Source organism: Eublepharis macularius, chromosome 4 (genome assembly GCF_028583425.1).
Source record: "Eublepharis macularius isolate TG4126 chromosome 4, MPM_Emac_v1.0, whole genome shotgun sequence".
Classification (NCBI taxonomy): Eukaryota; Metazoa; Chordata; class Lepidosauria; order Squamata; family Eublepharidae; genus Eublepharis; species Eublepharis macularius.
The window spans coordinates 165,872,461-166,141,449 of NC_072793.1; the positions used below are offsets into that span (position 1 = coordinate 165,872,461).

At 47.0% G+C, this 268,989-nt stretch overlaps 3 protein-coding genes across 6 annotated transcripts; 1 reads left to right on the top strand and 2 right to left on the bottom strand.

Moving 5' to 3' along the window:
• The first annotated feature begins 2,090 nt into the window (after nt 1-2,090).
• LOC129329403 (steroid 21-hydroxylase) lies at nt 2,091-18,225 on the top strand. 2 transcript variants are annotated; one of them, XM_054978966.1, is made up of 11 exons: nt 2,091-2,316; nt 6,507-6,596; nt 8,863-9,017; nt 9,755-9,850; nt 9,998-10,099; nt 11,333-11,419; nt 12,258-12,461; nt 13,136-13,305; nt 15,041-15,144; nt 17,063-17,357; nt 17,442-18,225. In XM_054978966.1, exons 1-10 carry the CDS (start codon nt 2,091-2,093, stop codon nt 17,326-17,328), a joined length of 1,500 nt encoding a protein of 499 aa, XP_054834941.1. In that variant the 3' UTR covers nt 17,329-17,357; nt 17,442-18,225. The 2 variants fall into 2 exon arrangements, with proteins under 2 accessions (XP_054834941.1, XP_054834940.1); XM_054978965.1 differs by having other exon boundaries at nt 17,063-18,225.
• Nucleotides 18,226-18,456: 231 nt separating this feature from the next.
• TNXB (tenascin XB) lies at nt 18,457-155,557 on the bottom strand. 3 transcript variants are annotated; one of them, XM_054978893.1, is made up of 48 exons: nt 155,495-155,557; nt 123,250-123,707; nt 120,757-121,431; nt 117,640-117,752; nt 115,714-115,864; nt 114,096-114,377; nt 111,867-112,568; nt 107,625-107,954; nt 105,847-106,137; nt 103,427-103,732; nt 101,053-101,346; nt 100,059-100,346; nt 97,629-97,928; nt 95,751-96,059; nt 94,120-94,407; nt 92,652-92,939; nt 90,164-90,451; nt 88,581-88,868; nt 88,083-88,370; nt 81,856-82,143; nt 81,360-81,647; nt 80,874-81,161; nt 78,047-78,334; nt 77,487-77,774; nt 75,888-76,175; nt 73,380-73,667; nt 71,092-71,376; nt 69,248-69,535; nt 68,342-68,698; nt 66,527-66,829; nt 64,452-64,784; nt 62,646-62,969; nt 59,339-59,632; nt 58,844-59,134; nt 56,856-57,149; nt 53,173-53,457; nt 46,771-47,085; nt 39,285-39,407; nt 38,978-39,121; nt 37,593-37,712; nt 36,296-36,439; nt 35,561-35,691; nt 31,978-32,110; nt 26,158-26,309; nt 24,970-25,066; nt 23,265-23,426; nt 22,300-22,463; nt 18,457-20,005 (listed from the first exon to the last, which is right to left on the bottom strand). In XM_054978893.1, the coding sequence occupies exons 2-48, from the start codon at nt 123,695-123,697 to the stop codon at nt 19,907-19,909; spliced, it is 12,783 nt and encodes a 4,260-aa protein (XP_054834868.1). In that variant the 5' UTR covers nt 123,698-123,707; nt 155,495-155,557; the 3' UTR covers nt 18,457-19,906. The 3 variants fall into 3 exon arrangements, with proteins under 3 accessions (XP_054834868.1, XP_054834869.1, XP_054834870.1); XM_054978894.1 differs by lacking the exon at nt 90,164-90,451; XM_054978895.1 differs by lacking the exons at nt 59,339-59,632; nt 62,646-62,969; nt 64,452-64,784.
• An 82,156-nt stretch (nt 155,558-237,713) lies between these two features.
• On the bottom strand, nt 237,714-249,410 carry LOC129327761 (zinc finger protein 397-like). The gene is made up of 4 exons (XM_054976520.1): nt 249,328-249,410; nt 245,534-246,554; nt 244,348-244,456; nt 237,714-242,791 (listed from the first exon to the last, which is right to left on the bottom strand). Exons 2-4 carry the CDS (start codon nt 246,341-246,343, stop codon nt 241,779-241,781), a joined length of 1,932 nt encoding a protein of 643 aa, XP_054832495.1. The 5' UTR covers nt 246,344-246,554; nt 249,328-249,410; the 3' UTR covers nt 237,714-241,778.
• Between the last annotated feature and the right edge of the window lie 19,579 nt (nt 249,411-268,989).

The window sequence follows — 268,989 nt, forward strand, 5'->3', positions numbered from 1 at the left end:
AGCAGTGATGAAAAATTCTCCGTGCCTCAAGGGATTTGGGGGCAAGTTCTGTTTGTTCGTGTGTGACCCTTGACAGAAGGTTAGGCGTCATGGCAACCGTGTTTCCATTGGTCATGTGCCCTGGAATATATGCTTTGCCTGCACATTGCAGAAGAAGAGCAGGTAGAAGCCTGTCTGCCATTTCTGATCTTTTCATTGGGCTGCCCTCATTAAATTTCTGAGGAACCCCATGGCGCCTCTGAAGCACCATTAGAAACATGCCAGGTAGTGAAGTAGGAGGATCAGACTGTCTCCAGCACCACCCCTTGTACCTTTATCGCTTACATTTTTATCAGGCCCTTTTTTCGAGGGACTTGGTGGTTCTCCATTTTATTTTCAAAACGACCCTGTGAAATAGAATACACAGGCCCAAAGTCCATCCATGGAGTTTTATGGCTGACTGGGGATTTGAACCTTGGTCTCCCTATTCCTACTATGACACTGCAACCACTACAGCACACAAATGAGTGGGCCACGCCAGTCCTCTCACTGAGGGAACGGATGAAGCAGCTACAGTTGAGCTATGGGGAAGCTCAGATTAAAATCCCCAATCATTTGTGACTTTAGCTGGGGTGGTCTTGGGCCAAGTTTCAGCCTAACCTGCCTCATGGGGGTTGTGGTAACCTTGAAGACTAAGCTGGATACACATCTGGGAAATAGATCATAAATCTCCAATGGCTTCAAATTCTGGTTCATCTCATTCCAAATTCCCAATTTGTTTCCACATTTAAAGACTTTCATGATGCAGTTATTGGGGAAGTGCAGATATTTTTAAAAGCGTTGGTTTTGGTTATAGCTGCTACTTCCGTTCATTTTCCATTGGTTTCAGAGGCAAAAACAATTTTGTTGTGCTGTTAGACTGGGGAGATTTGGGTTCAAGTGCTCACTCAAGTGATGGGCAGGGAACTGAATGTCTCCCCTACTGTGTTTTTAAGGGTATCTGGTTTGTCTTTGTATGGAACAAGATGCTAGACTAAATGAACTGTTGTTCTGATCCTTCATTGCTGCTCTAGTGTATTTAGATTCTTATGTATTTGACTTTGATGATTGGTAAGCTTCAATGTCAGTTTCACACCTGAAATCTCCTGCCTCTTCCCTCTGACCTAGGGATCTCATTCCCTTGGTGGGCCTGGGGGATCCCCTGCTCCCAGCCTCTGACCCCTGCCACCTCTCACCTGGCCAGCAGGGGGGAAAAGCATGGGAAATGGGCCTGGAAGCCCTGCAGTGCGCTCCCACTAGAGCTAGTGTTTGGAGTCAACTTTTATCAAAACAATCCCACACGTGGTCCCTTGCTTCCACGTTGCACTGGGAATGATGCCATTCCCACTGTGCGTGCAAGGTAAGCCGTCCCGGCATGCTCCCCCAACCCCTCCCATCTCTCGTTTCAACCCCGGGGAACTGGCAACCCTATTTTGATCTCCATGCTCTTTATCAGTCTGCCAGTAACCAAGGGATCAAACGGCATTCATTTTGTCACTACTAATTAATTTTCATTACTGTAACAAATGTAATGATTTGTTTTAAAAATCATTTGAATGGCAATGGATATATTTTCTAGTGGTTAGCTGCGAATGCTGTGTGTTCGTCAAAGTGTGAATATTAGGCTTTTTATTATCTTTATGTTAAAAGCAAGAGATTTAAAAAGGAAAACAAAACCTTGAAATGATTCATGACCACAGTCACCTTCGGATGATGTCGTTAACCCCCTCTCCCGGTCTGGCATTTCCATGGTAACCAGAAGCTGGAGTCAAGGAGTGGTGGCAATATTTTAAAATGATAAACTTGTCACTGGGTCAAGGATGGTTTGCATTTTTTAAATCTGTGTTTCCACTTGTAGAAGGGGAGGTTTGTTTATGGAGAGCAACTCTACAAATGTGGAGGCTATGGTGGCTGTGAGGGGCTGGAGTTACAGGGGCTTGTGGGTGGGGCATTTGTGTGGAGGGGGGGCAAGGGACCCCAATCACTCTTTGCATCTCCCAAGGCCCCCACCTTGAATGTTTCTGGACTTATATCTTTGCAGAGGCGCCCCCCCACCTTGTGCCTGGTTAGCAATGTTCAGTGCTGTTCTTTTCTTCTTGGTGTTCTTAGCTGTGGCCCTGCTTGGCCGGCGGCATGCCAGACTTCTCCGGGGGAAGGCTTATGGGGATATGCCTGGCCCATGGGCCCTGCCCCTCATCGGAAACCTCTCTCACATGTTTCACCCTGACCTTCCTGTCCACTTCCTCAAGTTAACCGAGCTATACGGACCCATCTACCACCTTCGCTTTGGGAACAAAGGTGAGCTTGGGTGTGTATACGGATATGTGTGCGTCTTTGTGGTGTGAATGGATCTCTCTCTCATCCTGAGCCCCCAAGGAGTTCAGGGTGGCTTACTCAGGTCTCTCCCATTTTACGCTCACAACAATCCTCCGCGATAGATTAGGCTGCGGTTGAGTGGGAAGGTCAGCTACGGAGCTTCACGGGTGGCCAATGTGAACCCAGGTTTCCCCAATTCTAATTTAGCCCTTTAAGCCCAGCCCCACAAACCATTATGACACACTGGGTGAAGAGTGGGGAGAGTTGACTATTATGGGGGCTCTCTGATCTCGTCACACATGCAAGGGAACGAGGTGGTAGGATGCTAACATGGTAGAAGGGACTTACCTCATTTCAGATTGTGGGTGGAAGATCCTGTTATGAAATGTTAAATTTCCTGCAGGTAGAAAAAAGTGCCCCGTTTCCCTACTGTGTTCTGTACTCGCATGGAGGTTTTACAGCTAGAATCTGCCTCCTGCTACCTGAAGTCTTTTAAACCACTCTTTCTTCCTGCGTGTGTGAACCAAACCAGAGTGTGAACTTTTTCTCCTTGAGGGAGATTCCCGCTCCTGTCACAATGGCTTTTCTCCGAACTGTTTGTTTTCAAATTCCTGTTTTAGCGGCTGAACATGCAATATGTGCCGCTATGTTAAACAGAATCAGCAAGATGTATTGTCGAAGGCTTTCACAGCCGGAGAACGATGGTTGTTGTGGATTTTCTGGGCTATATAGCCGTGGTCTTGGCATTGTAGTTCCTGACGTTTCGCCAGCAGCTGTGACTGGCGTCTTCAGAGGTGTAGCACCAAAAGACAGAGATCTCTCAGTGTCACTGTGACACTGAGAGATCTCTGTCTTTTGGTGCTACACCTCTGAAGATGCCAGCCACAGCTGCTGGTGAAACGTCAGGAACTACAATGCCAAGACCACGGCAATACAGCCCGGAAAACCCACAACAACCAGAATCAGCAAGCCTAATGTTATTCAAAACAAAAAATTACACGTCTCCTCAGTGTGTATAACACTTTGTAGGGTTAATGGAAGACAAGCAGGTTCCCTGCACCAAGGAGCTTACCCTGAAAATTAACAATGGAGAAAACTGGGGTGGGAGGAAGAGACTTAAGCTGGATATCGTGAGGTGATTTCTAACACAATTTTTTCGTTTAACGGCCTCTATGTGTGGTTCCAGTTCAGCAAAAGGCTGTGGCCTGTATTGGAAGGAAAGGGTTTAACCCATCTCTATGTTTCTGCTAATTAAAACTGCCCCTTTTCCTGTATGAGCTGTTGGTAGCCCTGCAATGAGAAAAAGGCAAGCTCCCTTGTTGCTCAGAATTGGGAGGCCCTGGGCTAGCTATTTTTTCCTTTTTAAAAGCACACTGCAAAGATCTGTTTTAGTTTGACTCTGAGGGCAGGTAGGCTGTACTGCTCCCAAGATCAGACTTTGGGGTGGAAGTTTAGGATCCCTGCCGAAGGGGTCAAAAGGGACACTCCCCTCCCCCAAGCAGGCTACACTTGTGTTTAAAGTATGCATTATAGTCCTTGTTTCATGTGGGTATCTGTGATAGTCTGTAGTAACAAAACTATATCTGAGTCCAGTAGCACCTTAAAGACCCACAAGATTACTTTGAGAGTCAAAGCTGTTATCTGATGAACTTTGACTCATGAAAGCTTATGCCCTGGAAAATGTTGTTGATCCCTAAGGATTCCTAAGGGGTGTGTGCATAAGACAATTAAATCTGGATTCTAACTTTGCCAAACTGCACCAGCGTAGGCAAGGATGGAAAATCTAGTGTTAGATGTTTAAAGTTTGATTGCAGATGGGAAGAATGGAAAAGCTTAGGGACCGGAAGGGGGTGGGGAGAGGGAGGTGGAATCCTGAGAATTCCAGGGCTAGAGGGTGCAATGAAAACAGATAGACTTGTTTAAGGAAGCCGGAAGCTTCTGGGGCAGTAGTGACCGAGGGTGCGTGGGGGGGAAGGTCATGGGGTGTAGAAGTAATGAAAAACAAGGGCAGAAAGTTTTAGGGGGTAGTGCCTACTCTTGTTTATGGCAGTGGCAGCATATATGATGTCAACATCTGTTTAGGAAAGTCCTGAAGGGTTTTGAAGTGGATCTTATAGAGGGCAGAATCTGGAGAGGGGAGGGACCTCAGTGGGTTTTACTTCCAGAGCATCCACCCTCCAAAGCAGCCATTTTCTCTAGGGGAACTGATAATTCCAGATCTCCAGGCCCCATCTGGAGGTTGGCAACCCAAGGGCTCAACCAGAAGACCTCCCTGCTGTGCTCCCTGAAATCCTTTTACCTTCAGAGGCCTAGAAATGAGTGAGGGTCTTTTTCTCACCTGTGTGCAAAAAAATCCATGTCTTTCTGTCTAGTTAATTTTTTAGCCCACCCTTCCTTAAAGGTCAGAGCAGCATATATGGTTTCATCTTCCTCACTTTCCCCTCACAACTATCCTGTGAGGTAGGTTAGGCAGTGGGCGATTGGCCTAAGTTCATCCCCTGAATTTCTTGAAATTGCGTTTCCCTGGTCATAGTCCAACACTTTACTCATAACTCCACACTGACTCACTGGAAATACATAAATGTTCAAACGCTTGAGCTGTGGCTAGTGTGGACTTTTGATTCAGCTACTAGAGTGGAGTGTCCCAGACTCTGATAGTTGCGGTCAAGATCCTTTATTTTTCCTTAATTCATCACACTCGGCTCTGACATGCATTTAAAAAACAAACATTTGTCTGAGTGACCTGTCCTCCCACCTCTTGCGTTTTCCCCTGGGTTGCTTATCTTGGGTGTGCCTCCAGTGCTTCACTTTACTTGAATCTAAAGCAGTGGCCCATGCAATAGACAGGCTCCCTGCCTTTCCATATCTCTGTAAAGAGAAGAGTAAATCCTGGGGTATCGGCTGGAGATTTCCTCCCATTTCATAAGAGAGGAAGACCTACAACCCAGCCCAGATACAGGCCTCTCGATACAGCCTGAATCGCTCACTGCAGATGTGCACAGGGTTTTAAATTTGTAGGACTTGCTCACTGCAAATGGGCATAAGCTTGTTGCTCCCCAGTGATTAGCGCATGATTAGGGCATGACATTTTTAAACGGCCGCTTTAAAATGGCATCAGCTTGCATGGAGTCAGACCCGTGGATGCTATAATGTCTAATATGACCCTTACCGTTCTGCAATATTTGTTTTAATACTTTTAACCCCCACCATGTCTAACAAGAGGACCTAGGGCAGCGTATGGTTGATTTTGTCCCTGGAAAGTTTACAGGCAGGGCATAGAGTCCAAAGCCTCCCCGCACTGCAGTGGCATTCAGAGAGTAACTGATACTGGCATTTAGTCACTGTGGTTCACCCCCACTGATGGAGTTCTCCTCCGTGGATTTGTATAATCCCTCTTTTGCAGCTGACCAAACAAGTGGCCATAGTTGCATCCTGTGGCAGTGAATTCCACATGCCAATCTCTGTTTAAGTGAAGAAATACTTCCTTTTGTTCATCATGGACCTGCCAACAACTTCATTGGATGCCCCCTCCCCAGCTCTAGTATTATGAAAGAGGGAAGAAAAGCGCCCCTATCCGCTTTCTCTACCCCATGCAGAGCCGTATAAACATCTATCGTGGCTTCCCTTAGCTGTCATTTTTCCAGGCTGAAACGTTCCAGGCTTTCCTCATAGGGAAGGTGATCCAGCCTCTTTAATTGTCTTGGCTGCCTTCTTCCCACCCTTTTGCTATTTAAGATACGGTGACCCAAACTGCATACAGCACTCTCAATGACAGATTTATACCCAGGCAAGGCTGTTTAATTATTTTCGGCCCCTTTTCTAATAATCCCCAGCATGACGTTTGCTCTGTTTGTGACTGCTGTCCCCTGAAGTATCCGCTAGTCCCCCATGATCTCTTGGCCAGCTCAGACCTCATCGGTATATATTTCGAGTTAAGGATTTTTCGTCCCAGTTTTCATCACTTGACACTCACTCTGAGCTTGGCTTTCCCCTTGTTTTCAGTAATCCCGTATCTGAGCTGTATCACTTCGGACCATCTGTGAAGGGGCTGGGGTCGCATGAGAGAATACTCTTCTAAACAAAAAATCGTAATTCCAGCCACATAGACGACTGGCTGTGTAGTTTTAAAAGCTTGCAGTCCATTTCTTTCACCTTTCTTTCTTCCTGGCTAGATGTGGTAGTCCTGAACAGTTCGGATCTCATTCGGGAGGCGCTGACTCGGAAATGGACTGACTTCGCTGGGCGTCCTTACAGCTTTGTTGGTAATCTTGGCCTGGGGAGGCTGGGGAAGATTCTGGAAAATCAGAGAAACCATTTTATTTTACAGCCCCCTTCCCAGTGAAGGGGGCTTGTGTGGAAGATCTCTCAGGGACATTGTGACCTGAATTTTTTAGCGTGAGGAAGGAATGAAAGTGCCCTTTGGATGTGCAGCCTCAGGCGCCAAATCTGGTCCTCGTAAAAGACACAAACAACTGATAAGGGGCTGACAGGCACGGTCCTTTTATCAGCAAGAGTGAGAGGTGATGCATTTGGAAAAGCCACTCGATAAAAAGCGAACTGGGTGAAAAGTGAATGGAAGGTCTCAGTTGTGCAGTGTTATGAAAATAAAGCTGCCTTCTAGCTTGGTAGTGTCTAGTCTGGCTGGCAGCCACTCTGCCCGGTTCTAGGGAAGGGAAAACCTTCCTGCCGCCTTTGCCTGGGGGTTAAAACGGTTCTTTACACGGAAAGACAGCAGGAAAGACCTTTTCCTGCCAGTAGAGCTGCTGCCAGATGACAGACAGAACAGATGATGCTGAGCTGTGCTGGCCAGTTGTCTTCTGGCAGCCCAAAGAGCCCAGCTTAGCCTGAGCTTAAGAGGACTTGGAAGCTAAGCTGGGTTGGCCACAGTCCCTGCTTGGATGACCACCAGGGAAGATGGGCTTGCTATGCAGAGGGAAAGCAATGGCAAACCATATCTCCTTGTCTCTTGCCTGGAATGCCTTGTGGATGGGGGCCACCATAAGTGAGCTGTGACGTGGCAGCACGTTTGTCTTCATTAAGCATTTGATGGCTCAAAACAGCATACAGAATAAATGCAAAAATACCAAATGCACATACATTATGAACTTAGGGCTGCCAACCTCCAGGTGTGGCCTGAATATCTCCTGGAATTACAAATGCTCTGTAGATTACAGAGATCAGTTCCCCTGGAAAAAAAATGGCTGCTTTGGAGACTGGATTCTATAGCATTATACACTACGAGGCACATCTCCCCAAACCCTGCCGTTCCCAAGGCTCCACCCCCAAATCTCCAGGGATTTTCCAATCCAGAGTTGGCAATCCTAATTACAATGTTGCAACATCCAGCTCATTTCACTTCTGATGGCCACTGGTGGCAAGCCATAGGTCAAGGACATTTGCCTCTCACCTGACGCCTTTGGCCACATCCAGGCCAAATACTTGTAATAGTTGCCCAAACCTCATAAAACTGGCAAAGATGATTCCAGCCTCTCTCCCTTTCTGGGCCTTCCTCCTTTAATTGGAGATACTGTGGACTTATTACAACAGAGCACGTTCTGTACCACTGGACCATAGCCCCTTCCGAACCAGATGAACCCATTAAGATACTTAGACTGAGTCATACCATTGGTCCATTGTCTACTCTGAGTGTCAGCAGCTCTGTGAGGTCTCGGGCTGAGGTCTTTCACATCACCCATTATTTGATTCTTTTAATTGGAGACACCGGGGATTGAACCTGGGACCTCCTGCACGCGAAGCCGGTGCTCTGCCTTGGAGCCATGCCCCTTCCCGTGTAAGCGGTTAATCAGAAGGTTCAGAAAACAGCTTTCTAAACAAAAGTCTGCCTCTACAAATTTGTGCTGGGCGATTGAGTTCCATTTCTGGCATTCCCCACACCCTCCTGTTTGGTTCTTCCATCTTCCTTTATGGAAAACGTATATGCTTCTCCTAAATTGAAGACAGTATACACTTTCCAGTTTTATTTGCACGCTCAGAATTCATTAAACCTCATAACATTAGCTGAGCGGTTTTATTTTTCCTTGAACCATGGCAGTTCTTGCTGCCAGCTAACAAAAAGAAATGTTCCTGCTGGGTTGCTTGTAGACCGACCTAACGTCAAGATAAACTTTATTGGGGTTAAAGCTGGTGGAGGAAAGGCAGCCACCTCTTGCTCCACTAATCAGGGTTAAGAGTTGCCTTTTCTTTGCCGTACTCCTGCTTGCGGCAGCCTGCGTTGTTAAGTCTGCAATACACACTCCAAGCTGTCGTCAGTTGCTGTTTTTTCATGTAAAAGACATAAGAGGAGCTAGGCCCAGAAGATACGTTCTTTGGTTGCATCTGTTTAAGTGCTCTGCATCTTCCAAATATTTATCTTAAGCACAAAAGAATCTCAAGTTGTGTCTGCTGTTCCCACACCAGAACAACAGTCTGGCTACATGCATGCTGTTTGGAGAGGAGCTAGACAGCAACAGTTATGCTGCAGAAAAGATACTTTCCAATCTCCCTCTTTTGTTTTCTCTGCATTTGCAGCAAACCTTATTTCACTGGGAGGCAGGGACCTGTCCTTGGGGGACTACACGCCAGCCTGGCGGTTGCAAAGGAAACTGACTCACATGGCCTTTCAGCGCTGCCTGCGGGGAGACATGGAGCAGATTGTCAGGAACCAAGCTCAGCGTCTCTGCCAGGTTAGCCCCTTGATGGGGATTGCTTCTTGCGTCCGTGCGAGATCTCCTGTTCTTTTTCTTCCCACCAGCCCCAGCCAACATCCTGCACAAACCAAGCGCCTGCTCTAGAATCTTTACCGGGGCTTTTTTTCAGCTGGAACGCAGTGGAACGGAGTTCTGGAACCTCTTGAAAATGGTCACCTGGCTGGTGGCCCCGCCCCCTGATCGCCAGACAGAGGGGAGGCGCGGAGGGCAATCTCAACTCCCCTCTGTCTGGAGATCAGGGGGCGGGGCCACCAGCCAGGTGACCATTTTCTCTGAGGGCAACCCACTGAGTTCCACCACCTCTTTTCCCAGAAAAAAAGCCCTGATCTTTACCCAGAATCCTTTGCAATGAAGACAGGTTCCGTGGAGTATGCATGGCAGTTTGTGGACTGGCAATTTGATCCCTGGTTTGGAAGGCAATGATTCTAATGACAGACTATTCTTTCGCTATTTTATATAACCCCGAGCTGCTTGCTTGGTTGAGTGTGATGTTTTCTTTCAATTATATTTCAATTTTTAAACATTTTAATAATACAAGTGAACTTGCTATTTTTCTTTGGTGGGGTGTGAGGATACCATCAGAACTATGTGAAGAGGCTACAAACTGCATACATAGTTTTGATGGTATCCTCACACCCCACCAAAGTTATATTCCCCCAGGCCCCTTCTGCTGTATATTTTAAGAGTGATGTCTGTTCTTTGGTTCTCACCAGGTTTTCCGTGGTTACAGGGGGGAACCTGTGGATGTGGCCCGTGATTTTTCCTTGCACGCCTGTCAGGTCATCTCTGCCATGATGTTTGGGCCTTTGGTGAGTCACAGGAAGACCTGGCAAAGAGTGCATAATTTCTCTCTCGTCTTTCTCCCAAGCAGTCTCACAGTTCTGAGATGATCCTGCCATCTCCTGAACAGGGACTCCACCCTCCCTGGCCTGACTCTTCTCTTTCCTCTGCTGCAGGACAGTTCTGCCATTAAAGAAATTCATGACTGCACCATAGAGCTGGTAGAAAGATGGAGTGCTGTTTCCGTACAGGTTCTGGATTTTCTGCCCATCCTTCGGGTGAGGAGAGGTGCTGGGTTGATACCTTGACTGACTTTGCTTTGGATCAGTTTTATTTGCTCTGTTTTGGTTTTGTTGTTAAATCTGATGAAAGCAACCTTAGGGACAACCCCGCTGTCCAAAGGCTGAGCTAAGCTAGATCAAAGCAAAATACTTTCATTCGTGTACAGCTCAGCTAACTATCTTTGCGAAGTTCTGTTCTTCTGAGCCCACATCGCCGCACCGATCTGGCATGCAGGTAGCCCCCTGGAGATCTGAGCTTGCCAAACCAAAGCAAAGAGATTGTCTCCTGGAGATTTTGCTCAACTGGAACTGCTTAGAGAACTCCTGATTAAGGTCCGCCCATTCGGCTTAGGTTCAGCGAAGGCTAGTTAACTCTCAGTTTTGCTTCCCTGTCAGCAGGCGAAGGAGGCAGTGGCTGGATTATATTTCACAAGCAAGGCAGAACATGCAGGGGGCCACTCACGAGGAATCACAGCAGGGGGGGAAATTTGGAAATCCCGCCCCACCCTCCCAAGGTCTCCCCCTCCAGGGTTCTCTAAGCTCCCAGGGGCTTGAAGAGGTTGGCTTTCCTTCCTTCCTCCTATCCTTTAACTGAGTCTCCACATTCTGTGCCTCCCTCTGCCCCCAACAGACCAGTGATTTGTTTATCAGAGCAGTGTTTAACTTACGAAAATCGTATTTTTCTGCACATGTCTGGAGTCCCACCAAGAACCGAGAAGCCTGTGGGAGGCCTGGTTTTGTTGCTTTTGTGATCATAATGGGGGCTGAATGGACCCTGTTTCACTATTTTGAAGGAGTGATACTATTTCAATATATTGTTCAGCCATGGAGTGCAGAAGCACAACGCATCTTAAAGCATTAAAAAAAACCACCATGGTATTTTCTTGTATTTACAAAGAGTTGTGGGAACTTCCAGATCATGTGGTTAGGCCCAGATTCTTCTTGGAATTTTCACGAATTGCAGCACAGATCACCTGCTGTGATGTCACAGAATGTTTGAGCATCTGCGAAGGTCTGCCATAGAATGTTGACAAATAGTCCAGCTTGTGCAAGAAAACATGGCCAACAGGGGCCACCATGAGTCAGTCATGGGAGAGGATAAATGTGCTTGACTGGAAGGCACTTTGAAGAGCTGAAGGTGAGGAGAAAGGAATAACACAAACTTGTAATGGGGATACGCATCGGATGTTTAGTTTGAAACCAGTTACATTCTGAGCTCTGCCATTGTAGGTCTTCCCCAACGCTGCTTTACGGAAACTGCTTTCCTGTGTTGCAAAGCGAGATGCCTTTGTCCAGGACATGATGAAGAAACATGAGGTAAAAACTGAATGGATAGGGAAAAGGGCGGGAATTCCCACTCAAGCAATCTTTGGCAGGGGCTCTTGAGACTTAGAAGAAGGAGCGCGGCAGACCAGGACTTCAGTGGTCTCTATATGATGGTCAACGATTTCAACTAGCACTGCTAAATAACCTTATTGAATACTAACAATAGTCAAGGTGCTCCGCTAGAGAAAGAAGCCTCGTGCTTCTTGCCAAGGGCATGAAAATCTGTGTGAGAGCAGGCAAAATGGCGGCAAAGTCAGCCGTGTGTCAGCTAAAAATGTGGATGTGGTACAATTGAATTCGACGGCATCACCATGCTGGAGGCCCAGATCGCATTGAAATGGGAATTGGGGAGTCCTGGTTTCAAGGACGGGCTGGCCATTTAACTTACAGGGAAATTTCCCCGTGGGATACTGCCTCAGAAGGCCGCTGGCGGCCAGGAGCAAGCGGGGCCAAGCCCCAGCAGCTTTGCCAGTGCCTCAGGGGCTGCTTAGCTCAGACCCCTCCCCCACCAGCAGCGGCAGTTGCTGTCAGCTCACCAACTGTGTCCTCTGCCTTGCTTCCAGTTTGCGGGATGATACAGCGAATGCCTGTGGTCAGCCCTCCTGAGCTGAGCTGCCCTGCAGTGCTGGCTTGTAGCCTTGTAGCTTGTAGCTCAGCTTGACTTGCTCCAGGGCTGTTTCACTTCCCAGCCCACTCCTGCCTGGTTTCTTTGTGGCTGAAGGTTATTTCAAGCAGAAACTAGCAAGGGGGAGGGGCAGGCCTTTGGCTTCGGCGCTGCGCCACGGGTTTTGAAGTTCATTCTCATGCTCACCCACCTTCTCCCTCACAGGAGTCCCGCCATCCCACAGAAATGCGATACATGGTGGACCACATGCTGCAGATCCTACAAGAGCATGTTGCTGACAAGCGAAGGGATCTGGGCCTCTCGCCGGAGCACATCCATATGGCCATTGTTGACCTGTTCATCGGGGGAACAGAGACCACTGCTGCCTTGCTCACATGGACCGTGGCGTTCCTGCTACACCGGTCAGAGGTAGATTCTTTCTCTGATACCGCCCCGCCCCCTCATATCTTGTGGGAGACCACAAATTCCTTTTGATTTTTAAGATGCCATCAGGATCCAGAGGATACTTATTTTGTACATGTTTCAGGTGGGCAGCCGTGTTAGTAGAAGAACAGAGTTCTTCTTGCAGGAAATAAGCTTTTGTGAGTCAAAGCTCACTTTTTCAATTTCAAGAATGAAGATCTTTATATCTGGGTTAGAAGGTGGAAGGGGCGTTACCCAGAAGGGCCACTTGGAGTCAGAATGCAGAGGTACAAGGCATTGCTGCATTTCCCACTTATATCTCCTTGCTCTCACTAAGCGGATTATGTTGTGCATTGCTCCTCTGCTGATGGATTTTCATTCTCATTTGTATCCGGTGAAGTGAACGTTGAGTCATGAAAGCTTACACCTTGGGAAAGTATATTGGTATTTATGGTGACACTGGACTCAAATTGTACAAGTTTTATGTGTGTGACAACTTGAAACACGAAGGCATTCTCTAGTATACTCGGTAGGGACCAGAAGATGTTGCTTTTGTGGTGGTTGGTGAAGGAGTGTGTGCCAGGTGGTAGGGGTTTCAGGAGCTGATGTACATTTTGAGAGTTCTAGTCACCTTCTCCCCCCACCTTCATGTGCCCTACTTTCTCCCCCCTCCCCGCCAGATTCAAGATAGAATCCATCATGAGATAATGACAGTCATAGGTTTTGATCGTGACCCTACCTACAGTGACCGGGAGCATTTGCCATACCTGAGTGCCACCATCACAGAGTCCCTGCGCCTGCGTCCCTCGGCCCCTCTTGCTCTTCCCCATGTGGCCACCCGAGACACAAGGTATCAGGTTTCCTTTCTTTCCTATTCAACCCGAAAGCCCATTTTTTTTCTGCAGAGGGCATTCTGGAACTTTTGAGAGCTGAACTACAAGTGCAGTAAAATTTCATGTTAGAGTCCTTCATGAATGGTATCAAAGTCAGTGAATTCCTCATAACCAGCTAACAGGAGTTTCAAAGTGTCTACGTGCATTTTAACTGCTGATACTCTGTTAGCCTCCTACACACACACACTGAATAGGAATATTTTATTTTTAAGTTCAGAAATGTTTATTTGCTTATAATGAACTCGTCTATTCAAAAAAATCTACAGGCAGGATTTTTTTAAAAAAATCAGGATCTTTAAGCCAATAGTCTTCAAACTTTTGAAGGTTGGGATCCACCTTTAATCCCCCAGGGGGTAGTAGGTTTCCCAGGCCTTCTGCTATGGCATGAGGTTTCTTACTGAAAAGTTTCACTGCCCTCTACCACTCTGAGTGGTGGCAGAAGAAAAATAAATAAAAAGCCAGTGACATCACTGACGTCACTATGTCACTTTTGGGTAAAACCAGCAGGTGAAAAGGGTAGTTCTATGGATTACCAGAAACGCTGTGGTTTTACCATAGAGTTTCTGGTGATTCCTAGAGCTATGCTTTGTCACCTTCAGGTTGTACCTGGAAGTGATGTTTTGGCATTGCTGATGTCACATGTACCCTCCCCATGTCTCTGCCCCCATCCCTTCCACTGATTGCCAGGCTTGGCAACCCTAGGTGAGCATAAGACCCGCAGAATGGCAAGCACATGACAAGAAGTTGTGTGCTATCAGAGTGACATGACAGGAAGAGGAGGAGCCAGAGTTATTATGACCTCACTAGCATCAAGCCAGTACCATGGGAAGCAGATCATGAGACCCAGGGAAAGGAAACATGCACCTGAGCACTCAGTGATGTTCTGTAATGAAAAAGGAGTCCTCTCCACCACCGGGGACCTCTTTCTGTCCTGCATCTGCTGTCAGCAGGCATGCAAAGACAGTGAATGTTCTGTGCCCTTCCTCTCTATGCATGTGCACAAGCCCCACAAGCCACCCCCTCAGCTACTCTATGGGGTTCATCAGGTTGGATTTTGTGTAAAAGATCAGCACACACAATGAGGTGTGAATGTGTGTGCTTTTTGCCCCTCCTGTGACACACTGCTTGAAGTCCTCTGTCCTCTAAGACCAGAATTTCAGGGGCATTTCAGGCTGCCTCAGGGGAAGTCATACTCCCGTGCACAGAATTTAGACAGGCTCCCAACCATGACGCAGCAGGTGGGGCGCCCTGATCAGTGGGTTGAAGACCACTGCTTGAAGCATCATAAAGGTAATAATGATTTGGGAGAAATCTCCTCTGAGCCAAGGGGCAATGCTGGAGTACCCCCCCCACACACACACACACACAATTTGTGAGGGGCACCAAGCACCAGTGATGTAAACCCCACGGTTCTCCCACAGAAATGTTCCTATTCTAAAAACAAGATTTCATTTTTTCCGAACATAAGTTGCCATGCCACAATGTTTTTTAAAAAAGGGGAAAATACTTTTTTTTTCTTTTTTACATTCTTAGGTGGAGCAAATCATTGCTTTGAGTTGGGTCAGTACACATGATGGTCCCTCCTTAGCTGGAACCTTGAGCAGGGGGGAGAAGTGGCCCCAAACCCAAAGCCTCCAAGATGGTAGACCATTAATTCCTTCTCTCTTTTCTCTTTCCCATCTCCTTGCCAAGCCTGTCTGGTTTCCCCATCCCAAAGGGCACAACCATCATCCCCAATCTCTATGGGGCCCACCATGATGGAAGCAAGTGGGATTGCCCCCTGGAGTTCAGACCAGGTATTGTTGAAGTGTGTGAGAATTTGCTTTGATTGGGGCCAGAATCTGCTGAGGGTGGAAAATTGGACATCTTTGTCATCCTGAGAACATAAAGCCTGCCTAGCGGGGTCAGATCAAATATCTATCTCAGGTCTGCAAGCTTTCATAAATAAAAAGCCAAACTTTGTCAAAAATCAGAGCAAGAGGACAACAAAGAGCCAACTGAAAAATATAGTGACAGGATTCATAATCTATAGAGTTTCCACAACCCAAACATTGGTTGGTGCAAGTCCTTTATTAGGAAGTGACTCACACACATGACTTCTCACATTAAGTAATAAATAAAACACATGAGCACCTTTCGTACTTGAGCATAAATCTGCATATGGTTCTCACTTGAATTCTTGGCAACTCTTTACCTCTGTCATTTCCCTTTCTGCAAAATATCTCTAAGAAGCTCCATCAAAATCTTTGCCTGCCATTCCCGTCACATACTGGTTATTCGAACATCCCACCTATCCTTCCAACATACCTTAACAGATTTGAATTCCTTTTTAAAAGAGCAATACTCTAGAGTCCTAGACAGCACACCTCCTGATCTGCTCCTAAGGAATATTAATGTTTACATTGCTGCAAATTGTATTCTGTTTATTGTATATTTTAAAATGCTGTGATCAGCTCTGAGCCCGCTTGCGGACAGAGCAGAATAGAAATCAAATAAATAAATAAATAAACATAAGAAGAAGCCTTCCTTCATTAGATCACATCAAAAAATTGTCTACCCCAGCATCCTGTTTCCAATGGGAGCCAGGGAGATGTTTTTGGGAGACCCATAAGCAAGCCACAAACGGAACCATTATACTGCCGAGATTCCATTTTGTGATTGTGGCGAATAGCCATTGGTGGACTTCTTTTCCATGAATTTTGCCACATCCTCTTAGAGAGCCAGTTAAGCTAGTAGCCACCACAACTTCTTGCGGCAGTAAATTCCGTAAGTCATTTGGGCATTGTGAAAAGAAAATGCTTCTTTTTGTCTGTCCTAGAGCCAGAGGAGTTAGCCATGTTAGTCTGTAGTCTGTACTGTTTGTCCTGTATCTACTGCCCATCAATCTAATGGCCTAACCCTGATTTCTAGTATTATAGAAGGAGGGGAAAAGTCAGCCCCGTCCACGGTCTCCAGGAATAATTTTATAAACCTCTTTTGCTGTATCCATTCCCCCACCTCCACTCCAGTCACCTTTCCTCCCCTAAATTAAAAAGACTCCTGAGCTCAAGTTGCTGGCAAACGCTTGCTGTATTACCTCCCGTTCAGACAGGGCTGCGACCACCCTTGGCAACCAGCAGTGGGAGGGGGAGACAGAAGGCAGCAAGGGGGATTCCTACCTTTCTGGTAATGACATCATCACTTTGGAACTGCTCTGATATTCGGGCAAAATCTCGATGGTGTTTGCCCAAATATCAGAGCCTTACTGGACAACATGATGACATCACTTCTGGGTGTAAAAGTCATGTCACTGATGACATCACAGCGTTGCCCCAAACAGCTTGTCGTGAGACAGTCAGTCCCCGTTTCTTTCTCTGCCAGCCAGCTGAACAGCCATTGATGGCTGGGGCTGGGGGATCCCCCACCCCCCATGAGGGGCTGGCAACCTTACCTTTGGAAGTACACTGCATCTGAACATGGAGGTTCCATTTTGCTTGGACCTTATCCTGCAAGCATTTGATTTACCCTTTTAGAAAAAGCATCTTCAGAGACACAGAACTGAATGGGATGTACAGCTACCACTGTCTTTTGGGGGTGGGCGTGGAGGAGCTGCAGCAAAGAAACCGGAGCTGGCAGTGAGGACTTGTGAGAGGACCGAGTGAACCCAGAAGGGGGTTCTGGTTCCTGGACTTCTAGCTCCTGTTCTGACATGTCCAATCTCTTTCTCCTGCCCAGAGAGATTCCTGGAGAGCGATGACTCGTCTTCTTATGAGGCCCAGCGGAATCTGGTACCCTTCAGCTGTGGAGCACGGGGCTGCCTCGGGGAAGCCTTGGCGCGCATGGAGTCATTCCTCTTCCTCGCGCACATCTTGCGGGATTTCCGGATATTGCCCCCGCTGAGTGGAAGCCTCCCTGACCTCAGGGGACAGTTTGGGACTGTTGTGCACTGCAAGCCATTCACAGTTCGGCTGCTACCCCGAGGGGCTGACTCTGCAGCGTGAGGGCTCCCTGCCTTGGGGAAGACACAAAGGTTCTCTTTTCTACCCTTGATTTCATTTTCAGTGTTTAAAAGTGCAAATTATACACAATCCAACTCTGCCTCTTCCTCTCCTAGGGTTGCCAACTTCCAAGTAGGGCATGGAGATCTCCTGGAATTACAACTGATCTCCAGCCTAGAGATCCGTTCCCTTGGAAGAAATGGCAGCTTTGGAGGTCTCCAGGACACCGTACTCTACTGAGGACTCTTCCCCTTTCCCAAATATCCCCCTCCCCAAACTCAATCCCTAGGAATTTTCCAACCTGGAGTTGGCAACCCTGCCAATTAAGGAGTCAAAGGTCTTCTGAAGAAGAGGGTAAAAAACCAAACACTTTAATGGTAACAATGCCTGTACAAATAAAGAGATTAAATGATAACTTTACGGGCCCCTCTGTTTCTTTGTTCAAGATCAAGCTGCTTTGTGTGTGTGTGTTTATATAGGGTGTGGAAATGAGGAGGAGTGTTGTGAAGGAAGACAGAAGAGGAAGTGCTAGGTTATACGGCATTTGGACTGCTGGGAAAATGTGATGCACTGGAAGCCGTACTTACTTAGAGCCAGATTAGATGTTCACTTAAATAAATTTCTTTTTAGACATTCAGTTTTGGTTCACTCACCCAATTCAGGTCAGAGCAGCAAAATGGGGAAATAACTCCCCTCCCCCAAAGTGTTGTTTCAGTTTAGAAGATGGCTGGAGGGACAGGAGCCCCTCCTCTCCCCACAGTGGCCTTCTGAGCTCAAATAGTCTCTACTTTATTTTTTAATAGCCATTCCCTGCACATGTGGAGCGAGCAGCCGAGGTCCATCAAGGTTGAAAGTGTCTTAGTTTGTTGTGAAGTTTGAGAGTTTATAAACCTTTGATGAGTGAAATCTCAGCGGGGAGGAGCAGGATATTTCATGCTCCCCCAAGTTAATCAGGGCCCACCCCTTCCTCACCGGGCTCCGCCCATTTAGACTCAAGGCCTGCACCTCAGGAGAGGTGCAACATTATTCAGCAGCACTCAAAATACCAGTTGTTTCAGGCCAACACAGCTTGTGAGCCAAACACCCACTCAAAAAAAGAGAAAGAAACACAGCCAAATTGTTATTCCCCTCTCCATTTTTAAAATTTAATTTTTATTTTACACGGTTTCTCACAACGCTCTAAAAATAATTTTTCCCCAAGCGCTTCTTATATAGAAACTTTAACCCCACCTCTAAAAAGTAACACTGTACAGCCTGCCCCTCCCACCCACCTGCCCCGTGCAAAAATCCTGCCCCGCCTCATAACTGCCCCCTCCACCCAAAACACACACCCATCACCCCACAAGAAGAGACATCCTTTCCTGTAAACATTTCGCTCTCCCCGCACCTTGCTTGATATCAAGCATCTGGGGTTGCTCTTGGGAGGCCTGGCAATAACAAAGTTGCAGTTCAAACAGGGACATTTTTGTTCCCCCGAACCAAAGCAATCCCCACCCCTGATCACTACTGAGGGTCAGACAATGACTAGGTAGGCAGAGTAAAGGTGACTGATAGTATATTTAACCAGGGGGTTTTTTTCTGGGAAAAGAGGTGGTGGAACTCAGTGGGTTGCCCTCGGAGAAAATGGTCACATGGCTGGTGGCCCCGCCCTCTGATCTCCAGACGCGCAGAGGGCAATCTAAACTCCCCTCTGTCTGAAGATCAAGGGGCGGGGCCACCAGCCATGTGACCATTTTCAAGAGGTTCCGGAACTCCGTTCCACCGTGTTCCAGCTGAAAAAAACCCCGGTATTTAACTGTTGGACATGTTTGGAGCAAAAAAAATAAGACTGAGAAAATGAAAACTAAGGACACTGGCAACATTTTGGTTTCCATCCATTTTTTCCCTGGGGGTGGGGTGTGTGACTTTAGTTTCTATCTTGGAACAGAGCTAACTAGCTGAGCCCTATGGCTTCTCCCATATTGAGGCGGGAGGGGGGGAGGCTGATTTATTTGTGCGCAGATTTTCTTCAGAATTGATCTACATCTCTTAGTTTGGCGGGGTGTGTGGGGACCAAACTTCTTGATTGTGCACACATTCAATATTTTGCTCTTGTTGTCTCGCTTTCATTCATTCTTCCCTTTTAAAAATATATATATATATATATCACCTGATCCTCTGACTGGAAATTTCTATCTAGTTCTCTGCCAGGATTCATTCTGTCACATAGAATCTTGGATCCATTGAGTCAGAATCGATTGTGCTAACCAGGGCTGCCCAGTTATCTCACAACAACATTCAAATTCATCCCCTTAACTCTGCCCTTCAGCTATCGATTCCTCCAGATGCTTCAGGCCCCTGATATTCATGCCTGGTCAGTGGCAGAAAAAGAAATCTTGATACAAGGTGCTTTTGTAATATTTTGCCATTTCCTGTCTTTGTTGTGCTCTGGTCTTCTCAGGGTGGGGGAAATTAAGGCAAGATGTGAGGTATCCCAGCGGGGAGGGGTAGTTGCTAGATCTTCCTACTTGCTGCTTCCTCCTCTTGTGTTGTTTACCCCCTTCCCCCTGGGTCAGTCATTTTGGCAGCCTCGCTTCTTCGCTCACACCCGCCGCAAGGGTCGGAAGCTGTGGGGTCGTAGCTTCATCTCGGTGAAGGGGATGGAGAACTCGAACCCTTTCCAGTTAAACCAGTTGATGCCCTGGGAAAGGATTGTGGGAGAAAAAAATGTAAGAGGATTGTACACGAACATGAAACTACCTTTTACTGAGTCAGACCTTTGGATCATCCAGGCCAGGATTCTATGTTCTGATGAGTAGCAGTCCTCCAAGGTGGAGGAAGATCTTTTTCGATGCCTTTAATTTGGGGGCTTCGGCATGCAAATAAGGTGCTCTGCCACTCAGCCCCAGACTCTCCCCATAGGATACCCCTTTGGAATACTCACAGAACCACCCCCACCCTGCTCCAGTTACGGGTGCCCCTAGTCAACCTACACGATTAAGGCATCACCAGCAGAAAGCAAGTTCATCTGGAGTGTGGCACCTCGCGTTTGGATCACCCCCGTGCTTGAGGCTCTTGGCCACCTGCCTTGCTGTCCAGACCAAGTCATTTTTTGTTAGGTTTTACTTGAACGGTTCCATTTTTAAAAATCGTTTTGCAGTCAGCTTCTAGCCTGAGGACTGTTTTATGAATATTATTTTAAGGTGCTGACTGTTGTTTTAGGCGATTTGTATATCTTGGCAGGGTTTTATGGTTTGTTTGACATTCATGTTTACACTGTTTTTTTATGATTTGATTGTATTTTACTTTTTGAGATGTCTTGGGCAGGTCTCTGGAATGGTGGCATATGAAAGTTAAAAAATTCGAGTACATTTTCACCTCACCTTTCCTTCAAGGAATCCAGGGAAGCATGCGTGGTTTACTCTTCCTCGGTTTTGTCCTCACAACAGCCTTGTGGGGTAGGTTAGGCTGAGAGAGCACGACTGGCCTACAATCACCTAGCTCCATAGTAGAGTGAGGATTTGAACCCAGGTTTCCACATCCTGGTCTGATGTCCTAACCACTAACCTCTCTCACCTAATTTTATAATAAGAGTTTGAAAGCTTTTGTCCTAAGTCTGCCTTCCTTTGGCTGCAACAAACTAACAAGGCCACTTCTCTGGAACGGAAGACCGAGCAGGGTCTAGACAGAAGACATTTAGGTGCCGAAAGGACAATATCCAGTCACAATATCCTTGGGTAAATCAGGTCAGTTTGGGTAAAAAAAACCAAACAGTTTGGGTAAAAAGCAAACAGTGTAAACATGATCTGCCATTGACTTACATCATTTTCAGTGAAGAGGTCCTGGGCTGGGTCTCTGTTTTCTGTCTCCCGCTTCCTTAGAGAGAATTCTCCCTGCTTCTTCACGCCCCCCCCTCCCCTCGGTATAGCCCGTGTTTCTGTGTTCTGGGGCTGTATGTTTGATTACTGCAAAAAGATTTGGACTTCAGCCAGGACCTGTGGTAAACTAGTGTTTTTGAATGGCTGTGGATATATCCTCTGTCGGTGCTAATAGGTGGGAGAAGTGGCTGTCACAGGGTGTGGAACAACAGCGATTTGACTTTGGTATAGATTGAGAAATAAAGCCAGACTGGGAACAGTAAGATGATGGAAGGAGAAGCCCTTTGTGGGCTCTCTCTTTTCCCCTCTCTGAGGATCGTTTGTCAAGAAGGCTTGCCAACAACCTGGAGAAAATATGTCCGGTCCCTTCAATAGAGGCTTAATGGGATGTAATTTCCCTCCACGCTGCAAAAAGCTTCAGCTGCCCATTTCCATCCATTAAGCCTCTGTTAAAGGGACTGGGATTTTTTTCCAAGCTGACAGCAACCCTCCACGGAGAAGCTGACCTGCCACCCTGTAGGAGTGCCTCCTTGCCTCCACTTGTGCTCTGCTTGTATCTTTGTAAATTAAGCAAATACATTTCCAGCGCACTTTCAACCTAGGCCGTTTCCACACGGCTTACCTTATTCTGCAAAATAGCGAAATCTCGCGCGAAATCTCACGAGAAGACGCTGTTATCACACGAGAAGACGCTGTTATCACACGAGAAGACGCGATAACAGCATCCTCTCGCGAGATTTCGCGCGAGATTTCGCTGTTTTGCAGAATAAGGTAAGCCGTGTGGAAATGACCCTAGTTGCAACAAAACTCATTTTAGCGCCTCTCTTGGAACCCCTTAGAGATGCAGGGAGCACATAACAGTGTCTTCTAAATTCTTCAAGGCAAGAGGGTTGCTGCTGCTTCTTAAGCAGATATTGACTTGGTGCCTCCAAAAGCTGCAGGGCCAGCAGAAAAGTGGGAGTCCAGGATTTCCCCACCATTATATTCCTGGGCCAGGAAAAGCTTTTCCTATTGGATTCCTGCCTGTCATGCAACTGAAAAGCGCTCCAAAGTCTGCCCACTAAGGAAGGCTGGCAGGCTTTTCTCCCCCTTCTCCCCTCCCCCGTTTGGTGAGTACCTGGTGGTCACGGTTATTCGCGTAGAGCCCGTTGAGATTGGCGTAATGGCAGTTGTGGTACCACCATGCCCCACGGTAGGACACAGCACATGGAATGATGACCCGGTTGGGGTCCCGGTCACGAGTGGAGAAGACGCTGCCCGAGTGGTAGCTGAATGCATCACCTGTGGAAGTGAGAACCAGGGCATGAAATCTAGAACGGTTCTCCCCTCTGAGCCCACAACCCTATTCCAAAGATCTCCTTAACTTCTCCCCAGAAATCAGTGAAGTAAATTTGCACATTCAATAGAAAACAGTTGAAGCAAACACTGAAACCTTCTTCAGCCAAGCTGCTTGTGATATTCAAATACTACTGCTACTACTACTAATAATAATAATAACAGCAGTGTGCTTATATACTGCTCTTATGGATAAATTATTGCCCACTCAGAGGAGTGAACAAAGCTAGTTCCTCACTTTATTGTAGCAGAGTGGAGAGGCTTATCCAAAGCCACCTATTGAGCTCATGGCAGTAGTGGGAGTCGAACCAGCATGATGCTGATTCACAGCCCAACCACTTCACCACTATTCTACAGCAGCTCTCTTACATACTTAAAGCTCATCATTATTTACTTCATTTATACCGTACCTTAACTCCTCAGTGGGGACCCAAAGTGGCTCACACCCTCCTGCTCTCCTCCATTTTATCACACTGTGATCTCGGGGGATGCAAGGTTGAATAGTGGGGTATATTTGAATCGTAAGTGGATTCAAATGTGGCTTTACACTGGGCCATTTAAACCTCTACACTACTCCAGCCAACCACCAGTCTCCCACTTAGGGCTGCTCTATTCAGCAGGCCCCTATAACGGCAGTGTGTTCTGCAGGCAATAAGGTTCCACTTCACGCCATTCCAAAGCTTCACCCGCTGGTCAGTAAAGCGACAAGAGAGGGCCAGGCACCCTCCTTATCACTGTCTAGCTCACCTGCTGTGCCACTGTAGCTGCCCAGGTGCAAGCGGTAATAATCAGCAGGAGAGTCCACGCGAAAACTGTCGTATACAGCGTAGACAGACTCGTCCCCAGCACGGAGGTCCACACGCAGCTCATAGTCCCCAGATGTCGTCATTTGGTGCAAAGCGTCATTCCCTGGGGGCAAGCAAAAGGCAGAATAAGTCCTGCTATTATAGTCATCATCTTTTTCCCTGCAAGTGTCAAGGAATTCCAGGTAGAGATGTGAAGGCCCAGAAAAAAATCAAAAGAGACCGTTTCCCCTAAGCCCCCCACACACAATTTTTCTGACAGAAAAATTGCAAATTTCGTGAAATACAGAAAAAAACTACTATGAAATATTTTCTCTTTTAGAATAAGAGAAATGCTTTTAAAGACAAGATGGGCATGCTGTATACATATCCAAGCTGCATTTCTACCCCTGGAGATGTTTCAATTTGTGTAAAGCTCGTTTGCCAGAGAGCTGCATGAAGGCTCAGGATCAGAAGTTTCACAAATTGATTCTGATTAGAGTCCTGAGGTGCAGATACTTTTATTTTTAAATGGGACTAATTTTGTTCATAATTAAAATGCTCTAATGTGTATGCTGATACAGAATAGTTCAATGTTTTAATGATACAAAGCTTAGCTATGTATCAAAATATGCTGTTAGTTGATTTGTGAGCATGTGACTTTTGATTAAATATATTTTTTGTTTTACTACAAAGCTTGTGTTTTAACTCCTATTTCTTATGCTTTTCAGATAGCAAAAATTAAGATTCACGTGCTAAGGTAGCATAGGGTGTGTCAGCTTGCAGTTTTCTCTCAAGCATTGCGTATATTTGCAATTTTGCTTGCTGAAAACTAAGGCATTTATAACTTAATTTCCATAAATATGTTAAATATTGCAATTTTATGTGCTAAAAACCAAAAAAAGAAAAAAAAGGAGGGGACCCTGTTTTTTTTCTTGTGGATTCAAAATGTCCAAGAATTTTACATCTCTAATTCTGAGCAAGCCTTGCTTGGGTTTAAATTTTCTTTGGAGGAGAGAGATAGGTAGACTGGAGATATAGAGTTAGCATGGATTTAGGGGACAGCAACTGTCTTGGAATTTCATCTGGCTGCTTAAGGTGCTTAAGCACCTTGGATGCTTTTGCATTAGATATATTTTGTCTAGTGATTCAGTCACTGCAGTGTCTGCTAAACTGTCACTATCCAACGTTTCCCATGTTGCTCTTTTATATGGTGTGGGTTTTGGCTTTGAATGGCATCACAGCCCTAGCCTGTCTTTTGTGGGCTGGCAAAGCCCCATCAGTGCACCTGAACGTATCTGAGATTGAGTCAGACCAGCTCAGTATTGTCTTCTTGGCCTGGTAGTGATTGGTCAAGGTTTCAGGTGCAGAAGGGCTTTTCCCAGCACCTTGAGATCCTCAACGAGATATGCCAGGGATAGAGGATAGGACCTGCTGCATGCAAAGTGTGTTCTCGACCACAGATGATTCTTCTGACATCTCTCGTCATCTTTTAGGTGTAACAACCTAATAAATTGCTGGAATAATTAGTCTTTAAGGTGCCACTGGACTTCTGTTTTATTTTGCTGTACCACTGAACCACAGTCACATCTCAGTTGTGCTTCCTGATCTGTAAAATGGGTATAATGGTGAAGGTTTTAGAAGACGGGAGGAGACCACAATCTCTATACCTAGCCAAAATTCTTGGGAGCGGTTGCCAAAGCCAGTGGCATAATCCTGCCAGTCACGCCAAAAATCGGTCTTGCCATTCATCCGGCGTTGAAAGACCTGAGGAGGAGGAGAAGTGAAACCACATATGAGTGAATTCAAGTGTGCATAAGCAGGTAACTGTGGGAATGTCCGTCTGTCTTTACGAATACATTTCATATCAAGGTGACTCAAAAGGCTACTCACCTGAAACTAACTTTCTGAAAAAGTGGAGCTGAATGAAGGGGACAGATTATACAGGACCTTGAATAGCAGTTGTTGAAAACTAGTTAAAAGCCATCATCTGCTCAGTGGATATGTTATACTGTCTTCTGCTACAGCTGGTCTGTTGATGGGGCTTGTCAATTGGTGGGTTGTTTTTTACTTTTGTCAATTTAAGCAGGGCTTTCTTTTGAGGAGAGAATGTTTGTTAAATCAATGTTTGAATGGTGTATTGATTGCACAGCTATCTATTTCATCCCCTTCCCCAAAGGTGCTGTGGGTGACAAATATAGTTCTCCTCTCCTCCTCACATTCTGTCCTCACAACAACCCTACAAGGCAAGTTAGGCTGAGAAATGGTGACTGGCCCACTGTTGCTCAGTGGCCTCCCTAACAGTGTGGGGACTTGAACTTGAGTCTCCCTGGTCCTCACCTGACACACAAACGACTGATAGTTTCAGGTGGGTAGCCGTGTATGACGAAAGGAGCTCTGACTCTCGAAAGCTCACACCCTGGATATCTTGGCAGTTTCCACACGTCTTCTCCCACTCCTGAAAAATGGCGCAAAATTTACAGAACGATGCGCCTTCATGGCGCGATTTCCCGACATGACCTTGCTTCATGGCGCGATGACATCAGAAAACACGCCACGAAGTGAATTCATGATGGAAAATCGCGCTATGAAGACACGCCATTCTGTAAGTTTTGCGCCATTTTCCGGGAGGGGGAGAAGACGTGTGGAAACAGCCCTAGTTGGTCTCTAAGGTGCTACTGGGCCCGAATCTTGCTCCACAAACTACTGATTCACACTGGATCTCTGGATCGCTAGTTGTTTTATGTAGAATGCTGCTTTGTTATTTATTTTAACCATGAATCTTGCAGATCAATATGGTGAATAAAGTAAAACAAATAACATTCTGACCCTTGTCCTGCCACACCCTTTGTGCTTACCAGCCAGCCTCCACCATCAGTCTCCATGTCACAGTATCCCTGTATAGGGCGGTTCCGGTTGCCCCCCAGATAAATTGTTGTTTCCCGAGATGGCCCCGGGCCATTCCAGCTCTCCTCTGCACAATCCCGAGGGAATGGATAAGTCAGGTGCCCTGTAGCGGACAGAAAGAATGGATCTATTGGTGATCAGAGATGAGAATAGAACCTCTGCAATCAGGGGCAGTATACCTTTGAATTCTAGATGCTGAGGGCATATAACAGGGTGTGGATATCATTCATTACCCATCTATTATTTATTTCTATACCATTTTTGTCAATGTGTTCAAAGGGTTTCCAGGTAAATCGATTTTTAAAACAACTAAAACTTCACTCAATTTACATCAATGAAATTAAAACCACTAATTGTTTATTTAGGGTTTTTTTTAATCCTGTCCTTCATACAACGAACTCAGGACAGCATATATGGTGTTTCTCCCTCTTCACTACACCCTTGTGGGAAAGGCTAAGATGAGAGGGTTGATTGGTCTAAGGTCACTCTGAAAACTTCATACCCAAGAAGAGATGCAGAGCCAGGTCTCCACAATCTTTTTCTAGTATTCTATTTTTTTAATTTTTTTAATTTATTTAACAAAATTTATACCTCACCTTCCTGTCCTCATACGGACGACCAAGGTGGCTAACAAGTTAAAATATACTAAAATCACATTATAAAACCATTAAAATCAAACAGAACACAAAACAGTTCAAACCAGAGCTTAAAAACATACAAAGACATAAAAACAACAATTAAAACATTTAAAACAAAACATTGAGCATGAAGGAAGGATCACGCTGGCTTTCAACAACATGGCCTATCTTCAGGGCTTTTTTTCTGGGAAAAGAGGTGGTGGAACTCAGTGGGTTGCCCTCAGAGAAAATGGTCACATGGCTGGTGGCCCCGCCCCCTGATCTCCAGACAGAGGGGAATTTCGATTGCCCTCCACACCATGGCGCGGAGGGCAATCTCAACTCACCTCTGTCTGGAGATCAGGGGGCGGGGCCACCAGCCATGTGACCATTTTCAAAAGGTTCTGGAACTCTGTTCCACCGTGTTCCAGCTGAAAAAAGCCCTGCCTATCTTTATGTCTTAGTTATGAGCGTCCCTGGGATATCTGGCTATCTGCTGCTGATAATGGAAAGCTAAATTGGATGGCCTGATTGAGTAAGGCGATTCTCGCAGAGTAGAAGGCAATGCTTTAGTAACATCGAGGATAGACTACTGTATTACATTGTACAAGGAGCTGCCTTTGAATACTCTCTGGAACTTTCAAGTGGCTCTAAGCATGGCAGCCTAAGTGGTTCACACAGACTCCCTGTAGAGTGTACATTTCTTAAAAAGCTGAAAGATTTTCGCCAGCTTCCAATTTGTTTCCAGGCACACTTAAAAGTGCTAGCACTGCGGCCTAAGCCTTCTATCTGACAGACCACGTTTTAAACCGGGCCCTCCATCGGTGCTTTTTAATATCAGTTTAATCTGCACCAAATGCTAGGGGATGTTGTTGACCTCCATGCCATGAAAAATTTCAGCTGCCCATCTCTGCATACTAAACCTCGAGAGAAGGTACAGGACATTTTTTTCTCCTAGCCTCTTGGCAACATGTTAAAATGTTGTATTTCTTCATGGTGTAAAAAAAAAAAATTGGGAATATCAGCCATGAAAATGGGCCTATCAGAAATGCTAAGAATGACAACTAGGGTTGCCAGCCTCCAGGTAGTGGCTGGAGATCTCCTGGAATTACAGCTCATCTCCAGGCCAGTTCACCTGGAGAAAATGGCTGCTTTGGAGGGTGGACTCTATGGAATTATGCCATGCGGAGGTCCTTTTCCTCCCCAAACCCCGCTTTCTCCAGGCTTCACCCCCCAGATCTCCAGGAATTTCCCAACTTGGAGCTGGCAACCCTCATGACAACACACAAGATCCACTGAAGTGATGCGACTTTAGGCCCTGAAGTGATTCACTGAAATTGCTTCTTGGACAAAAAAAAACCCTTCAAGGCACTTTCCAGGAGTTAAAAACTGTCTCTTAATTTGTTCCAGCAAGAGCTGGGAAACAACAAACACAAACAGCAGTGTTGGTCTATTGGGGAAAAATTCATTTGGGAACAGTAAACAATTGCTTGTGTAAAGACTGACAAAGCGGTCTGAGAGTGCAGACCAAAATACCTTCGGAGAGTTTTCTCTGTGAGGCGGCCTCTGCCTCTCTGTTTTTGCTCCCCCACGGACAGCCTCCAGATTGAAGGCCTAGATAATTTTTAGGCAGGCAGTCCCCTTGACCCCTGCCCCAAACCCCCTGAAGCAGCTGGCTGGCTTATTAACTCTAGTATTTGTTTGGGGCTTTATTTTCTAAACTTTAAAACATTTTTTCATTGTTTATTCAAGCATTAAAAGACGAACAGATTTATAATGGCAGATGCTTTCCTGGAGCAGGGCCCACTTCATCAGATGTGTAGTGTGACCTCAGTTGGCTGACGTAGCTATACAAGGGAATACAGCAAAGAACTTCCAAACTGGGCCAAACCACCATGTCACAGACTATGCCTTTTGCATTTCATGGCCTTTTCATGGCCCCATTGTTTACAGGGTTTCCCCTTCCCCCCTAGATCCATGTGAGTGTGTGTATATATCACCCAACTGAGCATAACACTTCATGCATCTGACGGAGTAGGCTCTAATCCATGGAAGCTTCTGCCCTAATAAATCTTTCCGGGAAAGGACAACAAACTCTTATTCTTTTGCTACAACATACTAATATGGCTAACTCTCTGGCATATAAAGTTTGAAACTGGAAGGGGAACAGTATTCCTGAATAACATCAGAGCAAGCCAGTCCATGCTGTGCACAAGCAGGTCCGATGCAGGAGAGCTTCTTGACTGGCACAAGTACTAGCCAATCAGTGCTGAATACAGGGAGGTCTAAGAGGAGGGAGGGGGGACATGATCAGCCCTGTGCACAACCACATGGAGGCAGCAGTTGCTTCGTGATTGACACAGGCTGGCCAGTCAGTGCTGTGCAAATCCATCCTGTGCTTTAACCAATCCGATCATCGGAAAAGGCTTGTGCGTGTGTCAGAGAGGGGGTGGCTGTGCTTCCCCCATGGACTTGCCCTGAAATCCCCTAAGCCTGTCTTCACCCTAACTATGGTGGGCCTGGTTTTGCAAACAGCATCCAGAAACTGTAGGCTCAACCACACTGAAAATGTTACGTCTGTCTTCATTCTTTGTTAGGACCTGCACGCAAAAAAGCACCAGAACGAAAGCAAGCTTCGGGGGTTGCCAGAACTTCTCTTAGGACTGTATGTTAAGCACAACATCCCAAAGGGCATGAGGGAGAGAGAAACAGAGGTCGCTGGCTATATCGGAAGCCCCCATCCCACAGTTTGGAATAGTTGTAATCAGGGCTTTTTTTCAGCTGGAACGCGGTGGAACGGAGTTCCGGAACCTCTTGAAAATGGTCACATGGCTGATGGCCCTGCCCCCTGATCTCCAGACAGAGGGGACTTGAGATTGCCCTCCGCGCCAGAGGGCAATCTCAACTCCCCTCTTTCTGGAGATCAGGGGGCGGGGCCACCAGCCATGTGACCATTTTCTCCGAGGGCAACCCACTGAGTTCCACCACCTCTTTTCCCAGGAAAAAGCCCTGGTTGTAATTTATGTGCCTGCCCTTTGGTGGGGGATGCGAGTCCAGGAGTTACATCCCAGGACTTGAAATCCTTGTCCTTGGTGTAAGCTGCCTTTCCCCAAATCAGACCCTTGGTCCATTGAGGTCAGGGCTGTCTACTCAGTAGCAGCAGCCTTCCAGGCTTTCAGTGGAGGTCTTTCCCATCGCCTCCTACCAGAACCATTTCACTGGAGGTGCTGGGGGTTGGACGGGGGCATTCTACATGTCAAACAGGTGCCCTGCCATTGAGTCACAGCATTTTTATTGCCCTGCCGCTGTCATGGACAACAGGTCTGCTCTTATGCTGGCCTCATCCAGCTGCTCCATGCCTGAGGACAGGCATCTCCCTAGCACGGCTGCCATAGTGGTGTATCAGGAATGTCATTGGTTTTGGCTTGTCGCCTGGCCTCTGGTAAGCATAAGAGGTAACGTGTGAGGTGTTTTTGCACATGTACAGTGCAATCAAGGAGAATTACACCCTTCTACGCAGGGGTGGATTGGCCATTCCGTACACCAGGCAATCTCCTAGTTGGCCTGTGGCCTCCCCCCCACCTCAGCTGGGCCAGCCCAGGGGCAGAAGACCTCCCCCAGCCTGCCCAAGACCCGTTCTGCACAGGGGAGGCTTTACCTAGGCCACCCAAGCCACACATGAAGAGAGCCAATGTGGTGGGTAGCAATTAAAAGTGTCTGGGAGAACCAGGTTCGATTCCTCACTCTGCCATAGAAGCTCACTGGGTAACCTGGGGCCAGTCACATTTCTCAGCCTAACCTACCTCACAGGGTTGTTGTGGGGATAAAATGGAGTAGAGGAGAATTTATGTAAGCCAACTTGTGTTTCCATTGAGGAGGAAAGTGGGCTATAAATAAATAAAAAATAAACATGAAATGTGGAAGGCAGAGCCCGACCTACCCCATCCCTCTGCTGTGCTAGGGAGGTGGCACCCAGTCCATCTGAGCCCCATGCAGAGCAGTGGAGGCCCAGCATGTGGCCCACCTGAGCTCCAAGCTGTGCTGGGGAGGTGGCGCCTGTCCTGCCCATGTCCCAGACAGAGCAAGGGAGGTGCTGCCCGGTCTACCCAAGTCTCATGTGATTTGGGGTGGAGGCTGCCCCTTCTTCCCTCCCTCCCTCCCCCCTTCGGGAACTTCTTTTCCGGAGCCATTTCCCCCTCCCAGTCTGCCTCTGCTCCTAAGTCCACGGGTCATAAAAGGACACAGCTCTGCTTCGGATTGCACTATTAATTAGATTCTCTTGTGCCCTGGCCCCAAAAGATCGCAGATAGCAGCGACATTTGCTGAGACAAGGAAGCAATGGCTGCTCTCCTTCGGGAAATGTAAACGCCAGTAGCTATTAGAATCTGCCTCTGGCACTAACTGGGAGCTCAGAGATCCCTCATAAGACAGAGACCACAAACATAAAAAACACACAATAGTTGCCTTTATGTTAGCAAAACTGAAGCTTGATTTCAGAACCTGGTGCTTCTGTCCGGCAAAAGCATGACATGGAAGGCCTCGGCCACTATGCCACGTAGTTTGCTATGTGGAGTAACTGGCTGGTCACTATGAAAGGCTCTTCTTATGCACACTGCGGTGCTCAGGGAGCCTTTGGTGGAACTGACGGCTGTGTCTTCAGGCAGATGGGGAAATGCCTGCTCCACCTGCGGCCCTGAATTCCTAAAGAACTGGAACCAACTCATGTACATAAATCCCTTCCAAAAAAACCTTGGAGCACAATGTATTTGTGTGTCCCACGTCCAGCAACAGGAAGTCAAAGCTTTGCAAATATTCCTTGCTCGGTCGCACATGTGGATCCAATCTGTCGGGTTGCAGTAATTAATGCACACGTTCCCTCGCGTTTCAGAAAACCCAGCAGTGCGTTCCATGCTTCTAATAACATTGTTCTCAGAAACGTGGTTTAACTCACCCGTAAGCCTTTCATGTTCAGTTTATAGAGGGATGTCTCATGGGTGTCGAGGCAGAACTGAAACCGAGGAATTTGTCACACAAGTGAGCCTTCTGAACCGGTGTCAGTTTCACAAACTGATTGGAACTTTGCCTATGAAAACGTCCTCAGAGTTCATAGCCCACTGAGTACAGGAAAACCCAGGAAACGTGTAAGTTTCTTACCAGTGGTGAAAGACGTAGAGGTGGGGGCTGTTGGCATGCCTCTCCTCAGTGCCTGGACTTGAACCTGGTACCGGCTGGAAGGAAAGAGGTCCTGGAGTTCATATGAGGTGACGGAAGCATCCACGGTGATCTCCTGCGGAGAAGCAAATAAAGGAGGATGAAAATCCATCCACCATTTTTTAAAAAACATACTACTCTCCCTCTTATTCAGATAATGGTGCTTTACATTATGGAGTCCGGCCATTGGACTATCCAGCCCTGCACCATCTGCTCGGATTGGCAGCAGCTCTCCAACATGTCAGGCAGAGATTTCTATCTATATATTACATTTCTATCTCACCCTGCCTCTAAGGAACTACCTCCATTTTGTCTCACAACAACCCTGTGAGGCAGGTCACACCAAGTGAAAGTGGCTTATCCAGTAAGCTTCATGGCAGGGAAAGAATTCGAGCCTGGCTTTCCTAGGTCCTAGTCTGCCACTCTAACCACTGCACCAGGCTCTTCCCCTTAGCTTTTCTTTTAAACTTCTAGGAAATGAACATGTCTCGGGGCAGGAGATTTTCTAATACTGAAGATTTAAAACTTTATATGTTGGGGATTGAATTGGAGGCTACTTACGTGCAAAAGATATGTGCAACCACAAATTACACAAATGTATGACACTCCTGAGGGCTGAGTCAGAAATGCTGTGGACAGTGTGGTGTAGTGGTTAGAGAGCTCACAGCCATGAAGCCTCGGAATGGCTTTGGGCCAATCTTACTTGCCCAAGCCTAACTTTACAAGACTGCAGGGAGGATATGATGGAGAGAACATTATAAACTGGTGTAAGCTCCTTGGAGTATGAGTAGGGTAAAAAAACAGATCGACAGAGGACACTGTCCACTCTGAAGGGCCATGTCTCAGTCAGGTCTTCTCAACACCTGCTTTGAGAAGTCCTTTTAAACAACTTACAGACCTTGAAGGTTATATTATATAATTTTTTATATTTTTTATATTTTTTAAAAATTCAAACAGAAGTGCAAGTGCTCAAATGTGATAAATATACTACAATAAATACCTAAAATCCAACTAGTCTATCACCAATAAATATTTATAAATAATCATAAATATTCATAAAGCATCCAATCCTTCCAATTCACTTTAAGTAATCAATTCCAATTTCCAGAGTTGTAAACTATAGTTTCTTTGATCTTGTTCTCTTCCAAAGCTGTTAATATCTGTATGGAGCTTGAAAACTGTGTGGAGTATCCTCAGATGCCAACATTGCCTAGTGGTTGCAGCTGAATATCTTCAAACGACAACATTGCATAATGGTTACAGCTGAAACCACCCAAAAATTGGGCTGTAAGAGCCTGACGGGTGCCGCCAGCCTGCTTTCCCATTTTGACACTGTCTTTTTCAAAGGCTCAAATCCACATGCAAATCACTCCAAGATCGCCATACTCATTTCCTGGAAACTAAAGGAGCCGACAGACCATTGGCCAATGAGATGCCCTCAGAGGGCACAGAGGTAAAAGCCACCTCCTGTGTGCCTCCGCCCCCGTGCTGGTATGGAGAAAAAGAGACTGCCTCTGAACACTGACATGTCATTTAGAGAGGGCTGTGCCTGAGTGGATGAGCAGCTGCTTGACATGCAGAAGGTCCCAGGTTCAGTCTCCGGCATCTCCAGTTGAAATGATGAGGTAAACCAAGGGTCTAACTCAGTAAAAGGCACATTTGTTTAGGGAGGGGCCCGGTCTTAATGGTACAGCTTCTACTTGGCAATTCCTGGCATCTCCAGTTAAAAGGATCAGATCACTGGTGATGTGAAAGACCTGAGACTCTGGGGAGCCCCCGCCAGTCAGAGTAGCTGACAGGACTTGATGGACCCAGGTTCAGTTCAGGTTCAGTCAGCTTCATTAGCCAGGATTCATAGAAGCACACAACCCCTTCTGTACACTCAAGCAGTTCTGGGGCTTGTGTTTCCAGAGCTGGAAGCAACCCCCCATCCTACATGACACACCAGTTTTGAAATTTAGGTGTGGTGTGGGGGCACATTCCAAGTGAAAAGCGAGCACGCCTATATAATAATAATCAGCATTTCTATAGCACTAAATCATAATTACACTTATAGCACCTCTGTACGGCAGGCCTGTATTGTTAGCCCCGTATTACAGAGGGGGGACTTAGGTGGAGAGACGAAAGGCCACCTAATGAATTTATGAGGTCCAAATCAGAGATCTGCTGGATGACAGTTCATTTTCTCAGTGACTCTGCTAGCCTAAAATAGTTATTTACATTTTTATCCCACCTTTCCTCTTGGGAGCTCCAGGCAGCATACATATTTGTCCCCTCCTTTATTTTATTCTCACAACAACCCTTTGAACTCAGCTAGGATACCAAGAAGATCGTTTTGTGGAGCCAACCTTGCAGAGCAGGACTTCCCCACTTCCCCCTCCCACTGCAGCCCCACCAATCTGGTTCCTGGAGGTGGGGCTGTCAGTGGACCCTCTAGAACTTGATGGTAAAGTAAGAATCAGTGCCCTCTCTTTTGAAGAGGGAAGTGCCCTTACGTCTTCTGGACTGTGTGTTTGGATACAAGCCAGTGAGTGGCCCACAGATAAAAGGTTATTTGAACATCAGTCCGTCTTTTTCTAGTGGTTCCAGAATACGAGATTCTAGAGCAGCTCCAACTCAGGTTTTATTTATGGTGCAGTCTCCACAGCGCTGAATTTGGTCATGCAGCCAAGGAAGATTTGGATGGGAATCACTCTATATATCTGTTTGTTATTAAGTCACTTTAACAAAACCTGACTTTGCCTCAGACACTTCTCTGAATTTCTATGAATTTATGACAAACGTTACAGGAATTAAACTTGTCCTCCCAGTTCCAAACATTGTCATTGTTATCTTCTGAAACAGAGCCCAGACCGGCCTCTCACACAAAACATTGTAAGGCCTCACGCGCATGACATGAGTCAATTCTGTGGTCAGTCTGTCCATGCACTCCCCCATGTCTCAGATAAAAACAGGGCCATGTGGGTATATATGTTTTTAATACCCCTGTTCTCATGCCAAAGATGAACAAATGCTATATTGAGAAGGGTTTCTCAGTTGCCTGTCATCAAACACAGTTGGATGCTGGAAGACTATCCTTGGTTTAACTGATGGCTTACTAGTAGTCCAGGATGATGGAGTGATGTTTTGTGATTGGACGCTAATGACGAGAGAAGCTCCCTTGACAGCTGGAGATCTTTCTCTCTCCCCGTGCCTTTGGAATGTGACATCCCCTTGAAGCCAAGGGTGAAAGGAAAAGGTCGAACTTTGGGAATTTGAACAGGGACCTGAAGGCATTTGGAGCTGTTGTGGAAAGCAGAACACCTTTGCGTTATAGGGACTCTTCTTGGGAATCTCAATCAATTTGTTGTCTGCTGTAAGAGTACCTGTTTGTTTCCTATAGGTTCTTCATGTATATTTATAAATAGAAGAAATTACAAAGACACTTTTTTTGAAAGGACAGTAAACCCCATAGTGGTGCCCCTGTTGCTCTTCACCATGCAGAAGTGACAGTGCATGGCAATACCCTTGCAGGGTAGTAAGGTACCTTTGTTTGTCCATACGGGGTTTCGTAGCTCAGTAGATAACCGCCAGGCGGGGCCCGGGGTGGTAACCAGGTAAGACGAGCGCTACGGGGTGAGATCTCGGTAGCCTGGAGATTTCGTGGTCCATCAGCTCCTGGGAAAAGAGAAGAATAAAAGAGGTAAACAGAGAAGGACAACTTTTAATCTGACATGGGGATGGCAGGGGAGGGACCCCTCTGTCTTCCCTCTCTCCTGGCACTGTATTTTAAGAGTATATATGAATTGACTTTGGTGGGTCAGGGCAAAGTCCAGCACTTTATCTCCAACAAGGGCCCTAATTGGGAATGTTAAAAAACTGTATGAAGTGGTAACATACAAATCCAAAATTCTGCAAAGCACTTGCAGCAAGGAGAATTTGCTTGAGAAATTATTCCCTCTCAAATTCACTTGGTCTCTAAACTCCAGCGAGAACTTCCCTTCACCGTCCTGCCAAGTGAACACACATGAAGCCGCCTTATACTGAGTCAGACCTTTGGTCCATCCAAGTCAGTATCGTCTACTCAGATTGGCCGTGGCTCTCCAGGGTCTCAGGCGGAGGTCTTTCACATCACCTACTGCCTGGTCCTTTCCTCTGAAGATGCCAGGGACTGAACTTAGGACCTTTTACGTGCAAAGCAGAGGCTCTAGCACTGAGTCACAGCCCCTCCCGCAAATGAGGACCCCGATGCCTCCCCTCCTCCTCAGTTCCACCCACATACCAGTGGTGAAAGTGGCGCTGACTGGTGAGCTACGGTTTCCTTCCTTTTCTCCATAGACACTGGCCCGATATTCTGTGTCCAGTCGTAGCCCTGTCAACCGCAGCTCGGCCCGGTTCCCTGGCACAGATTCAGAGACTCTAGAGCCTGCAAGAGGGAGAAGAGAGATGCACTGTATAGAAGTTCCCATTGCAATGTCTGAACAGAAGACAAGCCCTGCTGGAATAGACTGAAGAACCATCTAATGCAATATCCTGTAGGAGAGGTTGTAGGACCAGCCTTGCCATAACTCCCTGGCTAAAAGGATCTAAGTAACAACAGGATCTTGGACAGTGACGTGCTCCATACAAATTAATGACTCTGAGGACATTGAAAGAATATTCTGCCCACTTTTGCCTCTGCATAAAACTGAGTGCAGGTCAGGAACAGCTTTCTACATCATACATTTTTGTCTAAGGCAGCAACATTGCATGCACCAGGCATGCCCACTTTATTTATCATTTATGTTAAAATATTGTGATGCTGCCTTTCCACCCAAATAGAGTCCCCGTGGCAGTGACCATTAAAACGTTTTTTAAAAAAGAAAACATTTTTAAAAGTATAAAAGCAATTCAATGAATACACACACAACACAAAGAACAAGGAGGAGAGCCAGTAAGAGTTGTTGGGGTATGACACACAATACAAAAAAGTCTTCACCCCCTGGCAGAAAACAGCAATAGAGGAGATCAGGTGAATTTCCCTGGGGAGGGAGTTCCAAAGTTTTGGTGCCGTGACCGAAAAGGCCCTTTCTTGGGTTGCCACCCGTCTAGCCTCAGATGGTGCGATCCCCCCAAGTTAGGCCCTCTAAAGATGACTAGAGTGAATGGGGAGGTTCATATGGAAGAAGGCAGTCCTTGTGGAAGTGGTCACTTTCTACGAAGTTCAAGGCTTTTTTATACACATTTTTGAGCCTTTCTTAAATTATGCTTGTTTGTTCTAAGCTCCAGTATCGTTAGTGCAGGAGAACTGGCAGAACTGAATGAGGGCTCCACTTCATCTTATTCAAAAGGCTGAGAAATGAACTTAATAAGGGCTACAGCTGAAGCCCATTGTACATTTTGCTTGTGGACCAATGTAAGATAAGCTGATTACAGACTCGCAGGATCCCAGGAGACAGCTCTGCTTCTACTCGGTGAGAAAGGTGGACAAATACTACAAATACCATTCAATCAAATGTTATTCAATCAAATGTTATTAATGTGAATGAATGAATGAATGAACAGGAGCCCTTTTATCTCTGCCCATGTCCCACTCTTACCACCAGCTGGTCCATAAGTGACGATGTAGTTGTTCATCTCGGCCACAGCAGGTTGCCAAGTCAGGACAGCAGAGGAATCAGTCACGTTAACAGCTCTCAGGTTGGAGGGACCATCTGGAACTGTGTAGTGAGGAAAGGGTAATCATGGGTTACCAGTCCCACCAACCTCCTTTGTCCATTCCACAAGAACCTCAACTCTTTCCCCCAAGAAACCTTGGTGTGTGGGATGGGCTGCAAACTCAAGAGTGGGCTAAGACAGTGCACATGTGCATAGAGTAATAGACAGATGTCCAAGGATTTGGGGGTGAAGAGGCAAGGTTAAAATAATGAACCATTTCCCATTCGTTCTTTCGTTCTTTCGTTTGTTCATTTGTTCGTTCGTTCGTTCGTTCGTTCGTTCGTTCGTTCGTTCGTTCGTTCGTTCATTCATTCATTCATTCATTCACCCACTCATAGTTTTATAAACCTTCCATGATCTTTAGAAAGATCATACTGCAGACAGAAAGATAACTTGCAGCTGGCTGAAATCTCAGTGGTATAGTGCTTGTTTTGTGAGTGGAAGGTGCCTGTGTCAATCCAATTAAAATATCTTAGCTCGCAGGACTCAGAAAGAACTTTTGCTGCCTCAGACCAAAAATGATGCTACCTGTCACAGTAGAGACGGACCAGTGGTCGGCTTCATAAAAGGAGCCTTGGCCGGGATGAACATACAGTCTCACTTGAGGTATGAGGCAGCCTTCATGTGGTAAAAAGTGAGTGCTAGACTGATGACTGTTATCGCTGTATAAATGTGCCCTGATCTGGATGGCCCAGGCTAGCCCAATCTCATCAGATCTCAGAAGCTAAGCAGGTTCAACCCTGATTAGCAAAGAAGTCCATACGTCCATACAGTGCCCCCCCCCTCTCTCACACACACGCACGTGCATGCACGCACGTGCATGCAGGCACGCACTAAAAGGATTACCAGGTTCCTATACGCTCCTGTATAGGGAAGAGGGAACCTGGCACTTACCAGTTTCCTTTCTGCATGTGTGCAAAGCGCATGTGTGCTGATGTGATGATGACATCACTTCCTGAAGTGACGACATAACACTGGCTGCAGGGGTGATCCCATGCTTTGGGTGGAGCCAATTCAGCCCAGTGTGGGCAAAAAATTGGCCCCTGTGAAGTGCGGGAGCATGCTCACTCCCGATGCAATAAACGTCACTTCAGGAAGAGCTGTTGCACTCACTAGGAGCACACCTGCTGCATACTTGTCTGGGAGGTTTCTTGCCCATTCCTCTCGCCTCCCTCCCACCCCACCATCCAGGATCATTAACACACACACACACACACACACACACACACACACACACACAATGTTGAAGGATTTTGTCCAGAATTACCTGTGGTGACGTAGCCCACCAAGGGCTCGCTCTCTTCGAAGCCCCGGATCGACATCACACTGACCTCATAACTGGTCCCAGGGATCAGGCCTCCGATGATTGTTCTTAGCTTGGATCCGTCCACAGAGATACTTCTAGGCTCCCCTGCAACAGAAGACCTGAGTTCCAATCTTTTCTGATACTCCCTGCAATTTAATTAATATCTCCTGATCTCCTCTTCTGTTTCCTCCCATTTTTCTCTGATCTCATCGGCTCCCTCTTCCCTGTCCCCACCCCCAGCCTGGGGTAACAGGATCCAGAAACCTGCCTCCATCTGATGGCTGGAAGGAAACTTTGTAGCGATCAATGCGAGACGATGGCTCCCTCCAGTTTGCCACAACGGAGGTCTCACGGATGTCACTGAACCGCAGGTCCCGGGGACTGTCCAGCTCTGGAGAAAGAGGAGAGATGAGCTCGGATCGGGATCTCTAAATCTCCCACTTGCTTGCCACAAGTGGGTAGGTTGCTACCTTTACTGATCTGGACAGTCTCCCATTCCTTTAGCAACGAGGTAACAGGAGGAAATGAAGCAGGCAAAGCTCCTCCCATCATGCACCAATAAAAGAAAATTTCCCCTGGTGAACGTCTATACTGGCTTTTAAAGGCGCACAGGGGGCCTGCCAGGAAAGAGAAAGCACAACTGTAGACTTGACAGTGAGGAAGGTAGTTTTATTTAACGGAAGCCACTCTGGCCTCATATCAGAGGAGTCAAAATATGAGCTTCTTTCTTTCCATTGTCTCTGTGCCTTTTGTTCCACTCACACTGGCACATCTATGGTTTGGATAATGTAATACAAAATAGCCACCCGTCTCTATAGTTTTATAAAGTAAAGATCTCAATGGTAGGGAAAAAAACTCTTATATTTTTATCCTCCGAGGAGTTCAGTGCAGCCTGTATGGTTCTCCCTTCATCCATTTTATCTTCACAACACCCTCATGAGGTAGGTCAAGCCTAGAAAGTGGCTGGCTGAAAGCTGTACAGAGAGCTGCAGAAGGATTTGAATCCAGGTCTCCAAGGCTCAGCAGCAGCACTCACTTTTTCTGACATTGGGAGCTCAAATTGGCCCACTGCAAAGTGCGATGGCATCACTCCCAGAGCATGCCCAAGAGGCCGGTTCCCCCACCTTCCCTCCCCACTAGCCAGTTGCGTGGTGGTGGGGGGTGGGGGGGGGAGCGGGGGATCTTCTGCCCCCATTGGGGGACCTGGGATCCCTATTCCCCATCCCACCCAAGCAAGTGGCCACTTCCAAGGTCTGTTCTGAGAAGGTGAGGGGCTGCATTTCTAGCTGAGGGACAAGCAGGAAAGCTTGTCAGGTCAGGGAAGCAAACACTGCCAGCTACCAAAGAGGTCCTGGACACGTTAGGATGTGGGATGTGTGGGTAAACGTGGCTGGGAACAAGCATTCAGTTGCCAGCCTCCAGGTGGGGCATGGAGATCTCCCAGGATTACAGCTGATCTCCAGATGACAAGGTTTAGTTCTCGTGGAGACAATGACGGCTTTGGGGAGTGGACCTTACGGCATTATACCTTGCTGGGGTCCATCCCCCCAAACCCTGCCCTCCCCAGGTTCCAGCCCCAAATTGCCAGGAGTTTCCCGACCCAGCGCTGGCAATCCTAGCAGCCAGTTCTTTATGTGATAGGGGTGGTTAATGTTGAGGGGCGGCAGGCTCAGAGGTGTTCTTTCACTGATAACTTCCACCCAGTGCTTTTTAAAAAAAAATGTTTAGGGGTACTCTCAGTTTGACTCAAGAAAATCACCGTTTTATAGTTTAAATCGGGAAAACGGAAAAATTACGCAAAACGTACACAAATACACAAATTGGTCGCCGCCATCAGGGGTAGCAACAAAACTGACCAATCACCGTGCTAGATTCCAACTACCAGAGCTCCAAGTGGCTTAGAGAAGACGTGTTTGTATGTGTCTGCACCCTAACGATCACCGATTATGCCAGCGATTTTGGTGGCATGTTCGATGCTCAAAGACGTTCCATTTTTGGTAAGACGAACAGCGCTCCTAGTGAGTTTAAATATAACTAAACATCTTTGTTGCCAACATACGCTAGGTAAAACTTAACAAATCACATAAATATCCGTAATACGTTTGGAGTTGGTTTAGCGGGAATTCCAACGTTTTGAAATGTTTACTTTCAAAATGTTTAGGGGTACGCATACCCCTGCGTCCCCCCAGAAAAAAAGCACTGCTTCCGGCTATTCCCAGGGTGGGGCTTTTGAGCAGGCACCCTCCTCCACTGGAAAAGATGGGTCAGGAGACTGCTGGATGCAGGCTTAATTCGGAGGATCTCAGCCATGATGGGAAGGGTCTGCAAGTCTTTGAGTTCCCCAGAACTCTTTAACAAGCTGGGTCTTGGGGGCAGGGGTGGGTGGGAATGGATGCTTCAGGCCTCGCACAGCTGAACAGAACTCTCGAAATTGCGCCAGCACTTTAACTCCAGATTTTGATGTAAGAGGTCAAGGCACAAGGTGTTAGTTATCAAATACTGCCAGAGTGTTACGGTTTTAAGCATGTTTGTTTTGAGTCAAAAAATTAATCATTAATTGTTTGCCTTTGTCCTTTCTAAAGTTTATATCTCTGGTATCTGGCATTACATTTTATGGTACACATGGCCCAGCCTGACAAAGTGACGCTTATGTCAGATCCAGCCCTCCTAACAAAGGAGTTCACCACCCCTACCCTAACTTGACACTAATCACTACATCACATTAGCTCTTAGAAAAGTTTGACTTCCCTGCAAACAGCTCTGGGTGGCAAACCTGGCTCTACCCTTCCTCCAGCAAAGAACCATGAAGTTTTTTGGCATAGGGGCACGAGTCTTGCCTCAGCTATGAGATTACTCGAGTCTGAAATTCAGACAAGCTTGTGTGTCACCGTGTAAGCAGTGGAGATCTGAAGGGCGGACAGGTAATGAGGAAAGGAGAGACTGTTACACACTGTAACTGTCCCAGTCTAATTTCAAGGCAGTAAGGGCCACCAGCTAGATTCGAAGCAATGGCGGATTGCCTTCTGAAGACTATGCAAAGTCTGGCATTCAGGGCTGCTGGGAGCTTTCAACAATAATTCCCACTGGGTCCCTGCTTGCATCACCCACGTTCAAACCAAGCGTCACATGAAAACTGGTGACATGGCTTGCCTGGCTCCATGGGGCGACCAGGGTCCACAGACTTTCCTTAGACCTTTGACACTTGATGGCCTGATGCCATTTAAAGCAGGGGGGAAACTGTAAAATGTGAATGTTGGTTATGCAAAGTGTTGGAGGCAGGGAGGGGAAAGACTCCCCAGCGAGATGCTTGAAAATGCACATGGGATTCAGCTTAGGTTTCCGTGCTTTCTTCCAAAGAAAATTAACAGTGCAAGGTGCCTCCCTGGAACTTCCTACCTCGCATTGGAAAGGTGGAGTACAAAACAATCTCGGCATTTCGGCATTTGCGTCTGTCTTGCTCGTGCCTCTCCCCTGACATCCTCCTCCCTTCCTCCTGGGAATCATTGTGGCCAGATTGGTCAACCACAAAGGAAACAGAGGAACGCCAGAGACTAATTCCTTAGGTCTAACAAAGGAAACCACAGCTGGAAGCCAGCCCAGCCCTGCAAGCCAAGCCAGGAACACAGCTGTCCGATAGCTGCTTCCCTATGGGTCAGCTCTGAACCTTTACGCTTACGGCTTCTGGGCTCACCCTCCGGATGGCCCCCTTAGCACAGGTTAACTGGTACGGTTGCATTTGATTGCCACAGCTGGCTGGATGGTGGGGCGGAGGATCTGAATGCATTACACCAAAAAAAAAAAGTGTTCTTTAGCACTGGTGGGGTTTGAGTTTTTGTTTGGTTAAGTGTATTTTTATAGAGCAAATGTCTTTTAAAAATTGGAATCCTGTGGCAGGGAAGCAAGTTAGCAGAGTTTCATTAAAACCGGTGCATAAAGAAGGAGACACCTTCAAGACGAATAGTATTTTTTAGCAGCAGTGGCTTCCTTGCAGCACAGAAATTGGCAGACATATATATATCCATGCATGTATGCTGCCTGTGGTCTTTATGCCAATTGAAGGTAATCCTTCTAGTCCTGATTAGAGATGGGCATGATCCAAAAAATTTTAACGATCCAGTGGATTGTGGATTGGCGCCGCTGATGATCCCAAATTAACGATCTGAGCCGATCATCTCCCGTTCCCGAGCCGTGGATCGTGGATTGTGGAGGCAAAAGCGGAGGGGCGCCCCGCTGTTCCCAGCAATACCGGAACGGTGGGTGATGCCGGCGGCATCTGTGTTTGTGTTTGGCCATCTGTGTTTGGCCGTCAGAGCTGCCTGTCAGGGTTTGCAGGGATGAGATTCGAGTGCCCATGGCTACAGAACACCCCCTTTCCCCTTTCTCCCTTGGGTGTCTTCTCCCAACTTGTGATTGCTTTGCTGCTCCGTGGTTGGAAGGAAGCCCTGCTGATCAAGGAAAGCTGGGCTTCCATTTGGGTTTCCAGGGTGACAGAAGGAGGGCAAACAGAGCTCAGGCATTCCCCTGGCTCCATTGCCAGGGGAATAGATTGCTGGCACCTGAGTGTCTGGATCCCCAATCCGAGCCCGATCGCCCTGATCCAGGCCTCTCCCGATCGCCGGATCATTGGCCTTGGCCGATCACAATCTGCCAGGTCACGATCGCGCGATCGCCATTATCGTGGTTTTTTTCCGATCATAATGCGGATCGTGCCCATGTCTAGTCCTGACAGAGAGGGGTCTAGTCCACAAAAGCTTTTCTCACAACCAGGGCTTTTTTTCCTGGTGGTATGTGTCAGTTTACAGTACCAAGATCTCTTTCTGCAGTACCAGTATCTCTTTCAGTCAGTGGCCTTGGGCCTCCAAGGTGGAGAACATCATGAATCCCGGCTCCTCTTTAAAAAAAAGGGGGGGAGGGGGAAACACTGGCCGCAACAAATCTTTAACATGCTACTAGCCATTGGCTTTGCTGAGACAATGGTTGCCAACCTCCAGGTAGGACCTGGTGCTCTCCTGGAATTATCACTGACTACAGACTATCCGTTCCCCTAAAGTTTTCCAGACTACAGAGATCAGTCCTCCTGGAGAAAATGGAAGCTTTGGCGGGTGGGCTGTATGGCATCATACTCTGCTGAGGTCCTGCCCCTCCCCAAACTCAGCCCTCCCCAGGGGCCACCCCCAAATCTCCAGAAATTTCCCAACCTGGATTTGGCAGCCCTAGCTGGGACAGACTACTAACAATTATCCCATGGGATCGTTATGAAATCTCTGGAGAGTCAGTGTGGCACAGGGGTCAGGATGCTGGAAAAGGAATGGGGAGACCTGGGTTCAAATCTCCAGATGGCTATGATCAGTTGCCCACTTTCAGTCTCCTTTATCTCACAGAGTTACTGCGGAGAGAAAATCGACGGGGCAAGCTGGGGGTGTGGGTGGAACCCTGCCTGAGCTTGTTGGAGGAGAAACTGGGTAAACATATAATAATGGTAAAATAAATATTTGTAATACTTTATGACAACAGTTTTTCTAGTTTTCTATCTCCTGTGAATTCTTTTCACATCGAGTCATCCATCTGCCAAGGGACTCCTGCCCATCAGTCACAGAACCCTGGCAAGTCAAAGAGGATTCTGGAACATGTTCTAGGTACACCTGAAGTTCATGACCTTTGTCACCCAACATAAGCTGCACCCTGGAACATACTGCTCCTGCGACTGTGTTCTGCAGCTGTAGAACCCCAAAGACCCCAAAACATAATGGGAAAGCCGCTACTTTATGAAATCTTACTCTATTACAGTCCTCTATGACCATATATATGAAGCTGTCCTACACCAAGTTAATTCATTGGCCTCTCTAGGTCAGTATTGGCTGGCAGGGACTTCAGGAGCCCAGGCTGGGAAGTTCTTTCCCCAACGCTTGCTACCCAAGGGCTCAGACGGATGAGATGAAAATAACACATCTAAACCTGAAGATCACACATTCATAACATATAAATGACAGGCTCCTGCAGCCTCAGTTTGCCTTGGGGCTGTGCAGGGGAACGAGACTGAGTTTAACCCTTCAAACTCTGCTTGGTCTTTGCTATCCAAAACTGGGCACACTGCTTTGTTTTTGCATTTTAATGGAGAATGGTATCATCAGCCCAGTTTCAAACAGCAAAAGCAAGTTAAGGTTGAAGGGTTTTTTTAATCTGAGATTCCAGGTACTAGATATGGCAGGGATCTCCAGCATGGTGCTGATGGATTCTATGGTGCCCACTAAGGGTTTTTAGAAAGTGGGTGGGACCTAGTAGGGCTTTTGCTCAGCAGGGCTTTAGATTGGTGACTGGTGATCTTATGGGAATTGGAAATTCAAAAAAAAAATGGCTTAGGCGGCAACTGCCACCACATCTTTGAAGATCAGCTGTGTGTAATCAAGAAAACATTATTTAACAATATGTTAATTTTAAGAGGTGTTCTGTGAAGCAGGGCTTCTGCCTGAAATGTTGGAGAGTAACTATTTGAATTAGGTATAACTTCATTCCTCGATATTTTGTGATTGGCTCTGCCTCCTAAGCAGCCATTTGTGGTTGGCTCCATCTACAGTGGTTGGGCCAACTACCTTGTGTCAAAATTCCAAAAGTGCCTGCAAGCTCCAAAAGACCGGAGGTGAGGGGGTGGGGGGGCTGGGATATGAGATCTTGGCCATGCAAAGCGAATGTCCTAGCACCAAGCAAAGACCCTCTCATTCTCCCTGAAAGTTCTCTTCCAGCGAAGAATTCTTGTTGGATATACTAGTCTACAGGGCTTTTTTTCAGGGGGAACGTGGGGGAATGGAGTTCCGGAACCTCTTGAAAATGGTCACATGGCTGGTGGCCCCGCCCCCTGATCTCCAGACAGAGGGGAGTTTAGATTGCCCTCCGCGCCGCTCAGTGCCGCTCAGCGGCGCGGAGGGTAATCTAAACTCCCCTCTGTCTGGAGATCAGGGGGCGGGGCCACCAGCCATGTGACCATTTTCTCCGAGGGCAACCCACTGGGTTCCACCACCTCTTTTCCCAGAAAAAAAGCCCTGCTAGTCTAGGTTCCCCGTCTACACTTGATGCCGCTCCTTACCTGCTGGGTTCCTCCATTGGAACCCGAATAGAGACTGGGTCAATGAGATCTGCTGAGAGTCATTTCTCTTTCTACCACTGAAGCCTTGTGGAAACTAATTCTGGAGGGATTCTCTTTTCTCTAGCGGCCAGAGGCTGAATCACACATTATGCAGTATAGAGCTTGTGTCTGGGCCTTCCCAGGGTAGAACTGTCAGACCTGAATAGTGGTTTCTCTTTGACTCCCATACATGTAATGCCCAATTCATGGTACGCATGGAGGAGCTACAGCCTCTCCCCCTGCCCCAATGCCATTCTTCAAACCTGAAATAGGCCCAGGGAGCTACTCTTTGGCTCATTAGCAAAATCTTCATGTCTTTCAGGGAACAGGTAGGTTTCCTCAACAGACCAAATAGCATCCCTATTCAAGCTAGGAAAATGGCCCTCAGGCCCATCCTGTATACCCTGTAATGTGGGAATTGGCCAGTAGAGTCTCCTTAGACCTCCATTCTACTTCTGCCAACAATACATAGCCCCCCTCCCCTCAATTCGACTGTACCTTCTGGTTCCTTTGTGTGAAATACTTTACTTCAGGTGACTCATAGGTGCAATGCTAATGCTTTGACTGAGAACATTTCCCCCCACTTCAGGAAAAAATAAGTGGACACCAAGACAGAATAATGTGATCTTATTACCTAGCCCGCTCGTTCGTGCTGCGGTGTTGATACTGGCCACTTCTGAGCCATTCTTGATACCGTACAGTGTGAGGCTGTATTCTTTGTTTGGTGCAAGGCCCCTAAGCACGGCTGAGCGCTCGGCCCCAGGCACTTCAACTTCCTTGGCTGGCAGGGGGCTCTTTCCACTTCCCACGAGGGAATCCTTGTATCGGATCCGGAAGGAATCGCACAGTCCCTCAGGAGCTTCCCACATGAGCAGCAGCGTGGTGGGTGTCTTGTCAAAGACAATCAGGTTCTTGAGCAGAGTGAGGGGTTTGATGGCCTCTGGGAAAGCTGCACGAGAGAGAATGGGTATGATGAGGGCAGTGAAAAGGGGGCAGGACAGGTCAGGACAGGAAAAGCTCAGAAAGGTACAATATGATGTTGAGAAATTATACTTCTTTCCCCCCCATAATGTTGAAAAATCTTAAGAGCTCTGTCTTCAGGTAACAAAAAGTCCTACATCAGCCCTGCTTCTGGGAGTCCTTATGTGATGTATTGGTCTCAGGGCCTCTAATGTATTCTGGCTCATCTTCCCCAGCCTATCTGCGAACAACAGGGTATTCCAAACTAAGGGGGGAGGGGTGTTGTGTACTGGGCCGAGCAAGGCCTCTAAAGTAGTTACTGTATTGATTGTAATGCACTATACTGTGTTGAGCTTGAGGTTCAGTCAAGGCTCCCAAAGCCTGCATTCTCATTGGTCCATAATCCCTGCAATATCACTGGTTACTTTCTCATGACAGCAGCCAATCGGTCCTCTATAATAAAGACCAATCAGTGGCCTGTCTACTTCAAACAGTGTATATAGTTTATGCAGATGATGGTATTCTAAAATATGTATTCTCATTGGCTATCAGTTATTCTGGGGGTGGAGCTGCTGTATATATATTGAGGACTTCGGTTCAGTCTGTCAGTGTGTGTTGTGTTCTTGCTAAATAAAGAGCTATTGAATCACCTCGTGTCTGAACCCACTATTTAACACCTTAAAACATCTGATTAATCACTGATGGAAACAGAATGGGACCTTTCCTAAGAGGGTCATTTGTCCTGGGCTCGATGCTGTTGGGAGGCAGGTTCCCCCCCACTTTCTCACAGCACCATTGTGCACTCATACGCCTCCCCAGTTTTCCCCAAGCTTTGCTGCAGTTTTGCAAAAGAGCATGGCAAAGCCTATTGGATACTGTATGAGCAGTAGGGTTGCCAACTCAGAGGTGAGAAATTCCTGGAGATTTGGGGGTGGAGTCTGGGGAGGGCGGGGTCTGGGAAGGGAAGGGACTTAAGTGGGGCATAATGCCTTAGAATCCATCCTCTAAAGCAGCCATTTTCGCCAGGAGATCTGATCTCCATAGTCTGGAGATCAGTTGTAATTTGGATGATCTTTAGGCCCCATCTGGCAATACTAGTAGGCATCAAAGTCCAGATTTCCCAGTCCTGCTCACACAGCAACTATTTTTCCTGCTCCAGTCCCCACAAAGACCGCTATGGGGTCTTTTCAAGGATTCCCCCCCCCTACCCCGGTATACCGATATATTGCTGTCAACTACAGGTTTTTAAAAGTCCTTGATAAAGCCCCTGGGGATGCAGGAGGAATGGCTATGGGGACTAGGGTGGGGAAAATGCAGGGAAACACCATTTGTAATCCTGTTGCCACTATATTGCATTGGCAGTTATAGCAATAATAGGGTTCCACAGGAAAGTGTTGCCACGTGGAAGTGTTCTGGATGGACAACTGGTCTAATTCAGCACACCAGTATTATGTTCTTTTCTAATGTATCATCATGGGGTCCTATTTTTAACAGGACAAGGGGTGCACAGATGAGTGCAGAAACCACTCAGTCCATCTTCAATTTACTTCCCTCTTGCTTGTCTGTCCCCCTGTGTTATTGTTTTCAGTCAATATCTGATACTATTACATTCTTAAAGTAGGATGAGCGGGTAGGGTTGCCATCCTCCAGGTAGTGGCTGGAGATCTCCCAGAATTACAACTGGTCTCCAGGCCACAGAGATCAATTCACCTGGAGAAAATGGCTACTTTTGGGGGTGAACTCTATGGACTTATGCCATGTCAAGGTCCTTTCCCTCCCCAAACACCACTTTCTCCAGGTTTCTTCAGGTTTCACGCCCCCCAGATCTCCAGGAATTTCCAAACTTGGAGCTGGCAACCCTATGAGTGGGGGAGGAGAGGTGCGGCATCATGTGGCTAAGTAAGGACTCCGCCTTCTGCTTCGGGTTTCAACTTGGGCCCACAGCCTTCTTGAAGGGAGTGTAGCCATTTTTTTTGTTTCTTTGTCCCGGTAGCATGTGGAACACCTATTATTTATTTATTTATTTATTTATTTATTTATACCCTGCCTTCCTCCTCAATGGGGACCCGAAGTGGCTTATACCGTTCTCCTCTCCTCTATTTTATTTTCACAAAAACTGAGGCAGATGAGGCCGAGAAGGTGTGATTGGGAAAAGGTCACCCAGCAAGCTTCCGTCGTGGCGTGGGGCTTTGATGCTCTCTATTTTGTCACATTTTGACCATTCTTAATAAAAAGGTCTTACCACAAGCATTGTTTCCCACAACAGGTATAAACACAGCTGAGAGAAAACTGCTTGTGAAGAGGGGTTGAAGTGAGGTAAATACTGGATGTGGAGAAAGAAACGATTCTGTTTTCCTTACCCCTACACCCCTTTGAGCTGTGCAAAATGGACCCACACCAGCCCCCTCTTTCTACATGATTGGGGCAGTCCTGCACCGAAACCCCGGCGGAACAGCCACCCTTCCTTCTCCTTCAGACCCTCAGTACTGCTCCCGCTTAAGGCTGTGGTTGATTCTCCAGCTGCACCTCACACCCCTTGCCTTCTGCTGCCTCACAGAGCTCCCCGGCCTTGACACAGAGAAATGCATGTATGTAATATTTTCCCCCATGTGCCTTAGCAACTGCACGAGCCAGCACATTTTTCTTCAAGTTGTTTAACAAACACAACCTTTCGCTGCTGTCAGGTTATTAGTAAGTGGCCTGACTTCGGCCATTAATCTCCCCACACATTTTCTACACTTTGCAGTCCTGCTCCTTTTGATGAATGCAGGCTGCTGCTCCAAGCCAGTTCCTTTATTTCGAGCCAAGGCGACTGAGGCCGAGTCCAAAACCAGGCCTCATCGCTCAGTTAAACGAACCATTTCAAAGTGAAGCATGTTGATCTGGGGGGCACTACTCAGTAGAAGTGGCTCTGGATTAAAATACCAAATGAGCCGGGGGGGGGGAGGTCTGCCTGGATGGAAGGGTTGCCAACTTCCAGGCAGGGCCTGGAAATCTCCTGGCATTACTCTTGATCTCCAGATGACTTGTTCCCTGGAGAAAATAGTTGCTTTGGAGGGTGGACTCTATGCAGGGCTTTTTTTCAACTGGAACGCGGTGGAACGGAGTTCCGGAACCTCTTGAAAATGGTCACATGGCTGGTGACCCCACCCCCTGATCTCTAGACAGAGGGGAGTTTAGATTGACATCCACGCCATGGCATGGAGGGCAATCTAAACTCCAGTCTGTCTGGAGATCAGGGGGTGGGGCCACCAGCCATGTGACCATTTTCTCTGAGGACAACCCACTGAGTTCCACCATCTCTTTTCCCCCCAAAAAAGCCCTGACTCTATGACATTACACCTTTCTAAGGTAACTCCCTTCCCCAATGGTTGTTGTGGCTGAACATAGCCTAACTCAAACAGGACACATTATCCTATTCCAGGACACTAAAATACTGGACAACACTTCCAACTACTTCATCAGATAGCACAGGGAAGCCATTGAAATTCATAAGCATAAGCACAATTTCAACAGGAAAGAAAAATGAATAGAGCATGGTTTCCTGTCCTGGAAAACACCAGGCTAACAAAATACTCTATACCCGACAATAGCCCTGCAGAGAAGATTAGCATATCAAGCACCAATCCATATGCAAAAGAACCTCCTCAGAATACAGTGAAGCCTCCCTCCATTAGCATTCCACACCCTGGAAAACTCTTACAGGATGACTCAGCCCAAACCTACCTTCCTGAGTAGATATAAATTACCTGCCAACTTCCTTTCCACACTGTGACACAGAGATATCTCTGTCTTTTGGTGCTACACCTCTGAAGATGCCAGTCACAGCTGCTGGCGAAATGTCAGGAAGTACAATGCCAAGACAACAACTATACAGCCCAGAAAATCCACAACAACCATTGTTATCTGACTGTGAAAGCCTTCGACAATACATCCCTTCCCCAAATCCCACCCTCTCCAGGCTTCACCCACATATCTCCAGCAACTTCCCAACCCAAACCTGGCAACCATACTAGGTTGGAGGGGTAGAATCAGCATTCTGATATAGTATAAGGAAGCTTCATATGCCCAGACCTCTATAGAGGCCAATGGGTCAGTGGCAGAGCAAGTTCTTTGTGCGCAGTATGTCCCAGCTTCAACTGTTGGCATTTCCAGTTAACGTTTCTCAAGGTACTTTCCAAACTGAGACCCTGGAGAGTCTCTGCTAGTCAAAGAAGAAAATATCGAGCCCGGTGGACAAGTGGCCTGACTTGTATTAGCATTTCCTGGTAGACCACCTGTGACCCTGTGCTACTGTTAGAAGAGACAGTACTGGAGTAGATGGACTCATTATCTGACTTAATAAAGGCTTATTTCAGTTTATTGACTTCATTTATACTCCACTTTTCTCCCTGATGGGAACCCAAAATTGCTTATAACACTTTCCCCTTCTCCATTTTATCTCCACAACAACCCGGTAAGGTAGGTTAGTCTCAGAGCGTATGACTGGCCCAAGGACACCCAGCAAGCTTCCACAGCAGAGCGTGGATTCGATTCTGGGTCTCCCAGTCCGACACTCTTAACCACTTCATCACACTGGCTGTGAAGGCAGCTTTATCCAGCAGAACATCTACTTCGCACGCAGAAGGTCCCAGGTTGAATCTTTGACATCTTCCCTTAAAAGATCTCTGGAATCAGGGACTAAGAAAGACCTTTCTCTGCTTGAACCCTTGACAGCTGCTGCCCCTCAAAGGGAACTCTTCTGGCCAAGAGATAGTTTAATGGTTTGATTTGGTATAAGGCAGCTTCATATATTCCCAAGAAGATTGTTGTTACTGTGGGTGCCCATAGCTCAGTGCCTGAGCACCTGCCTTGCATGCCAAAGGCCCAAGGTTCAATCCCTGGCATTTCCAGTTAAAGGATATCAGATAGCAGGTGGTGAGGTATCTGCTGCCTGCCAGAACAGACAATGCTGGGCTAGAGCAGCCAATGGTCTGAGTCAGTAAAAAGCAGATTATGTTTTCCCTTGAACATTCACAGTAAATCATTTAAGTGAGGAATGAGGGTTTTCATGGCTCATGTCTCCATTTGCCTTTAATAGCGGCTGGATTTCTGCACATCAAACTGCTCTTAAAGACAGAAGAGAAGAACCAGGCCTGGATTTTTTTTCTCTCTCCACAATTCCCAGTCTTTTAACATCCTTGTGATGAATTTGGGTTGTCTTGACAGGGAACAGCCTTGCTTGTTTTAGCTCAAGGATAAGAGGAAACCACCAGGGACGGAGGGATGATAAGGGACCGGGGTAGGTGTCGAAATGGAATTACCAAAGTGTGAAAGGGAAAACAGGGCCTCCGAAAGAACTATTTCACTTTTCTTCAGTTTAAAACCCTGATGAGGACGGGGCCTACCACAGGGTACGATGAAGAGGCCCACCTCGTGCATTAGATTTTGGGACATGTTAAAACAGCTGCAATGTTAGATGTTTACCACCATGGCACAAATGGGGGGGGGAGGGGATTTGGATTTTCTTCCCAAGGAAGCTTAGCCTGTATCTGATTCAAAACACGAACCCCGTTTCCTCATGGTAGAAATCCTGTGTCATCAATAGCTCAGTGGCAAGACAAGAAGAGATGCGTTTCCAAATACAGGGATGGGAGGCCAGAGCACCCATAAACCTGCCTCATCAAGGCCAATGTATTCTCTTCTGGCAGCAGCTTTCTAGGATCTCAGGCAGAGATCTTTCCCATTGTCTATTACCTGACCTTTTTTCAAACTGCCCATGCTGTGGGTTGATCCTATGTTTGTATGCAAAACCGATGCTCTACCACCGATTCTCAGGGCTGCCATCTCGTTTGTGCCCCCAAAGCCCTCCTGCACTGCCTAGTCTGGTCCAGGGTAGATTTCCCAACATCACCAACACCCTGATCACAAAGATTTCTAAATATGCACCCCTAATTAGCCACTGTATCAGGGTGCCTAATGGACAAAAGAGAGAGCACTCCAAGTAGCATAAGAAGCAAACTGATCCATTGATAGAACTGAGAAAGAGGAAGTCAAGACAGGGGTTTATGGTGCAAGTCCCATTCAGGGCCCTCACCTGTGACAGCATCGGTAGAAATGGGTCCAATCTGCTTCCTTCCTGAAATGCCGTAGAGGTTGAACTTGTATTTATGGGAAGGCAGAAGGCCAGAGACCACGAATGTGCGGGAGTCAGCATCAATGGGCAACGTTTGGTGCCTGCCATTGGCATCTTTGTACTGGATCAGGAAAGACTCAAATTTCCCAAAGGAGATGGTCCACGAGAGACGGACGGAGTCGTTGGTCACTTCGGAGATGGAGAGGTCCCCCAGTTTGGGATGCTTTTCTGGCTCCTCCATTCGAGCTGGAATGGACAGAGAACATGGAGATGGCCGTGAATCTGAGTTGTCTTATGCCAAGGGTTCCATCCGGGCAGCTGATTTGTTCTGAGCCCCTAAATTGTGAGTCAGGCTCTCCAACAGAGGAGGGGGAGAGGGGAGAAAATGTTTTGCCCAGTCTTGAGGATGGGACAGTACAAAAGGAGAGCCGAATGGGGGCGATTTGTAGATTTGGCTGTCAGGAAACAGGTTTGGGTTCTGGAGGCCGTGGGTAGGATGAAGAGGTCCATTTCATGCCTCTTCATCATGTCCTGCCTGAGGAAGGCAGGAGGCTCCCACGCCTCTCTCATTCTGCAAAATATGCCAAACAGAATTGTTCAGAAGGTCTTTTCTATACAGGGCCATACCATAACGAGATGGTTCAGAAAGGTGCTTTATTAAGGGGAAAGGACCGTGGACTGTACCAGTGTGCATAGGGCACATTGTATATTTGCTGCACATATTACTCTGTTGTTGCTTTCTTCTTTTCTACTGATGTAATACAATTTTTCTGCACTGTACCAGTCCCATGTATCATGTCTCAAAAAGAGAAGCGGCAAGAAGTAAAAAGAACAGGCATCAAGCTATCTTTAAAGGTGTCCTAACCTGGATGGCCCAGGCTAGCCTGATCTCATTTGATCTCAGAAGCTAAGCAGAGTCAGCCCTGGTTAGTTCTTGGATGAGACAACACCAAGGAAGTCCAGGGTTGCTATGCAGAGGCAGGCAACAGCAAACCACCTTTGAATGTCTCTTGCCTTGAAATCTCAATGGGGTCACCAGAAGTAGGCAGTAACTTGGTGGCACTTTATACACACATCTTGAAAGGCAGGTCCAGCATCAGAGGCTGGCATAGTTGGCCATTTGCTGAGGCCCTTGGCCTGGCAGAGGAGTACTTGCCCCACTGGAGATGCTGAGTCTGGTCCCCAGTTCCCAGCTCCCAGTGCTCAGTGGCAGTGGAGAATACAAAGTATAAGAAAGCCACATGCACCTTGTTGTCTCCTCCATTCATCCCTCCCATCATGAAATGGGAAATTACCCAGAGGCCTCTTCAATGCCATACAGGGCAGGGGTGCAATCTCCCATTTCATGATGAGAGGCACACAGGAAAGAACTGACTCTCCACTCTCATTCATTTTACTATTATTGCTGCTATTTTTGTCTTGACATTTTTGAATTCTTATTGGGGAAAGCCACCTTAGAACATCAGAAGAGCCCTGATTAGAGATGGGCACTAACAGCAATACGAACTAAAAAAACCCATGAACAGCCCAATCTGCTGTTCGCGAACAAGCTGTTCAGGAGGCCCCATTCTAAATGAACAGGTGTTCGTTGCAAGCCTCATTCATTGCTGTTCGTCAAGCCAGACAGTCTGGCATCTGCAATCAATTCCTATGGCAACTCAGCCAGGGATTGTCTGAACTCTGTCTGAACTCCTGCTGTTGCCCTGGAAACCCCAATCTAAGCCCAATTTATCTTGACAGGCAGGTCTTCCTTCCAAGTGTGGACTGGAGCTCCAAATTTATTACAAGAGGAAAAGACCAGGGGGGAGGGGGGCTCCCAGCTCTGGCTTTCAGGGAGAGACAGCTGCTGTTAGAGAGACAGGGTGAGTGCCTGGGAGCTTGAATTTTCAGGTTCCAGGGCTGTTGCCAGGCTCTGGGGCCAAGCTATTATTTATTATTGGTATCTTTCCTGCTGCCTGCTCAGGTAGGGTTTCTGGGAGTGGTACGGTAGGTATCTACCCCTTCAAGTTCCAGGGCTGCTGCTAGGCTCTGGGGCCAAGCTATTATTTATTATTGGTACATTTCCTGCTGCCTGCTCAAGTAGGGTTTCTGAGAGTGGTGCAGTAGGGATCTTGATGGCTGGAGGAGAGCCTGCTGGCCCCCACGAACAACAAACAATGAACATGTTCATGAACAGGATCATGTTCGTCAATGTTCGTTGTTCGTTGTTCATGGATGACAATGAGCAACGAACACCATATTTGGGTTTTTTTTCTGTTTGTGCCCATGTCTAGCCCTGATAGATCAGGCCAGCGGTACAACTAGTCCGTCATCTTGTCCAGCACCATCTTTCACACAGTAGCCAACCAGTTACCCTGGAGGGCCAGACAAGGAGGGCTGTACTGCAGGGAAGTAGTCCCAAAGAGATGCATAAGCAAGGGTCATTTCATAGAAAAGGAGGAACTCATTAGCATAACTCATTAGTATATGCCATGCCTCTTGCCATCACCGGAAGTGTGTCATTAGTGTAACTGATTTGCATAAGCCACACCCCCTGACATCACCTATTCTGGCTGTTTTGGACCCAATCCTGGCTATTCAGGGCCAAAATTGGACCCCAAATGGCAAAAGGGGCTGAAAATGGCTGAAAAGGGGCCCAAAATGGTCAGGATCGGGCCACTGATGAGCGGGAGATTGATCCACCACCCATCAGAGGCCCAATCCAGGCTGTTTTGGCCCCAAGCCAGGCTGAAATGGGCCCAAAATGGCTGATAGGTGGGCACAGCCACCTGACATGTGACCACTTTGGGGAACTGCCGGAACTGCGTTCCTGTGCGTTCCCCCTCGAAATGAGCCCTGTGCATAAGTAAAGAGACAGGGACTCTAGATTTTACTTCTATGTACTGTCTGTTGCTGTAAGTATGATCCTAATGGATAGTTAATATGTTGTTTAATATGTCAGTCATATTAACCAGGGTTGCTATGCACAGGCAGGCAATGGCAAACCACTTCTGTTAGTCTCTTGCCATGAAAACCCCACTAGGGGTCGCTGTAAGTCAGCTATGACTTGAGGGCACTCTACACACACATGTTAACCTTAGAATTGGTTTAGCATTTCTTCAGCTCTGTATTAGATTCCTGCTAGTTGCAAAGCTTTCCAAATTTGCCAAGTTTTGCAAATATACGCAATTTTACATTGTTTATTGAAATGTCTTTGAAATGGACTCTACTGATTCACACAGTGTAATCCAACTTGAGTCTCAGTGAGAAAGGTGGACTATAAATAACGCAAATAAATAAATAAATGATGTTACCTCTTAGCACTAATGGGACTAAATCCATGTTTAATCAAAGCTTTCATGATGTGAGCCATTCTCTTCCCTTGGTATGATTATGGGAAGAAAAGGCTTGCAGATATTTATTTGGGGAGTTGTGGCCTGAATATTTTAAACAAACAAAATAATGGCTGCATATATATTTAAAAGGATATAAAATACTTCCAGATCCCTTTTAAAGGAAACCTCATGAAGAAATGCATTATGTTCCCAACATGAGACCCCTTCAAAGAACACTGAATCTCAAGTGGGAGGAAGGGAAGGGTGACTCAATAAAGAGGGGAAGAAGACAGGGGTTTACATCTTCTTTGGGAATTTGAGGCTTCTGACCTGTGATAGCTTCAGTGGAGATGGGTCCGAGGCGCTTCCGTCCAGCAATGCCATAAAGATTGAATTTGTATCTGCGAGAAGGCACCAAGTTTGAAATGGTGACATCGCGGGAATTTCCATTCACGGGCAACGTCTGGGGTTTGCCATCCATATCTCGGTACTGGATAATAAAGGAGTCAAATTTCCCTGAGGCAACACTCCAGGACAGATGGACAGATGTACCAGTGACATCGGAGGCTGAGATCTCACCCAGACTGGGCTGTAGAGGGGCTACCTGGCCAGAAGGTGCAGGAGCTGAGGAAGAAAGGGGCAGCGGTTTAATCCATGTTTAGTTTGATAGGAATCTTTCCTTGACGAGATGGGAGGGGGGGGAAAGCCCCACAGTTAAAGAAAAGCATCTGGATATTCTGTGAGCAAAGGGCCATTCTGTGGGCCATTTTGATGGGTCATTAAACCTCTGAAGCTGGAGAGAAGCTCCTTAGCTGGAGGAAGGCGACTTGGAAGATGATTGGATTCATCCCACTAAATTTTATTTTACTGGTACAAAAACTCGTTTTTAGGTTTTAACGAGGCTCTTCTCATTTTGGTTGTGAACCATGATGAACATTTTATTACAAGTGTTCAATACATTTAGTAAATGGGCCTCCAAGAGGTCTTTTTATCAGCTTGCCAGCTGTTCTTAAGGAATGCTCAATTGCCCCCCCCCCACACACACACAAAAACATCCCTGCACAGAGGGCTAGGCTTTCCTCACTAGTTATTTTATGGGCAAGGAGGAAATGGGACAGGACTGTTCATGCACATGCATTTAGACACATATGCACGAGAGGTAGGATGTTCATTTCCTACTCTGAAATGCAGCTTTTAGGGACTCTGGAGAGGAAGCTGAACCGCACAGAATGACAACTAGACCAACTGTTTTTAAAAAGGTTGTTTAATGGAATTTAAAATATTTAATTAAAAAATCGGGGCCATTTTCACACTGCTTACTGATCGCACAAAACTCCTGGAATGACGCACCTTCCTGGCGCAATTTCCCGTCATAACTCTGGTTATTGTGGGAAATCGCACCAGGAAGGCGCGTCATTACGGGAGTTTTGCGCGATCGGGTAAGCAGTGTGAAAACAGCCTGGGACTGGGACTTGCTAGGGGGGAAAGACCAAAAAATAGGGTCTGTTCTTGATCATTCGGGGCAGTTGGACTGTAATGTAGAATGATTTCAGTTGGTAAAGGCCATGACTGGAGAAAGGTCTCTCCAAGCAGGGAACCAGGAGTACTGGTACGACTGAGGCGATTATATGAAGCCAAACTATAAGAGATGAATTACACGAGGACATGCACATGGAGTCACAATGTTAGCTAGGAAGCTAAGTTTTAAAAGCAATCGGAAGGCTTTGTCAATTTCCCCTCTCCACAGAGCCAGGGAAGATCACTCTTCAGCGGGTTTTTAAAATTTCCTCTTTGCCTCAGGAAGGCTCTATCAGTTTCACCTCCCTTTCTAGGAGGCGAAGAGGAAATTAACAAACCCTCTGAGGAGCCATCTTCTGTGGCTCTGTAGAGAGGGGAAATTGACAAAGCCTTCCGATCTCTTTTAAAACTCAGCTTCCCGGCTAACATTGCGACTCCCTTCACATGCATGTCCTTGCGTCTCTTGTAGCTTTGCTCTAAGGGACAGAGAGAAGAAGGGCCCTGAGAATTCTGTCATAAAACTGCTTGTGGAGGGAAAATGTGATGTTAAAGGGATGAAGACAAAGATGGATGGGCCCATTTCTGTGACTCTTCTAGATGAGGAATGGACTACATGATAGATGGGCCCATTGTCACGGTGTGTTTTCCCAGTGGCAACCTGAAACCAAAATAAAGAAGAGTAACAGAGCTGCCTGGTCTCAGACTCTGGAAAAAGAAAGAAAAGGACGATCTTCTGGCTTAGAAAGAAAAGCGTTATGATGACGACAAAGTGGTTGGCCAACCACTGGGCCACAGCTGACCTGTGATGGCCTCTGTGAAGATCGGACCGAAGCGCTTGCGACCGGAGACTCCATATAGGTTGAACCTGTATTTGTGAGAGGGTGTCATATCGTGGAGCCTCAGCGAGCGCAAGCCCCCATCCACAGGCAAAGCATGGGGCTTGCCCTCTGCGTCGTAGTACTGGATGATAAAGGAATCAAAATTTCCATCCTCGACTGTCCAGGAGAGGAGTAGTGATTCGGGTGTGATGTCACCAGCCAACAATTCTCCAAGCCTCAGCGGAGCGGCTTCCTCTGATTGTGTGCCTGGGCCTGGAACAGAGATGGGGTGGATGCTGTATTAAAATGGTTAGGGCGAATGTGTTACTATATCCGTCACAGGAAAAGATATTTCTCCTGTACCGGCACACAATGCTTTTGCTACTGTTACATCTTCTTGCTCTCATGGGATAACCTAGAAAGCCATCACGATGGTCATATTTTCATCCCGCCCTTCCTCCAAGAAGCTTCTCTGACCTGTGACAGCATCGATGGAGATGGGACCAAGGCGCTTGCGACCATAAACACCATAAAGATTGAACTTATATCTGTGAGAAGAAGCCAAGTTGGAGACCGTAACGTCACGGGAATCTCCGTTTAAGGGCAACACCTGAGGCTTGCCCTTTGCATCTCTATACTGGACCAAGATAGAGTCAAAGCTCCCAGCAGGGACAGTCCAGGAGAGACTGACAGAATCGCTGGTGACCTTGGAGACGGAGAGATCTTCTAGGCGGGGCTGGACATGAGCTTTTTCCTGGGATACCTCTGGTGCTAGAAGGAAAAAAATGGAGAAGAGAAGCAGGATATTTCCATGACCTGGAATCCTAAAATATATGTATTTTTTTTTAAAAAATGAAATATCTCAGCTAGGCAGGGGAGCGGAAAATGCTGAGGAAAGTCAAGCTGCTGGAGAGAACTGGAAGCAAAGGAAGCTGGGGGGAATCATGTAACATTAATCGTTAGAGTTTGGAGGAAGAGAAAGGCCGTCACGGCTTTTAATGAAGCTTGGTGTCTTAGAACTGAACTTTCTGAACTGTGTTCTGGGCAGGGCTCATTTTGAGGGGGAACGTGCGGGAACGCAGTTCCGGCAGTTCCCCAAAGACGTCACATGTCAGGTGGCCCCACCCACTTGACTTTCGGCCATTTTGGGCTCGTTTCAGCCTGGATTGGAGCTGAAACAGCCTGGATTGGGCCTCCGATGGGTGGTGGATCACTCTCCCACTCAGCAGTGGCCTGATCCCGATCTTTTGGGTCTCTTTTCAGCCATTTTCAGCCCCTTTTTGTCATATTGGGCCCAATTTCGGCCCTGAATAGCCAGGATTGGGTCCAAAACAGCCAGGATAGGTGTTGTCAGGGGGTGTGGCATATGCAAATCAGTTATGCTAATGACACACTTCCGGTGATGGCAAGGGGTGTGGCATATGCTAATGAGTTATGCTAATGAGTTATGCTAATAAGTTCCTCCAGCTCTTTTTCTACGAAATGACCCCTGGTTCTGGGGAACACTGGGATTCTTTGGAAGATTATCAGAGGTTCCTCAGGAAGATCAATAACTGTGGATGAGACTCCTTGAAAGACGAATTGCTCATCTCTTTCCCCCAGGAATCACAGCCACAGCAATTTACCATGTGTGTGTCCCAGGCCATTCAGCTCAAGCAGGGCGAGAAGTAGTAGCTTAGCAAACCACGGCAATAGTCATTGGCACGATTCTGTGCCTCTGTCCTGAAGAATAGCTCTGGTTACAGTCTGCCATGCTCTGAGCCTGTTAAGGCGATGCCAGTAATACCAGTAAAAATGTCGTTAACTCTATAGGTGAGCCTACAGGCCTTCACATTTGAAGGGCAGCGCTTCCAAAATGGTCCTAATCAAATTTGCTCCCTGGATTTTAGAATTTCAAATGATCTGGTTTTAGTATCTACAGTTAATGTTAGGACTCCTCCATCACTCTGTCTTCACTTTCAAAGTTTAATACAAAGCATTGTGGATGCAAGATTCACTACAGCTTTTACTGCCTTGAGTTAATCTCTTTCTCTCCCACCACAGCTTTACTAATGTGCTTGTGTACACTGATGACATACTGGCAAGCAGGGCTTTTTTTCTGGAAAAAGAGGTGGTGGAACTCAGTGGGTTGCCCTCGGAGAACATGGTCACATGGCTGGTGGCCCCGCCCCCTGATCTCCAGACAGAGGGGAGTTTAGATTGCGCGGCGCAGAGGGCAATCTCAACTCCCCTCTGTCTGGAGATCAGGGGGCGGGGCCACCAGCCATGTGACCATTTTCAAGAGGTTCCGGAACACCGTTCCACCGCGTTCCAGCTGAAAAAAAGCCCTGCTGGCAAGATATAGTAACCTGGATGCAATTGTATGTGTTGTTATGTTAAGATTCGCCCCTCAGCAAAACCCCACGCAAAAAAAAAAACCCTTTCTTGTACCACAAGAGACAGATGGCTTGAAGACCTGATCAGTGGGGCAAGAATCAGAGAACCGCTGGAGAACCAAGGAAAGTTCTGGTTAAGTTCAAGGCAACAAGCAGGTGAGAAGCTCTTCAGCATACTGCAGTAGCAGAGAGCAGGCTGCTAGCGAAGGCTTTTATAGCTGGCCTTGCAGCTCCCTTTTTTCTTGCGCATTCAGTGGAACAGATCCTGGCATTACTTGAGTGGTGACTTTTCTCCCAAGTAGGACTAGGGGGGACCTCGTGCTACCAAGTAAGGACTCTGCCTTCTGCTTTGGTTTTTAGCTGGGGCCCAGAGCCTTCGATGCTCTTGGAGTGTCGGGAGGGTGTGATTGGAGGAGGTTCTTAACTGGAGGGAATTTGCGAGCCCCAGGAAATGGTGATGTGTGCCTTTCTGACTCCCAAGATGCAGCAAGGTCGATGTATGCCACCTGCCCTTTAGCTTCCTCTATGTCCTCCTCCTGAGGGGTAGACTGCTCCTGACTCCTCCCAACCAGGACAATCTACCAGGACATTCCATCAAAGACTTAAAGGTCGCTGTAGTTCAACAGAAACCTTTCAAAAACAAAGTCCAACGGGAAGCTGCTGAATTGGAATTCATATGTAAATTTGTCTCTGTCAAGCTGGGACTGAATAGGGACTATGAATGGTTATCTCATTATCAGAGGTAACTGATTTCCTTCACAGAAGCAAACTGATCTCCATATCAGAAGGAGTTGTTTGCATCTCCATATCAGAAGGAGCTGTTCGCATCTACTCCGCCCTCCCCTCTCCTCCTCTATATCTGACCGGTTTCTTTTTGCCCTCCATGCATCTGACGAAGAGAACTGTGATTCTCGAAAGCTTATGCTACAATAAAATTGGTTAGTCTTAAAGGTGCTACTGGACTCTTTTTGATCTCCCCCCCCCCACTTTGGATCCTGTGGTGCGTGAGTTTCTGTGATCCTGCTTCCTCCTCCTCCTCCTCTGATCTGATCTTCTGGGAAGTTATAGGACATGACAAAAAAGTGATGCAATCCTATCTACAATTGCATCTAGATCCTATCCACAATTGCAGGTGGGGGGATCAGTTTCATTGACGGTCATGAATGCATTGGTCACACAGAGTGCAGGTGGGGAGCGGGGGTGCCAACAAAGTGAAGGAGAAATAGAAGTTGTGGTGAACTGTGTGCGCTCCAGTTCTGCAGTTAATTTTAGGAACGTTCCTAGACCAACTGGATTTGGAGAGAAAAGGAACATCGCACAGACTGCCAAAGTAATGAAAGAAAACAAGCTTATCTCTAGCAGATGAAGAGAAGGGAAGCTGCAGAGAACCTTGGAAAACCACTGCTGACCTGTGACAGCAACAACTGAGACAGGCCCAAGACGCTTGTTGCCGTAGATTCCATAGATGCTAAATTCGTATCTCTGCAAGGGCGAGAGGTTGTAGAGGTGGAGAGAGCGCATAGCTCCGTCCACAGGCAGCACCTGAAGCTTCCTTGCAGCATCCTTGTACTGGATGAGGAAAGAGTCAAAATGACCCTCCTGAATGCTCCAGGAGAGGAGGAGGGAATCTGGAGTGACCTCGGAGACAGTGACGTCTCCAAGACTGGGCTGAACACTCTTGTCTGCTGTTTTCTCCGGCTGTTCCTCCACTTCCTGCTCAGGTGCTTTTGCAGCTGCAAAAAAAATGAAGAAAAGAGGAAGAGGAAGACAATGAAAGACCCTGAGAGACAAATCAGAGGAACGCAGCCTCGGGGAGCAGGGGGGGGGGTTAGTGGAGGCTTCCCAGAAATGTTGATTCACCTCCTCTGTGTCAAACCTCGGAAGAGCAGGAAAGGAAAGAATTTCTACAAGAGACATGCAAAGATCATGGACATTTTAGCTGGTGCAGGCAAATCCTGCCAGCAAGGCTGTGTGTTCTTGGTATTGAAGGAAGTACTGTGTCCTGGAACTAGAACTCTTAAGCCAAGGAAAGCTGGATTCAGCTGTCAATATAAATTGTGCACAGGGATCAAATAGATGCAATTTTCTACTCATCTGTCTGATTTATTCTGTAGTTCTTTTACTTATTTATTCTGGCTTTGCTGGTTAGTAGCCAGAGAGGTGGCTGAAATAGATATTTCTGGTGCGGTCCTATGCAGACACCAATCTAAGTCCACTTTGTTCAATGGACTTAAAAGGGTATAACTCTGCTTACTGCAAAGTGGACATGTTTTCATTAAAAGCGAGGAAGGATACTGAAAATTCTGCACCCCCCAAACTGCTAGCTGTGTATTTCAGCTGCCTCTTGAGTGTAAGCAGCTATTGCTGACATGCTTTTAAACAAAGCTATAATGACTACTACTGACTTGCTTTACTTTTTAACAAATGTCACCCCTCCTGCCTGCTGAATAACTTATTAAGTCATCTTTCTGGTTCCAGAAATTCAAGAAGATATTCGCATAGAGCTGAGAGCAAAGTACTCTCCACATGCTCAAGGATCCTCTTTACTTCCAATATTCCAGAGCAGATCCTGTCTGAATCCTGGCTCCAAATTCAGTTGACCCTGCTGTATATTCTTTCAAAATGTTCACCCCTGTGAACCTCATGGGAGCACTTTCCCCAGGGATAAAATTCGTGAATCACAACTGCCTTCCCGTCTGAAAAGTAAGATCAATATTTGTTACTGCTTCTGAGCAGTTCTCTTAAGAGCTCCAGTTCAAGGTTTTGCTGAAAGGAAGTTAGTTTTCTGATAGAGGCACTAACTTCCTCCAGAATGGCAGTCACAACATTTGGTTAGCTGAAGCCCCAGCCACCACCGTTCAAGTTTATTTTTGGAATCATAAGGAATCAAATTTGGGTAGCTTTAGAGGGAAGCTGGGAATTTGAAGAAGAATGTTGTGCCCACCGTATGCTTTTTCTGCATCGCCACAGATCTGTATCGTACACACAACCATGCCTTTCAGGAGAAGGAAACTGGTACATAATGAAGGAAACAAAGAATACAAATAATGAAGGGAACAAAGGAATACAAACAAAGCATTCAAAGAATACTGCTTCAAAGCAGTTTAAGTGACTAGATGTTTGCCTGAGAACCTGATAAAGAGGGAAAGCTTTTACTGAAAGAATGGAAAAGTAAAATTAATTATGTTTTTCCTCCTGGAGTAGTCCATGCTGACCTGTCACAGCACTAACAGAAATGGGTCCAAGACGCTTGTGTCCAGAAATTCCATAGAGATTGAATCTGTATTTATGAGATGGAACCAAATTGGGGACAATGACCTCGTAGGATCCCCCTCCTACAGGAATAGCCTGGGGTCTTCCCTCAGCATCCTTGTACTGGACAGAGAAGGAATCAAAGCTTCCTGTGGGAACGCTCCATAAGAGACGGGCAGTGTGACTGGTGACCTCAGAGACTGAGAGGTTGCCCAGACGTTGCTCAGTTCCAGGGGTGACCTCTTCCATTCCCCCCTGTTGTACAACTTCAACATCTTCCTGAGGCTCTGTTGTTGCTAGAGTTAAAATAAAGAAGTTAAATAAGAGACTGATGCAGGAATGTTATCACCTTCTGTGTATCAATTATCTGCTGTCAGAAAAAAAACAAAGAACACTGGATAGCAGGTTAGCGAGAGAAATGGTGTGTGTGTGTGTGTGTGTGTGTGTGTGTGTGTGTGTGTGTGTATGTATACACACACCAGGGCATACTGTTGGAAACAATGCACATTATCATGTCACACAGATAGCTGCCTAGGGATGAACCATGAGATATATCTGGATAACTGTTGGCCTGGTCTACGCATTGCAGAAAGCTGGGGTGGTAGAACCTGGAGGAGATTCTGAGGGGAAAGAATGGGCTGGAGCGCTTTTGGATCGCAGGTGGCAGATGCTCTCTTTGAATGCCCACATAAAAAACCTGCAATTAAAGATCAAACGTATTGGAGGAGTGATATTTTAAACAAACACCTAATTGAGGCAACCTGTTCTGCTATCTCATTTCTGCCTCATTTTGCTGCATACGTAGACCAGGTCATTATCTGTTCCAATCTTGGAATGCAGGGGCTTCTGGGAAAGGGTGGCTCTTTGCCCTGCAACTACCAATGACAGAGTCCGGACAGTCGTCATAGAGAGAGGAGTGCAGCTCTATCACACACACCCTCCTCTTGTGCCACTTCTGAAGGTCATCAAGCTAGCGGTCTACAGAAGACGTATGTGGTTAGGTGTATTCCTGGCCCTATTCTCTGGTTGTTGCTATCCAGATGTTGCTATCCAGATGTTGTAAGTTGCCTTAAAAGCCTAAAAGGGTGGGAAGGTAAAATATAAACCTTTGAAGTGAACAAATAATTAAACAATAAGGCAAGTACGTAGAAATGTGCCCCCTTGGGCCAACCACACGCGTTTGGCCCGGAACTCTGATACTTTGTTCCTGCTTAGTACGTCTGCTCCAGATGTTCTCTCCAGGATTCATCCCAGAATATACCAGAAAGCTGGAAGACTTGGCACCTTATCGTGACGGTGCCCTAAGTGAGGAGTCCAATTGCAAATTTCGTCCAAGAACTCCTCAATAAAGAGATATAAACTTCCCTACAATGTCCCTTGCACAAATTTGAATCTCTGAAGCCTCAATCATGTGCAAAAGTCTGTGCTCTTGGGCTTCTGAGACAGCAACAAGTTTCTTTTCTGGTAGAGTTAGCATTCCTGCATTGCTTTAAGGATCAGAATATACTAAAAATTGACAGGATGTCCTTTTTTTTGTCTACTGGTTAAAATGGCTTTTTCTTGTTGCTTTGATATTTTATCAAACAGGTTGGCACAGCAACAGACACACAAGAGGCACTCTCAAATGTTTGATCTTGGCTACATGTTTCCCCCATTGGCTGGAATCATATAGTCAAAACAGGACTTTCTCTTTGGAATGAAAGGAGGATGGGAAGTTCAGTGTTTGCTACGAAAAAGTTTGTGGGCGAATATTCGGCAAAGCCCTATGAAATAATCATTGCCCTGGATTAATCCATGGAAACCTGGAGGATGAGAAGATTAGTGAGACTCCCAAGGAGCAGAAAGTCTGATTCAAGGCAATTCTTGCTGGATCCATCCTAATGGAGACCTGACACTAAAGAGCTAGAGAAAACTCAGTTAAGGGGAAAAGACAGAGCCAGAGAGAACTGGTGCCTGCAACCTAGAAGAGAAGGTAAGATTACAGAAAGAGTTGCCTAGTTCATTCTACTGAGCTCCCCAAACTGGGTCACCTGCTGACCTGTGGCAACGGTGACCGAGACTGGGCCGAAGCGCTTTCGTCCAGAGATGCCGTAGAGGTTGAACTTGTATCTGTAGGAAGGCACCAGATAATATATCACAACGGAACTGATCTCCTTGCCCACAGGCAGTGACTGTGGCTTGCCCTCGGCATCCTTGTACTGCACCAGGAAGGAGTCAAAGATCCCAATGGGGATGCTCCAAAAGAGGCGGACGGAGTTGGTGGTGATGTCAGACACAGAGAGCTCTCCCAGGTTGGGCTGTGGGTGTGGCGTGACTGTTCCCTCCTCTGCCTCCAAGGGAGCTGTCAAAAAAGCAATAGCAAGAGACATTGATGGGCCAGCTGAGCAGAGAGTCCATTATACATGTGCTTCCTGGCTAGGGAAGCTGTTTCCCCATGTCAAAATAGCAGGGGAGGGAGGTTTCCCCCCTGTTTTTTCTGTTCCATGTGAAGTGCTCTGTGCCACTTACTTTTTAACCACTGTATGGCTGCAGAAACCCGAGTTGGGTCTGGGGAACTCAGACCCAACTCTTTAAAAACCTGCACGTCTAGAGAGACCTTGAGTTTCATGAGGGAGAGTGATCAACCGAAGAGTGGCTGGGAGCCCCCCCGGGCAACCCAGAGCTGATCCCCTGTGCTGCCTGAGGCTCAGGCAGTGAGTGTAGCAATTAACTGCCAGCTGATTGCCCTCCCCACGCTGCCTGAGTAAATCATCCTCGAGTTTTGTCAGAGACCGAGAATCACTAAGATGACCCCTGATCATCTACTACCTGATCCTTTCAACCGGAAATGCTGAGGACTAGGGTTGCTAGGTCACTATACCCTCCTGGTGGTAGTGGGGGACCTGGCACTCACCTTCCTCAATATCTTTGCATGAAATCCTGGGGTGGTGCAATGACATCTCTTCCAGGAAGTGATGTCATTGCACAGGCCCCAGGAGTGCTCCTGCGTTTTACACTGAGCCGATTTGGGCCCCAATTTATGGCAGCTTTGCAGCAGTTTGCAACACTGTGACTCTGAGCCGAACTAGACATTCTAGTGTCCATGGGTCCGATTCATGGAAGCTGACACCATTGTAGAGGAGAATTTGACTGCAAGCCATGATGAAACCAGGCAATCTTGTCCCCCACTCCCTATGCCTTTTCAAGTGCTCTGCTTTGGCAACTGAAAATGCCCTTTTGTGTTGAGGGTGTGAAAGCCTGGTCCCACAACACCATGGGCCCAATTAAGAGCAGGCCCTTATGGCTCTGGATCAGGCCCTCACAGAATTTTTAACAACAACAACATTTGATTTATATATCACCCTTCAGGACAACTTAACACCCACTGAGAGCAGTTTTCAAAGTATGTCATCATTATTCCCACAACAACAAACACCCTGTGAGGTGGGTGGGGCTGAGAGAGCTCTAGAAGAGCTGTGACTGACCCACAGTCACCCAGCTGGCTTCAAGTGGAGGAGTGAGGAATCAAACCTGGTTCTCCAGATTAGAATCCCGCGCTCTTAACCACTACATAAACTGGCTGAATTATTTTCTAAAACGGCATCAATATCCATCGGTGGGACCCATGTAACATCTATTTTGGTGGTCAGATTGTAGCAGAACTGAATGAAGTTGAAAACAACAAAAGACTCAGGAGTCAGTTAAGCTCCAAATCAAGCTGGAAATAATATGTCATTTCTTACACGTTCTAAAATTTGACTTGAATTTAGCAGATTGTTTGAGTGGGTGATATACGACCTTTAGAGCTAAAGCACTAAAGGGTCTTTTTGGTGTGCTGTCAACACAATACACTAGGTAGAAATATATTGCTGACCTGTGGAGGCATCAACAGCTATGGGCCCAAATCGTTCGTGACTGAAAATGCCATAGAGTTCAAATCGGTAACTGTGGGAAGGAGTTAGGTTAGGGACTATGGTTTCTAGAGAGTCTCCCTCCATAGTCAGGTCCCGCAGGTTGTTCTCTGTGTCTCTGTACTGAATTAAGAAGGAGTCAAAATTTCCAGTTGGGACGCTCCAGGAAAGATGGACAGAATCACTGGTGGCCTCTGAGACTGATAGTTCTCCCAAACTAGGCTGAGGTCTCCCTCCATCTTCCTGCTCCTCTTTCTCCTCTTGCACCTCCTCCTCTTCCTCCTCTTTCTTGGTCTTTTCTTCCTCCTGATCTGCTGCAGCTATAACAAAAAGTGGGGGATAAGAGAGGTCCTGCATCCGTGAAGAATGCTGAATGTAATCCATGAAGCTTTGCTGTAAGAAAAAGGAAAGCACAAAAAGGCAAAGACAACTAAAAAGGAGGGGATGGATGTTGATGTCGCTCCAAGCATCAGTTGATTTTAAAGTGACGCATTTGGTGCGATTAATTAAAAAAAAACACGCACGCACACACATGCACAGTTGGAACCAAGTTATTCTGCATGCTGGGAACATGGGCCGGTGGTTTCTTAAAAATAAACAGGGAGGGAAAAAGAAGATAAAACTATACAAAACAGAACCTCCTTCCTTTTCCTCCCACCCTCCCTGTTCTCCATCACCTTGCCTGTTGTTCCTTCCTTTCTTTTCCCTTTGTTTTTCTCCCCTCCTTCATTCCTTTCTCCTTTCATACCAACTTTCCTTTCTCCCTCCCTCCGTAAAAAAAAATTAGCGATTAAAGCTGCTGGTGCAGACACAACCCTAGAAAAGAAGAGGATGTGATTGGAGAGAATCTCTTGCTGGCTTCTGCTGACCTGTGGTGGCTTCGGCAGAAACAGGGCCGAGACGCTTGCGGCCAGAGACCCCGTAGAGGTTGAATTTATATCTGCGGGAAGGAGCCAAGTTGGGGACAGTGACCTCGCGGGAGCCTCCCTCCATGGGCAACGTCTGGGGTTTGCCTTCTGCATCCTTGTATTGGATCAGGAAAGAGTCAAAGCTCCCAGTGGGGACAGTCCAGGAAAGGTGGACGGAGTTGCTGGTGACATCAGAGACCGAGAGCTCTCCTAGGCTGGGCTTTCCCGCATCGTCCCTCTCCAGCGGGGCTAACAGGGAAACAGGGAAGAGGAAGTCAAACAAAGAATGAAGCAGTTTAGAGGCAAACCAGATCTGTATTTCAGGGAGGTGAGGTCAAATTCTGACTCTGCCAGAGATATTCCAGCACTTGAATTAAAAAACTGCGTTGATCAGATGCAACATTGCAAGGAGGTTATTTTCTATGTTACAGTCTTAAAAACTGGTTTATTCCTGCTCTCCTGTGAGCCCCGGGGACTGTAGTTCTGAGGGGAGGGGAGGAAGCAGAGATCCTGGGGAAGCACCAAGGGCTGATTCCACAGGGAGATCCACCAGCTGATGACCTTCAGCACCAAGTGATGGCTTGCAAGTGTAAATAAGGATGTCATAGATCAACAACCAGATCTAAAATATTCACATATATTGAGAGCCTGCATGGGGTAGTGGTTGGACTTGGATCTGGAAGATCCAGGTTCAGATCCCCACTCTGCCATGGAAGCTTGTTGGCTGCCCAGGGCAGCCCAAGCCCGGCCCCCTGCGCGTGCGAATAGCACACACACGCTCCCAGCACTGTGTGATGTCATCACACACGGGTGGAGCGTGCTGCCAGCGGAGCGGTGGCAGCGCGAGCAGCTGAAAGGCTACCCGTGCTATTCGCCTGCCCTGATGAGGGGGTGGCTGACTTGCCGCACGCTCCCTGTCCTGCGGAGCAGACAAATGGCACAGGCAGCTGCTCAGCCCTCCATGCCACTCGCCTGCCCCGCTGAGGGGGTGGCCGGCTTGCCGCAGCTCCCTGTCCTGTGGGGCAGGCGAATGGCACATATGGCTGCTCAGCTGCCCACGCTGCTACCGGCGCGCTCCTGGCAGCTGACAGCTGTGCCCAGTGCCCCCTCTTTGGTGGTGCCGGGGGCAGACTACCCCCCCTGCCCCCCCATCGATCCAGCCCTGTGTGAGGGTTAAATAGAGCCAGGAGACCACTGTATGCTGACCTGAGCTCCTTGGAGGAAAATGGGACAAAAATACAATGAATGAATGAATGAATGAATGAAATCTCCAGGGCAAAGCTTTTCAACAAGCTGTTCACATTCTTAGCGGTGTATGAAATGTACACGCATATCTGAAACAGCCCACAAAACATTCTTCCATGCAAACTACGTTACATATTCTCAACATCCGTTTAGTTTTGCAAAGAAAAGCAGCATGGGGGGGAGGGATGATTTCGGACAAAGAAGCACCAAGGGGAATGACAAAAACCCTTCCCACGCCTGCAGTTTATCCACTCTAAATGATGGTTCCCCCGAGCTGTTTTTCCAAAGATATTTTTCTAAATTCTCTGGATGTGAATTGGGGAGGGTGATATAGAGCTGGAAAAACGGCAACAGGCAGAAGGTTTCAGTATACTGTGCCCACTGCCACTTCTCAGCTCAAAATCATACTCCCGTACCCCAAAAGTGGCCGTCAGAGCATCATTGCACAGATTTGCACATAACATGTAATTTGCCTATCGGGATCACTTGTGAATTTCTATTTGAAATATGAACTAATCCTGATGCAGTTTCACCAGTGCCTCCCAGATCCATGTGCTGACCTGTGACTGTATCAGCAGAGATGGGGCCAAGGCGTTTACGCCCAGAAATCCCGTAGAGGTTGAATTTGTATCGACGGGAAGGAGACAAGCCTGAGATGGTGGTCTGGCGGGTGCTTCCATCCAGGGGCAATGCCTGAGGTCTGCCTTCAGCATCCTTGTACTGGACCAAGAAGGAGTCAAAGTTCCCCGTGGGGACAGTCCAGGTAAGGTGGGTGGAGTTGCTGGTAACATCAGAGATAGAGAGATCCCCCAAGGAGGGTGGAGCTGACTTTTCCTCCACAGGAGCTGGAGCAAGAGGCAAAGCGTGATTCACACATAAACACCAAATCCAGCTTCTATGTTTCACCCATGAACCATCAAGGAATAGGGCTGAGTGAATGTTCCTTATTTTGTTTCTTTTCACATGCCTTTATATCTTTGCTGTTTCCCTTCTTTGCTGTTGGTTTTGTAGATGTGTTTCTATTATGAATGCACGTCATACAGATTTTTATATATAACAAAATATATAGCAAAATCACATAGAAAAACTTATATTTAATAGAGGGGGATGCAATGGGACCCTGAAAACAGTACCAAAATAAAGATCGACAGATTGGATTGTTACAAAGGAGAAGGAAAATTGAAGAGGGGATTTTGGGGTTGAAAAAAGGGGGAGAAGCCATTTGAAAGCCTCCCAGTTCAGGAGGAAATAGTTCCGTGTCTGGAGGCATGCTGGATGGACTAAAGCAAAGAATTACAGCTCCAAGGAAAGAAAAATGGTGTGGGACTGGAGGAGAGAAAAAGGCTAAACGATGCTTTGTTGTAGCACCATAACAAAGACTCAGCAAGTTAAATTATGAAGAAAGGACTGTTAATCGATTTGCATTAACAATGACTTTTTCATTCCAAATGACAATAAACAAATGCTGCAGCTGAATAAGCCCTGACCTGGCTAGCCCAAGCTAGCCCAATCTTGTCAGATCTTGGAAGCTAAGCAGGGTTGGCCCTGGTTAGTACTTGAATGAGAGACCACCAAGGAAGTCCAGGATCACTATGCAGAGACAGGCAATGGCAAAGTTACCTGTAAGAGCCAAGCTACAAGTGACGCCTTACACAGGTTGGACACTTGTCAGCTTCCCTCAAGTTTTGATGGGAAATGTAGGCATCCTGGTTTTACAGCTTGGCTCTCCATTACAGCTACAAGACCAGGATGCCTACATTTCCCATCAAAACTTGAGGGAAGCTGACAAGTGTCCAACCTGTGTAAGGCGTCACTTGTAGCTTGGCTCTAAGTGCCTCTTGCCTTGAAAACCGTAAGGAGTTGCCCTAAGTTGGCTGCAACTTGAAAATAACAGCAAAAACAACTGAATGAATTTAGGACTTATTCACATGTTAGACTGGGGGTGAGGAATCAAAAACAAATACAATGATAAATGTGCACCCATACACCACCCTTCTAGACAGATTAGCACCCACTCAGAGTGGTAAACAAAGGCCGTTTCTGCACATCCTTAAAGAGACAGCCCACTCACCGAATACAGGCGGCTTTCCCACTTCACTCAGATGTCTACATTTTCAAAACAGTTGCCAGCTATTTGGCTTCCGTTTTTTCAGCGCCTTTTCTGGAACCGCACTTTCCCACCCACATTCAGTGAGTGGGCTGTCCCTTAAGGATGTGTGGAAGTGGCCACAGTCAGTGTTATCATTATCCCCACAATGTAGCTGGGGAGCTGGGACTGAGAGGAGTGGCTTACTCAAGGCCACTTTCAGAGATCATGGCAGGAGCGGGATTCGAACCAGCAGAGTGATGATTCACAGGCTATCCAGTTAACCACTATGAGTCTTCAGATCAAAGAACTAGCAGGTTGATTGGCAGGGGCTGCTTGACCTCTTCTCAACTGGTTTTTCCTCTAAAAAAACTACCTCTCAAGCTGCCTTTCTCGCCTAAGTGAGAAGACGGGTTGTTACAGCAAGTCTCTTGAGATGTCAGAGAGCTGCTTCCAGTCAGAGCAGACAAAATAAAACTGATCTAGATGGACTGAGGATAAGGTAGCTTTCTACAGGTAGTGGCTGGTGGAGTAAGAGTCCTCACCCAGCCCTTCCACTATTGATTTCAGCCTCCCGAGTTTGCTTTCCTAACTGTGTGTAACTCATAGTTCAAGCCTTCCTTCTAATCTTGTTCTTAACTGAACACGATCAAGTACAAATGTATAGAACGTCCCAAACTCAGTTAGGCAGGAAAATAACTGAATTGACACTGAGCCCCACAATAACCAAAAAGAGAGTGCCAACAAAAGGCTGAAACTGACCTGTGAGGGCATCGGTAGAAACAGGACCAAAACGTTTACGGCCGCTAAGTCCGTAAAGATTGAACTTGTATCTGCGGGAAGGCACTAGGTTCTGGATGGTGAACTCGCGGGAGGCTCCCTCCACCGGAAGGGCCTGAGGTTTGCCTTCAGCATCCTTGTACTGGACCAGGAAGGAGTCAAAGCCTCCTACGGGGACCGTCCATGAGAGTCGTAGAGAGTGGCTGGTGATATCTGAAGCAGAGAGTTCTCCTAGGCTGGGAGGAACTGGAGGTTCTTGTGGGGACGATGCTACAACAGAGAGGCAGACACTGGTAAGCCAAGGGCATCTTCTTGTTTCAGAAACAAACAAAACCTAGCAGATGACTGAGCAAAGTTTTAATATTTTGGGTGGGGGGGGCATCAGATGGGACAGAAACAACTACTATCATTACTCAAAAAGAAGACAACCCTGAACATAAAATGCCCCCCTAAAAATATTATACACGAAACATTTTTTTAGTACTGGGTGTAACTGTGGCCTTTTTAGTGCGGGCAATTTTTTTGCCTCTTTTGGCCCAGTACCTCTTCAGGTTTTCTTCCGAATTCTGGACAGCTAACTCCCCCTTCAGATTTCAAAGCAGTGTTTCAAGGATTCTTTTCTGAATTTTCCACCTGCGAAAATTCAGAAGAAATCCTTATAACGCCGCTTAGAAATCTGAAGGGGGAGTTAAATGTCTGGAATTCAGAAGAAAATATCTAATCTAATCTAATCTAATCTAATCTAATCTAATCTAATCTAATCTAATCTAATCTAATCTAATCTAATCTAATCTAATCTAATCTAATAAAAAGCCTGAACCTGTAATTGGCCAAAAGCAGCAAAAATCACCTGTGCAAAAAAGGCCTGTAACTTCTATGCAAATTTAAGATGACCCCCCCCCCTTCTTTTTTTATTACATACCTGGGGGGGAAACGAGTCTTGCATTTGAGTAAATACTATAGCTTAGTTTTAAAAGCAACCAGAGTGGCCTCTGATTTACATGGCAGCCATGGTGTCGGGGAGACAAAGGACTTGACCCTCCAACAGTACTTCTTCCCTAAGTGAAACTTCCCCCCTTGGGCTGTTATTAGCTCTGATAGGAAAAAAGATAGGCAACGAGAGGGTGTTTGTCTTTTTTCCTTATCAGGCTAACAGCAGCCCAAGAAGCACTTTCAATAAGGGAAGTAGCACACTAGAAAAGAAATAGTTATCCCTTTCCACTAGTTATCCCTTACCGCGTCCATAATGTATTGGGGAGAGTGTTGTAGGTCCATGGCAGAGTGCCTGGCATCTCCACTCAGAAAGGATGAACTAGGATGCGACATGAAATACTTCTGTCTATGAGACCTTGGAGAGCCATTGCCAGTTTGAATAAACAATAGTGACCTTGATAGTCCAAGAGTCTGACTCACAATAAAGAGCCTCGCGTGTTCAGTCCAAATCAGGGGCCCTGCCGCTGCTGTTTAAGACCACACTACATGATAGGGGACGCAGTCAGGGATTCCCAATGTTGTGTCTGGTTGGGCCCTAACAATGGGCTACCAACTAAAATGGACCCCCCCCAGCTCAAGTTCTCCCTTTCCCTATAATATTTGGGCAGCTTACTACATGTATGTATGTGTAGTCATGTTGCAGCTGACTTACGGCAATCCCATAGGGTTTTCAAAGAAAGAGACTGACAGAGGTAGTTTGCCATTGCCTGCTTCTACACAGCGATCCTAGACTTCCTTGTGACTTCCCATCCAAGTACTAACCTGGGCCAACCCTGCTTAGCAGCCAAAATCTGACAAGATCGAGCTAGCCTGGACCATCCATGTTTACTAGTCTTGTGATATCATCAAACTATGTGTTTCCCCAGGGCTTTTTTTCAGCTGGAACGTGGTGGAATGGAGTTCTGGAACCTCTTGAAAATGGTCACATGGCTGGTGGCCCCGCCCCCTGCAGCGCGGAGGGCAATCTAAACTCCCCTCTGTCTGGAGATCAGGGGGCGGGGCCACCAGCCATGTGACCATTTTCTCTGAGGGCAACCCACTGAGTTCCACCACCTCTTTTCCCAGAAAAAAAGCCCTGTGTTTCCCCATTTCCAACAGCCAAAGCAGTGAAGGAAGAGTGTGAAATATATGGTATGATAACATCATGACACAGGTTAAGGTGCACAAGCTTTTATGGAGTAAAGGGGACAACTTGACACAGGGCTTTCCTTTTCAGTAGTAGCCCTGTGACATCTTTAAAGGCCAGGCTTGCCCTCTATGGAAACTAAATCAAAATAAATATTGAAAAAAAAAGACCAGAAAAATCGTCTTTGCCAGAACAACATAGCATTACTAGCACGTTTTGATAAATCACACACTGTGTTTCTAGTTCTCTACAGTCTATGGTTTAGACCATATGTTGGATGAAAAACAGAAGGGCCAATGCCTTCTCAGAAGTCTATCTGACTGTTGCCACTACTATGGAATCAGTTTACATTAAAACCTCTCTTTGCTGACCTGTGACAGTGTCAACAGAAACGGGACCAAGACGTTTCTGGCCAGAGACACCATAGAGGTTGAACTTGTATCTACGGGAAGGAGCCAGGTTGGGGACCGTGATCTCACGGGAATCTCCCTCTACGGGCAACGCCTGGGGTTTGCCATCTGCATTCTTGTACTGGATCATGAAAGAGTCAAAGCTTCCAGTGGGGACGGTCCAGGAGAGTCGAGCAGAATCACTGGTAACGTCAGAGACGGAGAGCTCTCCTAGGCTGGGCTGGGGAGGTGGTGTTGTTGGTGACGGGGCTGAAAAACAGACAAGGAAGAAATCCATGATAGAGATGTCATTGCAGTGATTCCCCACTAGGGGCATTATGGCACCCACTGATGTGTTTCCTGGCAGCCACCTCCTTCTTCCTCAGACCAAAGAGCCAGGCTTGGTTTTCCTGTACTTCACTGGAGCAGAAAAAGCTTTAGAAGAACTACAAGTATTGCCTTTGTTTCTGGAGAGAGCACCCATTATGAAACAGCAGTCTCTGTAGCAAGAGGATGCTTGCCTTGAAATCCTCCAATATTTGGTGAATGGCCCCGTCCTCATGGAAGCCATTTTGTGGATGGCTTGTGTACCCCATTGCGGCCATTTTGTGGTCGCACTCAGTATTCTCAAAATTCCCAAAAGCTCAACAAGGTTGGAGACCCCGGAGTTATTGGATGAAGGAATCAAAAAAGAAAAGAAAGAAAAGAAGAATGAAGGAGGGAAGGTTCTAAGTAGCCACATTATTCCCATCAACTTTTTCTTAAGAACTCTATGGTGTCTGGTTATCCAGCATTTCCCTTGATGAATGATACTCAAATTACTTTTAAGGCTTAGATAATTAAATTTGATCTGGTTGCCACAAAGAGTAGAATTAGTCATTTGAGTATCATTCATCAAGGGAAATGTTGGATAACCTGTGGTGTTATCCAACAGCTTGGTTAGTATCAGGATCTAGGCATATCATGCATATATGCTGCAGTCACTTCATTGGCTACTCAATCAGTTCAATGTATTAGCTATCACATGCAAAGCCCTTCAGGGCCTTGGTCCCTCATATCTATCAGACCACCTCTCTTCTCCATTACATCAGCTTTGTTCATCTGAACAGGTCCTTCTGCAGGGGCCACCCAGCAAATGGGCAAAATTAACAACTGTCCACACACATTTGTCTGTTGTGGCTCCCACCTTGAGGAGCCTGAGGAGGTTAGGAGGCCCCCCACTCTCATAGCTTCCCACCAACTATGCAAAACTGAATTGTTCAGGGGGGGCTTGTTTATGCAGATAGGAGGACTACTCTGTGTCAAAATGTTCAGAGAGGTGCTTTGGATAAGGGGTAGGGACTGCCAACTATACTACTGTATACTGACATTTTCTATAACCTATAGCATTGTTTATCGGATGCTCCAGCCATAGTTCATATTTACTTACACTACGTAATCTGCCCTGAGTCTCAGTGAAAAAGACAGACTATAAATAATGTAATTAAATAAATAAAGTATGAGGAATATTGGCTCATCAGTTACAAAAAAAATAACCTTCTTTTGTCTTTCAAAAGCTCCCAAGGACCTAACTTTGCTGACCTGTCATGGCATCAGTGGAAACGGGGCCAAAACGTTTGTGGCCAGAGACACCATAGAGGTTGAACTTGTATTGGCGGGAAGGAGCCAGGTTGGGAACGGTGACTTCACGGGAACTTCCATCCGCTGGCAATGCCTGGGATTGGCCCTCCGCGTCCTTGTACTGGACTAGGAAGGAGTCAAAGCTCCCAGTGGGGACAGTCCAGGAGAGACGAGCAGAATCACTGGTGACGTCAGAAACTGTGAACTCCTCTAGGCTGGGCTGGGCTGGTGGTTCTGTTGGTAACGGAGCTGGAAAACATATAAGGAATAAATCAAAAACACAGATACGACTGGGTGAAAGAATTGCAAAAGGAAGAAAAAAACAGAAAGAGCGAGCAGCAGCAATATGACCAGAGGAACTTATCGACTGAAAATATTGTATCATGCTTTTCTCTAGATAAATGGAACTTGCTAGTTCTGTCCTATGAGGAGTATTGACTGGTGTGTTTTTAAAAAGGTTCTTATGAAGGTCACGTATTAAGACCTACTAAAAAAATTCCTTAGAACCTCTTCTTACTGACCTGTAACAGCATCAGCAGAAATGGGGCCGTGACGCTTGCGTCCCAAGATGCCGTAGAGATGGAACTTGTATTGGCGGGAAGGAACCAGGTTGGGGACGGTGACTTCACGGAAGACCCCCTCCACAGGCAATGACTGAGGCTTGCCCTCTGCATCTTTGTACTGGATCATGAAGGAGTCAAAACTTCCCGTGGGAACGATCCAGGAGAGACGGGCAGAGTCACTGGTGACATCAGAGACTGAGAGCTCCCCTAGACTGGGCTGAGCTGGTGATGCTGTTGGTTCTGGGGCTGAAAAACAGACAGGGAACAAATCAAATATAGTGAAATTACTGGATGGCGGAACTGAACAAGAAGAGAGAGAAATGAAGAATGAAAGACAAAAGTTGGGAGCACCACATATTGCCATCAAGCCATCTTTAAGAACTCTCCAGTATGCGGCTGGTCCTAACTTGCACACAGAGTTGCTTCCCTAGATCCACCATTTCATTTTTTAAAAAAACCCACAACAAACCAAAGTCCCTCTCTCTGACCTCCGGAACTTTATCTATTTATTTGGAATATGCATATGCTACCAACTAGAGATCTGTCTGAGTCAGCTTACAACAGAGACCCGACATCGATGTTTTTTCTCATTAAAGTATTCCCACTTGCATGCCTGCAGTCACAATCAGAAGGGCCAGAAGCTTGGCTTTGCCTCTTTTAAAATCAAAGTTATTTCAAGGTGCTGAGCACTGCACCTGATCCTAATTTCTGTGTGACCACGGGGCACAACATGAGATCATAGAATCATAGAATCATAGAGTTGGAAGGGGCCATACAGACCATCTAGTCCAACCCCCTGCCCAGTGCAGGACCAGCCTAAAGCATCTGACAAGTATTCATCCAGCCTCTTCTTGGAAACTGCCAGTGAGGGGGAGCTCACCACCTCCCTAGGCAGCTGATTCCACTTTTGAACTACTCTGACCTTGAAAAAGTTCTTCCTAATATCCAGCCGGTACCTTTGTGCATGTAATTTAAGCCCATTGCTTCGCATCCTACCCTCTGCTGCTAACTGGAACAGCTCCTTGCCCTCCTCCAAATGACAGCCTTTCAAATATTTAAAGAGAACAATCATGTCCCCCCTCAACCTCCTCTTCTCCAAACTAAACATTCCCAAGGCCCTCAGCCTTTCCTCGTAGGGCTCAGTCTCCAGACCCGATCATCCTCGTCGCTCTCCTCTGCACCCTCTCGATTTTGGCCACATCCTTTTTGAAGTGAGGCCTCCAGAACGGCACACAATACTCCAGGTGCAGCCTGACCAAGGCAGTATAGAGAGGGGCTATGACCTCCTGCGATTTCGACGCTATGGCCCCTTTGATACAACCCAAGATTGAATTAGTCTTTTTTGCCACCGCATCACACTGACTGCTCATATTTAGTTTACAGTCCACTCTTACCCCAAGATCCAGTTTTTTTTTTCTTTTTGCCAATTTAGTTGCCAGGATTTCTTGATCAAGGAGGAGACTCCATAGGCAGGGAGGGAAATCTTAACTCTTTCCTCCCTCGTTGTTTTCTCACTAGAGAAAGCTACTCCACAGTTGCTTCTACTCCTGCCAAAGAAACTTTAAAAGAAAAGCATATCCCCACCTCCACCCTGGGAGCCAAGGTACAAGTGACGCCTGACACAGGTTGGACACTTGTCAGCTTCCCTCCGGTTTTGATGGGAAATGTAGGCATCCTGGTCTTGCAGCTGTAATGGAGAGCCAAGCTGTAAAACCAGGACGCCTACATTTCCCATCAAAACTTGAGGGAAGCTGACAAGTGTCCAACCTGTGTCAGGCGTCACTTGTACCTTGGCTCTCAGTAGTGGAAAGCAGCTTGGAGATGGCTTTTTCTAGTGAGAAAATTGCAGGGGAATAAAGGGTTAAAGTACCCACACATACACACCCCAGATTCTCTTCCTCGATAAAGCAATCCTGGAGGCTGCTATTACAAATGGAATAAAGCCAATTGAAACGGACACGGAAGAAATGGTAGCGTCTAGATGAGCCCTCAGCCACGAAAGTCTAATGGTGATTTTGGGACGCCTGACACAGGTTGGACACTTGTCAGCTTCCCTCAAGTTTTGATGGGAAATGTAGGCATCCTGGTCTTGCAGCTGTAATGGAGAGCCAAGCTGTAAAACCAGGACGCCTACATTTCCCATCAAAACTTGAGGGAAGCTGACAAGCATCCAACCTGTGTCAGGCGTCACTTGTAGCTTGGCTCTCAGCGTACTCTTGTTTCCAGGACAAATTTCTGGGAGCTTATTCAAGTGGCCACCTTTTGTTTTCTGCGGTTTTGAGCACGGTGGTGGTAGTTTTGGTGAATGGGGTTGTGGATTTCTGTATGTTAATTTGACGTATTGAGCTGGTTCGCGTTTATCGTATACTGCTTGGAACCATTTTACGGAAGATTTTAAAATAAATACCAGAGGACAGGCGATTCAAGTCGAAAATAAAAAGACTTCTTTGCTGCAATGGCTGAGGAAGGGGGCGGAGCAGGGAAAGCACTGGCTGCGGCCAAAAATTTAGTGTGGGGGTGGGCACAATGAAGTAACATGATGACAGGGCTTAAGTATGCCTGAATGTTATGACAAGGGGGAGAACTTGACAATGGGAAGCAGTTCCCAAGAGAAGCACAAGGTTTAGATCTGCCCTCAGCAACAGCCCTGAAAATTCAATATTTGTTTCTTAAGATCAGCAGGAATATTGGCTACATGGTTATAAAAAATGTGGATGCCTTACACAAATGATATATTTAGGCCTACTGAAAACGTATAGAACTGCCTCACTCCACCCCTGCTGACCTGTAACAGCATCAGTGGAAATAGGGCCGATACGTTTGCGGCCAGAGATTCCGTAGAGGTTGAACTTGTATCGGCGAGAAGGAACCAGACTGGGGACAGTGACCTCGCGGAAGACCCCCTCCACGGGCAATGCCTGAGGCTTGCCCTCTGCATCTTTGTACTGGATCACGAAGGAGTCAAAGCTTCCCGTGGGAACGGTCCAGGAGAGAAGGGCAGAGTCACTGGTGACATCAGAGACCGAGAGCTCCCCTAGGCTGGGCTGAGCAGGTGGTGCTGTTGGTTCTGGAGCTGAAAAACAGACGAGGAACAAATCAAAGATATGGGTATTATGAAAAGGAGGCATCAAACCAGAAGAGAGAGAGAGAGAGAGAGAAGAGATATAAGAGGTATGCTGTTCTGACTCCAAATGATGAGTTAGTTATGCTTCATGAGCATTTACCTCTCATTTTTAAGGCCTACAAAAGGTTATAAACACCCCTTGCTGACCTGTAACAGCATCAGTGGAAATAGGGCCGATACGTTTGCGGCCGGAGATTCCATAGAGGTTGAACTTGTATCGGCGAGAAGGAACCAGACTGGGGACAGTGACCTCGCGGATGACCCCCTCTACAGGCAATGCCTGAGGTTTGCCCTCTGCATCTTTATACTGGATCACAAAGGAGTCAAAGCTTCCCATGGGAACGGTCCAGGAGAGACGGGCAGAGTCACTGGTGACATCAGAGACCGAGAGGTCCCCTAGGCTGGGCTGAGCTGGTGGTGCTGTTGGTTCGGGGGCTGAAAAGTAGATGAGGAACAAATCAAAGATATGGGTATTATGAAAAGGAGGAATCAAACCAGAAGAGAGAGAGAGAGAGAGAGAGAGAGAGAGAAGATATATAAGAGGTATGCTGTTCTGACTGCAAATGATGAGTTAGTTATGATTCATGAGCATTTTCCTCTCATTTTTAAGCCCTACAAAAGGTTATAAACACCCCTTGCTGACCTGTGACGGTATCAGTAGAAATGGGGCCAAGCCGCTTGCGACCGGAGACACCGTAGAGGTTGAACTTGTATCTCCGGGAAGGAGCCAGGTTGGGGACAGTGGCCTCACGGGAATCCCCTTCCTCAGGCAAAGCCTGGGGTTTTCCTTCTGCATCCTTGTACTGAATCAGGAAAGAGTCGAAGCTCCCAGTGGGGACAGTCCAGGAGAGACGGGCAGAGTCACTGGTGACATCAAAGACTGAGAGCTCCCCTAGGCTGGGCTTGGCTGGCGGTGTTGTTGGTATCGGGGCTGAAAAACAGACAAGGAACAAATCAAAGATATGGGTATTATGAAAAGGAGGAATCAAACCCGAAGAGGGAGAAAGACAGGCCTTTCTTATGCACTCAGTGGTATCTGACCAGCCATAAAGCCTGAAATAGCATTTAAAATAGACAGTATGGTAAATATATCAATAAAGCAGAGCTTGCGGAGAAACACACACACACATCATGCAACATCTGTCAATGGAGTCTATCTGGGAGGCACAGTGGCTCAGGGGTAGAGCATCTGCTTGGCCTGCAGAATGTCTCAGGTTCAATCCCTGGTATCTCCAGTGAAAAAGATCAGGTAGGAGATGATGTGAAAGACCTCTGCATTTAAATATATTTCTATTTTTCACTGGGTTTATAGTATTTCACATGAAGACAGGAAGTCAGACCCTTGGCCCATTAAGATCAGCATTGGCCGATTCCACACTACCTTGTATTAGCGCTAGTTTTTCGCTGCCACTGCACTACACATTCCTCTGTTCACACGTTTTTTAAAAAAAATCGTAATGGTATCGTTACGGCGTCGCAGCAGACCACTGCGATTTCATCGAGCTATGAGCTCATTAAATCGTCCATCCCCTAAAACATCAACCAATCAAGCCACACCCCTCATCTCCGTGGTCCCCCCCCCGCACTTAAAGAAAAAAAAGGAAGGGTCATTCATCATTAGGGCGACACCGCGACCCAATCAACCTCCATGTCCCTACCCGGAATTCGAACAGACCGCAGTGTAATATTTTTCTGTGCCAGGTGTCATGTCAGCTTTCGGATCAACTGCTCCGTTATGTTGAAAGAGTGGATCTCCAGATGAAAGGAGGGGAGAATGCTGCAAGGGGCGGACCAGGATGTCGATTCCCCTTCGCGCAACCTGTGTTAATTAGTGGGGCAACTGGGGTCCGCAGTAGGTGACGCCTTCCCGATCACAGGCGATCACCAACCTTAATCAGCAGATAACTTTTTGTGGCATTATCAAAACAACCTGCGCCATAAGGAACAGGATAGTTTCACGAGGAGCCATGATGAGATATCCAAAAATCCACCTACTACCAACAGAGAGAAAAACTCCGCGAATCCACTATTAAAAAACATTTCAAAATTGCCCGCCCAAACAGGGGGCCAATCGATGCAAACTATCGAGGGTGGGAGGAAAATGAGCCAATCACAGCCAATTAACGGAGTGTGGTTTCGGCAGGACAGGATAGTATCTTGTCGATATACTGACCGCTTGAAGATTATTATTTTTTTTTTAAAAAGGTCACAAGACTTTTCACAGCCCAACCACGCCCCCCCTTGCGTTCGTTGCGGGTTTTTGAGGGGATGTGATCGTGGCATCGTGCAAGAAAGACGGAAGTCAGAAGGTGATGTGAACACGCGGCTGTATATTGCGCCCTCACACATGACGCAATCATTTTAAAAAAACGCGGGAGGTAAGGTGGTGTGGAATCGGCCATTGTCTCCTCACACTGGCAGTGGCTCTCCAAGATCCCAGGCAGAAGTCTTTCCCATCACCTACTGTGTGTGTGTAATGTGCTGTCAAGTCGTTTCCGACCTATGGCGACCTTATGAATGAAAGACCTCCAAAACGTTCTATCTCTCAGACCTACTCAGATCCTGCAAACTGGAGGATGTGGCTTCTTTTATTGCTGCCTTCTACTTTTCCTAGCATTATTGGCTTTTCCAGAGAATCTTGTCTTCTCATGATGTGACCAAAGTATGATAGCTTTAGTCTTGTCATTTTAGCTTCTAAGGAGAATTCCAGCCTGATTTGATCTAGTACCCACTTATTTGTCTTTTTGGCTGTCCATGGTATCTGCAAAACTCTCCTCCAGCACCACATTTCAAATGAATCAATTTTTTCCTGCCAGCTTTCTTTACCGTCCAACTTTCACATCCATACATGGCAATGGGGAATACCATAGTTTGGATTATCTTGATTTTGGTTTCCAGAGAGACATCTTTATCTTTAAGTATCTTATCTAGCTCCCTCAAAGCTGCTCTTCCAAGTCTCAATCTTCTTCTGATTTCTTCATTGCAGTCTCCCTGTTGGTTGATGATTGAGCCAAGGAATAGAAAATTTTGAACATCTTGAACATCTTCAATTTCCTCATTGTCAACTTTAAAATTGTATAGTTCCTCGGTAGTCATTACTTTTGTCTTCTTGATGTTCAGTTGTAATCCTGCTTTGGCGCTTTCCCCTTTAACCTTCATCAGTAGTCGTTTCAAGTCTTCACTATTTTCTGCTAGTAATCCAAATCCAATTTATTACAGCAAAAGCCAGCAATATAAAACAATACGATTACAAGCAATAAATCAATATTATCAATACAGGAAAACCACAGGCATAAAGGGATAAGAGTGAAAATGGAATAACAATAATGAAAATAGAAAAAAAATTATAATGTTTTTTCCACTAAGAGAAGTTTACGTTTTCTGATAGCTAAAGAGCAGAATTTGGCCACAGCATAGGTTACTGGAGTCCTATTTCCCCTGCAAGAAATGCTTGCCTCAATCTCTGTCTTCTGCTAGTAATGTGGTGTCATCTGCATATCTCAAATTGTTAATGTTCCTCCCACCAATTTTCACTCCACCTTCTTCTAGATATAATCCAGCTTTCCTTATGATATGCTCTGCATAGAGGTTGAACAGGTAGTGAGATAATATGCATCCTTGTCTGACACCCTTGCCAATTGGAAACCATTCTGTTTCCCCATATTCTGTCCTAACAGTAGCCTCTTGTCCAGAGTACAGATTGCACATCAAAACAATCAGATGTTGTGGCACCCCCATTTCTTTTAAGACTCTCCATAGCTTTTCATGATCTACACAGTCAGAAGCGTTGCTGTAATCTATAAAACACAGGCTGATTTTCTTCTGAAATTCCCTGGTATGTTCCATTAGCCATTGTAAATTTGCAATGTGATCTCTGGTGCCTCTTCCTTTTCTGAATCCAGCTTGAACATCTGGCTTTTCTCATTCCATATATGCCAAGAGTCTTTGCTGTATAATTTTGAGCATCACTTTGCTTGCATGGAAAATTAACGCAATTGTCCGATAGTTACTGCACTCCTTGGCGTCCCCTTTTTTGGGGATTGGAATGTAGACTGAGCATTTCCAGTCGGTGGGCCATTGTTTTTTTCCTCATATTTGTTGACATATTCTTGTTAAGATTCTGATGGACTTCATTTCTGTGGCTTGAAATAGCTCTATTGGTATTTCATCTACTCCAGGTGCTTTGTTTCTACCAGTTGCTTTGAGTGCAGCTTTTACCTCACTTTCTAGGATTTTTGGTTCTTCATCAAAAGATTCTTCGTCAAAAGTATCTGTCATCCTTCCATCTCTTTTGTATAGTTCCTCAGTGTATTGTTTCCATCGTTCCTTTATTTTGTCCTGATCAGATACTGTATTTCCATGTTGATCTTTTAGCATCCCAAGCTGTGGCTTGAGTTTCCCTTTGATTTCTTGGATCTTTTGGAACAAATCTCTTGTTCTTCCTTTTTTGTTGTTCTCTTCTATTTCTTTGCACTAGTTATTATAATACATTTCTTTGTCTCTGCGTGCAAATCGCTGAAAAGCTGCATTTAGAGTTTTGACCCTCTTTCTGTTGCCTTTTTTTCTTCTTCTCATCTATCTTTAGCAATTTTAAGAGTTTCCTCAGACATCCATTTAGGCTTCTCCTTTCTTTTGGCTACAGGGATAGTCTTTGCACATTCTTCCTTGATAATATCTCTAGTTTCAGCCCATAATTCTTCTGGCTCATGATCAATTAAACTTAGTATTGCAAATATGTTCCTTACCTGGTCTTTAAATTCTTCAGGAATATTATTTAGATTGTATTTTGGCACTATGATTCTTTTAGTGTTTCTCTTCAGCTTTATTCTAATTTTTGATATTAACAACATGATTTGTATCGTAATCAGCTCCTGGTCTTGTTTTAGCTGAGAGAATAGAGCTTCTCCATCTACTGCTTGCAATTATGTAATCTATTTGGTTCCTGTATTGGTCACCTGGTGATTTCCACGTATACAATCATCTTATTGGTTGCCTGAAGCATGTATTAGCAATGAACAGGTTGTTGGCTTCACAAAATTCTATGAGCCGCTCTCCTGCTTCATTTCGTGATCCTAATCCAAATTTTCCAACTATGTTTGATTCTGCTTTATCACCTACTTTTGCATTCCAGTTGCCTATGATTACCTGCATATCTTGTTTAGGTGTGTGGTCAATTTCTTCTTCAACACTTACGTAAAAGTTTTCTGTTTCTTCCTCTTCAGCAGCCATAGTTGGAGCATAAACTTGAATGATGGTTATGTTAACAGGCTTTCCCTGAAGTCTGATTGCTATTACTTGGTCAGACCTTGCATTGTAGCTCTTGACTGCTTGTGCTATGTCTCGCCTCACTATTAGAGCAACACCGTTTCTTTTGAGTTCATTTCTGCAGTAAAACACTGTGTGATTTTCTGACTGAAAATGTCCTGAGTCGGTCAACATTAGTTCACTCACACCCAGGACTGCAATGTTTAAACATTCCATTTCTTGTTTTACAATTTCTAGCTTACCTGTTTTCATGCTTCTCACATTCCATGTTCCTATTATGTGTGTTGCACAGCTTTGGACGTTCCTTTTGCATCTATTCACGTCCGCAACTGGACATCCTTTCGGCATTAATCCAGTCCCATCATTAAGAATAGTGCTATTCGTACTTGTCCTTGGCTCTTCCCCAGTGGCCAATTGAGTGCCATCCGACCTGGGGGACCTGACTTCTAGCACTATATCTTTTTTCATTTTGGACTGACTCATCATAGGGTTTTCAAGGTGAGAGATTAGCAGAAGTGGTTTACCGTTGCCTTCTTCCGCTTCGCAGTACTAACCAGGGTTAGTTGAAGTGACACAGCCATTGTCTGTGAGAGATCCTCCGCCAGAGTTACCTTCCACTACTGCTGCTGCCCAGTAGCTAACCTTCAAGGATTTTTCCACTTCCATCACCATTGGAACATTCAGTTCTCTTCTGCTGACGTGACCGTTGAATCTTGAAGGGGGTGGATGCATCTTAGTCTGGTATCTCTGCTTTGACCGTTCTGCCTTGAGTGACTCTTCCAGAAGTTTAGACTCTTGACTAAGCCTGTGCTCCTGGCGGTGTTGCTCTCAGCTTCACTGACACACTCAAACCCCCTCACCGTGTTAAGGTGTGTATCCAAGAAGGGGATACACCTACTGCCCGGCCCTTTCAAACTGGAGATGCAGGAGAATCAAACCTGGAATCCTCTGCATGCTAAGCAAATGGTAACCCACTAATCCATGCCTCCTTCCCTTCTTCCAATCTAGGAGAAAGGGAAGAAACTACATAAGACACAAAAGTCCCACTTCTTTATTGTATTGCAAGATCAACTCTGGAGATATTCATACTCTGTTTTTCTTTGCTTAAAGGAACTTACAGAGAGATTACCAGGAAACTTCTTAGCTGTCATGGACCACATCTAGTATAGCACCAGCAAGGCAGTTGCATCATGTTCCCTCCAACTCAAGGAACAAAAGTTTACCAAAAGCTCTCTGCAAGGTCTAGGACAAATATCTAGACAATCGAATAACCCAATGTCTTAGCTTAGCTCGCTCCTAAGCCCTCGTTGTGAGGTGACAGCCCTCACCACTAACCAAAAGCAGTGTGGATATTAACACTGTCCATTGCAATCTGATGAAAGATGGAAATGATATCTACTGTTAGTATGTGCATATATATGACAGTTTGTACATTTGCATTTTTCAGTTCTTTTACTCCGATGTTTATAACATTATATCCAAGACATCTCCTTTATTTGTAAGAAATAGAATATTCTGACTGCAGGTCATGAGTTAGTTATGCTTCATAAGCATTTTTCTGTCATTTTTAAGGCCTACGAAAGGTAATAAACTTCCCTTGCTGACCTGTGATGGTATCAGCAGAAATGGGGCCAAGCCGCTTGCGACCAGAGACACCATAGAGGTTGAACTTGTATCTCCGGGAAGGAGCCAGGTTGGGGACAGTGGCCTCGCGGGAATCCCCTTCCACAGGCAAAGCCTGAGGTTTTCCCTCTGCATCCTTGTACTGAATCAGGAAGGAGTCAAAGCTTCCCATGGGAACGGTCCAGGAGAGACGGACAGAGTCACTGGTGACGTCAGAGACCGAGAGGTCCCCTAGGCTGGGCTGAGCTGGTGGTACTGTTGGTTCTGGAGCTGAAAAACAGATGAGGAACAAATCAAAGATATGGGTATTATGAAAAGAGGGAATCAAACCAGAAGAGAGAGAGCGAGAGAGAGAGAGAGAGAGAGAAGAGATATAAGAGGTATGCTGTTCTGACTCCAAATGATGAGTTAGTTATGCTTCATGAGCGTTTTCCTCTCATTTTTAAGGCCTACGAAAGTTAATAAACTCCCCTTGCTGACCTGTGATGGTATCAGCAGAAATGGGGCCAAGCCGCTTGCGACCGGAGACACCGTAGAGGTTGAACTTGTATCTCCGGGAAGGAGCCAGGTTGGGGACAGTGGCCTCATGGGAATTCCCTTCCACAGGCAAAGCCTGGAGTTTTCCTTCTGCATCCTTGTACTGAATCAGGAAAGAGTCGAAGCTCCCAGTGGGGACAGTCCAGGAGAGACGGGCAGAGTCACTGGTGACATCAAAGACTGAGAGCTCCCCTAGGCTGGGCTTGGCCGGCGGTGTTGTTGGTATCGGGGCTGAAAAACAGACAAGGAACAAATCAAAGATATGGGTATTATGAAAAGGAGGAATCAAACCCGAAGAGGGAGAAAGACAGGCCTTTCTTATGCACTCAGTGGTATCTGACCAGCCATAAAGCCTGAAATAGCATTTAAAATAGACAGTATGGTAAATACATCAATAAAGCAGAGCTTGCGGAGAAAAACACACACACATCATGCAACATCTGTCAATGGAGTCTATCTGGGAGGCACAGTGGCTCAGGGGTAGAGCATCTGCTTGGCCTGCAGAATGTCTCTGGTTCAATCCCTGGTATCTCCAGTGAAAAAGATCAGGTGGGAGATGACGTGAAAGACCTCTGCCTGAGACCCTGCCAGCCAGCAGAGAACTGCTGCCAGCCAGACTAGATAGCACCGATCTTGACGGACCAAGAGTCTGATTCAATATAAGGCAGATTAGAACCATAGAATAATACAGCTGGAAGGGACCTCCAGGGTCATCTAGTCCAACCTCCTGCACAATGCAGGAAATTCACACCTACCTCCCCCTCCCCATCACCTCAGTGCCCCCTGCTGCTCCATGCCCAGAAGGTGGTAAAACACCGTCAGGATTCCTAGCCGAACTGGCCTGAGGAAAATTGCTCCCTGACCCCAGAGTGGTGATCAGCATTACTCTGGGCACGTACGAAGGGGCCGCAAGAACTAAGCACTCCCTCTCATGATCAGTCTAGTTTCACAGAATCAGCATTGTTGTCAGATGGCCATCTAGCCTCTGCTCAAAAACCTCCAAAGAATGAGAGATTATTGTGTTCATGTGTTCACAGCTGGGGTTCTACCTACTATTAAGAGTCTAAATAATTCATTTAAATACATTTGCATTTTCACTTAGTTTATAGCATTCCACATGAACACAGGAAGTCAGACCCTTGGCCCATTAAGGTCAGCGTTGTCTACTTAGACGGGCAATGGCTCTCGAGGATCCCAGGCAGAAGTCTTTCCTATCACCTACTGCCCGACCCTTTTAAACTGGTGATGCAGGGGAATCAAACCTGGAACCCTCTGCATGCTAGGCAAATGGTTACCCACTAATCCATGCCTCCTTCCCTTCTTCCAATCTAGGAGAAAGGGAAGAAACTACATAAGACACAAAATTCGCTCTTTATTGTATTGTAAGATCAACTCTGGAGATATTTATACTCTATTTTTCTTTGATTAAAGGAACTTATAGAAAGATTACCAGGAAACTTCTTAGGTGGCATGGACCACATCTGGACCAGTATTTATTTAACAGGTAATAAACTCCCCTTGCTGACCTGTGACGGTATCAGCAGAAATGGGGCCAAGCCGCTTGCGACCGGAGACACCGTAGAGGTTGAACTTGTATCTCCGGGAAGGAGCCAGGTTGGGGACAGTGGCCTCGCGGGAATCCCCTTCCACAGGCAAAGCCTGGGGTTTCCCCTCTGCATCCTTGTACTGAATCAGGAAAGAGTCGAAGCTCCCAGTGGGGACAGTCCAGGAGAGACGGGCAGAGTCACTGGTGACGTCAGAGATGGACAGCTCCCCTAGGGTAGGCTGGGCTGGTGGTACTGTTGGCAACGCGGCTGAAAAATGATAAAGAATAAGCTAAAGATGTAGACATTACTGAAGGAAAGAATCACACAAGAAGCAGAATGAGGAAGGGAAAGTTGCAAGAGGTCACAGATTGCTATCAAGATATCCTGGAAAAGTCTCCTGTGTCTTGTTGGCCCTAAGAAGCATTTCAAGTGAACAAATGAACTGCATTATACTGACTGCTGGTTCATCAAGGTCAGTAGTGTCTACTCAGAGTGGCAGTGGCTCTCTCCAGGGTCTCAGGCAGGGATCTTTCACATCACCTGCTACCTGATCCTTTCCTCTGGAGATACCAGGAATTGAACATGGGATCTTCTGCAGCACTGTGGTTAAGTGGTTCGGCTGCGAATCAGTACTCTACTGGTTCGAATCCTACTACTGCCATGATCTCAGTAGATGGCCTTGGGTAAGCCACTCTTTTCAGCCCCAGATCCCCAGCTGTATTGTGGGGATAATAATAACACTAACTTGTTCACCGCTCTGGGTGAGGCACTAATCTGTCTAGAAGAGCGGTATATAAGCGCAGTCATTATAATTATCATTATCATTATTCAAATTATCCGAAACACAATCAACAATAAGCAGAGGTCACATGTTATTATTGATTGGCCTTGCTAAGCTAATACAAGTTTCCACTGGAGACCTAAGTATCAACCAGGTATCAGCGTAATATGTACGCTGTTCCAAGTAGCACCGTATTTTGTAGTTCTGTAGGTGTTATGTCAGAAAGATGCAGTTTTTCCATATGAATTGCAAAGATTTTTGAGATGGTTCCAAGTGCCCCAATGACAATGGGACTACTGTTGCATTCTTCTTCCATAGTCAAGTGGTTTCTATTGCCAAATCTCTATATTTAATCATTTTTTCTTGTTTTTTTCTTCGACACTGGCATCCCCAGGAATTGCAATGTCAATTATCCAGACTTTTTGATTTTCCACGACTATTATGTTCAAGGTGCTGATCAGTTTGAATTCTGAAATCCCACAAGATCTTGACTTGTTCATTTCCTAGCACCTTTTCCATTATTGTTGTTGTTGTTGTTGTTGTTGTTGTTGTTGTTGTTGTTGTTATGCCAGACAGATGCTCCACCACTGAGCCTCAGCCCTTCCTTACACAGTTGCTTCTCCTTCAGATCTCTTGTGTTTCAATAAAAGAATAAAAATTCCTCCATGGGATAAACTACTATGCCATGGGTTTTTGCCTAAGTATTTCAAACACATAAATAAACAAGGCAAAGCATACTGAACAGTTGCTGCTGCTCCAAATCCAGTGTCCCAATAAAAATAACCTCCACGCAACGTCTGCCAAGTAAAGCCAAGCGCCAAGAAGAGCTTGGCAACCTGCGCAAATTAATCCATTTGAAGTAAATTTGCCTACATTTTTTTATTTGGCAGAGCTTCTTCTCTCTCCTCCATGGCTTGGGAATGGGAAAGAAACTCCTCAGACACCCAAAATCCCATCTCCTGATTGCGTTGTGAGAACAGCTTCAAACAATCTGAAACACTTAACTAAGTGCGTAACTAAGAACTATTGCGTGAATGCATGGAGAACCCATCTTTCATCCCCCTTGGAACACAAAGTAGTGTACAGAAATGTCTCAGGAGGTTTGTCACTTGGGCTTCCACCAACCCAGGGCAGCATAACGTTAGTACTGTAGCATGCAAACACAGCCTGGGATCCACAGCTTATTAGAAATGCAGACTCGTGCAATCTGATAATGTGACGTCTCATTTCAGCTGAGCCCACTCCAAAGCTCTTGAGTTATCAGCGCTGCACTCTTGATGGCTGGAAAGCTATCTGAATATGATTATGGCTTATTTTTGGTGGTGGTGCCCTCAAGTCAGAGTTGACTTATGGCGATCCCTGGTAGGGTTTTCATGGCAAGAGACTACAAGAGGTGGTTTGCCATTGCCTGCCTCTGCAACCTTGGTCTTTGCTGGAGGTCTCCCATCCAATTACTAACCAAGGCGAACCCTGCTTAGCTTCTGAGATCTGATGAGATCAGGGTCACCTGGTCTGTCTGTATACTTGTATGTTACCAATATATTTAGCAAAATACTTATGCTGTTTTGCCACAGATGCTACTTTTAGTATAAAAGATGGTATTTTGTGCCTGTGAATCGTGAGCTATCTGCACTTAAAAAAATAATTAAAGCTGGCAAAAGGTCCTTAGAACCGCCCCCTGCTGACCTGTAACAGCATCAGTGGAAATAGGGCCGATACGCTTGCGGCCGGAGATTCCGTAGAGGTTGAACTTGTATCGGCTGGAAGGAACCAGACTGGGGACAGTGACCTCACGGAAGACCCCCTCCACAGGCAATGCCTGAGGCTTGCCCTCTGCGTCTTTGTACTGGATCACAAAGGAGTCAAAGCTTCCCATGGGAACGGTCCACGAGAGACGGGCAGAGTCACTGGTGACATCAGAGACTGAGAGCTCCCCTAGGCTGGGCTGAGCTGGTGGTACTGTTGGTTCTGGGGCTGAAAAACAGACAAGGAACTAATCAAATATAGTGAAATTATTGGATGGAGGAACTGAAGAAGGAGAGAGAGAAATGAAGAATGAAGGAGAAAAATTGGAAGCGGTCAGTTTTGGCACCGGGCCACCCTTTTGCGGTATCTGGCTGATCATAATGCAAAGCTCATTAAATGGTTGCTTCTCCTCCAAGTTTGATGTGTTAGTAAAAAAATTCTCCATGCAACATCTGTCAGAAGTGGCTAGGATTCTGCCAAGCCCCAAGAAAAGCTTAGTAGACAATGTGAATTATCTATTTAAGCAAAATTTTCTCTAGTGCTAGGTTGGGAAAGATGCTAGCTCTCTGTTTGGTTAGTGAAGATCCCACCGATGAGTTTTCAGTCCTACTTTCAAGCCTATATTCATAACCCCAAGAGTCATAAAGTATTCAGAAGTAAGTCTCATTCAACAAAACTTCTGCTTTTCCTTGAAATGATTTCATCCCCATAATTTTTTCCCTTCTTTCTTAAGGTTAGTTAGCGGCCGCTTTTGTGGCATTAATGAACCAGTGGCTTATTATCCGTTATTATTTCCTTGAAGGGTCATGCTTAAGTATTGCTTTTCGCTTTGCATTTCATCAGTGATATTGCTTATTATTTTTAACTGCATTGTTATTGTTATAATAGATATTACCAAAAACAGTCCAAGTTTAAGGAGAAATCTCAATTTAAGGAAATCTCAATTTAAGGAGAAATCTCAATCATGCTTTAACTGTCCCCTAGAAAACCTGATGCTTCAACTGAATTTTTAAAAAATCACCAGAAGTAGGGTCTGGGGCGGGGGGGAGACAGAAAAACAACATAGAAAACACTGGAATGCAATGAACTGCCAATGGCAGCATCTGGATTCTTCATTAAAACTGAGCAGAAAAGTTGCTGGCAATTCTACAATAAACAGCAATTTGGGATTTGGGATACTGTGGTACAGAATTATGATGCAGACCCAGCTTAAGGGATTATAACCACTTTCCACACTAGCTCTAAAAATAAAAAATGTCGAAGAAAAGGCCAAGCTGAGGAAAGGAGAGAAGGCACAAGCTGTGGAAGCTAAATTTGTTTGTGTGGTTCCCAAACCCTAGATAGGAAAGATAATGCCATAGAGAGATGGCCCCCTCCTTGCCTAGAGGGGCCATGGCTTGTTGCTGACCTGTGAGAGCCTCGATGGAGACAGGACCCAAACGCTTCCGGCCTGAAATGCCATAGAGGTTGAATTTGTAACTATGAGAAGGAACCAAGTCATGGACGTGGAAAGAGCGTAGGACCCCGTCAATGGGAAGAGCTTGGGTTTGGTCCTCAGCGTCTCGATACTGAATGATAAAAGAATCAAAATTCCCCGCCTCAACATTCCAGGACAGATCAAGGGAACTGGGCATTATGTTGTCGGCTGACAGCTCCCCTAGTCTGAGAGGTGGTGTAGGTTTCTCCATCTGTGAAGCTGGAACAGAAACAACCAGAGACGGAATGAGTGAAAAACACTTTCTGTAGAGGACAGAGAAAGAGGGGAAGGTGTGAAGGCAAGCTATTGCAGTGAAGGGGGCTGTGGAGGATGTGAACTGTGATTCAGAACTTCCTCTCTGAATGAAAGTTCCCAGGATTCCTAAGAACAACTATTTAAAATATTAAACTCCTCAAAAGCAGGGATTGTTTTTGTTTGGTACGTTCACACTGATAGCATGACAGATTATCAATAATAGCAAATAATAACCAGATCTATCCCAAAGACACTACCCTCCATCAAAAAGGGCCTTTAGAATTTAGGGATCCAGAGGGAGGCCTGAAAGATATTGGAAAAATAGCATGTTTTTATGTGTCACATCTAGAGATGGGCACGAACAGTATTATGAACCAAAAAAAGCCATGAACAGCCCAATCTGCTGTTTGCGAACAAGCTGTTCATGAGGCCCCATTCTAAACGAACAGGTGGTTGTTGCAAGCCTCGTTCGTTGCTGTTAGTCAAGCCAGACAGTCTGGCACCTGCAATCAGTTCCCTTGGCAACTTAGGCAGGAATTGTCTGAACTCTGTCTGAACTCCTGCTGTTGCCCTGGAAACCCCAATCTAAGCCCAATTTATCTTGATAGGCAGGTCTTCCTTTCAAGTGTGGAGCTCCAAATTTGTTACAAGGGAGCAAAGACCAGGGGGGAGGGGGGCTCCCAGCTCTGGCTTAGTTTGCAGACAGTGGCGAGGGAGAGACAGTGGCTGTTAGCATTTTGATAGAGTGCATTGGAGCTTGAATTTTCTTTGTGTGTTGTGGGATAGGGATCTACCCCTTCAAGTTCCAGGGCTGCTGACAGGCTCTGGGCCAAGCTATTATTTATTACTGGTACCTTTCCTACTGCCTGCTCAGGTAAGGTTTCTGGGAGTGGTGCGGTAGGGATCTACTCCTTTAAGTTCCAGGGCTGCTACCAGGCTCTGGGGCCAAACTATTATTTATTATTGGTACCTTTCCTAGTGCCTGCTCAAGTCAGGTTTCTGGGAGGGGTGCAGTAGGGATCTTGACCAAACTTGGATGATGGCTGGAGGAGAGCCTACTGGCCCCCACGAACAGCCAACCACAAACATGTTCGTGAACAGGGCCACATTCGTGGTTGTTTGTGAGTCCCTGTTCATGGATGGCAATGAACAATGAACATCATGTTCGGGTTTTTTTTCTGTTCATGCCCATCTCTAGTCACATCATGTGATGCTGCAGTGGCATCTTAAGAAAAAGAGTAGCGAGTGGGACAAAAAAATGCTCAGAAAGGGCCACAACTGTATCAGTCAATTCAGCTATTGCTGACCTGTGACAGCATCGACAGAGAGAGGGCCAAGACGCTTGTTGCCAGAAATGCCGTAGAGGTTGAACTTATATCTCTGGGAAGGCTCCAAGTTTGGAATGACGAGTGTACGGAAAGCCCCCTCCGCGGGCAATGACTGAAGTTTCCCTTCTGCATCTCTGTACTGGACTAAGAAGGAATCAAAATTCCCAGTGGGGACAATCCAGGAAAGACGAAGCGAGTCACTGGTGATGTCAGATGCTGTGAGTTGCTCCAGGCTAAGCTGAATGGTAACCCTCTCAGTAGTCACCTTTGGCGATGTTGCTGTTGCAGCTAAAAGAGAGATTGATTGGATTTCATGAAGTAGGATGAAATTTGGGGGAAAATGAAATGGAAGGTGTGGCTTGTGGAATTAGGTCGTGTTTTCCTACTCAGTGAGGTTGCCTGCACAGGTCTGTAATTTGCCTATCTGCAGAACGTAAACCCCCACCGTTGGCCCCAATCCCCGCTCTTGAGAAATTGAGGAGCAGGAAAAATATGGCCAGAAATGTCCTCCGTAGTGACCTCTAGGAATTTCCCTATACATCTATAGTAAAGATTAGGGGAAATAGTTACAGCATCAACCAAAAGAGAAATTACATCCTCTTCAAACAACACTGTCCCAAGTAGTGCCCTTAAAATATCCTGGCAACCTTATACCGGCACCAAATTCAAGCTGATAACTTGGCATACGTTTAAAACCTGGCAGGTGCTCATCATATCCCAATTGCTTGCAAGGCCACTTTCAGTTTAAAATGACAATGCTGAGAGGATGCAATTGAGGTTTCTAAAATTATGAACAATGTGAATGGCTGGACATTTTGCTTCCTCCGGCACGTTCCTAGAACTCATGTCCTGATACGGACTTCCTGTAAACATGTGACGGGTTAGTATGAGAGACAGGAAGCAGGATGCTGGACTAGATGGACTAACAGTGCAATCCTAAGAAGAGTTACTCTAGTCCAATCCCATTGAAATCAATGGGCTTAGACTGGAGTAACTCTCCTTAGGATTTGACCGCAAGTCAGTGATTCCCAACATGGTGCCCATGGACACCCGCCAATGTGTTTCTCAGTGCCTCCAGCGTCCTCATAGCATCTTTTTTTGCAAAGCAAAGAGCCACTCACGGTTTTTCTCCAGCTCACTGGAGCAGTAAGTGCTCAGAAGAACCCAACAAGCATCACCTTAGCACCCATTCAAAAAGTGGTGCCTCTGGCACAGGGGACGCTTGGCTTGGAACATCTTTACATTTTGTTGAATTTCCCAATGTTTGTGTTTGGACTCAGCTTCCACGACAGCCATTTTATTGTTGTGAATACTACAAGTTCTCACAATTCCAAATATGCCCACAGGTTCAACAAAGTTAGGAACCCGCTGGAGTATTCTTATGTTCTTGATGGATATACGAAACTACTTTAAATCAAGCCAAAGCTTTGGCTCATCTTGTCTTTCCCCATCTACTCTGACCCACAGTGGGTTTCTAGGGTCTCAAGTGAGGTTTTTCTTAACATCTACAACTTGAGCTGCCATGGGTTGAACTCAGAACTTTCTGCATGCAAAACTGGCGCTATACCACTGAGCTATGGAGAGCTGGCAAGCCTTGAAGGATAGGCAACAATGTTCTTTGTAATGCCTGCCCATAGGAACATTATGGATGTAGAAAGGCAAGCAGGGACCATGATGGCCCACAATGAAATGCAAACCGCATCAGTTGTTCAGAGTTTCAGAGCCTACCCCTGGGGGAAAGAGCCAGTGCTGAAATAACAATTTCTGTTATATCTGTTCCCTTTAAAGAAGCAAACAAGTTAAAGAAGGGGATTCTTGATTCTTCTCAAGACAACTCCTGCTTTGGCTGCTGCTGACCTGTGGTGGCATCTGTGGAAACTGGACCTGATCGCTTGCGGCCAGAGACGCCATAGAGGTTGAACTTATATCTGTGGGAGGGAGCCAGATTGGAGATGGTGACCTTATGGAAGCCACCATCCACAGGCAGCACCTGAAGCTTGCCCTCTGTGTCTTTGAACTGAACCAGGAAAGAGTCGAAGCTTCCAGTAGGAACAGTCCAAGAGAGGACGGCAGAGTCACTGGTGACATCAGAGACCAAGAGCTCTCCCAAGCTGGGCTCAACAGGGACCCTTTCCTCACGAGAAGCTGTAGCAGGTGCTAAAAGAAAGAGAAAAAGGGAACAAGTGCAGTCAGGAGAGATGACCCAGTTTCTGTGGTTTCTAAATTATGCTAGATGGGGGGAAAGGTATAAAACAGGAACAACTTTTCATTGCAACAACAAGCTTTAAGACAAAGGAAGAGATAGTGAGGCAAAAGGAAAAGAAATTGAGGTGAAAGGAAGAGCTATTGAGGTAGAAACAATGGGCCGTCGGTTTCATTAGTACTGGCATAATCTGTGCTACTGCTTATCCAAATCCACTAGGTTTTTAGTATCATTTTTAGTGGACAAGTATCAAATTCAGCATCATAACTTAATTTCACAATTATTTGTGGAAACATAAACACCATGCACTTGAATGGCAGAAAACGCAATGCAGGTCAACCTGCTGCTGGGAAGCCGACTTGACTACCTGAAAGTCAAAAGGATGCAATTCAGAACTACATTCTCTGCAAGCAACTATGGCCCTCACGCAGGTGACTTCCCCATGTGTATAATCAATATACAAATGGAGGGTCAGGATTGCACTGGCTGGGCCCACTGGAAAAATACAATATGCTCCACGCAGGGTGTGCTCTCATGAATGGTCTTGGCTAGAAGCTGCTCAAAATATGGGCAGTAACTTTTTAAAAATGTATAAATGTTTGTTGAGGTTTGAGACAGATGAAGAGCAAGTAAAAGAAGGTATGATTAAATGTGCAAATAATTATGGACATGACATATTAATGGAGCAATGGGGAAATATGTGGACAAGGGGGTTGAAATTTACATTAAGCTCTAGTATCAAAGAAAATGGGCGTTTCCACACTACTTACCTTCATCCAGAATGCCGTGGAATGTCGCGAAAAAGACACAGAAGATAGTGTCCTCTTGTGTGAGTTTTGCGTGATGTCGTGCAAAACTCATGCGAGAAGACACTATCTTCCACGGTTTTTTCGCGACATTCCGTGGCATTCCAGATGAAGGTAAGTAGTGTGGAAACGGCCAATTTCTACAAGATGATGTATCGCTGGTATACGACTCCTGAAAAACTGGCTAGAATGTATAAGGACATTTCAAATGTATGTTGGAAATATGCTAAACAAGAAGGGACATTTTATCATATGTGGTGGACATGTAAGAAAGCAAAGAGTTTCTGGTTGTAGATACAATCATCGATTCAGAAGGTTTTGAAGATTAAAATCCAGTTGAAACCAGAGATTTTTTTGTTGTTGGGAATAATGGACAGCCAGTTGGAAAGAAGCTTTGGAACTTTGTTTTTATATTTGATTACAGCAGAAAGAGTACTCTGTGCACAAAAGTGGAAAACTACAACATTGCCTACAGTGGAGGAATGGTGGATAAAAGTTTTGGAGTTTGTGTCAATGGCAAAACTTACTTAACTGATTAGGGAAAAGACATTAGTTACATTTTTGACTGAATGGAAACCGTCTATAGACTTTTTACATGAAATGGATACTAAGGACTTGATGACATCTGGATTTATGGATTAAGAAACATAATAGAAAAAAGAGGGCTTTTGTTTAACTTAGAATAAGTGAGACTCTGAAAATGATTTATATATGTGGCAGAGAAAATTGGAACTCAATCTGTAGTTTAGTTTTAGGAGTTTGGGGGGGGGTTGTGTTTTTTTTTTCTTTTCTTCACTTGTTTATATATTGCTAATGTGTCTTCTTTTTAGTCTTTTATCTTCTGTATTTGCTGTCTATAATTTTTATGTTACTGTTTATAGTCTAAATAAAGAAAAATTCCTGAAAAAATATATGGACAGTAACTGTGATTCTGATTGGCTGAAAAGGCCCTTTGATGACCCCATGACGAGGTGTGTGGCCCCATCTCAGCAGAAAAAGAAAAACATTACCAATGGAGTATTCATGCGAGCAGGTCCCAACCTGGAAAAAAAATGGCGACAGGAACAGCAAAAGTGAGAGAGGAGAGGGAAGGAACAGATGGACAAGTGAAAGTAGTTTGTTCTGCAGCAACTATTGTAAAAACAAGAAATTCAAGCACCAAAAGGAACCACTTCTGACACCAGCACCAGCACCACCCCTTTGGAAACCAAGAGGTTAAAAGAGAAGTGCAAAGGATATGTGGAAAACCTCCCCCGAAGCTGACACTGAGCAGCTGACCTGTCAAGGCCTCAGTGGAGATGGGGCCATAGCGCTTTCGTTCAAAGATGCCATAGAGGTTGAACTTGTATTTGCGGGAAGGAGAAAGGTTGGGGACAGTGACTTGACGGGAGCTCCCTTCCACGGGCAATGCCTGGGGTTTGCCTTCAGCATCCTTGAACTGGACTTGGAAGGAGTTGAATCTCCCGGTAGGGACAGTCCACGAAAGACGCACAGAATTGCTGGTAGCATCAGAGGCCGAGAGTTCCCCGAGGCTGGGCTGAAACACTTTTGTGCCTTGAGAGGGCGCTGTGAGGATCAGGAGACAAGAATTCAAGTGAGCCACAGGCAGTGACATTTAGGATGGTCCGCCTCTCATAGTTAATTAAATGCCCCCTAGAAAACAATAACAGAGATGAGAATGGACCCCAAAAAAAATTGGTTTAGCAGCTGTGGATGCCTTTTAAAAAAGAATCATAGGAGCTGTAGTTTGGTGGAGGAGCTGAAGATCTTTTTCAGAGTTTGTTAATGCCTTCACAACCCTTCATGGCATTCATACTGCCATGAGCTACGGAATGGAAGAAAAACATCTAATAAATAAACGGACTGTTAAGATTATTTGTGACAGCAAGCTGGACCAATGGTTTCTATGTTATTTAATTCTGGTTTGATGTGTATTGCAAACTGACATGAACACTAGCTGATTAGGATGCTGTTTGTCAATTTTGATTTATTTGCCTAGGCCTTTTTTGGCATGTAGTTTTGCCTAGCTAATGGCTAAACGAACGCATTTACTCTGATCTTGTCAATCAAGCTTGTAATGTGGAGGGTATGAACATGCCCTGAGAAATATCCACTTGACAGACCTATTACTCTGGAAAACTAGAAGCAGAGAAGGTGTTTTAAATTGTTTGACGATCCCTTTTCCTGATTTTGCTATCACTTCCTAAACAGAGAAAGAGAAGTGCTCTACAATCTCAGGGTAGGATTGCCCATTTTTAAAAAAACTGCTGACCTGTGGTGGCGTCTGCAGAGACAGGTCCGAGACGCTGCGGCCCAGAGATGCCGTAGAGATCGAACTTGTACCTTTGGGAAGGGACCAAATTGGGAACAGTGACCTCAAGGGAATCTCGGCCCACAGGCAGGGCTTGGCTGTTGCCCTCAGGGTCTTGGTACTGGATCAAGAAGGAGTCAAAAGTGCCTGTAGGGACAGTCCATGAGAGACGGACGGAGTTGCTGGTGGCATCTGAGACCAAGAGGTCACCGAGGACGGGTTCAGGTAAGGGCAGGGGCTCTTCTACCCATGATGCTGTTACGGAGAGAATAAAACAAAATAACTGGTGCAATCAATGCCACAACAACAGCCAAGACCCTCCAAGTATTATAATCATGGGCGCTGTTCAGGAAGTTCCCTTGAGAGTGGCACCAAAATCTATGAGGTCCATCCATGGCAAGCGTCATTCAGCCTGCCTCTGCGGGGGCAGTCCAGCTTTCTTAGAGGACAGCTTGAAGCAGTGAAAACCTGTAAACTGGTTGTATAGGACGCTGTGGTGAGACTCTTGTTTTTTTCAAGATCATGTGTGCTACAGATCTTCGTGACCACACCGATATTGCTTCTGTCTCTCTGGGAAACTATTATTTGTCAGCCTCAGAGTCATACAAAATGTTATGGTGGCACTTCTGTTTATTTGTATATAGAATTCTCCCAATAATGTAGAGGGAGAAGAGGCAAGGGTTTGATTTTTGAAGCAAAAGGGGTAGCAAAGGGAAGAGTACTAAACCCAGGGCCGGGGCCAGGGTTTCTGGTGCCTGAGGCGAGATACCTACTTGTGCTCCTTGTCCCGTGTGCGTGCGCAAAGTGCACGCGCACTCTGGCCCTGCACGATGACGTCACTTGTGACATCATCGCACAGGAGCACCCCCCTCACCTGAGGCAGGCAGCAGTGGCGAAGGGGCAGGGAGGCGGCCTGCTTCACCACTCACTTCCCCGCTTGCTGCTGTGCTGCCTGGGCGCCCGGCTTGCCGGGAGCTGAGCCAAGGCAGGCAGCAGTGGAGAAGGGGCAGAGAGGTGAGCGGGGATGCAGCCTGCTTCCAGGTTGGGGGCGGTCGTTGGGGGCCAGCACAGCACCTCCTCTAGGGTTTAGCATTTGAGACGGCTGCCTGCACCACCTCCATGGACATGCCAGGCCTGACTAAACCCACACTCTTCCAGGAGTTTATGTCCCAATAGATTCTTCCCCAAAGCACTTTTCTCACCACGGAGGGGATTTCCAAAATGAGAGCTTGGCTGGGGAGAAAAGCGTGAGGAGAGGAATGCTGGAGGGAGGGAGGAAGCATTCCATTCATGTACATCTTTCGCTCTAAAGCTTGGAAACACTCTCCCTTCTGCATAATCTGGGCAATTCTCTGTTTAAATAAAAATAACTACCACGAGGGCATCTATTCTGCCTCTGTCAGCACTGTAACCTCTGACCAGGTATCCCTGCTACCAGTACGGGAAGGGAGAGACGCTACCTTTGATTATTCAGTGGTGAAAAAGAGGCACTCTGTCCATGTCCAGAAGTGCTCTTTATGTTACTTCTTGTAGGAGTTTAGCTCTTCTGTGTCTTGATCTCAGATTAACAAAGGAGAGCAAGAGTAGGAGGGGAGGGGAAAGGACAGACATCCAGCTACAGTTGCCAGTAAGAGAACAGTAAACAGAGGAGATTAGTATTACAGATTTCCCCCCTTGGCATGGATCTAGCTCTTTTCTGGCCTTATAGTTCTGATGCTCATGTCTTGTGCACTGGAAGAGTGAGCTAAATACGATTATCTCAGTACACACACAACTGCCAAGTCATATAAAAAAGGCAGCATGTGCATTTTTCAGTCTGGTACACTAAACACAACTCAGGTTTCCACAGGACTATGTTTGGGTTTCCCAAAACTACAGAGTATGTGCATTGTTCTTCTCTCAAAAAATGGCGACCACGCATACTGAGAGGATTGTTGAGTCGCGTGCTGTCCTGATATGCAAGACTGAAACACCAGAAATATAAAGCCTGAAAAGGGCTTCTGTTTCTTTCAACAGCTACATGCTTAAAAGAAATATGACAGCTGAAATGTTCCTGAGCGCTGAATTGCAATAAGAATGATTTCCTGTGTGTCACAAAATCGCTAATACTCAGGTGACTGGAAAAAGAGAGAAAAAGATCTCTGCAGAAGATTCCGGAACCATTTCTTCAAGAGTTTCCTGTTCCGCTACATGTGGAGAGAAGCAGAAATTCAGGAATTTAAAGTTGCCTTCCCCTCATCCCAAGTGCTATTCTTCGAATAAGTAAAGACAGTATAAGGGGGAGAGAAAATGGTTTCCTGTGGAAAAATATAATCGCATTAGCTTTTCTGCTGACCTGTGGTGACATCTTTAGAAACGGGACCAAGACGCTTGCGATCGGCAATTCCGTAGAGATTGAACCTGTATCTACGGGAAGGAGCCAGGCTGGGGACAGTGACCTCGCGGAAGGCCCCCTCAACAGGCAGCACTTGGGATCTGCCCTCAGCATCCTTAAACTGGATCACAAAGGAATCAAAGTTTCCTGTAGGGACCCTCCAAGACAAACGTACAGAATCTTTGGTGATTTCTGAGGCAATAAGTTCTCCCAAGCTGGGTGGTGTCAGTAGTTCCTTCTCTTGTCTCTCTTCTGATGCAACTGGGGCTAGGACAGACAGCAAGAAGGAATAATAATGCTGGAACTAGAACTGAGCTTTTTCTGAACTTTTTGGACTTGTAACTGGGATAAAGTAGAGAGACTGCAAACGGTTTTCTGAAAGCTGCACACCTTCTCCAACCACTTCTCCCATTGCTGCCTCCACCGAATCCTGATGGTGGCAGCTATCTTCATTATACATTATTTGTAAACAGCTCCAAATGGAACAAAGAAACTAAACGAAATGGAAAAACTAGCGGAGAAAAATAAAGGGGACAAAAACACACATATCCCTCCCTAATAAAAAATGAATAAATTGACAACTCGTGAATTGATAAATTTGAAAACTCATTTGTATCTCTGTATGGGCATAGATTTGCCCATAGGCAAATCAGATGGCTGCAATGTCTAAGAGTGCATCAGCTGTGCCTGTTCCTGGCTCAGTCAGATCTGCAGCGATTCATTCCTTAGTTACATCTAGACTGAAATAGTGCAATGCGCTGGCCTTGGGGCTACCCTTGAAGAGTATTCAGAAACTGCAGCTAGTGCAGAATGCTGTGGCTACACCACTGGTTGGAGCCAGCTATTAGGAGCATGTGACCTTGATATTACAGTAATTACACTAGATAACAATCCACTCTTGAGAACAATTCAAGGTGTTAACCTTGGCCTTTAAAGCCCTACATGGCTTGGCACTGGGTATCTGAAGGACTGTCTTCTCCCATATGTTTCTGCTTGGGAATTAAGATCACAGGGAGAGATCCTCCACTCTATCTCATCAGCTAAAGAAGCTCACCTGATGGGTACATAAGAGGGGGCCTTTGCAGCCGGCAGTCCCACATTTTGACAGGTGCACCTCCCCAGAGAGGTGTACCTGTCCTCCTTACTGCCGATTTTTAGGATGCAGCTGAAAACAGTTTTATTTAGGACTGCTTTTAATTAACTTTATTTCTATGTTTATTGGCAATCTTAAACTGTCTTATAAACTTCCTTTTGATTCATTTTACGATTTGTTTTTATTTATATTGTAAGCTGCCTTGAGTTCCTGCAAGGCAGAAAGGCAGCTAATAAATGTTTTAAATAAATAAATACATAGCCAGTTTTCTATTGATGACATTTCTTGGAAATAGATACATCGATAAAGTTGTGCAAGTTATCATAAGAGAAATTACTCAGGACGAGGGCTCAAATTATGGGAGGGCTCCCATATATTTTGTAACGTCCCCATTAACTACTGTTTTAGAAGGCTACCAAAGTAGAGCACGGTTTGACCATTAAATAGTCCCAATATTGTATTTACCCTGACCCGGATGGCCCAGGCTAGCCCAGTCCTATTAGATCTTGGAAGCTAAGCAGGGTCAGTCCGATTATTACTTGGATGGGAGACCAAAAAGAATGTCCAGGCTTGCTCCGTGGAGGCAGTCGATAGAAAACCACCTCTAAACCTCTCTTATCTTGAAAATCTGATGGGGTTGCCATAAGTTGCTTGTGACTTGATGGCACTTTCCACCACACCACATATTTTCATCTAGAGGTCAAGCCCGACATGCACAGCACTCCCCCTTTCCCCAAATTTATTTCAGAGCTATGGATCAAAGCAGAAGCAACAGTGAGTATCCATGATGGGGTTTCCCAATGTGTAGTTCAGCCTTTAAAAGAAGCATGGATCAAGACTGAAGTGCTGGGAAAGGGGGGGCTTTAACTCTTCCACCCACCATGCCCCCCCCCCAACTTGTGAGTAGCCTCTGGAGGGGAAAGTGACAGGCACAACTCTCTTTGTCTTTTCCCCCCTCACATGGAACAATCTTGCGGAAACACAACAGGAGTGGGCAAAAGTTACCCCTGTTCGCCAGGACTGTTTTTTTCATGGAGTTATTATGAGAATGCAGATTAAATTGCTGCCAAATCTCTGTCATCTAGAGTTTTCCTTGTTGCCCTCATGTCTTTTCTTTAGAGCTGATTTGTGAACAGAAAGACTGCTGCAGTTCAAGAATATTTTTTATCCAAACCCCCTCCATCACATTTGGTTTTCAAACCTAAATTACATGTCGGGGGGAACCAGTCACAGATCCTTTTGGTTTCAGACTGAGAAGCTCATCAGTGTTCTGTGGTCCATGGCTCACCTGTGGTTGTCTCCGTAGAGACAGGACCATGTCGCTTGCGGCCTATGAATCCATAGAGGTTGAACTTGTATTTTTGGGAGGGTACCAGATCAGAGATAGTGGCCTCCCGGGAACTCGCATCTACGGGCACTGCCTTTAGTTTACCCTCAGCATCTTTGTACTGGATCAAAAAGGAGTTGAAGGTCCCAGTGGGGCTGTCCCACAAGAGGTGCGCAAAGTTGTCTGTGACTTCTGAAACAGAGAGTGTCCCCAGGTTGGGCTTTCCCCTTTCTGACGGCAATACTGCAGGGGCTAAAATGAACAAGAGGAAGAGATGATGATGGCTGCTAAGGAGAGAAGTAACCTGGTAGAGAAACTGAAGGAATAATTCCTCCCTCCCTCCCTCTCTCTCTCTCTCTCTCTCACACACACACACACATACTGGAATGAACACTCTAGTTTGCAGTATATCCTATATGTGACATGTATCTTAAAGGACCAAACACACTCCAACAGCATATTCCACAGAAAGTAATAACATACAAAATTAGTACCTTTACATGTAAAATGAGGTAACATTTGGCTTCTCATCAACATTTTTGCTTACTCTCAGTGTTTTGTGCCATGCACATTTACTCTTCTGGCAGGCAACCCTTCAAGCTGGAAATGATGACATGTTTCCTGGGGCTGTCTGGGGCCACTTCCTACTTCTAAATAGCAGGGGCGTCTGTCAGCTGCGTGAGAAGCAGCATGCCAGAGGTATGTTTTGTTAACAAGGCAGGATTAAAATTGACAAAATTGTCTCCAATTGTGCACAGACTGGCAGATGCCCTCTGACTGGAAGCTCAAAATTATGACAGTCAACCATTTTCAGGTGATTGTCCACAACATCTGACAACTGAAATCGGAGTTTATCATATAAAATCTTGGAAAGTGGGGGTACAGTTTACCCACTTTTGGTGGGCAAACCCTGGCTGAAGCACCTGTATTCCTTGCCAATGCTCAAAGGAACACAGGGAGAATATGGAGAGGAAGATATCATCAACATTAAAACAGGGAAATAAAAAAGTAGAGATCAATAGAATCCTAGAGTGCCAGTGATGTCACTTCCAGGTGTTAGCTGGAAGTGACATCACTGATACTCCAAGATTTGTCTATTTCTATGGTTTTATTTCTGAGTTTTAGCAGGAAGTGACATCAACATGTCAATGATGTCCTTTTTCCCATGCCTGCCCCCCCCCCCCGCCCACAAGTCTCCCAGAAGATCCAGGCACACTCCTGGCAACCTTGTTGGAAACAAATCAATCAGTTAGAAAACCTCCTAATTTATGGGAAAGAGGTGTTCTGAAATCTTGGTTGCTTGTTTCTGAAATCACCTTACCAACTGAGAAGGGGAGGATAAAAATTAACAACCACAGCTTGGTAAGTTCCGGGTCTGATTACATGTGACATTGGGGATCAGATCCTAACATGTAACATGGTTGCAAAAAACTAGAAAAAGGGAGCATGAATTCTACCACCTGCACCACTTCCCTAATCAAAAATGTCCCACTCAATTACTTTACACCTTGGGAAGAGAAAAAATAAGTACTGTCTTTTTCCTTGACTGGGGCTTAAAGCAGCCAGGATAGGGCATTTTTGATTAAGGTATCAGCACAGGGGTTTTCAGTCCCTCCTTTCACACTGCTACAGCCCCAGTCTGTACTAGGTCCCCCTGCATTTACTTTTTGCATGAATATTACATGTCTTGAGTTGGATCTGATTACAGATCCCCAATGTTTCAGAGCACACTGAAGTACCTGTAGATGCCTTTGTAATTAGTGGAGCACTGTGGATCCCATCGGGTCTCTCCCCATGTAACTCCAGATCATATTCAGTGGCAGGGTTCAAACCCATCACGTTGACACTCCTCTCAGTCCCAGGTACTTTGATTTCCCCTGGGGCTGTATTGGATTTAGGGTCCCTATACTGAAGGGAAAAAGTGCTGAAGGTATTGGGTGGGGATGACCAAATCACTCGGAGGCTGTTTGGAGAGACGTCAGTCACATTTAGGTCGCTTAGCGGCATCGCAGTAATCGTGTTGGGACCAGGGGTGCTAGGGATCTTGTCGGTGAGAAACGGATCTGGAGCTGAAGGAAGACAGATGTAGAATAAGTGTCCCAGAATGCCCTTTCTTGAAGCTTTCCCTTTCCCAGCTCTAAGCCAGCCAGCATACCTCTCCGTTCCCTGGGCTTTACAATGAAAAAACAAAAGGCCTCTTCACCGCTGGTAATGGCCTTACATGGAGCTATCTTTGAAGGATATCTGAATTATTCAGATGGCAATGTTTGTTGCCACCTTTTGTACTGAGAGTACCTCTCACTTGTGTTCCAGCCTCCGCACTAAAAAATGCAACAAAATTTAGCAGAAATTCTAACTTCAGCAATTTTTTTGAAAACTTCCAATTTGAAAATTTTCTAATTTTAATTTTGAATATCAAATCCTCATCCCCAGCTCTGTTCAAGTTTTTAGGACTGTCCAATGTTCTATTTGTTTGTTACTTAATTTATTTGTTACTTAACCTGATTTGGGCACCATACTTTCTGCAAAACACTCAGGATTGTCCTGTTAGTGAGTTTTAGTGAGGTTTTAGTGAGGGAAGACAATGTGAGTGCAGCTGGATTTTATATGCTGAATCCGGTTTTATTATGCTACCTGTTTAATATTGTGATGTAATCTGCTCTGAGCCTGCTCTACAGGGAGGGCGGAATATAAATATAATAAATAAATAAATAGATCCTCATCGCTTCTGTACTTGTGTATCACCAAGACGGATTGGTGACACAACCTCCGCAAGGCATATCATAAAAACTATCCTCTAAAGGTCCTCCAAGGCTGAAACAAAGGAAGTCATGTTGCATTTTAAAATGCAAAAGTCAATAATTTTACACTTTGTGTATTCTAAAATCTGGCTTCTATATTTTCTTTCCGTTGCATCCATGATTGAGAATGTTGAGGGGGAGAACTAAACGAGAATACAAATTCTAGGCCGTTTCCAGACGGCTTACCTGCCTCCGGAACGTCGCACCATCTTGCGGGGAAAACGCGAAATATCGCGTTTTCTTGCACGAAAAATGCAATATTTCGAGTTTTCCCCGCAAGATGGCGTGACGTTCCGGAGGCAGGTAAGCCATCTGGAAACGGCCCTAGTTGCTTTTAATGTTTGTACACAAACCTTTTTGGGGTAAATATAACGCTCTACAGAGAGTACAATACGCCCCACCAAACCTTCCCCTAGCTTTCTTGTATGCAACCTGTTCACGCCTTCATTGGCTGTGGCTTCAGTGTAACTTCTTCCTTAACTTCCCCTTCCCTTTCCTAAGAATAATGATATCAGCACACTGCCAGTGAGATTTGTCTACATGATCATGAAGTCACCAAGCATAAATAAGCCAATTTAGAGTGAGGGTAATGCTTCCTGGATTGATTGTCCTAATTTTGAATGTGCAAAGACATTCAGGCCCCCTTTTCAGCCCCTCCTGAAAAATCACCTAAAAGGGGACATTTTTCACTGAGGGATATAAAAGTGTTTGTAAAAAGTAAAACCACTTTTTCACATTTTAGCTCTGCCTTAATATAAATTCACATTTTTGTATGAGACTCTGAGCTAGAACTGTATATTAGAGAATTTACTCTTCCTCCTCAGAGGAGAGACTGGAACATTCCTAAACATCAGAAATGCTGCCAGGAAGTGACATAAATTCAGTTCAGTTCAGGAGCAACTGAGAGGTATGCCAGCCCCAAATCCATACCAAAGCTGACACAAGGGCCGTTTCCACACGGCTTACCTTTGCTCGTAACGACCCGTAAGATCGCGCAAAAAACGCGGAAGATCGCGTTTTCTCGCGCGAGATTTGCGCGACATCACGCAAATCTCACGCGAGAAAACGCAATCTTCCATGTTTTTTGTGCGATCTTATGGGTCGTTACGAGCAAAGGTAAGCCGTGTGGAAACAGCCAAGGTCAGCCTTCAGTAGATCAGCCCCAAACAAAGAAATGGCTTCCTTGAAGAAAGCCCCTCCCCTCAGTGCATCTCAGTTAAATGCAATGCAAGTCTTTAAAGCCTGAACTAAAGAATGTAGCAGGAAGTGAGTGAGCCAATTTGATGGGAATGTGGCAGAAGCCAACACTGCTGGAAACAGAAACAGTGAACCAAACGAAATCACTCAGAAGCAACATGAAGGCAACAGACGGAATGGCCGCTTTTTACCTAGGGGGCGAATGAAGCAGTTAAGCACACAGAGGCAACCAGACACTCTTGACCAGAGAAACAACATGGCTGTGGCTAAAAGTGCAGGGGGAAACAGATCAGATCATATGTAACGATTAGCGGCAATGCGACGTTTCACAGACATTCGAATTGCAGCGAAATTTCAAAATCTGAATCTGGACAGTTTGAAATTTCATTTTGGAGGGTTTTAAAAAATATATCACAATTCACTTCAACCCGAGATATGCCTCCACTTCATCAGATGCAAGCAACCTCAGCTGGCAAACAAATACAGAGGGAAAAAAACGGTAAATGGGTGGGGTGGGGTGGGGTGGAACAATCTATGGCAGGGTTTCTAACCTCCTTTCCCACTTGCAGAAGATATCTCTACTTGAAGAAAAGGGGGCCGATTTTCAGTGACCCACCCTCCCAGAGCATACCCAGGCTATCCCCCCCCCAAACTATCTGCAGGGGTCCATTGAGGGCCCATTTCCATGAAATGGACTATTTAGCCCCTTCCCCACGCTATTTCCATTCAAGCTAACAGTGCAGATGGGGGATGGGGAAGCTAGTTTTTTTTGTCACAGTCCCAAATGGAGTGGGAACGGTACATGTGAGGAACAGATGAGACCATGGAAGTCACATCTCTCTTTGACAGAGTTCAGTTTGGGTCTGGGGTCCACAATATCTCAAACTCCATAAACTCAGTGTTGTGGGAATTGACCCTGGTCATAAAATTTCAGGAGAGTAAAGGGTTTAGGAGGAAAGCTTCCCCTTCATTTAGAGCTCATGCATGCTACGCAGAATCCAACCTGGGCCAATTCCAGACGGCCCTCCCCATCCCGAAACGTTGCGCGTTGTCGCGTGGAAAATGCGAAATATCGCGTTTTCTCGCGCGAGTTTTGCACAACGTCGCGCAAAACTCGTGCGAGAAAATGCGGTATTTCGCATTTTCCGCGTGACGATGCACAACGTTTCAGGACGGGGAGGGCCGTCTGGAATCGGCCCAGGTGATATTTCTATACAAAGTTCATATACAGGGTAACAAAAACGACCATTTACAAAAGCAGCACTTGGCGATAACGCCAGCCAACAGCTGTTGTGACTGGCCACTGCTCTGGTGATTCTCTTGTCTATATTTATTTGTGTGGAAATATCACATTTCACAGCCTTTTGGCCCCCACTGTCGACAATGTTTTTGATATGTACCCATGTGTAGACATCACTGCTGACTGAGAATAACACATCATGAATCTGACAAAAGCATCCTCAAAAGCTTCTCCCACAATAAGTCTCCCATAAGACGGCTGCTGGGGCTTTTTTGTGATTTTTTTTTTTTAGCTTGACAGGCTAACTTGGCTACCCCTTCAGAATTTCCGACAACATAGAAACAGACTGAACACGAAGACATTGATGGCAGAAAGAGTTGCGCTGCAAAAAAACAGACTGAACAAACTTTGGAACTGCGCGTGACGGCATTGTTTGGCTAGAGGAAAGAAAGGAAACGATTAGTAGGAAGATGCTGTAACAACCACATAAGGGACAACATAGGAGAACAATGAAGCATTTGGCTAGAGTGTAAAAAAATAGAGAAAGTGGTTAGCAGGCTGATATCCAAACAAATTTTCTGGTGAATGTAAAAGCCACATATAATTTAAGCTTCCAAGCCACGTGGAGGCACAAAGCAAACTTGTTGACATTTGGTGGCGACAAGGCGTGTGATGGGATAGCTGCAGGCAAAAAGAGAGCGCTGAACACCCTGGGAGACCGGCCATCCTATCAACCCTGGTACCTGTGGTGGTTACAAAGGAGTATGACTTAGAAGAACGTCCTTTCACTACCCCGTGAATCTCCACATAGTACTTTGTGCCCGGAATCAATCCAGTGATGACAGCTGTAGGTGTGCCTCCGGGCACCACTAACTCCCCACGTTCTTGACTTCCTGGCTTCTGGTAATGGATAAACACTTCATCTGAGAGCATCGTCACACCATCCAAAGACACTTCGATGCTGTCTGGGGAGCTGGCTACCACGGCTGGCCTGGTGTGGTCTGGACGGGTGTATCCATTTGAGAAGACGCTTTGACCCTGAAAGCCATTTGTCTGAATGGGAGGGTTGGTCTCTTCAACAAGGCGCTCGTAGATCATATCTTGGAACTCTCGTGGCTTTCGATGGATTATGTAGATGTAGATGGCTTGCGCCACGCTCTTTATGGTCTGATTGTTTCGGAGGGGGTACTTAGTGGTGCGAAGGTAGCTCTCCAGGCGTTCAAGGAGAGTTCCATTGAATAAAGAAAGTGTGGCTGAGAAGTTTTGTACCATCATCCTCAGGGACAATTCATTGGCCAATGAAGTGGTGCTAGACAAGGGGTGGCTTGTGTGTGGCTTGTGGCCTGGCTTCCTGGCCTCAGGACCAGAGGAGACAGTGCCAGGATTCAGCTGGGAAGACGGGGATGAAGTTGCATACAGGTGGATTACTCTGCTCGGCACAGGCACTAGTGAAATCAAAAATTGAGGTTGTTATAGTAGAGAACTAAACAGAAAGAAGATGATGATGGTGATAGAGGTGGCCTGCCTGGGATGTGGCACCTTCTGGAGAACTAAAGTCCTGTGTTGCACAACTTCCCAGTTACCTCATCCTCTCCAAAGCCATTGGAGTTGACACACCCCACAAAAGGGACAACCCTCAGTATGCCATGCTTTGGTGTATTTACATCAGCTGTAATAAAAGAAATTGAGTTAATCTGAGCTACCCAACCCTTCATATAGTTTTGTTTCAGGCCCTTCATCCACCTTCTGTATCTGGTCTTCAGACACCTGTGGGGTGGTAAGAGAAGGGACAAATGAGAAATGAAAAGGAAAATATCCACCATCTTAAGATTCCAAGTCGGCGTCACTGGAAAAACAAAATAATGAGATCATCTGTGGTAGGAAAGGAAGGAAAAAACATATTTAGAAGGCCTCCAAGAGTGTATGCATTCTCACGTTCTTCTTCCAGAAACCCTTCCATACTCATTCATTCCCAGTCATCTCACTGTGGTTTCAACTTCCTTTTGAAGACCCTTCTTGTCTTTAGTAACCAAAATAATAAACACTGTACACTTTTTAAACAGAACTGTTACGGTGTCCCTCCCAAAGCATGCTGGGAGCTGTAGTTATATGAGGGTGTGGCAAATTCCCTTAATTCCCTATCATCTCAAGTAACAATGCCAAGGAGCCACTATGGGAAGCTCAGTGGGAGACTCATTTAGTCACCTTATTCCTGTGCACCTTATTCCCGTGCATGTCCTCTTCCCTTCACTTTAACTTTCCCTCCTCTTGAAAAGCCGAGTCTACACCAGAGCTCAACAAATCTCAAGCACCAGGGTGCAAGGACATCTAGAAATTTCATTGTGACACGATTTTCAGCAATTACTTCATTGTAGTGTCCCTCAGAAATTCTCTGTAGAAGTACAAACCTTATTTATTATTTCATATCAAACATGCTTTGCCGTATGAAATAAAAATGTCTGCTTGTTTGTGTGTAAACTTTATGCCCTTCCATGGTGGTGGATGAATTCATTTCTTAACCAGTTGCTTTCTATGCTGGCCCCAATATTCAATTAAATGGAAGTTTTTAAAGCAATAATGAAATTACAAGAAACCGGGGAGAAGACAGGCTGGAGTTAGGCTTTTTATTGTGATGACAGCCATGGTTACCCCAATATTTATTTATATGCCACAATGTTTTTGGTCTATGATAAACTGTGAAGACAATAGGATTAGGTTTTGAGGTAGCAATATTTAGAAAATGTGGTAGTTAAAATAAGAAACCCTGAAGGGTGAAAAGTCCAGCTCTCACATTTTGGGGTTGATTCCTAGAGCCGAAGGAAATTGATCAAGACCTCTCCAATGCACCATGTTGTTCACAACTGGGAATCCATTGTGCTTCACTTAGGAATCCAGTATCCACCCCCAGTATCCCACTACAGGCAGAGAGGCGATTACATCAGTTTCCAAACTTCACCCCTCCCGTGCCCTACCGGTAGTGCTGGCGGTGATGCTGGCAGGTCGGCTGCTCTCTCCGCTTTGGCGGGCAATCAGAGTGATGCGATATCGGGTACGGCTCTCCAGATCTCCCAAGGTGACACTTTCAGGTACTGCCGGCAGCTCCAGTCGTTTGGGAGGCTGGGAGGGCCGGGTGGCAACCAGAGGCATATAGCTTAAGATGTAGCTATCAGGACGTGTGGTGGGTGGATCCCAATGCAAGGTCAGGGTGTCTTCTGTGGCCCCCGATGGCTGCAGGCCTCGAGGAGGTGCCACGCCTGGAAGAAAGGGAGAGATGTATAGAGAAGGAAGCATGGAACTCGGAGAGGGAGAAGACAACGAAGGGTGACAGGAGGTGGGCTTGCTCAGAATGACGAGATCGGGCTGCTATAAAAATGAGGATTAGAACCCCAATGCGTTGATGCAGAACATAACAAACTGTTAATGAAATTAAGGAATAAATGCCTGGGAAAATGGAAAGAATATATGGTTACAAATTAAAGGTATTTATTTGTTTCACAATAAAATATTATAAAGGGAATGGTACAGTCCTCTGAAACAATTATTTGCTTTTAGTAGCGAAGTACACTCTGCTAGATAATTAACTATTCAACCCAGAAAGCAATTGGGATGGGTGCTGGCTTTAGGGTTGCCAATCCCCCGCTGGGGACGGGGGATCCCCCGCTCCCACCCTCCATCCCCTGACCCTGCTTACTTGGCTGGGGGGGTGACATGCCTCCCAGGGCACGCTTCCAGGCAGCATGGCGCACTCCCAGGCAGTACGGTACATTCCTGCATGCTGCAGTGGCGTGATTTGGGATGGATTCAGCCCAAATTGGGGCAGATTGGGGCTTGAATTGGGTCGCTGCAGAACGCACAAGCTGGATTAGGGCCATATCTGTCTTGTTAGCAAACCTAGCTGTGTGCCATCAGAAAGGGGGGGGAGGAGGCAGATTTTAGAATAAAGTCCACACACAGCTTTTGCTTTGGAAGAGAAATGGACATTCTTTGTTGTTAAAGAAACCCATACTGTGACAGGAAAGGCATTATAGGCATTCTAGTTATCTAGCTATACTAGGAAGGAGACAGAATCTGAGAGGACATCTTGCCTTTGTGGAGATCAAGCAGAGAGACAGAGAGCACAAGACAGGAAGAGAAAGAGGCAGCCTGGAGGAAGTCTCTGAGATTAGCATTGTGGGAAGACAAAAAGCAGTAGAACAGAGAAGAGGCAGAGAAATCTGACCTGTCCACCTTAATAGCTCAACTGCCCCCTTTGGAATTCATGTAGCGCACCAAGCAAATCTTTCCAGCTGAAAACCCTTTCCTCCTTTCTGTGAAAACATTGTGAAAATGGAAACTCCAGGCAGTCCTGCTGCTTTCTAGAACATACATCTTTTGTTGGCATCTCCTCTACCATATGGGCCACGTTGACACTGCTCAGGAGTCTGACCACCCGTAAAGAAGTTGGGTGGTGCATCGAGCTACATTTCCACCCTCCCAGTTCGTTGTGTGTGTATGCACCTGCAAGCAGCTTTCTTGCTGATGCAAGAGAAAACAGGAAAGACAAGAGTGGAAACGACAAACACAGACATAAACAGCTTCCAGGCTACATACGTGTACGCACGGTCTGGGTGACAGGGGGCCCATAGCGCTGCCCCTTCTCGGCCCGGATGGTGACGGTGTAGTCCTCTCCTGATTTCAATCCTGTGCGCTCAAAGGTGGTCTCGGTGCTGGACAGACGTATAGACTCCCCTGCCTGATGATTCTGTTGTGTGTACGGTGGAGGGAGAAGGACAGGGTGAATTCACAAAACGCGTGGGATACCCCGCCCCTCACAGAATCAGCTCCTAGCCAAAGCAGAATCAGCTCCTAGCCTCTGAACATGGAGAGTCCATGACATTAGAGTAATAAATATGTCAGAGGACAGAAATGAAGATGGTTGGGGGAGCCTCAAAAGTGAGGGAAAGTTGAAGCAAGTGGGCATGTATAATGGACAGAAGTAAATGATAGCTTTCTTCAAATATCTGAGGAATGTGGAAGAGGGGCAAAGGCTTGTTCCAGAAGGTAAGACTAGATGAAACAGGCTCAAGTAGATATCTGAACATTAGGAGAAATTCCTATTATTGACAGCAATTTGACAATGGTACCAATTAAGGAGTGGGGTATTGGGTCTACCCGGCCCACCCTTCTTGGAGGTCTTCATCCAGAATCCAGACTACCATCTGCCAGGAAATCTCTAGCTTTGGATTAAGGTCAGAGTAGATGACCTAAAAGTCTCCTTTCTTTAGTCAATGCCTAGTCCTTTTTCAATGCTGGCACCAGTTTGGGGCAATGAATTCCTCAACATTCCCTCACAATTTCATAGTCTCTGATCATCTTGGCACTTTAACTGTGTCCCCAGCCCAGTAAATTCAAAATCACAGGTCTTCTTTAACTTTTGTTCAAATGCGCTTGAAGCCCCTAACCACTGATGTCCCCATTTTCCTACACTATGAAGCGAGGAGGACAAAGTTAGGGCTGGCATAAGGGGTTTACATGGACAAGGAGCTGGCCAAGGGCCCTAGCCTGGCAGAGGGCCCACATAGGGTCACAGTCACTCCCATCAGGAAATGGAAGGTTCTGCCATTTCTTGGTTAGATATAGGGTTACCAATCTTCAGGTGGGGCCTGGAGATCTCCCCGAATTGCAACTGATCTCCAGGTGACAGAGATCAGTGCCCCGGGAGAAAATGGCTGCTTTGGAGGGTGAAGTCTATGGCATTGTGTTCCACTGAGGTCATTGCCCTCCTCAAACCCTGCCCAGGCTCCACCCCCATTGGGATTTCCCAAACTGAACTTGGCAGCCCTAGTCAGAGAGGGGGAGCCGAGCAACAATACTCTTTGGCTCCCTTCAGACCTTCTGGCAGAGACTCCCCGTGGTAGATGGGGGGCAGAGCAGAGATGGCATGGAAGAGAATTAGGTGGTGATGTATGGTTGTTGGGGGTTTTCCGGGCTGTATTGCCGTGGTCTTGGCATTGTAGTTCCTGACGTTTCGCCAGCAGCTGTGGCTGGCATCTTCAGAGGTGTAGCACCACCTTTTGGTGCTACACCTCTGAAGATGCCAGCCACAGCTGCTGGCGAAACGTCAGGAACTACAATGCCAAGACCACGGCAATACAGCCCGGAAAACCCCCAACAACCATCGTTCTCCGGCCGTGAAAGCCTTCGACAATACATAGGTGGTGATGTAGTTTGCAGGGGGCCATTAAAGGGTATGTTGCCTCCCTCCACAACTGGTGTCAACCTTGACAAAACTGAACATTGAATCCCAAAATTCATGCCTCTCAAAGATTTAAGCAAATGCTCCCCTAAACTTGCTCTTTCAGTATAATATAAGAATATGTTCCGTGAACCCCAATAGCCTACACAGACATTGTCCTAGACAACTGGACAAACTAGGAGCAAAGAGATCCTAAGCACCTCCACATGCGCGCATAGACATGGACGTGCACACACACCAGTGCCATCAGAAGCACATTGTTCCAAACAATGGACAGTTACCTTGGATGCCACGTGGATCTCGTATCCATCCACAGATATCTCCGGGCGGCTCCACTCTAGGCGGAAAGAGGTTTCGTCTCGACTGGATACACGGACGCCAATAGATGGAATTTCTGTTTAGGGCAGAAACATGTAAGTCAAAATCAGACGCTAAAACTTCCCTACGCCTCTTGGCAGTCTATTTATTCAAGTATCTATTTGCACAAGATTGAGGCTACAGAGTGGGGGCCACAGACTTAAGGTGACACCATGTGGTTTTCTTCAATGTACCAAATCACTTCCCCCCACAACCCAACCATTTCAGTTTGGGGTAACAGTACAGGGAGCAGGGAGGCTGTACCTCTTCCTCATACCGCCATGGGTCCAATCTGGAGTGGAAATAGTACACATGGGAACAGCAGAAAACATGCAAGCCACAAAGGACTATGCTATTGTTCACAGTGTAAACAGAGTTCTGTGAACTCCACCTTGTGGAAATTGCTTTTTTATTTCAACCCCCACCCCAGGAGCTCATGGAAGCATACCCAGTATCCCCTCCATGCTCTTTGCACAACGCGCAATGTAGCACTAGCCCTGCTGGACCAGACCAGTGGTTCATCTAGGCCAGCAACATGTTTCCTACAGGGGCTCTCAGATGCCACAGGGAAGTCCACATTCAGGCAACAGCCTCTCCCTGCTGATTCTTCCCCAACATCTGGCCATCTGTCTAGGGTTGCCATCTTCCAGGTTGTCCCTGGAGATCTCCAAGTATTACAACTGAGGGCAGGCTGGATAGCATATACCCTGCTGAGGTAATTTCCCTCCCCAAACCCCAACCTCTCCAGGCTCCACTCCTAAAATATCCAGGAATTTCCCAATCCAGAGTTGGCAACCCAAAATCTATTGCTGAATTTGGAGACCCCATTGAATTTCAACAAAACACTTAACCTTCATAAATATGTCTCCCCCCCCCTTTTTAAGTCAAGCACCCACAGTAAGACAATGCCCTTCCTTTAGTCTGTCTTGAATTTACTGCCAATCAATTTCATTGGGTGGCCCTTAAGTTCTAGTATTGTGGGCAGGGCCGGATCTAGGGTTCCCAGTGCCCGGGACAACCCAAGTTCGGCTATCCTCCCGGTGCTGCGTTATGACATCACTTTGCGACGTCATCACACAGGGTGGGCGTGCCGCAGGGCCGGCGCACCCATTGAGGCCAGGTAGGCGGTGGCCTCAGGGCACGAAGGCACCGGAGGGGCGCCAAAGGGGGTGTTGGGGGTGGAGGTGCGCACTGCGGAGCTGGCGTGGCTGGGACGCAGCTGCTGCAGTCAGCCAGCCCCGTGCTGCCACCGCTGCTGCCACACACACCCCAGCGGGCGCAGCAGCCACAAGCCGCTGTCGGGGCAGCGTGTGGAGCGTGGAGCACCCTCCGCCCACCACCCCAGCCATCCGCCAGCCAATGCCTCCGTCTAGCGCTGCATGATGACATCACCGTGTGATGACGTCATCACGCAGTCCATGGCGCACCTGCACTGCGCACGCGTCGCAAGGTCACCACAGGCGCCAGAAACCCTGGTCCCGGCAGTGGCGTGCCGCCAGCAGAGCGGCAGCAGTGCTGGTGGCTGGGAGGCCGCCCACGCGACAAGCTGGCTGCCCCCTCAGTCAGGCAGGCAAGTGGCGCGGGCGGCCTCCCAGCTCTCCGTGCCATTCACCTGCCTGGCTGAGGGAGCAGCCAGCTTGCCACACGCTCCCTGTCCTGCTGGGCAGGCGAATGGCATGGGCGACCGGTCAGCTGCTCGCACTGCCGCTGGCGCGCTCCCGCCGGCTGGCAGCTGCGCCCGGCGCCCCCTCTCTGGCAGCACCGGGGGCAGACTACCCCCCTGCCCTCCCTTGATCCGGCCCTGATTGTGGGAGAAAGAGGAAAAATTCTCTGTCCACATTCACAACATAATTGTGTAGATCTCTGTCACGTCACACACACACATCGTATTTTTGTCTTCTAAACTAAAAGGCAAATTAGGCAGGGAGGGAGCTGGTCCAAGATCCCATGGTGAACTTCCAAACAGACTGGGACATTGGAACCAAGATTCCCATCCACTCTGACGGGTCCTATTCCACAGACAAATAGACAACTGAACCCAAGTCCCCCTGGCCCAGCACACTAATCACTACACATCACTGCCTCTCATTCTGTCTATCCTCGTGGAAGCCTCCTGGTCGTTCTTCTCCTCTAACAGTGCAGGAGAGCGTCATGGAAAGGAAAGGCTTGGCTGATAACAGGCCTTTCTTTCCTCTCCTTGAGCTGAACAAACAAGGAAGACTCCCAAAGAAAAGCCATGTTGTTTTTGTTGCTGAAGGAAGAAGCTAGAAATCCACCATATAATTAGCCCTTCCCCTCTCCCTCCATTTCCTTATGAAAATGAGGTATCCTCTCATTTAAGGTTGCAAAATTCTCGTGAGTGTCTGCACTGAAGTTTCAGGGGTTTTGGTCTTCTTTTCCAGGGCAGGGAGTTCACCTAGAACTTTCTTGCTGGTTTGAGTTACTAGGAGATATTAGCCTAGTCAGCAGGATTGGGGCCTAGTTCTCATTGAGGCAGTAGGCCTGTGTCGGGACTCTAGCATTTGAAGCTGTAGGTGGTGGCTTATGTGGTTGAATGCTGCTCCAAACAAAGCAAATTCCCTGCATGCAGAAAGTCAGCACATTAGGGAGAAGGCTAGGTTATAACACCTCTCTGGCACTCTTCATGCCCTTCCTCATAGCTAACGAAAGACGAAGAAATTAGGCAACAAGTTAAATAATCTAGATTTGCATAATGGTCTGTGCTTAATTTGAGGCCTTTTTAAATGTAGTGTATCCACAGCTCTAAGCAAAATTAGAATTATGATGATCACTAATATCACTTTTGGTTTGTAAAGTGCTTCTCCTTCTCCACTTAGGCCCCACATTCTGTTATTCCCCCTTATATCAAGGCAGGCGTTTAGTAATCCCATTTCACAGATAGGGTAATAGAGCCAGAGAACTGTAATTCAGCAAAGGTCTGTGCCAGAGTTTGAACCTCAGCCTTCAGGGTATTATTAAAACAGTCAAGTAGCTAGACCACAGTGAATTCAGACGATTTAATAACGCATGTTTCTACTTACCTATAGAACAGTCATCTCCAGAATAACCATCATGGCACTGGCATACCCCTTGCTGGCAGTCACCGTGCCCGCTGCAGTCCTCTGGACAAGCCAACTGCCCACAGTCTGACCCAGTGTATCCCTTGTGGCAGGAACACACCCCACCCTTCAAGCAGCGCCCCCTCTGGTTACAGTCATTGGGACAGGACTTGGTGCCACATGCTGGGCCCGTGAAGCCCGGTTCACACACACAGCGTCCATCACGGCACTCTCCACGTCGGTTGCAGTTGCTTGGACAGGCGCGGGTCCCACAGTCAGGCCCAGAGTAGCCAGGGTCACATATGCACCGTCCTGACACACATTGGCCATGACCCTGGCAGCCTTGGGGGCAAGCTGGATCAGCACAGGAAGGGCCAATGTATCCCGGAAAGCAGGAGCAATGGCCATCCACACAACGTCCTTGGTCATTGCAGTCATCTGGGCAGGAAGGTGGCTCTTCGCATCGGATGCCAGAGTAGCCGGAACGGCATTGGCAACGCCCGTCCACACACTTGCCCCGTTGTGGGCCGCCACATCCTCCTGGGCAAGCTGGCTGGGCACAGGTGGGGCCACCCCAACCTGGTTCACAGTCACAGAGGCAGCGAGAGAGATCGAAGGAGCCATGGTGTGAACATAAGGTGCGTGTATCCGTCTGACCTGGGTGAGGGAGCAAGACAAATGGGGACAGGCAAAAGAAGAGTAGGGCTTTCATTTGTTTATTTAAAAATATTTTTATGCTGCTTTCCATTTAGACAAGTTTTGAGTCAAAAGTATGATGGAGTCCTGGCATCTCTTATTTCCGGGTGAATGATAGGCTCAGAAATTTAGCCCTTCTTGGACTGTACCACTTCAAAATACTAAGATAAAAATTCTATGCACTGAGGAGTAGCATTGTCACACAAGAGGCTAGGCTGGAACCTTTTCTCTGAAATGATAGCTTTCCTTTGCAATGTCTCTACATGAGACACCTTGGCATGTGTTCAAGTGTAGGCATATGTTCATCAATGTTAGCCAGGAAGCGTAGTTTAAAAAGACAGAGCCGGCAGATATTATTCCTCAGCAGGGCTTTTTTCTGGGAAAAGAGGTGGTGGAACTCAGTGAGTTGCCAGCACAGGTGGCAACTCCTGACACGCAAAGTGCACACATGCTCCCAGGACGGCACAATGACGTCACTTTGGGTCAATTGGAAGAAGGGGGGAGTATTTTAAAGTTTAAATCGCCCTCAGTGAAAATGGTCATATGGCCGGTGGCCCCGCCCCCTGATCTCCAAACAGAGGGGAGTTTAGTCTGTCTGGAGACTAGGGGGCGGGGCCACCAGCCATGTGACCATTCCCAAGAGGTGCCGGAACTCCGTTCCACCGCATTCCAGCTGAAAAAAAGCCCTGCTCAGTTTCTTAATTTCATCTTCACTCCGTCAAGTTCATATCTCTAGTCTAAATCTGTGGGATCGCAACCAGAAGGCAGCGAGGAATGGTAATGGGCTGGAGCTGCCTTCCAGAGCCAGGCTTGGATCTGGAGACGTTATAATGGGCTAAAGTTTCCCTTCTGGCATTTCACAGCCCCTTCACACAGCTCCAGTGTATAGCAAAGCCTTTGCCCTGCTACCAGCTCTGTCTTTTTAAACTACCGTTCCCGGCTACCATTGCATCTCCTGACATGTGCTCTTCACATGTCAGATGACTCGTGTAGAGAGATTCATTTGTTGAACATGGGGAAAAAGCTCAACCATGGAAGTCCACCATCTGCAATCTGGAATAATATGGTCTCTACCACAGATTTCTAAAATAGGTAGTTTCGTTCTTAGATTTGAACATTCGCCAACTTGTATTTCTTTCTCCCCCTTCAAGAGATCCTCTCGCTTGATTTCTCCAGCTCAGTCTGAAAGGGCGGATTTAATTGATCCAGCTGCAGTAGACGGAGTGCTTAACCCTCTCCCCGCAAGTAGGGTTGCCAGCCAACCATAGCCAAGCAGCGGGAGTATATGGGGGATTGGGGATGTTGAGTACCCGTAACTGATGTCATCATGATGCTCTAGGAATTCCTCAGTTTCTATGGTAAAACCATAAGTAATGTAACATCACTTCTGAACTCAACTGGAAGTGAAGTCACAATGTTGCACAGTGGTGTTTCCAGAGGATCCCAGCTGCGTGCCACACCAATGGGGCCAGCTTGCAGCAGCATGCTGCATGATGATGTCACATGCAGTGATGTCATCACGCAGTCCGGGCGCACGCACGTGCTTTGCGTGCATGCGTAGGGGCGGCAACAGCCCTGAAGCTGCCCCCGGCCTCAGAAACTCTGGCACCAGCCCTGACCATGACCCCCGTCTCCTTGTATTCACAGTTTTTGCCATTCACAGGTAACAGGTCCCCCATGAATAGCAACAGTCCTGTAAACTAGTTTGGCCCCAAGATATAATTATCGTGCTTTGCTCTGCAGGTATGCATGTCCTTTCTTCCTCCCCCGAGATCTTACCTGTGCTTGCCTGGATATTGGCCGATGCAGAACAGCAGCCCCCTCCCGCTTGGCAGGTGTCCCGTAGCTCCCGCACCTCGTTCTCCAGAGCCTGCAGCCGTCTCAAGAGCTGCTGAGTGTCCTCTGTGCCCGGTGAACACCCGCAGCTCTGCAGGGGGAGGTTGATGCGGTGGGTGAAAACCACATGCTCCTGATCAGACCCTTCCAGGGTGTGCTCATAGAGGCCCCCTCCTCTTGAGGTGCCAGGGGGTCCCAAGGCCTCCTGCGGTACAAGGGTGGCATCTTCGTCCTCACCCTCTGTGCTGTCCCCGGCCAGTTTTATGGTATAGACATGAGAGAAAATGGTGGCATTGGAGGGGATGGCAGGATGAGGGACACGAGCTGCCCGAGAGGCCGCAAGGCATAGGATGAGCAACTGGAAGGGAATCGCTGTTGGCATCCTCCCCATGGTAATAGACCTGTGCAGCAGGGGACAAAAACAGAAGGGGGAGGTCAGTGATGAAGAGAGCAGGGGCACAAAAGGTGGTGGGACAAAACGGGCAGAAAAGGGCAACCCAAGTGATCAAGGGTCAGAGAGTCTTTCTTGAAAGGAAAGGCTAGAACTTTGGGGATGTGTTCATTTAGAAAAAAGATGGCTCTGGGAAGAGGAAAGCCTAAAAGCTTGCAATTCAGTGATGCTGTAGTGAGAATGGAGAAACTGATGGTTTTTCTTCCCCCTGCGAAATACTAGACCTAGTTGGCTGTAGGTTACCGGTTCAAAGTTAGGGTCCTCCAGATGGTGGCTGGAGATCTCCTGAAATTACAAGTGACAGAGATCGGATCACCCAGAGCAAATGGCAACTTTGGACTCTATTGCATCACATCCCTGACGAGTCCTCTCCCCTTCTCCAAACTGGGCCCTCCTCAGGTTCTACCCCCCACCCCGAATCTCCAGGGATTTCTCGGCCCAGAGCTGGAAATCCCACAAAGTCATATTGCGGGTATGAATACAAACACCCCGAAGTTGTGAGTCTTTGTCACAAGACATTTTGTTGCTCCTCCCTTCCTGGACTTGGAGGGAAATTGGGGAAGCAGTCGAATTTGCCAGGGTCTAGGTGTCTAGGGTCTACAGGCCCCAAGCTGAAAGCCCATTACCATGATGTAGTCTATTTCACGACGTTTTCATATATATATATGGCCTAAGGTCACACACAGTGAGCTTCATACATGAGTAGGGGTTTGAGACCCCCCAGGTGGTCTTTGTCCATCATTCTAACCATTAAACCACAACGACTCTCATGAGATCATGTTGGAATTGGTAAAAAAGGGCCCCTGTGTCGTAAGACTGCACTGCCTCCAGAGAAATGAGGCTTGGGTCTTTTCTGCAGTTCAGACATCTAATAATACTAACAACAACAACAACATTCGATTTATGTACCACCCTTTGGGACAACTTAATGCCCACTCACAGTGGTTTACAAAGTATGTTATTAATTTATCCCCACAACAAACACCCTGTGAGGTGGGTGGGGCTGAGAGAGCTCCAGAGAGTGACTAGCCCAAGGAATGGGGGAATCAAACCCAGCACTCCAGATTAGAGTCCCGCACTCTGATCTGGAGAGCTGGGTTTGATTCCCCACTCCTCCACTTGAAGCCAGCTGGGTGGCTTCTAGGGTTGCCAACTATGGTTTAGGAAATTCCTGGAGATTTGGGGGGGGGGTGGACCCTGGGGGGCACAGGGATCTCAGTGGGTATAATGCCACATAGTCTACAATCTGTAATAGCCATTTTCTCCCAGGGAACTAATCGCTGTCGTTCCGACATCAGTTATAATTCTGGGAAATTACGGGGGGCCCTCCCCCAGGCTGGCAACTCCAGACACATCCATTCTGTGCCTATTAATACATGTTACAATCTCTCTTTTCTCTTACTTCATGCATACACACAGAGGCTCCCTTAATGCTTTGTGACTGGACGGGCACCAAATCAATGGGTTGGTTTTCAAGTCCACTCTTGCAACACTTCGCCACAGGATAAAGAGACGCCAAGGGAATTATTAAGCACAATGAGAATATTGCTCCTATCGCATTGATGTGGACAGTAGGAATGTAAACAGAGGCCTGACAGGGATCCCACAGCACTCCCCGAAGTTGGGCGGTTAGGAATCACTAACAGCAGCGGAAAAGAAAGCCACAGGGTGCTCCAAAACCCTGGCTGATGGTCAGAGGCTGAACAGGAAGCTGGCAGAGAAGGGAAACCGGATTAGATAAGAGCAGGCCAAACGAAGCACAAATGTATACTTAGAACTTCCGTGAGATAATAGCTGTTCAGCAGAGGACTGAGTTGCTTGTGGAGGTTTTGGGATCTCCTTCCTGAGAATCACTTTGCCCAGAAATCCCATAAGACAATCTCCTGCATGAAAATATTTGCATAAATCTATGGATCCCATTCCCCCAGTGAGGGCAGGGGATCCCCCGTTTTCACCTTCCGCCCCCTACCTCCACTTACCTGACCAGCGGGGGAGGAAGTAGGGGTGCCATTCCCCCGCCCAGGGTGGGGGATCCCCTGCTCCCACCCTTCCCCCCCATGCCCACTTACTTTGCCAATGGGAGGCACACTCCCCAGGGCACCCCCTCGGGTGGTGTGGCACACCCCAGGTGGCATGGCATGCTCCCACACCTGCAGCAGCCCAATTTGGACCAATCCAGCCCCTTGGTGAGTGCAGGAACGCTCCCAGGCCACCCTTTGACCCACACGATGACATCACTTCCTGGAAGTGGCATCATCACACAAGCTGGGAACCGGGGGGCGCAGAGAGATAGGTGCCAGCCTCCCAATCTCCCACCAGGGAAGTCAAGGGATCTGACAATTCTCGGAGGAAGGCACAGGAATGGACCTTCCAGGCGCACTCCTGGGGCAGTGCAGCCATGTCATCACGTCACTCCAGGGCACCAGGCATGGTTGCTGGCTAGGAGCGTGCGCTCTTGGCCCTCTGGCGGCAGCACAGGCAGCTGCGCGGGAGGTCTGGGAGGCCTCTTGCACTGCCCTGGCTGCCTGCCACGCCAATTGGGCCGCTGGCTCGCCACACACTCCTGGCCCTCCAGTGGCAGCACAGGTGGCTGCACAGGAGGGCTGGGAGGCTGCTCATGCCGCCCTGGCCGCCTGCCATGATGATGGGGTTGCCGGCCTGCCACGCACTCCCGGCTTTCCAGCAGTAGCACGGGCAACTGCACCGGAGGGCTGACAGGTAATGGGCAGGAGGCAAGTGGCCTGAATTGTGGGAGTGCTCCCGGGGGCAGCCATGCTCTGCGCGATGACATTATTGTCATTACGTGATTCCAGGAACGTGTGCATGCAAAGCGTGCACTCACATGTTGTAAGTGGGGTGCCACCTAACAGGAGTTGCCCTGGGGGCTGGCAACCCTTGCTATGGCGCTGTTCATGGAAGGAAAAAGTGAGATAAAATGTAGCTTCAGATGCTTACAGGAGAGCTGTTATTGTTTTGGATGCTCATAATTCAGGAGTCAAATATCCATGCCTACTTGAGGGTTCAATCTCAACAGAACTACATGGTAGAATCTGGAAGTGACAGGGCAGCTCTAGGAATTTTTGGAACCTATATGGTTTTACCATAGAGTTTCCAGAGATTCCCAGAGCTACCTGGAAGTGACATAGTGACGTTAAATGCACCCCCATGTCCCTGCCCCCAGCCCTCTCACAAGTTGCATACTTGCTAGCCCCCCGCTGGCAAACCCCTCCAAAATACAGGGAGGTGAAGTTATGGAGTCCTGATTTTTGCTACTGAGCCCAGAGGTAACGCCACTTCATCTGGGTGATGCTCTAGGATCCACCTGAAACCTGATCCCCCCACCTGAATTTTGCTCCCAGTCCTCCACCAAGCAGTGAAGGGACCAATGGAGACGGGAGATGCTCCCCTGTAGCAGAATACCTGGCCACTCTTGCCCAATCAGAATCCTGGTTTCCTGAAGGAGTGGGTTATCTGTTGCTTTTCCTAAAAGTCAGGCCTCCTTTGACTGGCTATCTAGTTTCCTCCCAGAGCTCTTATAACTTTAACAGCTACCCGAGAAGGGGGGCAGGCGGAGGGTGCTCAGCCTTTCTCTGTGCCATGAGAGGAAAAAAGATTAGATGAGTTTCTGCCTGTTGTATGGCTATTAAAGGAACAGGAGCCTCAGCAAAGGGGAAAAAGCAGAATGTTGCCTGGATTAACCTTGTTGTACCTCTGGGGAGCCAATTCTCCCCCCTTCCTCCCTACACATATAAAATTCAGGTCAGTGCACTGCTGGAATCTCGGAGAGTTAAACGTCTGAGGCTCCGGAGAAAGCCTGCACAAATGCATTATTATTGCAGCTGCTGGCTTAAAGTGCTCCAATTTTTTCCAATAAACTTTCTGGACTTCCCTTCGTTTCCTCCAGAGGCTACTCCGTTACTTACTGAGAGTAAATAAAATGCCTGTTATCCTCCTGCTATATGAATAGGACTCTCAGAGAACCAAGAATGAGGTCTCTATGGCCCACCAGGCTGGCCCCGATCCCTTTCAAGAGGCCTCAGCAGACTGATCTCTTATTTCCCACCCTGCCCAACGCCACTTTTCGTTTAACAGTTACCTTTTCAAAAAAACATACACTTTGATCGATAGGTATGCAGGCGAATACTCCCTCCTAATAATTCAGATGCACAAATTCCACCTCTCCATGAGGCAACCAGAGCGCAGTGGCTGATTCATCAACCCAGCATTCCTGTCACCGGCCAATTCTATCACCTCACTACACTCCCAGCCGGAAAAGGGATTAAGTGTGGTGTTCCGAACTGGGACAGAACAGCCAGGAACCCTTTGGTGCCAAGGGACTCTTCCAGGGGCTGCGGTTTTTCAGCAGGCCAGCAAAATATACTCTGCACGTGCTCTGAGGCATTTTCTTCTATTTACTCATTAGCCATGTTGTCAAAAAATATTAGCCTCACGAGCAGTAATTCTCGGAATAAAAATGATGTCATCAAATGACTAATAAAAGGGTAGGCAACAGAGTTAAAAACAGCCAGATTTTTTTAAAATAAAAAAATTGTAATAAACGCCATTTTCTAACAGTCGAAACACACGAGATGAAATACCTAGTTTCAACTTGTGTTCTCTTACCTAAAGGTTTGTTGGGAAGTGTAGGCGTCCTTGCAGCTTAAAGTTTAGCATTTACAGAGCAGCAGGGAGAAGTGCAGGTGTCCTTGCAGCTTAAAGTTTAGCATTTACAGAGCAGCAGAGAGGGATGTGCGGGGGTCCTTGCAGCTTAAAGTCTCCCGGAGCAGCCAGGCATCGCTCTGCAGGGCCAGGCCGGGTGAGGGGAAGGGAAAATGCCGTGATGCACCTTGAGAGTGGGAGGAAAGGCGCCCCATGCCTGCACTTCCCTCCTCGCTGTTCTGTAAATGCTAAACTTTAAGCTGCAAGGACGCCTGCACTGTAAGTGCTAAACTTTAAGCTGCAAGGACGCCTGCACTGTAAATGCTAAACTTTAAGCTGCAAGGATGCCTGCACTGTAAGTGCTAAACTTTAAGCTGCAAGGACGCCTGCACTGTAAATGCTAAACTTTAAGCTGCAAGGATGCCTGCACTGTAAATGCTAAACGTTAAGCTGCAAGGACGCCTACACTTCCCGGCAAACCTTTAGGTAAGAACACGAGTTGAATCTAGGTATTTTGTCTCGTGTGTTCTGACTCTAAGTGAGGACACAAAATCACAACTAGCAAGATTTAAAAAACGGGGAAACAATTCAGGTCAAGGCAGGTGGCATTATGAAACAATTAAAAGAACACCTGAGCAAATATCAGGCAAAGCACTGCAGAGAAGATATTCTGTGGCTCAGGTGCCACCACAGAAAAGTCCATCTCTAGTTGCCACCCATCTTATTTTGGAATGTAGAACCACACAAAGTAGGGCTCTAAATTCCATCTAAACTGGCAGACAGGTTTATACATAAGTAGGCTTTCAGATAAGTTTACACACTCCAAATTTGGTTGCCACTTTTTTCCTGGCTCTTATCCTGTGTTCTTACCCTGACACACTAAAATGTAGCAAGTGAACCTTTTCTCAGACATGATGGAAAGAATTGGAATTTTTTGCTAAGCAGACAAGAGCACGGCTTATTAAAAACGTATGTGATAAACTAGTTAGGGGCTTCCAGTTTTGGACCCAAATGGCTGAAAGTTAACTTCTGAAGAATCAGAAAAAAATATTTTTTAAAGCATCTTCTTTTGTACACCAGTGTCTTGAAGAAAGTTCAGTGGATTATTGCCCAAACCCATCTTCACTCAAGTACTTCAATTAAAGCAGGATTTTGCAAAACAAGGGACTGACTATGCAAATGAGCTGTGAAGCCTTGGCTCCATATCTTGCCTCTGCCATAAACTCAATAGCTGTTTTTAGGCAAACTGCTCTCTCTCTCATTTCCTTCCCTTCTGCAGAAACATGAGGTTTCTAATACTGAATTGCTGAAGTGCTTTGAACACTGATGTTCTGAACTCACTGTGATATATAAATATTATCTTGAGCGAAGTGTCCTGGATGTAAGGGGAAAACAGAGCTTCTGTGCAGCTGCATTAAGCTGTTTTATACCAAGCCAGATTTGTCCTGCCAACCTGGAGGAGAGGCTGTGGCTCAGTGATCAAGCATCTGTTTTGTATGCAGAAGGCTCCAGGTTCAATCCCCAGCATCTCCAGTTAGAAGGATCAAATAGCTAGTGACATGAAAGACCCCTGCTTTGAGACCCTAGAGAGTCGCAGCCAAAGTAAATAAGACTGAACCTGGTAGAGGAAGGGTCTGACAGTATAACGCAGCTCCATCTGTGTTCATTCGGATTGGCTGCTGCCCTCAAGCCCGCCCCTCCAACTCTCTCCGATCTATTTATACAGAAAATGTGTATGCAACATAGGGTTGCCAACTACAAATTAGGAAATCCTGGGAGATTTAAGGATGTATTCTGGGGAAGGTGGCAAGGGTATAATGCCAGAGTCCACCCTCCAAAACAGCCATTTTCTTCAGGCGAACTGATCTCTGCAGTCCAAAGATAAGTTGTCATTCTGAGAGGTCTCTGGGCCCCACCTGGAGGTTGGCAACCCTAATGTCACTCCTCCAGTGAAGCGTTTGGCGGGAGGTACCAGGGACTGGTTCTGGGTCCTTTTGCCAGCAAAGCCTGTGCCTAATTCTGGAGTTATTTATTGTCAGTCCTTGGCTGAATTTGTGTTCAGAAGGCCTGGTATGGATATTATTCCAATATGGCTTCGTCACAATTCAGCCCATTAACATAATGGTTAAGGGTGAAGACAGGCTTGTGCTTCCTGAAAAAACAAATGCCTTTAAATGTGCTTTCAGATCATTTCTACCACACTGAAAACATTATATCTGTCTTCACCCTTAGGGAGTGAGCGGCAAATTATAAAGCCCTTGCGCCAAATTTCATGGACATGCTGGGCCGTTTTAAGGAAGCCATTATTGTGAAAATAATTTGATTAGCTAGTCTCAGGGGAGATGCTCCTGTATGGATGTGCATATCTGCCTTAGTATACTGAGTCAGACTGTTGGTCTGTCCAGCATATAAGAAGAGGCCAGCTGGAAAAGATTGTCACACGCCGACTGGTGCAACCATTGCCTGCCAGCACTCCAACAACCAAGGAGATGATTAAAAAAAAAAAAAAAGCTGTCAGTGACTGTGTGACAACAGTTCTGGGGAAAACCTGGCAGTGATGTCACACCTTTCCAGGAATTGCCGAAAACTCTATTTAAAACCATAGAGTTTTCGGCAATCCCTAGAGAGACATGTCATAACTTTCATATTTTTCTGGAAGAGAATTCATTCCATCACCACCAGCTGCCCCCATATCCTTGCCTTCTCAGGGCCAAACTACAAGTGACGAATGACAGGTTGGACACTTGTCAGCTTCCCTCAAGTTTTGATGGGAAATGTAGGCAGCTTGGCAGAATGTTGGACAAGTAACAGTTGAAAAGTCCGTTGGACAGCAGTCGGAGAGCCAAGCTGCAAGACCAGGATGCCTACATTTCCCATCAAAACTTGAGGGAAGCTGACAAGTGTCCAACCTGTGTCATTCGTCACTTGTAGCTTGGCCCTCAGTCTCCTGCTGGTTGCTGGTCTGGGCCTGGCAACCCTGCTGCTGGATCAGACCAGTGTGCCTCTAGTCCAGCATTCTGTTTCACAGAGAAGCCAACCACTTGCCCTGGAGGGCCACCAAACAGGGCAGAGTGCTGAAGGCCTTCCCTTGATGCTACCTTCTGGCACTGGGATTCAGAGGCTAACTGCCCAATTTCTGTCAAGAGGGGCCAATACAAAGTACTCTTTGGCCTCAAGCCAGGTGTACCCATTATTAAGGCCTGTGTGGCTGCTTGCCAGATCCAAGCCTGTCCCCTCCCATGATATTGATGGCTGGGAGCAAGTTAACCACTGGTGCTTTCCCTCATTGTACCACCAAAGCAGACGCTTGAGTGGTTTGTTCAGCAAACTGCCCCCCTCTCTCTACTGTGATCTGTGATGGTTCTAGATGATCTTTCGCTGCTCTTTCTCAACCGTTGCTTCCTGAGATCATTTAGATGAGGATTAGTTCTGAGATCTTGACCTTGACCTTACGAAGCTCGTGCTCTGCTACTGACCCACAGGTAGGATTGCCAGGCACTAGTGAGAGTTGAGGGGTGTGGGTGTGTTGTCACTGACATCACTCTGCCATTTCTGGGTACAACCCAGAAGTGTCAATGGTAGCTCTAGGAATCATTGCAACTCTATGGTGATTTCAGGTGACTTCTAGGGCTATCATTGTCCCTTCTGAGCTGTAACTGAAAATGATGTTCTGGTGACTAGGCGGGAGCCTCCCTCCCCATTTCTTCTTGCTGCCACTCAGAATACCTGGGAGATTGCCTGCCAAAAGTGAGCACACAGTAAGCCTAATTATAGGGTTGCTAGCCCTGTGCTGGCTAATGCCAGGAGATGTGGGGAGCAGTGCATGGGGAGGTTTCAGGCGAAAGTAACTTCTGGGTGATGCTCTGGAATTCCTCCAATTTCTGTGGTGTTTACCATAGAGTTTGTGGAGGATGTCACTTTTAGGTGGGGGGGGGTGGTCGGTGTATGTGACATCACTTCCGGATGATGCTGTAGGAATTCCCCATAAGGATTGGGGGAAAATTCCTCGAGTGCATCGCCATCAACAACCTCCCCTCCCCTCCAATTTATTTCTAAAATTATTGAGGGCAGGAGACTGAGAGTAGGGGCAGGCGACTGCCTGTAGAATTCTAGATAGAATCGAGATCAGGGCACGGACCAGTAGGTGCAGTCCCGTACTCCACTCCTCAACACACACAAACTGACTGGATGATTCTGTGAGCCCTGTTCAGTCATTGTATTTGGGACAAACATGCCACACACAATCCTGATCATTGTCACTTATGAAACAGGCAACATATATATATATTTTCCAGTTGTGGAACACAGTTACCAGACCCGAGATGAATGCAGTATCTGGAATACATGTATTGAAGCAGAAGATCCACACACTGCTCCCTTCAGAAGAAATGGTGATTGCATGTATTGGGAGTAAGGTTGCCAAGTGTCCGGTTTTCACCCAGACAATCCAATATTTTGTTGGACTATCCAGGGGAAATAGACTCAAAATACTGGACACCTGGAGACGAGGGAGGAGGAGAAGAGGAAGGGAAAGGTGAGGAAGCAGAGGGAGTGGCACAGCGCTCAGGAAGCAGCAGCGGAACAGCTGGGACTTGATTTGGAGGCAAGTGCTGCTCACAGGTGGGGTCTACAGCACCCCTGTCTCTCCGCTCTCTGTCGAGGGGTTTTTACTAAGATCGGATCCTTTGGACCAAGTGACCTCACATCATCATTAGGGCTACCATGTACTTGTTGAGGCTGGGAGAACTCCATCCCTGTTATGAGCAGCGGGGAGGTGGAGGGCCAAAACAGTATCCCACAATGCCATGACATCATTTCCAGCTGGAAGTGATGTCACTGTGATGTGGGACCCTCTAGGATTCCCTGAAATTCTATGGTGGTGTTACTGTAGAGATTCAGAGAATCCTAGAGTGTCCCACGATGCAGTGACATCACTTTTTGGATACGCAGTGAGAAATGTCATTGCAGCGTCATGGTGGGATGCTGTTTTGGTGAGTGTCCATTCCCACCCCCCCCCAGCCCCCCTAGGTTTGCCGGCTAAAGGCAACTCTACTCACCATCCTGTTCTTGTTCTCAGCATGTGTGCAAAGAGAGGCAAGCAGTATGGCCCCTTTGTACTCCACATACAAGCATTAGCAGCAAATCCTTTGCAAAAGAAGTTTATGGTATCGGGGTTCCAATGCATGAGAACTGAGGACCACTTTTCTAGCGTTCCCAGGATTCAGATGTTGACTGGTGATGGCTACATTTGGAACACTTTGAATCAAACACACAAATGCACCTAAAGAAATTCACACCACATGGATTCCAGATGTGCCCTCATTGGCTGCCCACTGCCAAATTCTTGTAGCATGCCTGGAAGTTGTACAGTCAGATCAAGAAACCATGCCTCTGTATTCACAGAAGTGTGGAAGATGAGCTGTCGTGATTCTGGGATAAGGAGGGGAATGAATTCTGGACCTGATCAGAGCTCAAAGTACATGGAAAGTCTATGATTAGGATGTCTCATTGGGCAGGTGTGTGTGTGTGTGTGTAATTAAGTCAGAAAATGAGAAAGGTTGAGGTATATATATATAATAAATTATTGTAAATCCAATAAATTCTAAATGAAGTAAATAAATAGCCTTTAACAGTATATAGTTAGTATATGATTAGTTAGCTGCAGATTTCCCCTGTCCTCTTTTTTCATTTTTTAAAATTGATTTTCAGCTCCACATGCCTGCTTTAAAGACCAGAAATTTGGCAATTGGGGAGAAAGGCTGTTTAACTCTTCATTCTCCATCTAATTTCCCAGTATAAATCCCCCATCCCTTAAGCTGCAGTTAGCTCTGCAGGAGAAAAAAAGACAATAACAACAACATTCAATTTATATACTACCCTTCATCAGGACAACTTAAAGCCCACTCAGAGAAGTATACAATATATGCTATTATTATCCCCACAACAATCACCCTGTGAGGTGGGTGGGGCTGAGAGAGCTCCAAGACGCTGTGACTGACCCAAGGTCACCCAGCTGGCTTCAAGTGTAGAAACGGGAAATCAAACCCGGTTCTCCACATTAGAGTCCTGCCGCTCTTCTTAACCACTACTCCAAACTGGCTCTCCCCAAGAGCTTTGGAGAGAAGGGAAGGGGTTGTTTACATCCTAACCATGGATTTCCTGTTTGGCTAAGCTCTCATCTGAATTCGCCCACACCCCAACCAAATGACAGCTCGTCACACACAATTCTGGGATGACAGGGGCTTCCCAGTCTAACAGCACAACTTCCAGGCAGGCTATGAGCACCAGGCACAGTGGGCGGTGGTGGAAGCTCAGATGGAATCCATGTGTCATGAGTTTCTTTGGGTGCGTTTGTGAATTTTGATAAACGAGACTTCAAACTTGGTCATCCCAAGGCAGCTATTTCTGTAGAAAGTGTCCGTGAACCCTTCTACTTAATACTCCAGAATTCAGAAGAATCAAGAAAAGGCTTGATTTCTTTGCATGTGCTCTTTTCCCCCTCCAGCAAATTCTACAGAAAAACAGTGTGTGAGGATTGAGATACTACCTCTCATTGACACTAAAAAACACACTGGGACAGTGATTCTCAAACTTTAGCAACCCGTGGGACCTCCATTTTGCTTCTTTTTTTCATGGATCCCCAAGTCCTCCCCACCTCCCTCACCCAGCATGTAACACATGCTGGAAGCCTCTTTCCAAATGTTGCACATGTACAATTGGCTGGCAACCAGCAGGAGGATCAGAGGGCCGGAGACAGGCTTTGTGCTATTTTACAACGTAATTATCTGGCCAAAAAAACCTGGACACGATCCTACTAATTTAATCAATATGTTGATGTCATTTTTGGATTTTCATCGGGAAACGATGTTGTGGCATTGCGGGTTGCTGTGTCCCCCCCCCTCCATTTCCCCTCTGCTTTTCCACTGAGTGTTGATAGGGGACTTGGGAGTGTGGGCGGGGGCTGCCCTACCCCCCCCCACACACACAAATGAACAAATGGCAACCCAACGGAGACTTCCATCTTCTTGCTTTCTCAAAACAATACAGCAATACTGTTGTCAGTTACACTTTCAAAACATGGAGAAAATGAATATGGTCTACACGGCCTACAGAATCAGGTCTCAGAGGCCACAATGCTGAAGGGCCTGACTCGAGTTTGAATCAATGTTCTTGACTGAAAGGGGCAGCTGTGCGGAAAATTCAGAAGCCCCTTCTCATGTTCTTCTTTTACTGTGAGGATTGGAGCATAACTATGGGTCAAACTATACATTACATTTTTTAACAAGTTGGGTCAAGGCTTCTCAGACCTAACTCACTTTCCCAGCAGCCACACAGCAGCTGCAAGGAACTGCTTTTCACAGTACCGTAGCGACCTGATTCGGTAAGGGACTGTGGCGTGGGGAGAGGCGCTTCTCCTTCAGTTCTAGCAAGGGAAGGCTTTGGGGAAAGCAAGTCAGGCCCACCTCATTAAAAAAAAAAAAGTAAACTGTAGTCTACACAATTCACTGTTCCCAGATCCGTCCCAGGGAATACTGTTAACACTGTCGTGCTCTGGAAGTTCTGTGCTCAGAACATAATTCTCAGGCACATGAGGTCCCAAATGATATCAGAACCACAGCATATGATGGGGAGGAGGAGCTTCGGGGGTCCCACACAATTTGAAATCAAGTACCAAACATGGAAATCCCAGACCATGTCTGGCAACAGGGCCCAGGAACAGGTAGGGTTGCCAACCTCCAGGTGGGGCCTGCAGATCTTCCAGATTTAAAACTGATATCCAGACTACAGAGATCAGTTTCTCTGGAGAAAATGGAAGCTTCAGAAGATGGACTTTATAGCATTATACCTTGCTGAAGACCCTTCCTTCCTCAAACCCCACCCTCCAGCCCCAAGGCTCCAGCCCCAAATCTCCAGGAATTTCCCATCCCCGAGCTGGCAACCCTAGGAATGTATCCTAACACACACATGCATACACTTTCATTGCTGCACTCTGGTTTATATGTGAATGGGGTGGACAAATGAATGTGGGTCTCACTGAATAAAGTTTAGAATATAGAATTGAACATAGAATCGGCACATTGTGCAGAATAAATACACTTGGTCTGAAACATGGGGAGGGATAGCGATACCTCCCCGCAGTCCCCAAAGCACTCTTGGGAAGGGCCTTCCAATCAGCTGTGTTAACTTTTCACACATACCATTTAAGACCTTAGAGAATGGGGAGGGATCCCTTGAGAGGCCTGTCTTGAAAACATGATGCGGGAAAGGTTATGCATGGAATAGGTAACATCCCGAAAACCATACTGTTACTGAAATGGGGAAAAAACCCACATCCCCAATACCTGAACAACTCCTTTGTCAGCTATAGTTGTTCAGAGTGCCCAACTGGCACAAACTGTACATTTTCCGCACGCAGCCATCTGTGCCCCATCTTGACTCCGGAGGGGGGGGCATGTCTCCATGTCCACTTGATGTTCCAAAAACCATCTAATGTTTGTGCAAAGACGCTTGACCTTTGAGCAAACGGTGGAATCCCAGATCCAAATTAAACAAGCACAGTCTTAAGTCTCCTGTAAGCAGTTATTTGGCTCAGAAAACAGCCCTCTTAACGAATGGCTCATAAACAGCCAACTCTAATGATATCCTTCACATCAATGCAAACTCAGCTTTGGGACTTAACCGCAACTCCCTTGTCCTCCTCCCCGCCTGCTTCACACTCCCTCAATCCCAGTCTAAATTTAGAACCCTTTCCCCCTGCCCCACAACCCTCCAGCCTCATAGCGCTTCTGTTAAGGACACCAGATGTCCCTAGCGGGGCCAATTTGGCTCTTACGTTCTCACGGACAAGGAGCTTGTTCCAGAACAACCAACACATGCCAATAGGACACTACATTTAATTTAATTTTTAATTTAATTTATTAGATTTGTATTCCGCCCTCCCCATGACAGCAGGCTCTAGGCGGATGTTTCAAGCAACCTTGGGGTCTCAGAACCGTTTGAGGGATCCCTCCATTAGGAAATTGGTAATGACAGATTAGCTTCCCTCAATGATTACTAGACCATAGTTACCCCAGCAGTGTGCAGTCGCATGTGGTTATGTGTGACCTAAAGGTTCGTTCTTGTTTTGCACAATGTAGCAGTGAGGCAGGCCTGAGAAGCTTGTCCAGGAAGATCACGCATGAAATAAACGTGCACTAGGACCCCGCATCAGGGACTGGCATTTCGGGGCATCTGCCAAGGACCACCACCTGACTAAGGACCCACCACCAACCTGAGATGCTTGGCTCCTCTTTCTCCACTAGAAAACAGGAGATTGTCCCAGAGGCCGGTGACATCTCCGGGTCTCTGGGCACGATCTCCCTCTTCCTGGTTGGAGGGACACTCAAGGGAACAGTGCAGTGATTCTTTCTGGATCTCTTTAGAGCTGATAAAACCAACACTGCGTGTCTATGTGGAGGGGATGTTGTAGAAGATGATGAGGTGGTATTATAAGCAGTGTGCTTAGTGTGTGTGTGTGGGGGGGATAGGCTAGACTCAAGGCCTGGAGCTGGTCCTGCCTAGAATACTACCCAGAATCCTTTGCTACATGCAGGTATTTCTCAGCAAACAAGTCCATGAGGAAAGGATTCATAAGGGGCCATAGAGACCACTTAGCCCCTGCTCAGTACAGGAAACCCAAAGTTAGAGCCTTCCCAACAAATGCTGAGCCTCTGCATCAAGGCTGCCCGTGAGAAAGAGACCCCCTCCCCACTACTTGATTCCATTGCTAGACTGCTGTCACCATTAGCAAATTTCTCCTCCCGGTCAACCAAAGGTCAAGAAGGTCAACCTTCTTTCTTAAGTCCATAAGATCTAGTCTTGCTCACTGAAGCAGGCGAGAACAGGTCTTTGCCCTCTTCCATGTGACAGGCCTTCGGGTGTTTGAAAAGAGTGATAATGTCTCTCCTGGGTCTCCTCTTCTACGGTTCCTTCCATCTTTCCTTACAGGACTTGTTTTTCAAACTCTCTACTTATATTCCTTTTAAAGTGCGGTACCCAGAATGTGCCACTGAGGTCTGACTCGTGTGGAGTAAAGTGGGGCTATTACATCTTGTGACTCTGATAATATCCTTCTGTTCATTTAGCCTGAATATGTATTAGCCTTTTTTGCCGCAGCATCACAATGCAAACTCATGATCACCTTGAGATCAAGTACAATCCAAAGACCCTTTTCACGTGTACTTCTGCCAAGCCAGGTATTCTCCCCGTCCTTTACCCTGTGCATTTCATTCTTTTTTGCCTAAATGCAGAACTCTGTTTTTGTCTATGTTGATTATCATTTTATGCATCTCAACCCATCTTGACCTATCAAGGTCATTTTGAATTTTATTTCTAAGGCTTTTAATATCCCTCCCGGTTCTGTGTCACACATAAATTTGATAAGGATTTCTGCACCTCACCTTCATCCAAGTTGTTGATAAAAATGATAAAGAGCAGGGAGGGGCATTCTTTCAGTGGTGGATCATGTACTTGGCATGTGGAAGGACCCAGAGTCAATCTCCAGCATCTCCAGTTAAAAGGATTAGGTAGGAGGAGACATGAAAGACCTCTACCTGAGACTCTGGGAGCCACTGCCAGGCAGAGTAGACAATACTGATGCTGATAGACCTTATACTGACTCAGTGTAAGGTCTATCAGCTGACTGTCTATCATACATCATGAAGGTCCGTCATGAAGGTCTATCATACTGACTCAGTATAAGGTAGCTTCATGTGTCCTGCACTTCTTTTAAAGCCACTGCAATAGGGCATATAACAGCAGCCTTGCTAGGTAAGGCCAAGAAGACACCATCCAGTCTAGTGCTATGGTGGCCAACTGCTCATCCAGCTGTTGCAGCTGTGCCTTGAAAGGCAGTTTGGTGTGCCTGCCCTAGTAGCAGCTGATAATTTTGATCTCCCTGCTGTTTTCCCCTGCTGATCTCTCCACATCAGATTTGCTTTTTGGAGCAGGCCAGGCCAAACTTTCCGGTCCACTGGCAACCATAGCAGGCACCCATAGCCAGCTTCGTGGTAAGGCCAGGTAAGACAAGGCAGTGGGCTCAGGTGGTGGATTTGGGGGGGGGGGTGGCAGCTTCCACGTCACCATCATCACTGTTGGTGTAGCATCACTTCCCTCCTCTGCAACAGAATGTTCCTCACTCCCTGGCATCTTTCAGGACAGATCAGCAAACTGAGAATGTTCAGTGGGACTTCTGGAACTCTGGCAAGAATCCAGGAAGCCCCAACGAGAGAAGGCAGCGGCACTCCTGGGAAACTTGCATCAAGGGGCGTGATGAAGAACACACCCCACTCTGCGCTTCCCTTTGGGATCTGGCAATCAGGTTATACTGCCTCGAAACATGGAGTTTCCGTTATTGATTAGCAGCATGCCATGAATTTTTTTTTTTTGATCAGACAAGAGAGAACATTTTAAAAGTCATCTGTTCTTTACAAGTTACCTCTTCTAGTGGCTATCACATAATCCAAATTGTCCAGATTGCTTTTCTTTTCATTATTATTTTTCATCTCACGGACCAGCTGCTGGTGTTAGCAGCAGCAGAAGAAAGAAGCCTTGGAAAATCTGAGTCACCATCTTCTGCCCAGCCTTAACATGCCTGCCACATGTTTCCTTGGGCGCCGTTGCTGCCTGGATCCTGAAACATGTGCATGCCTCTCTGTGCAGTTTGGCACATGTGTCCAAAGTTGTCTGTATAGGTCAGGCCTGCAAAACCATATATTTTCCGGGAGATTTTCCTGGCACAATCAAAACTGGCATAAAAGTTCAATAAAATGAATTATAATGTTATGCTTCACGTGGGGAGTGTTAGACAAGGGAGCTTGACACTGGAAACTCTTTTTTGGTCTTTAAGGTGCTACTGGCTTCGAACCTTGTTCATCTTTTTTTCCCTTCCTCTCTCACAATGTTAGAAATCGATTGGGAGTAGGCAAAAGCAAACACTTTTAAAAAGGCATAATTAACTTACAGGACTCGCTGCCAGTGGAAGTAATGATCATCGTGCTGTTATGTGGCATTTAAATGATTTTGTAATAGACTAAAATGTCTCTCTTTGCCCAGGAGCTTAACTGGAGTTTTATCCCATTCTGTTTGTTTCCATGGACCTTATCCTGTTTGAATGCTGTCTTTTATCATTACTGTCTTATGATTTCTGCTGGTTTTGTGACTCTTTTGTGGTGCTCTTATTTGCTAGTTTGGTCACAGCTTTTATTATTGATGATGGATTCCATGTTTTGTGTTGCTTTAATGTTAAATAAAATTTCAGTAACCACCTTGAGCAGGGCCGTTTCCAGACGGCCCCCCGCCTCGCGAAACGCCGCGCGTCGTCGCGCGTCGTTGCGCAGAAAACGCGAAATATCGCGTTTTCTCACGCGAGTTTTGCGCGACGTCGCGCAAAACTCGCGCGAGAAAACGCGATATTTCGCGTTTTCTGCGCAACGACGCGCGACGACGCACGACGTTTCGCGAGGCGGGGGGCTGTCTGGAAACGGCCCAGGTCTCCGGAGACCTCTACGCTTTCACAATAAAATAAATGACAAAAAGACAAAATCATGGAAGGACAAGATCATAGACAGCTATGAACCATAACAGCTAAATGGAGCCTCCATGCGCAGAGGCGGTATACCTCTGAATACCAGATGCAGAAGGAAAATGATAGGCGAAGGCTGCCTTGCGTGTAAGCTTCCCAGAAGCATGTGGTTGACAACTATCAGAAATAGGAAGCTGAGTAGATAGATTTTTGATAGGATCCAGCAGGACTCTTCTTAGACTCACATGGGCGCTATTCCACAAAAGTGACTAATTACACAGAGTAGTACCACAAAGGCTTGGATCCCTTTCTCTACCAAAACAGCCCCCCTGCACAAGTTCTGACTCACCAACCTGAACGCAGTCCACCAGTCATGCACGCTGGCTAGCCTGCCAGGGACTTTTCACTCCCCCTGTTTTTGACTATCTGCACAGGATTGTAATTATAGGACAGTTTTAAAAGCACCAGACCGGCTGTAGAGTATGGTAGGTGGGTTGTATTTAGTCTGATGGGTGGCATAGATAGCAGTGCAAGATCTTTTGCTTTGGCGGGAAACTTCTTGCTCTGGAGCACCAGGGTACCATGATGCGACTGATGTTGCATTAATTCCAGCTAGGATTGCCAACTTCCAAGTGCGGCCTGAGTTCTCCTAGAATTACAGCTAATCTCCAGATTTCAGAGATCCGTTCCCCTGTACTACCCTTGATTTTTAATGTTTTTTAAAAAATTGGCAGTTTAATATTACAAACATTATAAGTGTGTCTACCAGACTGTTTGAATCCCTAGCTTTCATTTTTTAAAAGCAAATATTATAGTTAAACTATAGAGTTTTGAGTGAATGCTAGAGCATCATCCTCTGACACAATGAACTGGAAGTGACTACATTACACCAGGGAGGCTGATCACCTGTTTCCTGGCCATACCTGGCAACCCCAGGGATGCAGGCTCCTATGTCCCTTGTCCGTCACATCATTTTTGGCGAAACTCAGAAGCAACAGGTCACCCCAGTGCTGTTTCAGTAAAAATCATCCCCGAATAGCCAAAACGCTACATGTCAGGCCACCTACCCTGGACCCCCTCCGCCATTTTATATAGAGGGGGATCTAGCAACGCTGGCTATTACTGTAGCTGAATCCACACTTCCTTTTTGTTTCCGTGCCTTTTTCGCAACTGTGGCACTGTTCAAGCAGATACTCACACACTTTCCCATTCCGTGTGTTCCCTGCCATCACCGCACCACAATTGCGCCTCCTTTCCATACCACGTGATAATGGCGGAAATCTGTTTTTGCCTGGCCCTTGTTTTTTTTTTTTTTAAAAAGGGCTTTCAAAGCGCATTTGCACAATAAAGAAAGGTCAGTATACCAGAAAACCTACTTTGTGAGCAACAGGATTTCCGGATAATGTTTTAATGTGACAAATTATTTTCAAATTTGCCCGCCATAACAACCAGCCAATTGTTAGAAAGTGGTCTGTGATGAGCAAAAAATGGGCCAATCAAAGTTGAGGGGGAGGGGCCCTTTCCATTTCTTAAAAGCTGAAATACTGGTATAGTGCAAAATTAACTTTTTTTTAAAAAAAAAAGGGGAAATGATGTGCGCCGTCAAGACTGACGACGGAGGAGGGAACCGCCCACTATAACGCTTTACTCAGTGGCGTGTGCAGAACTGATTGCGCCACAAAGACGCACTGGGAGGGTGAATGTGATGATGCACAGCATGGTAGAGGAATGAACCCAACTGCCATGACTGCGCAAGATAAGCGGATGGTGAGTGCGTGTGGATTTGGCCTCTGTTCTAGTGTTATGTTTTGAGAGAGTTTGCCAAGTTTTAAACTGGGCCCTCCTGCTCTTCCTTTAACATCAGTTTGACTTACACCAATGTTATTTACCTCCCTGTCATGAAAAGCTTCACCTGTCCATTTCCATATATTAAAACTTTATTAAAGGGGGAATACGTCTTTCTTCTGGCAAGCTGCCAACCCTCTAAGTGAGAAGAAGACCCACTGAAGCCTGGAATTCTGTGCTGGAAGTGGAGGGTGTGGGTCTCTCTGTCTTTGGAAAGTAACTACAGCTGGGCTATAAAAAAACTCATTTTGGGGGGGGATATTCTATAATACACTGTGGGGGGCCTCTGGGCCTGAGCTTTGGTTTGGATGGTCTCCTGGCTGCTTCCAGAACAATCTGGCTTCATCTCCTCCAAGCTGTGTTAAACTCTTTTGCAAAAAGACAAAGTCCCCACCCAAAGCCGTAACACTCTGTGGGGAAAGCAGCGGGAATGGAGAACAGGGTCCAGACCCTTTCCATAGCAAGGAGTTGCTGACTCTCAGTCAGGATCAGGGCTGGAGGGAGAGGAGGAGGGAGAGGAAGCATAAGGGAATATGATTTGGGGTTCTACTTGGAGTGGGGGGGGCACCGTCTCCAATTTGCTGAGTTAATGATCAGCCCATTAAGTTTACCCCCTCCCTCTGGAAAGCTATTCCCAAAGTACAGGAACACGCAGCACAGACTGCCAGATTCCAAGATGGCTCCTGTATCCTTAACAGTCATTTAGCGCTGACAATTTCACCCTGGCTTTTATTATTTTATTTTTCCACCACAGAAGTTCAGGGATGGGAGAAGGCCGCAGTTGGCAAAGCTTGGCCTTTCTGTGAAAATTGAAAACGCAGAGCCCCAAAAAGTTTACTCTGCAGTACGCCTCGCTGCTTTCAGTGGGACTGATTTCCACATTAAGCCGGGCTTGAACGTGATGATAGGATGGTGGTAAATGCAGTACCTGCAGCTGATTTTAAGGGCACAGCTGCAGTGGCTGGTTGAAAAATGGCCAACCCAGTCTTGGAGCCTAGTAACTGTATTCACACTCAGTTGTCCTCTATCCATTTACTTTTACTCATTTTGTTTGCTACATTTTAATCCCAACCTTCCTTTTAGGAACTCAGGACAGTCAACAACAGCCTCCTCTCCTACATGTTTCCCTCACAACAACTCTGTAAGGTAGGTTAGTTTTTGTGAGCGGCATCCCACAAAACCAACAGGATTGTTGGCTGATTTTTCAAAGTTGTTACTTTCTATTTCTCTTCTAACATCTGCAGCTGCCAGCCAGGCAGGAATTCTACAGGTACAGCTTTTCCCATCAGGGAATCTTCAGTCTGAGAACATGGCACCTGTTGAATCCCTTCCTGTCTGATGTCTATTAAAAACAAAAAAGGGGCCAACAGCAGACCGAAAACCAGTCTGGTCAAGTGGTTAGAATGTTAAATTAGGAAGTGGAAAACTCAGGTTCAAATCCTCATGCGACTATGAAGGTCACTGGTTGACTTTGAGGCAAACACACACTTTCAGCCTGTCCAACTTCCCAGAGTTGTTGTAAGGGTGGAATATATATGTTGTAAGGATGTGTGTGTGTGATTTGTATCGTGATTTCAAAACGCTACAAGATTTGTTTCTGCAAGACAGATGGATTTTTAAAAGTGATAAATTCCCAAAGGACAGATCTCTTGATTGTTTACCATGACAGCCAGGGCTTTTTTCAGGGGGAACGCGGGGGAACGGAGTTCCGGAACCTCTTGAAAACGGTCACATGGCTGGTGGCCCCGCCCCCTGATCTCCAGACAGAGGGGGCAATCACAACTCCCCTCTGTCTGGAGATCAGGGGGCGGGGCCACCAGCCATGTGACCATTTTCTCTGAGGGCAACCCACTGAGTTCCATCACCTCTTTTCCCAGAAAAAAAGCCCTGATGACAGCCAAATGGAGCCCCCATGTCCTGCAGCAGTGTACCTCTCCTCTGAGTACCAGAGGAGTAAGCAACCAGAGGAGTTTGGGCATCTGTGCCTTGCTTTGATGTCTTTCCTGCATGGGAAATAATGCTGCACTAGACCGACCCTTGGTCTGATCCAGCATCAGCAACACAACTTGTATTACGAAGGAAAAGCACTCCCTCTGTGTTCCTATGTGCATTGTTTTAATTGCTTCCTTTATAGGGTGGTGGGGCCTGAAACCTGCCGTTGAAAATAACTTCCAGCCTTCATTCACATGAAGCACACAAATGTTCTGGGACTCGGCCTCTCTTTCTGATGCTGAAGGGAAGGTCTCCTCCTCCTCCCCCATCCAAACTTCCCCTGTAATTACACTCCACCTTCAAAGCAGCCTCTCTAGCTGGTTGAGAATCAGTTCCAAACACAGCAATCTCTGCAGAGAAAGGTTCTTTCAGGGCCTGTTTCCGAGGGAAGCAAACGGATCGGACTGATGTCCTGAAGGCACACACAAGAGGCCTCTTATGTCCAATTGCCCTTCTCCTCCGCCCCGCACCCTCCCATCTGCTCTGGCTCTCACTCAAAGCCCAGATCCTTTCAGCCTACCTTTTCCAAAATTGGTTGGACCCCAGGGCCGAATCCGCACTTCCTTTTTGTTTCCGCGCCTTTTTCGCAACCGTGGTGCTGTTCAAGCAGATACTCACATGCTTTCCCATTCCACGTGTTCCCTGCCATCACCACACCACAATTGCGCCTCCTTTCCGTACCATGTGATAATGGTGGAAATCTGTTTTTGCCTGGCCCTTTTTTAAAAAAAAGGGCTTTCATAGCGCATTTCCACAATAAAGTAAGGTCAGTATACCGCAAAACCTACTTCAGAGAGCAGCGGTTTGCACGGGAAAAGAAACAGATGATGGTCCTTTATCTTACCATCTTACCATGGTCCTTTATCTTCCGCTCTTGGCTTTGAATGGAACCTGGTTCCCCCCTATAAATACTCTGGCTTTTCCCTGGCTCTGCCTACATAAGAGTCGGAATATTGGTATAGCGCAAAATTAACCTTTTTTTAAAAAAAAAGAAGTGACGTGCACCGTCAACACTGACGACAGAGGAGGGAACCGCCCACTAGAACGCTTTACTCAGTGGCGTGTGCAGAACTGATTGCGCCACAAAGACGCACTGGGAGGGTGAATGTGATGATGCACAGCATGGTAGAGGAATGAACCCAACTGCCATGACTGCGCAAGATAAGCGGATGGTGACTGCATGTGGATTTGGCCCAGATCTGATGAGGTTAAGAAGCAAGGTGGACCTAACAGTGATACCCCACCCTGGGCAGAATTAGAATTCAGGACTCTGCTGACCCCCTTTTCCCCAATCACGTTGATTTTTTTTCTTCCATACACTATCGGAACATGCTGGCTTTGGGGTTAAAGCACAAATCTTTTTGCCTGGGATGCCTTGAACGATTTCCATACATGACACTGAAAGTGGACCTTACATTTGAACCTGTCCTATGAATTTAAGATCAAATTAGCTATTGTTTATATGTCTCTCTCTCTTCCTCCAAGGCACTGGGGACATTTTATACCATTTTATCTACACCATAACCCTGTAAGGAAGGCAGAGGGCCTGACAGATAACACCCGGCCCCAAGGTCAACCTGTCTCAGAGCACAGCAAACTGGACACTGTGAAGAAAACTTGGAGCTGCCATCTCTTATGTTTCCCTTGTAGTAGTAACAACAACATTCGATTTATATACCGCCCTTCAGGACAACTTAACACCCACTCAGAGCGGTTTACAAAGTATGTTATCCCCACAACAATAATCACCCTGTGAGGTGGGTGAGGCTGAGAGACCTCCTAGAAGCTGTGACTGACCCAAGGTCACCCAGCTGGCTTCAAGCAGAGGAGTGGGGAATCAAACCCGGCTCTCCAGATTAGAGTCCCACGCGCTTAACCACTACACCAAACTGGCTCTCTAAGACATCGATGGGGCAGGGTGGGCAGCATTCAGAGGGTGAATCAGTGGATAGGAGGGGATGTTTAAGTTTTCTGCACACTGATTTCCTCCTCCAAGTCAAGTTCTCTCTCCATTTGTTCAGAAAGGGGTGGATCCTGAGGAGGGCAGGATTTGGGGAAGGAAGGGGCCTCAGCAGGCTTTAATGCTAGAGTCCACCTTCCAAGGCAGCCATTTTCTCCAGGTGAACTGTCACCTGGAGATCAGTTGTACTTCCAGGAGATCTCCAGCCACCACCAGTAGGAAGGAAATCTTATATCTGAATCACTGGGTCATCCCCTGTAGGTGCCCTCTTATGCCTGCATCTCCCCTCGGGCCTACCAAGCCCTTCCTTTTGGGTGCCAACTTCCAGGTGGGGCCTGGAATTCTCCTGGAATTTCAACAGATCTCCAGACTAACGAGGTCAGTGCCCCTGGAGGAAAGGGCAGCTTCAGAGCTCTGTGGCATCGCGTCCCTGCTGAGCTCCCTCTCTTCCCTTCCCTAACCTCCACCCCACCCTCTCCCAGCTCAATCACCAAATCTCCAGGAATTTCCCAACCCGGAGGTGGAAACCCAAGGTCCCCTACTCACCCACTCAGGCCTGTATGTCCTATTATCTCTGGATGGGTGGGTTGGAAAGCTTGTGTTTGCCAAGGGATCTGAATTCAGGTCTTCTTGGCAAAAGTCCAAAGCTCTAGCCAGCTGCACACCACTGCCTCTTGCTTGATGGGACTACGGTGCTTGGCAAGGACTGGGGGTGGGGAAAGGGATACGAGGAACAAGAAGGGATACGAGGATTCTGGTATCCCTATCTATCAAGGTCAGTATCTTCTGCTCTGATTGGCAGCTCTCAAGTTTTAGGGCTTTCACATCACCCATTACATGATCCTTTCCTCTAGAAATGCCGGGAATTGAACCTGGAGCCTTTTGCTTACAAAGCACATGTTCTACCACTGAACCATGGGACTTCCATGGTGCAGTGAATTTAAACCTTCCCTTTCCTAGGCCGATTCCAGATGACTAACCTTAAGGCGCTTCATGCCACCCTCTTCCGGATCGCGATGGGGAAAATGCGAAATATCGCGTTTCCTCACGCGAGTTTTGCGCGACGACGCGCAAAACTCACGTGAGGAAACGCGATGTTTCGCATTTTCCCCGTCGCGATCCGGAAGAGGGCGGCATGAAGCGCCTTAAGGTTAGTCATCTGGAATCGGCCCTAGTCAAAATCCAGCATACTTTTAGGGGATATATGGTGTCTATGGTTACCAGGACCAATTCAAGCCTGCCAAGAGCCTCTCAAATCTATCCATTCCCTGGCAACACAGGGCCATTGCAAGGTTCTGATTCCTTCCAAATGGCCACACTGAGCACATTTTCTCTAAATCAGTAAACGGTTCTGTAAGCAGGCCATAGATTTCCCCAAAGAATCCTGGGAACTGTAGTTTGGCCAGGACATTGACCATTCCCTCTCTCATTCCCTCTCTACCTGCTTTCCTAGCCCACTCTGGCTATGGAGTTCCCTAAGGAGAGGGAATGACTGAAACCAGTTGCGCATGGCGTCATGTGTGTTGCTCAGAAGCCAAGTCCCACTACACGCAGCATTGCATCAATATGCCCTTAGGTGCCATTTGGCAGTTGGAAATGCATCCGACCAACAATAATTGGAGGCTTCTGCAGTAGTCTGCGGGGACCATCCCCAAATTCCAAATAGAAGTCAGATGGCTTGGGGTCGGGCCATATCAAGGCATTGTGGAATTCCAAAACATAAATGTGTAACTGTGAGATGCACGCACGCATCGCACTAGAATTTTAGCCTGCGACTATGGCCGCAGTTCTGTGATGGAGCATCGGATGGCATGCAAAAAGTTTCAGGTTTGATGTCGGGCATCTAGGGTTGCCAACCTCCAGGTGGTGGCTGGATATCTCCCAGAACTGCTGCTTATCTCCAGGCCACAGAGATCAGTACCCCTGGAGAAAGTGGCTACTTTGGAAGGCAGACTCTGTGGTATTATACCCCACTGAGGTTACTCTCTAGGCTCCACCTAGGGTTGTCAGGTCCCCTTACCTTCCCAGTGGGAGGCTGGAGACCTGGCACTTACCTGTGGTGGTCTCCTTGTGCATGGAAGTGATGTCATCACGCTGGCCATGGGCCAAATCAGACTGCTGCAGTGCATGGGAGCATGCCCAGGGAGCATGCCCCAGGGGGAGTGCTACCCCCTCACACCAGCCAGGTAAGCAGGGGTGGGGTGGGGGTGAGAACGGCGGATCCCCTGCCCCCAGCAGGGGACTGGCAACCCTAGCTCTACACCTTAAATCTCCAGGAATTTCCCAGCCTGGAATCACTTCCTAAAGTGATGTTGTCACGCCAGTCACGGGCATACTCCCACACTTCACTGGGGCCCATTTTGGCCCCAAACAGGCCGGAATTAGCCCCATGCCATGGACAACGTGATAATAGCACTTCCCAGAACTGACATTATCATGCAAGCATCAGAAGAGGATCATGGGCTCAACACAAGTAACCTTCGCTGGGAGGTTAAGGGCAGGGCTTTTTTTCTGGGAAAAGAGGTGGTGGAACTCAGTGGGTTGCCCTCGGAGAAAATGGTCACATGGCTGGTGGCCCCGCCCCCTGATCTCCAGACAGAGGGGAGTTTAGATTGCCCTCTGCGCCGCTCAGCGGTGCGGAAGGCAATCTCAACTGCCCTCTGTCTGGCGATCAGGGGGCGGGGCCACCAGCCATGTGACCATTTTCCGTTCCACCACGTTCCAGCTGAAAAAAAGCCCTGGTTAAGGGGACCCGGTAACCCTACTTGAGTGTCATGGTGGTTTTTCTCCTGGAAATGCCATAATGGCATCAGCACCGCCACCCCCTCATTTGTTTCTCCCGTCATTGAATCAATCGGCTGCAGAATGAGGAGTACAGTAGCAAGGGGTTGTTTGTTGCCATCAGCGGGCAGCTGCCAACCCTATCCCAACTATTACCCTATCCACCTGAAAGGAAGCCTAGTTTTTCTTTCTCCGTGAACTGTCAAACAAAAGAGGGGCCATCTTAAATGTGTAAATAAGTTACAGTTATGTACCCAAAACCCTTTTGTGTGTAACTCTTGTACAATAACTTTTGTATGCACAGTTATATTCCATAAAAAAACACTTTTGTGCATATCTGTTTTTAGGGGAACTGTCTTCCTTTATGATAAATAATGTTTTTATTTAGAAAATTTGAATGCTGCCTCGCTAGAAACTTGCTCAAGGTAGCTTATAAGGTTAAAAACAACTATTTTATTTATTTAAAACATTTGTATGCCACCTTTCCACCCAAAACAGGTCCCCCAGGGTGGTGAACATTAAAACACTAAATAAACATTGAAACAATACAATATTAAAACACTGCCATAAACTCAAATTTAAAATGCACACACAAGAATAACTGTTACTGGCCCTCCTCCCCGTGCTTGGTGTTGTGTGTTTTTATTGTATCACCTTTATGCTATTTAAAACCCTGTTTTACATTTAATGTTAATGTTTTAAATGTTTTAATATTATAATGTTTGCTGCCTTGGGGACCCTGTTTGAGTAGAAAGGCCGCATACAAATAGTTTAAATAAATAAATAATCTCCAATAAAACAACCTCTGTGCATAAAGCAACATTCAGAACAGAAGCCTACAATGATACTCACCAAACAGTTCTGAGGCTAGAAGCCAACCATGAAACTAGTTTCCAAAAAGATGGAAACCCACAGTTACAAGCCTTGTTTTGGCTTGGAGCCCAAAAGACAGAAATGGCACTTTGGATTGCTCCTGGAAACGAGCAGGCAGCCAGGGCAGATTATGCTGGAGCCTCAGGGTAGAACTGTGTGCTACATATAGTTCAATGATCCATCTAGAATGGCTTTTCATTTTACATAATGCAGCCACTGAGATTTCAATTTCAAGGGAGGAAAGCAGCACTGGACGGAAAGGAGCTATGTTAATTAATTAATCAATCCAAAGACTAAGCTACTTTAACCTTTTCAGGAAAACTAATTCATTTCAGTAAGCTTTACCTTGTAGGGCCAAAAATAAACAGTTTTCAAGGTACATGGGTTTTTTTTTCACTTCCAGTACCTCAAAGGGAAGGTATTTCCCATTAGGAAAACTGTAGGGTGGGGAGTTATCCCATCACCCTTTCCTTGGTACCGCAGTCCCAATTCATACCAGGGACCCCATGGCTGCTTTCTGCCTCCAAAACTGACAAGTGGAGATCCAGATCTGGATAATGTGTGTTGTACATGCTTTAGCCCCCTTAAGGATCACCAACAAGGGATCCCAGATCCTCTGGTGGGGGCACGGGATCCCCCGCTCCAGCTCCTACTCTCTGTCCCCCCTCCACCATTCACCTGGCCGACGGGGGGGGGGGGGAACAGGCTGCCCCAGGAATGCTCCCGCACTTCACAGTGGGCCAGTTCGAGCCCCAAATGGGCTCAAGTCAGCCTGTTACGAAGTGCAGAAGTGCTCCCAGCCCCTGCACGATGATACCACTCTCCAGAAAACGTCAGAAAAGGTGAGTGCTGGGTATCCCCCCTCCTGCTGGGAGAGTAAGGGGACCTGACAACCCAATTGCCAACTGACCAGGATTGGGCCCTTGTGGCACTTTCAAAAGGAGTTCCCCAGTGGGAACTCTCTTCTACAAAATAGCTGGGCATCCATGGGGGGCACCATATTATCTAGTTTGGTTCTTAGTTATACCCTTCTCAGTGGTTCGAGTGTGAGACTAGATCAGGAAGACCCACATTCAAATCTCTGCTCTGCCATGGAAGCTTGCTGGGTGACCATGGGCCAGTCACACTCTCTAACCTACCTCACAGGGCTGTTGTGAGGATAAGAGAGAATGATGTACGCCGCTTTGGGTCCCCATTGGAGAGAAAGGTGGGGTATAAATCAAGCCAACAAAATAAGTAAACAAATTAATAAAAATAATATCAATTAGAAAGCTTGCCCATATATCCTTAAGATACTTTATCCTTGTTTAACCTGGACAGCAGAACTTGGCGAGAGTCTCCTTTCTCTTTGCCAATCTCAATATACTTTTCCTGCTTCAAAAGCTAAGCCATAAACAGGATCTCTTGTACCAGAAATTACCCTCCCCTCCCTCCTCAGCAAATGGCCATCCGACATTCCCTTGAAAACCCTCTATTGATCTACTGTTAGTTATGAGTCACACCTAGAACATATTCCATCCCCCATATATTCAATCTTCCCTCCATGGAGTCCAGGGAACGTAAGATGAACCCTTCTGGATCAGGCCAAGAGTCCATCTTGTCCAGAATCCTCCACTGTGTTTGGCCAGATGCCTCATGGAAGCTCACGAGGGCATGAACAGTCCTCTCCTTGCTGTGGCCCCCATCAGCTGGTATCCAGGGGTAGACTGCCTTTGAGCATGGATGCTCTGTTTCAGTATTGTAGCCAATGATCATTAACAGATTTCCTTCCTGTGAACTGGAGGATCTACTGTTGTAGCTCACAGCAATCATGTGAAGTTGGTTAGGCTGAGCTACTTGTTACAGGCCACCCAGGAAGCTTCACAGCTGAGCAGTCTTGAAACAAGATTCCCGGCTGTTCAAACCCTGCACCCTAGTGGCTGATGTAAGAATTGCATGGCAGGACCAATCAAGTCAAGCATCCTGTTCCCAGCTGAGGCTGTTCTAGTGCCCTTCCCTATTATGTCTCCAGCAACTGGCATTTAAAGGGACACTGCCTCTGAAAAGGGAGGTTCTATTGAGTTTTCATAGTTAACAGACATTCTTACACCTGGCTGATCCTCAATAAAATCTGCACTGCTGGGCAACTAGAATACAGTGGTGCTTAGTGTACTGGGTTATGTTTGTGGAGATCTGCATTTTCACGCCCACTTTGCCCTAAAAGTCACTGAGTGACTCTTTTAAACTAAACCAACTCACAGGGTTGTTGTGAAAACAAAATGAAGGAGAGGAGACACGTGTGCTACTCTGAGCTCCTTGGAGAAAGGGGGAGGAGGAATAAAAGTAAGACAAGCGAAGAATTCACTGAACCCATTTCCAACAGTGGCCAGTCAGATACCTCCAGTATAGTTCATAAGCTCTGTCGCTTGTTCTGGTATTGAAAGGTACACTGTCTCTGAACCTGGAGGTTCTATTTAGCTAACACAGCCACTGATACACCTCTCCTCCAAAATAAGAGAATTTCTGGATTGGATCAGAACTCTGCTTTCCAACAGCCAACGAGATGTTTCTACAAGTGGTGGATAAAGGTGACAAACCACCCCCCACCCCGCCGCCTTCATAAATACAATAGCCCTCCTACAACACAGCCTCTCCCAAGGCAAACATCCTGATACAGCTTCTGCCCCTACACACACCTTACATTCATTTAGAAATAACTTGTCGGCATCCTATTTTACAGGTTGCAGCTTGAAACCATTATTGTTATTGTTGTTATTGTTATTGTTTGCGCTGCCCGTCCACTGCAAGAGATGTGTGGAATTTCCCTGAGCTTTCCCCCTGCCCTTCTCCAAACGTTCTCTTGGATCCTCTCAAAATCTCTCATGTCTCTCTCCTGGTCAGAAGCCTCTAAATTCTTCACTTGGGGGCAAGAGACAGCGGAGTGCCCAATCCACAAGAGGCAGAGAAAACAACAGATTCTTTGGGAGGCACACAGATCGATTACTCATAACACTCCTTGATTCCCCACCTAAATGGGAGAGGGAAAGCTACTGGCTGGGCACTTTCTAATCATCTCCACTCGTTGCTTTTTCCCCCATCCATCAACCAGATACAGTAATACAAACAAGGCTACTTCGGCAGTCTGTGGCAGATCACGAGAGATTCATGCCTGTCGAATTCATCTCGTTCCATAGCAAAATTGGCCTGAGATTTTCCAGGGTCATGGCATTATAGATCATAAAATCAGACTCATAGAGTGGAAGGAGCCTTACACACTATCTAGTCCAACCCCCTGCCCAATGCAGGAACAGCCTAAAGCATCCCTGACAAGTATTCATCCAGCTGCTCCTTGAAGACTGCCAATGAGGGAGAACCCACCACAGCCCTAGGCAGCCGATTCCCCTGCTGGATTACTCTGAATGAGAAGACGTTTTTCCTGATGTCCAGCTGGTACCGTCCCACTTGTAGTTTAAAGCCATTGTTTTGAGTCCTATCCTCTGTTGCCAATAGGAACAGCTCCCTTCCCTTCCCTCTTGGCATAGAGAAATACAGATCGATCTCTCGTGGTATGTATTCAACACATTCATTCATTATGCATTCATCCACCCCTCTTTGACCAGCCTGCTCCTAAATATCTCTGCCGCCCATCTGATGTGGCCTGGAGAAGCTTGTGGTCACCTCTGGGTAGAATAGCTTTTTTATCTAGAGAGGAACAATGTGGAGTAGTGGTTAGCACGTCAGATGGAGAGTGGGGTGAGGTGGACACTTGCTGTCCTTAAGCCAGTCACTCTCCTTCAGCCTGACCTACCTTGAAGGGCTGTGGTAGAAGCCAGTGGTTAGAGTGCTGCACTAGGACCAGGGAGATCTGAGTTCAAATCTCCACCTGTCATAAACTGCACTTGGGTGATCTTAGGGCAGTCGTTCTCTCTCAGAGCTGAGTCTACCTCGCAGGGTTGTTGTGAAGTTAAAATGTAGGAGAGGAGGATGATGTTAGCTAGTTTGGCTCCCCACTGGGGAGAAAGGCAGGGTATAAATGAAGTAAATAAAATAAAACCTCTCGGCTGCTTTTTATCTGCGTCATTTATGATATTATTAGATAAAGAAGATGTATGTGTGGAAAAAGACAAACATCATTTATGATGTTTGTCTTTTTCCACACATACATCTTCTTTATCTAATTACCCATCAATCACCTTGCTGACAGATCTGTCCCCCGCCCATCTCCAGACAGTCTTCTCTCCCTCAGATACCGATCTTTTTTGCTGATATATTTCACTCTTCCTGGAAGAACAGTTTCTGCCTCCTGTCAGTCTATCCAGCTTTCTTCCCAAACAAGAACTGTCTCATCCCTCTTTCAAATCTCTCTATCTCATCTATTCATTCCCCCCAGATTATTTCCTTCTGGTTCTTTCACATGTGCACTCTCTCTCTCTCTCTCTCTCTCTCTCCCTACCCATCTTAAATTATTTTAATTTAATTTAATTATTTTAATTTAAGAAGCTAAAGAGAGTGATACGGGTCTGGCCCACATCTAGTCCAACATCCTAATAAGCAGACAGCCAGATGCCTCTAGACACTCCAGAATAAGACCTGGATGTCTCAGTTCCTTGTTCCCCCAACCACCAGCATTTAGAGGTAGACTGCTTCTGATCATGGAAGTTCCATTTAGGTATCACAGCTAACAGCCCTCGATGGCGTTGTCCTACATGACTGTCCAGCTCACAGTCACAAACACCCCCTAACTATCTAAAGCCAGCTGCCACCGCCAAAATCTTTTATTTATTTATTTAGGATTTTTCCCCACCGCCAAAATCTTGTGGCAGTGAGTTCCCCGAGTTCTTTTTGCCCGCTCAGAGAACCTACAGCCAAGCGTTGTAACGGGAAGCCGCCCTACTCCGCCCGTTCTTTCTCTCCCCATTCATTCCCCCATAGTTCCAACATTGCAATCTAGCAAAGGACAGCCTTGATCGGACTTCTCGGCTTCTTTTCTGCCTCTCTTTCCCAGCCTCTGAATGGCCTCAACAAACGACCCTTCCGCGTTTCTCGGGAGCCCGAGGCCGCCCGCCCAGCGCCGCGCACGGCTTACTTGTCCCCCGGCGCCCGACTGCGAAGGATGCGCGGATCCACAGTCGCCCGCCGCCCGCCTCTCGCTCTGGGGCTCCGTCGGCGTGTGAGCGCGGCGCTGGTCTGCTCCTGCCCTGGAGAGGAGGCGAGAGCGGGCTGGCCGCGGGACTTTTGGCTCCGGGCGCTGCTGGGGTGTGAGCTAGCCTGTGTGCATCACACACACACACTCACACACACACACACACACGCTCCTTTGCTCCCTGCTTTGGAAGACAAACACACACCAGCACCATGAGATCATAATGGGAATCGCCGATAAGCATCTTGGCACTCGCAGAGGCCTCTAGAGCCGCCCCCCCCCCTTCACCTCTGCCTTCCACATTTTCCCTTTTTGGCCTGCTCTGTCTCTCTGGGGCAGCGCATCCCCTTGGCTGTGGTAGCCCTTGGCTTGCTTTCGGTGGACCCTTCTCTCTGCTTGAGTCGTCTGCTGTAGCATTGTCTCTGTCTAGCTCTCCAGTGAGGGGAAAAGGACTAGAACCCGGGACGCCCTACATGCAAAAGCCAGTGTTTTCACCCCCCCCCCCATCCCCAACACATTGCTTTTAGAACTGCTCACCTATGAATCTCTCTTATAACAAATCAGGCCACCCATTCTCTTTTGGTGTTGGGTGGGGGGAGGTCCTTCAGGGATATTTCAATGCCTGCTTCTCTGAAATCCTGTCACTGAAGATACCTGGGACTGAACCAGGTATCCGGTAATGCATGCAAGATGCTTTGCCACTGAGAGTCTCTCGACACAAGACGTCTTACACGGGGACGCTCAAGTGACTTCCTCTCTGCGTGGTCTTATATTCGAGTGTACTCTGTCTCCCTAGCAGTGCGTGTGTATTCACAATGGGAGAACAAGTGTAAGATCTTTCACCAGATGTCTTGTGTAGAGAGACTGAGCTACAGCCCCTTCCAAAGCAACAGTAGTCGGGGGAACATATGAACCTCTCTCCTCTAGCTGGTAAGAGCTCATTGGGGTCTCAGGCAATCAAAGATTGGCCTGGGATTGAACCTGTGTTCTGCCTGCAAGCTGCTTATTGGTCTTTCCAGCTCAGTCTAGTGTCCTCGGATTGGCAGCAGCTTTCCAGGTTCCTGCTACCAGAGATCCCTGGAGATGCCAGAAGAGCCTGGGGGCTGCGTCCCTGTGCCACAACTCTTTTCCAGAACAGCCTTCTTCATAGCCACCCGTGGTTATTTATTATAATTGTTTTAACCTCCTTTTCCCCCATCAAATCCCTATTTGCCCTGAGCATGCAAACAGTTGGAAGGAGAAAAAAATATATCACTAAGAAGAAGTAGGGATAAAACTGAAAGGGGGGGGGGTCTACAAAATCACAATAAAAATACTCCACAATGCACAACCCTCAGCATGTGTTCAGCATTTTCAAGGTTTCACATAATCGGCTTTAAAACTGCCTGGCGAGGTACGACAGGATTGTTTTAGAGAAGTTTGGAGAGAAAGAATGGAAGGGAGGTTTGAACCAGCATACTTCTGGCTCACAGTGCAGTCAATAGTGAATATCACAAACCCAAAAGGAGGAAAAAGCAGCTTTTAGACAAACACCAGTGTGCATAAAAGGTCTTTGCCTGCCTCCTGGGGAAAAATGTTCCGGGGACTTGGTGCAACAACCAAGAAGTCCCTGCTTCTGGTCATGAATGGGGTAGATTTAAAAGGGAACAGGAAGTCCTTCAGCTACCCTAACAAAATAGATATGTATCAATAACACTTTTTCTTGTTATTCCGCCAAAGAGATTAAAATGTTCGTAATTTGTCTCTCCCCATTTTATCCTCACAGAAACTCTGTGAGGCAGGTTCGACCAGGGGAAAGAGCGATTCATCTAAAGTCACCCTTAGATGAATGAGAAAGGATTTGACCCACCGAGATATACTGATACTCTAACCATTATACAGCACTGGCTCATATGTTGACTTCCCAAAAATAAGAGTACCATTTACACGCGGATTTTGTACCTACATTCACAAGCAATATTTTGCAGGGAAACCAGCCCATCGCCCAAGCTCTTCAAATCTCTCTTTCTCTCTTTGGAAAATGCTGTCCACTTCCACAAAATGCATCTAGAAGATCAATGAGCCAGCAGAATGCAAAAGTAATGCTGTTCCCAGATGGCATCTCTTCAGGGCAGGGGAAGCAAGTTAGTTTTAATGCTTCCTTATGAAAAAAAATCTCCCTGCATCTAGAAAAACAGCATGCCTAGGATCAGCACTTCACCTGGACGTGCTAGTTTTCTATGTACACCCAAATGTTTACATTTTTCTCCATGAAGGAGCACTGAAACATTCATCCTTTACTTTTCCCACACGGTCTACATATACATACACACATGGGGTTAGGTTATCCCCCCCCCCTTCACAATAGTCCTTTGAGGTAGGCAAGAGCAACTGCCCCAAGATCACCCAGGAAGTGTTGCAACCCAGATGGGAATTCCAACGCAGGTCATCTGCCTCTAAGTTTAATACTTTAACTATTACGCCAAACTGCTTCTCTCTGCCTACAATGTGGCATACCTGTCATTTTATGTGCCTTAGAGCTTCCGTTTTTGTGCGTGATACCACCTGTGAAGCCGCCACCACAAACAGCAGCAGGCACTGTGAGAACTGTCTTGAGTGGTTTCATTGTTAAGCATGCCCTGTGCCCACACTTCCTCTGCCATTGGATGGACATGTTGATGGATTTTGAATGTATGCGCTAATTTGCCAAAGCAGGAGTAATGGTGGCAGCTTCTTCTCGAGGGCTAAAGCCACCTGCCGCCATTTGTGCCCATGCTGAGTTCCTTGTGTGAAGCCTACGCACGGAATCCACCAGAAACGTGAGAATTGTCTTGAATCACGGAGTAAGTGGCTGTTCTGGCCACGTTTCGTTGAACGCAAGAAGCTGCCTTATACTGGCTCAGACCCGGGTCTTATCAATGTGAGTGTTGTATGCTTTGACTGGCCTCTCTGTGGTCTCAAGTGGAGCTCTTTCACATCACCTTACAGCCTGATCCTTTTCCCTGGAGATGCTGGGGGTTGAACCTGGGAGCTTCTGCATGCCAAGCGGGTGCTCTGCCACTGAACCACGATCCTGACCCTGCTGTTCCTGGTACCGGGTAGAATTCCAGTATGATGCACTCTGGGATAAGAAGGGAAATGTTAACGATGCAGGAGGAGGAGGTGAGACAAAAGACGGACGAGTTGATTGGCCCGACCCCTCCGCAGATCATTGCTCCCAGACCAACGTCAACCCACACCGTCTCGCACTGAAGGCAGACTTCTTCAATGCTCCTCTATCCCATGTTTCTATTATTATCATCTGATATATATTTGCTCCGCCCTTCATAGAAGGAGCTGAGAGCAGAGTTCCCCACCATTTTGATCCTCATGACAACCCTGTGGGGTAGGCTGAGAAAGAGAGAGAGAGAGAGAGAGAGAGAGAGAGAGAGAGAGAGAGAGACTGGCCAGTGCTTTCCCAGTGAGTTACATGGCAGAGTGGGGATTCAAATTTGGGTCTCCCCAAGTCTGACCCACACCCGACTACCCTGGTCAGTCTTTCCTAACCTTTCCTCCCCTCTCTCAAAGCCCCCTTTGACCCTCATTCCTGCCTGTCTCTCCGACTTCTTCCATACTCTGTCAGTCCATTCCTCCCCCCAAAAAACTTCTCTTTACTCAGCTTTGGCCCCATCCCCACAGACTGTCCCACCCTACCGCCCCCGATGGTGTTTGTCTTGCTTCCCCCCCCCCTTCCTGGAGAAAAAGATGAGGTCACATATTGGAAAGTGAGAGACAAACGGGAGGGGAAGGCAGGTTTGGACGGAGAGAAAAGACAATGCTCAGCAGCAGGGTGGAAGAGAGCCAGGGTCTTCTATCATCTGATTCCTTCCCAATTCATTCCATTGCTTATTACTACAAGACCAGTTATATTCTTTACAAGAGAGGAACACATTTTCATTGTGGGACAAAGATCAGAGCCAGAGATTTCCTTGAGGAGAGAAAGGCTGTGGAGCTATTTCCCGGATACTCCTCCAAGCCAGTTGGCTACGTAATAGGGTAAAAACAGGCTATGTTCACGTAGAGCATGTCAGCCATCCCATTACAGTCACTCCTAGAGGTGCCATGATATCATGGAATCTTCACAAACATTCTACTGGAAGGGTCAGATACAGATTGTTGAAAATCAGTGCCTCTGCTGTGGGGGGTAATTGATATTTGGTTTGACTTCAAGAGAAGGGGGCTTCTACCAAGCCTATTTTCTTTTGTCAACATTTATTTATTTCATTTAGAGACTGCTTTTCTTGCTGAAATGCAAGGTAGCTTACAAAATATAAAAATGAAATCAGACAGCACAAGTCATCCAATGAACAATGCTATAGGATTATTATGATTATAGCATTAGAAAACAATGTGGAACCATTTTAATTTTTTTGTTTATTCAGATATTTATTTCCCACTTTTCTCCCCAGTCAGATCCCAAAGTGGCTTACATCATTCTCCTGACCTGTCAATTACCCAATCAATCCCTAGTTTAGATAAGATTCGAACTCTGAATCACACGTTGTACATTAGCCACTGGGCCATATAAGCTTCTCAAAAGGCACATCATTATGCCACACAGCCTATGTAGAATTTAAGTAGCTAGCCCTGAATCTCAGGCAGCCCACCCTGCAAAGTTTAGGATACCTACAGTGCAACCTTAAGCAGAGTTATACCTTTATAAGCTCTGACTTCCATGTACTAAGAAAATGTAACTTAGGTTTACACCTTTTCATAGGATATTCTATCATCCTATCCCTCCCTCCCCATGGAGATTCATCTATCCCCCTCGATCATTCACCAACAGCAGACCATTTCTCTGTTTCATCTGGTGTATCCCTACAGACCTTTCTTCTTGTTTATTTTTAATTGCTAGTGTGTGTAGAGAGATCGAGACAGAGACAGAGACAGTGACAGCGACAGAGATAGAGATTGAGATACACACACTTTTTTTTAATCTGATCCCCATCGTGGATGCATCTCTTAATGTGATGAGGGGATTTGACACATGCAGTGAGGCCAAGAGCAATACTGTCAGGAGCACAGACTTAGTTAAGAGTCTAAACTCCTAGCAGAGTCATTTAAGGCAGAAAGGTCAAAGCTGAGACATTAGACTAAGATAAATCCAGCCCTTCAAGGATCAACAGTCACCTCAGCAGAAGAGAACTGACCGTTTCAATGGTGATGGGAGTGGAGGAATCCTGGGAGGATAGCTACTGGGCAGCAGCAGTAGTGGAAGGCGGTACTGGTGGAAGATCTTTCACGGACAACAATGACACTTTAGCTAACCCTGGTTAGTACTGGGCAGAAGGTGGCAATGGTAAACTACTTCTGATCATCTTCTACCTTGAAAACCCTGTGAAGATACAACCCAAAATGAAAAACGATATAATGCTGGAAGACAGGTTGGATGGCACGCCATTGGCTACTGGGGAAGAGCTGAGAACAAGTACGAATAGCGCTGTTCTTAATGACAGGACTGGATTAATGCTGAAAGGATGTCCAATTGGAGATGTGAATAGATGCAAAAGGAAAGTCCAAATCTGTGTGACATACATAATAAGAACATGGAATGTGCAAGGCTGTTAATGCTAGGACGTTTCATACGGTCACCATAATTCTGAAGTGACTTGAAGGCACATAGCACCAAGCTCACATTTTTTTAAAAAGTTTGTAATGTCTTTTTAATTCTTCGGCACCTTGTGGACCACCTTGCAGACCTTTACAAGGCAGAAAGGTAACATAGGTTTTTATGATATAGTTTTATCCCACCCTTCCTCCAAGGAACTTAGAACTGTAGCATTCATAGCTTCTGATATTTCCCACACAACAACGCTGTGAGGTAGGTTAGACTGAAAAAGGGTGACTGAGTTTGTCAAATTGATTTAGACAAATTTACTTGACTTCTTCCGTTCCCCCTTCCCCCCCACTTTACCCTTTTCTTGCCTGTAGGTTGGAAACCTGATCTCCAAAAGGGCCCATATCCAAGACACCTAAACCCATGGCCTTCCTTTTTACTAGTAGGTCTGTATTAAAGACACTGGCAGTACAGAAGATGCTACTAGCTTCGATGAGGCTCTTTTGCCAGAGAGTCAGCCACAAAGAATCCCAGCGGACAAAACCCAGCGGGTCTTTTCACACCAGAACCCTCAACTGCTGACTTTACTCATTCATTCATTCATCGGCACAGACGCCACCATTGACCATAATTAACAGCTTCCCCTTTGACATACATCCAAGATGGCTTGAAGAACCCAAACCTGGTATGACATGTGTAGGCTGTAATTTTGGTATGTTCTCTAGGGTGCAAAATGATCTCCCCAAATCTTCATGTCCTACTGAAGACTTTATGTAAGAAAACAAAACCATATATTGAAGCAGGCTTTTCCTACCACCCAGAAAGCACATACTTCTACTTTCTATCTCTCTAACACAGTTCTATCCTCCAAGAAGTTCAGGGCAGCAAACTTTGTCCTCCCCTTTCTTCCATACAACTGTCCTGTGAAGTAGGTTAGGCTGGAAGTGTGTGACTGACCCAAGGTTACCAAGCAAGCTTCGTGGCAAAGAAGTGATTCGAACCCAGGTCTGACACAGAACAAAAAGAGCCCTGAGATTGCTGAGGCATCACTTATCACTCTATGCAACCTCAGTTCATGATCTGGGCCAGCTTCCTTGCACCAAAGCCCATCTCTTGTTATTGTCCAGATTATGTGAGCTGGGGGAAGGGGTGTATTGGCCCTCCCAGTTTGCCCCTCCTTGGGTCCTGAGATGCTGAGGAGAAAGGCAGGCCTATAAATATTTTAAATACATTAAAAATAAAAATATGAAGTAGTGTTGGAATTTTCCCTTCTAGTTCACTTGTCTCTCACTTGCAGCCTATTCATTTCAATCCTAAGCCCCCTCTATGCATTTTCCAGATGACCCTGAGTATGCTCCATCATGGATCTGCTCCATCATGGATCCCTCCTACTGTTTTTAAGTGACAAGGCCATGATCCTACCAGACAGGCCTGTGTTACAGCAACATATACATGAGGAGGTGTGAATGCATGTCTCCATATTTCTTTGCAAGTGCCACTGATGCTCCAATAGCACGGAGGGTTGAGCCAGCAACCATCTGCTATACCTTGCTATTTGTTGCTAGATGGAAGAGGGCCGGATGTGATGTGATGAGTTAAGACATTATGAAGGAATATGCAGAATATTTCTGATGTGAACTGGGGCCTGTTATCTTAGATGATAGCATGTGTTGTGAATAGTTCTGCAATGCACAAGGTCACTGGTGATGATGCAGAAATTACTTCCAGCCATTTGTAGTATAAGTCAACAACTAACAAAAGGAGGCCTGCCACTGGAATGGGCCAGCAAGGTCCATATGAAGCCAATGTTTTGCCAGCTGCAGTAGAGCATGTGGTGGGGCTGGCCTTGAATTAGTGCAGGACTCTGAGTGCTTGTGTTGCAAGGTCCTCAATGGATCCGCTGACAATAAGCATATCGTCAAAATATTGTACGGTAATTCAGTCCACCAGTCAAGGTAGGAAGGAAAGCATGGAATTTTATGGGTATGCATTAAAAGGTTCTTCAAGGCACTATGCATAACATAGCATAAAAGCAGGATGACTGGTGTGTGTGTGTGACTGTGATGCCAGGAATTCCAGGAAGGACAGAAGTTCTAAGGTACATGGCGCTGGTCTTCGGCACCAGCAGCGACATTATCCACAATGGGGTTTCACTTGGATGGGAACCATGGACACACATGAATACATAAAGCTGCCTTATATGGACTCGGACCTTTGGTCCATCAAGGACCAAATAACTATAGCAATGTCAACAATATAAGTCAAACAATTCCCACCCTCTCCCTCTTTTTAAATTCAGCTGTTTATAATGATTGTCCCTTGGGGCATGCCAGATGTGTAGAAGACAGCCATGCTTTCCATTCAAGAGTCTGTGCCATACACATAGAAAGCAAGCAGATGAGGAGACTGGAACCTTCCCTCATTTTGCCTCCTTCTGTGCTATCATTACAGATTTATTTTTTTCCTCCTCACATTTGTAACAGCCGTCAGTCTGAGATTATAATGGCAAGGGCACTAAAACTGGGGAAGAGAGAAGATAAAACCCACTTTCAGTGTAATTCACCCCTTATTTTACGCATGAATTATGACCTAGGAAGATCATGAGAGAGAGGGCAGGAAGGGTTACCTCAGTGCTTAGTTGTTGTGGCCCCTTCTTACATGTTCAAGGTAATGCCAATCGCCACCTTGGGGTCAGGAAGCAATTTTCCCCAGGCCAGTTTGGCTAGGGAATCTGACAGTGTTTTGCCATCTTCAGGGCATGGAGCAAGGGTCACTGGGTGTGTGTGTGGGGGGAAGGGAGGCAGTTGTGAATTTCCTGCATTGTGCAGGGGGTTGGACTAGATGACCCTGGAGATCCCTTCCAACTCTATGATTCTATGATTCCAGTAAGGGACAGAGGCTAGAGCCAAGGCTGGGCAATCAGTAGGGTGATTGGACTTGAAGACCGCCCGCCCACTATTCCTTGTCCTTATCGCCCCCCACACACACACCTGGATGGGGAGTATTGATGTTCAAGTGGGGCAGAACATAGCTGCCACCATGACACCAGTGGCTGAGCAAGGGGGAAAGGTGATGCTCTAGACTGCTGTCTATCTCTATGGTCTTGTACCATAGACACTAGGGAGGGAAGTTCATAAAGTGGTGCTCTTGTTGCAGCCTTTTTTTAAACTCCTACTTTCCAAGTTGGGATTGGGGCTTTAAGCGGTATTTACTCACCCAGGGGTGGTGGTAAATGGGAGCCCTATGCCGGTCCTGTCACATTGAATTTGGGCTGTCGTGTGTGAGGGTCAAATTTCACAGATTTCACAGAATGGAGTGACATGAATGTAAAACAAGGCATTTGACCTTAAAATAGCCATGAGTGGCCCCGGTCTGGATTGGACCCCTGACACTGTGGTCAGTGGAACAGAGCATTAACCACACACCTTCCCACTCCACACACATCAAAAATGCTTAAACTGTGATAGAAAAAACAAACAACATATGGGGTTCTTGTCCCTGCATTCTCCTACAAATGGACCTTGAGCTTGAGGGCATGCCGCTATCACGAACCATTGACTGAGGAAGAGTACACTCCTCCTATCTGGAAAAGTTGTCCTCTTCTGCAAGCATGCAGCTTTGGGAGGGATGTGCATGGAGTGGTGAGAGAACAAGCCAGTCAGATCAGTCGAATCAACCCTGGTGATCAATGGAGTGACAGATGTCACAGCCAGATTGCCTCTCATCCCACATGGGGTACCCGTCTTTTTTCTCCTACCAATGTTGAAAGCTGCCAGAGGGAATGGAAACGACAGGGGAATGGGGGGAGCATTGAACCCTCCTTTCCTTGGTGTTACACTGCCAGTCCAGATTCAGTTGCCTCTTCAAGCTGCTTTTTAGCATCAAATGACATGTTTGGAGTTCATAAAGAAACTCCAGGGTCGCAGATAGTTTTGTCCCAATGACAGTTTAGGGCCAAATCACACACTACAAAGACCTTGGGGCTACCACAAGGAGTTTTGATCAGACATGTTTTGGAAATTCCTTCTTTGAATCTACTTCCTAGTTGCATGAAGGCCCAGTTTGGACTGGGACTGTGGTGAAGAGGGCTCAAGCCTCCCACACGCACGCATAATTTACCAGACCTGAATCAACTCTGAGGAAGTGCTATTTGCCCTGGTGGAGAAACTTACATGTACTGATGGGCTACACATCAATGTACCCCATGTGCCACAATTAGTGTGGCCAACTCCAGCTTAGGAAATTCCTAGAGATTTTTGGATGGAGTGTGTGGAGAGGGAATGTGGGAGGGGATGTGGGGAAGCAAGTATACCATACAGTCCATCTGCCAAAGCAGCCATTTCCTCCAAGGGAACTGACCTCTGTCAGCTGGAGATCAGTTGTAATTCTGGGAGACCTCCAGGCCTCACCTGGAGGTTGGTAGCCCTACTGTATAACCAATGCACAGCATCACAGAGGAGGCAGGACTGCTATACAGAGAATGTTAAATGATACGGGAGTCCAGCGGCACCTTAAAGACAATAACACAATATATTCCAGCCTATGCTTCTGTGAGTTAGAACTCAGTTCATCCGATGATGAATTTCTTGAGGCTTTGCTGGGGCTAGATTTGTTTTGCCAAAATTCTATTCCTAAGGGCCGAGTGCCTCCGAGCATGTGCCGAGTGCCCCCCGCCCCTTCTGAGAATGTCCATTTTAAAAGCCAGACCCTTGGCTGCACGCTCTTCAGAAACACAAGCTGGGTCACACACCTGGCATTTTTGAGAGGCCAAGTGTGTATGTTCGGACGATGGGCCAGTTCTAGGCGTTGTGGGCCTGGCTGAGTCCCCACTGCTGCTTTCTGTGGGGCCAGTGTAAGGGGATGAAAGGGCCGAGTGACGGTGGAAACAGGGTCTCTCTGTCCCCAGCGGTAGAAACCCCATCGCCAAGGCCAGGCCTTCCAGGAATTGCCTTCAAAGAGGAGTGGCGTTTTCTTTGGCTGGGAAAAGGGGTCAACACAGACATACGGGGGCCTGTGATGCCAGCTCCTCAGGGGTCTGTGGAGGAGTCTAGGGGAATGGGAAAGGAAAGGTAACATCATGTGGGCCAAAGATAATTACTGGGGAGAGAGGACAAGAGAACAAATTTGAGAGGGAATAGGCCTGAAGAGGGCTGAATAAGGTTCTTTGATCCTGCATTTCTCTGCAGAATTGCCTGCTTGACGGTGACTTTGGGCTACCCAGTTCAAGGGAACCCAAGCGTCCCGGTGTCCAGTTCCCCATTTCTCCCCTCTAAACCCTCCAGACCTCAACATGCTTCCAAAGAAAGCAGGCATCTTGAGCGTGAGCCCACACACTGTTCTTCTGCTTCGGTCTCTCCTTCCCTGCTCTCCCCCCCTCCGCCCCGTTTTCCACCCCATTTTCATTCTCTCCCTTTGACTGCAGACATGGATCCAGCTGGACCCAAGACAACTGGACCTGGGATGCTTTCTCCTGCTCCAGATACCGAGAATATACAACGGGAGCTGAGCTCATGGATAAAAATACGTCTGCAAGTCCCTGGGGAAAGGGAGAGCGAGAAAACAAGAGTGTGAGAAAAGGGAAAGTTCAAATGCAGGCTTGGACCTCGAAGGAAACTGCAGGACCAGAGGAGAGCAAGGAGATGGATGAAGCAAACAAAGTGGGGCAGACAAAGTGGGACCAGGCTGGCCTTGTAAAATGAGAGGTTGCAGGACGGTTGCAAGTAACACCCCTCCCTAGAAAACCTACCCGTTTGTCTGGGATGTGTAGAGTCTGGTTGTGGTTATTCAGTGCGCTTTGCACATGTCTGGTATACTCTGCACATGCTCCTGTGGTCTATTCTTAATTCACAAATTCAGTTGTTTCTTTTTCGGTCACTACACCATGCCAGAGGCCCAGTCCAAAACGCTAACATGGGTCCTCCCTTCCTGATTTATGTATGTAGATAGTGATACCCCATTGTTCTGCCCGATGGGGACCTAAAGCGGCTTGTGTTGTTCTTCCTGCCTACATTTTATCCCCACAACAACCCTGTGAGGTTGGTTAAGCTGAGGTGTAACTGGTCCAAGCACACCCAATGTGCTTCCATGGCAGAGTAGGAGACTGAACCCAGGTCCCTCAGATCCTAGTCTGTCTCCAACTATACCATACTGGCTTCCCACATCAGGCTGGCCATTATACATACTACCTGATGAGTTATGACTGAAAAGGAGGCTATTTTATTTCTGAAATGTCATAAGTAGACTGTCCCCCCATGATATTTTTAATTTTAAAAACCTTCTAAAATGGCGACGCATCCCTACAGCGGACTCAGGGACATCGTATCAGCAGTTTGGCCCTCAGAGATGAAGCTTGGACATCAAACAATACATTCTGTTCGGGATGTCAACTCCAGGTTGGAAAATTCCAGGAGATTTGGGGGTGGAGCTTGAGGGGGGACCTCCGTGGGGGTCGAATGCCATAGAGTCTATCATCCAGAGCTATCATTTTCTCCAGGGGAACTGATCTCTGTAGTCTGGAGATCAGATGTAATTTCAGGAGATCTCCAGGCCCCACCGGGAGGCTGGTAACCCTGAGTGAACAGGCCCCGGGTTAAATGGTGGCAGGATGTCTTCCAAAATCTTTGTCCAAGCACGCTAGATGGATGTCTGCGTTTGTGCAGGACCCCGTCACTGAAATGTCATCAAGTAAGGCCCACAGATTTCCAAGCTGGTTTCTGTGGCAACCAAAAGGCCACGAGATGGCGTGGAAGGAAGGCAGTCTTGTGTTTGTCCAGACGGTTGTTGCCGGGTGACCTTTTTCTCTCTCATCGTCAGCCTGTTGGAAGCTCAACTATGTCCCTGTGGGAGTCTTGTCTCTGCATTTTGCACAAAAAGGAAGGCGGGAGCTCTTTTTCATTGGTCTCGGGCTGATGATCTGGGTACACAATCTGGGGTCTCTTCCCTTCAAGGGGTTACCCTGCCGAACTGGGGAACAGAGTTTAAGCCAACATTTTTCGCTTCTTTTGCTGGGAGCTGTCAAAAGATGAGCCTAGCCAGAAGAGCCAGTAATTGGTGGAGCCAGGAAGATAATAAACCCATGGCTGGCGACCATGGGAGTCCTTGTCAACTCTGGCAAGATCCCAGATGGGGGAAACGGGCCTGCGACTTATGAACAAACGGAGGCATTCGAAGGCGAGAGAGAGAGGGGCTCCCTCTATGGGTCAGCTTTGCAACCAAGCAACCCAGATCGGTGCCTGTTTAGGAAAAGAACGGTTTCCAAACTTACTAGCTTCAAGGAAATTTTTTCCACACTTGTTCATCAGGTGAGGAACCTCTGAACAACTTCCTCAGAAATCAGAGCATACATTCTGGCACATTCCTGGGGTTTCTTGGAAGTGTCTTGGCAGTTCCTCACAATAATGACAAATGACATTCTCAGGAAGACGGCTGCTCTTAACATGACTGATCCTCCCCTGCAAAGAGAGAACATCGGGAGTGGCTTGATTAGGTTTGCCAGCTAACGAGCTTTAGGGGGCAGGGACAGGCATTGGGGTTTTACCATAGAGTTTTGGAGGATTTCTAGAGCATAGGGGTGACATGTGATGTCACTTTTGGTTACATGATCAGAAATGACATAGCAGCATTGCCATGATGTCACTCCCCTTCCCCCATTCCTCCCACTGCTGCCTTTCACAGCAGTAGGAGACTGGAGGCTGGGGAGGGCTGGCAGGAAGTAGGGTTCCCAGGTGCCTGCCAGTGGCAGGTAAACTTCTGGGGATTTGCCCCCTCATTCGCTAATCACCCAGCGATCAGCGGAAGAGGGCAAGCTCCTGGAGGTTGCACACCACTAGCTGGCACCTCAGGAACACATGCCATGCTTGCCCTCTCAACCAGCGCGGCGACTTCACTTCCAGAAGTGATGTCATAGTGCCGACCACAGGAGCATTCCCGCACTTCATTTGGGACCGATTTGGGCCAAAAATGCGCTGAATCAGCCCCATGCGGAGCGCAGAAGTGCTCTCACAGCTGGCGTGGTGACGTCACTTTTGGGAGTGACATCAACACGCTGGCTCCGGAGAGCACACATGTGCTTTGCGCACATGCGAAGATCAACACACTGCCGGCACGAGATAAGTGCTAGTTCTCCTCTCCCAGTGGGAGGCTAGAGGGACCTGGCAACCTTAGCAGGAAGTCTTCCACTATAACTGGTCCCTCTAGGCTGGAGGCTACACAGTACACCATGGTTTATAAACTGTGGTTTGATCAAATGTTGGTTGGTTCTGTCATTAGGCCTGCCAAGTCCCCTGATGGGGGTGGGGGATCCCCTGCTCCCCCCCTCTGTTCCCTGCCACCACTCACCTGGGGGAAACAGGACTCCAGGGTGCACTCCCAGGGCAGCACGACAACATCACTCCTGGGAGTGAGGTCATTCTGCCACCCTGGGAGTGCTCCCGCAATTTGCAGCGGGCTGATTTGGGTCCCAAATGGGCCAAATTTGGCCCATTTGGGGCCCAAATCCACCCACTGAAAAGCGCAGGAGAGCTCCCAGGCCCTGTGCGATGACGTAACTTTCTGAAAGTGGCATCATCATACTGCCCTGGGAACAATGTGCGCATGAAGACAACAAGAAAGGTAAGTGCCCAATTCCTCCCTCCCTCTAGGGGGCTACGGGGACCTTCCCACCCTAGCTGTCAAGTTTCACTCTAGACAGGCCAACTATCTGGGGGTTCTTGACTGGTGCCAAAGTGAGATTTCCAGCTATGGTTTTGTAGCTGGCTGTTTAAGTTCAGCTAAATTTGCACATTGCCAAGGAAGATCAGTACTGACAGGTGAGCTCTCTTCCATGCCATTCCTTATCTCCTTCAGTTAACCCAAATAATCTTCTAAGGAATCATAGTGGAGACCTCATAGACAATTATAAAACTATGCATGCTATGGAATAAGTGAACTCGTAGACACCTAGTGGCCCTGACCCGGATAGCCCAGGTGAGCCTGATCTCATCAGATGTTAGAAGCTAAGCAGGGTCAGCCTTGGTTAGTAATTGAATAGAAGACCTCCAAAGAAGATCACTGTTGCCATGCAGAGGCAGGAAATGGCAAACCACCTCCGTTAGTCTCTTGCCATGAAAACCCCACCAGGGGTTGCCTTAACTCAACTCTGACTTGAGGGCACTTTCCACCACCACCAGGCACCCAGTAAGTGGGTAATACATAATTAACCTGTGGAACTCATTGCTGCAGCATGTATTGATGTGTGCCAGCTTCAAAATGGGGTTAAACAAATTCATAGAGGAGACAACTTGGCCCCTGTGGACAAGTTACTCCCTCTCTGCTTAACCTTCCTCACAAGGAGTAGAAATTACCTCTTCTACAAGACTGTTAAAGATACAGGACCCTCACCATCCTTTACATCTGGTCACCCTGGCTAGTAAGGTTACCAGTTTTTTGACTAACTTTTTGATAACCCTTTCTAGCCGTTTCTTTAACAGTACTTGTTGGTCTGGTCAGTTCCAGAGAATCCTGCTTATTCTTCCTGCTGTGAAAAAGCCCTCATTTCTGCAGAACAAGCTACTGTTAAGAGCATAAGAGCAGGCCAGACATTTTTTTTTGTCTGTTGGCAAACCTTCTGGACGTGTGTGGGATGGGGTATTGCCCTTACAGATTTGGGGTGCTTTACAAGTTTGGGGTGCAGCAGTGGGACTCCTATGCCTTTAACAGCCTCCTTTCGAGCCAAAATTCAATAGCTACATCCTCTTTTTTCCCCATCACTAGTCTCTTCAAGAGCATCTTCTCCCATATATCTTTCCTTGTCTTTTCACATCTGATGAGGTTGCCTGGCTCAGGTTCTTCCAGTATTGAGATATGTCTGAGACATGGAACATGGACTTCCCAGCAGCAGCACCTGAACTCTCCACTTAAAGGGCCTTGGCTCAGCTGGTTCTATAAAAGATCTTTTTTCCCCTTGAGATCCTGGAGAAATACTACCAGACAGCTCAAAGGGACCGCCTCTCCCCATATGAGCCCCAGAGGACACTTCATTCTAGTGAAAAACAGCTATTAGTGGTCCCTGGCCCCAGAGAGGCCCACCTAGCATCAACCACAGCCAGGGCCTTTTTGGTCTTGGCTCCAACCTGCTGGAACGCTCTGTCTGATGAGACCAGGGCCCGGCAGGACTTGCTATCCTTTCGCCGGGCCTGTAAGACAGCGCTGTTCCGCTAGATGTATGGTTGACGCTGGGCAGGGCCCCCCACTGGTTGAATAGAGGGGATCATCCCTCCCTATCAGGAAATAGCTACCACCCGACCCTTTTGTGATATTTTTTTAGGGACGGTTGGATGATGGATTATATGAATTGTTTCTGTGTTGCTTCTTTTTGTACTCCGTATTTTAGATTTTAAATTATATATTATTGTCTATTGGTTTTAAAGGTGAAATGTTAAAGTTTTTTATAATGTATATGTTGTAATCCACCCTGAGCCCACTGATGCGGGGAGGGCGGGATATAATTCGAATATAAACAAACAAACACACAAACAAATAAATAAGGGATCTGGTCATCACCTGGGGAACCCAGCCCCAACTCTTTAAAAACCAGAATATGTGGTTTAGCCCTCCATCATAAAAAGCCACAGAAGTGCGGATCTCTTCTGACAGAGGAAGGAAATATTGGCCATGAGAGCCTGGTTCAAATCAATATATGATCCACATTTCCAAAGAGGGAAGGAATGATAAAAATGCTGGAATGAATGAGAGAAGCTTGCATCTTTTTCTAATCATTATGGTTGTCTCATACTCAAGCCAATCTTTTAAACTTGAGTACCGTGAAGTTAACATAAAAGAATGGGAAAAGATTGCATTTGAATGTCTGTGTTTGGGGAGTTTATTTTGTGTGGGTGTATTTAGTTCATGTGGAATGATGGGCGACCTACTTTAATCTGGGTGTTTTCCACACGGCAATGCTTTCCTGGGGTAACACGGCTTCCCTTTGGTGGGTTTCCCTGCATTTTCCCTGATGCAGTACCTCATAGCAGCCCCCCTGCACACCACCAGGGTTTTTTTTAAATTGGTAATTGATATATTAATATACTGTTATTCAGGGCTTTTTTTCTGGGAAAAGAGGTGGTGGAACTCAGTGGGTTGCCCTCGGAGAAAATAGTCACATGGCTGGTGGCCCCGCCCCTGATCTCCAGACAGAGGGGGGTTTAGATTGCCCTACGCGCCGCTCCTGCGGCGCGTAGGGCAATCTCAACTCCCCTCTGTCTGGAGATCAGGGGGCGGGGCCACCAGCCATGTGACCATTTTCAAGAGGTTCCGGAATTCCGTTCCCCCGCGTTCCCCCTGAAAAAAAGCCCTGCGTTCCCCCTGAAAAAAAGCCCCCAAGAAGGGGGGGAAAGCCTCTGTGGGGATTGTAGAGGGCGGGCAGAGATCCCCCACTCCGGCTGGCATCTCAAAGGCTGGTGGCCTTTGAAAACTAGAAATGGCATCATGACATTGTGGGGATGCTCTAGACATCATTCAAAACTCTGGTTTAACTATACAGTTTGGGGCAATGCCTAGCTCCACCCATCCTCTCAAGTCATGATATCAACTCTTGGTTTTCACCAAAAGTACCATGGTGTACCAGTGTGACATTGAAACTTTTCTTCCCATCCTCAAATTCTGGCAATCCTAGGTGGCTGGGACAGGTGAAATGGCACCAATGGGCTTGGAACCGGGATGAATTGGACTTCCCAGTTTTGCTGCAATCTTTCCCGAAACTTCGCAAAGCAGGTTTGAGAAAGATTGCAGGAAAGATTGGGGAAATGTGGGAGGCACACAATAGTGGGAAATAAACCACTTCCCCATAGCATCTAAGTCAGGAGGACAAACAACTTATCTGTAAATGTCCTTCCACTGCTAGAACACAGTTGTGCTTTTCAGCCGTCCCTTTTCTGCAATTGACTGCAAGCAGAATTAAAATGTTGGTTCCACATATCCCATAATAGAGGGCAATCTCACATTTCCTTGCAACTGACCCTTTATCCCTCTTTGTTTTCAGCCACTTCAGGGTCAAATCCACATTCACCCATTACCCGCATGTTTATCAGATATCTTCCGTTTGCCTCCAATCCGCGATTTTTTCCTCTTCGTTCACATTCCTGCTTCCAATCCGTCTTTCTCGTGCGTCCCTCCGGTCACACGGCCGCTCGAAAACCGCTTTTTTGGGCAGGACCTTTTTTTCCCGCCCATTTTTTTAATTTTTTTTAGCGCACTTTTCCGTTATTTCGATCTTGCCTTATAAAGAAACATCATTGAAGATAATGATGCCTCTCTTTCCCCCACTGACAGCACTGATGGCTCTCTCCCGTTTCTTTTTTGGAAATTTGGAAGCATGTGGGAAGCTTTCGTGGGCATTTCCTATGCAGGACAGTTCAGTGCCTGAATTTTACTGAAGTTTCACTTCCTTGGAGTGTCATTATTTCAATATTTCGTAATTTCGATATTACAGTAATATAAAATAAAAAAAATAAAAAACAGGTAAAAGTTTCGCGAGTCCGTTCTGAGGATGGGTTCACCCCAAAATGATGTTTCAGACTACCAGATTTGATTCAGAAACAGCATAATCAATAAATCCAATGCTATGAAGTCAAAAACAGTCTTTTGCAGACTACGGAGCACTTGCAAGTTGAATCAGCCAATAGGAACTCTCGTAACAGCTGGAGAGACAGGAAGGGGGGTGGTTTTTAAAAAAACTGCGTAAATTGTGCATTGGCCCGTTCATGGCCACCATGAAACTCCCGTCGAAAACCTGTGACCACATATTCGGGAGAAATGCGAATGAAATGCGTCTGTTTAATGAGGTAATGTGACCGGCACTCGGGATTGCGTGGGGAATGCGGGGAACATGCGACTTAGAATGAGTAATGTGGATTTGCCCCAGCTTTCCAGTTTAATTCCTTCCTTCCTTTTCACTTGCAATAGCACTCCGTCCTGAATTGCTTTCAGGACTCCTGAATGAACATGATTCTTCATGAGCAGGGGTGTGGAATGAGGACAAGTGGGATTAATTAATCCTTTTCTCTTTGCAACCAAAATGGATTACTCATTCATTTAAAAATTCTAGTATTATCACTGCACAACTACAAAGCTGTGATCCTGAAAAGTAAAAGAAAAATTAATAGGCATTTACTTTGGCTGCATAGAGAAAAGCAGTAATTAAATGCATAGAACTGGAATAGTCTCATGGCTAGAATTCCCACATCAGATTCGGGTCCAGCTTCCCACTTAGAGCCAAGCTACAAGTGACGAATGACACTTGAACGGCAAGTGAATAGACTCATGTGGAGTGCAAGTGGAGCGCAAGGGAACAGGGAGGAATAAACGTGAGCAGGGCTTTTTTTCTGGGGAAAGAGGTGGTGGAACTCAGTGGGTTGCCCTCGGAGAAAATGTTCGCATGGCAGGTGGCCCCGCCCCTTGATCTCCAGACAGAAGGGAGTTGAGATTGTCCTCTGCGCCGCTCTAGCGGCTTGGAGGGCAGTCTAAACTCCCCTCTGTCTGGAGATCAGGGGGCGGGGCCACCCGCCATGTGACCATTTTCAAGAGGTTCTGGAACTCCGTTCCACTGCATTCCAGCTGAAAAAAAGCCCTGCACGTGAGTCTGTTCACTTGCTGTTCAAGTGTCATTCATCACTTGTAGCTTGGCCCTCAGTCATGAGCATCCTGGGTGACTTTGCGCCAATCATTCTCTCACATCATCTTCCTCACAGAGTAGTTGAGAAGATAAAATGGAGGACAGGAAAAACATGGATGTTATTTTGAACTCTGAACTCTTACAGAAGGGCAGGGTAAAAACGTAATAGACATCAAACAAGAACCGATTGATTTAGGAATGCCGTAGCCACTGCGTGAACTGGAAAACTGAGGGGGGGGAAAGCCAAAGAGGGAAGGAGCAAAATTTGAAGGGACACCAGCCTCAAGAAACCTTAGTACCCCTTGAATTAACCATACTGGACAAGCTGGCACTGTCTCTGCACCTTAAAGACCAACAAAATTTTCCAAGGTATAAGCTTTCCAGAGTCGAACTCTTCATCAGACACCCAAGATAAAGGGCCAGTTCCAGGTTTTGGGGGCAGTGGGCAGAAAGTACTCCCCCCATGCCCACTACGAGGCACCCCTTCTTGCCTTCCCACCCATGTACCCCCACCTGTCTGGGCATCCATCTTTTACTCACTCACAAACCTTCGCACCACTTGCAGTCATAGCTGCCTATGCTGCCTGCAATGCCCGATGGTTCTGGCTGGGGGATGCAGCTAGGAGTGCTACCGCCATGGCCCCCAAGAATGCTGATGCTTTGTGCACCAGGCGCATGCCCTTCTGCAGCAGTGCTAGACAGGGGATGCAGCTGGGAGCAGAAGTGACAAAGCCGTTGCAAGCAGGTCGTGGAAGGGTGTGAGTGTAGGCATCAGAGGAGCTGCGTGGGCAGTCAGTCAGCAGCAATGGGCCCCATCAGAAGCCACAGGCCCTGGCAGCTGCCCCACTATGCCGTGTGCTGATGCCGGGTCTGGCCAAGATACCAGAAGATGAAGGGACCTTGACTCTGGCAAGCTCATACCCTGCAAATCTTGTTGGCCTTTAAGGAGCTACTGGACTCAAATCTTGCTCTTCCGCATCATAAGGTGTTTTTTTTTTATTGCTATAAATCTTTCTAAGAAAAAGATGGAGAAACAAGATGGAAAACTCTGGAATGCAAAAGGTTGGCAACCATTTCATTTGGATAACTGACCGAATTATGGCGATTCCAGACAGCAGGGCTGCTGTGACTGTAATCTCAACGATTAAAAGAAATCAATAGGGGGAAAAATCATTTGCGCAATCTTGATCTACACAATTCTAACGCATGGCCCTGGAGGAGCAGGAATATACATTGCGCACACCTTTCCCCCCTGCGGATGCAGCTGCACTCATGGTGTTAGGACGGGGAAGCTTTTTATGCCACAGGTCTATGCGCCCTCTTGAACGTTCTAGCAGATACCCTGGGAATCAGCGAATCTGGGTTTTGCTGATTTAAGGGAACAGAGTGTGACGTGTGTGAGGCTGGAAACATGGCATACGAAACAATGCAAATTTTTTCTCCTTGTTAAAACAGCCTTGCCTTGTATTGGTGAGAGGCTGCCTGCTTTTATAATCAGGAATCCAACTGGAGAGAAATCCGTAGCTGCAGCTACTGAAATTGAGGCCATTTTGGAAGAGGCCAGAGTTTGAAAAAAAGAATGCAGGAGATGGAAAAGAACAAGCAAAAGGGGGGGGGCGGATTCTGCCTCATCCACCTCCCCTGTAAGAGCAGCCATGCTGGATCACACCAAATGTCTATCTAATCCAGCACCCTGCTTCACACAGCAGCCCACCTGACTCGCCCAGGAAAGCCTACAAGAAGGAACTGTTGCCTCCCTCATGCTGCTTGTTCTCAGAAGCACGGTCTCCAGGGGTCATTTCGTAGAAAAAGAGCTGGAGGAACTCATTGGCATAATTCATTAGCATAACTCATTCGCATATACCATGCCCCTTTCCATCACTGGGAGTGTGTCATTAGCATAACTGATTTGCATATGCCACACCCCTTGACATCACCTATCCTGGCTGTTTTGGACCCAATCCTGGCCATTCAGGGCTGAAATTGGGCCCAAAATGGCAAAAAGGGGCTGAAAAGGGGCCCAAAATGGTCAGGGTCGGGCTGCTGCTGAGCAGGAGAGAGATCCACCACCCATCAGAGGCACGATCTGGGCCGTTTCGGCCCCAATCCAGGACGAAACGGGCCCAAAACGGCCGAGAGTTGGGTGGGCGGGGCCACCTGACATGTGACCTCTTTGGGGAACTGCCGGAACTGCATTTCTGCACGTTCCCCCTTGAAATGATCCCTGACTGTCTCTGCACACTGAAGATCTATTTAGCAGATATGATGACTACCAGGACTTGTGGTTAAACTGGGTGTTGAACCGCTGGAGAATTTTATGAAAGGAGGCTTATTTTTGTTGCATTGACAAGGGTTGTGGGTTGTGTGGTTATTTTTATGGGTTTTTTAACTGCTGCATTGGTTTTAGAGGTCTTGCAAGTTCTGAATCAGCACATACACAGCCATCGGTGCACCTCCTCGCCACAAATTTGTCTAATCCCCTTTACAATTTTTTTAAAAATTTAAGCAATAAACAGTAAACATAAAAAATAAGAAAAAACACAACAATCTAAAAAACCACACTAACAATACATATAAACATGAAATAACGAACAGGACAAGCAACTAATAATAATAAAAAGAAAATACAATTTAGAAAGATAGGAAAAAGAGAAAGAAAAAAACTAAACTACAAGTTGAGTTCCAATTTTCTCTGTGACAAATATATATCGTTTTCAACGTCTCACTTATACTATGTTAAACATAAGAGCCCTCTTTTTTCTATTGCCATGATTCTTAAACCATAAATCCAGATATCATCAATTCATTATCTATTTCATGATAAAAGTCTATAAAAATGTGTCTAATCCCCTTCTGAAGCCATAAAAGCAAGCAGCCACCTCTATATCCCGTGGCAGTGAGTTCCACAAGTTAATGATACATTGTGTGCAGAATGTCTTCCTGAATCTACTGCCCTCCAATGAAGGAGCTACTACATACCATCTCATTGTGGGGGGCGGTCACCAGCTTTTCTTTAATCAGAGACATTGTTGAGTAATGAAAGACATCCTTCCACACAGTCAGGTTTTCAAGTTGTGTTCCACACTAGAAACATAACGTGGACTAAAAAAAAGAGCAAAAGAACTGAAGCAGCACAGAGAAATAAATCCTAGAAAATAAAAGCTTTTTTTTAAAAAAAAAAAAAAGCCTACAGAGATCCCTAATTATGTTTTCACTACATCTTTTATTAGCGACAACTTGCCTTCCTCCTCTGCCTCTATCCTCTAAGTTGTAAAGTCCATGAGTGTCCAAATGCTAACCTCCATATTCAAAACGAAGAAGGCATGCAGTTTTTTTTAAAAAAATAAATTTTCTTAGATAATGTAATTCATTCTGACAGCATCTGCCCTTTTGCAAATTTCAGGGGAGGGGGGATTGGCAGCATCCCCAGGTTTGACTTCACCCGTAAATTATGCAAGGCATGCAATTAAAAACAAAGATTTTTTATATATATATTTAGTCTGCATAATTTATTCTGATGACAACATTTGGCCTTAAGCAGATTGTAAAAGGGCAAAGAAGGAATGAAATGTGCTTTGCTGGGAGGAGGATGGAGGGTCAGGGGCAGAAATGCAAGGAGCAATAAGGAGCTGACAGTGCAAAACAGAACTGGAGCCCTGTGTCATTCGCAGCGGAGAAAGGGAGTTTGCTCCTTGGAGATCTTGTTTGTTTGCTGGGGCGAGATGGCAGGCACATCTGAAGAGGGGAGGGAGGGAGAGACTTGGGGTTTGTTATTTTGTTTTGGGTTTAATTGGAAAAGGCTTTTTAACTGCTATTGTAAGCCTCCTTGAACCATGTAGAAAGGTGGGATATAAATGTTTTAATAAATAAAAATAGTAGAAAACCCATTCTGCCCTTGCTGCCTTCTGAGTTCTGAATTAGGGATAATTTTGACTTTCCCATGTATTTTTTTCATCTCAAAAATCCCCATTTTGATCTCATGACTCCCTTATGGGACTCGAACCTGGGGTTCTGGATTTTCGATCCTTTTCTGTCTCCTTGTGTCGAGTAATTTCATTATTTGTGCATCAGTGTTGCATCTATATCAATAACTATGTAGAAATAATGCATATTGTACATATAAACACCCTATTGGTTGGGTGCAAAAACAGTACAACATCCATGCACAAGATCATTTGCAAAGTGGAAAAAAGAGAACCAGAGCAGATAACAAAAAAAAAAAATGAAATAGGAAACACTTGCTCACTCCTGTTCTTCTAAATTCACCATGAGGTCTAGAAACTTACAGTCTTGTTTTAATGAATTTTGGGTTTTGCAGTACATAGAATTCCTCATGCTGCACAACCAGCAGCTGAGATTATATCCTGGGCTAAGACATTTGTGTTTGCTCACTTTTGTTACTTCTTGGTTTTTCCTCCCCCATGCCTTTTCCCACAATCTAAATTTAGATTGTAATTAATTAGGGTTAAGGTATATTGGATATCGCAGTGTTTTTTACTAAAGGTTTAAGCACAGTGACTAACTGTTGGCAGCGTAATTCACAAGACGCATCTCTTAAGCATATGCTTTGGACATGTTCAGTCATTCAGCCCTTTTGGGAGGAAGTTATTAGTCATAATAATTTTGTATTAGAAAACTCATTTATTTTTGAGGATGTTAACACACTGTTAAACGACTTGCCTGAATCTAACCGATGGTCAATGGAAATAGACTTTCTTTGCCCTTACAGTTGCTAAAAGACTTGTACTTCAACATTGGAAAGTCCAAAGCCCACCTAATGTAATTCACTGGACTGAAGACCTTATCAACATTTGAATTATCACATATAGATGGCAATTGCATATGGACTTATTTTTAGATATTTGGAAATCTTTTATAGAAGCATATGTATAGATTTGCCAATAGTGTTTTTGTAGTCAACACTATTTCTTTTTTTTCTGTTTTGCACTGATAAAATAACTTTAAAAGTTAAAAAAATATACTCCACCAAAGCCCCTCCACTCCCCATCTGTTCCCGCAAATCTTCATGAATTTTCCAACTCAGATTTGGCCACCTTTGGAGAAAAGACCCTTGCTCATGAATGTATAAATGCCATCAGGGCTTTTTTTCTGGGAAAAGAGGTGGTGGAACTCAGGACCACACAATGACGTCACTTTGGGTCAGCTGGAACAAGGGGGGAGTTTTTAAAAGTTTAAATTGCCCTCGGCGAAAATGGTCACATGGCTGGTGGCCCCGCCCCCTGATCTCCAGACAGAGGGGAGTTTAGATTACCCTCCATGCTGCTTGGCGGCCCAGAGGGCGATCTAAACTCCCCTCTGTCTGGAGATCAGGGCCGTTTCCAGACGGCCCCCCGCCTCGCGAAACGTCGCGCGTCGTCGCGCGTCTTTGCGCAGAAAACGCGATATTTCGCGTTTTCTGCGCAACGACGCGCGACGACGCGCGACGTTTCGCGAGGCGGGGGGCCGTCTGGAAACGGCCTAGGGGGCGGGGCCACCGGCCATGTGACCATTTTTAAGAGGTGCTGGAACTCCGTTCCACCGCGTTCCCGCTGAAAAAAAGCCCTGAATGTCATGATATGGATGCCTTCGCCCCTCTAGCTCAGTATTTTATTTTCTGACTGGCTCTCCATGGTCTTGTGAAGGGAAAAAATATTTCCAATTTTTTTTTAACTAGAAAGGTCCAGGATTAAACCTGAACCACAGCAGAAGCTCTGGGACGGTGCCGTGTGTACTGACGGCACTATATTGATAACAATATATGCCACGTGGCATTAAAATATGGTTTCTAAAGTGGGTGGAGCTGCACACTTTTGACGCTTCCGGAGCAGCCTGAGGCTGCTGAATCGCTTTATCAGCCACCTGCTTGCCTGCCAAATTTCACTCCGCTGTTCCCTCACTTAACAAAACGTGTCCATTTGGTTTCGTCCACCACCTTCATGCCCTCAGGGCTTCCCTGGTGCCCGCTCGCTATCCCACTGCTAATCTAAACTGTTTACAAGCTGTGTTGAAAGCAGATGACTGTTTCTTCTACTACCAGGGAAGCATCAAGGAGGTGGCTTTGAAAGATGAAACTGATGTATTATTATATTGAGCTGGACCATTGGCTCCACAGTGGCTCCACGGTGAGTGTCCTGGTTCCAGGCAAATCCCTGGGGTGCGTCCTATGCTCAGAACAGTTTTGAAGCTTTTCTTCAGGCGAAGGAGCCTTCCTCCTGCGGAGTGGCCCTGCATCCGGCAGAAAAGCCTCTCCCATTGTAGGAAGGCTTCGAACCTTGCTAAGGAGAGTGTGGTAGGCACACCCCAGTAAGCCAGTTTTCTCCCAATATTTGGCTTTTGGAGACATTGACATATTGCGAGTAGTGTGTTTGCCTCATCATTCTCTTCTTGGAGTCTCTCCAAGTTAAAACACGATACGGATGCATTTTGTTGCTAGTGCACATGAGTGCGGGTGTGTGTATACAAATGTATGAACATTAAGGTTCCATATTTGCTGTTTCACACCACTGCCAAGCCCTGATCTGGGTAGCACAGGCAAGCCTGATCTCTTAGAAGCTAAGAAGGGTTGGCCTTGGTTAGTAATTGGAAGGGAGACCTCCAATGAAGGCCAGGGTTGCAGAGGCAGGCAATGGCAACCCATCTCTGTTAGTCTCTTGCCTTGAAAACCCCACCAGGGGTTGCCATCAGTTAATGGCACTTTCTACCACCACTGCAGTCATTGAGACGTATTTGAACTTTTGATAACCTCAGGTAGGGCCATTGGGTTTTTCTGGAATATCTTTATTCTTTTGATTAAAGACTTTCCTGGCTTTTAATTCAAGAGAAGACAGGCAAATGGAGTACAAATGATGGAGCAATTAGAGGGTCCAAATAGGCCTGGAAGATCTGGGTTCAAATCTCCACTCTGTTGTGAAGCTCACAATCCACGGCTATCCACAGTATGAAGCTGGCAATCTCTGGGAACTTTTTGGTGGTAGAGCCTGGGAAGGGAGAGTGTGACAAACGCTATAATATTCTACTCTAGGAATCCCCCAAATCTTTATGGTGACTACCATAGAGATTTGGGGAATTCCTAAAGCAGCATGGACACAACAACATTGCTTTGGCCACGCATAATTGGAACTGATGCCACAGTGTTCATGCCAACCCCTTCCCATTTCCCCCTCCCCCACTACATCAGCCAGTGAGGGTGGGCAACCTGGCATGCAATTTGGCAGCCCTTCCGGCCAGTCTCGGGCCACTCACTCTCTCCCAGGCCAACATACCTCACAGGGATGTGGGGAATGAAGAATCATGTATGCTGCACTAGCCTCTTTTGAGGGAGGACGGGATTAAAATGGCTATCAAGAAAGCAGGTGGAGTACAGCCTGTAGTTATGTGGAGTTGCACAGAGACTGCTTCTTGGTGAGAGCCAGGGGGGCTCCAAGCATGACTTTGTTTCCTTTTGTGAACTGTTGCAGGATGTGTGACTTCAAATTAGTGGTCTTAATGTTGCCAACCTCCAAGTGGGAGTCTAGAGTTCTCCCAGAATTACAACTGATCTCCAGACTGCAGAGATCAATGGTAGTTTTGGACAGTGGACTCTCTGGCATCACATCCCTGCAGATCTTCTCCCCTCCCCCAAGTTCTACCCTCCCCAGGTTCCACCCCCAAACCTCCAGGAATTTCCCTGCTAGGAGCTGGCAATCCTAATTCAAACTGAACCAACAAGCTTGCAAAAACATTCCAAAGGAAGAGTCCCAGACTGTACCCACTGCTCCCCAAGGATACTTTTGACAAGATTCTCTCCAGAATAGGTTGCCACCCACATCATGTACTGCGTGCTGTCACTTCCAGGGAAAACCCGGAAGTGACATCACGTTGCATGCAATGCCAGTCCCCCCGCCCATGTCCCTGTCTCCCCTTCACATCCTGGCAACCCTTCCCCTTCTCAACGTACACTTCCCACGTTCCCCTGCCACCACGGGGTGCTTCCCACTGCCACTCAGCTGGGTGTCAGGAGAAAAATATGGGGAGAATGAGGGGTGATGGGCAGCATTCCTACATGTTGATGTCATTCCTAGTGTGCCCGGAAGAGGTGGCAATGTGTTATTGGGGATGATCTGACATCGCTTCCGGGTGCATGGGGGATGACGTCAGTACATTGCCAGTGATGTCACCTGTGTGCACCCCACCAACACCAGGAAAGTCTTGCCTTGTGCTGGCAACTGGCTGGATGAATACTTGGTAGGGATGCTCTAGAATGTTCCTGCACTGGGCAGGGGGTTGGACTGGATGGTCTGTAAGGCCGCTTCTAACTCTATGATTCTATGCTTCTAACCCTGCTCAGGAGGACTCCAGGAATTTCCCAACCCAGAGTTGTCAACCTTAGGCCTAGGCTTTATTTCTAACTGAACGATAATAATCACAGAGCAATAGTACTATGTTACCAACATCCAGGAGGAAATGGCAGTTTTGGAGGGCAAACTCTATGGTATACCATTAAGTCTTGAAGAAACAGCAGTCCTAAAGAGACATCACATCCCTGCTAAGCTTCCTTCCCTCCCCAAACCCTAGGCATTACTGCCAAATTACTAGGAATTTCCCAAGCCAGAGCTGGCAATCCTAAGTAGTAGGATTATTAATGCTTCCACTTTGAATAACTATAATTATAGTAATTTTAAAAAAAATCTACAAAGGCCACAGTGTACCAGGAGCTTTGACTCACTGCACAAGGTGTTTGCCAGAAACAAAACTCCCACAATTCTTTTCTCTCACTGCCCTAGCCACTGATGAACAAATATAGGAAGCTAACACAAATTTGTGAGAATTTATATATGTTATACCGGGTTTCAGCTCTCTACCAGTTCGGAACTTGGAATGGGTATCTGAGGACAAGGGACACGCTGGCTTAGGCCACCCAGCATGGTAGAAATTTTAGCTCAGGACAAGAAGCTCTCAGAGTTTCCTGGCCACAGCAGGACCGACGACTAAACCTCTCGGAAGAAGAAAAAGTCTATTGCCACCTCCGCCCTAGGGAGCGCTGGCAAAAAAGAACAGAATTAAATCACAGGGAAAATATCACCAGTTGGTCCTTGCCAGGGTGTTGGTATATATATATATATGGTTGCCCTGATTTCCACCAATTCCCCCCTCAGGATTTAGGAGAACCCCCTCAGAGATGCCAATACTCAGTACTGGTGAGTACTGTCACCAAAAAACGCCCTCATCCTTACTGACAATTACGCAGCTGGCAGATACACGTTGCCAGTCGATGCTAATGGAGACCTGCACCCCCCACAAGGAAAGAACAGAGCTGGAAGTTGGAAGTCAACAGAGAATAGGGGGAGGGGAGGGGTGGGGTCATATATTTAGAAAGGTTTAATTTGGATAAGTTGTATGTATTAACCAACTATTTTATATCACCTCATCCAATAAAATCTATTTTTTTAAAAAAGGAAAGAACAGAGCTTAGTGTTCCCCCCTTCTCCAAGTTGTGGGAATTTACAAAGCCTTGACAAGTAGAATTGCCAACTCTGGTGGGAAATTCCTGGAGATTTGGCATAGAGCCTAGTGAGGGCAAGGTTAGGGGACAGGAGGGGAAGGACCTCAGCAGAGTATGATGTTAGAGAGCCCACCCTCCACAGCAGCCATTTTCTTCAAGGGAACTGATCTCTGTAGTTGCGAGATCAGTTGTAATCTCAGATCTCCAGGCCCTACCTGGAGGTTAACAATCCTGTTCATAAGACATGTTCCTGGGAAGCAGAAAGTCCAGGAAAGTGAGGATGTCTTTGGAGGATGTCTTTGCCATTATCAGGATTTAGTCCTGGATCCACCAGATTGTTGACCAGTGTCTAGGGTTCCCAAGTGCCAGTGGCGGGCAAGCTCCCGAGGGTTTCCCCCTTGCCTGCCAATCCGTCTGCGATCAGCAGGAGGTGGCAAGCCCCCAGAGGTCGGCCACTACCAGCAGACACCCCAGGAACATGCACAGTGCACACATTCCCAGGGGGCGCAACCATGTTACTCCCAGAAGTGACGTCGTTGCGCCAACCATAGGAGCGCTCCTGGGCTTTATTCGGGGACAATTTTGGCCCAAATTGGCCGTGCATGGAGCACAGGCGCGCTGCTGTAGCTGGCACAGTGACATCACTTCCGGGAAGAAAGAACATGCTGCCGGCAGAAGGTAAGTGCCAGCCGCCCCCGCCCCCCAAAGCCGGGAGGGTATAGAGACCTGGCAACCATACCAGCGTCCTTTGTGGTGACCTACACAAAGAAGCAATATATTTACGTGGTATTTATATCCCACTTTCCTCTCTAATGGGGACCCTAAAAGGCTTAAAGTGTCATTCTCCCCGCCTCCATTTTATCTTCATAACAACAATCCTGTGTGGTAACTCTGGTTGAAAGAGTGGCTGGCCTAAAATCACTCAGTGTGCTTCTGGGCAGAGAGGGAGGTTAACCCTGGGTCCCTCAGATCCCGCACTTCCAAGTTCCAACATGGGCCCTCTCCCCCAAATCCACCACTGGGTACAATCCTCATATAAGTCCTGTTGGTATTCCCAGTCCAGATTGTGAACTGGGTTTCCAGTGCAGAGTATAGAAGCCTTCCCCCTCAGTAATGCTAAATTCAGAATCGGCCACTTTCAAGTGGGTCTTTTTCTCTAGTAAATTTTTTAATCCCATCCTTCTTCAAAGTTTCTCAGGGCACCCTTCCACAATTTATCCTCACAACAACCCTGTGAGGAAGGTGAGACTGAGAGTGACTGGCCCAGAGTGGGGATTTGGAACCGGTTCCCCCAATTCCCCTTTCAACCCTCTAACCGCAACTCTTAATGTGTACAGTAACTTCAGAGTGTGTATGTCTCTAATCTTTACTTTTTTTTTATTTCTATGGCGGAATGCTGCCTCTGATAGACCCCTCTTCACAAACCTAGGTGGGCAGAAGACATAAAATCGCCCCACCTACATGGCATTTTTCAGGCATTCTAAATGGAAACAGCAGCCCTCTGGCTACTGGGGGATCCTCCAGTGCTAATTTAAAAACAAGCTCCATCTGGTCAAGTGTAAACCCCACAGAGACAGAGACGCGTCCGGCAGTAGTTCCAGAAGCCAAGCACACCAGTGGGAAACAGAGCTGCAAAGAACACTCCTCCCTGATAGCACTGATCGGCACAGTTAAGCTCATTTGTACCTCGTTTAAACCAAGAAGGGTTTTTGTAGTGTGGTAGCATGCAAGAGCTGCCAACTTGGCATCCTTCTAAACCTCAGCTTCACATTTGTACTTCGAGCATTTTAAATCACTGCTGTGTTTAATAGTGTGTTTTTTAAGGACTGGTGGTCATCTTGGGGACCAGGATGGATGGAAAGGAGATGTGGAGAACATACCACCAGATCCCACTGCTAATGCACCACCACTAGATCCAGCAGAGATGGGAATGGTAGCGTTGGGAAGTGCCATCAAGTCACAGCAGACTTACGGCAACCTCTGCTGGAGGTTTGCCATTGCCTGCCTCTATATAGCGACCCTGGTCTTCCTTGGCCGTCTCCCATCCAAAAGCTGATCAGGACTGGCCCCGCTTAGCTTTTGAATCTAACCTTGCCTACTGTTAGAATAAAAACTACACTAGATCTTGTCTTTTCTATTATCTCTTTACATATTTTGCAAAATGCAAGCAAACATGAGTTTGCCTTGTGTTTAACATGTGACCCAATGCTTACTTTTAAAAGGGGTGGTGGTGATGGAATTGGTTCCTATGCACACACGGAGGCAGGAGGAGATCTTCATTTCTTCCTTTGGATCCCTTGCACTTTAAGGGCTGGGGGGAGGGGTTATTTGTCTTACAGCTGGTTCCACATGTCTGCCCAGCATCTGCCCATATTATCTAATCACAGGATGGCATAGTCTGCTGTGTCAAAGATCCGGGAAGAGCAACGAAGAAGCATGGGCTTTGTCTACATTCAGATGGAGCCCATCCACTAAAGACACTGGAGCCGTCTCCATCCCGTTGCCCAGATGTGTTCGGGGAGCTGTGTGGTTCTTCCCAGGCACATGTAGGCTCAATTTTTGGATTGTGGCTGTGGTGCACATGGAAAAGCAGCTTCAGCATTCTCCCCCCACCATCCTCTTGTCCTGAAACAGTCCCAGGGGGCTGCTATGTTAAAGATAGCTCTATGGCTGCCACCAGAACTTTGTATCTCGTGAAACGGCCTTTTAAGTCCACTTGGCTCAGAATCAAAAAGAGTCCAGTAGCACCTTTAAGACTAACCAATTTTATTATAGCATAAGCTTTCGAGAATCAAGTTCTCTTCATCAGATGCCTGATCAAAACAGTTTTGATCAGGCATCTGATGAAGAGAACTTGATTCTCGAAAGCTTATGCTATAATAAAATTGGTTAGTCTTAAAGGTGCTACTGGACTCTTTTTGATTTTGCTACTACAGACTAACACGGCTAACTCCTCTGGATCTATGACTTGGCTCAGAGTCTCTCTCTACACAAGATATTTGACTCGTGTTCTTCACGTGTCAGAAGACTCAATATAAGCTGGGAAGCATAGTTTTGAAAGACAGAGCCAGCGGAGATCGCTCTGGAAAGGATGGATTCTCTCAGCCCTCCACTGCCTCTGGCATTTCTCCTTCCGGAACCTTTGCCCTGCCAAGGCTCGGTTAATTCAAAGTTTTAAGCAGCAAGGGTAGCAGGGTAAAAGCTCTGGAAGGGGAGACAGTCCAGCACTCCAGAGGCGACAGAGGGCTGTGAGAGAATCTGTCCCCTCTGGAGCGATCTCTGCCGGCTCTGTCTTTTAAAACTACACTTCCCAGGTAACATTGCATCTCCTGGCACTTGACAAACATGTGCCCAGATGCCTCTTGGAGAGAGACTCTCAGTATTGCCTCCTCTGACTGTCAGTGACTTCTCCACAAAGAAGGGTCTTTCCCCAGCACCTGTTACCTGGGATTCTTTAGCTGGAGGTGTCAGAGACTGAACGCAGGACCTTCTGCAAGCGAGCCAGGTGCTCTACCACTGAGCCACAACCTTTGCCAACAGGGATTATATCCCCAGTTTGCAAAGACAACAAGCTGAGGACCCGTTCGGTAAAAACGTAGCCGTTCTTTTAGTTTAATGTTTTTTTTTCCAAACTGAGAAATGTATAAAGTTTGTTGTATAGTGGACACGCAGGTCTTTAAAACAAAATGAGCTGTGTTTATCTTGCTCATAAATAAGGCATAACCACAGTGTTTGGTATGACTCCGAAAGGACTCAACAAGAACTTGTGGGAGGGGGAAGACTTAGGTCCAAATCATATGTGCAATTTCAAGCACATGACCGATTGGTCAGGATTCCTCCCTTGCTTCAACATGCATTAACATCATACATTAATACCTTTCACAAATTGTGCTTTTCTCATTTCATACATTACCACAGTCCCTTAGAGCTTCTGTGGGTTTTTTAAATGTATTTATTTGTTGAGAACATCTATATTCCACTCTGACTTTGTACAATGGATCTTCTGAGAATATTTAAATTCATTCTTCAGATACTGTTACAACAAGAGCCATCAACCACAATGTGTTTACTTTATTCAATGTGTTTCTGGGTTTCGCATCTCTGCACAATCCGTGGCTCAAAAGTGCTTCACGTGGCACGTAAAACATCCTTAGTCAAGTAGCTGCTTATGCGCCTTGCAAGAGAAGGGTGTGAAGAACTCAGAAGCATTTACACAGCTTGTCCCCTTTCAAACACAAGACTAGATTCTTGGCCTATCGAACCCGGGAGTCCTGGCTTGCACCTATCCTGATCTGCCCCCCCTTCCGCATAATCCTCTGGATGCCTCTTCCCCTCCCCTGGAAGCCAGGAGTCTTGCCGGGAAACCAGGACGTTAAGTTTGTTTTGCTGAGAAAGGGAAGGAAAGATGATAGGAAGGAAGGAAAAGTCTCCCCGTGTTTTGTTTATCAATCAGTACGTCGGTTGCTGGGCCAACCAAACATCTGCATCATGCCTCCAGATGTTGCAGCATCCAGATGCCATAGCAATGAGATGAGGCAATGCACAAAAGACTCCTTGAGTTAATAGTGATTTAATGAGCTGTTCACAAAAGGGGAGGGGGAGTCAATGAGCAGGGAAAGTAAAGGGCGGCCCATGATATTCTCAGATCATGTCTGCATTTGCCCTTTCTAACCCAAAGCTGAGATTTTCCACTGGGCCTTGGGACCTTCCTGAACTCTATGGACTGGAGTTCCCTAGAGTTACGTCCTTAGGAGTACTGGAAATAGTTATATTTCATTCGCTAGCAACTTAGAAGCGTTTCCCCAGTGTGCTGTAATGAATCTTTACGCAGTTAAATTGTACAAAAGATAGAACTTACATTTGATTGAGGTAGATTCCATACACAGCATTTCTTGTAGAAGAAAGAACCCTAGTCTCAAAATGAACTTTCCCTGTTTGGCATGACCAGTTATCCCGGCGACACGCTTGCATGTAGGTATGCAGGTTAGGCCTCCATGGGAGGCGCTCTGGAGAGGTGTGTCCTCCTCCTTTGGAAGACCACAAGATGGAAAAAGAGGAGGTGTCAGGAGGTGTTCCCACCCTTAAACAAAGAGAAGCAAATTGCTCCTCAGGAAGATAACACATACACACAGAAGACATGCAGTGCCTTCCCCTCCCCCACAACATCTAAGGCATTACTGAGTCATCTATTACAACAAAGAGAACGTCCATTAGGAGTGGCAAGGGATGGGCAATCAGATTCCAGGGCAAATTGGAGTCAGCTGGGGAAGAGGAATTAGTTAAACACAGCCTATACAAGAGAAAAATGAAGCGGTATAATCTGGAGGTGGTGAGGATGACTGTACCACTTCAGGATGAAGCTACTGAATTCTGCATTTGAATGTTCCATGCCCTTTAATTTAATTTAATTTATTAAATTTCTAATCCGCCCTCCCCGTGCACAGGTTCACGGTGGATAACAACTTCGTTAAAAACAGTAACCATGAATATAGAATTAAGAACACAATGTAAAATACAATGTACGATGTAAAACCATAAGACCATATTCAGCAGCAGCAACATTCTAAAACAATCCACCTCCTTGATGGTTGAAGAGGGTAAGGCAGGCAGGCATAGGCGTTTCAGTAAACAGCGGCCCAAAGGCCACAGCGGAGAGGCCAACCAGGGCCGATTCCAGACGGGCCCCCCACCTCGCGAAACGTCACGCGTCGTCGCGCATCGTCGCGCAGAAAACGCGAAATATCGCGTTTTCTCGCGCGAGTTTTGCGCGACATCGGGGCAGGGGGCCGTCTGGAATCGGCCCAGGTAGCCCACCCAGACCTCAGCCACTACCATAGACCTGACAGAACTTCTCTGTCTTACAAGCTCAGTAGAACTGTAATAAGTCCCGCGGGGCCCTAGTCTCTCGACAGAGGGAGTTTGACCAGCCCCCACTCTCAAAAATGAGCACAGGAAAGAGAAAGAGAGCAAGAAAAATCTTATTGTTATATGCCAATTTTCTGCTTGCATGGGTTTGCCTCCCAAATTTCCAAAAAAAATGTTCTCCACCTCTTGGTATAGTCCATCCCAACACTTCAGCAAATTACACATTTATTTGCACACACACACACACCGTGTCCCCCAAGAGCAACTTACATAAAATACTTCAAAGAAAATACCATTACTATTTCAAATACAATTGCAAAAGACTCCTGGTGAAGTGATACTTGGTGGTGGAGAGTGCCCTCAAGTTAAGAGTTGACTTCTGGTGACCCCTGGTGGGGTTTTCATGGCAAGAGACTCACAGAGGTGGTTTGCCATTGCCTGCTTCTGCAACCCTGGTCTTTGTTGGAGGTCTCCCATCCAATTACTAACCAAGACCAACCCTGCTTAGTTTCTGAGATCTGACAAGATCTGGCTCACCTGGGCTACACAGGTCAGGGCAAAGAGACTCTTAATGATGTCCTATTCTATTCATGATGGCTGCTACTTCTTCCATCTCTAGCCCAAAATGATCCCAGAAGGATTCCTTAAGAAGAATTCCCAGCATGATTTTCCATTCACATATCTGAAGTGAGTTGTGACTCATGAAAGCTTGTTGTGATAAATGTTATTAGTCTTTGAGGTGCCGCTGGGGTTTTTGTTTGTTTGTTTGTTTGATTTTGCTATCACGCACTAGCACAGCTATCTAGAGCTTCCAGCTCGAGGTTGGGAAGTTCCCGAAGACTCGGGGGTGGAGCCTGGGGAAGATGGAGTTTGGAGAGGGGAGGGATGTGTGATGCCATAGAATCCACCCTCCAAAGCAGCCATTTTCCACAGTGGAACTGATCACTAGAGTCTGGAGATACAATTGCAGGAGATTTCCAGGCCTCACCTGGAGGCAGCAGCCCTATATGCTACCCCTTTGCAACATTCCACTTGGCCATAGATAGAGATTTTTCACTTCTCTGGGCTTCAAAACTTCTTTCAGCTCAGTCAGCATCACTCTCAAATTGGGTTGCCATTCCTCCACTGTGGGCGGGGATCCTCTGCTCCCACCTTCCCCCTGCCTCACTTACCTGGCCAGCGGGGGGGGGGGGAGCATACCTCCTGGGGCACCCCCCCCGGCAGCATAGTGCACCCCGGGTGGTGTGACACGCTCCCGCGCCCACAGCAGCCTAATTTGCGCCCTGCAGGGGGCCTGTTTCAGACCAAATTGGGCCCTGCAAAAGGGGGGGGGGATTCAGCCTTTGGTGAGCACGGGGAGCGCTCCCAGGCTGTCCTTTGACCTGTGTGATGACATCACTTTCCGGAAGTGATGTCATCATGCCAGCTGGGAGCCCGCATGTGCATGTGACGACCTCCCCCCCCCCAAAAAACGCCAAGAACGAGTGGGATAAGAACCAGCATCCCAGTCTCCTGCTAGGGGAGTGAAGGGACCTGGCCACCCTACTCCACACCAAATACAAACAAGTTTGCTATGAGGGCAGAGCCAGTCACAAAATGTTGGGAAGTTCTACAACATCGTCCTCTTACCTGAGTGGAAAAGCCCTCATGAATAATCAAATTCTGCATACTTTGTGGAAAGCAAACGGAACGGGAGCTCTCCTGCCCACTTCAGGCACGTCACCCCACAAGGAATGATTGCCTAACAACCAAAGACACCTGAAACTAAGGAAACAGGCAAAGGGCTCCAGGCTATACAAGCCCTGAAATAAATGGTCAAGATTAAACAGACATTTGCAGAGGTTGGCATAAAAAATCCAGTCTGGTGTCTGGAAATACACCTGCCTAACAGGGCAGGATTTGACGGGAACAAGGTTTAGGGTTGCCAGGTGGGCTTGGGGGAAATGTCCATGTGGAAATGGGAATGCCATGGAGCTCAATAACATCACCTGGTAAATAAGAACCCCATAAAACTTCCATTACAGGGACACGACCTCTATTACAGACAGGATATTTGTCTCCGGGCTGGTTGGCAACCCCTATGTAGCGATAGGAGTCCACAATTCAAAGATCTCAGAGAAGTGAGAAGCAAAAGAAAGTCGACATTTATTGGCAATTAAATGAATTAAGTACATATTTCATCCCACCCTTCCTCCAAGGAGCTCTGTGTTTTCTTTTTCTACACTTCCTCAGATTTATGGCCTGGAATTTAATGTTATGGTATGTTGACATAGCATTTTCTGCCATCACAGACATCCTGATGTTCTCAGACGCCCCGTGCAGATCTCTTTTGCTTTTTCTGGTCATGTCTTGTGATAAAAGAATCCTGGAAAGCAGGTCTTGAGTGTGATCAGTAAGATCACTGGATACATTTTTCTACGTGCTTCAAGAGAAGTTGTTTCAAAGATCCTGCTGCAAGAGGACACTGAGAGTGAATATCTTGTGTAATGACAATGGAGCTGAAAATTACTATTGCTGCATGTCAGAAAAAGCCTGCATTGGAAAGGGATAGGGACTAGGGATAGGGACTACAAACTATACTGCTGTATACTGTCTAGTGCTGTTAGTATTCTCCTAGTGGATAGTTCCTTCCACTTCTGTTTAATATGTCATATCAATCTGCTCATGTTTTGGTTCAACATTGTTTTTCGGCTCTGTATTGGATCTCTGTTTCCAAATTTTTGCCGTTCTTACTCTATTGTATTGTTTATTGAATGCCCAACTGTTGATCATATTGTCCTATACTGTTATCTGCCTTGAGCCTCAGGGAGAAAGGCAGATTATAAACAAACACAAAAACAAGCAAACAGCTCTGTTGACAGCTGACTGTTTCCTTCCTTCAAGGAATGTACAGCAGTGTGCATGGTTTTCCCTCCTCCATTTCATCCAAACAATAATGTTGTGCAGTGGGGAAAGTGGCATTAAGGACTCAGGGGTGTCAACAGCCTGGAGAAATAAAACCTCTTGCTCTTTTAATAAAGGATTAATGGGCTATTAGTTACCAGGTGATGCTATTTTCTTCCATGCCATGAAAAGCTTCACCTGTCCATTTCCACATATAAGTGATTCCGCACACGTTGGATAATGCACTTCCAATCCTCTTATAGATCATTTGGAACGGATTTTTTTTGTGTGCGGAACAAAAAATCCACCTCAAACGATTGATAAAGTGCATTGAAAGTGCATTATCCAATGTGTGCGGAATCAGCCATATTAAGCCTCTGTTAATGTGGTGAGACATTCTATTCTTCAGGCAACCCTACCCCCACACCCAGATGTGAACCTAGGCTGATGCACTGGAGAAGTAGAAAAGCAGTCTAGTAGTACCTGTAAGATTAACACAATTTGTGGCAGGGTGTGAGCTTTGGTGAGCCACAGCTCACTTCTTCAGATAGTGGCTCATGAAAGCTCATACCCTACCACAAATGTTGTTAGTCTTATAGGTGCTACTGGACTCTTGCTCTTTTCTACTGCTACAGACAGACTAACACGGCTACCCGTCTTGATCTATCCACACTGGAGAAGGAGAGCTTAGGTCTTCCCTCCCACAACATTGTGGGAGCTAGAATAATGCCACAGAGTCTACCCTGGAAACCTGCCATTTCTTCCAGGGGACATGACCTCTGTCGTCTAGAAACCAGTTGTAATTCTGGGAGATCTCCAGCCACAATCTGGAGGCTGGCAACCCTAGGGGCCAGCGGTGATTTATGGATTGGAGAGCAATGGTATTGAGAGACTTATGGGCCCAGTTTAGGTTCTCTGCTGTTAGGAAAGTACTGCTCTTCTCCGGTCCAGGTGAATCTGGGTCAGGGCTGGTGACTCAGAACAGAATACAGAATAGGAAACAAAAACAGAGCAATAAAATCTCGGCCTCGCCCGCCCGTTCTGCTTGTGGCCCACAGGCCTTGAATGTCTCTCTGGCAGGAGTTGGTGCCCCATGGCAAGATCAGAGGGAGGGAGGGAGGGAGGGAGGGAGGGAGAGAGACAGGCTGGGGGTGGGAAGATGAGGCAGAGATTTTTCCATTGTCTTGTCCAGGGAGTTGTGTTGGGGTGTGTGTTGTATGTGGGGGGGGGTATCTCATGTCATGCAAAAAGTCCGCAAGGGTGAGTTAGTCACTGCAGGGAAATGAGGTGAGATCAGCATGTAAAGGGGGAGAGAGAAAAGCTGGGGAGTCTTTCTCCCGAAGGACTGGTGCACCTCGCCAACTAGGAAAGGCAACTTGCAGAGCTGGGAGCAAAACAAACATCGCAGCTGCCTTATTGGATGGGACCAAGGAGCTGGCTTCTTTCTAACAGATGCCTCCAGGAAATTTACAACCAGGGCATGCTGGGAATAGCCCTCCAGTGTTCCCTGCAACTGGTAATGACGGGTATACAAAAGAAACATGGACAGATTGTGTGGAGGAAAGACCACCTTTCGGGGGTCTGGGAGCCAAGCTACAAGTGAGGAATGACACTTGCCTGGCAAGTGAACAGACTCACGTATATTCCTCCCTGTTCACTTGCCGTTCACTTGCATGCCACAAGTGAATGGCAAGTGAACAGGGAGGAATACACGTGAGTCTGTTCACTTGCCAGGCAAGTGTCATTCCTCACTTGTAGCTTGGCCCGGAGTCTCCAGGGAACTGCTGTCCTGTACAGCCTTTTGGGGAGAACTTTTGGAAATGCCTGGTTAAAAACATGGCTAAGTGCACACATGTGTAGACCCCCTTTCCTTTCCATCCCCCCCCCCATAAATGCCTGTCCAAGATAGTAAACGTTTAAGAATGCCCCAAAGCAGCAGCTATTTTATAGTAATTACAACCAGAGCTTCTGAGAGATCAAACAACCTAGTAAACATTTTTTGGTTAAATGTTTTCTTTAAAGGAAAACGATTAAGGTCGGTTTGCTAATAATGCGGTTTTAGAATTAATGAGCACTGGGAACGGCAGGAAGAGCAGAGCTTTCAAGAGTATGTACCACACGCAAGAAAGGGATGCTCACCCAGGGATCCATCGCGTGAGAGCGAGGTGTCAGAAGTACACAAGAGCATACCCGTTTTCATCTGTGCAGTGCAGGAGGACATGCAAAGAAGGATGCAGAATGTTTTTGCTCTTATTGGTCCCAGAGAAAATGAGAAAGATGATGGACCAAAACAGATGTGATGGGAAAGGTCCAGATTTAGGATCTGGATTTTTAAAGATAATTTTTAAAAAAGCAAATCTGCCTCTGGTGACAAATCAGGGGTCACCCACCAACCCCTCCCCCATCTAATAGTGGCTAATTCAGGCTTGCTTTCACACAGGGGCAGGCTCACGAAAGTTCATGGTTCGTGAAATCTGACGAACCACGAACTGCATAGTTTGTTTTTTTCCGGTTCATGCCCATTTCTAGTTGTAATTTCTGGAGGACTCTAGTCCCCTCTTGAGGTTGGTAACCCTACCTTTGATCTCTTTTCAACAGAGAGATGGTAAGTACCCATACAGAAGATCTGCCGCCTTCCATCTTCAAAATCCACAGAAGGCCCTAATCAAGCATCTTGCACATCATATCTCTTTGGTCCAATCTCTCTATCCTGCATGGGGACATGTCCTCTTCCCCTCCTGGAGCTTAAAACAGTCCAAAAACCTTTGTATGGACTACTGTAACAGGCTCTTTACATGAAGACAGTACAGAAATTGCAATTCAAACAGAATACTGACTAGAGTGGCCAAATCTAGCTTGGGAAATTCCAGGAGATTTCAGGAGAGAGCCTGGAGAGGGCAGAGTTTGGATGCTTAGCAGGGATCTGGTTCCCTCTGAAGCTGTCATTTCTTGCGGGGAATTGATCTCTGTAGTCTAGACGAGAGCTTTGGAGAGACATGGGGGCACATGATGTCACTTGCACCATGATGTCACTTCTGCGAAAACTCAGAAGTGACATTGAATAGCTCTAGGAATCACTAGAAATACGGTGGTAAAACCATAGAGTTTCCGGCAATTCCTAGAGTTACCCAATGTCACTTCCAGTTTTCCTCGAAATGCCATCTGAGTGCACAAAATGGCAACTTGTTTTTTAGCCTTCATTGCTTGGAGAGGCTCGGCAATCCTACTGTAGTCTGGAGATCAGTTGTAATTCCAGGAGGACTCCAGGCCTCACCTGGAAGATAGCAACCCTAATATTGATGAATGCTAGTAATGGAGATCCCAGTGTTTTTTTCCAGGGACTACTATGCAGAAATATAGACTTGTTCTACGTATTGTCCAAATGAAGGTCTTTTTCCTGCTGAAATGCTAATAGGGTTCCACCAGAAGTACTATATCAACTACATTGTATACATCTTCTTTGCATACAGAAGGTCCCAGGTTCAATCTCTGGCATCTCCAGTGAAAGGGATCAGGTAGTAGATGATGTAAAAGACCTCTGCCTGAGGCCTGTCTGCCTGTCAGAGCTGACAAGACTGATCTTGATAGATCAATGGCCTGACTTGGTATAAGGAAGCTTCTTGTGTGTAGTTTATTTGGGGCAGGGGCTGTAGCTCAGTGACAGAGAGCCTACTTTGCAAGTGGGTGGTCCTCAGCTCCATCTCCAGTTAAAACAATCAGGCAGAAGGTGATGTGAAAGACCCTTCTGTACTTGAGACTGCTGCCAGTCAGAGTAGACAGTTCTGACCTGGATAGAGCAATGATCTTACTCCGTATAAGACACCATCATGTGCAACAACCAGTTTGACCTTTAAAGGCCTCAAAAACTGGGGCCCAAAGTACCAGTAGGACCACCTTGGTGGAGCAAACCATGCTATCAGATGTTTGGCTGGCAGGGACTCAAGAGGACTCATTCTTAGTTGCTACTCCTACATTACAGACAAACACACACACACACACCCTGAAGATATGCTCAGCATTTTCATTCCAGTCCTTCTGATAAAGTCTAAAGGCTGTTCTGGAAGGGTTTTGAGGTGATAATATGCCTAGGTTTTGAAGACCATGGTTTTACTGACATTCTTTTTTGAACTACCAACGTATCTTATGTCTGTGCTTGAGAATTACCTTGAGCGTTTGTTACAGGGGGAGACAGCATAGATATTTACTAAAATAAATAATTTCTGATTGGGGGAACAGTACGGGAACAAAGGTGGGTTTTTTAAAACTTCCCCAGGGCCCATAACATGAGGGTCTTTGGGGGAATGGGTTGTTAAAAAGTTGTTTGTATGAGTTGCTAGATTTGCTGTTCTTCCTCCTCAAGAATGGGGGTTTCTCTAGTATTTCATTCTTGGAATGGGACATAAGTATTCCTTGTTTTTGATACACATCTATACACATGATGAACACTCATGTGCCATGCAGTGCACAGCCAGCCATTTCCCGTTCTACACCACTGCGGTATGTTTTGAGCACTTGATAATGCATTCTAGGAGAACTGCTTATTTGTTCTGCTTATTATTTGACTTAGCAGTTGACCTGCAAAATTAACCTTTAAGTCCTTTGAGAGCCTTTTTAAAAGTAGAGCTGTACCATTAACTTTAGGTGGGCCGTAACTGCTCTCATTATGTGAGCTATGATGCTCAGAACCGATCCGAGCATTGAAATCACCTCCCACAATAAATGCTGTAAATAAGATTCAAACCCAAGCAGAATTGCCTGGGTTTGCTCTTTTGTTCTAGCAGGGGGCAAGTAGACATTAACAATTAGCAAGTACATATCCTGAAACTGAAGTAGCAGAGCCATCGCAAACTGCTCATAATGTGGGAGCTCCACTATCGTTGTTTTCAATGAGGTGGAGATTAAAATGCAGAGCCCACCTTTGGCTCTCCCATGTGGGAGAGCCTCAGCTGGTAAAACAAATGGTTTACAGCCATTCAGTGAGAGCTCCTTGGTACACCAAGTTTCCTGCCCAAAGAATATATCAGATTTGCGAATAAAATCAATTGCACTGCCCCCCCTCATTCTACACCACCACCCCCTTAGATTCCATGAGAATAATAAGAGGCCTTGCCTATTGGTAGGCAAACCCTGTACTTTGTAAAGGGCTTTTTTATCTACCCGGCTACTAATGGGTGTGCCCTGTACATTGTAGGGGACTGGATAATTTAGTCATGCTACTGGCAATAGTGTGTCCAAAACCCCCTCCTTATCCAGAAAGATGCACCCATTGTTTCTGGTCGTCACCATTGGTGGAGAAGCCTTGGGAATCTCAGGCTTGTGGTTCGCTACTGAGGTCTGGTGCTCTCTAGGAGAACTGTATTTTTTGAGTATACCAAAACCATCCTCTTGGCTTTGAAGTCAGTGTAGGATAGATAGATACAGAATGAGTGGATGTAGCTGTCAGGATAAGGGTCTTCAGGTAAGGGCAAGAGGGTTGATCTATCTTTGGTACAGGCAGGGGTCATTTTGTAGAAAAAGAGCTGGAGGAACGCATTAGCATAACTCATTAACATAACTTATTAGCATGTGCCACACCTCTTGCCATCACCGGAAGTGTGTCATTAGTATAACTGATTTGCATATGCCACACCCCCTGACATCACATATCCTGGCTGTTTTGGACTCAATTCTGGCCATTCAGGGCTGAAGTTGGGCCCAAAATGGCAAAAAGGGGCTGAAAATGGCTGAAAAGGGTTCCAAAATGGTTAGGATCAGGCTGCTGCTGAGCGGGAAAGTGTGTAACCACCCGTCAGAGGCCCGATCCAGGCCATTTCGGTCCCAATCCAGGCCAAAACGGGCCCCAAATGGCCGACAGTCAGGTGGGCGGGGCCACCTGGCATGTGACCTCTTTAGGGAACTGCCGGAACTGTGTTCCTGTGCGTTCCCCCTCAAAATGAGCCCTGGGTACAGGAATGAGTGTGGGAGATAAGACTCTCCATATTTTTAAATATTGGAGAGCATGAAGACATAGCCAATAATACTTTGGTCTGTCCGCCTTGGATCTTAGTGAGAAAGGTGGACTGTAAATAAACAAAAATAATAATAATTAATAATTGTCCAAACTCCCCAAATTTTGCCAGCTGGATCTTTAAAATGATTAAAAATTATGCCTTCAGGCTTCTGTTTGGGACCCAGTTGCCCCAGGAGAGGTTTTAATATTGCATCCCCAAAGGGGAGTGGGAACAGACTTGGAAGAACGAGCTGTACCATTGTCTGGTTCTTCCTACCGTGACCCTCAGAGGAGATGATCAGACAGAGACAGAGGTGGAACACAGGGACTCCATGAGTCAGTCTCTGGCTGAGAGGTTGTGCTCATTGTGCTTGTTTGTTGTTTCTCTAACAACGAAGACAAATTCCATGTGCTTCAAAATTCTGCCGCACCAGATTTTTTTAAAAAAAGGATTCCAAAGTGGATTCCGGAGTTCTTCAGTAATTGGGGAATTAGACGGGGTGGGTCAGGAGTTAAAACCCCGGAGGGATTTTGTGGGCATAAATGTTGCAACTTACTTTTCTGGCTTCACTGCGGTGCTTTCAGCAGCGGGAGAAATTCAACCGATGAAGCATTTCCCACCCACTTGTCAAGAAAATGACAAGAAATGTTTTCCTGTTGCTGGCGTGTGATGCGCCTCTTAAAGGCACAGGAGCCCAGGCTGGCAGTGAAAAAAAGGTGGCAACCCTTGAGGGCAGGAGGAAGGAAAAGGAAACTAAGATGTTTGCAATGATTTTCAGATTGCCCCGTTGCCATGAGCTGAGAGTGTGGGTGGAACTAACATGCCTCCAAAAAGGTCAAGGTTCTTTGAGGGGGGGATGTATGCGGAGGGTTGCTAACTAACCAGATAAAACAGCCTGGCTTGCTCTGGTGACTTTAACAGCAGCTTGAGTCACAGATAATAATCCCAAGGAAGAACAACAGTGGCAGTAGGATGACCTTTTAAGCTTCATATTCCCCAATAAATAAATGTTTGTCCACGATGACCACAAACACTGCGAGTCGCAGTGCTTGGATGCTCTCCTCCACTCTCCACTCCATGAACGGAGTGATTGATGGTAGAGTTTGAACACAGGCCATCTCTTGCACTAAAGTCAAACATTCCACTGAATTGGTGTCCATAACGTAATAGACAAGCTATATCGCCCACGTAAAAGACTAAGAACTACATGTCATCACTTTTTGACTGGTTAATATGATGTCATGGAACATTCAGAAACATTCCAGTTGCTCCTGACAAAGCTAAGCGTTCACTGGCTTTCGAGGAGGAATATTTTAATGGGGAAGCCAGCACAGCGAGCGGAAATAAGATTTATGGCAGCGACACAGCTACATAAACAAACGGACCTGGGCCATCAGTTCATAAATTTTAGTGTGTATGATCGGGCAAATGTTCTCCAATCATCTGAGGAATCAAAATTTGGCATAAAGACCCTGCAGTACAGCTGCTGCAGCAACAGGCCTAATTAGCTCTCTTTAGAAAATAGTTCTTGAGCCTTCCTTCCCACGCTCCCAAGATTGCGGCACGCTTTGGATAGGATCAAGAAAGAGAACCCAAAATGGGGTCTGTGCAGATAGGAGCAGATCCTGAATGGATGGGGTCAACGGTGTGAGGGAATAGGTTGTCCTTCATCCTAATGAGATGTGATATGATGACTGTTGTTAAAAAGATTGGTCTTAGCCAATTATATGCCTGGGTCAGATCTCCCTTTTCTAGGCAATTTGATTGAGAGGGTAGCAACGGGACAACTTTTGGAGTCTTCTGGGTGACACGTCTGCCTTTGACCCTTTTCTAGTACAGCTTCAGACCTTGCTTGGGTTGATCTGATTGATGATGATCCCCATATGCAGTAGGAAAGATGTCTGTTTTAGTCTCACTGGATCTTTTGGAAGATCACTGTATAGTTTAAGGCACTCAGAGAAAGAGGGTGAGTATTAAAGATGTGAGTTGGTTTCAACCTTTTTTGTCTGATCGCCAGGGATGGTGCCAGAGTTTCTAGCACCTGAGGCCTGGGGCAGCTTCAGGGCTGCTGCAGCCCCCGCATGCACATGCACCCAAACAGAGTGATGACATCACTGCATGTGCCCCATTGGTGCAGCAGGGAGCTGGGACAGTGTGCTGGTGGCCTCCCAGCTCTCCCACTCGGTTGCCCCGTGTGGCCCCGGCACGAGGCAACTGAGCGGGAGGGCTGGGAGACTGCCCGCTCAGACTGCCCCGTGCTGCTGCCACCAGCACGCGCTCCCACCCGGGTGTAGTAGCTGCAGGCCAGGCGCGGCAAGCGGCTGGGGCAGTGTGCGGACAGCTTCCCAGACCTCCTGCTCAGCCGCCAGCACTGCTGCCACCAGCTCCATGGCGCGTGCCCCCGCCCCTGGAGCCTCCTCCAGTGCCTCAGCGCTCAAGGCGGCTGCCGGACCCGCCTCCATGGATCCGCCGGCCCTGCTGATCACACAGAGAAAGTGGTTAAATGGTAGAATGAATGTGCTTGGTGGTGTCTGGCCTATGGGCCAGCTCCCCTGGCAGAGAGTAGGAGGGGATTTAACAGGTTGCAGGGGGCTTGCCAGCAATGTCATTATATCACTGACGATGCATTGATGTAACTCCCATGTGCCCAAAAGTGAAATCAGTGTGCCAGTGGGGGACCCTGGAGATGCTCTGGTATTTGGGCAAAACTCTATGGTTTATCCACAGAGTTTTTGCCCAAATACCCAAGTGGCCCTGGTGTCCCCTCAGCAATGCTCTTATGTCACAGGCACACAGAGAGTGACATGAGTGTATTGGGATGCTGCTGATATCCCCCCCCCCATTTCCCACCATTTTCCCCGCTGCCAGAGATGGAATGGTAAGTCTGTGACACACTTGTGATGTGGGCTTTGCAAAAAGTTTCTAAACATTTCCGTGGGTTGCGAAGAAATCACCTGTTCTGCCCTCCTCATTACTGTAACTCACTCTACACTGGGCTACCCCTGGGCCTGATCCAGAAACTACAACTGGTCCAGAATGAGGCAGTGAGGGTCCTGACCAGTATATCCTACCAGTCACACATCACACTTGTCCTGCGCCAGCTGCACTGGCTTCCGGTTGAATTCCGAATCAGGTTCAAGGTGTTGGTTCTTACCTTTAAAGCCCTGAGCGGGTTGGGACCGGCATATCTTTGGGACTGCCGAAGATATGCCGGTTCCCTGGAGACTGCTTTGATCAGCCGATAAATGTTTACTGATGGTCCCCGGCCCTAAGGAAGCCCGCCTCGCTTCAACCAGGGCCAGGGACTTTTCAGTCCTGGCCCCAGCCTGGTGGAAGGCTCTGTCAATGGAGACCCGGGCCCAGCGGGACATATTATTGTTCCACCGGGCCTGTAAGACAGAGCTGTTCCGCCAGGCATTCAGTGGTTGAAGGGGGCGATGCCATGTCGGCCTCCCACCTTTGAGGTGGGGGTTCTCCCCACCATTGCACCTTAATGTATTTGGTTAACTTATTTTCTTATTGTTTATTGTATGTTGATTTTAGAATTATTGTTTTCTTGTTTTTATTGATTTTAACTGTTGTTCACCACCCAGAGCCCCTGAGGATGGGTGGTTTATAAATAAATAAATAAATAAATAAATAAATAAAATATCCTCATAACTCTGTAGGGTAGATTAGACTGACGGGCTCAAGGTCACAGTGATCTCCTTATATGGTTGTGAATTCTGGCTTGGGAAATTCCTGGACATTTGGGGGTGGTACTTGGGAAAGACAGATTTTGGAGAGAGAGAGCTCGGCAGGAATTTGATGCCATAGAGTCTACTAGGGTTGCCAGCCTCCAGGTAGTGGCTGGAGATCTCCCGGAATTACAACAGGTCTCCAGGCCACTGAGATCAGTTCACCTGGAGAAAATGACTACTTTGGGGGGTGGACTCTATGGAATTATGTCATACCAAAGTCCTTTCCCTATCCAAACCCCACTTTCTCCAGGTTTCTCCAGGTTTCACCCCCCAGATCTCCAGGAATTTCCCAACTTGGAGCTGGCAACCCTAGAGTATACCCTCCAAAACTGCCATTTATTCCAGGGGAACTGAAGCCTGTAGTCTGGAGATTAGTTGTCATTTGGGAGAACACCAGGCCCCAGCTTCTAGGCAGGGGGTAGAATTTGAACCTGACTCCTCAGTCCAAGTCTCAGCGCTTTAAGCACTACACATCACACTGGTTCTCAACACACACACCTCACCTCTGTAGTCTCCTAACTCAGATTAGAAGACTCTCGTGGCTGCTTCCAAGCAAAGGAGAGAAATGGGCAGATCCAACCATCTCTCTCATGCATCACATCTAGTTTGACCCTGAGGCTGACGTCTAATAATTTAATCTTGGAAGGGGGGGTGCGCCCTCAGCATTCAGGGGGTCTGGCTCGATAGAGCTGGTTTGATGGCCAAAAGGCTTCTCTTACATTACTGGAATTCCCATGTTTCCCTCTCCGTGGGCCTCCAGGTTGGTGAAATGCAGGATGTATGTGCCAAGGGGAAAAAACTGTGTATAACTGGCCGAATGCCCCAGATACCTTCATGCTTATCTGGCAAGATTTCCTCTGTTGGAGGCATTTGGAACATGAGATGAAATGTTAGGCACCACTTTTTGCGTTAAGAGATAACTAGGGCTGTGGCTGTAGCAGCTGCTCTGAAGGCTAAAGCACATTTAAGGCCAAATTCTGATTCCTCGAATGTCTGGGAAACTTTTGCCCGATTTGCCAACTAACAAATCATTTCTACCACCTATTATGTGGTTGGATTCACACTGTGGGCTAAGAGCCTTTATGACAGCTGAAAACTTGTGACTTGTGTCAGAAGCATGGTGCAGACATCACATGACACTAACATTTCATTCACTATAATTCGTGTGATTGTCTGAACATCCATTAGCCATCCATATGGCTATTTAGTGTCCATCAAACCAGGTTCATCAAACTAGGATCTAAAACCAGACTTGAAGATGGTTGATTAATCCCTCCTCGCTCCCACATGGGAGCCTTTCTCTGCTTAGATGTCCGAACTGGAGCACTTTTTTAGATTTTTGTCGCATCCTCAGGACCAAGGGTGCCAAGCCCAGCCTGGCAAGTGGGAGCCGGCGGTGGGTGTGGGTCACATGACATCTCCTCCAGGAAAACTCAGAACTGATACCATGTTTCTCTAGGAATTGGCTGAAACCCTATGGTTTCAGCCGTAACATTTTTGGCCAGTTCCTTGAGAGGCATGATGCCACTTCCAGGTTTCCCACTCCAACAGCAGCCATTTTCCCCACCCCAGAGCATTAATGGAATGCTTTTGGAGGGCTTTTTAAATTTATCACTAATTGCTATTACTATAGCAATTCCTCAAAAAGCCCTCCAGTGATGCAGAGAGGGAGGGGAAACGGCTGTGACAGGAAACTGTATCATTTGGCACTGCCTAAGAGTCTCTCTACACAAGGCATCTTACACAGGGATGCTCAAGTGAAAGATCTTACACTTGTTCTGCTAGGGAGACCGAGCTATGCACTGCTAGGGAGACCGAGTACACTTGAATATAAGACCACATAGAAAGTAAGTCACTTGAGCATGTAAGATGTCTTGTGTAGAGAGTCTTGGTGATCCCTCCTTCCTGTTCCATTTATAATTGTTTTTATGTGTGTACTTTATTGTATTGCATGTGTATTTTGTTTAAATTGTTTGAATTTTGTTTCATTTTAATAGTTTTTAAGATTTTTTGTGTGTGTTATGTTTTTAATCTGTTAGCCACCTTGATGGCCCTGATGAGGGCAAAAAGATGGTGTATAAATTCTGTAGATGCATACAGGGCTTTTTTTCTGGGAAAAGAGGTGGTGGAACTCAGTGGGTTGCCCTCGGAGAAAATGGTCACATGGCTGGTGGCACCGCCCCCTGCTCTCCAGACAGAGGGGAGTGTAGATTGCCCTCCGCGCCACTTGGCGCGGAAGACAATCTCAACTCCCCTCTGTCTGCAGATCAGGGGGCGGGGCCACCAGCCACGTGACCATTTTCAAGAGGTTCCGGAACTCCGTTCCACTGCATTCCAGCTGAAAAAAAGCCCTGGATGCATACATATGTATATACACACATACTCACTTTTAAATGGAAGTTCCACTACCAATGCGTATGCCTCTTGCATTCATAGCAACTGTTAATAGGAAATGGAGAACTTTCTAAAAAAAAAAGAGGGCATGTTGCCATATGATGTGGGATTACTGTTTAAACTAGGTGCTTGTACATACTATAGGATACATGTTTAGCATGTCCGTACAAAAAAACGTAGTGTTTAAAAGCTATTTTTGAACAGGCCAGCCCCAAAAGAGAGGCCACCCCCACCGTCCAAGATAACTTGGAAAGTCTTTTCTGTGCAAATCTGTCTCATTGGCCTGCTGACTTGTTGGAAAGTCTCTGGACTGATTTTGCACAAACCATTAAGAAAGAATTTTCAGCCTACGACGAGGAGCAGCCCAGCTTCAGAACACGCTGTGTAGGGATCTTGTGGGATCTGGCGGGGAGGGCATCAAGGCAAAGTCGGAGGAGACTCTGTCGGGGGATGCAGGAAGAATAGAATATCCTGCCTGTGAGTAGGAACCCTCCAAACACCATGATTCAGGCCAACTCCTCTTTGACTCTTGTCTGTTTCCGATTTTCCACTGCACATCACAGGCCCATCGAGTTGCGTCTGGATGTGTTTACAGGAACACAGCTGAATAGACTTGAGGACTCCTGCAATTTCTTTGGAAACAACATGGACTGTTTCCTACATACTTCTGGGTCCTTTTCAGACAGTGGGGTTAATTATTTGTTTGTTTTAGTGATTCCTGCCTTTCTCCTCAATGGGGACCCAAAGCAGCTTACTTCCTTCTCCCGTCTTAAATTTTATCCTCACAACAGCAACCCTGCGAGGCAGGTTAGGTGGAGACAGTGTAATTGGTCCAAGGTCACCTAACAAGCTTCCATGGCAGAGTGGGGATTTTAATCCATTTGTTCAAAGGCCTAGTGGCTAGAGTTTTGGACCACAACACAATGCCTGTGGTCTTTCCATATGTGGCAGCAGGGGGGGAAGGATGCTTGCTCGATGGTCAGTCTTTTTACATGTTCCAAGAATGCAAAATAAATACAGATATTGGTGGGTACTTAGAAACATGCCCAGAGGAGGGAGCACACCGAGATCTTTCCATGTAAACAGAAATCTTGGAAAGGCCAGTCACATGGAAAAAGCCATTTGTGTATAGACCCTTATAGACCCTTATAGACACTAGCTCTTTTCTGGCATTTTATTTTTGGTGATCCCATCTCACATGCCAGGAGAATGTGCCACATGAAATCCTCTCAGTATGTACTATCATTTTCTGTGAAATGGGTAACAGGTGTATTTTCCAGCCACCACATATGCTACTTAGAGTTGCTCACAACCTGGAAAGAAAAAATGCCCTTCCCCTTTAATAGAAGCTCAATGAGAAGTAATTTACCAGCACACATAGCTGGCAAGCCTTTTAACAGAGGCTTAATAGGATGTTATTTACCACCCCTCCCCGCCACACACACAGCATGAAAAACTTGAACTGCCCATTTCCACACATTAAACCTCTGTTAAAGGGGCCAGACATTTTTTCTTCTAAGCTTTGTGTAGAAACAGAACATGGCATAAAAATGAAGGAGTGGTTTGAGTCACATAAAAGACAACAGGAACTGAAAAGGGATTTGGGAATTCAAACAGCAAGGATAAGAAATGTAAAAATAATCTCTAGTAGGAGGGGCAAAACACACATAACAAAAATCAAAGATCCCTGTCACACTGTAGGAAGTATATATTGAGTCCAGCTGCAATTCAAATCAAGATCCTATGGGCAGAGAAAAAGAGATGTAATAATCTTTTGGGTGCTACTCAGTTTAGCTAATTGAAATAGACTCCCCTCACTATTATTAGCAGTTTTGAAAAGGAAAAAGGCGTGTCATTTTAAATCTTTTCCCTTTTAAAATGCTAATAACAACACAGGAAGCCTAGTTTCAATTAAGTAGGGATTGAAGAACTAAATCTTTTCTCCACACAACTGCGCATGTACACAATTTATCTTTGACAGAACCACAGGAGTCTTCCATCGTGTATGTTTTGGTCCTTAGATTGGCCCTTAGATTGCAATGTCTTTGACTTTAAAAATTTGGAACAACAACAAAAGGGAGAGTCATAGTAATGACCTAGGGTAAACAAGGAACCCACCTCAACCCACCTCAACCTACAAATTAGTCACAAAATCAAGTCCACGTCAAAATCATTCCTAATATATTGTTCCAAACAATGTTCAAGATATCCAACATAAACCATAGATTTACATATTCATAATCCCATACAGTATAATGTAATAAAGCATCTCAGGGTAAAGTGCCAAGTGTCAATAAATATGTAAACCAAGGTCAAAATCCACATATAAAATATCCAAACGTTACATAAAGTTCATACAAAATATGCCTTAAATAACATTCATATAGTAAGCCAGGATAGTACAATTTTTAGATAAATCCATAGAAGTTCTTGCAGTGTTGATGATTTGTTTCTTATATGTAAACCTTGGTTTACATATTTATATGATTTTGTGACTAATTAGGAGGTTGCGGTGGGTTTTCTTGTTTACCTTAAAACATCTGGAGGCTAAAAAAATTGCTAGCTAAATTTATACTGGACACCGTGGCACAGAGTGGTAAGCTGTAGTACTGCAGCCCAAGCTCTGCTCACGACCTGAATTCGATCCTGGTGGAAGCCAGGTTCAGGTAGCCAGCTCAAGGTTGACTCAGCTTTCCATCCTTCCGAGGTTGGTAATATGAGTACCTACCTAGTTTCCTGGGGGTAAAGTGTAGCTGACTGCAGAAGGCAATGGCAAACCACCCCATAAAAAGTCTGCCAAGAAAACGTTGCGATGTTGCAATGCCCCCCCCATGGGTCAGTAATGACTCGGTGCTTGTACAGGTGCTTGTACTCGGTGCTTTACCTACCTTTACCCTCCTAGTGTGATTTAGTTTTCAATCTTCTTCATCGTGGATGCCTAATGGATTTTTAAAGAGAGACGCCAAGAAGTTGTAACATTAACACCACAAATTTAGCAAGAATTCATATATCAGGCTATTCTGAAGACACTTCAGGGAAGGGGACTACGGTTGCCAATCTCCTGTTGAGGAAATTACATCTGATTTCTAGACTACAGGTATTATTTATTTATTTGATCACATTTCTAGACCGCCCTCCCCGTCAGACGGGCTCAGGGCGGTTTAACAACAGCTTAAAACAGTAAAAACATTATAAAAACATTAAAACATCATATCAAAACAATTAAAATTGGCGGGTATAAAATGTTAAAATACAGCATTGTCCTGCATGGGTGGTGGAAGGTCTTCAGTGGTATGGCCGGCGAAAGGACAGCCTAGCCCCCACCAAATGCCTGGTGGAACATCTCCGTCTTGCAGGCCCAGCGGAAAGATAACAAATCCTGCCGGGCCCTAGTTTCCTCAGACAGAGGTCGGAGCCAGGACCGAAAAGCCCTGGCTCTGGCAGAGGCCAGGCGGACCTCCCTGGGGCCAGGGACCATCAGCAAGTTCTTAGTGGCTGATCGAAGCGACCTCCAGAGAACATATGGGGAGGCGGTCCCGAAGGTATGCTGGGCCCAGTCCACATAGGGCTTTATAGGTCAACACCAAAACCTTGAACCGGACCCGGTACTCAAGGATAAGTTCCCCTGGAGAAAATGGTAGCTTTGGAGGGTGGGTTCTGTGGCATTATACCCCACTGAGGTTCTCTCCTCATGAAACCTTCCCTACCCCAGCTCCACCCTCAAATACTGAGAAATTTCCCAAACCAGAGTTGACAGCCCAATTATTCTGTTCAGAGCCTCAGGACGCACAGGGTCTAGGGGGCAAGGGTGTTCTACCCACTGGTCAGGTTACCAACCTTCAAACAGGTTCCTGTAATTATTTTGCCAACATTATGCAGTGGTAACATTTATCTTCATGCTGTGAAGGGCTTTATCTGCTGATTTCTGAATATCGGCTCTCTGATCCTGGCACAGGAGCAAGCCAGGGTACCTACAATTTCCCCTTTCCTATACTTAGTACAAGGCAAAGAGATTGCAATTTTTAAAAGGAAAAATTCCTTGAGGTATGTTCACACACACCCAGGCACACAAGCCAGTAAAAACATGTTTTTTTAAAAAAAAACTCAGCAGGTCAGCAATATAGGCTGAGCCAGTCCTGAGGAAATAAATACTTCATTGCTTCAAACGTTCATCAAGAAGATGGGAGAGATCAAGGCAGTGCTCTCTTGCAAAGCCAAATGTCAAAGCCAAATCCATTATTCCACAAGTTGAATTAAAATCAAAGTACCTGACTGAAAAGTTGCCATAATTTCAGCAAAGGAGAGATTCCAGAATGAAGGTGCTGAGCTGGAATTAGCATCAAATCCTCACACAGTCAGGACTGGGCTCGATAGGGACCGGGAATGGCTAGCTTCTTGTGGAAAATAATTGCCCCTCTTTATTAGTTATTTATATTTACCTTGCTTTTCAGCCAAAACCTGACTCCCACAGCAACACAGTCATAAAACCCACTGCAAATGATAATGCCGTTTGAAAATGTGCTTAGGGATGCTTAAGGAAATCTTTGTCTAGGCACAATGGGAGGAGGCCTGTTCTCCCTCTAGCTCCAGTGGCAGTTGAAAGGGGTGGGGGGATCAGCTGCCTGGAGATGGAGTCAGGCCTGATGGAGAAATGCCTGGCTGCTTTCTTCCCCTGAGGGCCCCGATCTGATAGCTGGAACTGGAAGCTGAGAAGGTGCTCCATTGGAGCTGGATCTAGGCAGGCTGCTTCTGCTTTCTTCTTTAGAAGTTTAGTGTTTATTTTGCTAGGCCGATTCATCAGCCAATTGGGAGTGGTTCTCCCCCACACTGATGGGATCATTTACTCTTTGGAAGGGATCAAGAATATAACACACTTATCTTTCAGATGGTTTGGCCTTTGAAATATCATTTTCCCCCTTCTTTCTTTCTGTTTGTAGCCCTGTAGATATCAGTATATCTAGTTCTGAAGCACAGTCGGCATGAAGGGGGAAAGGGTTCCTCCTTTTTGAACATGCAGGAAAAGGGGTGGATGGGGATCTCTCATTTTTATTTGTGCATGCATAAATTTCTGCCAAGCGAGGGCAACTCTTTATGCAACTGCGCGAAGTTTCAGTCTGCAGAAGTTTTACAATAAACGTATGCCCCAAGAGCCTTCTTCTTTTCAAGCTGCCCCTCTGACAGAACTCTGAGGGTTGTTTTCAGTCCCTCGGTCATATGTTGAATTTGTTCAAAATTTAATTCACTTCTCCCATATCATTTGGGATCCCAGAGGACTCGTGTTGTACGGTAGGATGAAGCAACGCAGGCTGGTTATGCTATTAGCAGTGCAACAGTGGGGAGAAATCTGGAATGCACACTTGATAATGGGTCCAGCGCAAGATGGGAAATCAGTTATGTAAAGAGTTATGTAAATAGGGTTGAGGTTCAGTTAAAGCGTTCTTTAACTTTTCTTCTTTGTCGCAGTGATTTTTCAGTGGTAGCTCCCTATTTTTAATGGTGGTCATGACGCTGGCTTGTTTAACAGCAAGCTAAATATGATGTTTGTTTTGATTTTCCTTTAAGGAACCTGCAGGCTCACTTAGGGAAGGGATTTTACTGGAGATGTGGTGGGAGGGAAGGGTGCTTAATTGTTTCCTAATGGGCCTTTTGTGTGCTCAACATCACTGTGGAGTGCTCCCAAGGGGGGGAAAGAATCAGGCGACTCCTATTGAATTTGTCCTGTAGAGACGAGCCAGGGTGGTGTAGCGGTTAGATCTGGGAGACCCAGGTTTGAATCCTCAATCTGCTATGGAAGCTTGCTGGGTGACTTTGGGCCAGTCACGCTCTCTCAGCCTAACCTACCTCAGAGGGTTGTTGTGCTGATAAATGGAGAAGAGGATAATGATGTAAGCTGCTTAGGGGCCTCATTGGGGAGAAAGGCAGGGGATAAATGAAGTAAATAAAATATACAAATAAAAATGTTTAAAGCTGTTTCAAGGGCTTTGGACAGGATTGTGGGTTATACATGGGGTTGCGAAGCTCTGGGGAGAGTGGGGTGGAGTTCCCCTGGAATTACAACTTATCTCCATACTAGAGAGATCAGTTCACCTGGAGAAAACGGCAGCTTTGGAGAGGAGGGGGTGGGCTCTGGCACCCCTCCCCTGTCCCCTCCCAAACTCCCCTCCCTATGCTCCACCACTAAATCTCTAGGAATTTTCCATCCTGGAATAGCAACCCAAGTTATAGACAGAAAGCTAAGAATTAAAAATAATGTAGGATACATAAGACAGCAAAACATAACCTTCACATTTAGAAGCAGTATGCCTCTGAATACTCACAGTGGAGGTGTGGGCAACTGGTGTGGGCTGAGCTTTTCTGCCCTGTTTGGTAGTTTCCTAGAGGTATCGCAAAAGGGCCTTAGGCAAATCATTCTTATGTTAAATTCAGTCTCTCCCATTACCAGTATAGAGATAATAGTGTCATGTCTGAGGTAGCACTTGAACCAGGGACTTACTAGCTCACAGCCCAGCTTCTTGACCAGAATATTATAGCAACCCTACTTTCAGTGCAATCTTAAGAACATTTTCCAGGGAATAAGCACCATTGAACAGTCCTGCATAGAACTGGAGGCTTCTTGGCATATAAGAATCCAAATTTCCTTCAGAAAAGACAACCAGCTTTGTCTGCCGCAAATGAGGAACTGTGTGTGGGAAAAACTCAGCTTTAAAAAAAATATATTAATATAGTCGTCCCCATCTAAATCAGGCCCCACATGCAACTGAACACCTAAGTTTCAACAGGAATTCCCAGCTCATGTCTGCTTGACAGGACAATTAAACTCTGAGGTAGGTTCGTACAAACAGGAGGCAAGGTTTTGAGAGAGGTTGTGGTTCAGTGAGTAGAGCAGGGCCTATTCCAGACGGGCACAAATAAAGCGAGTGCTTTCGCTTTTCCAGCGACCTCACTCGTAAAAACCTGTAATGTCCCGTTCCTGCTTACCTCCGGTTCATGGCGCTGTGTTGCGCTCCAGAAGCGGACGGTGTGAACGCCGTATTGCGGGTTTACACACTTCTGGATGCTTCGTCGCCGCGGAGAGGCCCTCCCCTTTCCCTCCTTCTTTTGCCGGCCGGCCGGCAACAATATTCCCTTAATTTTTTTTTTTAAACCGGGCGCCATTTGCGCAGTCGCACATTTGCGCACATCGAACTGTGCAAATGCGCACAAATGCACAAAAGAGCACAAAAGTTGACGCTGCGTATTTGCATACCTGCGCGTTTGCGCATTTGCGCATTTGCGCAAAACACATAAAAAATTTTTTTAAAAAAACCTGAAATGCGAACCAATGAAGGCCCCCGACGTCAACTGTGACGGGGAGGAAACAACCAATCCCGGGTACCTCAGTTGGCCGTGTGAACATCTGGAAGCGGGACGGCACGGCACACTGCAAGACAAAGCGGATGGAGACGAAAGTGAACGCGTGGCCGGTAAGCAATTATTTCCGCAGAAAAACCGCAATTTCTGGCCATCTGGAATTGGCCCAGCTGTTTTGCATGTGCAAGGTCTCTGATTCAGGCCCTGCCTTCTTTAGTGAAAGGATTTCAAAAAACATCTTCTGGGAAAGATCTTCCTCTGCCAGACAGCCTGGAAAGTCAGAAGAGGCAGGTCTCAGGAGGGACCAGACCTGACTGATTCTGAGAGCCAAGCTACAAGTGACGCCTTACACAGGTTGGACACTTGTCAGCTTACCTCAAGTTTTGATGGGAAATGTAGGCATCCTGGTTTTACAGCTTGGCTCTCCATTACAGCTGCAAGACCAGACTGCCTACATTTCCCATCAAAACTTGAGGGAAGCTGACAAGTGTCCAACCTGTGTCAGGCGTCACTTGTAGCTTAGCTCTAAGACAACTTCATTTGTCCATAGGGTGCCTGGCCCAAGAGCAGGGGGCACTAGGCAATGCAGATGTGCTACAGTTTCAACTAGTCCACTGGTTTTCATACAGAGACTTGATCAAACCAAAGAGTCCATCCAATCCAGTATTCTGTCTCTAGAAACCAAGCAGACCAGGCCTGAGGTGGATTGGTAAAAAAGATATTGCCAAAAAAGATATTGCCACCCCCCCGCCCCCGTAGCATCTAGTCTTCTGAGACAACCTGCCCAGGGCCAGGGCACAGTGGTTCCCTCCATCTGTCACTGATAAAAATAATTCATGGATTAAACCTTCATGAACTTGCTTTAAACCTTTGGGGGGGGGGAAGAAAAGCCATCTCAGTTAGTAGTCATCCTCATCACTTTGTGTCATAATTAATTCCATAAGTTAATTGTGCGCTGTAGAAAGAAGAATTTCCTTTTGGCTTTCCTGAACCGGCTGCCAATCAATTTCTTTGGCAGACACCACACTCTAGAGTTACAAGAGACTTTTCTCTGTTCACTCTTTTTCATACTGTTTGTCATTTCATTAATCTCAGTCATACTCCTTGCCTCATGTGTTGACTCCCTTGCCCCCAAACTAAAAGTCTGAATCTTATTTCCTCATGAGGAAGGTGCTCCAGATTCTTGATGATTGTAGCTGCCCTTTTCTGCCTTTTCTCCAGCTCTATGATATCATTTTTTGACATGGGGTGACCAGAAGGGCACACGCTGTTCCAAATGATGATTTTATGTAATGGCATTCTCTTTTTATTTTCAATCGTTTTTTAAATCACAATAAAAAAAATTGCCCTTTTCAGCATGTGGAGATAGTTTTTTGGTTTGGTTTTGTTGTGACTCCAGGATTTCAATCTTCAAATCACCAGGTTTTTTGTTTTGTTTTAAACAGTTTGTGGCATTCCTATGTAAAGAATAAGTGCTTCTTTTTAGAACAGGGATATTTCTCGTTCAATAGCAAAACACCTTCCCCCTCCCCCGCAAAAAAGTAGCCCTCCAAACTCACCACAATTAGCCAGGCCCTTGCCTCACTTCACCAAGATTACTATCACCTTAATACTCGATTCTGAAAAAAATACCCTTTTAACCACCATGACTGTAACCATGACAAGATACTTAAACAGAATAACTTGAGGAAGTTGTTGGCCGTTTTCACCTACTAACCTGGATCTACTTGGAGTGGTGAAATACCTCGGTTATTGGAGTTATCGCGGGAAATCGTGCCAGGAAGGCGCGTCGTTCCGGGAGTTTTGCGCGATCGGGTAAGCAGTGTGAAAACAGCCGTTATTTAATAAACACTTTGTTAGAATTATTTTATTAGAAGTGTACAAAAGCTTCTGAGAGCAGAACCACAAGTGACAAAAGGCACAGATTGGACACTTGTCTGCTTCCCTCAAGTTTTGATGGGAAATGTAGGCATCCTGGTCTCGCAGCTTCGCTTTCTGACTGCTGTCCAATGGACTTTTCAACTGTCACTTGTCCAACATTCCACCAAGCTGCCTACATTTCCCATCAAAACTGGAGGGAAGCTGACTAGTGTCCAACCTGTGCCTTTTGTCACTTGTGGTTCTGCTCTGACGAATATTCTCTTCCTAGTCCAGTTATATATTTCGAATGCTGGTAAGTCATAGGCACTGGAATATACACAGATGCTAGGGCTTGACAAGAAGATTCTAGAATTTTTTGTTGGCTGTGAGAAAATCAGTGGTTTCCCCCACTTTATTTCTTGTTCAGGAAATATGGCAGTCCCCCCTCAGTAAAGAAAGCTGACTTCAGCCCTGTGTCCCACTCATCACCTGCATATGCATCTGCGTTACTGTGAATATTTTGTCCACAAAGTTTTGTCCCTTTCATGTGTGCTCGAATTGAATCTTTTCTGATATTCTATTTCCCACCCCTCCAGTGATGGAGTGATCTTTTTGGAACTCTTTGCAATCTGCTCTGGGATATAACCATCCTGAATTAATCATTATATATTAACAATCCCATACAGATCCTGTGGATGACATAACTATTCATTTCTCTCCATTGTGTTTATTTCTCTCTCTCTCTCTCTCTCTCTCTCTCTCTCTCTCTCTCATGGACAGGCAGTGTGGTATAATGGTTATGCCAGATTAGGACAGGGTAGATTAGCTATGTTTGGCCAAACGGCTCACTGGGTAATCTCTGTTTGGTCACTCTCTAAAGCTAAGGGCAAGATAAAAATATGACAGACCCCCAATTAACCACACAAAAATGCAACCTTTTGATAAAAATGATTCCCTACATTTTCCCGTGGTTACCATGAGCAGACCTGCCCCCTGTTGGTTTTCATCAGGCATTTTGCCAAAAAGAGCTTTGTTGTTTCTCTACAGAAAATGAAAGCAGTGCCAGGCTTGGTCAGATTTCCTTTAAAAGACAGCAAACATGTCGATTATGAAAATAAAAGTAATAATGGGCTGCTGTGGAGGGGAACTTCAAAATTTTCTGCCAAAGGCAGGCTGCTTCCTGTGGGGTAATCGTAGGCCTGACACCAATCCTATTCTGGTCTACCACAGGGAAAGGGTGAAAAATGTATGGCCTTTCAAAACACTTTCAGAAAAGTCCTTCACCAAAGGACAGGGCTGGTGTCCGGGGTCTGAGCCCCAGCCCCCAGACTTGACAAGAGGGAACAGCAGGTCAACCGGGCTGACGGGCAAACAGAGGGGGCAGCCAGCAGCCAGCAGGTCAACCGGTCAGCCAGCAGGCAGTAGGTCAACCGGTCTGACTGGCAAGCAGAGGGGGCAGCCTGGGGACAGCAGGTCATCCCCTCCCACGGGCAAATGGAGCCAGAACCTGCCAGCGCCAGGGGCAAGAGGCAAAGGCCCAGGGCCTCAGGAGTCAGGGGGAGACAGAGAGAAGCCAGCGAGTCCCACTCCCCTGGGGAAGGAAAGGGGACTAAGCAAGGCAGAAGGGGGCAAGGGCAGAGGGATTGGGGGCCCAGCAGTCACCCACCCAAAGACCTTACCTAAGGTGGAGAAGCAGCAGCAGCCCCAACAGCCCAAAGCCACGCCCCAGCTAGAAAATAGTAGCCTGGCCCAGGAGTTGCCAGAAGCCAAGCCACTCCAGGTGGGGCTATTGGAGGCACTCTGCAGGAAGCCCTGGGCAACCAGCCAAGGAGCCGCAGCTGGACCCACCTTCAGCCATCAGCTCAGCCAGGGAGGCCGAGCTGCTAGCCAGGGGACTGCAGCTGGACAGGCCTTCAGCAATCAGCCAAGGCAGGGAGGCTGGGCAGCCAGGGAACAAGGCACAGCTGGTGCTGGTCAGTGGGGCCAGATCAGCTACCCCAGCTGCAACTGCTTGGTGCAGCCCAAGACTGGGCTGGAAGAGGGGTGGGGCAGTAGAAGGAAGCCCTATAAAAGCTGGCTGGGAAGAGCCCTGTGGTGGTGGATGTGAGTAAGGAGTGATAATGTGGAGTGAGAGCGGTGCAATGCAAGAGTGGAGGTTTGGAGGAGAGTTCTGGAAGGAGGGGATGAAGAAGGACACAGGGGGCAAGCGGGCCAGGTTGAGCAGGCCAGCGAGTGGACTGAGAGGGAGTCTGGGTGAGGTATACCGCCCCTCCTTTCACAGAGCAGGGTCCTGCAGCATCCCTGGCCCCCCTATGATGTCAGGAGCAGACCGCCCAATGCCACGCCCAGCGGCAGCGGCGGCAAGCCCTGACAAGTTGGTGGCCCGTACGGGGAAAGCCGTTCCGACGCAGGCGCCAGTCGAAGGGATGTATCCCAATGCCGTAGCCCCAGCAGACCTCAGACTGTGGCTGGAGGAATGCTTGGACAGGATGTGGAGGAAGTTGGAGGCGGCCTTCCAAACAGCTCAGGCAGAGCTAATGCAGGCCGTGGAGCAGCGGATGCAAGCCTGCACACCCACAGCCTCCTCGCCAGTGGTATGTGCGTTGGCTTGGGAAAGTAACCCACCACCTGGCAAGCAGGTGCTGAGTCTATGCGCCACCGTGAGGATAGGCCAGCTGATCCTACAAGCCCTGTTGGACTCCGGGAGTGCAGTCTCAGCAATTCGGCCCCAACTCCTCCCAGCTGCCACCCCAGTGCACCGCTGGATCCCAGTGACGGATGTGATGGGCCGCACCCAGCCGTACCCTACGGCCCTAATCACGGTAGAGTACCTAGGGGTCTGCCACCAAATGGAAGTTGCCCAGGTAGCTCACCTACCCGTGCCAATGCTGCTGGGAAGAGATGCCCCAGGGTTCTTCAGGCTCCTCCAGCAGGCAGCGAAGAAATCGGGAAGAGACGCCCCAGGGATCGCCAGGCCTCGGCGGGAGGCGGCACGGGAATTGACAGACCCACAAGTTGCCACCACTGTGCAAGTGGAGGAGGCCGATGACCCGGGAGAGGGTCCCTCCACCAGACCAGGGGCAGAACCACGGACTGAAGACCCAGCTGGACCCCCAGCAGATCGCCCATTCTGTGATGCCCAAGGGGCAGATGAGTCCTTGCAGCGCTTGCGAGAGACAGCCGCTCGTGAGGAGGAGCAGGTGCGGGATGAACGGAGGTCCCAACGGCTCCCTCGCATTGAGAAGCAAGGAGGGGTTTGGGTTCGCATAGCTCGTGCCCCGAATGGCCAGGGAGAGGTCCGCCAACTACTTGTGCCAGCAGGCTATCGGCCGGAGGTCCTCCGCACCGCCCATGAGCACGCTTGGGCCGGGCACCTGGGGCACCACAAGACCCTGAGGAAGATCCTCGAGCGTTTCTTCTGGCCCTCGGTGAATGCAGACGTGAAGGCATACTGCCGCTCATGCCCCACCTGCCAGAGGGTGGCAGCGAGACGCCCGCCAAAGGCCCCTCTTTCCCCACTGCCAGTGATGGGGGTGCCCTTCCAGCGGATAGCGATGGACTTTATCGGCCCACTGCCACGCACACCCCGGGGCTACCGTTTTGCCCTGGTGATCGTGGACTACGCCACATGTTTCCCAGAGGTCATTCCTTTGAAAACTATGCAGACCCCGGGGGTGGTCCGGGCGTTGTCCAAGCTGTTCGCAATGGTGGGGCTGCCCAGCGAAATCTTGACAGACCGGGGAGGGCCCTTCCGAGCAAAGGCCATGCGTCAGCTCTGTCAGAACTTGGGGATCCGGCAGGTGTTCACCTCTGCCTACCACCCCCAAACAGATGGATTGGCAGAGCGCCTGAATCAGACTGTTAAGGAGGCCCTGAAAAAGATGACGCATGACAAACCTCACCAGTGGGACCTGTATATCGACCCCCTGATGTTTGCCCTCCGAGAGACCCCCCAGGCCTCCACTGGCTTTAGCCCATTTGAACTGCTGTATGGGCGAAAGCCACGAGGAATGCTCTCCCGCCTGGTGGAGCAATGGGGCCCCCAAGCCAGCCCCCCAGCCCCCCCAGTCCAGGAGTACGTGAGCCAACTCCGCGAGCGGGTGCAGCAGTTCCAAGCAGAAGCAGGCCGACGGCTGGCCCACGCCCAGACACACCAGAAGGCCGCGTACGACCGGGGTACGCGACAGAGAACCTTCCAGCTGGGGGAGAAGGTCCTCGTCCACCGCACAGTTTTTCCCAGGGAGGAGGGGGACCCCTGGCGAGGCCCCTATGTGGTGACAAAGGTACTAGGACCTACCACCTATGAGGTCCAGTGTGGGCCTCGTCGACGCCAGAGGAAGACGCTCCACGTGAACCTGCTGAAGAGGTGGTACGAGCGGGACAGCGAGGAGTGCCAGCTGGCGGAGGACCCCCTGGAACTCCCGTCCAGTGAGCTGCCGTGGACCACAGAAGGCCCAGAATTCGAGGAGCCCAAGGTGGACCCCCAGCTCGACCCAACTCAGCGGGCCCAGCTACAGGCTCTATGGGCCCGGGTACCAGGCGTCTTCTCCCGCAGACCAGGTAGCACCAGCCTGATACAGCATGCCATCCCAACCGAGCCAGGGCAGGCGGCTCGGGCTACGTGGCGACCCATCCCTAGAAAGCGGTGGGAGGCAGTGGAAAAGGAGACGGACGAGATGCTCCAGCTGGGGGTGATTGAGCCCTCACAGAGTGCCTGGAGGAGTCCAATAGTCTTGGTGCCCAAGCGGGACGGGACCACCCGCTTCTGCGTCGATTACCGAGAGCTGAACAAGGTGGCCAAGTTCGACGCCTATCCCATGCCCCGAGCAGATGTGCTGGTGGATCACCTGGGGTCCGCTCGCTACCTGTCAGCTCTCGATTTAACCAAGGGGTACTGGCAGGTGCCCGTGCGACCTGAAGATCGGGAGAAAACAGCCTTCGCCACTCCCCAAGGTCTTTTTCAATTTAAGAAAATGCCTTTCGGGCTCCATGGTGCAGCAGCCACGTTCCAGCGACTAGTGGACCAGGTGCTGGGCAAGTGCCGGGCATACGCTATGGCCTACATTGACGACATCATTGTCTTTAGCCCGGACTGGCCCACCCATCTCCAGCACCTGGAGTCAGTCTTGAGAGCCCTTCAACAGGCCGGACTGCGGGCCAACCCAAAGAAAAGCCACCTGGGGTTCCGGGAACTCCAATACCTGGGCTTTGTGGTCGGGGGAGGACGAGTCAGGCCACCACCGGACAAGGTGGCCTCAATAGCCGACGCCCCACAGCCCAAGACCAAGAAGCAGGTTCGGCGATTCCTAGGACTGCTGGGGTATTACGGGCGGTTCATCCCCCACTTTGCCTCCCGAGCGGCGCCCCTGACAGACAGCTTGAGGAAGGGGCTGCCCAACCAAGTCCGGTGGACCCCAGAACTAGAGGCAGCTTTTAAGGACCTGCGGTCAGCCCTCTCCAATGCCACTGCCCTATGGAACCCAGACTTTGACCGGCCCTTCACACTGGCCACGGACGCCTCGGACACCGGCCTCGGGGCCGTGCTGACCCAGGAGCGGGATGGCGTGGATGTCCCAATTCTATTCCTAAGCCGGAAGCTCCAGCCCGCCGAGAAGCGCTACGCCACGGTGGAGCGGGAGGCCCTAGCGGTCAAGTGGGCGGTTGGGGCCCTGCAGTACTACCTGGCCAACAACCCCTTTGTACTGCTGACAGACCATGCACCCCTGCAGTGGCTCCATCGCATGAAGGCGCACAACCCCAGGGTGCTGCGGTGGTACCTCTCCCTCCTACCCTTCCAATTCACCGTCAAATACCGCCAGGGGGCGCGGCATGTGGACGCGGACTTCATGTCCCGCATGTTCGAGGCTGAACCGGACCCCCACAACTCAAAGCCAAGCGGGGAGGTGTGTCCGGGGTCTGAGCCCCAGCCCCCAGACTTGACAAGAGGGAACAGCAGGTCAACCGGGCTGACGGGCAAACAGAGGGGGCAGCCAGCAGCCAGCAGGTCAACCGGTCAGCCAGCAGGCAGTAGGTCAACCGGTCTGACTGGCAAGCAGAGGGGGCAGCCTGGGGACAGCAGGTCATCCCCTCCCACGGGCAAATGGAGCCAGAACCTGCCAGCGCCAGGGGCAAGAGGCAAAGGCCCAGGGCCTCAGGAGTCAGGGGGAGACAGAGAGAAGCCAGCGAGTCCCACTCCCCTGGGGAAGGAAAGGGGACTAAGCAAGGCAGAAGGGGGCAAGGGCAGAGGGATTGGGGGCCCAGCAGTCACCCACCCAAAGACCTTACCTAAGGTGGAGAAGCAGCAGCAGCCCCAACAGCCCAAAGCCACGCCCCAGCTAGAAAATAGTAGCCTGGCCCAGGAGTTGCCAGAAGCCAAGCCACTCCAGGTGGGGCTATTGGAGGCACTCTGCAGGAAGCCCTGGGCAACCAGCCAAGGAGCCGCAGCTGGACCCACCTTCAGCCATCAGCTCAGCCAAGGAGGCCGAGCTGCTAGCCAGGGGACTGCAGCTGGACAGGCCTTCAGCAATCAGCCAAGGCAGGGAGGCTGGGCAGCCAGGGAACAAGGCACAGCTGGTGCTGGTCAGTGGGGCCAGATCAGCTACCCCAGCTGCAACTGCTTGGTGCAGCCCAAGACTGGGCTGGAAGAGGGGTGGGGCAGTAGAAGGAAGCCCTATAAAAGCTGGCTGGGAAGAGCCCTGTGGTGGTGGATGTGAGTAAGGAGTGATAATGTGGAGTGAGAGCGGTGCAATGCAAGAGTGGAGGTTTGGAGGAGAGTTCTGGAAGGAGGGGATGAAGAAGGACACAGGGGGCAAGCGGGCCAGGTTGAGCAGGCCAGCGAGTGGACTGAGAGGGAGTCTGGGTGAGGTATACCGCCCCTCCTTTCACAGAGCAGGGTCCTGCAGCATCCCTGGCCCCCCTATGACGTCAGGAGCAGACCGCCCAATGCCACGCCCAGCGGCAGCGGCGGCAAGCCCTGACAGCTGGTTCTAGCAGTTTGAGGGAACTCGGCAAAATACCTTATTGTAGGTCCTCCTTACCATTGTATCTTCCTCTAAGCCTCTTCTCCTGGGTGGGAGATAGCGAGGAGGAACAGGATGAGCTGTAGGGAGTTCCTAGGAGGGAGATGATCCTTGAAACTGCGTAGAAAGAAAAACCAGGGGTAGGTGGCAAGGGGTGTTAAGGATGGCTCACTGCACATACAGTCCCAATGGCTGCTTAGGGCACCAAATTACGTCAAGGGTGGCAGAGCACGAAAAGGCAATATATGTGACTTGCACCTATCATGGTATCCTGACCCACCATTGTGCCTCCTGGGAAGTAGGCGAGCACCAGGAAACTTACTTTTCTCCTCGGATAGTGAGGCATCTGCTTATCCCACACCTACGCCTCCCAGGAGGAACGCAGTCTCTGGCTACAAGCGGTACAAGCCTGGAAGGCCACAGACTCCTGTTATCTGCCTGACCTACTAACCTGGACCTACTTGGAGTGATGAAATGCCTCGAGCTGGGCTTGAGGTGCCATGTCAGGGGATTCCTAATGGGCCAGCCCACCGCCCAGTCACTGGGCCCTCCTTAACTTCTTGAGAATGCCAATCCCTGCCAACATCTCGGTTATATCAATCAATATGGGCATCGTTTTGATTTCCCCCCCCCTTACCAGAAGTGTCTTAACAAAATTCCTACTTTCTGTGGGGGTGAGAAGTGATAAATGAGATCTTTTTGAGTTTTTCAGTTTTATCAAAAATTGAGAGCTGCCTTGAGTATATCACCGTCAGAAAGTTCACTAATACTATTAAAAAGTATAAGCAAACTTTCTGCTGATGATATACTCAAGGCAGCTCTCAATTTGTGATAAAAATGTAACACAGCCAAGATCTCTAGTCTGGTTTTTTCCCCCACCTGGAACTTGTATTTTTTATTTAAAACCACCCCCGCAACAAATCTACCAAAGGGGGAGCTAAGTATTTGCCGTGCTCCCTGAACTGCAATTTGGTTGGGGATCCTGAATAAGTAACAGGAGTAGGAGACCCTGCTTTGCTTATGGAAGGGTCCTGGTTCAATCCCCAACATCTCTAGTTGAAAGGGTCATAGGCAGGGCTTTTTTTCAGCAGGAATGTGGTGGAACGGTGTTCTGGAACCTCTTGAAAATGGTCACATGGCTGGTGGCCCCGCCCCCTGATCTCCAGACAGAGGGGAGTTTAGATTGCCCTCTGCGCCATGCGGCGCAGAGATTTCACATACTATTCATCTAAATATAACATCTATACTAGAATAGATTACATTCTAATTTCCAATACAGCAATAAATAGGCTACTTTCCTCTGAAATAGGTAATATCACCATATCAGACCATGCCTGGACTAGTTGTACACTGATGGCCACCCAAGACACATTGAAACAAAGGCATTGGTCATTCAATAAATTACTCATTAACAACCAAAATGCGGCGCAGAGGGCAATCTCAACTCCCCTCTGTCTGGAGATCAGGGGGCGGGGCCACCACCCATGTGACCATTTTCACCAAGGGCAACCCACTGAGTTCCACCACCACTTTTCCCAGAAAAAAAGCCCTGGTCATAGGTGATGAAAAAACCCCACCTGAGACCCTGGAGATCTGCTGCCAGTCAATACTGCACTGGAAAGACCAATGGTCCTGCTCAGTATCTCTCCCTCTCTTACTTGATATATTCCTTTCCCCAAAGACTTGTTACAAAGCCATAAATTTAAGGTAGTTTTGACAGGAACAAAAACGCTGGAGTGGGTGGGGGACAGACACGAGTCATGCTCAGGAATAAACAAGATTCCACACACTCACACACATTGCCCATTGAAAGTATTAATCAAATCCCGTAACATGGACTGCAGCTGTGTTTTCTAACGAAGGAGCCTGGATGGGAGCCAGGCGCTAGTGAGACACTGAATGAAACTCGTGACTTTTAATTCTCCCACTCTGATTCATGGATCCCTACTCCCTCCAGGGAACCCAGGAGTTTAGACTTGCACAAACCCTGCAGACACAATTCAAGACGTCTTCTTGAAAATTTCCCTAAAATCTGCCCCCTTCCTAAGGAGCCAAGCTCCTGAGTCCTCATTATCTCTTAAGTTCAAGTTCTCTCAAAGAGATTCCAGTTTTAAATGGCTCACACATCATGCCAGAAGGGAACTCTGACTCTCGAAAGCTTACACCCTGAAAATTTTGTGGGTCTCTTTAGTTTAGTAAGTGACATAGTTTTAAAGTAACTCAAATAGATTAAAGCAGGCAATATAGATACTGCTGAACCAGTAGAAAAAAGCAAGGGTCCAGTAGCACCTATAAGACTAACAAAATTTGTGGTACCCTACCACCAATGTTGTTAGTCTTATAGGTGCTGCTGGACTCTTGCTCTTTTCTACGGCTACAGACAGACTAACACGGCTACCCATCTTGATCTAACTGCTGAACTAGTATCCAACATTAGTTCAACGGGCTGAGACTCATCTGAGCTGCCGTATATACCTTAACAGTGCACGGTTGCTGTTTTTTCTGCAACACACATGGGACACATTCTGTCCATACTCAGAAAGTAACATCTGGCACTTGGATTGCACACACTTGTTCTTTGGAGTGGTTTCTACAGCCTACCTTTGCAAAGTGTCCAATTTTTTTGTTTTGTTTTACAATAGTCGCATTGGGCTGCTTTTGCAAGACATATTGCGTAACTAGTGGGATGTTGTGTAGAGTCACAACAAACATTCATTTTTACAGGGCTTTGAATTTGCTAGGTCTGTGATTGCTCACTCGCTTTCTTACCGGAGTCATGGGACTACAATGAGGGTAGTAGCACTTTAAAAGACCAACAAGATCATCAGGCTCTTGAGCGTCAAAGCTCCCTTCATCAAATACTAGTGCTGCTGGACTCTAATCTTGCAGTTCAACCCGGGTAGAAATACTTATACCTTTTTTCAGTATGAGGTCTGATTTTAGAAGCAACCATTCTCTTTTGAGAAGCATATATATTTTCTCAATAAATGGATCTCAGGTCATCTCATCTCTCATGTTATCAAAGCCACAGGAGTCAGTTTGAGGTCAGCGATACTCTAGTGTTGTTTCCCCAGATTTCTGTTCATACTGGGGAAATTTGTGGTGATTAGCTCCCCATTCACATTGGGTATGCACAAGAAAAATCCTTTAATGCAGTGAGTGCAGTTTCATATTTATCGTCTGCAAGGGGAAAGGTGTGGAAAATATGGGGCCCTTCTGTTCCAAGGGAGTGGATGTGCCTACTTTTGTACTTAAGAGACACAGTATCACTAATTACTAGCAGATAATTATCGCCCAGAATTACAACTGAGAGAGATCAGTTCCCTTGTTAAAAATGGCTACTTAGGAGATGAGATTTTATGGCATTAACCCACTGACATCCCTCCCCTCCCCAACCCTGCTGTCCCCAGTCTCCACCCCCAAATCTCCAAGAATTTTCTAAACTGGGGTCGGCAGCTCTATCATCTACCACCAGTCGTGTTCTAACCATTACTCTGCATTGCCTTTCAATCCCTCAGATGATTAATGTGTTTCCTTGGAGTTTGCAGAAGTAATTTTGACTGATAACCCAAAAGATTATTTGTCTGCTCCCATAAGATATAACCAGGGCTTTTTTTCTGGGAAAAGAGACGGTGGAACTCAGTGGGTTGCCCGCACAGGGGGCACCTCTTGATGGGAGGTAGTAGTGACCCGGGTACCACAAGCGCGTGCGCAAAGTGTGCGCATGCTCCCAGGACCGCACAATGATATCACTTTGGGTCAGCTGGAACAAGGGGGGAGTTTTTTAAAATTTGAATCACCCTAGGTGAAAATGGTCACATGGTTGGTGGCCCTGCCCCCTGATCTCCAGACAGTGGGGAGTTTAGAGCGGCGCGGAGGACAATCTAAACTCCCCTCTGTCCAGAGATCAGGGGCCGGGGCCGGGGCCACCAGCCATGTGTCCATTTTAAAGAGGTTCTGGATCTCCCTTCCACCGTGTTCCAGCTGGAAAAAAGCCCTGGATATAACTATATGTTCCAGTTCCCCCCACTGAAACGGTCATCTCAGGGCTTTTTTTCTGGGAAAAAGGTGGTGGAACTCAAGACCGCACAATGACATCACTTTGGGTCAGCTGGAACAAGGCGGGAGTTTTTTAAAGTTTAAATTGCACTCGGCAAAAATGGTCATATGGCCGGTGGCCCCGCCCCGATCTCCAGACAGAGGGGAGTTTAGATTGCCCTCCATGCCACTTGGCAGCGTGGAGGGCAATCTAAACTCCCCTCTGTCTGGAGAGCAGGGGGCGGGGCCACTGGCCATGTGACCATTTTTAAGAGGTGCCGGAACTCCATTCCACCACATTCCTGCTGAAAAAAAGCCCTGGGTCATCTGTCTCTTGGCTTTGCCTCCATCCTAGTAGGGGAGGGAGGCATGGAGGATCTAGGAACAAGTACTTTTCAGTTATGGCACCCAAATTCTGGAATGTCCTCTCCTTGAATGCATGAATTTACTGACCTTACAGTGCCTGAGGAATACTTACACCTCTGTTTTTATCTTCTCAATCTGCAGAACATAAATATTATTACCCTGCCTGCTCTAACAGCGCTGGTTTTAATCTGGATTTAAATTAAATTACGCCATTTTTAGTTGGACAAATGGTTTCTGGTTTCTAATTGCTTTCTGGTTTAAATTTTTCACTTGCTGCTATTGGTCATCTTCTGTATGTCTTGTAAACTTTTGATTTTTAATGACGTGTTGGTAGGATTTTAATTGCTTTGATGCATGCAAACTTCTCTGGCAACCAGTTTTTCTGGTTGAAAAAAGGGGTATAAATTTTGAAATATAATAAACCACAGAGTTAAAAAAGAATAAAGGAACTATGTAAAATTCATTTCTCATTTTCCCCTGAAATGAAGTTCTTTTATTAGCCAAGTTTGCAGGGGTGCCTTTCTATCTGCCTAATTGTCTGCGGGTATGGGTTTCCCAAAAAAGGGAACGTTGTGAATGGAACCAAGTTAGGCACACTTTTAAACAGGGCTTTTTTTCTGGGAAAAGAGGTGGTGGAACTAAGAGCCAAGCTACAAGTGATGCCTGACACAGGTTGGACACTTGTCAGCTTCCCTCAAGTTGTGATGGGAAATGTAGGCATCCTGGTCTTAGCTGTAATGGAGAGCCAAGCTGTAAAACCAGGACGCCTACATTTCCCATCAAAACTTGAGGGAAGCTGACAAGTGTCCAACCTGTGTCAGGCATCACTTGTAGCTTGGCTCTCAGTGGGTTGCCCTCGGAGAAAATGGTCACATGGCTGGTGGCCCTGCCCCTGATCTCCAGACAGAGGGGAGTTCTGGAGATCAGGGGGTGGGGCCACCAGCCATGTGACCATTTTCAAGAGGTTCTGGAACTCTGTTCCACTGCGTTCCAGCTGAAAAAAAGCCCTGCTTTTAAACATGTGGTGTGACAGCTTTCGTTGAAGGAACAAGGTTGTTTTAGAACAATAACAAAAACAACATTTGATTTATATACTGCCCTTCAGGACAACTTACACACTCAGAGCGGTTTACAAAGTATGTCATTATTATCCCCACAACAATCCCCCTGTGAGGTGGGTGGGGCTGAGAGAGCTCTGAGAGAGCTGTGACTGACACCCAGCTGGCTTCAAATGGAGGAGTGGGGAATCAAACCCGGCTCTTCAGATTAGAGTCCTGCCACTTGGCCACTACACCAAACTGTTTTTAGAACATTTTCCAGCTAAAAACATTCAGTGGGACCCCTTGACAGCGATTATGTTCCACACAACCCCTACCTGACCTAACCATCTCTGCCCTCCCAAGATTCTCAGGGCGGCTTTTTAAAGTTGTCAGCAGCCGTGTCACAGTCCCCGAGAAAAATCCAAAAGACCAGAATGCAATCCACAGATGCGACCTTTTATTAGGACCAACCAAATGACACACGACAATGTGCGAGCTTTTGCCTTCACCAGAATGCTCAGCTCAGGCTGGATGATACTAAAAATAAAATTAAAAACTTAAGCCATTTAAAAAGAGACAGGAAAATCCTTCAGGACATGAATGATGGTCAAGTCTGCATTGTATAGAGAATTGTTTCAAATGGTACGGGTTTAATGTTACACCCAGCTCTTCTGGACAAGAGGTAATAAATATTAAACTCCATAAGCAGTAACAAAGTCCAACAAATGTCTCTAATTTTTCTCTAAATCAGCAAGACTCAAAATCCCTTTTTGGAAGAAAGCACAGAAAACAATTGGCAATCATATTAACTTAGCAGATAAATTTAAGATTTTGCATGAGGTATTGATCACAGTTTCCCTTAATATGCTTAAATAATCCTGGGGAATAAGTTCCCTTTTTGCTACTACACTCGTGACACAAAAGGTGCTTCTATCTATTTAGTACATTTTTATTTTGCCTGTCTTCCAAGGAGCTAAGGACAGCATATAAAGTTCTGTTTTATTCTCATGCAACAATGAGAACAGAAGACATCCAGCAAGCTTTCGTGGCAGAGTGGAGATTTGAACCTGGGTCTCCCAGATCCTAGCCTGACACTCTAACCACTCCGCTATACTAGGTTAAAGAGGCTCAAAGGGCCAAAGGAAGACATTTATTTAATGAGTCTTGAAAGTAGGTAAGAACTCCAGATAAAAAGAAAACATTCATCCTCTATAATTTACGACACTAAGAATTAACAGATGCTAAAACAGTGGAAAGGGTTGCTGATTTTTCTTTTAAGCCTCATCCAGAGAGGAACATGGAGTTGCCAACTTCCATGGGAGGCCTAGGGATCTCCTGGAATTACAAGTGATCTCTAGACTACAGTGATCCGCTCCCACGGAGGAAATGGCAGCTTTGGAGGACAAGCTCTATGGCATTGCACCCCACTGATTTCCCTTCCCTCTCCCCTCCTTAGACTCCACCCACAAAATATTCAGTGATGATCCCACATCTTGTGGCAGAGAGTTCCACATGTTAATGTTGAAATTAGGTTGAACTAAATTTCAATTATATGGTTGGTAGGATTTGACTTTTACTGATACAGAATCTGAGACATCACGCTGTAAGGCTTTAGTTGGTTCTTAGCATAGCCCCAAACAAGTGTCGCTTCAGCTTTCCTCCTGTCTTTTCTCGAGTCACATCACTCAGGCAGTGGCAGCTCTGCCAAGTCTCAGGAAGGAAAAGGCCTTTCCCAGCACCTCATACCTGAGATCTGTTTAACTGAAGCTCGGACCTCCTGCCTGTAAAGCAAAGGCCCACCCACTGAGACAAGGCTCTTGCCTGACACAGGAGCAAGTGAAACTGCCTTATATTGAGTCACAACATGGGTTCATCTAGTTCAGTATTACCCGCTCTAACTGGTCGCAGCTGCTCTCTAAGGTCTCAGGAGGAGGTCCCTGAGACTCTTTTAATTGGATATGCCGAGGATTGAACCTGCAACCTCCTGTGTGTAACTGGTGCATACTATGAATAAACTATATCCCTTCCCTTGGTGACACAAAGATGAGGAGGGATCCATCTTTAAATGTTCAAAGCTGCCTTGGCCTACATGCTCACATGCCTCAGGCCTCCCGTAAGAATCAGTATCTCCTCCTTTCCCATGCCAGTAGACCTGTCTCTTCACCTTTGTCCTCCAATCAACCAGAGAGGAGGAAGGAGAGACTGTCCTCTCATGAGCCTATTTGATCTGAACTACGTGGCCTTTATCACTCTAGGAGTCAAGGGGTGAGAGGGAGAGAGAACCTCTATGTAGCGTTCTCCCTCTTCAGGACGTCTGTCTCCTCCAGCCGTATCCATCCCCTGTCTGTCCTTGGCACATCTGGATCCCATCATCTCCTGCACAGCTGCAGAAATCCATGGCTAGCATCTGCTTCCAATTGTGACATAACATGACTTCATTGTGCCGCATCCTCATGCCTGCTGAGTCATCGATGACGGCCGTCCCCACCTGAGTCATCCCACCGCTTCACGGCAGGCAGTCGCTTGGATGCAGGTCTAGTCGGGAGGATTTTGCATCCAGCACCAATGTGATTGCAGCCAGTGCCGATGTCTGGACCGGCACCGTACAGTTGCAAAACGGCGGTCTATACACAGCCCTCTCTGCTCCTTCGGTGGTGATGTTCGTGATTTGAAGAAACTATTTCCTGCTGCGTTGGTGGAAAGAATGCAAAAAATTTGGCAAGAAGACCATATGAAAAAAGTGAAACACCTTCCCCAAGAGTGATAGTTAAAACAAGACCCTCCAGACTTCTGCACATAGCACTGAATTAACAGGATATAGCGATGGTCACTAGCTTCAAAAGGGAATTAGACAAATTCATGGAGAATGAGTCCAAAGAGCGATTCACCATAAGAGATAAACAGAACCTCCATGTTCTGAGGCAGTATACCTCTGGATACAACTTTCTGGCTAGCAATGATAAGAGGAAGCTTTGGTCTCTATTCATTGTTTATACACTATCCACATGCATAGAGAGGGGCCACATTGAGTATCTACCATATGAAGGCTTCTTAAAGATGCCTCTCTGTGTGGCAGTTTTCAAAACCATTCTGAAATCTTGGAAACCAGAGCCTTCTCTAGGATGCCCTCTTCCTTTTGGAACATCTTGGCCAGAGAGATCTGCCAAGTTGGATTGGCAGCTTTTGAACCAGCTCGACACTGTCCTTTTAATACTGGTTTCATTGCAACATTTAACCCTTCGTTTAGTGTTATGCAGAGCTTCCTCAGAGCCAAGCTACAAGTGACGCCTGACACAGGTTGGACACTTGTCAGCTTCCCTCACGTTTTGATGGGAAATGTTGGCATCCTGGTCTTGCAGCTGTAATGGAGAGCCAAGCTGTAAAACCAGGACGCCTACATTTCCCACCAAAACTTGAGGGAAGCTGACAAGTCTCCAACCTGTGTCAGGCGTCACTTGTAGCTTGGCTCTCAGTTCATTCCGACCTGTCAAAGGGACAGGAGCAAGATAGGCTGTTTTGCATAGCCCTGCAGAGAGGTGTTTTCAGTTCCCTTTGACTGAAAGGAGAGAAAACCTTTCTCTGGAGCTTTCCCAAATTGCTCCTTAATTTGAATTTTTTTAAGTCGTTGCTGTTCTGCTCTGATTCATTTGTTTCTGGGATTTTAATTCATTTTAGAGCATTCCCTTCCCTCATCCCAATTGCATTAATGTCCTACTAGCCCAGGCTAGGCCGATCTTGTCAGAACTTGGAAGCTAAGCCATGGTCAGCACTTGGATGGGAGATCACCAAGGAAGACAAGGCAAACCACCTCTGCTCCTCACTTGTCTTGAAAAGCCCATGAGGTAGAACTTCATGGGGGTCACCATGAGCTGGTTGCAACACACACTTCACAAAATATATTCTCCTTGAGTTCAGATTTCCATCAAAAGGGGGATAATTAATTTGGACAAAACCCAGTTAAGCCTGGAGAGTGTCATGGCCACGCTAAGAAGTCTGTGTGTGGCCTTGCTTGGAATCGGGCCTGAGGTAACTTCTGTGTCGCGTTGCTGAGGGGAGACTTGGAAATGGAAATCTAGAAAGCAGCAAACTGGCTATCCAAGCAAGGCCTAGCTCCCTATATGTGTACCTGGCTTGGACCTTCTGGAAGCCTCAGATTGCCTGTGTAATCAGAAGAGCGGCTTTCCTGACAAGCCTGAGGCCTAACCACATATATCTCAACAGGCTATGAGTTACTTCCCTCGAGATCCCGGGTTCTAGGCGTGCCCAGTGTCTCCTCACTGTCAAAGGAACGCAAGCGTGATGCTGAAGAAGCCACATCATTCCATGATCAAAAGGAACGATGAAAAAGTTGCCCTGTTCTATCTCATCTGTCCTCTTGGGGTTTCTATTTCCATGTCCTGTTTGAATGTTTAAAGGAGGGAAAGGAAAGAAGGAAGGCAACAGCAATTAGGAATTCGGAACACAGGCCAACAATGAAACACATTTATTTCATTATTCCTCCCAGAAACTTAGGGACAACAGATGTGGTGGCTATCTCATTTCATCTTCACAACAGCCCTGTGTGGTGGGTTGCACTGCAAACTAGGGTTGCCAGCCTCCAGGTAGTGGCTGGAGATTTCCCGGAATTACAACTGGTCTCCAGGCTACAGAGATCAGTTCCCCTGGAGAAAATGGCTGTTTTGAAGGGTGAACTCTATGGAATTACGCCATGCCAAGGTCTTTTCCCTCCCCCAACTCCACTTTCTCCAGGTTTCTCGAGGTTTCACCCCCCAGATCTCCAGGAATTTCCCAACTTGGAGCTGGCAACCCTACTGCAAACCCCTCCCATCATTGCAGTCCTCACCTGGGGGGTGCGAGCTGTGATTGTGGCATTTCTGCTTGTTACATAACTACCACAGGTAAGGTTGCCAATCTCCAGGTGGAGCCTGGTGTTCTCCCAGGATTACAATTATGCCTCAAACTACAGAGATCAGTTTCCTTGGAGGAAATGGCAGCTTCAAAAGGCAGACTATATGGACTCACATACCCTCCTCATCCACCAGTTTCCCAAGCTCCACCCCCAAATATCCAGAAACAAGTAGGGGGAATATAACCTCTTAGAGCCAAAACACACGTTAAGAAAAACCTAGGTTCAGCACGTGTTCTCTTACCTCAAGGTTTGCTGGGATCTGTAGGCGTCCTGGAAGCTTAAAGTTTAGCATTTACAGAGCAGCAAAAAGGGAAAGGGAAATACAGGCGCCTGTATTTTAAGCTTTAAGCTTCCAGGACGCCTTTAAGCTTCCAGGACGCTTGCAGATCCTTTAAGCTTCCAGGACTTTAAGCTTCCAGGACCCCTACAGATCTTTAAGCTTCCAGGACGCCTACTTTAAGCTTCCAGGACTCCTACAGATCCCGGCAAACCTTGAGGTAAGAGAACACGTGCTGAACCTAGGTTTTTCTTAACGTGTGTTTTGGCTCTTAGTCATAGGTATGGGCAGGGCTTTTTTTCTGGGAAAAGAGGTGGTGGAACTCAGTGGGCTGCTCTCAGAGAAAATGGTCACATGGCTGGTGGCTCCGCCCCTTGATCTCCAGACAGAGGGGAGTTGAGATTGCTCGCGGAGGGCGATCTAAACTCCCCTCTGTCTGGAGATCAGGGGGCGGGGCCACCAGCCATGTGACCATTTTCAAGAGGTTCCGAAACTCCGTTCCACCACGTTCCAGCTGAAAAAAAGCCCTGGGTATGGGAAATGTAACCTCAGGCCCCCCTACCCAGCTGTCTTCCACAGTCATCATGACCAGAAACCGGTGTGATTTGAAATGGCAGCTGACATGCTGTGGATCCTGCATTCATTTTCACAGGGGAAGAATTTTGCCTGCAGAATGTCTCGGCTTCCATCTCTAACACCTCTACCTAGACAGCAGGTGGCGGATGAACGGAGACAACCCTGGTCTCTGGGGCAGGGGAGCAATGCCCTAGGGCAGGTTCCTGTGATGGAGCTCCTGCTTTGCATGTAAAGGAGCCCAGGTTCACCTCTTGGCTTTCCCATTGAAAAGGACCTGGGGAGTTAAAAGGGGCCTTTCTCTTTTTGAGACACTGCAGAATTGTTGCTTGTTAGAACAGGCAGCTACTGAGCTAGAGGGAATAAAAGTCTGACCGGGGCTAAGGCAGGGCCCTGCATTCATAAACAGTAACCTTGAAGAGGGCATTTATGAAAAAGAAATTAGAACTGTAGTTGAATTAACAGCTCAGGAGGGCATCTTTTTAATGGAATAGCATTTAATCTGCTGCTGTGATTAATGCAGGTATCGCTTGCTTTCAAGGCATTGTCTTTAGCTTGTAATCCTCCACTCTCTGTATTGATGATAGTATGCCTTGCCATAGATAGTTTGTCGTTGGTACTTGTTCCCTACTTCTGTAATCCAATGGCATTGTTCATTGGTTGTGCTACGTTGTCTGATTGTAGTGTTTTATACCCTTGAGTCCCGCAAGAAAGGTGGACTGTAAATAAATAATTTTTTAAAAAATTAAAAATGCATTCACATGTACTCCATTTCTATACCTGCCAAATTTCAGAGATATCTAGTATACAGAACCCCCAAACAAACATCTAGCTGTAGCTATTTTTTTCCCCAAATCCCCTAATTGGAACATGCTGAGGTCAACACCATTTATGGCCCAAGCCTACCCATGTTTACTGGGAAATAAGTCACATTGCACTCAAGAGGGCTTACTCCCTTGTAAGTCCACAGTGACTTAGTCCTGGGGTGCTAGCCAATTGCTTTCCTATAGAGGCATCTGCACCTTTGACAGATATGACAGGCAGAAATCCCACTGGCATAGTTTTTGCCCTGCATAGTGGAACTGCAAAAATGGGAGCTACATTTGCTTGTGACCCAGCCAACCTCACAGGGTGGTTGTGATCATGAGATAGGATAATTCCCCCGCCCCCCACACATGGACACCCTTTGGCCACCCCCGAACTCCTTGGAGGATGAGTGAAATAAAAGAGTGCATTCCAAGGGCTGCGTGTCTTCTCCTTTCCAAAAAATGTGGAAACTGCTTTCCAAAAACAGCCGGTCAGTTTGCATTTGTCAGTGTCAGGTTTTCAAGCTTGCGCAGTCCACATCAATTACCCGCTAATTGAGATAACAAGCTTGTTTATGGAAAACACAGGGCTGTTCTTGATTTGTGCGCTCAGTGGACTCTCAGCTCTGGCCAGTGTGTGTTTTGCTGCCTTTTGTGGGTCTAGCGTCAAGGTCTTTGCCTTAGTGAAAAACACACATGATTTAGAGGGCTGCGAAAAACCAACACCCTTTATCTCTGTCTCAATTCCTCCTCTTGCATCCCAAGGACCCTGGAAATCAATGCCCGCATCTGTTAGTCCACAGTGTTTACGAATAGTGACTATAGTCTGTAGTACTATACTATACTATACTATACTATACTATACTATACTATACTATACTATACTATACTATACTATACTATACTATACTATACTATACTATACTATACTATACTATACTATACTATACTATACTATAGTGGCCACCAAGCCTGCAGCAGACCAGTCACCTGCACACATGGAACAGGGTTACCAGGTCCCCCAGAAGGCAAACCAGAGGGGTGGCCACTGTGTTTTTACTATGTTTGGGGCCAATTTTTAAAGAATCGGCCCTGCCGTGACCCATTGCTTCTGGGTCATTCAGGAAAAGACGTCATTTGCGTTCATGCAAGGGTGCGTGAACGCCCATTTCGCCTGCGTGCCTGCTGACCCGCCTCTCCCCTTTCCCCTCCTGCCAGCTAGGTGAGTGAGTGGGGGGAAGCACCTGGGGGCAAGAGATCCCCACCCCTGAGGAAGGGGCTTGCAACTCTAGCATGAAAGCATCACAGGAGTCCTGCTGGATGTAGCCTGGCATCCTGCAAGCCCCCTCCTGTACTTTGCCTTCCCCTCCTGACTATACTTAGTGGTACGTTGTCTGGAGACACGAAAGTTCCATTCCCAAAGAACAGCCCTACCATTGCATCGAGCCAGGGGCTAATAACTTCTTTTGCAGAGGGGCTGACCAAGCTGCTGATTTCTAAGTGGGGGGTGGGAGAATCTAGGATTTTTCATTATTTATTTATTTTATTTATGTCATTTATAGTCCGCCTTTCTCACTGAGACTCACAGCAGATTGCACAGTGTGAGATTAGTACAGTCAATATCAAGGACATTTCCATAAGCAATGCCATAAGGTAAATCAACACAATTTTACAAAGACATAGCATTAGTAAGAATCCAATACAGAGTTGAAGGAACGCTGAAGCAGAACGCAAGCAATTCCAGGCCTGCCATTAGACCACAAGTAGCTCATAGGAGGACAGTGATGTGGGGTGAACATGAGCAGTATCAGATCTCTGCCGGCTCAGCGGTGAGAAGGGGTTACTTGCAGCCCCCAGAGTTCTGACTGCCCTTCCCCAGACTTGTACATCAACCCCCCGGTGAGGGCTGCTTTAAGAATCACTGGTGTTACACTCTTTTAATGACATCTCAGTCAAGCAGCCATCACCCACCAGGGTTCCCAGGATTCAAGCACGTCAGGAAGCCGATTCTGGTATTTATGCATGATGGCTTGTGAATGGCAAGCCCTGAATCGAAACCTTCGGGCATCATTCATCCACCCGAAACCAAGCTCAGCCTTTTGAAACTGGCCTCCTACTGCCATCTTGTGACCAACTCCCGTAGTTTGAATGGGTGAGTCGGAAAGATTTACCTCTTGAACTATTTTTCTATGCTGGGGGCCAGGGATCAATCCCAGCCTTATCCCCCCCCCCCACACACACACACTCTGCCCTGACAGTAGCTATGCAGTGGTCTCCCCGATCTGCTAGATTTTACTTAGGCTGGGAGCGTTTGTATGGGCAGCCTACAGCCCAAAGTGGGAAGCCAGCATAGTACAGCCTGTTCTCATCAGATCTCAGAAGCTAAGCAGAGTCCCTTGGATGGGAGACAACTAAGGCAAACTCTGCAGAGGAAGCCCATGGCAAACCCCCCTCCCTTGCTCCTCACTCGCCCTGAAAGGCTCTTGTTGTCTTGACTTGATGGCACACACGCGCACATATAATGCCCAAAGGTGCCTTTGAGCTACTTCACCCATATCCTCACTTGATTCCCTCAGTTGGGCTTAGAAAACAAATCAAATGTGGAGCTGGATGTAATTGCTGGCAGAAATCACAATGTTCTTTGATTAACTTACTGGCCCCTTGACAGGCCTTTAAATAAAGAGGTAATCAGGAAAAGCGATTAACAGGAAGAGGTCAGGGCGTCAGCAGCCGCTCAGAAGAGGCAACCTTGGGCTTGTTTTGGCAGTGGAGAAATATGGTGACGCGCATGAAGACAAGGCTCCGTTATCTGAGGGCTGCGGTCACAGCATTAGGAAAAAGGAATTCCTGGGAGTCGCAGCTCCAGCATCTCCCTCGTAGAAAGGGTCAAGCACAGTATGGGCCAAACTACAAGTGATGCCTGACACTAGTTGGACACTTGTCAGCTTCCCTCGAGTTTTGATGGGAAATGTAGGCAGCTTGGCTGAATGTTGGACAAGTGACAGTTGAAAAGTCCATTGGACAGCAGTCAGAGAGCGAAGCTGCGAGACCAGGATGCCTACATTTCCCATCAAAACTTGAGGGAAGCTGACAAGTGTCCAACCTGTGTCATTCATCACTTGTAGCTTGGCTCACATGTGACATGTAGTGTGGGGCCCGAACCAGGAACTTGACGGAAAGATAACTTGACTAAAAAATGCTGGAGGAGACAGGTGAGCCAAATCAATGTTGCAGAGCTGGAAGAAATGGGGAGTGAACCTCTCCCCTTTTTCAATCTCCCACCCCACTCCCACACACCAAACTGCTATTTGCCCTACAGAAGAAAATATATTGGCCTGATAGGACGAATATTTCCCCCCATGGAGCAAGTATTGGGACAGGGGTTTTTTACAACAGGAAAACCACAGAGGTTACTTCCCCCACTCCTCCCGCACCACAACTGATTCAAAAGCACTCATTTGTAGGGTTGCCAACTTCCACGTCGGGTCAGGACTCAGGATATGTCCTGGAATTACAGAGATCAGTTCCCTTGGGGAAAATGGCTGCTTTGGAGGGTGAACACTTCAGCATTATACCTTGCTGAGGTCCCTCTCCTCCCCAAACCCTGCCCTCCCCAAGTTGCACCCCTAAACCTCCAAGAATTTAACCCAGAGTTAAGATGTATATCCTCCTTGCTAGCCCCCCCCCCGTGCTTTTATCCTTTAAAGAAAACGCTGGAGGATTCTTTTTCACAGATATCCCAAGTGGCCTAATCCGGTTTGGCCCTCTGTGCTGACTCCTGTCCAGCTGCTGGGGTGCTTCGCATTTACATCTCAAAGGGGAGGCACCCTGTTACCAAGTGAAAGAAAACACTTTTATTCATGCTGCAAGTTTCCATTCCTTAAGGTGGGGAGACAGCCACACACTTTTCATAGGTATGCAAATTAGTGCTATAAGAAATTGGGGTTCGAGTTGGATCCCTCTTAACGGAGGTACAGTTGGCAGAAACTGGCTGGAGATATCGTATCCTGAGAACCTCGCTTCCAAGAAGAACCCCCCCCCCAAGTTTCTAGTCCTTATGGAAACATGCTTAAAAATCTGGGCTATTCCTGATAAACTCTCATGTGTACTCTGAGCAGAATTTGAAGTACAATCTGCAGCAGAGTTACACCCTTTTAAATCCATTGAAGTTAATGGGCTTAAAAAGCTGGCATTCTCTTTAAGACTGTACTGCTAACCTGTAAGATACCGCGTAGCTTTCTGGCCATTAGCAGGACCCTCAGAAAGGGAATTTCTTTGACAAAATCAACAAAAGTATTCCTTTGCTTAGTTATTCAAGGTCCAAAATCTATCATCTTTTTTTCCCAATACAGATTTTATTTTATTTTTAAGACACAAAGTATACACAGACCAGCTCTTCATGAAACAGTTTTCACTAGAACCCAGAACCGAAGGACTGAAAATGAGTTTAATGACAGAAGAAATGCTCAAGTCTTGCTTGCTCACAGACAGCCAACTCCACCTATCCCAAGCCTGCCATTCAACAGGTAATGCTAAAAACTAGCAAAATAGACATCAATGGGTGGATGGATCCTACCCCCTATCCTACCACTCTTGTGAGCAAAGTTTATTTATTTACTAAAATATTTATACCTACCCTTCCTTTTGGCTCAAACCCTCCTCCAATCTAATGTGCCTTCCTCCAAATTAACCGCAAGATCCAGGAGGGAGTTTTGACTTTCAAAAGCTCATACTGTGGAAATCTAGTTGATCTTTAAGGTGCTACTGGGGCCTGAATCTTGCTATTCTACTACAGACCGACATGGCGACCCACCTGAGACTTCCTCCAAATTAAGGGGCTCTTCCATTGGAAGTAGAGCCACTTAAGTTAGCAGACGGCCCCTTGGGCTGCAGAAAGGCTATTTGGAGGATGGCTGGATCCACCCTCTCGTTACAAATGGGCTGTGGGTAGGCTGGGCTGGGATACTACTGGGACCCCAGGGGTGTGTGCTAAGTGCCGTGTTTTATTTTTACGACTCAGATCAGATTTATACCTTTTATTTCATATATGCAACCCACTTTTACTAAGTCAAACTCTTAAGAGCCTTATTTTCTACTCTGACTGGGCAGTGATACTCAGGTGAAGAAGCTCCTTGTGAGATCCTTTGAATGGGAGATGCCGGGGACTGAACCGGAGACCTTTTGCATGGCAAGCAGGAGCTCTACCCACTGAGCCATGGCCCCTCCCCAGCAATTAGTTTACTAAACTATTAATTGAGGTTCACAGCCACCACATGCTGGACAGCACACTGTTTCCCTCAGAAACGACACGCAGGCAGAAAGGAAGCTCACAGGTTTCAGGTGGGGGGGGTTAAATCTTCCCCCTGCCTCACCCACTGAAGATCCAGCCTGCCTTAGTCTCAATCCCACTGTTTTTGCAAGAAAATATTTTGGATTTATGGGCTACCTTAAGACCTTCAAAGCACCTCTCATACACCCTCTCAGTGATCCTTACGACACCCCTGTGGGGGAGGCCAACATCGTTCTCTCGTAGCACAGGGGAGAGGGGGAAGCAGGTGAATTTATAGCAGCTGTGAGATCTGAATCACACAGCCCCTCTAGTCACAACTTTGGTCTCTTAACCACTACGCTATGCAACCTGCTATGGGGATATCGGATCATTTAAAACAGAAAGCAAAAGCGACAGGTCACAAAATATGCACAAACAAGTCCCTTCTCCGCCTGCCCACGGGCAGCTTGTCAGTTTAAGGATGCAACAGAGACTGGTCCTCCTTGGCCCGGCCAACATTTGGTTGCCCTCTGCAGGCCCTTCTCACAGGGTCTTTGGGCATTGTCCCACGTCGTCTTGCTGAACGGCCTGTGCCACAGGGGTGCTGCTGGGCCTCGGCTACGCTGGCAGTGTCCTCTGCTGTTGCCTTGGAAACCGCAGCTTGTGGTCCCTGGGAGGCGAACATTTCTGCAGAGGGATCTCTGCACGCCACAGAAGGCTATTTGGCTCCCACTACAGTTCTTCCTCCCAACACCTGGATGCCTTCAGATTGGCCTTGCATGTTGAGCCTGATTTGAGGTTTGACTCCTACTCAGTCCGTGCAGAAATGCTCAGACTGAACGCAAAGCCGTTTTTTAGGGTCTGTTTCTCTCTCACTTGCTCAGGCTCGGGCTGGTTAATCCATTCAAGTCTCAGCTCGCCACATCTCCACGAACAGCATCATTCTGCCACATTAAAAACGAAGGACAGCGTAACCGAAGGCCAGGGGAAATCTAACCATTTTGCCAAGAGTTGTCGGGCGTTTTTCAGTGATGGAAACTTTTCAGGGAGCGCCACAGAATGAGGAAAGGTTTCAAATGGAGAGTAGGTGTATTTTCCCCCTTCCCAAAAGCCTCTGCTGAACCTTGAGATTCGTCCAATGAAGTCAGCAACCGGGCCTGGTCATCGTTTCAAGAAAGCTACAGCTGCAGCCTCCAGGCTTTCCCCTCGTGCCCTGAAACAGCACTTTATTCCCTCTCCCAACTTTGTTTTTCCCATACTGGACATCCCTCTTGATAAAGTGTTTGGCTGCAGTCTGAAAGCTCGCTTGCTTCTTTTCCACCGTTTGGTCAGTCCCAATAAAAACAGCATTACATGGCTATTGTGGAGAGGTTTGAGGGTTTTTTTGTTGTGGAATTTGGTAGTGGGCCAACACAGCTACCTATGATTCATGGCAAATGAATTGCAGTGGGATTCCTAGTTTTCTACTTGCAGGGAGATAGGGTGTGTGTCATATTTTAATCTCCCTGCAAGTAGAAAACTAGAAACAGCTGTGACAGGACTGATCAGGACCTCTTTCTCCCTCAGACCTCTGCAGTCTGAACTGGCAGACCCCATTGTACACCTCTACCCCTGTAGATGTGCCTGGATGAAGCCTGATGTGGAAGGCAGCAACTGACACCTGTGATCATGCAAACCGGCTTTTCTTAGCTGCTCAGAGAGAAGCCCTCCTAGAATGTCCCTTGGCCCCAAGGCATGCAGCCATTTTCAACAGAAACCCTCTGAATGTGTTGCAGGTGGGTCTACTTGCTCCTGCTGTTATGCCATTGATGCACACAATCTACACAACTCCCTCTGAGGTTGTGCTGATGGGACAAGAATATTCTGCTTTTCCACCATGCAGAACTGCCGAGAGGAGAGCCGTTCGTCACCAAGTGAATCATGGCTGACACTGCCTGATATCAAATCTGCTCCCCTGGATCCAACTGAAGGTGCCGTGGGTTAAACCCTAGGATTTTCTGCATGCAAAGCAGGTCCTTTGCTATAGGAACCTGCTGAGACTGCTCATTGAGACCTCTAGCTCAGTGCAGTCCGTATCTGACGGGCAGCTTCTTTCCAGATGTTTGAGAGAGAGAAGGTCTTTCTCAGCACCTGCTAACTGAAATCCTTTCAAATGGAGATGCCAGGGACTGAACCTGAGATGTTTATGTGGGGGAAACAGGTTCTGCCTTCTAAATTAAGGGCCCTCCCTCTGATCTGGAATCTCTCCCCTGTGTAGGAAACTCTAGGATTTTTTTTTTAAAGTTCTTAAGGTCTAGTTCTGACCAAAACTTGCCCCAAAGAGGATACAGAACACAAAGACCATTTGTGCCTCTAGCTCAGGTGGGTCTCCCCTCTGCCTAGCAACCATTCCTGGTTTCTGGCAGAGGTTTTTCCTGCAGTCTGAGATTTATTTTATTTATGTCATTTATAGTCCGCCTTTCTCACCGAGACTCAAGCTAGATTACGTGGTTCTTTTACTGGAAATGACACAGACTGAATCTGGGACTTTGTGAGCGGAAAGCAGGTGGATCTATTGCTGCGCTGTAGCCCTGCCTTGATTGGAAAGTGACACTTATTGGACTGTACCCACAAACAGTCTGGCTGTCCCTCAAAAGAGCAGAATGCTTCATGGAATCAGATTAAATCACTGCGCCCAGTAACCGGTGGCCCACTGAGACTAGCCAGGGGCTTTCAGGATGCTTTTAAGCACAGCTTGAATGTAATAGATTTCCCCTTCCTGTCACCAGCATCTGGCACTCAAAAAGGTAAGAGGGCTTCATTTTAGCTATCATTCTATTTCAAGGGGAGGGGCATGCTTTGCTAAAGGGAGGCTCAAAACCGTTACTCTGGTGCACAGGGAAGGTTCATTATGGCAAGAGTGTGAGGGAACTCTTTGCCTCACTAAGTTTTACTCTGCCCTACAACTAACCAGCAATATAAAGCCTTGCCTTCCTGCTTTCTCACTATCCTACTGCTATTTCCAAAGCCACCAGACTAATCCTATATCCTCCCCCTATTCACTTCCCGTCTGCACTGCACAGACCTCCAATGCTTTAGGGACTAGCACCTTTTCTATAATGTCATATACGATCAGGATAGGCTAAAAAAATCATATAGCATCAGTCACAAAGGTGACTCAATGCCCACAGGGCTGCCAAGCCTCCGCTCCACAGCCGCCCAAGAATTCTTCATGCTGTAATTCTCAGCAGAGTGAATTCTCTGATGTGTGGTCAGAGTACCATGGGAACTGAAGCTCCTCCCACATTCGTTGCAGATGTAAGGAGTATTCCCTGTGTGGGTTCTCAGATGCCTTGTGAGTTTGGAGCTGGAAATGAACCTTTTGCCACACTCAGTACAGCCATAGGGCCTTTCCCCCGTGTGGACCCTCTGATGTGTATTCCTCGTCGACAAGTGGCTGAAGCTTTTCCCACACACGTTGCAGAGATACGGCTTCTCACCTGTGTGGATTCTCTGGTGCTTGCTGAGATTTGAGCTGTAACTGAAGCTCTTCCCACACTCTGGGCAGCTGTATGGTTTCTCACCCGTGTGGACTCTCAGATGTTTCGTGAGGTCTGAGTTTTGCTGGAAACATTTCCCGCAGTCTGGGCAGCCATATCCATACGGCATCTCTTCCATGTGGATTCTCTGGTGAGTGACTAGGCCACGATGCTGACTGAAGCACGCCCCGCACTCAGAGCATATGTAGGGCATCTCCCCCGTGTGGGTCCTCTGGTGAATTAGGAGGTTGGAGCGCTGGGCAAAGCATTTCCCACATTCTGGGCACTGGTGCGGCTTCTCACCAGAGTGGATCCTCTGATGTTTGAGAAGGTTTGAACTCTGCCGGAAGCATTTCCCACACTGTGGACAAGGGTAAGGCTTCTCTCCTGTGTGGATCCTCCGGTGGATAGTCAGGCTTGAACGCTGAGTGAAGCGTTTCCCACAATCGGGGCACTGATGGGGACTCTCTGCAATGTGGTTCTTCTGACGTTTCAGGAGGGTTTGGCTGGGGGGGAAGCTTTTCCTACTGTCAAAGCCTTGAAAGGACCTGTGTCCTGGCTGGGCTCTGCTCGGAACCTTCAGCCCGTTCTCTGTACTCCGGGTCGCTCTCTTCTCTGTGCAGTCACTGCTGGACGATGCTTTATCAGGGAAGGGGGGGGGGAAGGGAAAGGAAAGTTTAATACGTCCTAAGGACAAGGAGAGCCCCATATTTCTATCCTGTTTATGGTTCGATCCCTACTCACTCCTGAAGATTCAGTTTGTACTCTGAAAGAACAAAACTAGAGCAGAAATTATCTGGACATCCCTTGCCTCTTCTTCTCATTTTTACGCCCCCCCCCCTCCCAAAATCTACATAAAATATGGACACTCGTAGGGGGTGCAGAGATTCTGATTCAGTTGTTTAGAGAGGTTTCTCTGCTTGGATCACTTCTGTGAACCTTGAAGTGTTTCCTTCTGGGCACGGTGAAGCGATCCAAGTACTGACCAAACCATCAATAAGTGCCAGGAAAGAGCCTCAGATCTGGAGTCAGACTGCACACCAGAACTTATTTTGGAATGGGATTTGATCCTATGAGCAGTCTGAGGAGTGGGGGGCCCTGTTCCAATTGCAAAACTGCCCTGCTTGGGTTTTGCAATCATTCTTTGCAACTTGTCTCCCCAGATGTAGGAACTGAGAATCTGGGAGAAAGCCAAGGGGAGAATCATAAAGTATTCATGAAGATCCCTGGGAATTCTGCCCAAAGTTCAAGGTCCCCTTCCTACGGCCTCTCACTTGGGTGGCGTGAACGCAGCTAAGAGTTGTACCCTCTTCAAACTCCAGACAGAGACTCGGAAGACTGAATGCTCCCTTACAAAAAAAATCTGCTCCAGACAAAAAACAGTATGAGGGGAAGGGAGAGAAAAGTTTGTATCTGGCCTTTTCCTTGACATGTTAACTTTCTCTGTGTGCAAGGATTTTTTAAAAAAAAAATTATTGCATTCCATAATCCTAAGACGACTCGTGCAAATTTCCTGCTTTCAGAAGCCTGCAGCGTAAGTCCAACACGGTACAACATCCAAATATGGGCTCTTCAACAAATTGGAGGTTGTTTCTTCCTCACAAAACTAGAATTCTAAACCCTGGTTTACCACCTCCATTAAGGGGAAAAGGAAGTCTTCAGATTTGGTGAAGAGAAGACGGGAGGGAATACAAAGTATTCCAAAGTAAACCAGAATGTCATGAACGCTGATTTGCTTGGAGTCCAGTAGCATCTTTAAGACTAACCAACTTTACTGCAGCATAAGCTTTCAAGAACCACATCTGACGAAGAGAACTGTAGTTCTCGAAAGCTTATGCTACAGTAAAGTTGGTTGGTCTTAAAGGTGCTACTGGACTCTTTACTATTTTGCTACTACAGACTAACACGGCTAACTACTCTGGATCTATGGTTTGCTTGGGACATCTGAATATAGTTGGACAGACACACAGGCTAACCAGTTCAGAGTTAGGCTGGAAAGTTTTCTTCCCTTCCGTTTATATCCCACCCTATTGGATGTGCTTTTGCTTCACACGGCATATCTGTGTCTGTAGAAACACATCATACGACAGTAGGCAACTTTCAGCAAATAACAATTCAAGACACTGATTAACTGTAAGCCCCTCGTCCCCGCATCCCAAAGCTTCTCTAAGGATGGAGGGATGGCAAGCTCTTACCTAGAACTCTACTTTCTTCAGGTTTAGCCTCTCTGCAGAATCGCTTCACCCCAAGGCCTGCTGGAGATGGTTTTGACTCTGGCCAATTCACCAACCTGGCTTCCAACCTCTGAAAGAGAAGTTAAAATGGTATAACCAATCAGGGAAATGATGTAACCAGTCAACTAGTCAGGGATCCTGTTTTTTTTTTAAAAAAAATCAGTTCAAAACAAGTAAAAGAACTGGTAATTAATTTGTTGGAAGCTACCAAAAACTTTAATGTCCCAGTTTTGGAAGAGATTGCAATAGAGAAAATAAGACCTGGACAAGCAGTTAGTCGCTTAAAATTAATTAGCATCTATTCTGTGTCACTGGGAAGAAAATAAACTACCTATAAAGGACATTGTGGAAATGATGGATAAACTTACCTACTTGAAGGAAAAATAATAGAAATGGTACTCCAAGACTGATGCATCAGTCCATAGAAGGATTGAGATATCATGAAGAAATGGACTGCAGGTAAAGAATATTACATACACCGGTTGTCGTTTTCCCTTCTGGATTACAATCTGGATTACAATTACCATAAACAACCATAAATGTTATTGGAGAGCAAATAAATTTTCGGACTAGGACTGGAGGTCCTTGGGTGCTGCTGAGCCATGATGTTTTCTGAGAGACCTGGGATGAGAAGGGGAAGAGAACGAAATGCGACTGACAGTAACACAATGTGTCAGTAGTTACTGTCAGTTGCATTTCATTATTTTCCCCTTCAGATGGCCACTATTTCTCAGCCTAGTCTACTTCACAGGGTTGTTGTTGTGAGGATACAATGGTGGAGGGGAGAATTATGTAGGTCACCCATCCTTGGAGAAGGGATGGGATAAATAAAAACATTGCCTCCTCCTGTCTAATAGAAGAATTATCTTTTTATTTATGTTTCATAAGGGTGGGGAGGAGAGCGGATTCTCAATTGCCCTCAACAATCTGAGCCCCCAGTTTACTTATTTAAAGTATTTGTATTCCCTCCCCAAATCTCCTTCCCTTCCTGCCCCCCAAACAAGTTTTCAGGCTGGCTAACTACATAACAACAATTAAAATCAACACTATTAATATACTGAATGGTAAACATCATCCATGGTTTTAAAATAGGGAGTACACAAAGCCCTCAGCATGGGCCTCTTTGTCAAGATTAAAAAAGACCTGCCTGTTTATCTTTCCTTTCAGCCTCTTGCCGCCTCAGCAGGAAATCCTCCGCCAGGGGCACCGCTTGAGCACAGGTCTCCGGATCATGCTCCCTGACCCAGCTCTGGATTTCCTTGGGCAGGACAGTCAGGAACTGCTCAAGGACTAGCAGGTCTAGGATCTGCTCCTTGGTGCGCTTCTCCGGTTTCAGCCACCCATGGCAGAGTTTGCGGAGCTGGCTACACGCCTCACGGGGCCCCTTCGTCTCATGGTAGCGGAACTGTCTGAAGCATAGGCGCTGCGTCTCCATCTTGACGGCATCCACTCGCAAGATGGCTGCCTTGACCTTGGAGTATTCCCCTCGGTCTTTGAGGCTGAGGTTGCTATAGGCCTCTCTGGCCTCTCGACTCAAGACGGGAAGCAAGCGAGCCAGCCATTCCCGACGGGGCACCTGGCAGGTGGCGGCCAGACGCTCGAAGGAAGAGAAGAAGGCCTTGTTATCCCCCCACATCACAGCCTCCTCCATCAACTGTGGGCTTCCCCAGCCCAACTGAGGAGACTGCATGGCCCTCAGGAATTCCTGCCACTGGGCTTCCCATCGTTGCGATAATCCTTCATCTGGTTCCTCTTTCACTTCCAGTGGTGCGGCCCAGTTGAGAAGCTCCCGGATAGTCCCGACTTGAATGACACGAGGCGATTTTCCAGATCTTTCTCCTGCTTCTGTTGGTTTGGGACCTTTTGGATCACAGTTCTCCATTTTTATCTCTGGAGGCTTTTGCACAGCTTGCTTTTGGAGGCAGGCTGCCGTTCCAGAACCTTCCCTGTTAGCCATTTCCTTTCAAACAGACACAGCTAGGCCTTGGTGCTGAACTGCCCCTCTTCAAATGGACCTTTCATAGAAGTGTCCAGGAGATATTTTTGCCCCTGTGTTGCGGCCAATGAACAGATCGTTTTCCACAAAAAAGTCTTCCCCCAGAACGTAGGGATTGCTAAATAACAAAGAGGGTTACATGAGATACCTAAGGAACAAGGAAGGCCTCTTCCTGAGGAAAAGAGAAAAAAAACAAAGTGTGTGAGAAGCAAAGTGTACACTTTCAGAGGCTTTTTCACCCAAATCTGCCTTCAGGCAGGAGCCAGGACCATGGGAAAGTATTCCAACATTGCCAGTTTTGGTTCTGGCAGGCAACAGCCGGAACCATTTATAAACTGGAATCAAGGAATTAAGTGGCCTCTTTGGTCACAAAGATGGAGGTAGAGTCAAAATGTGAGAAGGTAGGGGAGAAGCTGGAAAGGAAGGGCAGGAGGTGAAGTAATGCTGACCACAGTCTTTGACAGAATATTAATGAGTGGGGATGGAAATACAGAATAATAACTGCTCTTATATACTGCACTTCTAGACAGTGACCCACTCAGAGTAGCAAACAAAGTCAGTGTTATTATCCCCACAGTACAGATGGGGAGCTGAGGTTCTCTAGGCCACCTCTTGAGCTTATGGCAATAGTGGGATTCAAACCAGCAAAATGCTGATTAGCATCTCAACCACTAGGCTACAGCAGAAGTGGTTATATAAGAATCTCAGCCAATCGGATTCATTCAACCAGCCAATCACAGCTTTATGGGACACAGTTCCCTCCCACTTTCAGCGCAACCGGCCTCTCCCGCCAAACCCAATTCTCCTGAGCTTCTCTTCCCCCACCAGCACCATCTTGGTCCAATTACCTCTTTTGTGAGGGAACTTTGACACTAAGCAGTGAGAGATTTATTTATTATGTATTTATACCCTGCCTTTCAGTACAAAAAAACTACTAAGGAAGTCTGACAATTTAAAACAACATCATGGCAATAAAATACATAAACACCCTAACCAACACAGAGCTCATTCAGGAACCAACTAAGATCCAATATCGGCAAGATAAAAATCTGAATGATCAAGAAAGGAAGATACACTAGGAATGCTGTGAAATTTCAAAGCTAGTTTTCTAGTCTCCTGTTTTGTTTAATCTCTTGCTTTAATCCAGATTGCCTCAGCTAGTTAAGAGGGAAAGAAAATACCCTGACTTTGACCAAAGTCCATCGCCTCCCGTCCGTAAGAGCCCAGTATTACGGAGCACTGTTCAGTGGCTGCATGTGTTCATTGAGTAATTCTCATATTTACATTCAATTCAAGTACAGCTGAATGTGTTTAACATTCCATATATATCTAGATACTGGTCTCCAGTTTCATTTGTAAAGCGAATGCACATTGCTCTTCCTTACAAACAGGTATACGCACGTACAAGCAGGCTGTACTTTGGTTCCTGTAACATGTGAACAAGACTAGTGTCTGTATACATAACTTATCTAGGTGCAAGAAATGCACTTATAGCCAGTAGCAGTATCATGGTTTCTTGCTTTGCTCCCTGACTGCACACGTTTCAGGCCCTGTCCACCCGAGCAGGTCCCCCTCGCCTTTCCATACTTCTGCTCTTGCTTATTCTGCAGGGCTTTATAAGGTGTTTGTTCTTCAGCCTAAAGATATGCTAGAAAAATAAGCGGAGCCTCATCAGCATGTGAACGACAAGCGGTGTACATCATGGCACCTTAGCATTCATGGGCATGCGCTTACATAGACGTGCACGACAGCCAAGCAGCAGCCACCTCACCCCCCAACCCCCACTCAGAATTCTAGGCTGTGTTCAGACAAGTCACCGTGTGCATAAACCCAGATTGTTAACCTGCTTGTGTCTCGCTCTCCTCCCCCTTCCCCTCCTTCTCACACTGAGAATCCTGGTTAAAAGGAACTCCAGTTACTAGGAATAGCACCCGTGTTGGTCAGCAGTAGAAGAGCAAGATTCATACCCAGTAGCACCTTAAAGACCAACAAAATATTCCAGGGTATTGTCAGCTTTCAAGAGTCAAGCTCTGACAAAGGATTCTAAACCCAGATTAAACCCTGGAAGCCAGTGGATTTCTTTCTAAATAGGGGAAACATGATTCTTACAGCCAGCCCCCATTAACAAGTGACGCTTCTAATCTTCAGAGGCGACCTCCTGTAAATCACCTTCCAGGAATTAAGCTGGTTACCAAGAGCTTCGTCCATGTTACAATCCTGTAAATTAAATCCACTGGGAAAGCGCACAGCTGCAAAGGTCAGATGAAAAGTGTGAGTACATCTAACATGAAGTTGCATTATACTGAATCAGACACTCAGATCTGGGGTTGCCAGCCTCCAGGTGGGAGCTGGAGCTCTCCCAGAATTACAACTGATCTCCAGGCAACAAAGACCAGTTGCCCTGGAGAAAATGGTTGCTCTGAAAGATGAACTCTGTGGCATTATACCCCACTGAGGCCCCTCCCCTCCCCCAAACCCCACCCTCTCTAGGCTCCACCCCCAAATCTCCAGGAATTTCCCAACCTGGACCTGGCAACCCTACAGACCATCAATGCCAGTACTGTCTGCTCAGACTTGCGGTAGCTTTCCAGGGTCTCAGGCAGAGGCCTTTCATATCACCTACTACCTGGTACTTCCAAAGGGAGATATCAGGAATCAAACCCAGGCCCTTCTACATGTGAAGAAGATGCTCTACCACAAAGCCACAGCCTACACCCCAAACATTAAGAAACATTTGCCTCTAGGTGTAGCTTGCTGAGTACAAAGCTCCACTTATGACCAGGCTGGCATAGTCACAAATAAACATAGACCAAACACACATACAACATACATTAACCCATAGAAATTGAAAACTGGACCTGATTGGTGCTCCTCTCACCTAATCAATCTTTCCCAGTTCCCACCCCTGCAATGCCTTTAAATCCCCCTATTTGCAAACAACTCACCTGTGCTTTTCCCTTCGTGGGGGGGGGGAAATAATACCAGTCCCTCCGCCCCAAGAGCACTCCTCCTGAGAAATTCAAAAGCCCAGGATAGGTAGAGCAGAACAGGAAGGTGCGTCTAGTATTTAAATCCCCCTAAGAAAGAGCCCTGACCATTTCTAGCAACCAGATTTCTATGGCTTTAACCCCTTGGGGGGAAACAAGGCGGCTCTAGAACAGGCGGGTCCCTTTTTATTCCTTGCAAAGCAACTTTAACAGCTTCAAGACAGGCCCTGCAAAGAGGCAGAAGGATACACCTTCCGTGTGTATGTGTGGGGATAACAGTAATAAAGCTTCTCCTGTTGAATCCCCGCCTGTCGTGCAAATGTTAATCCTGCCATTTAGGGAAGGCGAAGTGGTAACTCTCTTGAGAAGAAAGGATTTCCTCGCAGACATGAAATCTGGTATATCCCAGGTATTAAAAACGTTTAAGGCCCCGTCTGTTCTGCCTGGAATCATTCATTCTGCTTCTTGGAGCAATTTGGCTTACAAGGAACTGAAAGAGTTAAACTGTTGGAGCTGAGACGCCTAGATGAGCCCTGAAATGGCGGGGAAAGACGTGTGGATGTGTTTTGAGTTGCGCCGGTTTCCTTTTCCTGCTCCCTCGCCTTCATGGTTGTGTATGGAACAAACCAGCTCTTTGCCCGGTCTTCTCAGTTGGGCAGTAAATTCCCAGGACGGAGCTGCAAAAGGGAGCCAGAAATTTGGAAAAGGTGAGCGAATGAGGGGTGGCGGGGAGAGGAAAGATGAGAGTTATGGAAAGGAATTAAACAGCAGGAGGGGCAAGGAAGAAGTGGGAATTTGGAGTCATACAGCAGAATTCTGTAGAAACGAATTCCTAGACCCTGGTGAAGACTGATGGAAAAAGGTGAGGTGGGAGCACGAAATTGCTTATTTACCATTATTTAAATGCATGTATTTATGCCAGTGTGGTATAATGGTTAGAGTCGGGTTGGCATCCCTGCTCACTTGGCGACCTTGGGCCAGTCAGATAGTGTCAGCCAAACCTACCTCACAGGTTTGTTGTGAGGATAAAATAGAGAGAATTATTTAAGCCACCTTGGGTCTCCGTTGGGGAGAAAAGGTATGGTATAAATGGAAATAGATAAAATAGTGTAATTCGTTTATATCCTTCTTTTCTCCCCAGTGGGGACCCAAAGTGGCTTCTGCATGTTTATTCTCACAACACCCCTGTGAGGTAGGTCAGGTGGAGTGTGTGTGACTGGCCAGTCAGCAAATGAGCTTCTGTGGCAGAGGGAGGATTTGAACCAGGGTCACCCGGACCCAACTCTACTCTGACACTCTTACCACTATACTACACTGCCTGCATGGCAACATTTTAATGCAACATAAAACCTGCATAACCATCTCCAGAAGAAAGAAGGACAAATAAAGAGAGGGAGAGCACAAAAAAGTAAGACAGCAGTAAAGGAAGGTGAGACTTCTTAGTGCAATGACAAACTGAGATAATAAGGGGTTCTAAAGACCCATACTTATCACTGGGGCTATGCAATGCAGCATCTAATTTTCATGCATGAGAGCATCAGGTTCAAGACCAGGCATCTCTAAGTTAAGGGATCATGGGTGTTGGGAAGCACCTTCCTCTGCCGGAGGCCCCAGAGAGCCACTGCCAGTCACTGGAGGCAATATTGATTGACTGCTATAAGGCAGCTTCATAGTTGTACATGCTCCCTTGCTTCTCCAAGAGGCGCCAAGGGCCGCTCTCCCCTGAGTTGGGTTCCTTTGGAGGAGAGAGAATGCCAGAGCGTGATGGCATTTTTGTCATAATTTGCTTCATTTCCGAACAGGGTATGGACAGAAGCAAAGAGGTATACTTATAGGACTGCAGATCCATCCCCTTACATCAGGCCCCAAAGAGAAAGATCCTCTTCCCGCAAGGTGCAGGGGGCTGTGGCTCAGTCGAAGAACATCCATTTGGCATGTGGAAGATCCCCATAGTGTAAACGGGGGGCAGGGGTACTGCTGCTTCTCTCTCTTGTGCATGTACTCTGCATATCTGGTTTAAACCAGAAAATGCTATGATTCTTATAGAATTGGCCCTGCTGAGACTCCATCACTTCCAGTTTAAACTGGAAGTGACATCATTGGAAGCCCGTGGAGTATGCACACATCATTTTGCCATGTGCTCCGGCCAGGCTCCCTGTACCTTTTACCCCCACCAGTCAGGCAGCAGCTGGAGGCTGACAACCCTAGGTTCAATCTGCTGCATCTCCAGTTAAAAAGCCCAGGTAGGAGGAGCTAATGTGAAAGGCCTCTGCCCAAGACCCTGGAGAGTTGGTGCCAGTCTGACCTCAATGGATCAATGGCCTTAGTCAGTGTAAGGCAGCTTCAGGTGTTTAATGTGCTCCAACCAAACTCCCACCAGCGTCCATCCCTCTATCTCTTCCCCAATCTAAAGAAATTCTTTCTTCATATACATAGATACCATGCCTGTCTCCTCCCATTAACTGGGATGGGGGGGTGGGGGAGTCACCAAGCTCCAACAAGCATTTGTTCAATCCATTTTCCCCAAATTAAATCACTTCCTAACAATGAAGGCCCATCACGGAACCATCTCCAAGAAACATAAGTTTCTGTCCTAGGTTTGGGCTCCTCTCTGGTATCCCCGTACAATATACCCACTCAAAGTAACCAGACTCTAAACTCAGGTAATGTTGCTCTAAGCATGCTAGCCAAAAAGGGAGGGAGCTATGGCAGAGGATTATAAAGCCATGCATTGGGTGGAAACAGTGAGTAGAGAGAACTTTTTCTCCCTCTCCCATACTACTAAAACTTCCAGTGAAGTTGATGGCCAATAGATTCTTATTTACCCAGTTAGTAATTAAATGGTCTCATCATAGGGTTTTCTCTGGTCTCTGGAAAAGTCAATAATGTGAGGAAAAGTGGAAGGCAGTAGGAAAAGAGGAAGATCTAAAACAAGATGGCTTGACTCACTAAAAGAAGCCGCATCCTCCAGTTTGCAAGATCTGAGCGAATCTGTTAATGGTAGGATGTTGTGGAGGTCTTTCATTCATAGGTTCTCCATGGGTCAGAGGCGACTTGATGGCACATAACACACACACACAATTAAATGGTGGAACTCACTGCCAGTGGATGTAGTAATGGCCAGGTGCATAGATGGACTTGACAGGGAACTAGGTTAGACAGGTTCATGAAGGATGATTTCAAGTAGGTAGCCGTGTTGATCTGTAGTAGAAGAGCAAGAATCGAGTCTCAGTAGCGCCTCAGAGGCCAACTAGATTTTCAAAGGGTGAGGTTTCGAGAGTCAAATTTCCCTTCATCAGACACATGGAGTGGGAAAAGGTAGGAGTTGGGATTTTAAAGACTCCTACCTTTTTCCATTCCATGTGTCTGACGAAGGGAGCTTTCACTCTCAAAAGCTCACACTCTAGAAATCTAGTAGGTCTCTAAGGTGCTACTGGACTTGAATCTTGCTCTTCATGAAGGACGGATCTATCAATAGCTATTGCTAGCCATGATGACTAAAAGGAATCTCTGCCGTTTTCAACCTGCTGTACTATTCAAACTCCTCTTTGCCTATATCCATGCTCTATTGGTATACTTGCAAATAAAGCTAATTATTACAAAAATGCTAGGAGGCAAGACCACGGGAAGGCCTTGGCCTCCACACCTCGTTTCTTGGTGCTCCAGAACAAGTATGCTTGATGAGACTGGCCACTGGTCTGATCCCTCAAAGGACCTCTGATTTTCTTACCACGATATTCTTTAAGGGCTTTTTAAAAAATGAACTGTTTTGTTTTCTTCTTACCAAAATTGGCTTTCCTTCCCAGATCAGTGAGAGCCGCTGGAAACAAAGATGGACGAACAGGACCCAGCAGGGTCTGATGCGAAAGAAAGATCGGAGACTGGGGGAAGAGCGCCTCGTGTGGTCCAAGTTAGTACCGTCCGGGGGTTCCTGACTATGGCAGCACCACAGCAGATTAAAAAGGAGCCCGAGGAAGGGCTCCAGCACTGCTGGGAGGCCCAGTGGCAGGAGTTCCTGAAGACGGTGGAGTCCCCTCAGTCAGGGTGGGAAAACCCACGTGTGCCTCAGGGCCCCCGATCAGAGGATGATACCAAGGAGTTCCAGGCCTACTTGAAAGGAGTTGCCGATGGCAGCAAGTGGCCCAGAAGGGACTGTGTGATGCAGACCCTACCTGGCCTCAGCAGAGAAGGCCCGGAAGCTTACGAACGCCTGGCTCCATCTGTGAAAGTGAAGGAAGAGACGGTGGACGAGGACGCTCTCCGCCTGGAGATGTGGCGCCAGCGCTTCAGGCAGTTCTGCTACCAGGAGGCCAAAGGGCTGCGGAAGGTTTTGAGCCAGCTCCGGGAGCTTTGCCGTCAATGGCTGAGGCCGGAGAGACGCACCAAGGAGCAGATCCTGGAGACGGTGATCTTGGAGCAGTTCCTGAGTATTCTGCCCCTGGAGATGCAGAGGTGGGTCCGGGAACGTGTGCCTGTGACCTGCACCCAAGCGGTGGCCCTGGCCGAGGAGTTCTCGCTGGGACTGCGAGAGGCTGAGAGAGTGGAACAGAAGGTGAGAAGATTTCACGCCATGAAATGGCTGGTGTGTTTGCTCATCTTGACATAGGGGAGCAGATATAGAAGCCAGCTGGGAATGCCCAGGTTGGATTTTTCCTGGCCGACGTGTTGAAACATTCTTTGCCTCTGCTGAAGCAATGTTAATGTTGCTGCTCTGTGTGCAGCAGTTCCAGGGGTTGCAGCCCATCAAAGCCAGGACAGGCAGATTAATTTACTCTTTTATTACTTGTATGCGGGCACTAATGTGCATCACACTTTACAGAATAGCTGCAAAAATACAGGTCTCTGCTCCACGGACCTTACAGAGTTAAAAAATCTGAGATGAGGGACACACCGGAGGAAGATTGAGAAACGGAGGGAGACACAAACAGGGGACGAGTCTGCGTTCATTCCAGTTATAGGTACCCTAGCTTAGTTTCAGTAGGGCTGGGGAAGGAAAAAAAGTTTCTGAATAAGCCATAAAAACAGAGAACCATGAAAATAACATTCAGCAGCCTAAAATGATAGCCATAAATCATCCCTCTGGCTGGAACCAGGCCAGAAAACACATGAACAACCCCATCCTAAGCAGAGTTACTCCAGTCTAAGCCCACTGAAATCAGTGAGCTTAGACTGGAGGAACTCTGCTTAGGATAGTACCGAAAGCTGCCTTACTCTGAATCAGACTATCAAGATCAGTATTAGCTACTCTGACTGGCAGCTGCTCACCAGGATCTCAAGTCAAGGTCTTCCAAGGCACCTTTTACGTGATCCTTTTTAACCACAGACACCAGGGACTCAACCTGGCACATTCTGCATGAGCCACGGCCCCTCCCCAAAGTCCAGAACGTTCCGTGCCTCCCAGCCAATGCCGAGAGCAGGCCAGGCTTATTGGGGAAGGCCTTTAGCTGGGATTTAACCTGCTTTATTGAAAGAGGAACATTCTGATTTTTCTTTTGTATTGATGTTTGTGAGAGTTTTTGTTAAGTAAATTTGTAAAACTTGTTTTCCTGTGCTAACATTTTAACTGATATTTTTGGAAGCCCCTTCTTGAGCTGCATGGTAAGGCGAAGTCTAAATTTCTCAATAAATGAATCTCCGGCCGTGAAAGCCTTCGACAATACATCGACAATACATCAAATGAATCCTTCCTTACAAAGTTACAGTGAATATTGCCAATAAGGTGGATATCTGTCCTAGGGTTGCCAAGTCTGGGTTGGGAAATTCCTGGAGCTTTGGGGGTGGAGCCAGAAGAGGGTATGGGTGAGGCGGGTCCTCACTGGGGTATAATGTTCTAGAGTCCCCCCTCCAAAGCAGCTGTTTTCTCCAATCTTTCTGCTCAGTCACGATCAGCAAGGCCTTTCTCCACTCTGCTCGTTTATACTTTCTGGGAGTGCTCTATTTGGAGGAGCTCTTAAGAAAATGTATTAAATGTGCAGTCTTTTCCCAAGTAGCACAGGTGTTATTGTAGCCCTCACATGAAAGATACAGTGTAGTGGTTAGTGTGTTAGAACCTGGGTTCAAATCCTCAGCTTTGCCCTGAAGCATTCTGGGTCAGTCATGCTTTCTTAACCCAGCCTCTCTCAACACAATGGATATTAAATATGCCTTCCGGTTCCTGAGGCAAATGACAATTAATGCTGTTTTTTTTTTAAAAAAAAATCTTTCGTTTTTCAGAGGCCGAGGAATTTGGAAGGGGTGCCTGCTAATTCCCACAAATCGGAGCAAGAGCCTTCTGATGTTACAGAGTTGCCACTCCCCATGGAGGTCAAGCTGGAGGGAGATGGGGAGGCCAGCTTGCTGGGTAAGGCTTAATCGGGCACACTCGTGGGCTGTAGTAGAACCACAGGAGTAACTGAAATGACTGAACATTCCTTTGAGCCAAAAATACTCTTGTCTTGGAGGAGGGGGGCTGCCTGTTGCATCTCTGCATGATTTACTGCTCTAGCCTTGCTTCTTTGCATTCAGCAGACAATTCTGTCATCGTCTATTAAGGAAGGAGCTGTGGCTCAGTGACAGAGCTTTAGCTTTGCATGCAGAAGGTCCCAAGTTCAATCCCTGGCATCTCCAGTTAAAAGAACCAGGCCGGAGGTGATGTGAAAGGCCTCTGCCTGAGACCCTGGAGGGACGCTGCCAGTCTGGGTAGATAATACTGGCTTTGATGGGCCGATGTTCTGATTCAGTATAAGGCAGCTTCATCTGTCCTCTGCCTCAGGTGTCTCTTAGTCATTCTTGTTGCAGAGAAGTTTTTGTGCCATAGGGTGTGCTCTGCTCCCCATGTATCTAGCTCTGAATCCACCATGGATTTTTCCCCTCCTTGATAAGCTTTTAAAAAAAAACCTCAGGCTTCTGGAATGTCAATGCAGATAAATATTCATGCAGTGTCTTAAAAAAATAAATCTGTTGGCTTTCTTTTAAAACTGAAAACACCTGAACTAAGAAAAGAAACGCTGAGTGCAACTATTTTAATAAAACAATATTAACTAGTAAATATTGTTAAGGTAGAGAGGAGGGTGGTCCTATGATTGCCAGTAGGGCCGGCCAGTCTTTGCTGGGTGACTTTGGGTCTGTCACATATTCTCAGCCTAGCCTACCTCACTGGGTTGTTGTGAGGATAAAACAGATTAGAGAGCTTTGTAAGCCACCTGGGTCCCTGTTGGACGGAAAGATACGGTATAAATGAAGTAAATAATAAACATCTGGCCCCAAAGAGGGTGAGGTTGGATCCATAATCTTTGTGAAAGATCTAACTATAATTTGTGAGCATTATTAACTTTCAGATCTGGTTATAGCAGTGCACATTCTCGGGCTGTTTGGAAGCTATAGTTGGTTTAGAGTGTGGCTGCTATGCTGTTATTAACCAGTATGGGGACACATGGCTTTGAATCTTTCCTCAACCCTATTGTCAGGTTCTGGCAGTTAGATCCCCATAGTACTCCACTGCACACGCTCCAAGGTATGAGTTAGTTACTTTATTAGAGATCCATCAGTATCAGCAAACACAGACAAGGGTATTGGCAGAAGTGACGTGTATAAGCTTGGAGGGGTTAGTTATAGGGAAGGTTCCCACCTTTAGGATATGGACAGTTAGGATTCTGGCACGAAGGAGCCAGAAGTGGGGAGAGGGTTTAAGGCAGGAGGAGAGAAGAACTGTAGGAGAGATGAAGTTATTTTCAGTTCCCAGGGAGAAGCCGGCACTCAAGGACACATTCTCAAGCGGCTGTGAAAACGAAAGTAGACATCACTGCAGGCACCTGTGAGAAAAGCACCCTCAGCTAGACAGGCCCCAAAATGCCACTTCCCATACTCTCAGAAGTTCAACACTCATGGTAGATATGTAGAATATTCATGGCAGATATGTAGACCTACCTCACAAGGTTGTTGTGGGAATAAAATGAAGGAGGGAAGAACCTTGGAGGAAGGACTGTAATAGATCAGGGTGGGTTCAGGTTGACTTAGCTGTATAACCACAAATCTGAAACAATAGCATTGATAAACAGTGGGTTTCCAGGTCTCGGGAGACCTCCTGCTTAGCTCCCCTGGTCCTTTGCTACTGCTCCATGAAGAAGCAGGAGCAAAATGTGTGTGTGTGGGGGGGGGGCTTGATGTTGCAACAACAGCATAAACAGCACTTCTGGTGCAAACAGGAAGTGATGTCATCAAGTCAGTGTGATGCTCTAGATTTCACCCAAAACTCTATGGCTAAACCCTAATTGGTGTGAGACCAGGGTTTCTCAAAGGCCACCTTCTCCTAGTTGACTCTATTCATTTTGTAGGTCATCAAGTCAAGTCAGCAGGAAGTGATACAGAACATGACATTTTTTTATGGTAGCTTCATAATTGTCCGGTAGCACCTTTAAGACTAACCAATTTTATTGTAGCATAAGCTTTCTAGAATCAAGTTCTCTTCGTCAGATGCATGTAACATATATGCATGTAACATATATGCATGTAACATGCATCTGACGAAGAGAACTTGATTCTAGAAAGCTTATGCTACAATAAAATTGGTTAGTCTTAAAGGTGCTACTGGACTCTTTTTGATTTTGCTACCACAGACTAACACGGCTAACTCCTCTGCTTCATAATTGTGGAACTTTCCTCCAGAGAGGCCCTCTCTTCTGCCCCAATGCTCCTGGCTTTTATGTACTGGCTGAGGCAACTTGTGGGCATCTGAGTAAAATATAGTAGGGGAAATTTAACTGATGTTTTTATGTTCTTCTTTATTGGTTTTGTTAGGTACTGTTTTAGTCTTTTACTTTTAAATTATGTTTTAAATAAAAACAAAAATAAGTACTTGTGTAAGCTACTTTTGTGGGCCTGTTGGACTGAAAAAAAGAGGGTCGATATCTTATGGTCTACATGCAAGCTTCAAACAATGACTTGGGTACATGGTTGCTTGGGGGCCAGTAATTCACCATTTCCATGATCCTGGGCGGAAAACAAAAGCTTCCAGCCCTTGGCGGAAATATTCTTTGGCTAACTGAGGCTCCGTGCTAAAGCCTCTGCTTTGCATGCTAAAAGGTCTCAGGTTCAGTCCTCAGCAACTCCTGTGAAAGGATCTCAGGTGGCAGGTGTTGGGGAAGACCCTTTTTCTGCCTCTGATTCTGACCCACCAGTCAGAAGAGACAATTCTGAGTCAAATGCTTGGTCCCTCTGAGACATCTTCATGCGCTCCTCCAGCAGAAGACAGCTGATCAAAACACGATTCCTGTCCACACATTGTTCTAACACCAGTTCTTCTCCTTCCAAATCTTGTTTCTGTAAAGGACCATTGGGAATAGCAGCAACCGGGCCAAAGAATGACTAATAAAGGCTCCAGATGACCAATGGAAACTTCCTATTCCCTCTTATTCATTCATTCATTCATTCATTCATTCATTCATTCATTCTCTCTCTCTCTCTCTCTCTCTCTCTCTCTCTCTCTCTCTCTCTCTCTCTCTCTCTCTCTCTCTCTCTCTCTCTCTCTCATTTGAGAAGTGAAAACAATTCTTTTGCTAAAAATTTGTGTTCAGTTCCACATGGAGGAGCCCAAAGACGTTTGGTTCACCAACAAAGCCAGCTGTAATTTGTGGCCACTGCCACTGTACCCATCACTGTCTTTTGAGTCTCTTTGCCTATACCACATTTCTTGGAAAAAGGACCCGGAATTAGGGTTCTCAGCACTGCTTGGGTGTTTCCAACACTACAAATGCTGGGAAATTTAAGCAGAGCTTGGAGAGGAGGGAGTTTGAGGATGAAGTGCTATCACTTCCTGGTGACACTCTAGGAATTTTTCCTAATCTGTGGTAAAGATCACAGAGATTAGGGGAAATTCCTAGAGCATCACTATGGAGGCTTTTTTTCCATCCTCAATTTCTCAGGGGTAGGAATCCCCCACTGCACCTGGGCAATTGGGAAGCCTATCTGGTATAATGGTATAAGTGAATGAGGTCTAATCTAGAAAGTCTATAGTTGACAAGGTAGGCTTAATGTAGCCATTCTCTCTGATCATGGTCGAGGTGCTTTGAATGCTGAAAGCACCATGTAAATTCTAAGGAACGAGGGACGCCTCTTGTTGCTTGACTTTTGGGAAGCTGCTCCAGAGGTCAGCACTTTGACATCGGCATGCTGAGATTTGGTGCTCTTCCACTTTTGCACACCTCTTCTCCACCTTAGTTTCAACACAGTGGATGTGATGATAGCTGACCTGTAATCAGAACTTGACAACAGCATCTTGTGAAGTGGAGGGAGGCACTATGAAGTGCAAGAGGGAGGTGGGTGATACCCCCCCCTCCAAAAGTGGTGTCTTCCCAATGACTTCATCCTCCTCCAATCCCAGTACATTGCAAGAAACTTGTTTGTGCTGAACTGGTGAGCAAGTAGAAATCACTCGAGAGATTTTCTGCTTCTGGCTACTCCAAAGGGCTGCACAAGGTGTGAAGCTGCCTACTGTTTCCCTTTTGAGCATCAGAAGACTACCTAGACCAGTATTTCGTTTCCCATGGTGGCCAATGAGACAACCCAAAAGCCCTGCAAGTGGGGCCCAGAGGCTGAAACCTTCCCCTTCAGGAGCTGATATTCAGAGCTATTCTGCCTCTGACCATGGAGGTTCGGTTTAGCTATTCTGGCTCATAGCTATTGGTAGACCTCTCCTCCATGAATTTGTCAATCTCCCCTTTGAAAACCACCTTGGCCAATGACCATCACAGCATCGAGTTTGGTGTAGTGGTTAAGAGTGGCAGGACTTTAATCTGGACAGCCGGGTTTGATTCCCCACTCCTCTGCTTGAAGCCAGCTAGGTGACCTTGGGTCAGTCACAGCTCTCTCAGAGCTCTCTCGGCCCCACCCACCTCACAGGGTGATTTTCATGAGAATAATAACACACTTGGGAGAAGGGAAGAATGTTGCAAGTCACTTTGGGACCCCATTGGGGAGGAAAGTGGGGTCAAATACATTAAAAAAAATTAAAAATAGCACTTACGAACAAAAGTGGAATAACTCATTTGCAAAGAACAGATAGACATCTGGAACTAGTTGTTGGATCTTTTTCCTATCAGAGAAAATGGAAATTTTCTATTATCTGTGAAATAATGGATGGATTCACCCCGAATGGACCTCTGGAATACCATGGGAGTTGCAGTGACAGGGCCAAAGGGGCAGAAATCACCTTCCTCCATCGGAAGTACCTAGCACAAGTAAAAAGAGGCTTAGGATACAAGCTTCACTCTGTTTGCCATTCATAAAGATATTCCAAGCGGATGCCCTGCTTTTGCACATGTGCGGTCAGCCTTCATCAGGGCAGATAGCCGAGGATCGTCGCTGCTGTCTGCGAATGCTCAAAGTTGGATTACCTTTACATCCAGGGTATGGATGTAGAACCACCTTTCCTTCTCAATTGTTGAAATGTCCCTGAGGTTTTTGAAAAGAGTGCTGCAGTGTATGGAAGAAAAGCTTTCTTTCATCCATGTTCACACAATGCAGCCTTATTGCAGAAGGCCAAGCAAGTCACAGTTACCTCAGAATCTCTCCCAAGGGAATGCAGAACCATTGGGGAGAGGGAAGAAAGGCATTTGGTAGGACTGTTTGAGGGGAGAAAGATTTCCTCCAGAATCAACCGATTTAAAATTTGGCCCGACACATGTTGAAGGATGTTGTCTCTCTTCAGAGGCAGTAACCAAATCTGGTGTGTGGGCTCAATTGAGTATCCCAATGATTTCTTTTCTAAAATCCCGTTCTTTGTGGCCTCTGCTTGATCCCACTTCTGTTCTGGACTAGAGGATCACAGCTACTGTGGTTGGCACCAATTCCTCTCTCTGGACACCCCTTTTCTACATGATCAAAAGATCAAAAGAACACAAGAGAGAAGACCACAGGAACAAAGCGCCTTTTTTGTGAGTATTTTTTCCCTAGGCTCTAGAGGTCCAGGAGGGATGGTGGCATGGTACAGCCCAATCTGGGCCGTTTCCAGATGGCTTACCTTCACCCGGGACATCACGCCTCGTTGCGGGGAAAACACGAAATATCGCGTTTCCTCACGCGAGTTTTGCGTGACGTCACGCAAAACTCGCGTGAGGAAACGCGATATTTCGCATTTTCCCCGCAACGAGGCGCGATGTCCCGGGTGAAGGTAAGCCATCTGGAAACGGCCCTTGTCAGACCTCAGAAGCTAAGCAGGGTCAGTCCTTGGATGGTCGGCTACCAAGGAAGACTCTGCAGAGGAAGGCAATGGCAAACCACCTCTGCTTTTCACTTGCCTCAAAAACCCTGGTTGCGGTTGCCCTAAGTCCATTGCGACTTGACAGTACATACAGACACTCACCTAGGGGTCCAGTGTTATGTTATCTCTTTTAAACAGTGGATGGATTCTTTGTCATATGCGCCGTGTGCATCTCTCTTGCTTGCCCTTTCCAGTGTGCTTTTAGGTGAGGGAGGCAGACAGTAGGGAGATCTGCTTCTTGCTGATTTGAACCTAGCTGCTGAAGATTCCTCTTAGGATTACCTGCTTGGTTTTTCTCATCGGCAGGACAGTAAGGGGAGGTCGCACAACTTCTTGTGCCCCGGTGCCACCTATTCAAATTGCCGGCAATCGGATCCTGTCCAAGACGTTTTTCCAGAAACCCTTACACATGATGGGATGTTGTAGGTGGGTGCAGAGTGACTTTTAGAGAGAGAGAGATTTAAATGAATGGGTCCGGAGGGTTTGCTAAGGGTAGATGAATTAAAGGAGTCTTTAATTGTCTGTCTTCTGCAGGTGATTCCATCTTTTGGGACGTATATCAAAAGCTTCTGTTTGCTTCCTGTCTGTTCAGGTAGGATAAATGAACATACTCAGGCCTCTCCCAGGAAGTCACAGGGAACCTCTGTGTGTCTGATGTACTGTTTGTTGGCGCGGAGGGGGGTGGCATAAGAGAACCCTGCTTGGACTTTGGAGGAATGTATCATTTATGTCCTTGGCAATGAGGGTGGTAGGACAGGTAGATGGCAGGTATGGAGCCCTATCTGGTAGGACATTCTGCTGGAGTGATCCACTTGATTTGCAAAGCAGGAGGCATGGAATCCTTCAGGGCCATCATAGCTAAGGTGGCTAACCATGTTCCCGTGGCGGGGTGGGAGAATTCACAGAACCCGCAAGTAGATTCTCATAGGCCTGTTGACTTTCCGTTCCATTCATTCGTGTCTTCTGTTGTTTTCAGGGGAGGGGTGGCCAACTCTCCCGTTTCCTCTTGGCAGGTTTTCTTACTTCCCATATTTGGCAATGAGACTTCACTGTGGTTCTGTAGCATTATCTATGAACAAATGGAAGCTGCCTTATGCAGGGTCAGACCACTGGTCAATCTAGCTCAGCGGTATCCTCTGCAGTAGCTCTACAGGATGTTGGTCAGAAAGGAGACCTTACCAGCAGCACCTCCTGCTGGGCATTGAACTTGGGACCTTCTGCAAGCAAAGCAGGTGCTCTTCCAACCAAGTCATGGCCCACCTTCAGTGACCTATGAAGGACAGTGCTTCTGTTCTCCCAGGGTTTTTATAACTGAATGCAGGACTGTGCCGATTCTCCCTCTGTAAGTCTTTCCCCAGAACAACCAAGATCAGACCCATCAGCAGTTCCTATTGTAGACGGCTCTTGCAAGTCCAGCACAGAAACTCTTAACGGGATGGATGGAGGTACCCAGAGAGAAAATTCACACCTGCTACCTGAAATCCTTTAGCTGGAGATGCCAGGGGCTCTGCTACTGAAATCCCCCCAAAATCAGACCATCGGTCCGTCCAGTTCAGTGTTGTGGCTGACTAGCAGTGGGTCAGGAGTCTCAGGCAAAGCAGGGTCTTTCCCTATACCCACTTCCTGAGTTTATGGAACCGAAGGTGCCAGGGACTGACCCTTGTTTGTGCAGAGCACGGGCTTTACCACTTTCATCATAGCCCCTGTGGAGGAAATAAGAGTCCAGTGAATGTCTCCTATCACCATTCCCATATAGACCAATATTGTCACCAGTGTGTCATACAGAGGAACATCTTCTCCAACACCAGCTACATGGAGATGTCTAGGGCTGGAGCTGGGCCATTCCAGTGCACAATAGCTTCTCTGCCACCAAGTCATGGCCCTCTCCATCACAACATGCTGTCAATTAGTCTTCAGCCCATAGTTCAGGACCACAGGGTGGGTCACGAAGCCCCTCTAGGGTTCTTTTTGGATGTTGTGTTTTGGAAGGGCCTGCTTCCTAGTGTGCATGTGCAGAGGACAGAGATGCCACCTTTCTGCCTCCTACATACACTGAGAGGGAGAAATGGGAAGAGGGAGGGCGTGAAGGGAAGAGCTGGTGCTAGGCTTTTGTGGCCCTTTCTTGCATGCCCGAGGTGATGCCGCTCAGGTGATTCCTGACTTTGGGGTCAGGAAGCAATTTTCCTTCAGGCCAGATTGGCTGGGGGTCCTGGAGGTTTCTTGCCTTCCTCTGGGCCTAGAGCAAGGGTCACTGGAGATAGCTGTGAATGTCCTGCATTGTGTAGGGGGTTGGACTAGGTGATCCTTGGGGTTCCTTCCAACTCTTATGTTTCTAGGAGCAGCAGGACATTAAGACAAGCCACTCGGAGATGGAGAGGGTTCCTTTTTAGCTCAGATGTGTTCTGAGATTCTGGCTCCTCCTCTTCCTGTCATCTGGCTGTGATGTCATGTGACTTCCTGTCACATGCTTGGAGCTTAGTGGGCCCCATTCTGTTGCTTAGGGGAGTCAAGGTCAATCCCAGGTCTGAAAAGGCTTAAGAACATTGACATATTAGAATGATACACAAACCAATGCTTTTGTTCTTTCACCCTATAGAATGATCCATATTTTCAGCCTGCACAACCTCAGCCACACTCTAGCCAGGGTGGCCCGATGTTCTAGCAAGTGGAGGGGGGTCATTTCCAATTATGAAATGTAGACATATGAGATTGCTAAGTAAATGATAGCTGGCTAATGAATCATAGAATCATAGAGTTGAAAGAGGCCATACAGACCATCTAGTCCAACCCCCCTGCCCAGTGCAGGATCAGCCTAAAGCATCTCTGACAAGTATTCATCCAGCCTCTTCTTGAAAACTGCCAGTGAGGGGAAGCACACCACCTCCCTAGGCAGCTGATTCCACTTTTGAACTATTCTGAACGTGGAAAAGTTTTTTCTAATATCCAGCCGGTACCTTTGTGCATGTAATTTAAGCCCATTGCTTCGGGTCCTACCCTCTGCTGCCAACTGGAACAGCTCCTTGCCCTCCTCCAAATGACAGCCTTTCAAATATTTAAAGAGAGCAATCATGTCCCCCCTCAACCTCCTCTTCTCCAAGCTAAACATTCCCAAGGCCCTCAGCCTTTCCTCGTAGGGCTCAGTCTCCAGACCCCGATCATCCTTGTCGCTCTCCTCTGCACCCTCTCGATTTTGTCCACATCCTTTTTGAAGTGAGGCCTCCAGAACTGCACACAATACTCCAGGTGCGGCCTGACCAAGGCAGTATAGAGAGGGGCTATGACCTCCTGCGATTTCGACGTTATGGCCCCTTTGATACAACCCAAGATTGAATTAGCCTTTTTTGCCACCACATCACACTGACTGCTCATATTTAGTTTCCAGTCCACTCTTACCCCAAGATCCCTTTCACATATACTACTGCCCAGAAGTGTATCCCCCATCCAGTATTTGTGCTTCCCATTTTTGTGGCCCAGATGTAATACTGTGCACTTATCTTTATTGAATTGCATCCTATTCACAGCTGCCCACTTCTCCAGAGTATTCAGGTCTTGTTGAATTTTAATTCTATCTTCTTGGGTGTTTGCTACTCCTCCCAATTTGGTATGATCAGCAAATTTAATGAGCAGCCCTTCCACTCCTTCATCCAGATCATTGATAAAAATATTGAAAAGTACCGGGCCCAAAACCGAGCCCTGCAGCTCCCCACTGGACACCTCCCAACAATCTGATGAAACACCGTTGACCACCACTCTTTGAGTGCGGTCCTCTAACCAGTTCCCTATTCACTGAACTGTCCTAGTCCACTCCACAGTCTTCCAGTTTGCCCATCAGAATGTCATGGGGGACCTTATCAAAAGCTTTACTGAAATCCAGATAAATCACATCAACAGAGTTCCCCCGATCCAGTAAGCTGGTCACTTGATCAAAGAAGGAAACCAGGTTGGTCTGGCAAGATCTGTTAGGAACAAAACCATGCTGACTTCCCCGGATCACTGAGTGGTCCTTCAGATGCTTACAGATTGATCCCTTTAAAATCTGTTCTAATATCTTCCCAGCAACAGAAGTCAGACTGACCAGCCTGTAGTTTCCCGGGTCATCCTTCCTCCCTTTCTTAAAGATTGGGATAACATTCGCTCTTCTCCAATCTTGTGGCACATCCCCAATCCTCCAGGAGGCCTTGAAGATGATGGACAGGGGTTCTGCAAGTTCTCTGGAAAGTTCTTTCAGCACTCTTGGGTGCACCCCATCTGGCCCAGGGGATTTGTATTCATCCAGTGCAGCCAGATGCCTCTCCACTACCTCTCTGTCGATGTCAATTAGCCACTCAGGTGTCCTGCCACATTTTCTACTATCTCTAGATGTGCCTGAGTTCTTCAGGGAGAAAATAGAGGCAAAAAAGTCATTAAGCCTGTCTGCTTTTTCTCTGTCCTGCATCAGAGTTTCTCCATCTACTCCCAACAGCGGTCCAATTGCCTCTTTTACCTTGCGTTTGCTTCTCACATATCTGTAGAAGTTTTTCTTATTGTAGCGAGCCCTCCTGGCCAGACCCAGCTCGTACTGAGCTTTGGCCTCTCTGATGGCTGATCTGCAGTACCTAGTAACCCTCATATACTCCTCTTTAGAGGTCTGTCCTCTAATGCTGCATTTCACAACTTTCTTACAATGCCTTTTATTTTTTTTTCCCACTGTAGCGTCAAAAAAATGGGGGCGCATGCACGGTGGAACCTCCGAGCAAGGAACATCTTGGTCAGCAATCAAAAGATCACACCGCGGCCGAGGCGCCCAGTGCCATTTGACCAGTGACTCCCAGGTCCTGGATCTGCTGATGCAGTTTTCGTCTCCGGACTTGGAACACTCTGCTTCCAGCACCGATTCGTCAGGGGAGGAGGCCCAGGAGGAGCTGCTCGGCCCGTCAATGGAGTCTGTGTTGGTGGGGGACGATGAGGAGGAAGAGGAGGAGGTGGTTGAGGTTATCGTTCCGGGCACCCCTCCTTGGACGACATCCCACCCACCGCCATCGGCCAACTATGCTGCAGCGCACGACACACCTAGCACATCGGCTGGGTGCTCCTTCCTGCATTCCTTCACAAGGAGCACCACCAACCCTACAGACAGCACAAGCACCTCCTTCCCTTCCTCTGCAGTGCCACGCCTCACACCCACCATGGCAAAGCGCCCAACCAGTGTAATTGCTGCTGGAGTGCCGAGCCCTGCAAAGCGTGGCCGGAAAGTGTCATCCTACGTGTGGGGTCATTTTACGCACACCAAGGACAAATTTACAGTGGTGTGCAACCACTGCAGGCAGCACGTCCGGCTCGGGAAGGAAGGAGGATGTGCCCGGGTGGGGACCACATCTATGCATCGGCATATGTCTGTTCACCACCCACTCCTTCTTCCCAAGAAGACGCCATCAAAGTCCTCCGCCGATTTGTCCTCTGCCTTGACTGTGCCCGCTGTGTCCCCTGAGGTCTCACTTGCTGTGCCCCCTACTCCCTCACCTGCTTCTGGAACCCACTTATCATCTCAGCTGACCTTGCCCGAGACCATAGCGAAGGAACGAACCTGGGCCCCTAGTGACCCGTTGGCAATGGAACGCAACCAGTGGCTGGCCGAGTTCCTTGCCAAGAGCATGCAGCCCCTCTCCCTTGTGGACGAGCCAGCGTTTCGGGAGTTTCTGCATCGCTGTTTTCCACAGTGGAGGGTGCCTAGGAGGAGCTACTTCTCGACCTCTGCCATCCCTGCTCTGGCAGCGAGTATCAAAGATGCCATCAAGAAGGAACTGAAAGAGTGCATTGGCAGGACAGTGCATTTGACTGCTGACATCTGGACCAGCTGCCAGGTCCAAGATTACATGTCGGTGACCGGACACTGGATGGCGCATGACCAGGCGGGATGTCTTGTCCGCCATAAGGCAGTGCTGGACATGTCCGGCTTTGGTCACGTACACACAGCTGACACTGTTGGCCAGAAACTGCAGTCGGTGCTGGAGGACTGGCTCACCCCCCTGGGCATCAAACCCAGCAACATTGCTTCAGACAACGCCGTTCATCTCGTCAAGGCACTCAGCAACAGGGGTCTGAAACACATTCCCTGTGCAGCCCACTGCTTGAATCTCGCCGTCAAGGTGGGGCTGGCAAAAAGCAACGAGGAACTGAGCGCCACGCTGGAAACCGCTCGTGCCATTTGCAGCCACTTCCGACACTCTGCCACTGCCCAGGCTCACCTCAGGGGCATCCAGCAGCACCACAGTTTGCCACGGCACCGGCTTGTCCGGGATGTGGCTGCACAGTGGAATACCACGCTCCATATGTTGGAGAGGCTTCACGAACAGCGACAGGCGATCGTTGAGTATTTTGAGGGCTGCGGTGAGCTCCACTTAAACGCTGGCCAATGGGAACTGATCGGGGATGTGATTTCTGCCCTAGGTCCCTTTGAGGAAGCAACTCAGATGCTCAGCCTGGACAGCGCCACTCTGGGCCAAGTGCTGCCGATGCTGCGGCTTGTTGAAGTGCTGCTACAGGACATTAGCCATGCTGCGCGGTACGGGACACCCTCCTATGCTGTCTCCACAGATCTGCTGTCCCACTTCCAGACAAGCAGGCACTTGAAAGCCGTCAGGGCAAACATCACTTTCTTGACTGCCAGCTTCCTTGACCCCCGCTTCAGAGACACCTTCCACACATACGTCGGGGGGCCTGAGGGGCAGTTGCATAGAAAGATGGAGGAGGTTGAAAGTCATGTCCTTGAGGAGATAGCAGAGGTGTACTCCAAGGAATTAGGTGCCTGTGAGGTGGATGCTGAGGAGGAACCGCATTCCTTGACCCAACCTCGACCCAGCATGTCCCTCCCATCCGCAACCTCAACGCACTCCGTCAAAGACTGGTGGCTCCGACATGCTAATCGAGTCGGCATCACCCGACCGGCTGTGCAGCAGCAGCGAGCCCAGCACCAGCATTCCAAGGCTGCCGCAGTCGCAAAGCAGGAGCTGGAGGCCTATCGGAGGGATGAGGTAGGAGAGTTCTGCGAGCCTGGCAGTGATCCCTCCAAGTACTGGGAGCGAAAGCGGCACATCTGGCCCTCCCTCTACACGGTTGCAGTGAGGTACCTGGCATGTCCTCCTACCAGTGTGTTTTCAGAGAGACTGTTCTGCACAGCAGGGAACATTGGCAGCGAGGGACGCAGCAGACTCTCGATTCAGAACGTGAATGTTCTTTGTTTTATCCGAATGAATGGAGAATGGTTGCCCAAGGATCCCATTTCAGGGCCCGCTGACATTTTTGAAAAACTTTGCAAGGATGTGGAGAGACACTGCGGACAGGAATCTGGGGAGGCTGAGTTTTCAGATGATGAAGAAGATGCAATGCCGTTGCTTCAGAAAGCAGTT

Bases quoted from the DNA above. Each gene is read 5' to 3' on its own strand.
- TNXB (XM_054978893.1), bottom strand. From the start codon at position 123,697: ATGGGGAGGATGCCAACAGCGATTCCCTTCCAGTTGCTCATCCTATGC. The intron at 94,408-95,750 runs GTCAGCAATAGC...TTTCTGTTCCAG, and splicing joins CTCTGTCGATGCTGTCACAG to CTTCACAGATGGAGAAACCT. The intron at 57,150-58,843 runs GTCAGCTGTGGC...TTTCTTCCTCAG, and splicing joins CTTCACAGAGGCCATCACAG to CTCCTGCACCTTCTGGCCAG.
- LOC129329403 (XM_054978965.1), top strand. From the start codon at position 2,091: ATGTTCAGTGCTGTTCTTTTCTTCTTGGTGTTCTTAGCTGTGGCCCTG. The intron at 11,420-12,257 runs GTAAAAACTGAA...TCTCCCTCACAG, and splicing joins ACATGATGAAGAAACATGAG to GAGTCCCGCCATCCCACAGA. The intron at 15,145-17,062 runs GTATTGTTGAAG...TCTCCTGCCCAG, and splicing joins CCCCCTGGAGTTCAGACCAG to AGAGATTCCTGGAGAGCGAT.
- LOC129327761 (XM_054976520.1), bottom strand. From the start codon at position 246,343: ATGGCTAACAGGGAAGGTTCTGGAACGGCAGCCTGCCTCCAAAAGCAA. The intron at 244,457-245,533 runs GCAGGTCTTTTT...CTTCTCTTTCAG, and splicing joins CTGAAAGGAAAGATAAACAG to AGGTTGGAAGCCAGGTTGGT. The intron at 242,792-244,347 runs GTAAGAGCTTGC...TCCCTGATAAAG, and splicing joins TGAAGAAAGTAGAGTTCTAG to CATCGTCCAGCAGTGACTGC.